The 219,155-nt window shown below is 44.1% G+C and overlaps 1 protein-coding gene across 1 annotated transcript; it reads right to left on the reverse strand.

The window, feature by feature from the left end:
* Positions 1-34,722: 34,722 nt before the first annotated feature.
* On the reverse strand, positions 34,723-194,802 carry PTPN18 (protein tyrosine phosphatase non-receptor type 18; the record flags this gene model as incomplete). Its single annotated transcript, XM_082264282.1, has 14 exons — positions 194,623-194,802; positions 129,925-130,033; positions 129,735-129,811; positions 127,839-127,934; positions 110,135-110,173; positions 109,665-109,733; positions 105,591-105,653; positions 94,859-95,001; positions 62,505-62,571; positions 60,090-60,167; positions 56,164-56,253; positions 47,614-47,702; positions 38,330-38,685; positions 34,723-34,802 (listed from the first exon to the last, which is right to left on the reverse strand). The coding sequence occupies exons 1-14, from the start codon at positions 194,716-194,718 to the stop codon at positions 34,723-34,725; spliced, it is 1,452 nt and encodes a 483-aa protein (XP_082120408.1). The 5' UTR covers positions 194,719-194,802.
* Positions 194,803-219,155: the final 24,353 nt, after the last annotated feature.

Genomic DNA, 219,155 nt, shown 5'->3' on the forward strand with positions numbered 1-219,155 from the left:
CTCCAATGTTGGCTCCTTTGCAGAATTAGAGCTGCTACTAGAATCTCTCTGCCTCCCCGAAATGTTGCATGCTGAACATTCTATGGGTGGTAGAACTTCCCTTTCTTGTTTTAGCTTGTTTTCTTCTTTGTTTATTGGTAAACTTTGTGTCTATTCGTGTTTTAAAAGCTTTGTAAAAATGTTCACTTCAAATGTGCATGTTCAAGCCTCTATTCTTCTCAGCCAGAGAGGGTGGACAGTTTGGGATGTGCATATTGACATATTTGTCTTGGGAGAAGTCCCAGACTGCATGGTGGCACAGATAGCTGCCTTTGGTCACCATTTGGGAGGCTCGTGAAGCCAAGCTGCATTTTGTACCTCATGCATCAATTAAAGACTGATAAATAGCCCCATTTTTGCCCCCGTCTATAAATGCTATCGGGGGCGCTTCATTTTTAGTGAGTGTGGCAGCCATTATTGTGTGAGCGAGGGTACTCTGCCTGCGCGTCCGCGTCATGGCGAGCAGCCCCTACCCCTTAAAGGGGCTATGTCCTATTATGACCTCTATGAAGGGCGACCCTCTTGCTTTTTACCGCATGTGCGCATAAAAAGGCTCTGGTGGATGCACTGATTGTATTGGTGCGGGAAATTTTAAACATGGGGGATGCAGCTGCTGCTGCATCAGAGCCGCTGGTCCCCTTGGTGCCCGCAGATCCTCCTAAAGCAGCAAAGATTTTCCCGCCTACTGTGACAAAATTGTCACAAGTCAGTGTAGTTGTCCTAAACTCTACATGGCGGTGCCTAAGCGTTTCGATAGACGGCACCCATTGAAGAGTCTCCTATTAATTGGGCAGTTCCACCTGTGGTGGACTCTCAGGTCTCCGGGCTGAATAAATACACCCTATTTCCGGTGGAGGAGTCTCCGGTTTTTAAAATATCCTTTTGACAGGAGACCTGAGACTTTGGTCCGCAACATGTTTACTGTGGCCGAATCCGTCCTTAGGGCAGTGTTCACTATAGCTTTGGTGTCCCAGACATTTTAACGGAGTGGGCAAAGCTTTTGCGCCAGGATCTGGAGGGGGATCAGCTTCTTCCTGCCTTTGCGAAGCTGGTGGACCATTGGTCCAGGGGTTGCAGTTCATCTGTGATGTCTCTCTGGATGCGGCTACCTTAGTCCGTGACAGCAGTGGTCCTTCGGCACATGATATGGCTGAAATGCTTGTCTGCGGACCAGACTTCCAAGAAGGCCTTACCTGATCTTCCCTTTGTGGGGGAATCACCTGTTCGGATCCTCCCTGGATGATATCATTAAGCAGGATTTCCAGACAAGGGATCTAAGTCTGTAAGGACCTCCTCCGCACCTGGTCTGGTAAGCTGAGAGCGGGTCCTTTTGGACCTGTGGACCTCCCTGATTCAAACTGAGTGGGTCCATGAGCTGCTTCAGTCCAGCTATAAGATGGAGTTTCAGTCTTAATCCTCCAGAGAGGTTCTTTTCTTCCTACCTGTGTTTATCCCCAGACCTCCTGCGAGGTCTCTTTGGGGCGATGCAAGACTTGCTACTACAAGCGGTGATCGTTCCGGTCTCAGAATCAGGTGTTTTTTTTTTTCATGGGTTTTATTCAAACGTGTTTACAGGTCCCAGGAAGGAAAGCGAGGTACGTCCAATATTGGACCCCAAAGCTCTGAACCGCTTGTGCGGGTACAGATGTTCCAAATGGAGTCCATTTGTATGGTAGTGGCATCCCTACATCAGGGGGATCTTCTGGCCTCGGCCAATATCAAGGGCGCTTGCCTTCACATTCCGATATGTCGGTCATCTGTGCCTCCTTCACTTGCCGTGGGTGAGGAGCATTATCAAGAGGTCTTGCCTGGGCTCCTCGGGTCTTCACAAAGTGTTGGCCCCGGTGTTGGCATTGTTGCGCCAGTGGTGGATTGTGGTACTGGAGTACCTGGATGATCTTCTTCTGTGAACAGAAGTCCCTTGAGTCCCTGAGTCCCTGACTGTTCTAAACAACTGGGAGATTACTGTGCGGACTCTGCAGGAGTTTGGTTGGAAATTAAATTTTACAGGTATTGGCTCTGGTTCCGTCCACCTAGTTGGAACATCTGGGTCTGCTCTGGTCTCTGCCTCAGCCAGGGTGTTCCTCCCATGGGACAAGCTCCAAAATTTGCAGGATGAATTTGGCTTCTGCTGTCCAGCGGTCGGTCGTCTTTCAGGACTGGCATGTGGGTGCTGAGTCTGGTGGTGTCTACCTTCAAGGCGGTTCAGTTTGCACAGTTCCTCATGAGACCTCTGCAATGAGAGATTCTTGCCCTATGGGGCAAGAATCCACAGTGTCTAGACAATCTGATCCTGTTGAGCCAGGGTACGAGAGGGTCTCTGATTCGGTGGCTTCGCTCTCCGGCGCTTCTACGGGGAAAAAATCTTCCTTCCCCCCTGTACTGGATGGTGGTCACCACAGATGCCAGCCTGTCCAAGTTGGGTGGCATTTTTGGCACCACTTGTGCTCAGGGGGTCTGGACTCTGGAAGAATCCAGACTACCGATCAATATACTGGACATTTCCTCCGGCGGTGTTTTATCAGTTTTGTCTCCGGTGGGGAACTCCCGAGGTGGTCCTTTTAGTCTCTCGTCTCAACAGAAAGGTGCTTAGGTTTGTGGCATGGTCTCCGGATCCTCTGGCTGACACCACAGATGCACTGGTGGCTCCTTTGGGGCCAGTATCATCTGCTATACGTCTTGTCTCTTCTAGCACTTCTGCCAAGATTCCTGCGTAGGTTAGAGGCAGAAGGGATTACGGCCATCCTAGTGGCTCCAGACTGGCCTTGTCGGTCATGGTACGCAGATCTGATACGGTTGGTCGCCAATGCTATTTGAAGACTTCCTCTTAGAGGTGATCTGTCGGCCCATGGGCCAATCTTCCATCTTGCTTTAGTCACTGACTTTAACAGCTTGGCTGTCAGAAGGCTGGTGCTGAAGGATTGAGGGTTGTGTGAATTGGTGATTCCCACACTGCTGCAAGCTAGTAAATCTCTACTTTTAGGAAGATTTACTATCCTCGAGGAGCGTAATTTGCGGATGTGAATCTCTTTGGGTTCACCCCCACTCCTTTTTGTGGCTCTTAGTTTGGCTTTACTCCGAGGTGTTGAGCAGCGTCTGGCCTCAGGTACCATTTAAGGGCCAGGTTTGGCCTTGGCGGTTTTCTTTCAATGTCCTTTGGCTACCCATTCTTTGGTTCGCACCTTGTTCAGGCGGTTCCCGCTTTGGCTCCCCCAGTGTGGTCTCCATTGCCCTCGTTGGATCTGTGCTTGGTGCTGTCAGTTCTTCAGTAACCGCCGTAGGTAAATATTCACGAGATTCCTCTGTTTACATTGTCCCAGAAGATAGCCTTCTTGCTGGCTTTTTCTTCTGTACATAGGGTATCAGAGCTGGCAGCTTTGTCTTGTCTTTCACCTTACTTGGTGGTTCACAAAGATAAAGTGGTGCTTTGTACCTGCCAGTCGTTCCTTCCTAAGCTCGTCTCTGCTTTCCATTTAAATGAAGACATTGGGTTTCCTTCCTTGTCCCTTAAGCCTAAGCATCCTAAAGAGATTTCCTTACATTCTTTGGATGTGATTCGGGCACTGAGGGTGTACTTGGTGGCAACTGAGTTCCAAAAATCATATTCCCTGTTTGTTCTTACGGATTCCCCCCCCCGTAAGGGGCTGGCCATGTCTGCTGCGACCATTTCCAGATGGATCAGGCAGACAGTGGTGCAGGCCTATTCCATTAGGGGGTCAGGATCCTCCTTCCCCTGTTGAGGTGCATTCTACGAGGGCGCTTAGTGCCTCTTGGGCCTTCCGTCGTCAGGCGTCAATGGTGCAGGTGCAGGGCGGCCACCTGGTTGTCCGTGCATGTTTCCACTAAATTTTATATGGTGGATGTGTTTGGTATCTGTGGATGCTGCCTTTGGCCGCAAGGATTTGCAGGCTGCTGTTGGAGAGGATTAGTCCTCTTTGAGGGTGGTTTTTTTTTTTTTTTTTTTTAGGTGAGCTCCAGTTGTTTCCTGGTTGAGCCCCTGTTTGGCTACGTTTTAGCCTTTGGGAAGTATGTTTATTGCTGTGTTCTTCCCACCCCTCATGTTGACACTGCTTTGGAACGTCCCACGGGTCAAGAAGACATGGAGCTGTGTCTTTCAATGAACAAAAGAGAAAACTGGATTTTTGTCTTACCGTAAAATCCTTTTCTCTGATGTTCATTGACGGACACAGCACCCACCCCTCTATTGAGTTGGGTTATATGTTCTTCTGACACTGCTTGTTACAAAATTGAAGACCTATAGCAAGAAGTGGGAGTATACTCCCTGGGACTGCCCTATAGGCATAGTAAAACTTTTTTCCGCCTAGTGTCCTACTCCTGTAGGGGGCAGCATAAGTCTAAGGGTCAAGAAGATATGGAGCTGTGTCTGTCCATGAACTTCAGAGAAAAAGATTTTACAATAAGACAAAATTCCATTTTTTTTCTTGCCCGTGATTGGATGATAGAAATCAGCAGAGCTTCCCCTCAGTTTTACAGGACGTCACTTCCAAGTGCACTTGCAGTGCAGAGTGGATTTGCCTTAAGTAAATCAACCCCATAGTTCTACCATAACAAGTAATCTACACTATTAAAAAGGAGTGCATTAGATTAACGAATATGTAAAACATTAAATTGATTCATAATAGTGAAAAATAAATAAGTTGTGCAAAATCAATCCAAATTTATATAATGAAAAAATAAGTCCATTAAACCATGCAGTGTTTAAACAAACATCTTCCAGAAGGTGAGAAATATGACGGCAGATCTTCAATGTGATAAAGAGCCTGTGCTTCTGAATCCTCACAATAAACACCAATGGTACAACTCACCAGATTTGATTGACTACTTGTTACAAAATTGTCAAACAGCGCAGGGTAACATTGCTCAAAAGCACAGGAATTCCTTGGTTCCCATGATCTTCATAACACTCATGAAACTAAGGTCTCATTTAAAAAAGGAGAAGGTGCTTATGGTATAAAACAACTTCTTTATTAAAAGGTCACTTTTTAAAAACAATCCAGAGGTACTCACAGATTGCTCAGCCCAGCACGAAGGACCTGACAGCTAACACATAAATCGAGCATTGCACTTCCTGCGACTTCAGTGTGCTGACGCCACAGTACTCAAGCTCCTCCAACATGTTTCATCTATGAACATCGTCAGGAGTGGTCAGTGGTGCAATGTCTGTGCAATGTATTTATTTGAGGATTCTTTCCAAAGTGAAATTTCAATTAGTTTTGCCTCATTCACTAAGCTACATGATAATATCACTTTGCAACTTAAACATGTTCTGTTGTAAATCAACCGCATTGCTTTCACTAAGCTGCAGAATTCTAAGCACACTAAGCTGTTCAAAAGGTTATGTGAGTTTATTTTAGATTTTAGAAATTGTGATGCAGTTCACATGAATGAGTGGTTTTATATGCAAATGTGACATCTGACCTTAGTTACATTATTGTCATAAAAACTTGCTATAGTTACCTCTCTCCGCCCCCAACACTGCTGAATAAGCCTGATGGCAACCTATGGTATGCTGAAATACTGGTATATATGGCCATGTGACCTCTGTCAAACCTGTTCTTTAGATAAAGACTACTTATGCAAACTGCTATTTAACACGGTACACGCACATCACCAACAGAGGCAGGTACAATTTTTACAAAGGTTTCAGTGATTTCTTTCTTTTTCAGAAATGCCATAACCCAATCTTTATATAGAGCCGTAACATCTTGTAGTAATAAAGTATATGAATGCACTCTATTCAAAGCACCTTATTATAAAGCAAACACTATGTTAGTCCTTATAAATGTATAAACCGTTTCCCAAACTGGTCTTTAATCTAATCTAGCAGCCATGTGACCTCAAAGCCCCATGCTGTACTCTGTTTTACTGTGTAGGCAGCTGTCAGTGGAAGGTCTTGGAAGGGGTACTGTGTATTTTTTTTTTCTTCCAACTTTATTGAAATGTTAAAACTACATTTAATTTTTTTCTCTGCACCGCAGCTTGGTGTAGAGAAAACACACCAGAGAGTTACATTACTTTCACTGCAGTATACGTTGCCCTCCAGGCTGTGAGTGACTTAACACAGAGGGGAATTACTTTTACTGTCTGTGTGTATCTTCTGCTGTCCCTACTGGCTTTACCTACATAAGGTTGGCTGTGATCGGCTAATGGTTCAAAGCCATTGTTGCAACCTTCTTTCAGAAGCTGTAAATCTGACTACAGAGATGCAGGCATGCCATCGCGAAGCATGGCATGTCTGTATCCCTACCAGGGAAAGAGTCTGCTTATGTGCTTAGTCTGGTAACTTTGGAAAAATAAATGAGAGAAACAGTTAGGATCACCAGGTATTTGTATGCAAAGGCACATATTGAAACACAAGAGGCTCCGGTTTGTTATAAAAATATACCTTTTCAGTACAGTCTTTCTCAACCTTTTTTCAGTCAAGGCACCTTTAAAATATGAATAGTCTTGAGGCACCCCATTCTAAAATCTAAAAAATTTTAAAATGTTTTACATAATGCACCAACATCCACATGTAGGACACCCAACAGTAGAGGTGATTTTTTTTTTTCTTCCAAAGAAAATACACTTTTGCTCACTGGTACTGACTATTATTCCAGTGTTTCTCTTCTCCCTCAATTTCTCGCCATCACTCAGCTAATACCACCCCAGTGCTGAAGGAGAGGGGCAGAGGAGGGTCAAACAAGGATGCTGTGATGGCGACAGACCTCCTCCTTATCAAATGATTACATCATTGGTTATTAGGATGCCAGTACCTAGAAAGTCGTAATGGTGCACAATTAAAACCCATGGCTTTGTGTAACTAAAGGCAGGCTTCATCCACCTGCTGGCTTGTATACAGTTTTTGATTAATTTTTAGGCATTTTGCCAAGATACCCTGAAGAAGCCTCAAGGCACCGTGGTTGAAAAACGCTGTTCTGGTACATAGTGGAGGTCAGTAATTTAAAAAAAGCAGATTTGGCTGAAGTTGCTGGGCTTTCTTTAATAGGAGCAATAAAATATCTGTGCTGTACACATTTGTATATTATTTATACCTTATTAAACACAAATGTGCTATATTAATTTTAGCAGTAACATACACTTTAAAATAGTCCAGTGGTCTCCCGAAGAAGAAAACATCCAACCAATTTGGTTGGGTTGTCTCCTTCCCAATTACCTGCTAGATCAATGATGGCGAGCCTTGGCACCCCAGATGTTTTGGAACTACATTTCCCATGATGCTACACTGCAGAGTGCATGAACATCATGGGAAATGAAGTTCCAAAACATCTGAGGTGCCCAGGGTCACCTTCACTGTCCTAGATGATCCAGGATAGTAGTGCTCAATAACTAGTGCCTTTGCCTTCCATAATCGTAATCTAAGTATCGCCACAGAATTTTTGAAGTATATAATAAATCACTAGTGCAAGATCTAAACCAAACTACCGCAGTACTTTGTACCTGTAACCCCTGTTTAGTTAAAAAAAACTTTGAACTAATATAGTCATGTGGGAACTGTTTAGAAACCTTTCTTATGGGCCATACACACTATAAGATTTTCTGAAGACTTTTTCCTTTAGACTTACCAAAACTATACAATATGAGTTCAAACCTAAACACTTTCAATTTGTTTGCAATCTGGCAGGCCCTTGCACTACATAGAAAAGGTAAATCTGAAGGAAATCTAAACACAAAAGTTGGATAGTGTGTATCCAGCTTTAGACTTTAGTTGTTTTCTTGTAAAGATTTCCGCTCAGTTTCTGACCCAGTGACACATCAATATAAGAAGTGATGGAGATCCCCCACCCCCCAGGGCGCAAGCACAGAGGTAGAACAACCCATAGGATGATAATATTTGCCCATGTTAACAAAAACTAAGCCGTAAGGGATTGGAATTAAATTTCAAGATCTACCAATCAAAAATGGGCAGACATTGATAAAAAAACTCTCAAGCTGTATACAGCCAATCTGGAGGAGATATTTTATTCTTAACCACTTAGCAACCGCCCACCGCAGTTTTACTGCGACAGGCAGCAGCTCCTGGGCAAAGAGACGTAGTACTACGTCGCTCGCTCAGGAGACTCTAGGGGGCGAGCGTGCACTGCCGGCAGCACGCTCTCGCCCCCACTCGTCAGCTGGGGAGCTAGTGCGTGTGACCGGCGGCTTCCGATGGCCGCCGGCCACTCGCGATCTCCCACCACTGACAGGGAACACAGTCGCCTGTCATTCTCCCTTAGATGATCACAGAGGCTATGTGATCCTGCTATACAGAATCGCATGATCTCACAAGCCACGCCCCTCTACAGTTAGAATCACGCCCCTATGGTCACATGTAACCCCTTGATCACCAGTACAGTTAACCCCATTCCCTGCCAGTGTAATTTTTTACAGTAACAGTTTATATTTTTAGCACTGATTACTGTAGTAATGTCACTGGTACCCCCAAAAGTGTAAAAAATGTCAGTTAGGGGTCCGATCTGTCCGCTGCAATGTCGCAGTCCGGCAAAAATTCGCAGATCGCCGCCATTACTAGTAAAAAAAACAAAAAAAAAAAACAGTAAAAATGACATAAATCTTTCCCGTAGTTAGTAAACGCAATAACTTTTGCGCAAACCAATCAAAATACACTTATTGCGATTTTTTTTTTTAACAAACATATGTAGCAGAAAAAAATGGCCTAAAATGTTAAAAAATTTAGATTTTTTCATTTTTTTTGAGAATTTCATAAAAAAGAATGTGAAAAATATTGTTATTTTTTCAAAATTGTCACTCATTTTTTGTTTATACCGCAAAAAATAAAAACCACACAGGTGATCAAATACCACCAAATGAAAGCTCTTTTTGTGGGAAAAAAAGGACGTCAATTTCGTTTGGGTACAGCGTCGCACGACCGCGCAATTGTCCTTTAAAATAACGCAGTGCCAGATCGCAAAATAGGGCCTGGTCATTGAGCAGCCAAATCCTTAAGTCTTAAAGTGGTTAAATGTTATTTGTGTCTAAAGCTGGATACATACTATCCAACTTTTGTGGTTAGATTTCCTTCAGATTTACCTTTTCTATGTAGTGCAAGGGCCTGCCAGATTGCATACAAATTGAAAGTGTTTAGGTTTGACCTCATATTATATGGTTTTGGTAAGTCTAAAGGAAAAAGTCTTCAGAAAATCTTATAGTGTGTATGGCCCATAAGTTAGAGAAACTTCCCCTTATTTCCTTTCCCAGTACCAGACAGCAATACAAATCCAAGTTTATATTTTATAAAAAGAAAAAAGTCTTGGCTGAAGTTGGGCTTGAAATTTTATTGACGCACAATTTGAAAATGTATTGTGTAACAGTAACAGTTTATCATATTTTTAAAAAAAAGTAAAGTTTTTCTTAAAAGTTTCATTTAAAGCAGGATGTGTTTATTGCTAAAAAATCCTTTAATGTAATAGTTAAAATTTGCCTCTACTTTCCTTGTGCTGCTATAGCAGCTAATATAAAAATTCAGTTTCCAACACCCTCAAAAAAAAAATGTTCCATCACTAATCATCTCCATTACATGTGTTTTCACTTGATTTAGACCTACACAGCTGTATGTTAATGTTAAGAAAGAATGACTGCTGAGCGGATGGGTTTTCACAGTCAGAAGCATGTGGCAAGTCAAGTCACAGTCATTTGGATAGTACTGTGTTTAGCACAGTTCTTCAAAGCAGAAAATAGTTACCATGTACTTGAGTAATCAGACCCTTTGGTTTTCCAGTGTCAGTTTAAGACTGGGACATGCAGACAAGATATGTAAACTCCCAAGGTTCCAGAAGCTATTTATTTTAAAGACTACCTGTTGACTTATCACCATAAATGTGTGTTGCTGGCTTGCACAATATTTTTAAGAACATCTTGGTAATTGCCTTTGGTTGTGAATCCAGGATGAGGACATGCTGGGAAGTTGACATATAAGCTCCCAAGGTTCCATTAGGTGTGTATTTTTAGAGTACCTGTTAACTCTACATTGCTGGCTCGATCAATATCTACAGGGATATTTTGATGATTTCACATTTTGTGGTGATCCCATCAGCTGAATATTCACTCATTCAACCTACAAACTATATACAGCAGATACATAAGGTTAATTGTAAAGAAAGTGTTTTGTATTTCTAAGGTATTAGTCTGTGATATCATAAAAATGCTTCTTTCTTCTATCGAATCCATTCGGGGGGTGGGTCTCGAGGCCCTTTAGGTTTTCCAATGCGATAATTAAACCCTGTAGAGGATAAAATAAAAACTGCACATAATTATTTACTTTAAAGGTGTCCATCCAAAATCTTGGTTATTTCCAATGAGCAGGTTTCGTTAAACTCCTTTTAAATAGGCCTAACATCGAAAAATGATTATAGGTTTGCCTGCCCCCATGCAGGTAATAAATAAATGGGGGGGGGGGTTAGGAGGCCTTAAAGCTTGCAGAGGGAACTATTCTAGGTCTCTATTTGGGATCGACCGATTATCGGCAAAGCCGTTGTATATCGGGTGCCGATATGCACTTTCCCTGATATATCGGAATCGGCCCCTGATGTTACAGATATTGCCGATATTTCGGGAAAGTGCTTGTACCAGAGTGATGCCTGCAGCTAGAGGCATCATCCCGGTACCGGCGTCCATAGCCGACGGTCAGCTGTCTTGTAATGACAACCGATGCGGCTGAGAAGCCGCTTGGCTGTCATTACAAGGAGCGGGAGGGGACGTCCCCCCCGCCGCCTTCCGCAGCTTGCCCGGGTCTCCCGCCCCACCAGGAGACCCAGGCATCCAGCCTGCACGGCCGCTGAAGAGAAGACCTGATCAAAGCCGCATTCAGCTCTGATCAGGTCTCCATGTAAAACCTGGAAGTGATGTCATGACATCAGTTCCGGGTATTCTGCGCCAAATTAAAAAAAAAACGACAGCCTTCAAAACAGCCAAACTTTGCGTTTTGAATACTTTTAAGTGCAGAGGAGGGGTTTGGGGTCTTTTAGACCCCCAGATCCCTCCACGAAAGTACCTGTCAAAAAAATATATTTTTTTTTTAATGTACGAAAATATTGACCGATACCGATATGCGATGACCAAAATATCGGTAATAAAAAAACGATATCGGTCGATCACTAGTCTGTATGGCTGCGTTTAGGCTCTTTTAGCATCTTCAAGTGTAAACTGATTATAGTGAAAAATTAGTAGAGAGTGGAAATGTTTTGGGAAAAAAAAAACACCTATAAGCGCAAATGCACAAAAGCGTGTGTGAAATACGGGCCATTATCAGCATTTTTTATGCTGCTTTTTTGTGCCAGAGATTCTGGTATTTTTTCAGATGCCTAGTATGTATGGACCCTTAAAGTAATTGTAAAGCAATCCTGCAGCTCTCCCCCAAACCCTCCCTTTTTCTTACCTGAGCCTGATCCTATCCAGTGATGTTCACGAGCGCAGTGGCTCCAGCCGCTGTCTCTCTCCTAATTGGACAGATTGATAGCAGCAGGAGCCATTGACAATCAAATCCTGTGACGCGGGGGGGGGGGGGGGGTGAGTCTCACTGTTTGTTTCAATGGATGCAGCAGTGGGACTTGGGAGCAAGCACGCGCGGGTGCCCCCAGGGAAAGCGGCTTTTCATGGGGTCACCTGATGAAGAGGAGGGGCCTGAAATGCTGGCGGGGGACCCCAGAAGAGGATCTGGCTGCTCTGTGCAAAACAATTGCACAGAGCAGGTAAGTATAGGCATGTTTGTTATTTTTATAAAAAGAAAAATAATTGAAGGCTTACAACCACTTGGACATTACTGGAATAAATTAACATAAAGTGAACCAATGCTAATACTAACAATCTTGCTGGAAAGTATAAGTATAAAAAAAACATTCCAGAAGGGCTTATATTTGAATGGCTGCAAGTTCCCTTTAGTACTTTCCACCTCTCTGAAGGGTTAGGTATTTGGTTATGTTGTTTCTTTTGGAAAAACAGAGAGAAGCAGAGTTTAGGTTGGCTGATCATCCTTGCCATTAGAGAATACTTTGATCACAGGTGTATACTGTGGCTAGCACTGATGGAAATTTTAAGCAGCGTTTTCTCCAGAAGCTGTATTTCATTGTGTTGATTACACTTCATAACTCTATCCTAAGGAGGCTGTTAATATACACTACATTCATAAAGTATTCAGACCCCCTTCACTTTGGTCATGTTGCAGTCTGATACTACAGTTGGTAAAATTCATGTTTTGTCATTGATCTACACTCAGTACCCTATAATGACAAAGTGAAAACAGATTTTTGGAAATGTCTGTGAATTTATTAAAAAGAAAAAACTGAAATATCAGATGTACTTGAGTAATTAGACCCTTTACTCAGTACTTTGTTGAAGCACCTTTGGCAGCATTTGCAGTCTAGAATCTTTGGGTATGACACGACAAGCTTTTTACACCTGAATTGGGGGATTTTCTGCCAGTCTTCTTTGCAAATCCTCTCAAGCTCAGTCAAGTTGGATTGATCCATCGGTGAACAGCCATTTATAGGTCTCTCCAGAGATGTTCAAGTCAGGGCTCTGGCTGGGCCACTCTAGGACATTCGCAGAGTTGTCCCTAAGCTACTTCTGTGTTGTCTTGGCTGTGTGCCTAGGATTGTTGTCATGTTGTAAGGTGAACCTTCGGTTCACTCTGAGGTCCTGGGTGCTGTGGAACAAGTGTTCATTGAGGATATCTCTGTACTTTCTCCATTCATCTTTGCCTCAACCCTGGCCAGTCTCCCAGTCCCTGCTGCTGAAAAACATCCCCACAGCATGATGCTGCCACCACCATGCTTCACTGTTGGAATAGTATTGGGCAGGCGATGAGCAGTGCCTGATTTCCTCTGGGCATAAAATTTAGAATTGAGGTCAAACCATTCAATCTTTGTTTCATCAGACCAGAGAATCTTGTTCCTCACAGTCTGAGAGTCCCTTTAGGTGCTTTTTTGCAAACTCCAAGCAGGCTTTCATGTGTTTTGCACTGAGGAGAGGCTTTCATTTAGCCACTCTGCCATAAAGCCCAGATCAGTGGAGGGCTGCAGTGATGGTTGCTTTCTGGAACTTTGTCCTATCTCCACACAGGAACTCTGGAGTTTAGTTAGAGTTACCATGGGGGTCCTGGTCAACTCTTACTAAGTCCCTTCTCCCCCGATTGCTGGCCAGATGACCAACTCTTGAAAGTGTCTTGGTTGTACCTAACATCTTCCATTTGAGAATTATGGAGGCCACTGTGCTCTTGGGAGCCTTCAGTGCAGCAGGTTTTTTTTTTTTTATGTAGCCTTCCCCAGATTTGTGCCCTGTTATAATCCTGTCTCTGCGCTCTGCAGGCAGTTCCTTTAACCTCATGGCTTTTGCTCTGATATATTATGCATTGTCAGCTGTGAGGCCTTTTTATTGAGAGGTACAGCGAGGTGTGTGCCTTTCCAAAACATGTCCATTCAATTTAAGCAATTTACCAGAGGTGGATTCCAATCAAGGTTTAAAAACATCTAGGCAACAATAAAGAAAAATAGAAGGCACCCAAGCTAAATTGTAGCAAAGGGTCTGAATACTTATGCCAATGTGATATTTCAGTTTTTCCTTTTTCATACATTTGCAAACATTTCTAAAGTTCTGTTTTCACTTTGTCATTATGGGGAACTGAGTGTAGATTAATCGGAAAAAAAATATTTAAACAACTGTAGTATCAGGCTGCAACAAAACAAAATCAAAAAAAGTGAAGGGGTCTGAATACTTTACAAATACACTGTAGTTTCATGTTAATGCTTGAATATAGGTCTGAAAAAGGCACCTAGGCCTGGGCTTAGATTTTGATTACTTAAGCCCTGTACACATGGGCAGATTTGCTGGTACAAAAAATACCGGCCGACATTCTGCCCATGTGCATGTTGGACAGAAGACGGATGCATGATGGAAATTCAGCAGCCGACCGACTCCCGATCAGCGCTCCCCACCAATGACGGAGAACGCTGACTGAAGTGTTCTGGAGGGGGTCATCCCCATGCCCTGTCAGAACACGACAGCTCAGTGGGGGAGATTGCTTGACCGGAGCTGTCAGTTTTTTTTTTTCGTGCAACCCGAAAAAAACTGTAGTGTATACAAGGCTTTAGTCTAATTTATCATTTTTTAGACTTAATTGTATAAGAATATTATTTGCCCCTAATATTAAGCTATAACTTTCTTGTCTGAGGAAGAAAAGAGTAATCATTGTACTCTAGCAGTAATCATTGTGCTCTTGTGGCAAGGACGACTCCCCATGTACCCCCAGCCAGGAGAAAACAATAGCTCTGTGGGAGGGATTCCCCCCTCAACACTGAATGTGTTGATGAGGGAATCAAGCAATTTTATTTTCTGCAACCTGCGGTTGCAGGAAAGATAATCGCATAATCCTATGCCGTGCCTTGAACGTGCCTAACAATACTGGAAAAAGAGCCCTATTGTTAAGAGGAGTGTAAACAACTATGGTCCAGGAGATGGCATGTGTTACAAGAATTAGGTCAGGAACCTGAGAGAGCAGCAAATGTCGTCCTATTTTCTTTATTTATATATTTAAAAATAAATAAACAAAAAGATATATATATATATATATATATATATATATATATATATATATATATATATATATATATATATATATATATATATATATATAACCCTATGTGTTGGACATGTGTAAAGCACACTTATTGAGCACTATGGATGGTGGGTCTACATAGGAATTTAACCTATTTTTATAGTAAAATACTATTAATGGCTCTTCCTAATAGGTAATTACATATGAGAACAAAACAAAAGTGAGTTTTATATTTTTTTCCCCCCAACCTTCTGCAAAGTTTCTCATAATGCATTATAAGCATTTTACCTAATCCTCCAGTTAGGGGTTGGCCTTTTGCTGGGTCGGTGATGTCTTCATACTCATCTAAAGAGAGAGCTACAAAAACAAATTGGTTTAAAAAGCTGTGATGATATTGATAAGGCTTGTAAACATACTAGTAGTTATGTAATAATTTATTATGTTTTTAAGGAACTGGAAATATTTATAAAGCAGGATGCTGGTTGCCTTATAAGTACCAGTTACAAGTATATATCCCCCTGTGCTACCATAGCAGCTAATATAAAGTCCAATATCCAACACCCTCATAAAATGGGACATCTGCAATCACCTCCTGAGCATTTTACGTTGTTTCAGACCACCAAAGCTAAAAATATGTGCAGATGGGTTTTGCCAGGTAAAAGCAATCTTGCTGAAAAGGATACATAAAGGGCTATAAAAAGGGCCTAAATTTTTTCTTCTTCAGGGGTTTTCAGTACTGTCCTCCTCTCTGTAGGGTTAGAGATTTGAACATGGTATTTTATTTTGAAAGAAAGGAGCAAAGTTCTGGTTTATCGGGTCTTCACTGCTAGCAGAGATAATGTGATCAGATGCCTAGGCCATTTCCACATGTTGCGCCCACTAAAGGGGATCTGAAGCAGCATTGTCTCCAAAAAATGTAAGTATTCTTTATTAAAGAGAACACAACAAGCTGGAATACAAGTTGGTTTAAAAAGCTGAGTGGTATTTCTGAGGTTTGTAGATGTACTGGTAATTGTTGTTTGCAAGAGTTATAATAGTCACTGCCTTCCTGTGAAATCTTACTCTTACTCATCTTACTTAGTATATGCAGCCAGGAAGTTTTCATTGTACTTGTGAAACTTCCTAACACTTGTCTGATATGTGAGGTCAGTCACTCTTGGTGCATCTAATTTATGTGTACTTATCCTTTAAATATTATAATAGTGTTAAGTTAGTAACTGTTACGCTGAGCGCTTCCGGGCCCCTTGCTGGCCTCGGAGCGATCACAGCGTATGCCCCCAGGCAGCACTCCAGCGTCTCGGCGTGTGCGTCCCCGCTCTCTAGGGCGCGTGCGCGCCGGGACTCTTAGATTCAAAGGGCCAGTGCACCAGTGATTGGTGCCTGGCCCAAAGTGGTTATTAAGGGTTAAGGTTTGTGAGAGGCAGTGCTGACTTAATTAGGCTTCACTTGTGCACTGCCCATGAATACCTTCTCCTCCCACAGCTTCTTGCCGGATCTTTGTGCCTTGTGCCTCTGAGAAAGCGTTCCCTACTGTGTTAGTCTGCCTTGCCTGTTGCCGAACCCGTTGCTACCGACTACTCACCTTTGAACCTTTGCCGCCTGCCCTGACCTCTGCTACATCCGACTACGCTCTTGCCTACTCCCTGTGTACCACGCCATATCAGCTGCCAGAGAGGTCGAGTTGTTACTAGGGGACACGACCTGGTAATTACCGCCGCAGCAAAATCCATCCCGCCTTGCGGCGGGCTCTGGTGAAGACCAGTAACTGCTTAGAACCGGTCCTCTAGTACAACCCGCGCCATCGCCTCTCTGGTCCAGAGGATCCACTACCAGTCCTGCCGGTTCGTGACAGTAACTTAGCTATGGCCTTTTCAGATCCCTCCTACTGACCTTGCCAAAGTCCCAAAAGCTTCTTAAATACTCTATGATAACCCTGGACTTGGACTGGGAGATAACAATGCCCCTCCTACAATTCCTTTACAACTTCATCTTCCACAAGCTCCACATTTCTGTGAGACCATGGCTTCAGTATGAGCTAATGGATCTCAGCACTGTGTGGCTGAGCCTTCTGCTGGCAAGTTGGTTGCATGCAAAGAATTCTTGGTGTTAGTACTGGGATTCCGCATTCAGTGTCAGCAATGCTGATGTTCAGACTGACCACAATGGCATCTGTGTGAATATTGTGGGACCCAAAAAAAAGGACCTTCCACATACAAACATAAGAACAAACAGGGTGCTGGATTCAGAATTTTTAAGAGTCACTAGGCACACTTGGCTCCGGTTCGGCATCGCTCCTTAAGACAGGGACCACCCTTGGGAAAAAGGTAAAGAACCCAGAGTTTGAGAACCCACACATGTGCAATCCAATGAGAGCACCAAAATAAACATGCAAAAGTCTTTAATGATAAAATAGATTGATAGCAGAATAGAGTCAACGTCTTTTGCGGGGAGGGGGGGGGGGGGGAGGTACAAGCACATTCCCCCTTCATCAGGGCTTAAGAATTCTGACTGTGCTTAAATGGACTAAAGTGAGCAGATACTAAATAATTCTGCGCTGTGATTTACTGCTTGGAACAGTTTCAGGAGGGCAGGGTACGCCAGTGTTGGTGAATACAGCAAAGGTGTAACCTGCCCTCCTGAAACTTGCCAAGCAGCACATCACAGAGCAGAATTATTTGATATCTGCTTACCCGAGTCTGTTTAAAGTGTTACTAAACCCACAACAGTAAAATTAGTCTGTATATGCAGTAAAGCATGCTTGTTATACTGTGGAACCTAAGGGGTTAATCCTCTGCTTTGTGTAAAAAAAGGCTGTTTGATCCTGTCTTCTATGATCCTCCCCTTCTTCTACTGATAGAACAGAGGCTAGAGGACAAGCTGCACATGCTCAGTTTGGTGTGTATTGCTAGAGAGTTGTTTTTGTTCTTGGGAGAGTGCATTAGGGATCAACCGATTATCGGTTTGGCCGATAATCGGCGGCCAATATTCACTTTTTTGCAAGTATCGGTATCGGGCACAAACTTGGCCGATATGACCGATATTTCTGCCTCCGGAGGGGAGGGGGGCGGAGGGATGGGGATTAGAGCGCCGCCTGATAACACAAAAAGCAGGGTCCTTCTTCTTACCCAGTGCAGGCGCTGTCATACGAAGCTTCTATCTATGATAGACAGCACACTGGTGATGTCTATCATAGGAGCCGTTCCAGGAGGCGGGACTTCGTATGACAGCGCCCGCACTGGGTAAGCAGAAGAACCCTGCTTTTTGTGTCATCAGGCGGCGCTCTAATACCCATGCACTAGTCACTCTGCATTGATGGGGGCACTGCTCTCTCTGCATTGGATGGGGGCACTGGTCATTCTGCATTGTTTGGGGCACTGGTCACTCTGCATTGTTTGGTGCACTAGTCACTCTGCATTGGATGGGGGCACTAGTCACTCTGCATTGGATGGGGACAGTAGTCACTCTGCATTGTTGGGGGCACTGGTCACTCTGCATTGTAGGGGGCACTGGTCACTCTGCATTGTAGGGGGCACTGGTCACTCTGCATTGTAGGGGGCACTGGTCACTCTGCATTGATGGGGGCACTGGTCACTCTGCATTGATGGGGTACTGCTCACCCTGCATTGATGGGGGCACTGGTTACTCTGCATTGATGGGGGCACTGGTCACTCTGCATTGGATGTGTGATTGAATGTGCAGAATATCGCCCCATATCGGCCGATACCGATACGGTGTGACCAAAATATCAGTATCTATCCCTAGAGTGCATGTGATCAGCACAGGAACAATCTGCACTGTCCAGACAGAGGGTCAGAGTTCCTGCACATTTATAGGACAGTCGGAGTACAATGAAAATTCCTCCTACAAGCTTTAACCAGACACTGATTGATAGAAGTCACAAGACTGCTATATACTGCTGATGAAGAAAGGTTTTTATTTACTAAAGTTTAGTTTATATTTACTAAAACTATTGCATTTCCATGTGCTGTGTACTGTGGGAGAACAGATATAGTGAATGCAGGCTCCTGGGTTTAGTAACACTTTAAGCAATCAGAATTCTTGGACCCCGATGAAGAGGGAGTGTATTTGGCACTAGAAATGCATCTCTATTCTATGATTCAATTTTATCATTAAATTATATTGGGTTCTGGATGTTTGTTTAGCGCTGTCATTGCTTTGTACAGTATGTGTGTATATACTTGTATGTAACTGTGCTGCAAAAGTTGTTAATGTGGTGGCCATTTACTATATTACCACTGTTTGCTAGTAGGTTTTGTTTTTTTCAGCATAAATGTGCATAGGCCAATTCATTATGTAATTTTTGGTAATAATTAGCTTTCTATTTTAATCTGTAACTGGCTATGACTTTATAAAACTGAGAAAACATTTACATTTCTCTTCCCTGCCCACATAGCAACACTAGTCTCTGCAATGGGCTACCTAGAAATCTCTTCTTACTGCTCATGTGAATATCTAATTGTTTTTGCAAAAGTCTGCACAGTCTGTTGCATCATCCTTGGATCTTGTAAAGATCCTGCATATCAAGCTTTTCTTATTGCAACACTGAGACCAGTCACATGGCTGTAGAAGAGTCATTCTCACTTTGCAGTCAGTGTTAGAAAGTGTTTTAGCACGATCTACATCAATACCTAGAGAATATAAGCAAATATAAGGATCTGCAGTAATGTTTTCTAAAATACTTGCATTGTATAATGCTGACCTTGAAGCGTTTGAATTTTTGATCAACAAAACTTCAAATGTCAAATTCCCCTTTAGACCTCCCAGATGCTTACCTTGGCGGTCTGGAATCATTGCATAGTTCTGAAAGAAAACAACAGAAAAAAGTAATCTCAACAAACATTACAGGGGACATCTAAAATGTAAAGAACAGGCTGAACTGAGCAATCTTTGTGCTGTGAAAAACCTAGAATTGGCTTCATGAGCTGAATCATAAAAAACTAAAAAAGTCAACTGCATGTTAGATTAACACATGCCTTCACGAGTTTTATATATGTCGCTGTACGTCATTTTAGATATTATATGTATGAGTTGACATCCCAACTGGTCATATAATATGCGCCACAATTGAAAACAGCCCTTGATGGCCCTATGACCAAAACCAAAGAAGGTAAACTAAAGCAAAGTAACCTAAATAAGGTTATCAAGTATCATCTTTAATTTTGTAGAAAAGTTAAAGCGGTATTCAACCCAAAACAAAACCATATGATATTGCAGATTACCAAATCTCAGATGTGGTTACTGCATTCGTTTTCTTTTTTAGATTGTTTCCCTTTATTCTCAACTGGTAATCCAGCCAGTAAATCTGTTATTTTTCAACTTCGGTAAACAGACCAAGCTGTCTAGCAAAAGTGTCAGTTAGAGGGTTGAGACAAACCATTTAACATAAAAAGGAGAGCTTACAGTATGTAACTTTTATTCATGTGAAAGCTGCGGAAAAAAAAATGTTGCTGTAACTGCTAAAAAAATGTTTTAGCTGGAGTTTGGCTTTCATTTGTTACTCAAGTCCATCTAAATCTGCTAGTGCATTTAATACTACTCTCTCTTCAGGTTGACAATGCTGCTGTCCAAGGGTGGCTATGTTGCACCTCCATCCACAGTGGAGGAAACGTAAAGCATAGTACACACGATCAGAAAATTGTACGAAAAATACCCCTTTCAAAACAATCATATGATAATCTGATCATTTGTACACAGCTTTCAAGCGACAATCACGACAGTTCATCTGAAATTAAGGGATAAACACAAAATGTTTTCTCGTATGATACCAGAACGTACAATTTTCTTTAAACTGCTCCTCGTCCGCGCCATTTTAAAATGAAGACCGGGCAGGAACCCTATTGTTCTGGGGGGACGTCCTATGACGCCCTCCTGAGCATAGGGCCGAGCACTGGCATGATCTGTCACCCAAAAAACAGTATCTCTCTTGAGCTCGAGTGGTGTGCGGAAAGGTAAATGATCTAGGTGTTTTTTTAGGCACAAATGGAGCGGTCTTGCTGCCCTCCTCAGGACCAAGGGTATCCAAAAAGCATTACAAGAAAGCGACAAGAGAAGAGTGTACCGACCTTGTGCATTACCACTAAAAAATTTTTTAAATCAAAGAAGGTAGCATACAATATACTCACAAACATAGGATATGTACAAGCATGTAGGAAATAGGGACTGCTCGCTTCCAGGACACTTCTCTACTGCTGGATAGCGTGATGGCGTCCTCACAACCTTGTATGTAACCTTAGCCATATAAGGTTGTGAGGACGCCATCACGCTATCCAGCAGTAGAGAAGTGTCCTGGAAGCGAGCAGTCCCAATTTCCTACATGCTTGTAAATATCCTATGTTTGTGAGTATATTGTACGCTACCTTCTTTGATTTTAATAAACTTTTTTAGTGGTAATGCACAAGGTGGACACAGTGGTTGACCGATGAGTGTAGCAGCCCACTGCCAGTACCATGTGATCGCTGTGACCAATCACGGCAGATGACATGACAGTTGCAAACAATGAATGGCTTCCTTTTTTTCTGCCATTCCATGTATACAATTGTGTTGCTAGCTGTGATTGGTCACAGTGATCACATGGTACAGACAGGACCAATCACAGCCAATTTGTAACGTGTGATTAGCTGTGGCTGAACACAGCTAATCACAGCAATACACAGTCTACACACTGTTATTCAGAAAATATTTGCTTATAGCAGTGAAATCACTGCTGCAAGCAATCATAGTAAAAAAAAAAAAACAAAAAAAACAAATCCTGATCATCTCCCCAGAGTGTTACAGTGTTTTTTAATATACATACGGTCACCAGTCAGTGTCCCTGGTCAATGCTTTACCAGTTATATGATGATAATGTATGTAATAAATTGAAGAAAAAAAATATTTTTTTTCTCATTGTTTTTAATTTCCAAAAACTCATGACAAAAAATTCAACTTTAAAAGATGTGCCATGCCTCTTACTAAATACCTCAGACTGTCTACTTTCCAAAAAGGTCATTTGTGGGGTATTTGTACTGTCCTGGCATTTTTAGGTCTCAAGAAATTAGATAGGCCATCAGTACAGCAGGATTGATCGATACACACACACACACACTTTGTGGTCTCTATACCTTTCCTACAGACTAAATAATATACACTGATTTGGGTTATTTTCACCAAAGAAATGTAGAAGAATACATTTTGGGCTAAATTTATGAAGAAAGATTATTTTTTTTCAAAATTTATAACAGAAAAGAAGAAAAAAAACTAGTGGCGATTTGTGTGAAAAAAATGATAAAAGTTTCATATGGGTACAGTGTTGCCTGACCGCGCAATTGTCATTTAAAGTGTGACAGCGCTGAAACCTGAAAATTGGCCTGGGCAGGAAGGGGGTGAAAGTGCCCGGTATTGAAGTGGAAATCAGTACTGTATTCGTCCAAAAAATCGTAAGAGCAAGACCACGCATGTTTGGAAAATTAAGATTTCATTACAATGCAATACAACACATTACATCCATTCCGAAGTTGTATTCTGTCGTATGAGAATTCTCCTCTTCAATAGACAGAAAGTGTGTTACTGACTGGATCATCAGGTGAAAATAAAGTCTAAAAACAGAAAATGCAGCCACCATATGTAAGGATTGGTAAGCTGCAATGTATTACTTTTTTTTTGGCTTTATTACCGCTTTAACCACTTGCCGACTGCCTAACGCCGATCTACGTCGGCAGTCAGCCCCTCACAGGCAAAGCGACGTAGGTCTACGTCGCTAGCCTGTGAGGGTCTAGGGAGCGAGCGCGCGCCACCGGAGGCGCGCTCCCGCTCCCGCGCGGTCACGCACCCCCCCGCGCATGTGACCGGCGGACCCGATGTCCGCAGGTCACTCTGTGATCGTAGGGGGAGAGGGAGAAAGTCTTATAGACCCCAGATCTCTCTGTAAAGAGGACCTGTCATGTCTTCTTCCTAACGCAAGGCGTGTTTACATTACTTGTAACAGTTAGTGATAAAAGAAAAATCTAAAGGGAAAGTGGCAAAGAAAGGCAAAGGCAAATGAACTTTGAAAGAAAACCACCAAGGCCAAAACCTTGCCCTTAATGGTACCCAAGGACAGACGCTGCTCAAATCCTCATTGGAGGAAAAGGGGGAAACCCAATAGACTCACACCACGCAATGTAGGTCTTCCAAATACGATGGTAGATCTCCCTAGAGGTAGATTTTCTTGCCTTTAACAGGGTAGGAATCACCAATTCAGACAAACCATTATCCTTCAGCACCTGACTTTCAAGAGCCAAGCCGTTAAAGCCAGCAACTGTAAAGCAGGATGGAAGATTGGCTCTTGGGACAGCAGACCTTCCCTGAGAGGAAGTCTCCAAGGAACATCAGCGACCAGCCATACCAGATCGGCGTACCAAGACTGGAGAGGCCAGTCTGGATCCACTAGAACGTGTCTGTGGCATCGGCCAGAGGATCTCGAGACCGTGCCACAAACTTCTGTACCTTCCTTGAAATGTGTACAGCAGAGAGGGCTGTAACGAATCGGTCTGCCCACCTTAGAATGCTGGCTATTTCCCGAGCCGCCAGGACACTTCTTTTGCCTCCTTGGTGAGTGACAGACCACGGCCTTGGCATTGTCCAATTGAATTCGTAACGGACACAACTGAAGATGAATTGTCCAAAGATCCGGACAATCTGTGCCAAAGATGCCTTCCCACGTGACAGTACAGGGGGAGAAAGGATTTTCCCTGTCGAGTGCTGGAGAACGAAGCCACCTCTAGAGACCGTGAATTCTTGTCCCATTTTACCAGAATCTCTTTTAGCAGAGATCTTGTGTGGAACTTTGCAAATGGAACGCCACCATCAGGTAGACACCAGCAGGCCCAGCACCTACATGTGCTGACAACCCAGGGGTAGTGGAGGGGAGGGCGGATGCCCAAATGGAGGGTAGTGGCTTTATCCACCCTCACTGGGGCTGCCCCATATAGCTCCCGACCTGTGGGCCGCAAAGTCGCGGCCTACATTTTTGGCCGCATCCGGCTGCTTGAGGCGCGGACCCGCAGATGCTAAACCATCCACTCCCCCAGCCCAACAACTGCAGCAGGGAGCCCAGAGGATGCCGTAGTCACCAACCCCCATGGTGGCGAGAAACCCTGCTCAACCCCAGGAAAAGCCCAGCCACCAGAAACTCCAACAAGCCCCCCTTAAGAGGCTGTGGCAAAAGCCAGCTCATAACCTCCCCCAGAGAGGGGGTGGGGGCGGAAGACTCACAGTGACCACCGAAATTTTAGAGGAGCAAGGAAGGGAACCCGAGGCTCCCACCGTCCCAGGGAGGGGCCCACATCCACCCCAAAATGCTTCAGAGGAAGAGGGGGACAGCTACTGACCATACCAGGAACAGGGTGGGTACCCCTCCTGACAGACCACCTCTCCATCAGAATGGGGGGGCTGTCGGTCAGGAGGAACGCTGCGACTCAGGCCAAGGCCAGGTCATATGCGCCCTCGCGAGACGTTTAACTCGCAGGCCAGCCCATGTCCAGTGGGGCTATGTCACGGCTGACCTAATGCACTCGCTGGCCACACTGGGGGGACCCTCTCAATCTAGATTATCCAGTCCATCATCCAGTCCAGCATTTGGTTGTAGATTCCCACAGGAACAAAATAAAAAAGATAGGAAAAAGTTTCATTTAAAAGGAAAAAATTCCCAGGATCAGATATCCCAGCAAGGAACTAGGTCCTTACTCCTGCCTAGGCAGAAAAAAAAAACTGAGTGCCTATAGCTGAGAGTGGGAGTATACCCACTGGGCCTTTCCCATAGGCGTAGTCAAGCTTTTTCCTGCCTAGTGTCCTACTCCTGTAGAGGCAACCCAATAGTCAAGAAGATAAGGAGCTGTGTCCGTCAATGAACGAAAGAGAAAACCTGTTAAAAAAATTGCTGCGTGAATACCATGTGATTTAAAAAGTTGCAACGACCGCCATTTTATTTCCTAGGGTCTCCACTTCTAAATAATTTTCTAGCAAAAAAATTATGATTTTTACATGTAGGAGAGGAATGCCAGAATAGGCTTGGGCTGAAAGTGGTTAAAGTGCTTTGTGACTTTGAGAGCTTCCCAATATTTAGGGCAAAATCACCAAACTAAAATTGTTCAGATCAAAAATCAAGTTCAGATTAATATGATAAAAACATTATGATCCTTTTATATCCTAGGGCAGTGATGGCGAACCTTGGCACCCCAGATGTTTTGGAACTACATTTACCATAATGCTCATGCACTCTGCAGCATAGTTGAGCAAATGTAGTTCCAAAACCTCTGGAGTGCCAAGGTTCGCCATCACTGTCCTAGGGCATTAAAAAAAAAACTTTTTTGGAAGCATTATAGATAGCATGCATAACCCATATTTTCCTTGGGCTGTTAGTAACCCTGGACCGGACACAGAGGTATGTTGGCTCCTTTGGAATAAATATTCAAGGCAAGTCTACACTACCTGTAATCTAAAGAACAATGTGTTCAGCAAGCATTTACCAAGATTCAGCAGCTTTCTTTAGCCCCAATCACCAAGTGTGTGAAATATTGTGGCTGCCATTGCTGACTTATTTTTGAAGCTGCAAGTTCCAGGGTGGTCATCCTTCTTTTTTACTATTGGTGAGTCCCAAACCTAGAAAATATATGTATGTATCAGGGGCAGGGACGGAGTTAAAAAAAAAAAAAAGATCAATTTGACAGACCTGGAGCTGGCACCTTGAGAAGTAAATCAGCATGGTCAGCTCCCATACAACCTTGACAAGTTCTCTTTAAAAGGAGTGCATGCTGTTGTTTAAAACAAACTGTTAATGGTCTTTAACAAGTTTATTTGAAGTTTGCTAAAAAACAGCTAACACCGTGTTTAAAGTAAGACACAACACACCCATTAGAGCATTAACAGAATCAATAAATGGTGTATTACATGCTGTTCATACTTGTACATGTTTTTATAAAGTGGTGCCTGTTCATACCTTATCGTAGATCTTTATAATGGCCAGTCACGTGACCTCTGGCCACTCTCCGCCTTCAATTGAAGGGCTACAGTGGGAGGGGCAGAGTTTCCCCTCTGATGTCAGCAGGGAGGTCACGTGACTGCTGTGCTGGCTGCTCAGCCCCTCCCACTGTAGCCCTTGGATGGGGGAGGAGAGCGGCTGGAGGTCACGTGACTGGCCAGAAGAGGTCTGTGATAAGGTCTTTACAGGCATCTTTTTATAAAAACATGTACACAGTGTAAGATAGATTGATAAAGCATAGGGGCTGGCAGTAATATTTCTTTGCATATACTGCTTGCTACTAATAGCGGCAGGAAGGGGGGGGTGGAGATGGCTCACACACACACACACAGGAGCTGACAGGCAGAGGGAGAGAGAAGAGCAGCAGGATGACAAAGGCATGTAAACTGACCATGATAATCATGAATCAGTAGCCATGGTAAGTGTGGTCAGTTTACAGAGGGGACGGCAGCACCAGACAGGATCAACCCACTGGGTCCAGCGATGTAGACCTACAGCGGGAGTGGGAGAGGTGGCGATCACCGCCTCTCGTCCCCAATCGTCGGGGAAAGTGTGAGAAGATCCGCCCGCTTGTGTAAACAAAGCAGGGGGATCTTCTCTGTGACAGACAGGGAGAGATCACAGGATTCAGCATAGCTGAACCTGTGATCTCTGTCTGTGTCACAGAACCCCCTCCCCCCACACACGTCAGTAAGCATGAGGCACACATTTAACCCCTTGATCACCAACAGTGTTAACCCCTTCCCTGCCAGTGTCATTATTACAGTAACAGTGCATATTTATAGCAATGATTACTGTAGTAATGTTACTGGTCCCCCCAAAAGTATCAAAAATGTCAGTTAGGGGTCCGATCTGTCCGCCACAATGTCGCAGTCCCGCAAAAAAAAAAAAACGCAGATCGCCGCCATTACTAGTAAAAAATAAAAAAACAATAAAAATGGCAAATCTTTCCTGTAGTTAGTAAATGCAATAACTTTTGCACAAACCAATCAAAATACGCTTATTGCGATTTTTTGTTTTACCAAAAATATGTAGCAGAAAACAAATTGGCCTAAAATGTTAAAATATTTTGATTTATACATTTTTTTTTTTTGGGAATGGTATCAAAATGTGAAAAATATTGTTTTTTTTTTTCAAAATTGTCGCTCTTTTTTTCAAAAATTAAAAATCGCACAGGTGATCAAATACCACCAAAAAAAAGCTCTATTTGTAGGGAAAAAAAAGGACATAAATTTAATTTGGGTACAGCTTCGCACGACCGCGCAATTGTCCATTAATGTAACTCAGTGCCGAATCTCAAAATATGGCCTGGTCAGGAAGGGGGTAAAATTTTCCGGTCTTAAAGTGGATAAAAATATTCTCATTGAGAATTTTTTTTGTCAAAGACATGTAGCTAAATACATTTTGGCCTAAATATATGACAAAAATGTAATATATTGGATATTTTTTTACAGTCAAAGTAGAAATTTTTTCGCAAAAATGTAGCTTTTTTTTAATTAATATTGCAAAAAATAAAAAGCGCAGAGGTGATCAAATACCACCAAAAGAAAGCTCTGTTTGTGGGAAAAAAAGGACGTAAATTTTGTTTGGGTACAGCATTGCATGACCGCGCAATTGTCAGTTAAATTCGCGCAGTGCCAAGTTGAAAAAAGTGGCCTGGTCATTCAGCAGCCAAATCTTCCAGGGATAAAGTGGTTAAAGGGCTTCAAGATAGCTGCCCGAGATCTGCTGGTAGCTTTGTAAATACTCTATAAATGCTTGGAGCACACGATGTTAATGCTAGCCTGAAAAGCAATTTGAAGCATGTGTGAACAGTTTCTTCTACTTTCTAGAAGAAGGCATGAATGGGTTTTAGAAGCACCACATCCCTGGCGGAACAATAAAAAAATGAAGGCACGGAAAACTGGGACTTTTAAGGTGCTTGTAAACTAAAGGAATGTACATAAAAATATTCATAATATATATATATATATATAAAATGTTTTATACAATCAAATTGTAACACCAGACACCTCCAGCATCATGTTCACTGTATGATTATATATATATTTATAAATATATATAGTAGTATATAATATATATATATATATATATATATATATATATATATATATATATATATATAATGAGCAAACTGATCATACAAACACGTACAAACATGGAAGGATTCTAATGTTATAGAAAAATGGGACATGAAATGATGCTGAATCTGAACACTTGTGCTTCTTCAGGGGGTCTTTTTTATGGTGAACACAATAATATCCCGTCAATCTGAACAGTAGCAAAGAGGTATCCTCGGTGTGGATGTGGCTCTGTCTGGGGGAAACTTCTTTGCTACTGTGATTGAAGGGATAATTTTCTGGATGCCTTTGGTGTGGAGTTCACCCTCTTTATGTGTACCCACCCCTGCTGGGTGTTGCAGACCTGGGATGATGATATATGGGCCCCCCTCTTTCCCATGATTGAGCAGCATCACATGTGTTTATAAAAACTAGTTCACCAAAAGAAAGAACTCCTGAAAAAGTGCAACTCGCAAAACACGTCTAGATTCAGTATCTTTTGTTGTCCCGTTTTCTATAACATTGGAATTCTTCTGTATTTGTATGTGTTTATATGATCAGTTTGTTCTATATATATAATCATACAGTGGACATGATGCTGGAAGTGTCTGATGTTACAACTGGATTATATAAAGCTTTGCTACATGGATTTTAATTCTAATATGTTTTTAACATTTATAATGAAATAAAAACGGAATTTTTGTAAAATCTTACCTGTAAAATTCCTTTCTCTGAGTCCTCCGACAGTCGCCGCCTCTTCATATTCGTCACATATGGGGTATTAGACTTTGCTCCGAAGGAGTAGCTAGGCAACAGAATATGTTAACATTAAAGCTTTTAACATATCCCACCCTCAAGGGGTGGTCCCCTCAGTCAATACCCTCCTACTTCCTGCAACCATATCTCAGTTTTAGTGGAATAGCAGTAGAGTATACAACCAAACCCCAAAAGAGGGGCGGGGGCGGCGACTGTCGGAGGACTCAGAGAAAGGAATTTTACAGGTAAGATTTTACAAAAATTCCGTTTTCTCTTACGTCCTCCGACAGTCGCCGCCTCTTCATATTCGTCACATATGGGGACGTCCCAAAGCAGTGCAAACATGAGGGGTGGGAAACGCATCCGCGCCGAAAGGCAACGCAGTCTCCGCATCAAAGAAAGGAACCTTACCAAAGGAAGGAAACCAGCTGGGCAATAGAAAAAAACAAGTGCTCAACAGGAGCAACAACCCAGGAAAAGACAAAAAAACCAGGGGATACAAAACTTATCCCAACAGCCAGAGGTCCCTAACAAGGGACCCTAGGGAACTGCCGCACTAAGAACCTTGCGGCCAAAGGAAGCATCCGCCGATGCCTGAACATCTACTTTGTAGAATCTTGTGAACGTGTGTACAGTCGACCAGGTCGCCGCCTTACACACCTGGGCTATAGAAGCCCCATGACGACAGGCCCAAGACGTACTCAAAGATCTAGTAGAGTGCGCCTTCACAGGCACAGGGGGAACCTTCCCCTGCAAAGCATAGGCCTGTTCAATGGTCTGCCTGATCCATTTTGCGATGGTAGAGGCCGAAGCCGCCAAGCCCTTCCGAGGACCCTCTGGAAGAACAAACAAGGAGTCCGTCTTTCGAAAAGACTCAGTCGATTTAAGGTAAACCCTTATCGCCCGAACAACATCCAGAGAATGCAATCTCACCTCCTTTGGATGTTTAAGCTTCGCGCACAGCGAAGGTAAGACAATATCCTCATTAAGATGGAATTCCGAAACTCGTTTCGGAAGAAAAGAAGGATTAGGTCGTAAGACCACCTTATCCAAATGAACAACCAGGTACGGAGACTTGCAGGACAAAGCTGCCATCTCCGACACTCTGCGAGCCGAAGTGATCGCCACCAAAAAGGCGACCTTTTTGGACAACATAGACAACGAGATCTCCCTGATCTGTTCAAAAGGAGCACGTTGCAACACAGACAGAACGAGATTCAAGTACCAAGGGGGCAAAGGATCCCTCCTAGGAGGAACCAGATGCCGCACACCCTGAACAAAAGTGCCAACCAAGGAGTTGGAAGCCACGGGACGTTGAAACAGAATGGCCAGTGCAGACACCTGACCCTTTATCGTAGCCAGCGCCAAACGCTGATCAACACCCGTTTGAAGAAAGGACAGCACACGGGAAACCGAGTACGTGCGGGGTGAAAACCCCCTGGACTCACACCAGGCAAAATAGGCCTTCCAAGTACGGTAATAAACCTTCCCCGAGGAAGACTTTCTCGCGTTGATCAAAGTATGAACGACCTCTGGAGAGAGACCCCTCTCCTTCAAGACCTCGGTCTCAACAGCCAGGCCGTCAAAGCCAGCGACTGTAAAGCAGGATGGTATATCGGTCCTTGAGACAGTAGATCGTCTCGAAGAGGCAGACGCCACGGAGCGTCGACCGCCAGATTCACGAGGTCTGCGTACCAGGACCGGCGAGGCCAGTCCGGTGCCACAAGAATCACCGTGCTGCGTTCCGAGTGTAACCTGCGAAGGAACCTGGACAGCAACTGAATCGGTGGAAACGCGTACATCAGCCTGTACTGATGCCACGGGGCCACTAACGCGTCCGACGCGTCTGCCCGAGGGTCGCGCGTCCTTGCCACGAACCTTTTCACCTTGTTGTTGAGACGAGACGCGAACAGGTCCACATCTGGAAGACCCCACTTCGCGCACAACATCTGGAAGACAGCCGGGTGGAGAGACCATTCCCCCTGATCCAGGGTCTGGCGACTCAGATAGTCCGCCTGCCAATTCTCCACTCCCGGAATGTGAACCGCCGTTATCGCCGGGACATGAGTCTCGGCCCAAGATAGAATGTCGGCCACTTCTCGAGCCGCTCGGGCACTCCTGGTGCCCCCTTGGTGGTTGATGTAGGCCACCGCCGTGGCATTGTCCGTCTGCACCCGAACCGGGCAGCCCTGCAGCCGGTCCGTCCAGCGATGAAGACAGAGCTTTATCGCACGCAATTCCAGAATGTTGATCGGAAGGGAAGACTCCCCCTCCGACCAAGTTCCCTGGGCGGATAGAACGCCCAGAACACCACCCCAGCCCGACAGGCTGGCATCCGTGGTGATCACCGTCCACGAGACAGGATGAAACGACTTGCCCCCGGACACCATCGGGGACTGGAGCCACTACAGAAGGTTTCTTCTGGTGCGATGACTCAACGAGATTTGAAGATCCAGAGATTGAGGTCGCCCGTCCCACCTGGACAGGATCTCCGCTTGGAGACCCCGCGTGTGAAACTGGGCGAAGGGAATCGCCTCGAAAGCCGAGACCATCAATCCCAGACATCTCATGCACGTCCGCAGAGACGAGTGCGGAACATCCCTGAGGGACCTGACTTCCTCCTGAAGAGTTCTGAGTTTGTCTTCCGGCAGGAAGACCTTCGCCTGCACCGAGTCCAGAATCATTCCCAGGTAGGGAAGACGAACCGACGGACTCAGTGTCGACTTTGGAAAATTTATCGTCCAACCAAACTCCTGCAGAGTTCGCATCATGACAGATAGGTCCTTTTCCAGACCCTGGCTGGTCGCAGACCGAACCAGAATGTCGTCCAGATACCCCAGGACAGAAATGCCCTGGGCCCTCAATAATGCCAGAACCGGTGCAAGCACCTTGGTGAAGACCCGCGGAGCCGAGGCGAGACCAAAAGGCAACGCCAGGAACTGGTAGTGATCCTCCGCAATGGCAAATCGAAGGAACCTCTGGTGACCCTCGAAAATGGGGATGTGAAGATACGCATCCTTCAAATCGATGGAGGCCATGAATTCCCCCGGAACCAGGGCAGCCACCACCGACCGCAGGGATTCCATGCGGAACTTGCGAACCCGCACAGAGCGGTTCAGAGCCTTCAAGTCCAGAATTGGACGAACCTTGCCCTCCTTTCTGGGCACGGTGAACAGATTGGAATAAAACCCCCGAGATCTGTCCCGATGAGGCACCGGAACCACCACTCCCTGAGCCCTCAGGTCCCGCACCGCCAGGTGCAGGTCCCGCAAACGCTCTGGAGACAGTTGAAGATTTGAGGGAAAAAATCTGCTCTCCGGCCGAGAGAGAAACTCAATCTTGTAACCAGATCGAACGATCTCCTGAACCCACCTGTCCCGCACACGGGCCAACCAGGGTTGAAGAAAACCGAGCAAGCGTCCCCCCACCCCAAAATTGGGTGAGGGCGCCCCTTCAGGCCGAACTGTTATGGGCTGCAGATCCGGATTGGCCGGACTTCTGTTTCCCAGACCAGGGCTTCTTCTGAGAGCCTTGACCTTTGAACGGCTTGCCCTTGTAGTGCGGCCGAAAGGCACGAAAGGACCCCTGAGGGGGCCGAAAATTAGCATGCTTCTTCCCAGAAGCCCCCTTAGCCTTGGGGAAATGGGGCAAGAGAGTGCTCTTACCCCCGGTGATCCCCTTAATCAACACATCCAAGGACTCCCCAAAAAGGCGAGACCCATCATAAGGTAGATTGGCTAAGGTCTTACGCGAAGATTGGTCCACCGACCAACATTTTAACCAAACCAGGCGGCGAGACAACACCGCCACGCTGTGCACACGTGCAGCCAATGGAACCAGGTCCAGGTCCGCATCACACGGATACATGACCCCCTGGTGGATTTGATCCACCATATCCAGGGTCGCCGGCGAGGCCGAGTCGGCCACTAGGACGCGCCTAAGCATCTGCGTCCAACTTGCGATCGCCTGGGCCGCCATGAGAGAAGCAAACAGAGCTTTAAGCATAGAACCCGTAACAGAATAAGTATGACGGGCAAGAGACTCCAATCTCCTATCCGTGGCATCACGGAACACAGGGGAATCCTCTGCAGGAATCGCAGTGGCCTTGTTCAAAACCGCAATTGCGTGATCCACTGGGGGAGGTACACACCACCTTTCATCAGTGGAAGGCGAGAAAGGATAACGCAGCTTGAACCTACTTGGTACAGCAAAAGGTTTGCGCAGATTGCGCCATTGTACCTTAACAGCGCGCTGAAAATCATCAATGCAGGGAAAAACCTGCGGTGTCCTGCGTTTTCTCTGCGTCCCATAAGCCGCCAAGGCAGCGGGGGGACACACTTCATCCTGCAAACGCAATGTTTGCTTTATGGAAGCAATCAATTCATCCATGATTGCAAGCTCTTCAGGCGAGCCAGGGGGAGAATTATCAACCCCCTCAACTTCAGCCTCCACTTCGGACCCCACTAGATCTAGGGAGGAGCGGGACCCCGACAAGGAGGCCCCCGCCATAACAACCCCATCACCCTCACCCTCAGAATCAGAGGAAAGAGCAATTCTGGGTCTTTTAGTAGATTGAGCAGCCACCAGCATCTGCACCTGAGCAGCAAGGCCAGCCACAATAGTGGCTAAATCCCCCCCTGGGGGGGAAACAGCGGTCCCCTGGCTTTCCACCAAGGCGGTAGGAAATTTGCCCTCCTGAGAATCCATTGCCCCTGTATACCAGACAATAAAGGGTTAACTGCCCCTTTAAGCAAGCGCGGCAAGCGCAGCCCACCGCACCACACTCAAGCACAATGAGACCCCCACAGGGAATATGCAAACTGAACACAGGCAATGGATAGCAAGAACAGAAGGATAAAACCTGAGGAGACCCTCGCCGCTGCTGCTGCCTCGATCGGTGTTCCTGGAAAGAGGAAGTGATGCTGCCAGGGCGCTCCATGAAAGCCTATGGAGGCTACAAGAAAATGGCCGCCATGCATGTAAAACATGCGGCCGGAGCGAGTGTAGGCAAAATGGCGCCGTTTGGCGCCGAAACCGCCGCTCCACAGTGTAGTAATGCACACATGTCATCCATGTATAAGAACACATGTCAGATCGCCGCAGCGATCGCTGTAAATGCCCAAACATGCCAAAAAAACATGCCCCACAGCACACAGCTTTTCACACTGACCAGACTGACACACACAGTGTCACACAGCTCCCCCCCCCCCCCCCCCTTGCAGCCCACAGCATGCAGCCGAGAGATAGGGAGACAGGCAGTGTGAATAGAGGCAGGTTACACAGTCCCAGACTGACACCCCCCCAGACAGACAGGTCCCCACATAGATACACTTACCTCTTAATGGCGTGGGGGACCCGCACAGGCGAACAAGCCGCTGCACATGAGGCAGGGAGAGTCGCAATTCAAGACGCACAAAATGGGGGTTAAGAAACCGCACGGCGTCCAGTGAGGTAGCCACCTCACCAATCATCCCTGCACCGAACAGGGATGGGTCGTTCACTGTGCCAGGAGCGTTACCTGGCTGAACGCTCGATGGCAGGCTGGGAAGCCACTGACCCACGACCTGCGACCAGGGGGATCAGCCCGAGACCCAGCCCGCATGATCCTCTTCATCAGAAGAACTAACTAACGCTGACAAAAATAACAGCTAAGTAAAGGTAGAGAGAAAACTCAAACAACATTTCAAAAAGAAGAAAGAGTCTGGGGCAGAAAGCCCCAGCACAGGAAAAGCCAGCCACTCCTGACAAGCTAGACATTAAAACTGAGATATGGTTGCAGGAAGTAGGAGGGTATTGACTGAGGGGACCACCCCTTGAGGGTGGGATATGTTAAAAGCTTTAATGTTAACATATTCTGTTGCCTAGCTACTCCTTCGGAGCAAAGTCTAATACCCCATATGTGACGAAAATGAAGAGGCGGCGACTGTCGGAGGACGTAAGAGAAATTGTATTTTAATATTTGAATCAGTCTATGTTCATTCCTGACTTTACAATCACCTTAAAAGTCTTGTATTTCTGTAAATTTTTTTTTTCATGGGCCTTCTACTTTGTGCTTTCTTTGAAGGCCATAGAGTAATGCTTAAAATGAAAAGCTCATAATTCAGTGACATTTCATTAATGAAAGATCATTTATATGGGTAATGTGGTCTCATTTATCAAACTCTGAAAATAGTACATCTCTTGTTCCGCAAACACAACAGACCCTACTGTGCTTGGAAAAATAAACGGATAATCTGATTGAATATATGTGATATATCAAGAGGAGAAACATGAGGTCTTGCTCAGATACTTACACTTGGTGTATTATGGCTCCATCTGTTGTCTCCCTTTGAATTATGGAACGACGGTGTCTTTTTAAGGACTGCGATGGGAAGAAAGCCATAGTGTATTAAACCTTCCTAGATGTCTTATACTTATATGTCTTATTAGTGTTGAACTTAAAATGCTGGTAAGAACAGCTACCATGGGAGGAGGTAAATTAATCAAAATAACACACACCTACAGTTATAGAACAACAGACATATCTACAGTTTTAGAAACCACAGGTACATTTAGAACCCCAGAACAGCAGACACACCTATAGTGATTGAACAGACAGACGTAACAATAGACACACATATAGCCACAGGAGAACAGGCACAGAGGCACAGAGATTACAGAGCAGAACACAGACCCACAGACACATTACAATAAATACATCTACAGACACACTTATAGCCACAGTACGACAGAACATCTAAAATTGCAGAACAAGCTACGTATTCCAACAGCCACAAAACGCACAGGCACCACTTACAGTACTGCTGCATCTGTGATCATTTTTGTTTTTAACTATAATAAATATTAGGTAAAATGTTTGTATAGCCAAAACTTTTTTAAAGGTTTGTTGTGTAGATTTCCAATTTCCAGTCTCAAAGATGTAACAGGTAAGGAAAGGAGATCACCAAAAGTGTGAGGAATTCCCCTCCTAGACACTTGCCCCCAAAACAAGTGTCCTCACTGGAAGATTCACTTTCACCTCTTGTTCTGGTGACAAATTTAAACATTTCGATTTCCCCTCACTTTCTGTCTCTGTTATAGGTGTATTTCAACTTTTGCAGCCAAATTGGGATAGCATCTAATTAATGTTTGCTACAAGTTTCCACTAATATAGCATATCCTACAAATATATATTTTCATTGCTGATTACCTTCTTAAGTGTTTTTTACATGCCTAAAAATCCAACCTAGCTTTCTCTTGCTTTTTAACAATAAGGACGGGTGGCGGAGTAATATTTACCATATGTGATCCTGTCTGTACTGTGCTGGAAGGTCTCATTATCAGTTATAAACTAGAACTGTTGGCACTATACAAATCCTGTATAATAATAATTTGAACACTATCTGTCCTAACAAAGGGTTAAAGATCTCAAAGCATCAGTGGTATAATGTATGGCTTTGCACTTTTAAATAACTGTTTCTTATCTTCAAATTACTATTTAATCGAAGGAATAGAAGCCTCCCAGAGAGTCATATGTATAAAGTCTGGTGCACACTACAGTTTTTTTTCCGTTCAACCCAGAGGGAACAAACAAAAACTGTTGGTTCCGGTCGGAGCCACAGTACTCATTATTAGAAGTAAGTACAGCGATCTCACCGTGTTTTTTTTTTTTGAACCGGCAAATGTCTCCTGACATTTGGCCCGTGTGTACCCGGAACTGGAAAGGTGATAAATGTTTTTTTTTTTTTATTATTATTATTTATAGGTATGCTGTGTGAATGGGAACACCTAACAAACATATTGTGTGAGTTTCTCAAATTTCACAGCAAAGATGCATATACATTTTAAAGTGAAATTTCACCCAAAAAGAGAAATTCTGCTTTTCTCTCCCCTGTAGCCTACTTTTTTGGGATTTTTTTGTCTTTCTGGGAGCAGGTACCTATTTCTGGCAGGTACCCCCCTCCCACTTCTGTTCAGCTTGCCTAGATGAGCTGAGTGGAGGTTCATCTCCAATCCTCCCTGACCGCAACCTCATGGGACACATAACACATCCAGGGAGGCTGCAAGTCCATTTAGAAAGTGCAGAGTGACCTGGGCATGCACAGTGGGGAGCTGGCTGTGAAGCCACAGGTAGTCAAAGCCAGCTTCCAACAAGCAAGATGGCTGCACCGGAGACCCAAACACAAGCGAAGAACCGGCCAAGGTGATGTCAATACTGGACCTCTTGACTGGTAAGTGTGTGTTTATTAAAAGTCAGCAGCCACAGTATTTGTAGCTGCTGTCTTTTACTTTTTAAACAAATGACCAGAGCTCCTTTTTAACTACACTAAGTTTAGGTTTATTGGCTAGGGTGAAGCAGGCAGGCTTTGAAAAATTCCTTTTGTCTCCTTCCAGGTGTGATAAATTTGTGGTTCAGGGATAAATGTAATTGGCGTCAAAACCTTTTCCAACCAAAAGTTCTATGCTAAAAACAATATATCAGACATACGTACACATCCATAGAACACCAGACACCCTTCAAGCCACAGCACAGCATACACACCTATAGCTACACTGCTACAGAACAAGAGACATTCACAGACACAGCAGATAACTCAGCCATGAGTACATGTAAACCAAAGAACTGAAAGGTCATATACAATTAGAATAATGAGCCCACCTAGAACCCAGATAGTAACACATAGAGACAAACAGTAGAAACATTGCTTTATTAACGAATAACAAACAGACAAAAAGTACAGAAGGAACAGACATTTTACCCACTGCCTCACAAACACAAACCTGACATTACAAATATCACATTCTGTTTTTATAAATATATATATATATATATATATATATACGACTGCACAAAAAAATTATTTTAAGCGCCCTGCGCTTCTATGACGGGTTCCTTGTATTTACAGTCTTGTAAATAAATTTAAAAGGTAAGGTGGTAGCATATAGTTACAGTAAATCTGTGATGTACCTAAAATACCAAATTTACCTAAAAAAAGAGAGCTTATATTTTGATCTATTATTGTAGTGTTTACCTTAAAATTAAATTTTTACATGCACAGTTTTGGTACTGTATTAAAGCTAAAGTTTAGGTTTGATTTTTTTTTTCTTTTTTTTGTTGGGCATAGTTACTATGGTCCAGCTTTGATCAATGTATGTATGCATACCTTGCACTTGATCGAGCCTTTGTAGGCTGCAAATCACTTTAGTAGTCATTGCTATTATAGTGAGATCAGCAGTCTTCCGGGTCAAGCTGCTGCAGTTCTGCAAAGTAACCAAAACCTGAAGGGTATGGAGAATGTGGATAGTGCTCCTACTTTTTATCAGAAAGGAGAAATTCTCTTTCATTTTAGTGGTGTCAATTTAATTGATCATCAATGCAACTTCTGATCATTGTTATGGGTTACTGAACCTTGTATTTTTGCTCTTTGACCTATGCAACAGGCTTGTTACACAGCAAAAACACAGGCTCACTTTTGCAAAAACAGAAGCAAGATAATAAAATAAATTGCTATTTTTAGATAAGAATTGAGATGTAATTTCAGTGGACAGAAGTGATTTTAGTTAAAGGTGACAACAAAAGTTGTTTACCCATAACAACCTTTCCCAGACTTGCTTACATTTTTTTTTGTTTTATTCAATTAAAAACATGTAACTAGTCATTATGGGTAATACCTCAAACAATAAATAAGGCCTGTAGTGCATTCACTGTCTTCTATTGACAATAACCACTTCTAAAGTGTAGACCGGAAAGGAAACACTCTTGAGGTCTCAGCCTTTGACCACCCTGTATTCAGCAATGGCACCAGAAAAATTCTCACTCTATTTCCCCAGGTATAAAGCAGCAAAAAGAGCGAATTCCTCCTGGAAGGAGTCCTAATAAAGTAAAGCTGCCCCTATCTACTTCTTTACCTGCACTGGATGCGTTGACCTGACTATAATTATTAGCTGTAGCCTCTGGAGGACCTGGCGCACCAGCTAAAGCATAGGAGGACGAGAGTGGCAAGATGGAGGGTGGACTGAAAGTTGGACTGTTGGATGCCCTGTTGGGTTTAGGGGTCACAGTGCTGTACAACTGGTCCGTAGGCTTAGCCAACATTGTGCGCGGTCTGACGTTATCATACTGGTGGTGAGATGAGGTTGGTGCCTGGTTCCCAGAGGTGGAAGGTAGACTTTTAGACCCAGATGAGACTGATGGAGCTGGTGGCTTCTTTTGCACCACTGCGTACGTATTATTCATGTCGGAGCAGTCCAGCGGGAGGGACATACTGTACCAGGAGAAAGATAAGGCAGTGAGTTTGTTGATTATAAAAACATCTCTTAGCAATTATAGAACAGCCTTTACTGCTTCTATTGTAGTCTTCACAAATCATTTAATTCATTTAATTTCAATTGAATGAATTTACAATAAACATTCCCTGTCATTGCTTGTTGAAACATTCACCTACTCTTAGGATTTGCCTGTCTTCATCCCCATCTAGTTTTTACAATTTTTTTTTTGCAAAATTATTTTTATTTGGTATTTCCAAAATTTTAATTGCAGCAATGCAGTAACAATTCAACTGACAACATAAAAAAAAAAAAACAGAAAAATTACAGTGTCAGCCTCAGCAAAATATACCAGCTTAAGGTCTCCGCCCGAACATAGGGAGGAGGCAAGTGACCAAGAACAATGCAATTCAACAATAATATAAAAGGTGAGCAGCATGAGCTAATTACCACCTCTCCCCACCCACAAACAGTAGTGACAGTTTATAATTCAGAGTATATGACAGCCATCAAAAATCATTTATACAATACTAGACACACAGGAAATATATATTGACCCCTGCACTTCATACCCAAACAAGCATTTGCTCCTTAGTGAGAAAGTGACGGCAAGCACCATCTGTACAAATTGTATTATAAACAGGGAAGTATTAAATGCACCTGTTTCAATCTGGGACTGTATATATTTTTGCCAATCTGGCAGGTGTGAGATAGACCCTATGGAGAAACTTATAATGTATTAAACGGTCTCTACTAGACACCAGTCTGGTAAAGGGGATATCCCAAATATCCTCCCGGTCTAAACTAGGAGCCAGCACAGCCCACACTAACACACAGGGCCTCAGCAGTTTAGGAGTTTGAGGGAATAAGTTCTTGTAAATTGTAGACAATGGTTTGGTCAGTGAGTCATCCCTGATTAGTACTTCCATATCACTGGTCTCTAAATTTAGAAGACAGTTTCCAAATTGGGACTGGAATGGGTGCCGCAGTTGTAAGCATGAGAAAAAATGAGAATTGGGTAGCCCAAAACATTCTTTCAAAACATCAAAAGTCACCAGTACACCATGGGACACTACGTGCTGCAGAGTCTTAGTTCTGTACTTAGTCCAAACCACTTGGTCCGGATACGTATATAAATGCACTAAATTTGGATTCTTCCACAATGGCACATGAGGAGACTGTTGACGAGAGCACCCTTACGTGTAACCCCTCGCCACACACCACACTTGGAGCACAGAGCGCATAGAGCAGGTAATTTTGTGGGGAGACTTCGTACCTTTATATAAAAAATGGTTAAAGTGGTTGTGAACTTAAAAAAAAAAAAAACTGCCAGCCCCTCTCTTTTATGAAGGCATTGTACACTGTGTAAGTTTTTGTGTCAAACAATGCCTCTGAATACTTTTTTTTAAGATCTGTTTTGGCCGGTCATGTGACCTCCAGCCGCTCTCCTACTCCGATCTAGGTGCCACAGCAGGAGGGGGCAAGATCCCCTCTGACGTAAGCATGTGGAGGTCATGTGACCGCTGTACTGTCCACTCAGCCCCTCCCACTGTAGCCCTTAGATGGGAAGGAGAGCGGCCAGGGGTCACATGACCACCCAGAACAGATTAAAAAAAAAGATATATCATATTTATAGGCATCATTTTCCACAAACACTTACACAGCGTAGGATGGCTGCATAAAAGAGAGGGGCTGGCAGTGATATTTAATTAAGTTTACTTTACCACTAATAGCGGGATGGGAGAAGGGGGCAGAGATGGCCCACACCCACAAAAGAGCTGACAGGCAGGGAGGGAGGGGGACCTGCGGAGGGCAGCAGGATGACAGAGACACGTAAACTGACCATAATAATCGGGGATCAGCAGCCATGCTTACCGTGGTAAGCACACCAAGGGGAACACAGGAAAAGGCATAATCAACCAGGTTTTTTTTATAGCTTAGAGAGGGACAGATTATACAGCACAAACACTGTGCTGTTTAACCTGCTATAAGGGAAGAGGATCTCTTTATTTTTTTTTTGTTACAGGGTTACAACCACTTTAAGGGTCTCATACGAACCGATACACGCGAAGCATCATCATAGGGAGTAGTGAGCCAACAGTTTGCAAAAACCAATTGCCCATTCAGGAAATATTTATAGAAACTGGGCATCGCCAACCCCCCTTCCTTCCATGGTTGTTGCAAAATCGCCATTTTAAGGTGAGGGGCCCCACCAGACCACAAATAGGATGAGTGGAGACTGATTTTGGACCTGAAAATTGCATTGGGTATAAAGACTGGGGAATTTCTGAAAATGTATAAAAATAAGGGCATCATTTTCATTTTTCTCCGATTTATTTTACCTATTAAGGAAAGCAGAAGATTCTTCCAGGCCTTCAATCTGTGTTTAAGATAAGTGAGGAGTGGGGAGACATTTAGGGTAATATAATCTGTCACAGAAATGGTCACAGTAAGGCCTAAATACTTTATTTAGAAACCCATTGAAGAGGGACATCTGGGTCTGTAGGCTCTTGAGTTGGGTGAAAACGCAGCAGGAGAATTTTAGACCAGTTTACCTTCAAGCTGGACACCACAGAAAACCAATCTAGGATAGTCAATGCTTCCCTTAGCGAAGACCCAATGTCTCCAAGAAGTAACACAAGGTCTTTGGGATACAGGGCCATTGTTTCTTTGAGGCTACCCACACGGATTCCCTGCAGAGATGGCGAGCAGCGCAGCGCGATCGCCAAAGGCTTCATCATGAGTGAGAACAACCCTGGGGATAAAGGACACCTCTGCCTAGTGCCCCTGAACAGTGGAAAGGCCTCCGACAAGCAGCCACAATTTTTACAATTCTTTAGTGGGAAACTCCGCAATAAACATTAGTTGTATGTATTTAGTGGTTAAAAAGACCATGCTGCCAGACCAATATTTGCAACAAAAATCTTCCCATAAGCGCTTTTAACATACTTTATGAAAACTATTATCTGTAAAAAAAACTACTTTATGTAGATATCCAAAAGCCCTTAGACCAGGGGTGCCCAACACGTAGCCCGCTGGCCCTCTTTGTGCGGCACTTAGTGTCCTGAACGTCCACTTCTTGGGCAACACTTTGAAGAACGGCAGCTAGCTGCCAGGTACTGAAACACTTTCTGTGTTCCAGCGCCTGCCACTGAAATACATTGTAATGTAAGCAAAGTTATCTCCCCAATAACAATAATAAAACTCAAAAAAGTGCAGCACTAAAATATTTTGCAATCATATAACAAAAAATATACACAAAAATAAAAAAAATGAATACCTTCTATCACATATCATGCATGTATTAGTAGCGTGATCATATATAATCTCATAAAAGAGATGATAATATGAGATTATATATATACGAAATTAATGCTTGTGTAATATGTGATTGGAGGTATTCATTTTTTCCTTTCTGTGTATTGTTTAGTATTACTGCATCAGTCTTAGAGATAACCTACAAACCCGATTCCAAAAAAGTTAGGACACTGTACAAATTGTGAATAAAAACAGAATGCAATGATGAGGAAGTTTCAAATTTCGATATTTTATTCAGAATACAACATAGATGACATATAAAATGTTTAAACTGAGAAAATGTATCATTTTAAGGGAGAAATAAATTGATTTTAAATTTTATGGCATCAACACATCTCAAAAAAGTTGGGACAAGGCCATGTTTACCACTGTGTGGCATCCCCTCTTCTTTTTATAACAGTCTGCAAACGTCTGGGGACTGAGGAGACAAGTTGCCCAAGTTTAGGAATAGGAATGTTGTCCCATTCTTGTCTAATACAGGTTTTTAGTTGCTCAACTGTCTTGGGTCTTCTTTGTTGCATCTTCCTCTTTATGATGCGCCAAATTTTTTTTATGGCTGAAAGATCAGGACTGCAGGCTGGCCATTTCAGTACCCAGATCCTTCTTCTACGCAGCCATGATGTTGTAATTGATGCAGTATGTGGTCTGGCATTGTCATGTTGGAAAATGCAAGGTCTTCCCTGAAAGAGACGACGTCTGGATGGGTGCATATGTTGTTCTAGAACTTGGATATACCTTTCAGCATTGATGATGCCTTTCCAGATGTGTAAGCTGCCCATACCACACGCACTCATGCAACCCCATACCATTAGAGATGCAGTCTTCTGAACTGAGCGCTGAGAACAACTTGGGTTGTCCTTGTCCTCTTTAGTCCGGATGACATGGCGTCCCAGTTTTCCAAAAAGAACTTCAAATTTTGATTCGTCTGACCACAGAACAGTTTTCCACTTTGCCACAGTCCATTTTAAATAAGCCTTGGCCCAGAGAAAACGCCTGCGCTTCTGGATCATGTTTAGATTTGGCTTCTTTTTTGGCCTATACAGTTTTAGCTGGCAACGGCGAAAGGCACGGTGGATTGTGTTCACCGACAATGTTTTCTGGAAGTATTCCTGAGCCCATGTTGTGATTTCCATTACAGTAGCATTCCTGTATGTGATGCAGTGCCGTCTAAGGGCCCGAAGATCACGGGCATCCAATATGGTTTTTCGGCCTTGACCCTTAAGCACAGAGATTGTTCCAGATTCCCTGAATCTTTGGATGATATTATAAGCTGTAGATGATGATAACTTCAAACTCTTTGAAATTTTTCTCTGAGAAACTCCTTTCTGATATTGCTCCACTATTTTTCGCCGCAGCATTGGGGGAATTGGTGATCCTCTGCCCATCTTGACTTCTGAGGGGCACTGCCACTCTGAGAGGCTCTTTTTATACCCAATCATGTTGCCAATTGACCGAATAAGTTGCAAATTGGTCCTCCAGCTGTTCCTTATATGTACAGTTAACTTTTCCGGCCTCCTATTGCTACCTGTGCCAACTTTTTTGGAATGTGTAGCTCTCATGAAATCCAAAATGAGCCAATATTTGGCATGACATTTCAAAATGTCTCAATTTCAACATTTGATATGTTATCTATATTATATTGTGAATAAAATATAAGTTTATGAGATTTGTAAATTAGTCCATTCCTTTTTTACTCACAATTTGTACAGTGTCTTAACTTTTTTGGAATTGGGTTTGTACATACCCCCATCCAATTGATGAAAATTTGCAAGAAATGTAATTATGTATTTTTTTCCCTTTTTTTCAAGTTTGTAAAGATGCTATAGGCACTTTTGTTGGTTCCTGACCAAGCAGCTTTTGATTAATGTCAATTTGCGAAACGCGTTGAACCAGTCTTTACGTACTATTGATATAGTTTGTATTATGACCTGTTGGTCATTTTTTGATGTAAAATGTTTTTAATAATTTTGTAGAATTTAATAAAGCTTTATTTTATCTATATATGCTCACCTTTGTGTTGATAACCTAATACCCGTGAAAGTCCTAGCCAATAGGGCCACAACACGACTAGGTCTGTGGACCATGTCATCAGGTGTGTGCACCCCTTTTCCTTTCCTTCTTTCTGTACATATTTTTTGTTATATGATTGCAAAATATTTTAGCGCTGCACTTTTTTGAGTTTTATTATTGTTTATTAGGTTTATTAGGTGGCCACCTTTTGTGCTAGCAGCTCCACCTCCAAAGCCATCACTGATTCTGTATTATAAAGTTATCCCCCGTTCTCCTTGTGTACACTGAAGACAGTATGCATTAGTGCTGGAGTATATACCACACTGCACTGCACTGACACCAGAGGACGAGGGGCTACATTTCACTGTAACTGCACTTGAGGTTTATTATTGCTGTCACTGACACCAATGATCACTCCAACTTTCCCTTGAGTGTTCATTGCTGTACATTGCAAAAAAATGTAGCAGGATCAACATTTTCAGGCGTTGAGGTGCATTAAAGTCCATTTATTTTGAATGGGCTGCCTAACTTTACATAATACACCCCATCGCAGCAGCCCCAGCAGACTCAGCTGTCAGTCAAATGTCAGAAATCTCCTTTGCTCCTCCCCACCAGCTGCATAAAAGTTTGTGTAGGTAGACAAGGGAAGAAGGAGCTGGGCCAGAAGAGACAGTAATTAGACACTCGTAGAAGAGGAGAGGGGTGCAAAGAGGAAGGGGGCAGTGCTAGGAAATTTACTCTTTCTGGAGTGTCAATTGGCTACCAAGTTTAGAGGTACATTGCAAGTCACAAAAAAATGTTATTAGAAAAGAATATGCAGCCTATGTTTAGTAAAAAAAAAAAAAAAACACAACAATCGCCACAAGGGGGACATGACTAACTAAAATCCCTTGTGTTGTGGATCCTGCATTCTTTAAAATCTTCCTGCATCAATCCCACCCCCTCCCCTAGAGCTGTAACCTTCTGGGGGGGGGGGGGGCTGGGGTAATAAAGCTCAGGGAGCTGTGATAGGCACTCATCAATATTGTCCAACTATGCCCGCTCTTTCCACTCCCCTCCTCCATTCATAGATTCCGATCTATGAATGGAGGACAGATGGAAGAATGAAACTTCAGAGTGCCTGTCTCAACTCCCTAGCTCTATTAAACCCTGTAGGAGCCAACAGCACAGGGGACACATCAAAGTAATAGTAAATCAAGTCCCTTGTGCTGATTTTTTTGTTTGCATTTTAACTACACTTAGACTTTATAATACTTGGTGATCAAAGAAGTTGAGTGCACTTGCTCAGCATCATATCCAGAGGTTGTCTTTGGGAAATAGACGTATGGGTGCTGCCAGTATTGCTGCAGAGGTTGAAGAAGTGGGGGTTAGCCTATCAGTGCTCAGAGCATAAGCCGCACACTGCAACAAATTGGTCTGCATGGCTGTCATCCCAGGAGGAAGCCGCTTCTAAAGATGATGCACAAGAAAGCCCACAAACAGTTTGCTGAAGACAAGCAAACTAAGGACATGTATTACTGGAACCATGTCCTGTGGTCTGATGAGACCAAAATAAACGTATTTGGTTCAGATGGTGTCAAACGTGTGTGGCGGCAACAAGGTGTGGAGTACAAGGGCAAGTGTGTCTTGCCTACAGTCAAGCATGGTGGTGAGAATGTCAAGGTCTGGGGCTGCATAAGTGCTGCCGGTACTGGGGAACTACAGTTCATTGCGGGAGGGGAACCATGAATGCCAATATGTACTGTGACATGCTGAATCAGAGCATGATCCCCTCCCTTTGGAGACTCGGCCGCAGGGCAGTATTCCAACATAACGACCCCAAACACACCTCCAAGACGACCACTCCCTTGCTAAAGAAGCTGAGGGTAAAGGTGATGGACTGGCCAAGCATGTCTCCAGACCTAAAACCTATTGAGCATCTGTGTTTGAAACAGATCAAAGTGAGGAAAAAAATAGCCATGCCCGCCCTAATACAGTACAGAAACACCAAGAAACCCTCTAGTGGGACTTTGAATGAACTAAGAAACAATGTTGAATAAATAATATGAAAATATGCAATTGATTGGAGTATCAAAATTGGGTTGAATACATAAAATTTATTCAACCCGATTTTGATACTCCAATAAATTGCATATTTTCATATTATTTATTCAACGTTGTTTCTTAGTTCATTGCCCTTCAAAGTCCCACTAGAGGGTTTCTTGGTGTTTCTATTGAGCATCTGTGGGGCATCCTCAAACGGAAGGTGGAGGAGTGCAAGGTCTCTAACATCCAGCAGCTCCGTGATTATGTCATGGAGGAGTGAAAGAAGCTCTGGTGAACTCCATGCCAAAGAGGGTTAAGGCAGTGCTGTAAAATAATGATGGCCACAAAAAATATTGACACTTTGGGCCCAAATTGAACATTTTCACTTAGGGATGTACTCACTTTTGTTGCCAGCGGTTTAGACATTAATGGCTGTGTGTTGAGTTATTTTGAGGGGACAGCAAATGTTATACACGCTGTACACTCACTACTTTACATTGCAGCAAAGTGTAATTTTATTTAGTCTTGTCACATAAAAAGATTTAATTAAATATTTACAAAAATGTGTGTATATATATATATATATATATATATATATATATTTATATATATACACACATACCCACAGGCATGGGTTTGAGTTTTGGGATGCACACCCTAATGCAATAGCCTGCGCACACCTATGGGAGTACTGTACATTCTGGCCATCATCACTTGGATTTTACAAAGCAGCAGAATGGATGGGGCATCATAAAGACTACCTTTGCTTCTGCCCCGGTCTACATGACAGTGGGAGGGTTCACAGCAACCTAAAAACCCACATATATTATAAATGGACCACTAAATCTCAGGAGGCAACTCATGGGTCTGAAATGCTGGATGCCTGCCCCTCTTTATAAACAAACCACTTTATCTGAGCAGCCCTATGCTAAAAGTTAAAAACAGGCTTGCTGAAGGATAGTAAGGAAATGTTTTAGTCAAAAGTGTATTTGCTAGCGTTTGTGGGACAAGTGGGACCTTTTTTTTTTTTATTCTGAGGTACGAATGAGCAATGCAGGTGGTTTTATATTAAGCAAAATCAATAAAAAATGATTTATAAAAAGGTCAGTGATAGAATTAATAACTATAAAGAGCGGAAGAATCAAGGAACCCACTGTAGTCAATGAAAAAGGAATTTGTTAAAGATGCAGCTGGATAGACAGAAAGTGAGCTCTGATTTGGCTGTTTTGGGGAAACTGCATATTCCATTGAAATGCCAATCTCTTCTTTGCTAGTCACTCAGCTAGAAAGGCATTACAGTGGGGAAACATACTGATTTAAACACACTTCTTCTTAGAAGCATGGTTAAAACACAAATAAAAACCTTACGGAGGTTAAAACAATTTATAGCAAAACCTGACCTGTTCGCAATCTGTCCTAAAGGCACACACAACTGTTTTGGCAGGAGTTCCATGTTAATGCCATCTACTCTTTTTAAGACATGTTGACAAGCATGTATAAAACACAAAAACATTTTGAAGACATAGGAAACATCTTGTTCGATATGGTTTCCCTTTTCAGCATTGACTACTCACCATGGACTGAGATCCTTCTTCCGAAGCAAGGCCTGGGCACGGGAAACGTTCAGCTGAGGTGCCACATCGTCATAATAGGGTGTTTTATTCTGTATGAAGAGGGAGAGATACATACAGAATAAGCAGATGAGTTGGGGCCATAACCATATCTGTGAATAAATCAGGAAGTCCCTCTTCCTGTTTTCAATGCAAAGAACAAAAGAGTTAACCCTATTCTGTCTGCAATGGGTTCATTATTTATCAGAGATAAAAAAAAAAAAAAATTGAAAGAATCCTAATGGGCTGCAAAAGAAAAGAGACCGCAGTTTAAAATTGTTTCCTTTATCTCCTGACAGCTCAGCATTTTACAAGATAATTTTTTTTTCACTCTTATTTGAAATTTAATAAAAACTATTGAAACAGAAATTTTAAATTGTTTTTAGGCTAGTGAAAGACATGTGATTGGGGTACAGTGAAGAAAAACTGAATTTTTGTAAAATCTTACCTGTAAAATTCCTTTCTCTGAGTCCTGCGACAATCGCCGCCACCTCTAAGTCATCACTGTTGGATATTGACTTCCTATCCGCAGGAATAGCTAGGCATATAGACTTAGTCCAAAGACAAAAGGCATTAGCATAATTGGCATATACACACCCATGGGGGCTGTCCTATCTGGTCAATACCCCCCTGCATCACCACTTCCAACTCAGTTTGGTAGCATAGCAGTAGGTAATAAGAACCCCAAAAGAGGGGCGGGGGCGGCGACTGTCGGAGGACTCAGAGAAAGGAATTTTACAGGTAAGATTTTACAAAAATTCAGTTTTCTCTTACGTCCTCCGACAGTCGCCGCCACCTCTAAGTCATCACTGTTGGGATGTCCCAAAGCAGTATAGACATGAGGGGTGGGAGACGCAACCGTAGAAAATGCAACGCAGTACCCAAATCAGAGAAAGGAATCTTACATGCACTGTAAGAGAACCAACTGGGCAACAGAAAAAACACTGCTCAACAGGAGCAACAGCCCAGGAAAGCAAATGCCAACAGCCAGGGACCCAGAAAAAAATTCAAGGGACCATCATAGCACTGCCGCACTGAGAACTGTGCGGCCAAAAGAAGCATCAGCTGATGCTAGAACATCTACTTTGTAGAATTTTGAAAAAAGTGTGCACCGACGACCAAGTCGCAGCCTTGCACACCTGGGCCATCGAGGCCCAATGCCAATAGGCCCAGGACGCACTCAAAACCTGGTAGAGTGCGCTGTAACAGGGAAGGGCGGAACCCATTCCTCCAAGGCATACGCCTGCTCAATGGTCTGTCTGATCCATTCGGCAATAGTTGCTGCAGACGCAGCCATGCCCTTCCGAGATCCCTCAGGAAGGACAAATAGGGAATCCGTCTTCCGAAAGGATTCCGTAGACGACAGGTAAACCCTGATCGCCCTTACAACATCCAAATAATGCAATGTAATCACCTTAGGATGCATAGGCTTCGTACAAAGCGAAAGCAGGACAATGTCCTCATTAAGGTGGAACTCAGAGATCACCTTGGGAAGGAAGGATGGGGGTGGTCGCAAAACCACCTTATCCTTGTGAATTATCAAGTAAGGGGAGCGGCAAGACAACGCTGCCAGCTCCGACACTCTGCGAGCCGAAGTGATCGCCACCAGAAAAGCAACCTTTTTCGACAGCAGAGGCAACGATTTTTCCCTGATGATTTCAAAGGGAGCATGCTGTAACACGGACAGAACCAGGTTCGAGTCCCATAAGACAGAATGTCGGTCACCTCCCGGGCCGCTCGAGCACTCCTGGTGCCCCCCTGGTGGTTGTTGTAGGCCACCGCGGTAGCATTGTCCGTCTGTACGCGGACAGGCAGGCCCCGGAGACCGTCCAACCACTGGAAGAGACAGAGTTTGATTTGTAACTCCAGCACATTTATCGGGAGGGAGGACTCCCCCTCCGACCAAGTGCCCTGGGCAGACAGGTTGCCCAGGACTCCACCCCAGCCCGATAGGCTGGTGTCCGTGGTAACCACCGTCCACACCAACGGACGGAAGGACTTGCCTTCCGCCACCAATGGGGACTGGAGCCACCACAGAAGAGCCAATCTGATCTGATGACTCAAGGAGACATCCTGACCCAAGGACAGAGGCAGTCTGTCCCACCCGGCCAGGAACACCGTCTCGGGAGCCCGCGTGTGGAACTGAGCAAAGGGTATCGCCTCGAAGGCCGAAAACATCAACCCCAGGCCCCGCATACAGGTCCTGAGTGACGAGGACGGGTAGTCCCTGAGGGACCTGAGCTTGTCCCGCAAAGTCCGGAGGAAAAGAACACCTTTTCCTGAGCAGAGTCCAGAACCATTCCCAGGTAGGGAAGGCGAAGTGATGGAAACAACGCCGATTTTTGAACGTTGATGGTCCATCCGAACTCCTGGAGCGTCTGTACCGTGATGGACAGATCGCGCACAAGGCCCTGGCTGGCAAGTGATCTCAGAAGTAGATCGTCCAGGTAACCCAGGACCGCAATGCCCTGGGCCCTCAGCAGGCCCAGATCCGGCGCCAACACTCTGGTAAACACCCTTGGTGCCGAAGCGAGACCTAAAGATAACGCCACAAACTGGTAGTGGTCCTCTGCGATAGCAAACCGAAGGTACCGCCGATGACCCTCGAAAAGCGGGGATGTGCAGGTACGCATCCTTCAGATCTATCGAAGCCAGGAATACTCCTGGACTCAAGGAGGTAACCACCGAACGGAGAGACTCCATTCGAAACTTCCGAACACGCACGAAGCGGTTCAGCGCTTTCAGATCCAGAATAGGACGCAATTTGCCCTCCTTCCTGGGCACAGCGAACAAATTCGAATAAAACCCCCGAAACCTGTCCCGATGAGGCACCGGGACAATCACTCCCTGAGCAAGCTTGATGCAAGTCCTGCAGACGCCCCGGAAGCAGAGGAAGATTGGAGGGAAAGAATCTGTCCGCCGGCCGGGAAAGGATTTCGATCTTGTAACTTGATCGAACGATTTCCTGAACCCACCTGTCCGATATCCGGAGCAGCCAAGGTTGGAGGAAACCGCGCCAACGTCCCCCCATTCCTGAAATGGGTGAGGGCGCCCCTTCAGGCAGAGGGGGATTGACTCGCCGAGCCGGCATTGCCGGACTCCTGCTTACCCGCCCAGGGGTTCTTCTGGTTGCCCTGGGCCTTGAAGGGCTTGCCCTTGGATTGGTTCCGAAAGGCACGAAAAGACCCCTGATTGGATCTAGGCGCAGAACCCAGCTTGCCTCGAAAAGACTTGCTCTTCGGGTTCTGGGGCAGCATAGTGCTCTTGCCCCCAGTGACGCCTTTCACCAGGGTGTCCAACGCCTCGCCAAAAAGGCGAGAGCCAGCATAGGGAAAATCAGCAACAGTTTTCCTTGAGGACTGGTCAGCCGACCAGCTCTTCAGCCATATCAGTCGCCGGTTAAGCACCGCGACACCAGAGAGGCGAGCCACCAAGGGGGCCTCATTCAAGGCTGCATCACACAAGTACATGACTCCTTGGTGGATCTGATCCACCATATCCAGCCAGGCAGGTGGAACACCATCAGACACGAGATCGCTCCTAAGCATCTTTGTCCAAGCAGCCACCGCCTGAGCCACCAAAACGGACGCGAAAACGGGTTTGAGCAACGAACCCGCCACCGTATAGGAATGGCGAGCTAAAGACTCCAACCGCCGGTCCATGGGATCCCGGAAAACCGGGGTATCCTCAGTAGGAGCCAAGGTAGCCTTGTGCAACACGGCCACAGTGTGATCTACCTGTGGAGGCACACACCATCGTGATTCCGTAGCAGGCGCAAAAAGATAAAGCAATTTGAACCGACTAGGTACCAGGAATGGACGTTTCAACGTGCGCCACATTTCATTAACAGTGTAATGGAATTCCGCTGGGCAGGGGAAAACCTGCGCAGACTTGCGGGTCCTGTGCGTCCCAAATGAGAACACAACGCCCGGAGGACAGGGCTCATCCTCTAAATGTAAGGTGTCCTTTACAGACACAATCAGCTCATCCATGGTCGCCCGTTCTTCAGGCGACCCCGGGGAGGAGGTATCAACCCCCTCCATCTCAGCCTCCCCCTCAGACCCCGGGGGGTCCAAGGATGAGCGGGACCCTGAAAAGGGCACGCTCGCAGCAGCAGCCATATCCCCATCTGAGCAGAAGAGAGAGACAACCTGGGCCTCTTTCTCGCAGCGCGTTCAGACATCAGCATTTCCATATTTGCCACTAAAGTCGCCACCACAGCAGCCAGATCGGGTCGCAGCGGGGCCACAGGAGAACTGGGGCCCCCCACTAAGCTGGAGGAAACTTGCTTTTCTGAGAATCCATTGCTCAAGTTATCAGAACAAACTACAGTGCAATACAAAGTACTGTCCCCTTTAAGAAAACGCTGCGGTGTGCGCAGCCCATCGCTACTGCAACAGTGATAAAAGACCCCCAAAAGGGGAAAAGAAACTGAGCTAGAAGCGATAGCACAGAGGGAAACTGAGAGTGATAACCTGCAGAGCTCGCAGAGCGTTGCTACCGATGTCCTGCTGCTGATGGAAGGAAGCGCTGCTGGAGTAGGCTGGACCATATGCCAGACCCTGGGAAAATGGCTGCCCCATAGGGATGCATTGGAGGCTACGCCAAAATGGCCGCTGACATGCGGCCGGACCGATTCTTCCACCGCCCACAAAATGGCGGCGAATGACGCCAAAAACAACATGCAGGATCGCCCCAGAGGAGCTACACATGTAAGCCCATAGTAAAGATGGCGGACCGCGCGAAAATTCGCCTCTGCGGTCGCTGCACCATCAGAAACGTCTGCACCACCAAAAATGCACCTAAGTGACACAGGGACAGGGACCCCCGGACACACACAGTATCTGCACAAGCGATCCCCACAGGGATCGCACAGGGAGTCACACAGGCACAGACATGGGGGACACACAGCAACACAGACTGCCACCACAGACAGAGGCCCCACACAGAAGTACTTACCTGTACCAGATGGCGTGGGGAGCCTCTATGCACGGAAAGCCTCTGTCCTCATCTGACAGGGAGTGCCGTGAGCCAGGGACATGACGCTGCAGCACCGCAGACAAGTCCTGTGAGGTAGCCACCTCACGGATGCATCCCTGTAGCGAACAGGGATGGGTCGTTCGTACCATAGCTGAACACTCGATGGCGGGCTGGGGGTTCATCTGACCCTTTTGCTCTGGAGAACCAGGGCGGCCAGTCCGAATCCCAGCACCGCATGATCCATCTTCATCCGAAGAGAAGACTAACACTAGAAGCTGACAAAATAAACAGCTAGTAAAAAGTAAAATAAAAAACTGACATTTTCAAAGAAAATCAAATAAAAGATTAGGAAGGCTGAGACTGAAGCCCCAGCACAAGGTAAGCCTGACTATTCCTGACGCTAGGCAGATTAAAACTGAGTTGGGAGTGGTGATGCACGGGGGGTATTGACCAGATGGGACAGCCCCCATGGGTGTGTATATGCTAATTATGCTAATGCCTTTTGTCTTTGGACTAAGTCTATATGCCTAGCTATTCCTGCGGATAGGAAGTCAATACCCAACAGTGATGACTTAGAGGTGGCTGCGACTGTCGGAGGACGTAAGAGAAAGGTGGCCATACACTAATCGTTTTTTCCTTCATCCTGCAGGTTTCCTTCATTAACACTACACAGTGCAGATGGAGGAAACTTCTACTGTGCCTATTGTATTTTGACATCTGACCCCGCAGGCTTCCAAAACCTGAATTGTTAGATTTTGAGAGATGTCGGATGGAAGGCGGCTGACAGGGCCACCAAACTGAGAAAATTTTGGCCAGATTTTCAGCAACCAACTGAAAATCATACAGTGTCAGAAGACTTGTTTGAAAGATAAGGTAATTTCGTAAACACTTCAAATAATTTCTCCAAGGACAAGTAAGGAATCTGTATTACTTGCATGGAAATTTTACAAAGACCTAAAAAAAAAATCCTGTTACAATACAAAGTCCATGGCCAACTAGAACCCCCCTACTTCCATTCGAGGAGTTAGCTTGATTATGAAAAATGATAGTCAATGCCTAGAACATCAGTTGCCATTATTCAGTGTCCATGGTCAACCTTAACCTCCCTGGTGGTATGATTGTTTCCGATTTTAGGTGCTAAAAGTGGTACCATTATCTTGCTAGTAATTCTTAAAGAGGAAGTAAACCCTCCTCTACAACTTGTACCTATAGGCAAGCCTATGATAAGGCTTACCTATAGGTACTGTAAATATCTCCTAAACATGTACCGTTTAGGAGATATTTACCTTACATGTCGCCAGTGACGTCACTGGCGCATGCGCTCTGAAGGAACGGCCGATCGTGTCGTTCCTTCAGAGCCCCGTGCCGTGACTGTCGGCTCCCGCGCGCGTGCGCGGGAGTGACGTCACCGCGGCTCCGGCCAATCAGATGGCCGGATGCCGCGATCCCGGAAGACGGGCGACTAGACATGTCGCCCGTCATAGAGGTGAGTGAGCGGCACGGCGGGGGCTCGTTCTGAGGTAAGTATTGCATAATGAGCTAATATGCGATGCATACTAGCTCATTATGTCTTTCTTTTGCAGGGTGTAAAAAAAAAAAAAAAAATGTATACGAGTTTACAACCTCTTTAAGGACGAGCAGCCCAAACCAACTATTTACATGTGATTTTTTTTTTACTGTGCGTTCTTCTTTATAACATCTCGGGTATGATAAAGTTTGAAACACAAAATCATAAATTATAATATAATAAATAACTATAAATAAGTATATATATATATATACACATATATACATATATATATGTGTGTATATGTATTATATATATATAAATAAAAAGTTTAGTAAAACTGCAGGAAAGGGCACCAGGGGGGCAAACTAATGTCAATTTATTTTATTTAGTAATGTAATCCAATAGGATTACAATATATCAGTGTGTTTGTGTGTTTTACTTTTCAAATTTGCCGCCGGTTCCACCCCCCCTGCGAGCGTCACGTCGCAGGAGACGGAAGCCGGGACTCACAGCATCGGTCGGAAGATCCGGCCGCCGTATGCTGAAGGGACACATCGCAGGATCCCGGGGACAAGGTAAGTAACCTCTACCAGGATCCAGCGATGCTCCCTGGCAGTACCCCGAGTGTGGCTCGGGGTTACCGCTAATGGCACTAAAATTCCACCCCGAGCCACACTCAGGAATACCGCTAAGGAGGTTAAAGCGTTTGTTACCCCAACACTTCATATTCCTGATATGTGTCTGCTGTACCATTTACTTGTATGGGAAAGTATCCTCTTCTCTTTGTATTGCTTCCTTTGTGTGAAATCCCTTGTGTTCCTGCCAGTCACTCTGCTTCTCTATTAAAAACTGACCACACTAAAAACACCATGGTCAGTTTTCTAGCTATGCTGGGAACTCAGTATGCTCTCCTCCAATAATCAGACTTGTCCTGGCATGCCCCCTCTGCACAGTCATTTACTGGGAAGCTCAGTGTGCTGCTGCTGCTTCTCCTCCCCCAGCTCTTATGCAGCTGAGAATAGAGGGAATGTGATCACTTTAAAAAAAAGGAAAAAAAAAAAAAGGATCTATCATTTTATTTATATCTATACAGAAATGTTTTGCGTTTCATTTCTAGTTTAAACTGAATGGGTTGTTTTACAAGTTGATCATTTACAATCACTTCAATTGCCTAGTATCTATATGCAAAGGTAGAAAAACTGTGCTAAAATCAGTAATAGCAGTAGATGGAAATCACTGGGAAAACCACTAAAATTTGTGGGCTAACCTGTGCATGCCTCTGAATCTTCTAAATACCAAATGACACTTTAATTATATTCTAATTAATAATTCTATTTTTATTTATAATTCTAATTATAAGTGTCTCTTCAACATGCCCCTTCCTTATTATCCTGAATGCATTAATTAACATTTTTTGCGAAATTGAACAGTGATCAACTTTGACAGAAATAGTTAAAAGTGGAAAATGGCTTGAAAGAAAGAAGTGAAAAAAAAAAAAAAAAATCCAACGAAAGAAAATAATCATCAGGGTTGAGTAACTATAATTATTTCAGTTTCAGTTGATTTTAAATGATTTCTCGTCTTTGCAAAAAATAATCCTTAAAGCAGAAGTAAAGTCTGCTGTATTTTTTATTTTTTTCAAGGCCCCCTAGGTGGGTTATGCCATAATGTACTAGTATGCACAGCATATTAGTACATTATGGCAGACTTACCTGTCATATGGTGTCCTCCCAGTACAGCGCTGGGACAAATTCCTTATATATATATACTAGGTTCAGCCACTGTTGGGCATTACTGCATTTCAGAAAAAATAATTTCTGTCTGAAAGTTTGCATACATAGCTCAACCTACTTATGACGAGCAGCAATGTGCAAAAAACAAAAAAGTAAATCTATTAAAAATAGCACTACCTCCTTAACAAAGTCAGTCTATATACTATATTATAAAAACTGTTATTGTGACAGAATCCTAGAAACAAAAAGTAAAAGCAATAAGAACTTATCTTACCATTTTTGTCCCCTTACCTGCTGCAGATTTTCATAATTGTGATTTAAATCATTTAGTTGCTTTTCAAACATCTCAGTAACTGCGTGATACAGGAAATCGTACTGTTCCTGCGGGAAGAACATGGATTAGTTACCGCAACAATCTGACTTTACAGACAAGGCTGTGACAGTGAACAAACAGCAACACAGAAAGAGCTTCAAGTAAAATTGACTACCATGTTTCCCCCGAAAATAAGATTGGGTCCTATATTCATTTTGTGTACAAAAAACACACTAGGGCTTATTTTCAAAGGTTGTCTTATTTATTTACGGTATGTACAATGATGATCCTAAAGTGGTTGTAACCCTAAAAAAATAAAAATATCCTGATCCTTTAAAGCACGATAGACCACACAGTGCTTGTGCTGTGTCATATTCCCTTCTCCATGTTCTAAAAAACCTGTAATAACATTTTTTTTTAAAAAGTTTCTGTGTCCCCTGTCTTCTCTCCACCTCTCCCCCTGTCAGCTGAGGAGTCAGCATTATGACATCCTGTAATCCCAAAAATAAACCTTGGTTAAAGTCATTGTAAAATGATGTAATCGATTTTGTAAAAAGATTGTATAATGTGCAGTGTGTCTCCTCTTGTAACTTTATTGTAGAAAATACCTTATTTACAGCGTCGCTGGGCGCTCACATGACCCACCTGGAGCTCATCTTTCCCACTCCGAATACTGCAGAGGGAGAGGCTGTCAGCTCTGCCCTGAGCACTGCAGAGGGAGGGACCAATGACTTCAGCCAGGAGGAGAGGAGAAGCTCTCCAGCAGGACACGTGAGCACCCAGTGGTGCTATAAATAAGGTATTTTCCACAATAAATTTACAAAAGGAGACACACTGCACATTATATAATCTTTTTACAAAATGGATTACATGTTTTTACAAGGACTTTAACTAGGGCTTATTTTCGGGGTAGGGCTTATATTGCAGCCATCCCTGAAAATCACGCTAGGTCTTATTTTTGGGGTAGGGCTTATTTTTGGGGAAACATGGTAGTGAACTCAGTAATCACTGCAAGGGCGCTGAAGTCATAAAATGTGCTTTGTTTATTTCGACTTTACCATAATCCCATTCAGCAAATTCAGCAACCTTCTTACAGAGCTTTACACATGATTCCTTCTTTAAAAAATATAGGGAAGCCCTGGAAACTAGGAAGCACTGTGGCTTTGATTTTGTTCAATTCCGAAAAATTAGTAACAACTAACCACTATTATCTGTACACATTATATGATTTTGATTGTTTTTTCCTATTGTTTTTATTACTGTGTTTCTGTGGCTCATAGTCGACCTCCCTGTTCATTGCGATGCCCCATGTTCCGCACCCGGCACATATAGCCCCCTTTTTTAAGAGGGGGCACCCTTTGCTTAGCCCTGATTTTCTGGGCTTGGCACCTGTGGGTCAGTGGATGCTTCCATTTGACCTGCAGGGATACCTGTGTTGGCGCCGATCCTCTCTTCTGCCACTTTCCATCATGGCGGAATTGCTACTTCCGGTTTCAGCAGTGTGTCTGCTTATTTCCAGACCACGCATGCACATGTCATCGGCTTTGTGGACATAACTGTGGTCGGGACCTGTATAGGTGGGTGGGGTCATTGGAGACGTCAGTCTCCTTCAGCTTGATAGGAGATAAACTGGCCAGGTGTGCTCCATTTTGTTTATTATGGCTTTTACCTGTCAGATGACCAATTGTATTTATACAAGCTTTCAGGCCATCAGCCTCATTCTTTCCCCTTCTGGGGGAAGAGTCACTTTAGGTTGACACACTATATTTGGCAACAGGGCAGGTAAATGATCTTGCTACAATTTTTTTTTTTTCTCTTTCTTCATTTGTTGTTTTTATTTCATATAGGTTTTGAATTTTGGGGATATTTTGGCCCCCATTTTGTATTCTCATTGGAGATTTCCTTTTCAAAGTCTTTTTTTTTGAATCTTCAAAAGGTATTTATCAGTGTTTATACTTTACAATTATTTATATATATTTATATATATTTTTTTTTTTTATTTTTTTTTTTAATATTTATACATTACTTTTAGATTTTGGATTTAATATCCTGTTTATCATTTGATCCCTTGTGCGTTACCTGGGGACCCTGGCCTTTGCCTGTGAGGTGTCGTCTCTGAGCCTTTGACATACAGCTGGTTTTTCCTTGTGCTATGCTTACATATTTTTGCATGTCTGACTGGTTAAATGTAAGTATTATATGCCGGGGTGGTATTTGATGTGCCTTCAGCATGTTATATTATCCCAAATGTTTGTATACTGATTATCTCTTTTATATTTGCTTTAGAGATGATTATTTAGTGGACATCTTTACCCCCAGAAACGCGTTGGGGTTTTCTGTCCACATACCTCCACTGTATTTTGTAAACTGGGCTTTACCGCACGTATTTACAGTCTTTCATGTGTTTGCATTGTTTTTAGTATGCACGTATCTATGGATTGTCTATTTTGGGGCCTTTTTGGCTTTTTTGTAGGAATAAGGTTTATACAATTTTTATTTTATTGTTATTCCTTCATTTTCTTTCTCGTTTTGTTCCTTCACACATTGGGTATCGTATAGTCCCGTTTATTTTCCCATGTGATCCCATTGTGGATTTCCCATTAAGGGTAATAACAGTAGTCACAGGGATTTTGCAAATAGTTCTTCCAGGTATGTAGATGATATAATTTTTTAAATCTTTTATTTATGCTCCATACCTTACAGCAATGGCATAAAAGCAAAAGGTAAATATGATATAGGAAAAATACAACTGAAGGTATGAATGAGGATGCAATGCATTAACCAGTAGTATGTAGTACCATGTTGCCTCGTATGGGAAAGAACGTTAAAGAAATACAGTACTAAAATAAGGAGCAAGCTGCAGTAGCTGATTCTTCTTCTGTAAATGCTAGCTGCCTGCCTGCTATGTTGATCCCACTGTCTTCAGTAAACTGTATACACTGTATACTGTACAAGTATGGGTAGCAAGACATTCACACCTCCTGATCTTTTTCTAAGTCACTTAAATAAAGTATTGAAAACAGAGGATCAGTATGACTGTTTGGTAGTCAGCATTCTTCAGAAAGAGGTACAGTAAGCAAAGGCAGTCTATGCATTTGTCTCCTGATAGGTTTCCTGTACATGCAAACATTTTTGTGGTCAAAGATGGCATTTTATGTGCTGGCCTCTTCAACCAACAATCAGGCCTGTATCAGCACAGCTATATTTAAAAGCTCATAGTCAAAATTTACACATTCAGCACCCTGGGGGCTCCCACGTAGTCCGTGCTTTTTTGGTAACAACTTAAAAGCAGTACAGATTCCCGTTAAAGCGAATGTTATTATGGGTTTGCGCGTTTTTAGGTAATTTCGATCTGACTAAAATTTATTTTTTTTAAGTCATTATTTTAATCTCTCAACAACAGGCTAACCTCTGTTTTCCAGGCTAACCTTACCCACTTTGCTGAAGAATGCCTGTTGTTTTTTAAACTCAATAGATCAAGCTCTGATTTACACAAGTTGCGGATTGAACTACTAAAGTCTGTTCAAACAGCTCCCAGTGGAGTTTAAACCAAAAAGAAACAGAGAGGAAGAGCATGAAGGTAAACAGCTTCTGCTTTGCTCTTTCTTTGGAAAACCCATAGTGCTCTAAAAATCCTGTGCCAAGGCTGCCATCTGTAAAGAATCTTTATTTGTAAAGCAAAGACGTTATAATAATAGTGAAAATATAAGATACAATTAAAACTTGAAAGGGGGGGAGGGGGTGTAGTCAAATATAAAGTGCAAGCATCTAGAAGTGAACATAACTTTAACAGTCCCAAATCCTCAATGCTTTTTATTTTTCAAAGCATTTATAAGGAACAGGTAAAACTATTAAAAGAGTAAAATAAGCACAGCTATTTAATGAGAATCATGAATAAACGCACCTTTGTCTGTATGGCGGAGGGTCTTTGGCGCCTCATCATCATCACAACTTCAAATATACTAAAGTCTTCTGGCACCTTCTATAATAAAGAGACATAGGGGATCCAGATATACATACTTGTTAAATCTGTACGTCAAAATTTCTTCTGTGTAATTTTCATAATACTAACTTTTTCTGGTATACTTTGACCTAACGCAAATCAAACATATTTACATTATAGCTATCAGACTCATTGAATTTTCATGGTTGTGCACCTGTCTTTTAAAACACCAGCATACAATCCCTTCTGTTTGAGCTTATCACTGTCCATGTACTTCCTTTCCAAACTATGCTTCATTCAGGATTTCAGAATTCCTCTCTGGAGGACCAATCTTAATTAACCACAATGAACTTATATTCTACTTAAAGCTAAGTTGCAGGCAGATAAAATTCATAAAAATTATAAATTCATTAAAAAAATTATTACAGGTACTAAGTGTGCCTTTTAGAAAATAAATGCACATACATTTGCAGAAAAAAGTGGATCACAGATGTAGACTAGGTAGGTGCTAGTGAGAGAGTATAGTTTTTGGCTCTGTCTGCCTATCAGAGGAGCAGCAGGCAAATCTATATTGCTTTCTGTGTAGCAGAGAGCAGGATCTGTTAGTGAGGTCTGCTCAGTGTGCTCAGTATGTGATTCATGGAGTCTAGAGAGTGTTTCACACTGGTCCAATAGGGAGGCATGTTGGACAGTGGGAGGAAACCTGACCAATGGGTACATAGGCTTTGATACAGTCCTGGTGATTGGCAGAGACAGGCTGTCTTGGTGCATTCTGGGATACTGTATAAAAGCCAGGAGCACATGTGCTGCGGGGTCTTTGGCTGGTGAGCAGAGTCCCGGAGGGAGGGTGGTGGCTACCTCCTCCTCTGTAGCAGTGGCACGTGTGGCATCAGGGGGTTGTCCTAAGGGCCAGAGGAATGGAGCTGAACCCAGAGATCCAGGAAAGCTGACTGAGGGGGAGACACTGGAGACCCCAGAAAAACAGTATCGTGAGTACAGGGGATCGTGTCAAGGGGCCTGACCTAAAGGGGGCCACCCTGGAGTAGGATAGCCAGTGGACGGGTGTCAGTGGTCAAGAAAGAGGATACTAGGAGAGTGTCCTGAAGATAACTTTAGTTCATCAAGTCATCTGGAAAGACACTTAATCTTAAATCCATCTAGTGGCAAGGTGGATCAACAGCCTGGCTGTATCAACAGACAGATGTCCTCCAAACTTTGTGCATAGTTCATCTGGAGTATCCCACTAATCCCTTCTCCCATCCCTAATTCATAAAATAAAAACAAAACAAAAACATACCCCTGGATTAATTATTGACTGAGCCAAGAAGTAAAGTGAAAGACTGTGAATGTCGGAGTTGTTAATGGTAATCCAGGGGGACCCGAATTGTGGAAATCCAATAGTCCCCAAGGGGGCAGTGCTACACAGATAAAACTCAGGCTCCTGCAGACTTTTCTTACAGCTCTATGTTTATACTGAAGAATGGGCTTTCAAATAAAGAGCTGGAGGAAGTGTAAATAGCGTCAAATCATGAGCACAGTGATTATCATGTCCATGTTGAATCATGTTTCATTGAGAACTACAAGTCCCTATGCTATGGTGGTAAACGGGACTCGCAGTTCATTCATTCACACATCTCTGTGAATGAATGATGCAGCTATGCAGGCGGAGCCCCACACAGCCTCACCAATTTCAAAAGTGATAGCTGTTGCCGGAGAGATTTCAAAAGTGACAGCTACTGCTGTCACTACTGATCTGATTATACTTTACATATGCCTCTCTGGGTTGATTGGATCCCAGGTCACTGCACAATGATAAATGAGTAAGGGTGCACACCTTCTAGAGATCTTTCTACTATCTCTAACACTACATACTGCACCTGACATGTTACAATGCCACATAAAAATTTGAATCCTAGTGAATCCCTTGTTTCCCCCTACCTACTAGATGGCCTCTGTCAAACTGCCTATGCTCTGGTCTTGTGTTTTTTTTTTTCTATGAGCCTATAAAAAGGACAAAACTTTACAATACAAATGTATCTGAATAAAAAGATTCTAACACAGTGTTAGTGTAGTTAATGCAGCTCATAATGGAACTTCTGCTATGAGTCAAAGTACTATAGAGGTAAGCTCACAACTACTGCTGTGTGTCACAATGAGATTTTACAACCGTTCCACAAAAATTTGCATACTGTTCTGTATGACATGCACCTGCAATACGCCATGTGATGTCTGAGTCATCACAGGCCATTCAAGCTAGCTTTCCAAATGGCCATAGCCCCACCCATCAATGTAGCCTACTACACAGTATCTATTTTTAGAAAACCCTTTGCTGCCCTCTAGCTGAAGAATGGGATTAGTGCAGTGTGCACAGGTCACCTGTTTGTGTAGTAAACATTGGATGTACTCCACTGTACAGATCACTCCGGTCCGTCCACATCCTGCACTGCATGGGAGACACAAACACACATTATACTCAATAACCATCTAATGTGCAGAAAACATCAAACCAAGACCTTGCAATTTCTATCTGTAGCATTGTGTGGTGGTGTTTGGGGATTCAATTGGGGACTGAAAGGATAGGAAAAAAGAGAAGGGAAGGGGGGGGGGGGGGTTCTCAGAGGTTGCCATTTTAGCTATGAGAAGCCTATAGTTAGAAAAGACTAAGGGTTTGTTTAATGTGGGCAGCCAAGTTCAAGAGGCTAAAGATGGTGAAGGCACAAGCCTGCTTTGAGAGAAGAGTGTAATTAAAGAGGTTGTAACCCTAAAGAGGTTGTAACCCTAAAACCCTTTAAGGCATGATCTATAGCAGTGATAGAGAACAGTGGCACCCCGGATGTTTTGGAATGACATTTCCCATGATGCTAAACTACACTGCAGAGTATATGAGCATCATGGGAAATATAGTTCCAAAACATCTGGGGTGCCAAGGTTCGCCATCACTGAATTCTTTAGCATCGTGCTTTTGCCTTGTCATTTGTCCCTTTCTATCTTCTACAGTACCTGGTTGATCCTGCCTGGTCCTGTCCTCCCCTCTGAGAGCTGACCAAGCTTATCATGGATGCTGAGCCATGAAAGCATGGTAAGATTACATGCCTCCGTTTTTCCAGCTACTCTCCTGTGCATATCTGCATCTCCCCCTCCCTCTCCTCCTGTCACTTCCGTAGTGTGTATGGGGGAACACAATCTTCTCCCCACCCCTCCAGCCTTCATTGAGCAATACTGTTTTCCTGAAGCTGCTCCTCCCCCTCCTCTTTCTGCAGCTAGCAGTGTACAGATGCCGAGTGGTAGCAAATGAAAATACCTGTCAAACTCCGCCCCCCCCAAACATTTTATTACTAATCAAAATACAGTTTACAAAACATGTACAGTATCTCACGAAAGTGAGTACACCCCTCACATTTTTGTAAATATTTTATTATATCTTTTCATTTGACAACACTGAAGAAATGACACTTTGCTACAATGTAAAGTAGTGAGTGTACAGCTTGTATAACAGTGTAAATTTGCTGTCCCCTCAAAATAACTCAACACACAGCCATTAATGTCTAAACCGCTGGCAAGTAACAATGTCCAAATTGGCCCAAGTTAGACATTGTCCCTCCCCGGTGTCATGTAACTTGTTAGTGTTACAAGGTCTCAGGTATGAATGTTGAGCAGGTGTGTCAAATTTGGTGTTATCGCTCTCACTCTCTCCTACTGGTCACTGGAAGTTCAACTTGACAACTCATGGCAAAGAACTCTCTGAGGATCTGAAAAAAAGAATATTGCTCTACATAAAGATGGCCTAGGCTATAAGAAGATTGCCAAGACTCTTAAACTAAGCTGCAGCATGGTGGCCAAGACCATACAACAGTTTAACAGGACAGGTTACACTCAGACAGGCCTGGCTATGGTCGACCAAAGAAGCTGAGTGCACGTGCTCAGCGTCGTATCCAGAGGTTGTCTTTAGGAAATAGACGCAGGCAGATCAGTGCTGCCGGCATTGTTGCAGAGGTTGTAGGGGTGGGGGGTCAGCCTGTCAGTGCTCAGACCATACGCCGCACACTGCATAAAATTGGTCTGCATGGCTGTCGTCCCCGAAGGAAGCCTCTTCTAAAGATGAACAAGAAAGCCTGCAAACAGTTTGCTGAAGACAAGCAGGCTAAGGACATGGATTACCGGAGACATGTCCTGTAGTCTGATGAGACCATGATAAACTTATATGGTTCAGATGTTGTCAAGCGTGTGTGGCAGCAACCAGGTGAGGAGTACAAAGACAAGTGGGTCTTGCCTACAGTCAAGCATGGTAGCGGGAGTGTCATGGTCTGGGGCTGCATCCCCTCCACTGGGGAGCTACAGTTCATTGAGGGAACCATGAATGCCAACACGTACTGTGACATACTGAAGCAGAGCATGATCCCCTCACTTCAGAGACTGAGCCAAAGGGCAGTATTTTAACAGGATAATGACCCGAAACATACCTCCAAGACGACCACTGCCTCGCTAAAGAAGCTAAGGGTAAAGGTGATGGACTGGCCAAGCATGTCTTCAGACCTAAACCCTATTGAGCAGTGGTGGCCCGTCCATTGGGGGCGCAGGGGTGCTGCCCCCCCATCCATGCATCCGGCCCCCTAATCTACATGCAGGGCGCCGGATGCATGGATTCCAATGGGTTTTTTTCTTGAAGCACGTGACTGGAGCTAGAGGCACTGTGCCCTGAGCTCACCCAGTTGTATGACAATAGCAAATTAATATTCGCTATTATCACACTGATTCTCCTCCCAGCCAATCAGGAAGCAGGTCGTGAGACCCCTTTCCCGATTGGCTGAAAAGAGAAGCGATTTTACTGGCCATTGGCCAGGAAGAGGGAGGAGACACATGGTGGGAGGAAAATCACAGCCACAAAGAGGGGGTAAGAATCCCGGCTGTCCGTCTGGTCGTCTCTCTCGCGGGGGGGCATGGGGGTGGTGGATTTGCCTGCCGGCTGACTGGCTGGCCATCCCAAAGGGGGGTGGTGGAGGTGCATTGGCCTGTCGGCAGGCCGTCCCTCGGGGGGTGTGGGTTTTGCCCCCCCTCCCCCCGAAATTATCATGCACCACCTGCCACTGCTATTGAGCATCTATGGGGCATCCTCAAACGGAAGGTGGAGAAGCGCAAGGTCTCCAACATCCACCAGCTCCGTGATGTCATCATGGAGGAGTGGAAGAGGACATCAGTGGCAACCTGTGAAGCTCTGGTGAACTCCATGCCCAAGAGGGTTAAGGCAGTGCTGGAAAAAAACAGTGGCAACACAAAATATTGACACTTTGGGCCCAATTTGGACATTGTCACTTAAGGGTGTACTCACTTTTGTTGCCAGTGGTTTAGACATTAATGGCTGTGTGTTGAGTTACAGTATTTTGAGGGGACAGAAAATTTACACGGTAATACAACCGGTACTACTTTACATTGTAGCAAAGTGTCATTTCTTCAGTGTTGGCACATGAAAACATATGAAATATTTACAAAAATATGAGGGGTGTACTCACTTTTGTGAGATACTGTATGTGTAGTGTAACATTGAAAACATATATAAGCCATTTCTGCTTTATCTTAATTTAATTTTTCTTTTTTTTTTTTGTTTAAAAATGTGACTGGCACAGCGTCAATCAACACTGTGCAGACAGAAGGTCAGAGAGCGCAGATTGCTCTGATTATCTTACATACATCAGAAGGGAATCTCTGCCCCTCCCACTTGGCTCCCTTAGATGGGGATGAAGAGTGGAGGTTGAACACACTAATCAGCACAAGGAAAAAAATGTTTTTTTGTCTTACTGTAAAATCTTTTTCTCTGAGGTTCACTGATGGACACAGCCCCATGTCTTCTAGACCCTTGGGCTTATGCTGCTCTCTCTTCAGGAGTAGGACTAGGCAGAAACAATTTTGGCTACGCCCCTGAGGCAGTCCCAGGGGGGTATACCATCACTTCCTGCTATAGGGCTTCAGTTTGTAACAAGCAGTGTCAGAAGAATACATAACTCAACCCAACAGAGGGGCGGGTGCTGTGTCCGTCAGTGAACCCCAGAGAAAAGGATTTTTAGGGTAAGACAAAAATCCAGTTTTCTCGTTTGTTCACTGCCTGACACAGCTCCATGTCTTCTAGACCCTTGGGATATCCCAAAGCAGTATCAACGTAAGGGGTGGAAAAAACACAGCAATGCATATAATTCCCAAACAAGACTAAACATAGCCAACCAGGTAAAACAAAAGCTCAACCAAGAACAACTGGAGCTCACGACCAGGAATAAAATACAGCCTCAAGAGGCGTGAGCCTCTGCAACAAAAGCCTGCAAAACTTTGCGGCCAAAAGCAGCATCCAAAGATGCAAGTATATCCAACTTATAAAACTTTGTGAATGTGTGTGCAGACGACCACGTAGCCACCTTCACACCTGAACCACTGACGCCTGATGAACAAAGGCCCAGGAGGCACTGAGCGCCCTCGTAGAATGCGCCTTGACAGAGAAAGGAGGGACCTGACCCTTAATAGAATAGGCCTGCACCACCGTCCGCCTGATCCATCTGGAAATGGTCGCAGCAGATGCGGCCTGCCCCTTACTAGGTCCATCTGTAAGAACAAACAAAGAATCGGATTTCCGAATCGACTCAGTCACCGCCATGTACACCCGAATTGCCCTGACCACATTCAAGGAATGTAAAGCAATTACTTTAGGATGTTTCAGCTTAGGACATAAGGACGGTAACACAATATCTTTATTCGAATGAAACCCAGAGACCACCTTAGGAAGGAACGCCTGACAGGGTCGCAACACCACTTTATCCCTGTGAACCACCAGGTAAGGTGACCGACAGGACAATGCAGCCAACTCCAACACCCTACGTGCAGAAGTAATAGCGGCTAAAAAGGCCACCTTCTACGGGAAGAGTGAGCAGAGGGAATTCACAAATGTTTTCAAAAGGAGGCTTTTGAAGCACCGACAGTACCAAATTGAGATCCCACGGGGGTACCAGGGAGCGCACCAGAAGAGCCAGGTGGCGAACTCCCTGCACAAAAGCTTCGCAGCCAACGGCCTTTGGAAAAAGATGGTCAGACGGAAATCTGGCTCTTGATGGTGCCCAGAGCCAAAAGTTGATCTACACCAAGTTGTAGAAACTCCAACAGGCGAGACACATAAAAGAAACGGGGAGAAACCCCCCGAGACTCACACCAAATAAAGCGCGCCTTCCAAACTCCATGATAAACTTTTCTGGAAGTAGCTTTCAACAAAGTAGGAATCACCAACGCCGAAAGCCCTCTGTTCTTCGGCACTTGGCTTTCAATACACATGCTGTTAAAGTCAGCCACTGTAAAGCAGGATGGAAGATTGGTCCCGGAGACAGAAGATCTTGTCTGAGAGGAAGTTTCCAAGGGACATCTGCTACCAGCCTTACCAGGCCTGCGTACCAAGACCGGTGAGGCCAGTCTGGTGCCACCAGAATGACTGGAATCTCTCCTACCTCGATTCTGCATAGCAGTCGCAACGGAAGTTTAATTGGAGGAAAAGCGTAAATCAGATGATACTGACCCCAAGGGGCCAACAGGGTGTCTGCCAGAGGATCCCGACCTTGTTATGAATCTCTGCACCTTCCTGTTGAGACGGGAGGCCAACAGGTCCACATTGGGGGTCCCCCACTGAAGGCACAGCTGATGAAACATCTCCGGGTGAAGAGACCATTCTCCCGGATCCAACGTCTGCCGGCTGAAATAGTCCGCTTGCCAATTCTCTACCCCCGGAATGTGCACAGCAGAGAGGGCCGGAACATAGAGTTCTGCCCACCTCAAGATGCCGGCTACTTGCCAGGCCGCCAGAGCACTTCTTGTGCCCTCTTGATGATTGACCTATGCCACAACCGTAGCATTGTCCGATTGTATCCTCACAGGGCGTCCCTGCAGACGATCCGTCTACTAAGACAGACAAAGCCTGATCGCCTGAATCTCCAGGATGTTGATCGGCAGTACACTCCCAAGACACCTCCCCACCCGGACAGACTGGCATCCGTGGTAGTCACTGTTCAATACAGGGGAAGAAAGGATTTTCCAAGGCGAAGCGCAGGGAGCAGAGCAACCATAACAGAGACCCCCTCGTACCCTGACCCAACAGGAATAGATCGTCCAACGACAGCGGATCCTTGTTCCATTCGACAAGAAGCTGTCTTTGCAGAGGTCCGCTATGAAACTGAGCCAACGGAACTGCCTCAAAGGTGGAGCCTTAAGTCCTGAGCGACGACCGACGGTTGGACAACCAGAGCCGAATCACATCCTGCAGTTTCAGTAGTTTCGCCTGTGGAAACATTCATGTCTATGCTGAATCCAGGGTCAGACCCAAGTAGTCCAGCTTGGTGGACGGAGTCAAAGCTGATTTCTGAAAATTTAGTGTTCATCTGAACTCCTGAACAGTTTGCACAGTAATGTCTAAATCAGCTTCTAGAGCCAAAGAAGACTGCATGCAGAAGCAGATCGTCCAGGTAACCCAGTACCACGATCCCCTTCTGCCATAGCAAGGCCAGCACTGGGGCCAAAACCTTTGTGATCTCCTAAGGAGCTGAGGCGAGACCAAAGGGTAACGCCACTAACTGATGGTGTTCCTCACCCACGGCAAATGAAAAAAACGCTGATGCCTGACATATATTGGAATATGAAGGTATATAAATATGAAGGTAAGCGTCCTTGAGATCTATAGAAGCCAGAAGATCCCCTTGATGAAGGAAAGCTACTACCGTGCAGATGGACTCTATCTGAAATTTCTGAACTCGCACAAAACCGTTCAAAGCCCTGAGGTCTAAGTTTGGAGGAACCTTGCCTTCCTTCCTGGGAACTTAAAACAGATTTGAATAAAAACCTTGAAATTGTTCCAAATCTGGAACCGGTACAATGACCCCTTGTGCTAACAGGTCCTGCACTGCCCCATAGAGGCCCTGCAGCCGATCATGAGACAGGCACAAGTTAGAAGGAAAGAACCTTGCCTGAGGCAAGGACCGAAACGAATCAACTCGTGAACTTATTCGTCCTGAATGAACAAGGTCCACGGTTTCCGGAAAAAGGCGAAGACATCCCCCCACCCCAGATGCGGGTGAGGGAGCCACTTCGGGCTGGGGAAGGCTTTTCTGTGTAACCGGTAGCACCCGCTTTTGACTTACCATTCCAGGGTCTCTTGGAGCCTCCCACAAATTTACGGGTTGATCTCAAACCCTTTTCCTGCGATCCAGACGGACGAAAGGGCCGCTTGTGGGCCGAGAAAGAAGGACAGTGTTTACGATGAGGTTCCTTACCCCTAGAAAACAGTGGAAGTAATGTACTCTTACCTCCCGTAAGGCCCTAATAATCTCTTCCAAAGAGGCACCGAACAAACGGCCACCTACAAAAGGTAGATCAGTCAGCACCTTTTTAGAAGCCTGGTCGGCCGACCAGTGCTTCAACCAAATCATGCGGCGAAGAATCACTGCCGTCACAGATACCCTGCCGGCCAAGGGGGCCACATGCAAAGATGCATCACAAATGTACTGTAACTCCTGGATCAACTGATTCGCCAGCTTAGGAGGGTGTTGACCCCCTTCCAGATCCTGGGGTAAATTTTAGCCCATTCCGTTAAGGTCTGGGATACCAAGATGAAAGCAAACAGGGGCCTCAACATTGAACCTGTCACGGTGAAAAGATAATGGACCAGAGACTCAGCTCTCTTGTCCACAGCATCCTTAAAGGATGAAGAATCCTCCACCAGCAAAAGCGTGACCTTATTTAACCTGGAAACCAGAGAGTCCACTAAAGGTGAAACCGTTCGTTTCTTTAGGAGAGACTCCTCAAAGGGATATCTCCTAGCGAAACACTTAAGTATTCCAACCATGCGTTTTCACGGAACCCCACTAACTAGTGGCAATCTCATTAAAATAGGCAGGAAAGGGGAACATCTTAGTCACCTTGGAAGATTTGCGAGTGCCAAACTGCACCAGACTCATGGACTCAGCATCCGCTGAGTCCTCTATCTTTAAGATTTCCCGCACTGACACAATCAAGGCCTCCACCAGCGCCTTTTCATGTGCGGCTGTGGAGGAGGAGAATTTGTCCTCACTGTTAGAACACTCAGGGTGCGTGAACGCAGATCCAGTGGGCTGACTCTCATCCGGGGTGGCCAAATCCACCTCAGACTCTGATGAGGCAGAGGATATAGGTGAAGGCGGGGGGCGCTTCTTGCTAGGCCACCTTTGCAGGGCAATATCTTAGCTATAGGTGACGCTGCCATGGCTGCCAGGGCAAACTGAGACCCAGAGGGTCCTGCAGCTTCAAGGAGTGGGTTAATTGGTGTTACACGCTCCAGAAGATCCATGGTTATTTGGAGCCGTGTCATGCACAAAAAGAAAAGTTGTTTTTTTTTCCAAAAAGAACCCCCCTGCACACCACTGGAGCAACACAAAAATCAGCGCACCCACGGCGCTGGTTATAGCAGGAGAAGGATCGTATACCCACTAGAACTCACCACCCCAGAGCTGGAGAGAGCCAAACAGCCTGCCACATTGCGATCAAAGTGGAAGAGGAAGCACCGACACTGAAACTAGAGGCCCCCGCAGCACATCACCGCACTCGGACTACAAGAAAATGCCCGCCGCAATTTACAATGGGAAACCTAAAACATGGCTGCTGGACTACACAAACATGTCCGCCGAAGGCAGTGAATATCATACACGGCAAAATGGCGGCACCATGCGGGACCCAGGACCCCACTGGACCCCAGGGAAAAAAGAATCCACCAGGAGGAAAAGCCGCAGGGAACCCCCCCTGCAGGACCAAAGGTACAGGCACCCCCAAAGGGGGCCATCAGCGACACACATCCACCGCTCTCTGGCCCAGCACCAGTGAAGCCCCCCCAGCCAAAAAACACACAGGTGCCCCCCAAAAGGGGACTAAGGGGGGGGGGGCAGGTGAGGGTGACAGACGTAGGGGAACCCCTCTAGGGAGAGGGGGGGAAATGTGAGGGGAGGAAGGACACAGAGGGGGCCTAGCATCCCCAGGGAGGGCCCGCAACCACCCCAGCAATTTCCAAAGAAAGGAGGGAGGGACCCTACTTACCACACCATGGCATTAGGAAGGCACCACTCCCAGCAGTCCACTGCACCATCTTGGAATGGGGGTGCTGCGGCCCAAGGTACACTGCGACTCGGATTGTGACTGCTGTCGTGATCAGGGCTATGTGACCTCTCAAGGTGTTTCAATCGCCGTCCAGCCCCCGTCCAGTGGGGCTATGTCGCGGCCAACCTAGCGCAGAGCTAATAGTTGGGTCGCGCTCGCAGGCCAGACTGGCAAGACCGTAAGGATCTAGGATATCTAGTGCGTCGCCCAGTCCAGCTGTGTAGTTCACACAGGAACAGGTTGATTGTAGTTCACACAGGAACAAAAATAAGAAAAAGGAAAAAAATTCCATTTAAAAAGGAAAAAAATGCCAGGACCGCAGATCCCAGAAGAGAGCCAGGTCCTAACTCCTGACCAGCCAGAAAAAAAACTGAAGTCCTATAGCAGAAAGTGATGGTATACCCCCTGGGACTGCCTCAGGGGCGTAGCCAAAATTGTTTCCGCCTAGTCCTACTCCTGAAGAGAGAGCAGCATAAGCCCAAGGGTCTAGAAGACATGGCGCTGTGTCTGTCATTGAAGGAAAGAGATAAAAGGTATTTAGGATTATAATAATCCAAATAATAGGATAGTATTTAGGATTTTAATAATCAAAAAAAAAAACACACTGCACTACTTAAGGAGCAAAACCATGGAGGATAAAATAATTTTTGGGATGTGACTTTACAACCACTTTAAGTCATGGCTGCCAGAATTATAGAAATTTGTAATGGGAATCTTCTGGTATAGCAGTTAATTTTTGATTAATAACTGTGTCTTGTATATGACTCTTGACAGGAAATTGAGGGATGGAGATTTCACTTTGTGGGAAATGGTTTTTAGGGTACCTGTGAATAGGTGTGATAAAAGGGATAGTATCAATAGGTTTATAGAGAAGAGCCTTCCAAGGGTTAATTTTGCCTTTCCTTTGGGGGGACATTATGTCTTTAAGAGACCCTGTGACAGCATACTGTACTATACTGAGAACTAAATACAAGCAGATACTCTGTATTAAATGTACTTTCAGAAGCCCTACCTGCTGCAGAAATTTCAGACTTAGGCCCCTTTCACACTATAAGTCCCACGATTTTGAGTCAACTTGAAGCAATGCCTGTATAATCTTGAGGGCTATGGACCTCAAAATGCATCAAATTAGGACCAAAGTAGTGCAGGGACTACTTTAAAGTTGCACAGATATGAACGGTACTCATTGGAAATCATGCAGTATGACTTGTCATGCAACTTTGCAGTCCCAGGTCAGAGGACAAGTCGCACGAGTGTGAAAGGGGCCTAACAAGCAGAAATATCAGCCCTGCAATCCAGCACAAAAATCAACACTTTTGGAAGGGGGGCACTTTGCAGCAACTTTCAGTGATGATCTTATAAAACTGTTGTACTTTTGTCCAACGACAGCCTGGAAGTCTATTGTTCTGACACTTTTGTAAGGGGGGATGGGTGCGCTGATAGTGTGTTGAAGCTGCTCCCGGTATTCAGTGCTTTTGAATATAGATAAATGTATATGTGGTGTGGGGTGCGCTAAACAACAAATAAATAATGAATATATAACATATATCTATGTGTGAACCAAATGAACAAAAGTAAATATATATAACATATATCAATCTGTGAAGCCAATTAATAATGCAAATCAATTGGTGCATAAACATAAAAGTTCATAAGTGTCCATAAATATTTTGCAGGTGAGTAGAATTGTATTCTATCCGAATAATACGTGTATCCACCACCGAGTGAAATTCATCCTTACCAAACGGAAATAAATAAGGTGCAACTATATTTTCTTGTGCTGAAAAAATATCCAATCTCCTTGTGAACAAACACCACGTGTAAATCACCAAGAATTAGCCTCTTACCAGATGGTAATAGGTATGCACTTGTTCAGTGAAACCACCGCCTTGCTTCCTCTTTAAAATCCTGAAGTGGGATGTAGAACCGCTCTACCTTTCTTTCTCCACTAGATGGCAACGAGTACCAGCAAGAAACACAGCCTCATCCTTCTTTACAAGCTCACAAAACCACCGTGTATTAAAGGAAAAAAAGGGCTAATAGTGTATTACCCTTGAGATTTATTCAAAAAACAGTTGATAATGCACTTACAATTAGATGTCTTGTATTCAGCATAAACATAGGCATACGAATTCCTGCAAAGGCTTGCGGCCGGCTGCAGCACGGACCGCAAGTTGTGTGTGACGTGTGCGCCTCCTAATCTGACCGGTTTCTTCCCATAGGACTTCTACTGAGACAGGAGTACTGGCGCATCGTCACTTCCGCTTTATTTATACAGGTGGAAGCAGATTGTCTAACTTCCGGTGTCTGCAGAGCAGGTAGTATAAAACATTGATCCATAGCACATCCTGGTGACACAGGAAGTAAACACTTCACCTCCTGTCTGCACAGGAAGCAAACACTTTACTTCCTGTCTGCAGAGCAAGTGTCTGCAGAGCAGGTATGCTTTGGAACTTCTGGCTGATAGCAATTTAAGGCAAATTACTTAAATATGGGTAACTTTCCTTGTGTTAAAATGAATGTATAAAAACATACTTTATTATTTGTTAAAAACAAATGTATAAAAACATCGATCTATGGCACATCCTGGTGACACCGGAAGTAAACACTTTCCTTCCTGTCCTACAACACACTGCTTTAGGAGCGTAGTGGGAAAGGGGTGACACCGGAAATATGTGTATAATAAAATGTATTGAACTATATTAAACCATATGCTCCAATACAAATTTAAAATAAATGTTAAAAGATAACTAAAATATAAAACCTGCCAAAATATATGTGGGGATCAACAGTTATTAATGTGTGCGTTTATGTCCCACTCTATGTTGAGTCCCCGGGGTCTGGAGCAGCCGAGCTCATATATCCAGAAGGTTTCCCTCCTGGATATAGACCTCCTAAGATTGCTCCCCCTCCAGTGTGGTGTATATTTCTCAATAACGATGATTTTTAACCTCTTGGGATTTTTTCTGTGACATTGGGCGAAGTGTTGGGATACACTATGCCCAGGAAAAGCTTTGTGTATGTTGGTCAGATGTTCTCCAATACGTATGGCGGCAGTACGTATGGTTCTTCCAACATACTGGTAATTGCACTCACACTGTAAAAGGTATACAACCCCTTTCGTATGGCAGGAAATAAAATTTCTAATGGGGTACTCTTTACCTGTCACAGTTGAATGAAATTTATTAGTCCTGATAGTTTGAGCTTCTTTACACACTCTGCAACTCCTGCAGGGAAAGAAGCCCTTCATATCAGGAAAAAATTTTGGGATGGTAGGAGGATCAATGGGATTGGGGGCTACCAGATCTCGTAAGTTCTGTGCCTTCCTGTAAATGATAGGTGGAACTTCTGGTAGCATGGGTCCTAAAATTTTATCTTTCTGTAGGACTCCCCAGTGTTTCCGGAATACATGATTTAGCCACTTGTAGTTTTGTGAGAATCTCGTAATGAAAGCAAATTCAAACTTGGAACTGGTTTTTCCTGGGTTCTGAACTTTCTTAGGTTGTATCAAACTTCTTTGCTCAACTAACTCCAGGGTCTGAATTTCTTTCTCTAGCACTTCTGGTTTATAGCCTTTTTCCAGAAATTTTTCTTTCAGGACCATAGCTTGTTTCCGGAATACTTGGCTGTCGGTACAATTCCTTCTGACTCTTCTGAATTGTGATTTGGGTACAGATCTGAGCCAGGCTGGATGGTGACAGCTGTCCAGGGCTATAAAGCCGTTCCTATCAGTCGGCTTATAATAGGTATGGGTGGAAAAACTGGAACCTACCCTGGATATGACTAGGTCCAAGAAGTTCACTGAGGTCTTGCTAAATTCATAAGAAAACCTGATCCCCCAATTATTACAATTCAGATCTCTCATGAACCTTCTCAGTGAATCTTCTTCTCCCTGCCATATTAACAGCGTGTCATCTATGTACCTTCTCCACATAACCAGTTGCCTGGGTCTGTTGGAATAAATGTTTCTATCTTCCCACAGTGCCATAAATAAATTGGCTAAGCTGGGGGCAAACTTGGCCCCCATAGCTACGCCCATTTTCTGTAGGTAGAACTTTTCGCCATAATAGAAATAGTTGTGCTCCATGCCGAAAATTAGTAGATCCAGGATGAACTTCTTCTGGTCCATCGGTATTTCATAATCAGTGTCCAAGAAAGTGCATACCGCTTCATATCCTATCTGGTGGGGTATCACGGTATATAAAGACGTCACGTCTGCCGTGACCAGCAGTACGTCTCCCTCCACCTCTAATTGTGTCACTTCCTGGATACATTGAGCCGTATCTTTAAGATATGAAGGGGTTTCTTGGACCAGGGGTTGCAGAAAGTGGTCCACATACCTTCCAATCCTGGAGGTAACGGAATCGATTCCGCTCACTATGGGCCTCCCAGGTGGTCTAGTGAGGCTTTTATGTACTTTGGGAAGATAATATATGGTCGGAATCCTGGGAGCCAAAGGTACCAAGAATTCCTTCTCTTTTTTGTTTATAATACCTTCCTCGTAACCTTTAGTCACTATTTTCTCCAACTGTTTCTTATATTTGAAGGTGGGGTCTTTTTTCAAAACTTCATAGGTGCCATTATCAGATAACAACCTCTCCATTTCTTCAGTGTATTGTTCCTTATTGAGAAGAACGATACCCCCACCTTTATCCGCCGGTCTTATCACAAGGTTTTTATTCTCGCAAAGGGATTTCACACCTTTTTTCAGATCTCTCTGCGGTTGTGATTTAAATTCCTTCTCTTCCAATTCCTTTAAAACTAGGTCCTTAAAAATGGTCACATGGTGACTCTGTACTCCTTGGGGGTTAAATAAGGAAGCATTCCTAAGACCTGTTGGAATGGAAGTGGTGGATGTATAAGAAACATGGTTTCTTTCATAAGCATTGGACAAAAAGTGCCGCTTGACATTCAATTTTCTCACATACTTGTGGATGTCAATAAAGGTTTCGAATTTATTCAATTGTTTTTTTGGAGCGTACTTGAGCCCTTTATTGAGGGTATGCTTTTCGGAGTTCGTCAATGTGATCCCACTGAGATTAAAAATTCCATTGGTTTCTACATTGAGCTTCCGATTGGATCCCCCTCTACAGCCCCTTTTCACTTTTTTCGGTTCCCTTTTTTGGGACCCTGGCCTAAAAAATTTTTCTTTTTGGCACTGATTGGAGTCTTCTGTGGAGGTGTTTCTCTCCGATCGTTTCTCTCCTCGTATCTCTCATGTCTAAGAGGCTCATACCTGTTATGAGAACCAGTAGGATAAGGTCTAGGTGTATGTGGAGTGTCCAAGTAGTTTCCCATGTAATCTACTTGCACTCTTCTTGGAGATCTCGATCTGGAACGTCTCCAAGTCCTTTCAAATAAAGGATGACGATTTCTTTGATCCCTTGATCTTGAACGTCTCCGCGTCCTATCAGATGAGGGATGACGATATTCGTATTCCCTCCTATAATCTTGTACTTTAGGACGTCCTTTTTCATTATCACCTTTCCCTTTATTTTTACTTTTTTTCTGGTTATTAGATACATTTTCTTTCAAAGGCTTGAGCTTTATATTCTCTTTCGGCTTTTCTTGAGAATTCTCACTTCTTTTAACTGGCCTACTAGGTTCTCCAGAAGTAGAGGCTATAGCTTCTGCTTCACTGGCTCCTTCCTCCATAGGGGCCAGTTCACCATTAAGGATCTCTCCTCCTTCTAGAGCATTTTGCCATTTAAATACTCTAGAGGTTTTATAGTCCTCAAGATCTCTAAAGAACTTTTTCCTCTTCTTGATCTTTTGTTCTTCTTCCTCCATCGCCATAATTTCTCTCAACTCGTGATTGTAAATTTTATACGCCTCCTCCTGCATGGAGGGCAATAATTTTTCTTTTATTTCCAAAATCTCCTTATTTAATTTCAGTACTTTTTTTCTCTTCTTGTCTATTAAAAAATTTAGGAGGCTCATGCCGGCCCCGTTGAAAAATTGTGACCACTCTAATAGGTCCGGGTCTCCTTGGTCTGGATAGACATTCCATCTCAGACTCCTTGGGACCATTTTTTCTTCCACGTATTTTTCTAAAAAGGCAATATCCCATGAGGCATGTAATTCCGCCACCATCACATTTTTTAACCTCATAAATACACCTCTTAGATCGGAAACTTCCGATGGTTTTTTATCAAAAACCTCTTCTATTGCAAGTTTGCGCTTGCTATGATACTCAAAGATATCCATCTTATACTATCTGCTGCAACTCAATAAGATATTAAAGAATTTTGTAAGGGGGGATGGGTGCGCTGATAGTGTGTTGAAGCTGCTCCCGGTATTCAGTGCTTTTGAATATAGATAAATGTATATGTGGTGTGGGGTGCGCTAAACAACAAATAAATAATGAATATATAACATATATCTATGTGTGAACCAAATCAACAAAAGTAAATATATATAACATATATCAATCTGTGAAGCCAATTAATAATGCAAATCAATTGGTGCATAAACATAAAAGTTCATAAGTGTCCATAAATATTTTGCAGGTGAGTAGAATTGTATTCTATCCGAATAATACGTGTATCCACCACCGAGTGAAATTCATCCTTACCAAACGGAAATAAATAAGGTGCAACTATATTTTCTTGTGCTGAAAAAATATCCAATCTCCTTGTGAACAAACACCACGTGTAAATCACCAAGAATTAGCCTCTTACCAGATGGTAATAGGTATGCACTTGTTCAGTGAAACCACCGCCTTGCTTCCTCTTTAAAATCCTGAAGTGGGATGTAGAACCGCTCTACCTTTCTTTCTCCACTAGATGGCAAGGAGTACCAGCAAGAAACACAGCCTCATCCTTCTTTACAAGCTCACAAAACCACCGTGTATTAAAGGAAAAAAAGGGCTAATAGTGTATTACCCTTGAGATTTATTCAAAAAACAGTTGATAATGCACTTACAATTAGATGTCTTGTATTCAGCATAAACATAGGCATACGAATTCCTGCAAAGGCTTGCGGCCGGCTGCAGCACGGACCGCAAGTTGTGTGTGACGTGTGCGCCTCCTAATCTGACCGGTTTCTTCCCATAGGACTTCTACTGAGACAGGAGTACTGGCGCATCGTCACTTCCGCTTTATTTATACAGGTGGAAGCAGATTGTCTAACTTCCGGTGTCTGCAGAGCAGGTAGTATAAAACATTGATCCATAGCACATCCTGGTGACACAGGAAGTAAACACTTCACCTCCTGTCTGCACAGGAAGCAAACACTTTACTTCCTGTCTGCAGAGCAAGTGTCTGCAGAGCAGGTATGCTTTGGAACTTCTGGCTGATAGCAATTTAAGGCAAATTACTTAAATATGGGTAACTTTCCTTGTGTTAAAATGAATGTATAAAAACATACTTTATTATTTGTTAAAAACAAATGTATAAAAACATCGATCTATGGCACATCCTGGTGACACCGGAAGTAAACACTTTCCTTCCTGTCCTACAACACACTGCTTTAGGAGCGTAGTGGGAAAGGGGTGACACCGGAAATATGTGTATAATAAAATGTATTGAACTATATTAAACCATATGCTCCAATACAAATTTAAAATAAATGTTAAAAGATAACTAAAATATAAAACCTGCCAAAATATATGTGGGGATCAACAGTTATTAATGTGTGCGTTTATGTCCCACTCTATGTTGAGTCCCCGGGGTCTGGAGCAGCCGAGCTCATATATCCAGAAGGTTTCCCTCCTGGATATAGACCTCCTAAGATTGCTCCCCCTCCAGTGTGGTGTATATTTCTCAATAACGATGATTTTTAACCTCTTGGGATTTTTTCTGTGACATTGGGCGAAGTGTTGGGATACACTATGCCCAGGAAAAGCTTTGTGTATGTTGGTCAGATGTTCTCCAATACGTATGGCGGCAGTACGTATGGTTCTTCCAACATACTGGTAATTGCACTCACACTGTAAAAGGTATACAACCCCTTTCGTATGGCAGGAAATAAAATTTCTAATGGGGTACTCTTTACCTGTCACAGTTGAATGAAATTTATTAGTCCTGATAGTTTGAGCTTCTTTACACACTCTGCAACTCCTGCAGGGAAAGAAGCCCTTCATATCAGGAAAAAATTTTGGGATGGTAGGAGGATCAATGGGATTGGGGGCTACCAGATCTCGTAAGTTCTGTGCCTTCCTGTAAATGATAGGTGGAACTTCTGGTAGCATGGGTCCTAAAATTTTATCTTTCTGTAGGACTCCCCAGTGTTTCCGGAATACATGATTTAGCCACTTGTAGTTTTGTGAGAATCTCGTAATGAAAGCAAATTCAAACTTGGAACTGGTTTTTCCTGGGTTCTGAACTTTCTTAGGTTGTATCAAACTTCTTTGCTCAACTAACTCCAGGGTCTGAATTTCTTTCTCTAGCACTTCTGGTTTATAGCCTTTTTCCAGAAATTTTTCTTTCAGGACCATAGCTTGTTTCCGGAATACTTGGCTGTCGGTACAATTCCTTCTGACTCTTCTGAATTGTGATTTGGGTACAGATCTGAGCCAGGCTGGATGGTGACAGCTGTCCAGGGCTATAAAGCCGTTCCTATCAGTCGGCTTATAATAGGTATGGGTGGAAAAACTGGAACCTACCCTGGATATGACTAGGTCCAAGAAGTTCACTGAGGTCTTGCTAAATTCATAAGAAAACCTGATCCCCCAATTATTACAATTCAGATCTCTCATGAACCTTCTCAGTGAATCTTCTTCTCCCTGCCATATTAACAGCGTGTCATCTATGTACCTTCTCCACATAACCAGTTGCCTGGGTCTGTTGGAATAAATGTTTCTATCTTCCCACAGTGCCATAAATAAATTGGCTAAGCTGGGGGCAAACTTGGCCCCCATAGCTACGCCCATTTTCTGTAGGTAGAACTTTTCGCCATAATAGAAATAGTTGTGCTCCATGCCGAAAATTAGTAGATCCAGGATGAACTTCTTCTGGTCCATCGGTATTTCATAATCAGTGTCCAAGAAAGTGCATACCGCTTCATATCCTATCTGGTGGGGTATCACGGTTCCACCTATCATTTACAGGAAGGCACAGAACTTACGAGATCTGGTAGCCCCCAATCCCATTGATCCTCCTACCATCCCAAAATTTTTTCCTGATATGAAGGGCTTCTTTCCCTGCAGGAGTTGCAGAGTGTGTAAAGAAGCTCAAACTATCAGGACTAATAAATTTCATTCAACTGTGACAGGTAAAGAGTACCCCATTAGAAATTTTATTTCCTGCCATACGAAAGGGGTTGTATACCTTTTACAGTGTGAGTGCAATTACCAGTATGTTGGAAGAACCATACGTACTGCCGCCATACGTATTGGAGAACATCTGACCAACATACACAAAGCTTTTCCTGGGCATAGTGTATCCCAACACTTCGCCCAATGTCACAGAAAAAATCCCAAGAGGTTAAAAATCATCGTTATTGAGAAATATACACCACACTGGAGGGGGAGCAATCTTAGGAGGTCTATATCCAGGAGGGAAACCTTCTGGATATATGAGCTCGGCTGCTCCAGACCCCGGGGACTCAACATAGAGTGGGACATAAACGCACACATTAATAACTGTTGATCCCCACATATATTTTGGCAGGTTTTATATTTTAGTTATCTTTTAACATTTATTTTAAATTTGTATTGGAGCATATGGTTTAATATAGTTCAATACATTTTATTATACACATATTTCCGGTGTCACCCCTTTCCCACTACGCTCCTAAAGCAGTGTGTTGTAGGACAGGAAGGAAAGTGTTTACTTCCGGTGTCACCAGGATGTGCCATAGATCGATGTTTTTATACATTTGTTTTTAACAAATAATAAAGTATGTTTTTATACATTCATTTTAACACAAGGAAAGTTACCCATATTTAAGTAATTTGCCTTAAATTGCTATCAGCCAGAAGTTCCAAAGCATACCTGCTCTGCAGACACTTGCTCTGCAGACAGGAAGTAAAGTGTTTGCTTCCTGTGCAGACAGGAGGTGAAGTGTTTACTTCCTGTGTCACCAGGATGTGCTATGGATCAATGTTTTATACTACCTGCTCTGCAGACACCGGAAGTTAGACAATCTGCTTCCACCTGTATAAATAAAGCGGAAGTGACGATGCGCCAGTACTCCTGTCTCAGTAGAAGTCCTATGGGAAGAAACCGGTCAGATTAGGAGGCGCACACGTCACACACAACTTGCGGTCCGTGCTGCAGCCGGCCGCAAGCCTTTGCAGGAATTCGTATGCCTATGTTTATGCTGAATACAAGACATCTAATTGTAAGTGCATTATCAACTGTTTTTTGAATAAATCTCAAGGGTAATACACTATTAGCCCTTTTTTTCCTTTAATACACGGTGGTTTTGTGAGCTTGTAAAGAAGGATGAGGCTGTGTTTCTTGCTGGTACTCGTTGCCATCTAGTGGAGAAAGAAAGGTAGAGCGGTTCTACATCCCACTTCAGGATTTTAAAGAGGAAGCAAGGCGGTGGTTTCACTGAACAAGTGCATACCTATTACCATCTGGTAAGAGGCTAATTCTTGGTGATTTACACGTGGTGTTTGTTCACAAGGAGATTGGATATTTTTTCAGCACAAGAAAATATAGTTGCACCTTATTTATTTCCGTTTGGTAAGGATGAATTTCACTCGGTGGTGGATACACGTATTATTCGGATAGAATACAATTCTACTCACCTGCAAAATATTTATGGACACTTATGAACTTTTATGTTTATGCACCAATTGATTTGCATTATTAATTGGCTTCACAGATTGATATATGTTATATATATTTACTTTTGTTGATTTGGTTCACACATAGATATATGTTATATATTCATTATTTATTTGTTGTTTAGCGCACCCCACACCACATATACATTTATCTATATTCAAAAGCACTGAATACCGGGAGCAGCTTCAACACACTATCAGCGCACCCATCCCCCCTTACAAAATTCTTTAATATCTTATTGAGTTGCAGCAGATAGTATAAGATGGATATCTTTGAGTATCATAGCAAGCGCAAACTTGCAATAGAAGAGGTTTTTGATAAAAAACCATCGGAAGTTTCCGATCTAAGAGGTGTATTTATGAGGTTAAAAAATGTGATGGTGGCGGAATTACATGCCTCATGGGATATTGCCTTTTTAGAAAAATACGTGGAAGAAAAAATGGTCCCAAGGAGTCTGAGATGGAATGTCTATCCAGACCAAGGAGACCCGGACCTATTAGAGTGGTCACAATTTTTCAACGGGGCCGGCATGAGCCTCCTAAATTTTTTAATAGACAAGAAGAGAAAAAAAGTACTGAAATTAAATAAGGAGATTTTGGAAATAAAAGAAAAATTATTGCCCTCCATGCAGGAGGAGGCGTATAAAATTTACAATCACGAGTTGAGAGAAATTATGGCGATGGAGGAAGAAGAACAAAAGATCAAGAAGAGGAAAAAGTTCTTTAGAGATCTTGAGGACTATAAAACCTCTAGAGTATTTAAATGGCAAAATGCTCTAGAAGGAGGAGAGATCCTTAATGGTGAACTGGCCCCTATGGAGGAAGGAGCCAGTGAAGCAGAAGCTATAGCCTCTACTTCTGGAGAACCTAGTAGGCCAGTTAAAAGAAGTGAGAATTCTCAAGAAAAGCCGAAAGAGAATATAAAGCTCAAGCCTTTGAAAGAAAATGTATCTAATAACCAGAAAAAAAGTAAAAATAAAGGGAAAGGTGATAATGAAAAAGGACGTCCTAAAGTACAAGATTATAGGAGGGAATACGAATATCGTCATCCCTCATCTGATAGGACGCGGAGACGTTCAAGATCAAGGGATCAAAGAAATCGTCATCCTTCATTTGAAAGGACTTGGAGACGTTCCAGATCGAGATCTCCAAGAAGAGTGCAAGTAGATTACATGGGAAACTACTTGGACACTCCACATACACCTAGACCTTATCCTACTGGTTCTCATAACAGGTATGAGCCTCTTAGACATGAGAGATACGAGGAGAGAAACGATCGGAGAGAAACACCTCCACAGAAGACTCCAATCAGTGCCAAAAAGAAAAATTTTTTAGGCCAGGGTCCCAAAAAAGGGAACCGAAAAAAGTGAAAAGGGGCTGTAGAGGGGGATCCAATCGGAAGCTCAATGTAGAAACCAATGGAATTTTTAATCTCAGTGGGATCACATTGACGAACTCCGAAAAGCATACCCTCAATAAAGGGCTCAAGTACGCTCCAAAAAAACAATTGAATAAATTCGAAACCTTTATTGACATCCACAAGTATGTGAGAAAATTGAATGTCAAGCGGCACTTTTTGTCCAATGCTTATGAAAGAAACCATGTTTCTTATACATCCACCACTTCCATTCCAACAGGTCTTAGGAATGCTTCCTTATTTAACCCCCAAGGAGTACAGAGTCACCATGTGACCATTTTTAAGGACCTAGTTTTAAAGGAATTGGAAGAGAAGGAATTTAAATCACAACCGCAGAGAGATCTGAAAAAAGGTGTGAAATCCCTTTGCGAGAATAAAAACCTTGTGATAAGACCGGCGGATAAAGGTGGGGGTATCGTTCTTCTCAATAAGGAACAATACACTGAAGAAATGGAGAGGTTGTTATCTGATAATGGCACCTATGAAGTTTTGAAAAAAGACCCCACCTTCAAATATAAGAAACAGTTGGAGAAAATAGTGACTAAAGGTTACGAGGAAGGTATTATAAACAAAAAAGAGAAGGAATTCTTGGTACCTTTGGCTCCCAGGATTCCGACCATATATTATCTTCCCAAAGTACATAAAAGCCTCACTAGACCACCTGGGAGGCCCATAGTGAGCGGAATCGATTCCGTTACCTCCAGGATTGGAAGGTATGTGGACCACTTTCTGCAACCCCTGGTCCAAGAAACCCCTTCATATCTTAAAGATACGGCTCAATGTATCCAGGAAGTGACACAATTAGAGGTGGAGGGAGACGTACTGCTGGTCACGGCAGACGTGACGTCTTTATATACCGTGATACCCCACCAGATAGGATATGAAGCGGTATGCACTTTCTTGGACACTGATTATGAAATACCGATGGACCAGAAGAAGTTCATCCTGGATCTACTAATTTTCGGCATGGAGCACAACTATTTCTATTATGGCGAAAAGTTCTACCTACAGAAAATGGGCGTAGCTATGGGGGCCTAGTTTGCCCCCAGCTTAGCCAATTTATTTATGGCACTGTGGGAAGATAGAAACATTTATTCCAACAGACCCAGGCAACTGGTTATGTGGAGAAGGTACATAGATGACACGCTGTTAATATGGCAGGGAGAAGAAGATTCACTGAGAAGGTTCATGAGAGATCTGAATTGTAATAATTGGGGGATCAGGTTTTCTTATGAATTTAGCAAGACCTCAGTGAACTTCTTGGACCTAGTCATATCCAGGGTAGGTTCCAGTTTTTCCACCCATACCTATTATAAGCCGACTGATAGGAACGGCTTTATAGCCCTGGACAGCTGTCACCATCCAGCCTGGCTCAGATCTGTACCCAAATCACAATTCAGAAGAGTCAGAAGGAATTGTACCGACAGCCAAGTATTCCGGAAACAAGCTATGGTCCTGAAAGAAAAATTTCTGGAAAAAGGCTATAAACCAGAAGTGCTAGAGAAAGAAATTCAGACCCTGGAGTTAGTTGAGCAAAGAAGTTTGATACAACCTAAGAAAGTTCAGAACCCAGGAAAAACCAGTTCCAAGTTTGAATTTGCTTTCATTACGAGATTCTCACAAAACTACAAGTGGCTAAATCATGTATTCCGGAAACACTGGGGAGTCCTACAGAAAGATAAAATTTTAGGACCCATGCTACCAGAAGTTCCACCTATCATTTACAGGAAGGCACAGAACTTACGAGATCTGGTAGCCCCCAATCCCATTGATCCTCCTACCATCCCAAAATTTTTTCCTGATATGAAGGGCTTCTTTCCCTGCAGGAGTTGCAGAGTGTGTAAAGAAGCTCAAACTATCAGGACTAATAAATTTCATTCAACTGTGACAGGTAAAGAGTACCCCATTAGAAATTTTATTTCCTGCCATACGAAAGGGGTTGTATACCTTTTACAGTGTGAGTGCAATTACCAGTATGTTGGAAGAACCATACGTACTGCCGCCATACGTATTGGAGAACATCTGACCAACATACACAAAGCTTTTCCTGGGCATAGTGTATCCCAACACTTCGCCCAATGTCACAGAAAAAATCCCAAGAGGTTAAAAATCATCGTTATTGAGAAATATACACCACACTGGAGGGGGAGCAATCTTAGGAGGTCTATATCCAGGAGGGAAACCTTCTGGATATATGAGCTCGGCTGCTCCAGACCCCGGGGACTCAACATAGAGTGGGACATAAACGCACACATTAATAACTGTTGATCCCCACATATATTTTGGCAGGTTTTATATTTTAGTTATCTTTTAACATTTATTTTAAATTTGTATTGGAGCATATGGTTTAATATAGTTCAATACATTTTATTATACACATATTTCCGGTGTCACCCCTTTCCCACTACGCTCCTAAAGCAGTGTGTTGTAGGACAGGAAGGAAAGTGTTTACTTCCGGTGTCACCAGGATGTGCCATAGATCGATGTTTTTATACATTTGTTTTTAACAAATAATAAAGTATGTTTTTATACATTCATTTTAACACAAGGAAAGTTACCCATATTTAAGTAATTTGCCTTAAATTGCTATCAGCCAGAAGTTCCAAAGCATACCTGCTCTGCAGACACTTGCTCTGCAGACAGGAAGTAAAGTGTTTGCTTCCTGTGCAGACAGGAGGTGAAGTGTTTACTTCCTGTGTCACCAGGATGTGCTATGGATCAATGTTTTATACTACCTGCTCTGCAGACACCGGAAGTTAGACAATCTGCTTCCACCTGTATAAATAAAGCGGAAGTGACGATGCGCCAGTACTCCTGTCTCAGTAGAAGTCCTATGGGAAGAAACCGGTCAGATTAGGAGGCGCACACGTCACACACAACTTGCGGTCCGTGCTGCAGCCGGCCGCAAGCCTTTGCAGGAATTCGTATGCCTATGTTTATGCTGAATACAAGACATCTAATTGTAAGTGCATTATCAACTGTTTTTTGAATAAATCTCAAGGGTAATACACTATTAGCCCTTTTTTTCCTTTAATACACGGTGGTTTTGTGAGCTTGTAAAGAAGGATGAGGCTGTGTTTCTTGCTGGTACTCGTTGCCATCTAGTGGAGAAAGAAAGGTAGAGCGGTTCTACATCCCACTTCAGGATTTTAAAGAGGAAGCAAGGCGGTGGTTTCACTGAACAAGTGCATACCTATTACCATCTGGTAAGAGGCTAATTCTTGGTGATTTACACGTGGTGTTTGTTCACAAGGAGATTGGATATTTTTTCAGCACAAGAAAATATAGTTGCACCTTATTTATTTCCGTTTGGTAAGGATGAATTTCACTCGGTGGTGGATACACGTATTATTCGGATAGAATACAATTCTACTCACCTGCAAAATATTTATGGACACTTATGAACTTTTATGTTTATGCACCAATTGATTTGCATTATTAATTGGCTTCACAGATTGATATATGTTATATATATTTACTTTTGTTGATTTGGTTCACACATAGATATATGTTATATATTCATTATTTATTTGTTGTTTAGCGCACCCCACACCACATATTGTTCTGACACTTCCACAAGTGTCAATTTTACTGTCGAATTGTAGGGCTGATGTCTTGCCAGTTTCAAAACTGATGGAGCAGGCAAAGCTTCAGTAAGCATACCTAATACAGTATCCTTGGCTGTGTTCAGTTCTAAATGTGATATGTAGTGACAAGGTATATCAAATGTATGATTGAGCCTTAATAAAAGAAAAACAAGCATGATTGGGTCTATGCAAAGCTATGAATCTTCATTCTTAAATGTAGCCTACCTAATAGGCTTACATTTAGCCCTCGTTCACACTAAGGGCGGGTTTGAAATCGTGCAAGTTCAGCTGAACTCGCATGATTTTAAACCTGCATGTCAATGTGAGTTCGGGGGAGATTGTGCGGGTTCCTGCACAGATGTCTATTGAAATCACCTCCGAAGTCGCCAAAAGTAGTGCAGAAACTGCACTACTTTTGGGAATCGATGCCACGCCGCAAAGTCAGCATCGCACTGATTTGGATGGTGCCATTGCGGGCAATAGGCTCCGATTTGACATACACTTTGACCTGTCAAAGCGCATGTCAAATCGGCCCGATGTGAACGGGGGGTTAATCATCTTTTGTTCGCACTCTGATTCGTTCAGCTGCGAAGCCCCTTGGATTGTAAAGTCAATTAAATTAAAGCTTACACAGGGCTAGGGATTCACCATGTGACAACAATTGCCCAGCTCTGTCAGATAAACTAAGTTGCATGCTCCTTCGTACCTAAAGTACCAGGTACTTAAGCCCCGTACACACGCACAGATCGTCGTCATACAAACGTCGGCGGACGAAAGATCTGCCGATTGTACGCGTGTTAGTATGGTGCCTCCGACAGCTGTCTGCACACAATCCGCAGACAAGAGTCTTTCTTGCAAACATGAAAATTTTTGTCTGCAGACACCAGAACGGACGATTGTTCGCCTGTCAGTACAGAAATCAGCCGACAGACCGCAGATTTGCAAGACTGGGCATGCTCAGAAAATAAAAAACACAGGGAAAGTTAACCATTACATGACATCACTTCTGCAGTCAGCTGAAGTCTGCGGACAAAATTCTTGTGCTGTCCTTGTGCTGTCTTTGCACTTTTCAACAGACACCGACATCCCGGGGAGAAAAGACGAACATTTGTATGACGACGATCTGTGTGTGTGTACGGGGCTTTAGTTTCAGCATTTAGCACTGAACGGAGCGGTAGAGGAGCAAAGTAAAGATAAGTATGTTCTACTTCTCAGCTATGAGAAAAGATTAGAGGAACTGAATTTATTCTCTCTTGAGAAGAGGAGATTAACCTCCCTGGCGGTATGATTATGTCCAGATTTCTGTGCTAAAAGTGGTACATTGTTTTGCACTGAAATCTGTCGTTTTACATTTTAAAACTCACCTTCCTCTGCAATCCCCTGCCGTCCTCCTCTGCTGTCCTCCCCCTGCCGTCCTCCTCCGCTGTCCTCCCCCGCCGTCCTCCTGCTGTCCTCCTGCTGTGTGTTCGGCCGATGCCGGCACCTGTCTTCCGGTTCCCTTCCCTGCGAGCATTGCGATGCAGGGGGGGGTGGAACCGGCGGCAATTTCAAAAATGTAAATACACTAAATGACATCATACAAAGTTGTGATCCTAACGGATTACACTGTATCATGCCATTTCACCACAGGATTTCACCTGGTGACTTTTCCAGTGCCCTGCCTGTGCTTTTCCAGTTCTTTGTACCTGGAAAATTAAGAACAACCATGGCGTCCAAAAAGCGTTCTTTTTGCGCAAAAGCGCTTTTGGACGAACTGGAAAACAGCGACAGCGAAACGGAGAACTGAGCGATAGCGATTAGTGGGAAAATTCGTCATCAGGTACGGAAAGTGACGAGAGCGACGATTCCGATGTCTCTTTCTGGCACATCGCTCCGTTGGAAATTCTGAAGAATCATTTGATATACTTCCCAAATTCCACAAGCTATGTGCCAGAAAGAGACATCAGAATCGTCGCTGTCATCACTTTCTGTACCTTAAAATAAAAGAACTATATACCTGCGCTGCTTGTGCCTGAACACCTCAAAATATGTGTCAAAATAAATAAAGTGCTAGTGCAAAATTATGCTGAGTGCAACCTTAATTATTATGCATGCATATCACATAAATATACACAATATATATCGGTTATAAATATCTAAATGTAAATTCCATGTTAAAAAACTTGTGCAAATATATCATGTGCATCAAAAAAACTCTGTAAATGCATATATAAATTATATTGTATAAAAGTCCATATTATTAAAGTGAAAAAGTCTCTGTGCTCATTCAAGTGCTTGTGCTCCGTTAATAAACGAATATTAAAGTGCCCGTGCTCAATCCAGGTGAGGTGGTGCTCCCCTCTCAGTTCCCCACTCACCAGAAATTGGATGCAAAAACGCCTTATCAGTAGTTTTTATGAAGTTGACCCCTCGGTGGATCGTCAGCAGGAGCAGGGTATCGAACCACAAGCCTCTCACTCTATCTCCAGGTTATACTCTCACGGTTCATAAAAAGAAGGGGCCATCATCGTGCAGTATGTTAAACTATTTATTAGCACGCAAAATGAAATACACTTACACTGTGCAGGGAAATATACAGCCCTATGCAAACCCGCGGGCCGCCAAGCAAATGGCCGTGCGTTCCACCCGCGTAACCGGAAGCCGGAAGTGGTTGCAGCCGGAAGTGACGTATTACGTATTCGGACGACTTGACGCGTTTCGCTCCGCCAATCAGAGCGTTATCAAAAGCCTTTTGATAACGCTCTGATTGGCGGAGCGAAACGCGTCAAGTCGTCTGAATACGTAATACGTCACTTCCGGCTGCAACCACTTCCGGCTTCCGGTTACGCGGGTGGAACGCACGGCCATTTGCTTGGCGGCCCGCGGGTTTGCATAAGGCTGTATATTTCCCTGCACAGTGTAAGTGTATTTCATTTTGCGTGCTAATAAATAGTTTAACATACTGCACGATGATGGCCCCTTTCTTTTTATGAACCGTGAGAGTATAACCTGGAGATAGAGTGAGAGGCTTGTGGTTCGATACCCTGCTCCTGCTGACGATCCACCGAGGGGTCAACTTCATAAAAACTACTGATAAGGCGTTTTTACATCCAATTTCTGGTGAGTGGGGAACTGAGAGGGGAGCACCACCTCACCTGGATTGAGCACGGGCACTTTAATATTAATTTATTAACGGAGCACAAGCACTTGAATGAGCACAGAGACTTTTTCACTTTAATAATATGGACTTTTATACAATATAATTTATATATGCATTTACAGAGTTTTTTTGATGCACATGATATATTTGCACAAGTTTTTTAACAAGGAATTTACATTTAGATATTTATAACCGATATATATTGTGTATATTTATGTGATATGCATGCATAATAATTAAGGTTGCACTCAGCATAATTTTGCACTAGCACTTTATTTATTTTGACACATATTTTGAGGTGTTCAGGCACAAGCAGCGCAGGTATATAGTTCTTTTATTGTTTGAAAGGTATCACCTTTTTTACCTGCAGCGGCTTATTTTGGTTTATACATATATTTTTATTTATATTTATATATATTGGAGTAATAACACCTATTAATCCTAAGCGCAAACCCCTTATATTTGTACTTTCTGTACCTGATGACGAATTTTCCCACAAATCGCTATCGCTCAGTTCTTCAAGTAACTTTGTTTTGCTGTTTTCCAGTTCGTCTAAAAGCGCTTTTGCGCAAAAAAAAAAACGCATTTTGGACGCCATGGTCGTTCAACATTTTCCAGGTACAAAGCACTGGAAAAGCACAGGCAGGGCACTGGAAAAGTATCCAGGTGCAATCCTGTGGTGAATTGGCATAATACAGTGTGATCCATTAGGATCACAACTTTGTATCATGTCATTTAGTGTATTTACACTTTTGAATTTGCTGCCGGTTCTACCCCCCTGCATCGCAACACTCGCAGGGAAGGAACCGGAAGGCAAGTGCCGGCAATCGGCCGTGCACAGAGCGGGGAGAGACAGTGAGGACGCCGGGGAGAACAGCGGGGAGGACGGCGGGGGAGCACAGGGAAGGTGAGTAACATCGCGGGGTAATCCCGAGTGTGGCTCGGGGTTACCGCTTTTGGTACTGAAAATTAACCCTGAGCCACACTTGGGAATACCGCCAAGGAGGTTAAGGGGGGATATGATCAACATGTATAAATACATGACTAAATAAAAATCACTGCACTACTGTAATAAAAAACAACTGCAAGCATCACAGCAAAACAATGTTGTAAAAGGATTTAAAAAAAAAAAAAAGGTAAAAAAATGCTGCGCTACAAAGCAACAAGCGCCTAATAAAAGAAAAAAAAGAAATTTTCAAATAAAGTCCAAATATGTGCAATATAAATATACAGTGTGACAATAGTAGAAATGAATAAATTCCATCAAACATAAACTGAAACCGCAGAAAAGGATGAATAAAGTCCTCAACCTTCTAAAAATAGAGTGCTCCTAGATATAAAGTCAATATCCGATCAAAGGAAGAACCTTACGTTTTCTGAAAAAGGGAATTATCACCAATTCATTTCATCCAATGAATTGACTGCAGCAGACTAGGTGCAAGCAAGCTCTCCTGGGACACGAAGAAAGCTCTCTGGCCTGCACTGATGCTTGTTCCTTTATGCCTATCTAAAAACTTGAGGAGACAGGGACAACTATTGTGAGACCATTGCACTACAAGTGACACCACTTCCTGCTTGAATGACTCTTTACCTATGGTTTTAGAGTCCACATATTTTGGTAAGCACTCCTGACACTTCATTCTGGTGATGGTCGCACTTAGGGTGATAATTCACTGTTTGTTAACATGTGAAGTTCTTCCTTTGATCGGATATTGACTTTATATCTCGGAGCACTCTTTTTTTTTTTTTTTTTTAGATTGAGGACTTTATTAATCCTTTTCTGCGTTTTCAATTTATGTTTGATGGGATGGAATGTATTCATTTCCACTATTGTCACAATGTATATCTATTTATATTGCACATATTTGGACTTTATTTGAAGCTTCCTTTGCACATTTGCTATTTTGCATTTTTTGCACAATTCTACGCACTTTATGGATATTGATATCTTTGATATACACAATTGTATATGATTATATGCAACACTTTATTTTATTAGGGGCTTGTATAGTGAACTTGATGTTGAGTTATTCACTTTAAGGTCATCACAGAGGACAAGGGGGCACTCTTTATGCCTAGAGGAAAAGAGATTTTGTCTCCAAATACGGAAAGGTTCCTTCACAGTAAGAGCTGTGAAAATGTGGAATAGACTCCCTCCAGAGGTGGTTCTGGCCAGCTCACTAGATTGCTTTAAAAAGGCCTGGATTCTTTCCTAGGTGTACATAAGCAACAAGTAATATAACACCTAGGTGTACATAATATAACTGGGTACTAACATTTATAGGTAAAGTTGATCGAGGGAATATCCGATTGCCTCTCGGGGGATCAGGAAGAAATTTTTTCCCCTGCTGTAGCAAATTGGATCATGCTTTGCTGGGGTTTTTCGCCTTCCTCTGGATCAACTACGGGTATAGGATTGTGTATATGGGATTGTATGGTTGTGTTTTCTTTACTGTTTTTTATTAGTTGAGCCGGATGGATTTGTGTCTTTTTTCAACCTGACTAACTATGTAACTATACTGTGGGTGTAGGGATTAAAGTAAACCTGTTGCTTTGCCCTGCATTAGATATAGCCCCTAATTTAACTTGCAGTATTTATTCCCGAAGAAAGCTCAAGGGCTAAAGGCCTGTACACACGATAAGAAAATCTGAAGGGAAAATTCGTCCAACGACCGATCTGACGATTTTCGGATTGCTAATGGTGCTTTCGACAGCCGACTCCGAATTTTCGGCCGAAAAAATCCTGATGTGCAGGCTATAAAATTTTTGTCAAGTGAATATATCAACCAATGTGTCAAAAAAGGTATTGAATCAAATATCAAATCAATCTTATTAAATCAACTCTATTATAAGTGATATCAAGTGATCTTAATAGTCCCAATTAATAGTGAATCATAAAGTGAAATCAAAAATGAACAAATCAATCTTCCTCTGTGATCACAAATAAACGTGCTGCATGCTTCACTCCAAGTGCTCCCAGTGGATGGTGCAAGATAAGCAGCTCACTTTAGGATTAGACTCCTGAGAGTCAAACACGCTTTGGGATAAATGTATAGCAGTCTGATGCCCCTTCCTTTCACCGCCTCCAGCTATCCCTCCGAATAGACCAGGAATCCGGTGTAAAAAGAAAAGAAGATCTAACGCTCTCTGTTTAAATAAGGCTATTTATTTCCTCTCACACAGATGAAATTCCACTTACATTGAAAAGCACTTAAAGCAGCGCGGGCTTACAGCGTCATAAACAGCTCTCTGTACACCTCCAGGAATCGACGTACTCCGAGCAGGCTCATCCCCCGGGGAAGATTGGACGATTGATTTGTTCATTTTGATTTCACTATATCATTCACTATTAATTGGGACTATTAAGATCACTTGATATCACTTATAATAGAGTTGATTTAATAAGATTGATTTGATATTTGATTCAATACCTTTTTTGACACATTGATTGATATATTCACTTGGCGCAACAATATTATTTATTGGTGTTTTGTGTTCAGTACTGATTGTTCGCAGCCTTGTGTGCACTATTGTATTTTTTAAATTTATGGTTTGCGCTGATTATAATTATATTATAAAATTTTTGTTGTCCGTAATACAACGTCCGATTTTCGTCTCATTAGTACAGATTTCGACGGAAAAAAATCTTAAGAGCAAGACTAGGCATGCTCAGAGACGAAAGAACACATACAAATCAATCCAACACATGACATCACTTCTGAAGTAGAATTCTGTCGTACGGGAAAATTCGTATGAAAATAACCTCTTCACTTTCGACATCAGACTAGCATGCCACAAAAAACGGACGACAGATCGTTCGATAATCTTATCGTGTGTACGGGGCTTTAGATTCAGAGCTGGGTGGCCTCCCTGGGAACTGTATAATCTGTTAATAACACAAAATAATCCTGAGTGTACATAATATTATTAAAGAAAAGAAAGTGTAGTTAGGACTAAGGTGCTGATATCACTACTAGCAGTTCAACTATGCTTCTAAAATTGTCTAAAATTACCTAGTAAGAGCAGCAATCATTCCCTCACTGGTGAAACAATCTATTTATGAGGTGCGCTACACAGTAGTATGTAGCAGCATATTGTAGCAACTAATTGTGCATGATCACAAAATGCTCCAGCTGAGCATGATTTATCCCTATTACAACTAAAATTGAAAGCACATCATTAGAAGACTATGTTATTTGATGCTGTTATATGAACTTGAAAACTGGGAGAAGTAATGTGAGATTAACATACATCCAAACAGTTGACGTTGAGGGTAGTTGGAACATAAAAATGAATAAAGATAATAAGGAGTTTTTTTTTATTTAGAAGTCAAACATCCAAAATGTAAATTTCTAGTATAACATTTCATGTTTCAAATGAAATTTTACAAATACAGCTAATTAGGTAATTTTAGTAGATTAGCTGTGCTCCTAAAAGTGCCTGCAATGAACTAGTAAGAGCAGCAATTGATTACTCACCGAAGGAAAAAGCTAGACAAGAGTAGCATGTATTAGGGATATAGATGTAGCAGCATATACTAGCAATTAGTTTTAATTTATAGTTTCATAAAAGCTTGTAGAAGGAGTCATAGTTAAAGTAACTAAATACTGAAATCCTTGCATAATCCCAAACCTGATAATTTTTCAAAGGAATTTTTGCCCTAGGCCCCACATGTTACACTGATTTTAGCTCTTTCAGAATTGCTCTCACCTGCAGTGCACACAAATCGGGGTGCTGTTCTGTCCTTGATGTTGACGCACTAGTTTGATCATCTCAAGGAAGCAGGTGTAAGAGTCTGGAATCCCGCGATCAGGCCATGCGATATACTGGAAGTGACCAACTTCCCGGACTTCCTACAAAGTAGAGAAAGCAGCAGTCTAAGACTATGACTTTTCACCAGTGCAAAGCAAATCAGAGCCTAATTTAAAACTGAAGATAGATGCATCCCATTTCCAACGCTCATCCCCAAATAACTGGTTTATTTCTCATCTTTAGGATAGCTGGAATGGGCATTACTTTATGCCTCTGGACCAACTTTCCATCCAGAACTGCTATTTTACAGTTCAAATGCAGCCTAAAGCCTAGTAATCAACATTAGTTGTTTTTTTTTTCGCTCAACCCAGCGGGTTGAGCAAAAGAAAAACTGACAGCTCTGGTCTGGAGCCGCTGTACTAACAATCCAATTTTAGTACAGCTATCTCTCCCTCTGAGCTATTGTGTTCTAACAAGGGGGACCGCCGCCAGAATGCTCCAGTCAGCTCTCCCAGCCATGCCATTGGCTGAGAGCACCAATCGGGAGTAGGTTGGCCACTGGTTTTCCAGCATGCATGTCCAACAGAAGCTGGCCGAGTGGACCAGTTGCCATACACACGGGTATTTATTGAACCGGCCAATGTCACCTGACATTTGGTCCATGTGTACTAGGCTTGAAGTAGAAGTCCACCCTAAATCTAAAATCTCTAAATCTACAGGCATCCACAATCTTATCTAAAGGCCCGTACACACGTGCAGATTGTCGGCCGAATACCGATCGGCTGATTTTCGGCTTGTTAGTATGATGCTTCCGACAGCCGACAGCGCACTTTCGGCCATACAGAATCTGTCGTGCAAGCATTAAAATTTTTGTATGCCGACACCAGAACGGCCTATTGTTCGCCAGTCAGTACATATTTCGGCCGACAGACAGCAGATTTGCAAGACTGGGCATGCTCAGAAAAGAAAAAACACAGGGAAAGTTAACCATCACATGACATCACTTCTGCAGTCGACTGTTGTTGGCCGACAAAATTCGTGTGCAGTCTTTTGCACTTCTCAGCGGACACGACAGCCCGGGGACAAAAGACGGCCGATCGTTCGGCCGACGATCGGTACGTGTGTACGGGGCTTTAGACTAACATATCTAGCCTTGTGAAGAAGAAATCGCTATACATACCTTTTTTAGTTCAATCTTATTTTATTGAAAGAGAAGGGTTTTACAGAGTTAGGGGAGAAGCACGGGGTATGAAACATACAGTGAAATAAATTGTTCAGGTATGACATATGGTAAACTGTGAGTAAGTGCACACAACAATCAATATCAATAAGTGCAAATAAGGAACTTAAACCGCCAGGTCCATCAGATCCTGGCAGCAGCACAAGGTCAAAAAAAAAAAAAAAAACAGCAACTTGGAGTGGCAGGTGGTAACATAAATATGAGAAAATTCAAGGAAAGGCCAACACCAGTATAAACACTTTCATGGCTGGTGTCACTTGAGGAGATTGTGGGAAGTGTGGTAGGCATTGATAAATATCCCGGCTTTCCATTGAGAAGCGCCTAAAAACAACAAATAAGCAAGAGAGGATTGCCTTATGGTGTCAATGGTACAGCCAGAGAGGGGAATAAAGGTAAGAGGATGGGAGAAAGCAGGGGAATGTAAAGAGGTATGCCAAGGGGGCAAAGAAGGCGGAGGAAATCAGGAGGGGCCGCCCACGTCCCACTACTGCCCCCCAGCACCAGGCAGCACAGACGTCTCGAGCCAGGACTGAAAGGCGTCCGAACACCGAAACATGTCCCAGGACCTCCAAGCAGCAGAGAATCGGTCCTCCCTGCCCCCCTCCCGCGCCAACAGGTTTTCCATGTCTCTAAGCCGGTCCAGTTCCAGAGCCCACTCAAGTTTAGAGGGTACGTGCTTGGTCCTCCAGTGTCTGGGTATCACCGTCCGAACAGCCGCCAAGAAAAACCTCAAAACGTCTCTCTTGATCGACCGGAAGTAGCCGGGTAACAAAGGCAACAAGGCCAGTTCCGGTGTCGCAGGAACATTGGTTGCCTGGAGCCTGCAATACAGAGCTACAATTCCAGTCCACAATTCATGGATCTGGGGACATTCCCACCAGATGTGGATAAGTGTTCCCCTAGAGGACGTGCACCACCAACATTGGTCCGACTGGAGTGGGTCAATGTAGGCGATCGAGGAAGGGCACCTGTACCATCTGCTCAGGAGTTTGAACCCCTTCTCCTGAACTTGGGTAGCAGGAGACAGTGAGTGGGTCATCGCAAAACATTTGTGCCAGTCGGTAGATGAAAGGGTTCGGCCCAGGTCCCTGTCCCAGACAGCTGTATATGTCGGCAGGTCAGGGCGGAGGGCACGCAATAACAAGGAATATAAGAGAGACACCGTGTGCGTAGGGGGAACATCCTGGAGCAGGATAGAGTCCAACTCCGAAGGGTCTCCCCTAACCTCAGTCAACGAGGGCAGGGTGTGTATATAGGAGAGGGCCTGGCGGCGCTGCAGCCAGTTCACAAGATCACCACCGGGGGCGGCGGATGTAGGAGACATCAACAGGGACGGGTCAGCTCGCAGAATTTGGGATACCCGTTGATGGTCCGTCGCGTTCCAGGAGCCAAATCTGGAACACGAGGCCGCCGGAGGGAACGCTGGGGATCCAAAGAAGGGTGTCATGGGGCCCTGAGGACTTGACAGACGTCCCGATTTATTCAGGCAATCCCAGACCCGTAAGGTCTGACGCGTCAAAGCGCCGAAAAAAAGAAGAAGTGTGGCCACGGAGATGTACCGGGGTCCAGGGGAGTGCCCTAAGATCGAAGGGGGCTAGAAGATGTTCAAGTTGCACCCACAGTTTAGTTGGGGCATTGTGAAACCAATCCACTAAGCGCGTCAAGGTCGCCGCCCGGTGGTAGAGAGCGAAATCTGGGATACCAGTGCCCCCTCTAGACTTTGGAAGGGTGAGAGTCGCATATTTTAAGCTGGGTCGGCTATGAAGCCATACAAATCTCGAGAGTGCTTTGAGTAGCTTCTCAAAGAAGGAGGCAGGTATGTGGATAGGAAGCGCTTGAAAGCTTGAAAAAGGTATAAAAAACGAGGTAGAACTTCCATCTTCAGAACATTGATCCTCCCAAACCAGGACAAGCATTTCGTGGAGTAGGTGGATAGGTCAGATATGGTTTTAGTGAAGAGAGGGGCAAAATTGTCAGCGAAGAGTCGTGTCGGGTCAGAAGGTAGCTGAACGCCCAAGTAGCGAACGGAGGATGATCCCGTCTTAAAGGGATAAGCATCCGAGATACGCTGGAGAGTTGAGTTAGGCAGGGAGATATTTAGTATCTCCGATTTAGAGTGATTAACTTTAAAGTTGCTCATAAGGCCAAATTTGCGGAACTCGTTCAGGATCGCAGGGAGGGACTTTTGAGGAGAAGTGATGTAGAGCAGTAGATCATCGGCAAATAGTGCCAGCTTAGAATGTATGGGGCCAATGGTCAGTCCGCAAACATTGGGGTTGTTGCGAAGTGCAACGGCCAAATGTTCCATAACCAGGACATAGAGGAGCGGAGACAGGGGGCAACCCTGGCGCGTGCCGTTGTGTATGCTGAAAGCAGGGGACAGGGAACCGTTAATTCGGAGCCTAGCGGAAGGCGACTTATAGAGGGCCATAATTCTAGCTAGCATCAACGGGCCTACACCGATTTGCTCCAGGGTAAGACGTAAAAAATGCCAGTCCACGCGATCAAAGGCCTTCTCCGCGTCCACCGTCAGCAGGCATAGGGGTATAGCTTGGGAGCGGGTATAATCAGTAAGCAAGAGGGTCTTCAGGGTGTTGTCCCTAGCCTCTCGGCCCTGGACAAAGCCCACTTGGTCCTTATGGATAAGGTCCGGCAATAAATGCTTCAGTCGGGTCGCTAGGATCTTAGCATAGAGTTTAAGGTCAATTCCAATCAAAGAGATAGGCCTGTAATTGGCGCACGAAGCGGGGTCTTTCCCCGATTTTGGAATTAGAGATATGTGGGCCTCTAACGTCTGAGGGGGAAATGCAGAGCCGTCCGGAATCGAGTTAAATACCCGGGCTAGAAAAGGGGCCAGAAGGGGGCCAAACACCTTATAAAACTTGGCAGTAAAGCCATCGGGGCCAGGACTTTTACCAGCAGGGGAGGATGCAATCGCCGCTATAACCTCGTCAGCTGAGATCAGTACTTCTAGGTCCGATACTGCTTCATCAGGCATGGATGGGAGGGCGGTAATCGACACATATGCGGCCTTGTCGTCGAGGGAGGCCCGTGGGGCACCCTGGGGCAGGGACGCAGAAATATGGTAAAGCGACTGATAGTAAGTCGCAAAGGATTGACCAATTTGTGTCGGGGTCATCGCCAGGGACCCTGCAGGGTCACGAATCTGGGTGATAAACATAGAGGCAGTGCGTGGGTGGAGAGCGCCAGCCAATGGGCGTCCACATTTATCCTGGGATTTGTATCTGTGCAGGGCCATTTTCTGGTCAAACGTGTGGGCGGAGGCCACATACAGGTCTCTAAGTTGGGAGCGGGCCGTAGAGAGGTCTGCCAGAATGGCATCGGAAGGGGTCCGGCTGTGCTTCGTTTCCAGTTCGCGCAGTTTTAGCGTCGCGGCTGCAATGGAAGCCTATCTTTCTTTTTTAAGCCGGGTACCCATCTGAATAAAGGTACCCCGTAGCACTGCCTTGAGCGCTTCCCACTGATAAGGGAGGGTGTAGGGTCGTCAGCGTGGTCCGAAAAGAAATGGTTAACGACAGTGGAGATCGTGTCCACACAGCCCGGAGTCGCCAGTATAGAGTCATTAAGCCTCCAGGTCCATTCTCTCAGCGGAGTATCCGGGGGGGAGAGTGTGAGAAAAATCGGGGAATGGTCGGACCAGACCGATGTCCCAATGCCATCCTCGGGGGACCAATCAAGACAAGCATGATCCACGAAAAAATAGTCTATCCTGCTATATGACTGATGAGCTGATGAAAAGTGAGTGTAGGTCCGAGAGGTCGGGTGGAGGATTCTCCACACATCAACAAGGCGCATGCCGTGAAGGGTACGCTTCAGTGCGCGTAACTTCGTATAGGAGAGGGATGACCGAGAGGTGGAGGTATCTAGCAGCGGGTCCAAAGGGAGATTGAAGTCGCCACCCAGGATGACCCTCCCCTCCGTGAACCTTGCAAGCCGTTCAAGGTACCGCAAGGCCCAGGCAACCTGATTAGTGTTAGGCAAGTAGAAGTTGGCGACCGTGTACGTCGTCCCCCAGAGTGCAAACTTAACTAGCACGTACCTCCCCTGTGGGTCTGCAACCTGGTCAATCACGCTGACAGGCAGGGATTTATGAAAAGCCACAGACACCCCTTTGGACTTCTGAAGCGGATTAGAACTGTGTATCCATCAGTTGTAGTATCTGTTGGAGCAAGCAGAGATAGAGTCGGAGCAAAAATGAGTCTCCTGGAGTAGCAAGATATTGACATGGTGCTTATGCATATGATATAGAACTTGCCCCCGCTTAGAAGCTACATTGAGGCCCTGTACATTATAGGAGCCTAGGGTCAGTCGGGGGCGAGTGCTTACCGTGTGGGCCATAGTGGGACGTGAGCGGGCAGGTAGAGGATAGTGGGTCACCAGGGGTATGCAAGCCGAGCCCGGAAAAAGGGGTCGGGGCACAGAAAAAGGAAGTGGTAGATGGAAACCTGGAAAATAGGAAAAGAAAAGAAAAAGAAAAATAGAGAAGAAAAGAAGGGGAAAAACAAGTGGTACACTGAGGAGTAGACAGGGGGGACTCCAGGAAAGGAGCCAAGGAAACTATGGTGCCTGAATACAGGACACCGCACGTTACATACGATACGGGAACAGAACCGTGCTCAACCTATGGGGGGGGTGGAAATGTGAAGAGGGAGTTAGAAGCACATGAGTGGGTCCGGCAACACAGCAGACCTAAAAGAATCAGTTATGAGTATACCAAAGAAAAATGACAATAACAGAGCTCAATACAGGGGGAATGGGAAAGATGCCGAATCGCGGCTATCGGGGGTGAAAGTTACAACCTCATGGCAGATCAACAACTCAATAGCAATTGAAATACTAACTGATAAGACAAGATCCAACAGAATCATGCGGCGTCAGGCGTCCCCCCCCCCCCCCCAAACCCCAGCTGTTCAGGACAACAGCAAAGGGCAGGAGAAAGGGCAGGTTAAAACAGGAAGTGCAGGATGCCATGGGGCGATGAGCAGTAAATATGGAGAAAAATACATATACAAATTGTCACCAACTAGAAGAAGCATCATCATTGTATATCAAGCAACACCAATAACATGGAACAGAGAAGCAACTATGAACTTGTGGACCAGAAATCTTCAGCGGTAATGGTCACTCCGCGACCCCCTCAAACCCCAGCCAGATATAGCAATAGCGAAGGGCAGAAGTAAGGTCAGTCTCCGACGGATAATGCTGGTAGCTGTGGAGAGAAGCATGGTAGAGCGGGAGGGGGAAAACAGGGGGTCAACAGATAGGGTCCGGTCACATCAGGACAGTCAGTGTAGTGTGCGGTATAAGCGGTAATCAAGCTTCCGGTGACTGAGGGCGACTAGCCCCACTCCTGGGTATGGCAGAGCGTGAGCGGGAGCGCCATCGTCTCTGAGGAAGAGGGCCAGATGTCTGAGGTCGCACCCATTCAGCAGGAGGATCCAGCCAGTTCGGAATGTCCACCGGAGTGTGACCCAGGAAGGAGAAGAAGTCGGTTAGTTGATCAGGATCCGCCAGCACAAACTTCCGGGAGTTGAAAGTTACTTTGATGCTGAAGGGGTGCCCCCATGTATAAGTGGCCCCAATTTAGCGTAGCAAGTCCAGTAAGGGATGGACCACTCTCCGCATGTGTAGGGTGTTGCGGGATAAGTCGGGGTAGAGGTGGATGGAGGAGCCATCAAAGTCTAGAGGACCTTGTTGCCAAGCCTTCCTCATAATTTCTTCCTTCAGGGTATAGTAGTGAACCCTACATAACACATCACGGGGACGATCATCACCCCTACCTCCTGGGCCCCCCACTCTGTGCACCCTGTCTAGTTCGATGGATGTGGTAGGGGCTCTACCGAGAACCAGATTGAGAATGGCATTTACAGTAGGTTTAAGGTCCGTGCCAGAGGTGGCCTCAGGGAGACCCTGAATCCTAATGTTGTTCCTACGACTCCTGTTTTCGCCGTCATCAATGCGAAGTTGTTGCTGACGCAGGCGGCGGAGGTGGTCACGGGAGGCAGCCTCCAGTGCGGAAATGCGGGACTCATGGGCTTCTTGAGTAGCGGTGACAGAGGCAACAGTGGAGTCAGTAGTGGAAATCTGCTGACGGATCGCATTTAATTCAGCATGCAGGGAGAGTTCCATTTTAGAGGCCCAGGAGTCGAAGTCCAACCTGAAGGCTGAGAGAAGGGAGGCTGCCTCCGACTGGAGGGCTCCCCCACAATCCCGGACGTCCGGACCCCCATTTAGTGCGGAGGAGCTGGGCAGGGGAGATGAGGAAGAGGACGTTGCTGGAGAAGGAGGTCGATCCGTGCAACCCGCGTCCACACCAAGGGAAGCCGGCTGAGACAGTGGAGGGGGGGTTTAGCTTTACCCACTGCGCGACCGGTCGCCATCTTGTCAGGTCTAGAGGAGCGGGGTTCCGTTGGCGCAGTGCGCAGCAGGTAACGTTGCATAGAGCTCTGTTGAAGGTCTGAAGGGTCGGCGGAGTGGGAATTGCCCGCCGACATATATATGGTAGTGGTAGCTAGACTAATACGCAACTGCTGGAGCCGGATGATCTCGTGGCTCAGCACCACATGACCAGTGTCTTCAAATCAGTTGCAATGAAATCCACACGGGAGCGAGGACACGGGCAGGTAGTGTAAGTCTGTCAATGTAGGATAAATTTGAGCTTAGCAATCCACAGCAAAAGAGGAGCAGAGAGACAGATGATCTGGCACAGGTATTCGTGTGGCAAGGAGTTGAGGCCTGGTGCAATACTCTGCAGAGCTATGGGGATGTAGCTGTGAAGCCTCAGAAGCAGCAGACAGGCCCTTGTCAGACTGAGGGAAACTCAGCAGGGGCTATGAGCAATACTCTGCAGGGGTTGTGAGCAATACTCTGCAGGGGTTGTGAGCAATACTCTGCAGGGGGTGTGAGCAATAATCTTCGGGAGCTGTGAGCAATACTCTGCAGGGGCTGTGAGCAATACTCTGCAGGGGCTGTGAGCAATACTCTGCAGGGGCTGTGAGCAGTATTCTGCAGGGGCTGTGAGCAATACTCTGCAGGGTCTGTGAGCAATGTTTTGCAGGGGTTGAGAGGTAGTAGGCAGGTAAAGATGGCAATTGAAAGGGGGCCAGTATACAGGCTTCAGGACCCCCTCCCCCCACAGGATAACAGCAGCAAAGAGTCCTTGTCCAGGCCACAGCCTCCCTCAGCATTGGGAATCTGGAGGAGCAGAGTGTGCCCCTGAGCAGCAGCAACAAAGCAGGGGGGAGAGGATGGGACCCCCAGTGAATTCCCTGTGGCTAGGTGGGTCTTCCAGGACTCCTCAGGGCCGAAGGTAGGTGTAGGGTGGGCGGCAAGATGGTGTGCAGCGGCGGCCTGAAACATCCTCCCGCAGAGAGCGGGATCCTCAGCTGCACAACCGGCCTGGCGGCTGATAGAATACCATAGGGGGAAGACTGCCACGGAGGTCTCTTACCGTCCCCGGGTCCAGCTAGGCCGCGATGGCGCAGGTAGGCCGCGATGGAGTGGGTAGGCCGCAGGCGCCGGGCCGGCGCGATCCCTGACAGGATGGGGAAAATAGGAGGATGGCTGGCTCCTTAGACCTTGTCAGCTCCGGGGGGAGAAGCCCATGTCTACATACCTTTTTTGAAGCCGATCTGGTCCGGTCCCATGCTGAGCTGTCAGCGGCGTCTTCACTGTGGAGGCGGGTGCAAAGGAGGCAGCTAACAATTGAAGCCTCATAGTAACTCTATGGGTAACGTCACTTCCCATTCATTTCCCAGCCATTGTCGGCTGTCTTATCTGTAGATTTTAGTGTTAGTGTGGACTTCTACTTTAAGGTTGGTCATACATTATACAATTTTCCTGTACAAATTTCCTTTACATTTACCAAAACCATGAGGACAAACCTAAACACTTTAAATTTGTATGCAACCAGGCAGGCATTTGCACTACATAGTTAAAGGGAAATCTAAAGGAAATTGAACAAGAAAATTGTATAATGTATAGCCAGCTTAATATTTTACTGTCATTTATTCCAAACTGCACACAGCTGTTTTAGGTGTGTTGGCAATGATAGCAATTAGACAAACAATATGACAACGAACCTTTTCACAAGCAAACCACAAAACACTATTTCATCCTGTCATTTACCTAACTTGGTGTGACTGGTATCCTCATTTTTTAATGACCTTCAGTCTAAAGCTGGCCATAGACCCATAGAGGGCTGAAAGACATAAATCTAACAATATCCTCTATCAATGCTAATCAGGGTGGATGGCCAAATTTCTTGTCAGATTGGAAACAGGCGCTGTTTGGCTGACAATTTTTTGTCCGAATAAAAAAATTGAAGGTGGTCGGACAGAGTGGTGTGGACAAGCTCACCCACTGGTCAAAATTCACATAGTATATGGCCAACTCAAGTCTCCAAAAATTTAGTGTTTCCTGGACCCACCACCTGCCTTTGTAGTTTTCTGAGGAGAAGGCAGCACAGCACACAATCAAGAGACAGACACTTATAGTCCCATTCTAAAGGACTGTCAATCGTCTGTCAAAAGTTTGCAATAGATTACAAGAAGCCAAGTTTGCTGCGGGTAACAATAGTGGTTCGGGTGCGTCCCTGTTCACCGATTCAGGTGCGAATCAGATTCTGAATCTGATTCGGAGCCAAAGACGCATAGGACCCCCTCCAAATGCGGACTGCGGCCGGCCGAGGTGTGTGAACCGGCTCCATTTAGAGCCGGTCATAGTCTCCTGTCATGCAAATTGGATGCAGGGAAATCCGCATCCAATTTGCATCAGTGTGAACCCAGCCTTGGGGCCCATTTCCACTGCTGTATTTTTAAGAAATATTTTAAAGGATAGGATCACTTTTGGAGCATAGCGGCTTGTAGTTCTTAATGGACTGTGAGGGTGGCGATAGGCACTCTTTTAGTCCATGGACACTTCCTCCAGCTTTTAAATAGAAAGTCCGTACAAAGGTATGGGCAAGGAAGCTAGTGTACACAACTTTCGACAGCCGATTCTGACCTTCCGAACTAAAATTTCAGAAGGAACAAACTCCAAAATTTTTACGGGAACAGAAAAAAACGATTTTTATTAAATTGATACCGTTTTCGTACAAGAAATATCAGATACAAAAGACTGCGCATGATCAGAAACAACTATAAAAAAGCCTTTGTCATACGAGAATTTTCGTACATTATTTCTATCCTCGGTTCTAACTTACTGTGAAACAGCGAGGAAAATTGGCTTAACAGTAGCCCAATTTTCTCATAGTGTGTACGGGGCTTAAAGCCTGGTACACACTTTAATCTTTTTTTTTCGTTCAACCCAGCGGGCTTTCACAACTGGCCACAACCAGCATCACCGCTGATTTACTCATCCATCCAGTTTGAGAGAGGTCTATGCCAGGACATTCTTGCTCTCTATGAGGCTGCTTAGCAGAACACTCACCTCTTGATACATCACCTTTAGGTTCCTAAAGACCACCTCTGGATTCACAATGACCTTCGCCACCTAAGAAAACACAACACTTTAATATTAGCAGAAACTAGGATGATTTGGGATCAATTCTGGGTCAAGTCTATTTGTTGCTATCTCCTAATTCTAAAATGGAAAATAATTTTAAAGTATATGTAAGGGCGGAAACACAAAACCTAATACATTACAGCTTACCAGTCCTTGGTAACTGGTAAGATTTAATTACTGCATTAGGTTCCATTCACGATTCCAATTAGGGGCAGACTACAAACATCTTGCGGGAGATTTATACAAAGGAATGAGAGGCTGACAGCACCTGCAGCTATCTGCACCTGTTCGCATGTAATTGTACATGCTACAAATACCTGAGGATGAACAGCCCTGGATGCAACACTTTTCTTCCAGGGCCAATCATCCGCAAGTAATCGCTGCATGTTTGATTACATGCAAACAGCCGCGCCTGGATGCAGAGGCTGTCAGCCTCTAATTGCTTTGTTTAGGACTTTCCACCCACAGCTGTTCACATAAAGTCTCCTGAGTCGCCAGCAACAATTCGCAATTTGCCTCTAATCACAAGTGTTAACAGGGCCTTCTCATTTCACTTTTCCGGCTTAGAACATTTTCAGCAAGTATAGAAAATACCCGTTGATCCTAACAGAAATGCAATGCTCTTATAATTTTCTGTGGGCTTAAAAGAAAAAGACACAAAGAACCTCATCTCTCCCAAGTAAACTGCTAGTCCCATCAATCCACCATGTAATCAAGATGAACAAAGAGACATGTTTCAATATCAGCCTTTATGACTGTCATGGTTGCTGCCATGAAGAAATACTGTAAGTGTAGACACGAAGGGACAGAAGGTGTGTTATTTGAAGAGTTACTTGGTAAAAATAAAGAGAAAAAAAGCCTGAAAAAAACAAAAAACAAAACAATGCAGCTGCTACATATAAGGACTGGTAAGCGGTTTTATATAACAAAATTTGAGGGATACGTTTATATACACTTTAATGTTCTTTCACTATGAGATACCAGAAAAAAAGACCAAGGGATCCATCAAGTCTGCCCATCAACTACTCTTTCAGTAAAATAAGACTTTGAGAAATTAGTTTTGTACTTTCCTACAGTTAGTTTGAGGTCATATCCCCGTGTTTTTGATCTTTGTTTCATATTGAAAATACTGCCCTCTTGACCCACCTCACCCCCTTGATGTACAGTGCCTTTGCGAAAGTATTCGGCCCCCTTGAACTTTTCGACCTTTTGCCACATTTCAGGCTTCAAACATAAAGATATAAAACTGTAATTTTTTGTGAAGAATCAACAACAAGTGGGACACAATCATGAAGTGGAACAAAATTTATTTGATATTTCAAACTTTTTTAACAAATAAAAAACTGAAACATTGGGCGTGCAAAATGATTCAGCCCCCTTAAGTTAATACTTTGTAGCGCCACCTTTTTCTGCGATTATAGCTGTAAGTCGCTTGGGGTATGTCTCTATCAGTTTTGCACATCGAGAGACGGAAATTTTTGCTCATTCCTTCTTGCAAAACAGCTCGAGCTCAGTGAGGTTGGATGGAGAGCGTTTGTGCACAGCAGTTTTCAGTTCTTTCCACAGATTCTCGATTGGATTCAGGTCTGGACTTTGACTTGGCCATTCTAACACCTGGATATGTTTATTTGTGAACCATTCCATTGTAGATTTTGCTTTATGTTTTGGATCATTGTCTTGTTGTCTTGTTGGAAGACAAATCTCCATCCCAATCTCAGGTCTTTTGCAGACTCCATCGGGTTTTCTTCTAGAATGGTCCTGTATCAATTTTAACCATCTTCCCTGTCCCTGCTGAAGAAAAGCAGGTCCAAACAATGATGGTTCCACCACCATGTTTGACAGTGGGGATGGTGTGTTCAGGGTGATGAGCTGTGTTGTTTTTACGCCAAACATAACATTTTGCATTGTTGCCAAAAAGTTTGATTTTGGTTTTATCTGACCAGAGCACCTTCTTCCACATGTTTGGTGTGTCTCCCAGGTGGCTTGTGGCAAACTTTAAACGACACTTTTTATGGATATCTTTAAGAAATGTCTTTCTTCTTGCAACTCTTCCATAAAGGCCAGATTTGTGCAGTATACTACTGATTGTTGTCTTATGGACAGAGTCTCCCACCTCAGCTGTAGATCTCTGCAGTTCATCCAGAGTGATCATGGGCCTCTTGGCTGCATCTCTGATCAGTCTTCTCCTTGTATGAGCTGAAAGTTTAGAGGGACAGCCATGTCTTCGTAGATTTGCAGTGGTCTGATACTCCTTCCATTTCAATATTATCGCTTGCACAGTGCTCCTTGGGATGTTTAAAGCTTGGGAAATCTTTTTGTATCCAAATCCAGCTTTAAACGTCTCCACAACAGTATCTCGGACCTGCCTGGTGTGTTCCTTGTTCTTCATGATGCTCTCTGCGCTTTAAACGGACCTCTGAGACTATCACAGTGCAGGTGCATTTATACGGAGACTTGATTACACACAGGTGGATTCTATTTATCATCATTAGTGATTTAGGTCAACATTGGATCATTCAGTGATCCTCACTGAACTTCTGGAGAGAGTTTGCTGCACTGAAAGTAGGGGGGCTGAATAATTTTGCACTCCCAATTTTTCAGTTTTTTATTTGTTAACAAATTTTGAAATATCCAATAAATTTCGTTCCACTTCATAATTGTGTCCCACTTGTTGTTGATTCTTCACAAAAAATTACAGTTTTATATCTTTATGTTTGAAGCCTGAAATGTGGCAAAAGGTCGCAAAATTCAAGTCATGCCTACCCTTTCCCTTCTTTCCTCCCGACTGTACATATTAAGTTCCTGAGGTAAGTTAAAAGGATTTTAAAGGCAGAAGGTTTTTTTCCTAATGCATTCTATGCATTAAGATAAGAAAACCTTATGTGTGCAGCAGCCCCCTTCAGCCCCCCTAACACTTACCGGAGCCCGTTTTTATCCAGCAATGTTTGCAGTGTCTAAGCTGCCTGGGACTCCCCTCCTTATTGGCTGAGACAGCATCATGGCGCCATTAGCGCCTGCTGCTGTCAATCAAAGTCATTCAGCAAATCAGGAAAGAGAAGGGGCGGGCCGGGTCGCAGCTCCATGTCTGAATGGACATGGGGAACTGTGACTCGGCTCGGGTGCCCCCATAGCAAGCTGCTTGCTGTGAGGGCACTCAACAGGAGGGAGGGGCCAGGAGCACAGAAGAGGTACCCAAGAAGAAGAGGATCAGAGCTGCTCTATGCAAAACCAACTGCACAGAGAAGGTAAGTAGAACATGTTTGGTATTAAAAAAAAAAAGAGAGAGACTTTACAATTACTTTAATCTGCAGATTGTGAACGGGAAGGGGTTAGTGCCGAAAGCACCCAGAATGCTTGGGTCACACAGCATTATAAATAAAACTTGTATATGAAAAAACTTTTTTAAATTATGTCTATTCTTTTCAACTTCCAAATGTTTATGACTATTTAGGGGACATGGCATAGTGTATTATACATTGCTGTCCACAGTGCTACCCTGTGGGGACACGCATTTTTTTCAGCATTATGGATTTTCAGGAGAAAGAACACAGCAGAAACTGTTTGCTTTCAGACGGTTTCTGGGTAAGTACAAGTATCTATGTATGCAGTTTTCTGATCAGGAAGGGAGTAGGGGCTATGAAACTCATTAACTTGAGTGTATAAATTCTAGTTTGAGCTATTGAGTTCTATTACCAACCAATTTTTTTTTTTCAGAAAAGAATCTAAGAAAAGGCAAGTAGATGTGAAGGGGACCCTAGAGCTTCAACTGCTGGCTGGATATTAAATAACAGAGTATACAATGTTTCACAGTCACCTGACTAAAAAATACATGTTTTAGCACACAAAAAGATCTTGAACCTTCTCCTGTGTGCAGATCACCTTCCTTAAAGCTGTTGTGCACCTCACTGTGAGCAACTGCAGGACCCAGAATACTCTGTAGGCCTCAGGTGGGACCTGTAGCAACATGCATTTTTTATAATCACAATTTAGTATACTGACCGTGCTAACAGCGAATGGTCCATACTGGATAGGTTCCTCATCCAACGGCCAATAGCGTTCACATTTTTTCTACAAAAGAGATCCTGGTCATTTTATAACAAAAGAGACCTAACAAAGTATGTCAGGGCACATTTATTAGGCCAATACAAAAGACAGTGTTAATGTACAAAGAACCATCTCTCTCATATCAGGCAGAGAGTTTTCCTTGCAATGCTAGTGTCTTTTTTCTATCCTCACCAGGGAATAAGTCCTTGCAAAGTTTAAAGAGACTCTTGAATTTGCTGCAGCCAGTTGTTTGCTCTCACAGCCAAATTACAATACACATTCTAGTAGATTCTTGCTGTGCGTTTACCTGAATTGGCAGCAGTTGTATCTGTATGTGACTGTGATGGGAACAATAGTGTGCAGACTCTTTCATGGGGTCGGAACTGATGTGAATTGCTGTGTAATTAGGGACAGCAATTACCTACCTTTCCATGCTCCACTTCTCGACACGCCATCACTATAACCTATAAGAAATGAGACACTGATGAGAATGACAGGTCTATACCATATTGTTTCAAACATTATGAAAGCTAATACTGTAATGACATGTTGTCTGAGCTCAAGGCAGATATTATATATATACACACACATATACAGTATCTCACAAAAGTGAGTACACCCCCCCTATTTTATTATATCTTTTCCTGTGACAACACTGAAGAAATGACACTTTGCTACAATGTAAAGTAGTGAGTGTACAGTTTGTATAACAGTGTAAATTTGCTGTCACCTCAAAATAACTCAACACACAGCCATTAATGTCTAAAACGCTGGCAACAAAAGTGAGTACACCCCTAAGTGAAAATGTCCAAACTGGGCTCAAAGTGTCAATATTTTGTTTGGCCACCATTATTTTCCAGCACTGCCTTAACCCTCTTGGGCATGGAGTTCACCAGAGCTTCACAGGTTGCCATTGAAGTCCTCTTCCACTCCTCCATGATGATATCATGGAGCTGGTGGATGTTAGACACCTTGCGCTCCTTCACCTCCTGTTTGATGATGCCCCACAGATGCTCAATAGGGTTTAGGTCTAGAGACATACTTGGCCAATTCATAAGCTTTACCCTCAGCTTCTTTAGCAAGGCAGTGGTCGTCTCGTCTTATAGGTGTGTTTGGGGTCATTGTCATGTTGGAATACTGCCCTGCAGCCCAGTCTCCGAAGGGAGGGGATCATGCTCTGCTTCAGTATGTCACAGTGCATGTTGGCATTCATGATTCCCTCAATGAACAACAATGCAGCCCCAGACCATGACACTCCCACCACCATACTTAACTGTAGGCAAGACACACACGCTTGACACCATCTTAACCTAATACGTTTATCTTGGTCTCATCAGGCAACAGGACATGGTTCCAGTAATCCATGCCCTTGGTAAGCTTGTCTTCAGCAAACTGTTTGCGGGCTTTCTCGTGCATCACCTTTAAAAGAAGCTTCCTTCTGGGACGACAGCTATGCAGACCAATTTGATGCAATGTGGGGCGTATGGTCTGAGCACTGACAGGCTGACCCCCCTACCCATTCAACCTCTGCAGCAATGCTGGCAGCACTCATACGTCTATTTCCCAAAGACAACCTCTGGATATGACACTAAGCACGTGCACACAACGTCTTTGGTCGACCATGGCGAGGCCTGTTCTGAGTGGAACCTGTCCTGGTAAACCGCTGTATGGTCTTGGCCACCGTGCTGCAGCTCAGTTTCAGGGTCTTGGCAATCTTCTTATAGCCTAGGCCATCTTTTTGTAGAGCAACAATTCTTTTTTTCAGATCCTCAGAGAGTTCTTTGCCATGAGGTGCCATGTTGAACTTCCAGTGACCAGCATGAGAGAGTGAGAGCAATAACACCTAATTTAACATACCTGGTCCCCATTCACACCTGGGACCTTGTAAAACTAACAAGTCCCATGACACCGGATAGGGAAAATGGCTAATTGGGCCCAATCTGGACATTTTCACTTAGGGGTGTACTTACTTTTGTTGCCAGACATTAATGGCTGTGTGTTGAGTTATTTTGAGGGGGCAGCAAATATATACTTTTATACAAGCTGTACACTCACTACTTTGTAGCACAAAGTGTAATTTCTTCAGTGTTGTCACATGAAAAGATATAATAAAATATTTACAAAAATGTGAGGGGTGTACTCACTTTTGTGAGAAACTGTGTGTACTTAGGGTGGGTACACACTACCCGAAGTGAAGACAGTTGTTTTTCTCTGAGGATAGAAATCGCAGCTGGTAAATGATGCATTGCGTTTTTACAATGCAAAGCACTGTTTCCCCCCTTTTTTTTCTAAGCTTTTATGGAATGTCTCTTTTGGAGAGCTGCATTTTTCTGTTTAAGAACGCAGAGTGTAATTTCAGCTCCCCGCCCCCTTTTTTTCCCTCACAGCTCACATACGCTTTTTATATTCTGAGCTTTGAATGGAGGTAGAATGCAGTTAATCAGGTACAACTTATTTGGGGCCAGTCACTTCACTGGGTATATGAAAGGGTTTACAACCACTTTAAATAATATCTCAACTCATATGTGCTAAATACATAATACTCCAGTACACAAATATTGACCACACAGAGATAATTGTGCCCACAAAAAATGCAAAAAGTCAACCTAAATGGCAGATATTATCATGTAAAGTCCAGTAACAATCAGAGTCAATTGTGTAATAAGAGGCAGAGGAGTAAAGGAGCTGACTGTCCTTCCTGTGGTGTGACCGCTGGGCTGTGTCCCATGTCTAAGTGCTGTTGACCTCTCTAAAGTTGAGGTCCAAATTTCTTGTAAGCGAATAGAGCGCTTTGTTGGTGAAGGAGCATAGGAATACCAACAAGGATTGCTGGCATCTGTAGTTCACAGAACTGTATATGATAATATTTGCCCTGCTAGCAACCCTGCTGTTCCCAACCTCAGTACTTTACGGTAAGTTGCTAACTGGTGAGAACTGCCACAATAGATATAGGAACCGTCTCCCCCTCCGTTCCTCAGCTGACTTGTCAACCTGCCACAAAGTGTTGCTGTGGTCGTGGCCGGCGTGCATTCCAGAGGAGCCGGATGTGACGTCGCTGGATAGACCCGGAAGTGTCAGAAAGCCTACAGACCACAATGCATTTCGCAGATTCACGTCTTGTTGCCAGCGGTTTAGACATTAATGGCTGTGTGTTGTGGCAGTGCTCACCAGTGCCGGAATAGGCACTCATTGATGCAAGCACAATTATTTATTGATTCATGAGAGAATAAAAAACGGAATTACACTATTATACAATTTCTGTGTTCCTCATATATATGCAATCAAACTGCGGGAAGATAAGAGGGTGCAAGAGTGGATGGAGCATCCATCCATTGTATAAGCGATATAGGTCTGGTGGCCTGAATCTTTTTGGTTAGCATATAGATTATCCATTTACCCACGGAGTGAAAAGGTTTCCATTTCCCATTCACAAAGGTGCAGGTGTTCTGACAGCCACTCATCTTCACCACACTATTGGACTTTTAGACATTTTGTTGTCATGTTTTCTGAATTAGACTGATCTTGTATGCACATAGCACTTTTTTGTATCTATTGGGAATAGTTTTAGTATGCACATGAATTGTATTCACTTTAATTGGACTTTATTAACTAGATGATTTTATTTATAATTTATTGCTGGATATATATATTTATATATTTACTATTCACGCTTCACAGATTGCTAATGACACTCAGCTTTGACTGAGTACACAGCAAACCATCTCATATAGGTACGTGTAGGTTGCCTGAAATATTTCATTTGTGCATGTGTTCATTCCCATTTAAAAGGGGCAGCAGTATATGTTTTTTTTCTCAAATTTAGAGGTTTGGCGCCTTCATTATATTTTATAAAAAAAATAAAAATAAAAGTTATAGTATAAAAAAAAAAATAAATAAAATTAAAAAACAAATTTAAATGCCTCTACCACCACCCCCCCCCCCCCCCATTGCTCACACACAAAGGCGATTCCACGTGTCAATATGTAAACAGCGATCGCACCATATATGTGAGGTCAGATATCACCACAAACCTCAGATCGAGAGCAATAATTCTAGCACCAGTCCTGCTGTGTAAATCTTAAGTGGTAATCTGTAAAGGCTTTTAAGGTGTCACCTATGAATAGAAATGGGAAGGCCTGGAAAGAAAACTGAAAAATTGGAAAAAAAAAAACTTTTTCCAAAATTTTTCAAAGATGTTTTTTTTTGTTTTTTTCCAAAAAAATTTGAAAAAAAAGAAGTGTGGAATTTGTTCTTTTACAATGATAAATAATATATCTATGACAGGGCTTGAAAAATACCAGGCGCCAGGTTGCCATTGTGACCAGAAGTTTTGACCTGGCACTTGGGCTGCCGCCCGAATGCTGCACACCCCCTCCTGCCATGATTTCCAGGCTCTGCTTGCCCATCTGCGAGCCCCTGACCAGCGAAGAGAATGGATTTGTCCCAGTTCATTTGGAAGCCGGAGTAATTACCAAATGTATTAATTTCAGGTAGAATATTGTTTAGAGAATCATAAGGGTCTGCGTAAAGAGAAATATTTTCCTCTATGGTGCCAATGGGGAGACCTTTAGTTAAAGGGGAGCTACGAACCCGTATGACAAGTAGTTCCATAGCTAGGGCAAAAAGGAAAGGCGACAAAGGACACCCCTGCCTAGTGCCTCTGGTTATTGGAAAGGTGTTAGTGACGTGGAAGTTGACCCGTATAGGGACTTCGGTAAAGTGTAGAGGAGTTGTATCCTTGCTATCATACGAGAGCTAAAGCCATAAAGCTGCAGCACATGAAATACATAGGGCCACACTGTCAAATGCTTTACATGTACTGTATCTAGAGAAGCTTTGGCACGGGTGGGGGACAGTCATGTGGATATTGTAAGTTGCAAAACAATCTGCGAATATTCATTCTGGTAGAACGGCCGGGAATAAAACCTCCCTGGTCACTCCTCACCAAATTCGCAATCACCGTGTTCAGACGATTGGCCAAGATATTAGCTAGTATCTTTACATCCACATTGATAAGAGAAATCTTAGTTTTAGTAACAGAATAATGCCTCACGCATAGAAGGGGGGAGAGTTCTGGTTTAAAGAGCTTTGTTATAGGTGTCAAAAAAAAGGACAGATCCTGCACATGCTGATATACAACAAGTACAAAGAGGAGTACTTCACCAGCCCATGGCGCTGTCCATGTGTTCACCTCCTTTGTTTGTATGTTTTTTAGCTGAAATGTCCCGGTTGCTGCTGCTCCTCTCTCACTCCACTGGGGGGGGGGGGGGAGGATCAAAACAATTCAAATCTGTAAAGAAAAGCGCACGCAACCTCGGGCAATAAAGCTTTAATAAAGGACAATAACACAGTACATTGGAATTGCACTCACACTTTTTCTTTAAGGCAGTCGCTTTACAGCATTCCAACAGGAGCTGCTCGCTCCTCCCGTCCCTCCAGATGGTGACTCTGTGGTCTCCTCATCATAGGCTGCCGCCGCTGTATCCCCGCTCTCCTTCACTTCCTGTGTTGCCTGGTCACCGGATGCCGGTTCTAGTGCGCCTGCGCACTATACCGACGTGATCTACGGCGCTTCAGGAGAGCCTCAGCCAAAGCCGGAGCCACAAGTAGTACGGAGCTACGAGGTGGGGGATTCAAGACACGGGTGCACTGCCTCTGCTGTTGCTACGGACAATGCGTTTCGGAGGCGGAGCCTCCTTCCTCAGGTCCCACTTTGCTTCCTGCTAATGCCCCTCCCTATATACTCGGGATACCATCGGCCCTAATTAGTTGATTGTATATTCTTAAAGGGGCCAGTAACCAATAATCTTTATCCACCTCGGCTGGGACGGGAGAAGCAAGGGGCTATCCACTTTTAAAAAAACATATATTAAAAATACAATTAAAGATACAATTTGAAATACAATTTAAAACAGTACAGTACAAGCGCAGATATTAACCAAAGCTGTTATGGATACATATTAGGATATCACATTCCCTACATAGCAATGGTTTTCTCCTGCTAAAAAAAAAAAAAATTAAACGTATCTTAGGAGTATATATGTATATAAAACTCTAAACTACATCAGCATTTCCTTATACCAATAATCAACAAATCATTTTAATTCCACATTATCTCTCATCCATCTACCAGAACAATTTCATAAACCAGGATAATTTCATAAGACATATAATAAATATATAATTAAATAATTAAAAATACTAGACTCATTAAAATTCAATAAAATTCAATAGGATAAGATTCAATTCCATATGGCACATATGCAATTATCAAATAGTATGTAAGGATACTACTCTATATAGGCCAACCAAATATACTACACAGCAGTTGTTTATACTTCTCATATATAAGTATATATATATACCCACATGAGAAATACATATATATACATTCCTACACATACCTATCAGTGGTGACACCCTGAGTTTCCCCAAATATATATATGCATATATATACACATACTCCCATGCCCAGCTGCTCAGATATTGTTATGTGCGCACGAATGTGCATATGCCTCCATGCACACTTCGCAAACACATGGCCGGGCAGGGACTGTGTTCCCTACCCTAAGTTACCATGTGTATGTGTATGTGCTTGAATCCACTCAACCATGCCCACACCCCCATGCTAATATGTCAAATAATCGTATTGACTTCCAGCTCCTCACTGAGCCCACCCGGCGACATGGACCCAAGCGTAAAGATCCAGAATGTTTCTTGCCTGCACAGGATCGAAAACCTTTCACCCTCTGGGAGAGTCATAGATATGGCTTCAATCCCAAATAGTTCCAGGCCTGCAGTATCCCCACCATGCGCTTTACAGAAGTGTCTTGGCACGCTGTGCTTGTCTTTTTTCTGCTCAATAAACCGGCGATGTTCGCCAAACCTGGTGCGCATTGCTCTAACTGTCCTGCCTACTTAAATTAAGCCACATGGGCACCTTAAGCCATAGACCACAAACTGTGTACCACAGCTAATAAATTGTTTGATATTATAGGAGCGCCCTGCAACTGATGTAAAGCTACTTTTGCCATGCTGCATAAATGCACAAGCCTTGCATCTGCTCTGCTTGCACTTATACGAGCCTACCATATTAAAGAGAACTGGGATATTGGATGCTCTGTTATGGCATTTCATACTTTTTATTTTGCTTGGAGCAACCAAACTCTTAACATTGCTAGCCCGCCTAAACACCACTTTGGGTTTTTTAGGGAGCACTCTACCTAGGGCTGCATCCTGCTGCAGAATAGGCCAATGTTTCTGCAGAACTCTCTTAATGGCTCAATGTTGGTCATTGAATTTTGTAATAAACATAACTTCTCGGGAAGCACCGTTCTCCACAGCTGCCTTGCTACTACAGCCTTCTATATAGCGATCTCTGGCTTTATGTATATGCTGCACAGCATACCCTTTCTCCATAAATTTTTTCTCTAAGACTTTAGCTTGCAACAGATATTGCTCAGTATCTGTGCAATTTCTACGCAGCCTACAAAATTGACTGTAGGGTATGTTTTCTTTCCATTTGGGCAAATGGCAGCTCTTCCAGTGTAAATAAGAGTTACCTGCTGTTTCCTTAAAGTGCGTTTTGGAGGTGATAGCCCCTTCTTCATTCCAGGTCAATTCTAGATCCAAAAATACAAGGGACTTCGCATCTAGTACATGCGTAAACCTAATGCCATATGGGTTGGTGTTACAGTAGTTCACAAATTCTACTGCCCTGTCAGCTGAACCATCCCATATTACTATTACATCATCGATGTAACGCCCATAGTACACCAAATGCTGTGCAAACGGGTTCTGCATCCAGATATGGAATTTCTCCCAAAACCCCATGAATAGGTTTGCATAGCATGGTGCAAAATGCGCGCCCATCGCAGTGCCTGAAATCTGTCTATAGTGTGGGGGGGACCCCAGAGGGTCAGGACCCCAAGTAGGAAAGATCTTGCCATGGGGAGGCCAGGTGCAGGAGGCCACCAGAGTATCACAGGACCCGGAGATCGGGAGGAGTAAGGAGGGAAGGGTGATAGGCCCCAGCAGGGGCCTGGAGAGGGTCCATACTCTATAGATAGGGGAGCCCAGGGTGGGTCAGTTGTACCCTACCAAGGAATCCCATTATTCAATGAGGCATTAGAGGAACCCACTACAGGACATAGGGACCTGTCACAGTTTGGAGGTACCGCTATAGTAGGAGAGGAGCTAGATGCCCAGGTAGGACATATGCCCCAGATCAGTGATGGGACTTTTTTTAGACCGACCCCCTCCCACAGAAAAAAGGAAAATAGGAGATATAGAGGAAGCAGAGGAGGAAAGGGGAAGCGAAATAAAAAGAGGAAAACTACATCACCTATCTCCACAGTAAAAATATTCAATTTTTCAACACATGTACTTGGAGAAGGAGAAATTAGCTTACTACAGAAGGGGCTAAATTTTGCCCCAAGTAGTAATGCTAACCTCTTTGATCTGTTCAAAGATCTGCATAAGTACATGAGGGACCTTACAGTACAGAGATTCTTCAGCCTCCAAAATGCAAAGGTTAAAGAGGTGTCCATAGGCCCCTCAGACTCCACGGAGATGGCTGAGGAGGAGGACGGTGGGGAGTTAGGAGAATCAGAATTAGATAGAGAAGTGTTAGACATATTGGAAGAATTATGGCTTGAAGGGGGTATAACACCAGATAATGCTATCTCTAAACCCTATTACAATGAGATAAAGTATAGCCATTTTAGACCCAAGTCCAGTTTCTACCCGCATCATGTTAAGAATGAATGTACCAAAACGTTCTATTCCATGGTGTATGCGGATTTTAATAAAATCTGTGCCCGCCCTAAGGGGAAGCTAAGTACTAACAACTTGTTATCCTCAGAAGAAATAGTGGCACTTAATCGTATGAAAAAGAATAGCGATATTATTATAAGGGTAGCGGACAAAGGAGGAGGGATAGTAGTACAAAATAGGGAGGATTATATTGGGGAAGCGGTAAGACTATTGTCGGACCATAACACCTATGAGGTTCTGAGCCAGGATCCCCTCCCTCAGTATAAGATAGAACTACAGGAGCTTATTAATAAGGCCTTTAACAGTAAAATCATCAATAAATCTGAGAAACTGTTTTTTCTAAATAATTATTTTAAAACCCCGTACTTCTATCATACCCCAAAGATACATAAAAATCCAGTTTGTCCTCCTGGTAGGCCAATTGTAGCGGCCATGGAGAGTATTACCAGCAGACTCTCCCAATATGTGGATCTCCATCTACAGCCGATAGTTACATTACTCCTGGCATACATTAGGGATTTCACACAGGTGCTGGGGATACTACAGAATTATAGGTGGGAACCCAACTATCTGTGGTTATCCCTGGATGTGTGCTCACTGTATACTTTGATACCCCATGAGGGTGGACTAAAGGCCGTAGAACACTTCCTGTCGGGTGCGGAGTACCTCAATCCGGACCAGTCAGGATTTATCAGTGCTTGCACGCAATTTGCACTGGAAAGGAACTATTTCGAGTTCCAGGGAAAACACTATAGACAGATTTCAGGCACTGCGATGGGCGCGCATTTTGCACCATGCTATGCAAACCTATTCATGGGGTTTTGGGAGAAATTCCATATCTGGATGCAGAACCCGTTTGCACAGCATTTGGTGTACTATGGGCGTTACATCGATGATGTAATAGTAATATGGGATGGTTCAGCTGACAGGGCAGTAGAATTTGTGAACTACTGTAACACCAACCCATATGGCATTAGGTTTACGCATGTACTAGATGCGAAGTCCCTTGTATTTTTGGATCTAGAATTGACCTGGAATGAAGAAGGGGCTATCACCTCCAAAACGCACTTTAAGGAAACAGCAGGTAACTCTTATTTACACTGGAAGAGCTGTCATTTGCCCAAATGGAAAGAAAACATACAGTCAATTTTGTAGGCTGCGTAGAAATTGCACAGATACTGAGCAATATCTGTTGCAAGCTAAAGTCTTAGCAGGGGCGTAACTACAGGGGTTGCAGGGGTTGTGATTGCAACCGGGCCCCATGCTCCAAGGGGGCCTGTGTGGCTCCCCTGTACACCTGGATAGGAGGGGCGGCGCCGGCGGGGGGCAGCATGTAGAGAAATAACTGTCCACCTTTTTCCTCCTGTAGCTGCGGGAGGAAAATGGAGGAGATTGGTTCCTCTGTATGCTTTACCAGCTCCTTCCTTTTCTGAACGGACAGAGTCATAGCCAGTGACGTTGTAAAAAAAATAAAATAAAATGATAAAAAATAATACAATTAAAATACCAAAAAATAAAAACTACTAACACCAGTGGGTGAACTTCCAGGATCGCAAAGGTCACACTTGCGACCGGGCCCTGGCATTCCACCACCATAGGGAGGCCCCAAGATGGCAGGACGGGGGCCCACTGCCGAACTTGTGAAAGGGACCCGCTGCGGGACTGTAATAAAGGGCCACGCAATGAGAGTAAAGGGCCCCAGGATCAGTGGGAAGAGCCCCAGGCTTGAAGGAAAGGGGCCCCGCCAGGGGTCCGGGGGGCCCTTCATGGTTTCTTCCACCGGGGCCCTGAAGGTCCTAGTTACGCCTCTGAGTCTTAGAGAAAAAATTTATGGAGAAAGGGTATGCTGTGCAGCATATACATAAAGCCAGAGATCGCTATATAGAAGGCTGTAGTAGCAAGGCAGCTGTGGAGAACGGTGTTTCCTGAGAAGTTATGTTTATTACAAAATTCAATGACCAACATTGGGCCATTAAGAGAGTTCTGCAGAAACATTGGCCTATTCTGCAGCAGGATGCAGCCCTAGGTAGAGTGCTCCCTAAAAAACCTAAAGTGGTGTTTAGGCGGGCTAGCAATGTTAAGAGTTTGGTTGCTCCAAGCAAAATAAAAAGTATGAAATGCCATAACAGAGCATCCAATATCCCAGTTCTCTTTAATATGGTAGGCTCGTATAAGTGCAAGCAGAGCAGATGCAAGGCTTGTGCATTTATGCAGCATGGCAAAAGTAGCTTTACATCAGTTGCAGGGCGCTCCTATAATATCAAACAATTTATTAGCTGTGGTACACAGTTTGTGGTCTATGGCTTGAGGTGCCCATGTGGCTTAATTTATGTTGGCAGGACAGTTAGAGCAATGCGCACCAGGTTTGGCGAACATCGCCGGTTTATTGAGCAGAAAAAAGACAAGCACAGCGTGCCAAGACACTTCTGTAAAGCGCATGGTGGGGATACTGCAGGCCTGGAACTATTTGGGATTGAAGCCATATCTATGACTCTCCCAGAGGGTGAAAGTTTTTCGATCCTGTGCAGGCAAGAAACATTCTGGATCTTTACGCTTGAGTCCATGTCGCCGGGTGGGCTCAATGAGGAGCTGGAAGTCAATACGATTATTTGACATATTAGCATGGGGGTGTGGGCATGGTTGAGTGGATTCAAGCACATACACATACACACGGTAACTTAGGGTAGGGAACACAGTCCCTGCCCGGCCATGTGTCTGCGAAGTGTGCATGGAGGCATATGCACATTCGTGCGCACATAACAATATCTGAGCAGCCGGGCATGGGAGTATGTGTATATATATGCATATATATATTTGGGGAAACTCAGGGTGTCACCACCGATAGGTATGTGTAGGAATGTATATATATGTATTTCTCATGTGGGTATATATATATATACTTATATATGAGAAGTATAAACAACTGCTGTGTAGTATATTTGGTTGGCCTATATAGAGTAGTATCCTTACATACTATTTGATAATTGCATATGTGCCATATGGAATTGAATCTTATCCTATTGAATTTTATTGAATTTTAATGAGTCTAGTATTTTTAATTATTTAATTATATATTTATTATATGTCTTATGAAATTATCCTGGTTTATGAAATTGTTCTGGTAGATGGATGAGAGATAATGTGGAATTAAAATGATTTGTTGATAATTGGTATAAGGAAATGCTGATGTAGTTTAGAGTTTTATATACATATATACTCCTAAGATACGTTTAATTTTTTTTTTTTTTTTTTTTAGCAGGAGAAAACCATTGCTATGTAGGGAATGTGATATCCTAATATGTATCCTGTGTAACCCGTGTCTTGAATCCCCCACCTCGCAGCTCCGTACTACTTGTGGCTCCGGCTTTGGCTGAGGCTCTCCTGAAGCGCCGTAGATCACGTCGGTATAGTGCGCAGGCGCACTAGAACCGGCATCCGGTGACCAGGCAACACAGGAAGTGAAGGAGAGCGGGGATACAGCGGCGGCAGCCGCGGATGAGGAGACCGCAGAGTCACCATCTGGAGGGACGGGAGGAGCGAGCAGCTCCTGTTGGAATGCTGTATAGCGATTGCCTTAAAGAAAAAGTGTGAGTGCAATTCCAATGTACTGTGTTATTGTCCTTTATTAAAACTTTATTGCCCGAGGTGGCGTGCGCTTTTCTTTACAGATTTGTTATAGGTGTGTAGAAGAAATGGACACAATAAGTGTGTCCGTTGGACATACCATTCAGCCAGGAGTCCATCTAGACCAGGCGTCTTCCAAACTGGTTGTTGCGAAATGGCCAGGATGAGTTTCTCAACAGACAGAGATGCTTCTAGTTCCTCACATGTACTGTCTGACAGGATGGGGAGAGGTACCTGTGTCTCCTCAGTATATCGAACTCTAGTAGCAAAGAGATCTTTATAAAAGGTTAGAAAGGCCTCTACAATATCCTGAGGGACGTCACTAATCTGACCTTAGGGAGTAAAAATTTGAGAGATAGACATAGTGGCGTGGTCAGGTCTAGTCTTATAGGCCAGTAAATGACCAGCTTTGCAACCATGTTCAAATTATTTTGCGTGACATGAAGCATTCGGTTTTGAATGAGGTCCAACAGGCAGAGCTCATATTCTCTACGCTTATGCAGCCAGGAAGCTCATATGTCAGGACCCGGATTGTTAACATAAGCAGATTCTGCCTCCAACATGTCACCCTTCAGCTCTTCAGTGCGGTGCTGGGCATTTTCACACAAATCCATTTGGCAGCTCTACATGACAGCAGGAGACAGCAACATCAATACAAGAGGCCTTGGAATTTTTCAAAACCTGGAATTCCGAGTTGAAAACAAGATAATAATGCCATCTCCAAAAACTTTCAAAAGGTATGGGAAAATCTGCGGAGGACGATATTAGAAGAGTATAGGAGCCATATGAGATCACCAGTGAGAAATCCATGCCCATACTGCTGCTGTTGGAATGAAGGTCCTTTCAAAGGGACAGATACATGCTTCATTATAACATCCATCCGGTAAGGGGCTGGTTTGTTTGCCTTTTCCACGAGGTTTAAAAGAGTGAGGGATCATTTCCACAGCACAGGGAGTCACCACTCTTGGGTGGAGTTCACTGCCTAATATCCTAACCTGTTGGTAAGGAGCTAATCCTGGAGGTGGTGGGATTCACTACACATTATTTGCCTTTTTTACGTTTGGATATTCCTAATTGGACTCACATTTACCACTTGGATTCATAGCATTTATTTTCCCGTTAAGGGTTTCAGTTCAAACATGGAAAATGTATTGGACATCACATTTGGACACTAATATATTTTGTTAGGGTTCACGCCCTGTTTGGGGTTTATAACTTTGTCATTGTTTTGGATCACTTGTGGGATTCACGATTGTTATACAGATTGTTATATTTGTGGTTTTTCAATATAGATACAGTGGGGATCGAAAGTTTGGGCACCCAAGGTAAAAATTTGCATTAATGTGCATAAAGAAGCCAAGGAAAGATGGAAAAGTCTCCAAAAGGCATCAAATTACAGATTAGACATTCTTATAATATGTCAACAAAAGTTAGATTTTATTTCCATCATTTACACTTTCAAAATAACAAAAAACAAAAAAATGGCGTCTGCAAAAGTTTGGGCACCCTGCAGAGTTAATATCTTGTACTGCCCCCTTTGGCAAGTATCACTGCTTGTAAATGCTTTTTGTAGCCAGCCAAGAGTCTTTCAATTCTTGTTTGAGGTATCTTTGCCCATTCTTCCTTACAAAAGTCTTCCAGTTCTTTGAAATTTCTGGGCTGTCTGTCACGCACTGCTCTTTTAAGGTCTATCCATAGATTTTCAATTATGTTGAGGTCAGGAGATTGTGAAGGCCATGGCAAAACCTTCATTTTACGCCTCTTGATGTAATCCCACGTGGATTTCGAAATGTGTTTAGGATCATTATCCATTTGTAGAAGCCATCCTCTCTTTAACTTCAGCTTTTTCACAGAAGGCATCAAGTTACCATCCAAAATTTACTGAAATTTTAATGAATCCATTTTTCCTTCTACTCGTGATATGTTACCTGTGCCACTGGCTGCAATACAACCCCGAAGCATGATTGATCCACCCCCATGCTTAACAGTTGGACAGAGGTTCTTTTCATTAAATTCTGCGCCCCTTCTTCTCCAAACGTACCTTTGCTCATTCCGGCCAAAAAGTTCAATTTTAACCTCATCGGTCCACAGAACTTGTTTCCAAAATGCATCAGGCTTGTCAATATGTTCATTTGCAAAGTTCAAAAGCTGATTTTTGTGGTGAGGACGTAGAAGAGGTTTTCTTCTGATGACTCTTCCATGAAGACCATATTTGTACAAGTATCTCTTTATAGTGGAATAGTGTATCACAACTCCAGTGTCTGCTAGATCTTTCTGGAGGGATCGTGCAGTCAAACGTGGGTTTTGAATTTTTTTTCTCACAATCCTGCAAGCTGTTCTGTCTGATATTTTTCTTGGTCTTCCAGATCTTGCTTTAACTTCCACTGTTCCTGATGATGATTTCTTAATTACATTCCGAATAGAGGATATTGACATCTGAAAACGCTTTGCTATTTTCTTATAGCCTTCTCCAGCTTTGTGAGCGTCAACTATTTTCAGTTTCAGTTTTCTAGACAACTGCTTAGAAGATCCCATGGTGCTCATTCTTGGGGCAAGGTCAGAGGAGTCTGGGCATTTAAAACCTTTGAGATTGACATCACCTGGTCTTCCCAGACAATGATTGAGAACAATCCATGACACTGGCAGGTCTCAGCCTTGCAAAGGGGGCAGTACATGCTATAAATTCTGCAGGGTGCCCAAATTTTTGCAGACGCCATTTTTTTGTTTTCTCTCATTTTGAAAGTGTCAATGAATGATGGAAATAAAATCTAACTTTTGTTGACATATTATAAGAATGTCTAATCTGTAATTTGATGCCTTTTGGAGATTTTTCCATCTTTCTTCGGCTTCTTTATGCAAATTAATACAAATTTTTACCTGGGGTGCCAAAACTTTCGATCCCCACTGTATAAGGCATAAGTAATTTATATCTTGTTTAGCGCACCAGACCACTATTTTTTTAATTTTCACGCAACGCACCAGTAATTGCCATAAAAGTGCCCTGCAGCGTGGTCTTAAATGCCTCCCACTCAGTAGAAGGGTTGGCAGTGCCCAAATTCGTGTTCCAATAGGTCACGATACCCTGTCTGCATTTCCCCTGCACCACCTCGTCCTCCAGCCACTGGGAATTTAGACGCCAGATAACCAGACTGGAGTTTGGAAGGAGGAGAAGGTCCGCACATGAGATCGCATGTAACTTAGGAGCAGTGCTCTCCGAATTACATGCGATCTCCGCGATCGCACTAATGTGAACCGGGGCTTAAACATATCCAATAAAATGTAGGCCAATATGTATGCTGCTACATGTTTTTGGTAAAAAATATCCCAACTGATTGGTTTACGTGAACTTTATAGCATCTACAAACTATGGTTATAGTAGTATATAGTTTTATACTAGCGGGACTGCCATATTGCGGCGAACAATCAGACACTAACTGATACTTTTAAAACTATGAGTGGAAGAGATTGATTTTATTCCCTACTACACAAATTCCAAACCACCTGTCAGAACGAAGATCTGCCTTGTTTACATAGGCAGAGATCCGTTCTGAGTCTCTGCCCGATGGTCGGCGGGTGCCTGCGGATATCGAGTGCCCAGCAACTGCAGATCAGCTTCTACTGTGAATAACAACAGCAGAAGTGGCCCAAAGGCCCCCTGCAGGCATAAGTGCAGGATAACGTATTCATATGTGATCCAATGCACAGCTTCAGCCCTGTAGCGGTAAAACTGCTATAGGGCAGTCAGCAAGTGGTTATTCAACCTTACCAGCTATGTAACTATGTAGGCACATAGACAAAACACATTTTATTAGATTGGGGGAAAGATTAGAACTGATGACAATGTTTTAATTGCTGTCTGTGTTTTTCTGCCCGGGTGGCAACTACTCCCCTCCCATTTATTTTGCTGTGTCACAGGGACAGGAAGCAAAAGAAAATCTTTCCAGTAGGGTAAACTTCCCTTCTTTATCCAAAACTAAAAAAAATAAAGAAAAATGCCCAGAGTTACGCTTAAAAAAAAAGGTTCAGTGGGGCACTAGGCAGTGAATATGGGCATGAAGCCTGTGTAGAAAAACAACAGGTGATTGTAATGAGCTATTTCAGAGACTTTCCTTTGTGCTAGTTTTTTTTTTTTTTTGTGAACGAAACCATATTCTTTTGTAAAGAAACCACAATGCAAATATACATATTAATAGTCAGGACACAGCTTATAAAGGAGGAAGTTTGAGAAGAGAGTACAAAGTCCAGGTCTGGCTAGCCTGTTTTTGTGCTTAAAGAGAACCTGTACTGAAAGAGATATGGGGAGGGGGAGTGCCATTGCTGATTCTATTTTAAAAATGTTAGTTTCAGAAGTCTTTGAGATGCAACATACAATATATTCCCAAAAGTATTAGCGCTCCTGCCTTTACACACACATGGAAATTTAATGGCAACCCAGTCTTAGTCCATAGGGTTTAATATTAATTTGTCCCACCCTTTGCAGCTATAACAGCTTCAACTCTTCTGGGAAGGCTGTCCACAAGGTTTAGGAGTGTGTCTATGGGAATGTTTGACCATTCTTTCAGAAGCACATGAGGAAGGCAGCGCATGAACCACACCAGGATGCAATGGATAAGAAAGTCAGGTGAACATCCAGTATAGAAAGGGTTAACAGTTTATTGGTATTGATAACCGAAAAACAAAGTACATAAAATGCTTACATCCCCCTGGGCTGGAGTGGACAAGGGCAGGGACAAGGGGATGTAAGCATTTTATGTACTTTGTTTTTCGGTTATCAATACCAATAAACTGTTAACCCTTTCTATACTGGATGTTCACCTGACTTTCTTATCCAATGCATCCCGGTGTGGTTCATGCGCTGCCTTCCTCATGTACTTTTATCCATATTAGCACCCTTCCTATGCTCATTGGCTAGCAGCAGAAAAAACGCTGGGGAGCCTCACAGGCTTATTTCTATCCCTCCACCCTAAAGGCACCCCAGGAGCGCCAGATTTGTGATTATTACTTCTGGACTGGAATTTTTCCTATGGCTGCCATGAGTGCGAATCTTTTTACTGAGCCATTAGTTGGCTAACCGCAGAACAACCGCTGGGGAGCCTCACAGGCTTACTTCTATCCCTCCACCCTACAAGCATCCCAGGAGTGCCTGGTTTGTAAATATTGGTTTGAATTCTTTCAGAAGTGCATGTGTGAGGTCAGGCACTGATGTGGACGAGAAGACCTGGCTCACAGTCTCTGCTCTAATTCATCCAAAGGTGTTCTGTTGGGTTGAGGTCAGGACTCTGTGCAGGCCAGTCAAGTTCCTTTACCCTCTAAACTTGCTCCTCCATGTCCTTACGGACCTTGCTTTGTGCACTGGTGTGCAGTCATGTTGGAACAGGAAGGGGCCATCCCCAAACTGTTCCCACAAAGTTGGGAGCATGAAATTGTCCAAAATGTCTTGGTAAGCTGATGGTCTCAACGGTGACCGCTGGAAGGGTTTTGTTCAAAGATAAGTAATTTATAATGTGCTAGTATGCAATGCATACTAGAACATTATGCCATTGTCCTGAAGGTTTTTTTTTTTAAGTGGTTTACTACCACTTTAAGAAGCAAATGATGCTTAGCCTAGACATGTAACAAGAGTTTTAGGTGTTTATTTCACTGTGCCTTGTAAAGGTTTGGTACAATCATTAGGTGCACATGAATCAACTTTACAAACGTGAATCTATAAGTTTACAATTAAAGCCATACCTTAACCTGGTACTGCCAAATCATTCTCCAAAAGTCCCCTACTGTGTGGCTTAGCGGCCCCTGAGTGGCGATATATCGGGGCTGATTGTCTACACCCTGTAAAAGAAAAAAAAACCTGTATATTAAGTGGACCTTTTTATAACTTCAGTCTACATTAATAAATTCCTGACCTATAACAATATGTAACAATGATAATTAAAAAAAACAGTGTTTTAAATCATTAAATGCAGTCTTCAAACTCCAGGGAAGTCACTGTAACTAAGCTTAGAGGTACACTCTGGGAGAACGTCAAAACTAACAATGTTGATCACATGGCTTTCTTTCCTGAATTATCTCTAGGTCTACTTTGAAAGAAATAGATTTCGCATATGCTGCTGTGAACTAAAAATAACAATAATGTGAAAGTATGTGCCGTAGCACCTAATTATAAGTGCATTTGCACTTACAGTTTTCTCTTAGTCTTCCCTGCAAAGTCCCACAAATTCCTGTTGATCCTGCCAGTGTAAGTCCACCTAATTTGGCTTCCTGTGATGGTGCAACAGTGGTGCTGCACTGCTCCTGAATTCAGAGCAGAGTTGTCACTGTCATGTAGACTGTGTCTGCTTGCACTACAGTGAGATGAAAAAATGCAAGGGGTGTGCCTATTTGCATTGTCACTGCTAATTCACAATCATGTAGCTTGTCAATCAGCACTTGGCTACACCTAGTCCTTTGTACTGCTTTCTAGACTGACAGCGCCACCACTGTTGCTAGGACCATCCCACTGTGAGCTGCAGTGTCTGGGTGTGGGAGCTGGTATAACACAAATGAAGGAGGCTTTGGCTCAGTCTGGAAGGGTAAAGGAATTTTTTGTATACTCTATGAGGTTTGGATGCTTTAAGGATGCTCTATGGTGCGCCAGACCAACGGTAAAGGATGTGCATTGAGGCCTGTCTCAGACTGATCCACAGTCTGTTTAGAGACTATAACCAGACATCTGAAGATTTCCTCTTCCCCCCACTCTCCCTTGTGTGTCTTTGTCCTTTCAAAAAAAGCTTCAGGCTTGTGAGCTCCTCCCCCCCCCCTCCATCCCACCTCCCTAGCCCCCATCGCACACCCGTTGCTTATTGAACCGTTTTAAATATGTTTGAAACGTTGCATGCTTTGTTTTCAGTTGCGGTGCCATGTAGGACATGCGGGACAGGGGTCCAACTCAGGCACTGCATATCAGACTTTGTGCCGCTAGTTCGGTAATATGTCTTGACCATGCTTTCGAGGCAAGCGGCTTCATGCATGCCGTGGTGTTTTGGGGAACTTTGCTCCACACAACACGTTAGGCATCATACCACAGGATGAATGAAATTTTTGTATGATTGGAACTGTATTGTCTTGTAGTGTATGTATGCACTACTTTGCAGTACAGGATGGAATATACCCAGATTAAGTATTTTGTTTTTTTATATATTTTATATTAAAAAAAAATGAGGCTTGTGCCTCATATAGTAACTGGATTTGGAAGTTGTTTAGACTGTCATTCAAAAGCCTTTAGTTTAGTACTTTAACATCACTTTAGTAAAACCTCTTTAGCCATGATCTTTTTGCCATCCCCTAACTTAAATGCATTTCAAAGCAACTTCAAGCCAATATGGTCACTTTTTTACCAAATTACCCAATTTTCTCCAAAATTTTAGCGAGACACAAACTCTGTATTTCATTAATCTACTAAATCTGAAAAAAATATTTGATTCTAGGCCCATTTTAATGTGAACCAGGTCCTGTGGAAAGAGGTAGGACTGATAATAGAACGTTATTTGAATATTAGATTAGGGCTAGGAGTAGCACTTGCATAAAGCTGATGACTGAACAAATTATTTAAAAATTGACAGCTTCTTTTTACCAACAGTAGCTAGTCATCACCTGTATAAAGCTTGCATTAATGTAATCGGAGCCAACTTCTTCCGCAAGAAATGAGATAGGAACCCGTGTTTGATCATCTGAAACAAAACAAAATAGATAGGTATTGGAGCAGTTTGAGGGTTAGGCACAGTGTGCCTGTGTCCATGGTCATCTGTTTTTTCCCCTGCACAATAACCCGCCTTATACTCACACGGTAGAATGTCTTTGTATCGATTCTTCTTCAGGTTCTCCTGGCTACCCCCTGCCTCCGTGGAGTAGTTGTTGTCCTGCTTTAAACACATGGATCGATTTCTAATTTCCTGCAAAACAAGGAATATAATAAATAAGCACCTCATCTGCTGCAAGTCCTGGCATTTCTATTGGGCAATTGGCTGCTTTCCTATCTCAATGCTCCTGCATTTCTGTCTCAATACCGCTGTCAAGCATGAACCATTCAAGTGAATAGAGCTACTCTACAACCATCTTGCAACCATGTGTAATGCATGTGGAGCTGTGGGCTTTTCAGAGTTAAAACGGGCAAAAAAGAAGGTGACATTTTGCCTTCAGTCTACCTGTCAACCACTGATCACTTTTCAGAGGGGTGACAAGGGCAGCTACAAGTGTGAACGAGCCCTAGCTGTGATGTTTAGACATCTTTCTATGATCAGGCAGTTAATTTCCACTGCCCTGGAATTCGTCTTGGCTCTACTACTCTACTATGCTCTTCGTAAGGGTACCTGACAGCCTGACGGTACAATCTTTGTAGAGTCTTCATTAGCCACTTAACGACTGCCCACAGTACATTTAAATCATTACTTTGACATTGACTACCATTGTTATGGCAGCAGCTATCTGCCAATATACCCAGTATCCTTTTGTACTGCGGGCGATTCTCTACAAGATAAAAATGATCCCGGCAGCGGATTTGCCCCAAGATCACTTTTAGAGGCAGCGGGAGAGGCCAAAATGCAAAAAGAAGGAGCAGTGCTACTACCCATAGAGCTCACCAATAAACTAGCGCATGGTGCCCGATCCACAGCCATTTAACTGAGTACATATGTAGAAAGATGATCCGCACACCGGTAGTTGCTCTTAAAGTCTTCATGTTTATTCAGGAACGACAGAACACAACTGCTGATAAGATCAGTTGAGGCCCCCCTCCCGCAACTTCCTGGTGTCTTTCGGGTTTACCAAAGCCGTTGATAAACCCAAAGCCGATCAGGTCGATCAGTAGCTGGGCAGTAAGCCAAGTGAAGGCAAGATAGCCCCTACTCGGCTCTATGCTCTTGAAGGATCGGAGCGACGACTGACATCACTTTCACCTCGCGGTTTTAAAGGGATGATTTTTTTTTCTTCTCTTAGAGGCAGGTGTAAATGTGAGATCTGGGGTCTTTTTTGACTTCAGATCTCTCTATAAAGAGGACCTATAATGCTTATTTCTATTACAAGGGATTTTTACAAGTGATAAAAAAAAAACTAAATTAAAGGGACAGTTTAAAAATAAAAAGTAAAATAAATAAGAAAACAAAAATGGATTTTTGTTATACCGTAAAATCCTTTTTTCTGATGTTCATTTACAGACACATAAATACAAAAAATGTGCTGCGCCAGACGTGCACCAATAAACATAAATGATGTTAATATAATCAATATCTGAAGTCCATACAAGCTGTGATTGTGCTCAAAATCCAATAAATGTGCATAAGTGTCCAGGTGTCCAAATCAGAAATGCAATCTGGTGAAAAGTGCACACCAATCTGTGAAATCCCTCCACCTGATAGATTGGCCTCTCACCTCCAAACAGGACCCAGACGGGCCAGCAAAAGCATATACTGAGGATATCAGACTCCTGGAAAGACACTCCAGCCTCTCAGCTCCGGAGGTCTCAAGACACGGGACATGCGATGCAAAATATAAAAGGGAAAATATAGTGCTCTCCGTTTCAACAATCAGGTTTTATTGAGGTAAATAGAAGTTTACTCACATGTACAGGGCACTTCACCGTGCCTGCTGTTATGGCAATAATAGCGTGTGTCACTCGAGAGATGTTCGGCGTCGGTCACGCAAGCTCCGCCCCCCTGTACGCGTTACGACGAGCGTATGGCTCCAACGTCTTCTTCGGTAGGGGTCATTTACAGACACAGCTCCATATCTTTTTTGATCCCTGGGTTATGCTGCTCTCCATAGGATTAGGACACTATGCGGAAAAAAAATTCACTACGCCCATAGGGCAGTCCTAGGGGGGTATACTTCCACTTCCTGCTATAGGACTTCAATTTTGTAACATGCGGTGTCAGAAGAATACATAACCCAACTCAACAGAGGTGTGGGTGCTGTGTCCGTCAATGAACATCAGAGAAAATGTTTTTACGGTAAGACAAAAATCCAATTTTCTCTTTCGTTCATTGACGGACACAGCTCCATATCTTCTTTGACCCTTGGGACGTCCCAAAGCAGTGTCAACTCGAGGGGTGGAAAAAAACACAGCAATAAACATATTTACCAAAAGGGCTAAACGTAGCCAACCAGAAAAACCAGGAGCTCAACCAGGAACAACTGGATCTCACCTACCAAAGAAAAATAAACCCTAAAGAGGCAGAAGCCTCTGCAACAGCAGCCTGCAAAACTTTGCGGCAAAAGCAGCATCCGCAGATGCGAGTACATCCACCTTGTAAAACTTTGTGAATGTGTGCACAGGCGACCAGGTGGCCACCTTGCAAACCTGGACCACTAACGCCTAATGACGGAAGGCCCAGAAGGCACTAAGCGCCCTAGTAGAATAAGCCTTAACAGGGAAAGGAGGAACCTGACCCTTGATGGAATAGGCCTGCACCACCGTCTGCCTGATCCATCTGGAAATGGTTGCAGCAGATGCGGCCTGCCTCTTACGAGACCCATACATAAGGACAAATAAGGAATTCGATTTCCGAATCGACTCAGTCGCCACCAGGTACACCCTGATCGTCCGAACCAAATCCAGGTAATGTAAGGCAATCTCTTTAGGATGCTTAGGCTTAGGATACAAGGAAAGCAACACAATGTCTTAATTTAAGTGGAAACTCGAGACGACCTTAGGAAGGAAAGACTGGGAGGGACGTAGCACCACTTTGTCCCTGTGAACCACCAGGTAAGGTGACTGACAGGACAACGCAGCCAACTCGGACACCCTGCGTGCAGAAGTAATAGCCATCAAAAAGCCACCTTCTCTGACAAAGTAATCAGAGGGAGATCACTAATATTTTCAAAAGGCGTTTTTTTGCTAGGCCTATGTTGAAGGGCCATATCCACTTTTAAAACCAGTGACTGCAGGACCGCCGTCATGGCCGCCAGGATAGACAGAGATCCAGAGGGCCCCGCAGCTTCTGAGAGTGGGTCAGGTGAGGTCGGGTCGCGTTTGCTGGCCGGACTGGAAAGACCACCCAGTCTGGCAGTTGATTGTAGTTCTTACTGGAACAGACTTGATTGTAGTTCAGAAAATAATAAAATAAGAAAAATTCAGTTTAAAAAGGAAAAAATTCCAGGACCAGAAATCACAGCAAGGAACTAGGTTCTTACTCCTGACTAGGCAGAAAAAAAACTGAGGTCCCATAGCAGGAACTGGGAGTATACCCCCTAGGACTGCCCTATGGGCGTAGTCAAATTTTTTCCGCCTATTGTCCTACTCCTAAGGAGAGCAGCATAACCCAAGGGTCAAAGAGGATGTGGAGCTGTGTCCGTCAATGAACGAAAAAGGAAAAAAAAATGTAAAGTGCCCGTCCCTTCGTGTTCACACGCGAAAGTGAACGCATACTTAAGTCACGTCCGCATATGTACACGGTGTTCAAACCGCACATGTGAGGTATTGCCTCGATCATTAGAGCAATAATTCCAGCACTCTAGGTAACCTGAAAAAATGTTTAAAGTGTCGAATATGGAGATTTTTAAGTACTGAAGTTAGTCGCTATTCCACAAGCGTTCGCAACTTTAAAGCATGACATGTTAGATATCTATTTACTTGGCGTAACATCATCTTTCACATTATACAAAACAATTGGGCTAACTTTACTGTTTTTTTTGTTTTGTTTTTTTTTTAAATTAAAGTGTAATTTTTCCTCAAACACTGCATTTGAAAGAGCTCTGTGCAAATAAGGTGCGACATAAAATATTGCAACAATTGCCATTTTATTACATAGTTACATAGTAGGTGAGGTTGAATAAAGACAATAGTCCATCCAGTTCAACCTGTGTAGGTGTGTGTGGCCGTAATCATCTCTCATACCCCTGCATGTTCTGATTCTTGAGATGTACGTCTAAGAGTCTTTTGAGAGCCACCATAATTCCCGCAGAAACCACCTCTTTCCAGAAAAGGCCTGGTCTTAAAGTGGTTAAAACTACACAATTTCTGTGATAGGACCACCTACCTAATCTGTCCAATCAATTTGTATTTAATCAGGCAGGTCCTTGCCCTAGCAGAAATTGTACAATCAGATTGTAGTGTATGGTGAGCTTAAAGTGGTTGTGAAGCCTAAAACTTTTTTACCTTCATGCATACAATGAAGAAAAAAAAACTTCAATATGCAGCTCCCCCAACCGTCCCCCCTAATACTTACCTGAGCCGGATTTACTGATGTGCGCGAGAGCAGCTGCTGTCCTGGCTCTCTGCCTCCCCATTGGCTGAAGGACACCAAATGGACACACACAGTGGGGCTTGGGAGCGAGTATGCATGACTACCCCCATAGCAAGCAGTTTGCTATGGAGGCACTCAGCAAGGGGAGGAGGCCAGAGCGTCGGTGGGGGGACCAGAGAAGAGAAGGATCAGGGCTGCTCTGTGAAAAACCACTGCACACAGCAGGTAAATATAACACGTTTTTATATTAAAAAAATAAATATAAAAAAAATAAGGCTTTAATATCACCTTAAAGGACTGGCTGATTGAGTGATCTGACCTTCGTGGAGGAAGTAACCACCCAGCTCTTAATCTTCTATTTCTGTATCTACCCATTGACTTCTCTATACTCTGCTTTCAATAGGAACCCTCACATACCAGGAAGTGTATTGATATTTTCCAGAAAGAATTCAAGACAAAGTTAAATCTTTTAGGGTACTGTTTAGGCGCAATCAACATTTCAAGATGTTCCCTCTAACATAGCAAATCCTCACTGATAATGCTGAAGTCCACTTTACAACTTCTGTGTCTACAAAAAAAGTGATCAACACCTGGATATTTTTTTTTATTGAAAATAAACTTTTCACAATGAACAAACAAGGTTACAATGTACAATGCAGTACAAAGAGCATGAAATAAGCAGACACTCCAAATAGTGGAGGAAGATGCATAATAATGAAGACCATCATTTGACAAAATGTGTAGCATACCATAACCAAAACTGGGGTGCAAATAAAAAAAAGGGGGGGGGGTAGGGCAGGGGAAGGAGGAAAAGGGGGGAAGTGAAAAGGGGGGGGAGTGGGGGGTCGGTACCGTAGTTAATAAAGATCAAAACATACATCACACTACATATTACATATCAGGGTTTTTTCGATATCCACATATGCCATAGGTTCCAATGGCTATCATATGCCTGTCCCTGTCCAGTCTTGTGAGTTAGCAATTTTTCATATACTGAGTTCACCTTGACCATGCCAATGACCTCTGAGGCCGTCAGGTTTGACTTCCAATTTCTGGTGATGAGAATCCTAGCAGCTAGCCGAATATGCGTCACTATCATAGAAGCTTCGGGGGGTATCTATCTATGCCCGAGTTAAGTATAGCCAAGGCTGGAGACGGCAGAGATAGCACGTCGGTGACTGCAGAGATCAAGCAAAATACTGAGTTCCAGAAGCTTTTCAGATTTTTACAAGCCCACATAACATGCAAAATATGGCCGACCCTTCCACACCCCTCCAGCACAAGGGAGAATGCGTCTTGCTAAATTTAGAGATCCTATAAGGAGTTAGGTACCACCGTAGTGCTATTTTCTGAAACAGTTCCCAGTAATTCACACATTTGGATGCTGTGTAGACAGAATGCATAGCTTTGCACCATTGAGCTTCACTGAAAACCATGCCCAGGTCCGATTCCCATTTATGATAAGGGTAGGTTTTGACAAATGTACACTTATCTTGTAGAATATTGTAAAAGAAAGAAACTCCTTTTGCTTTAGGATGAGAGGACGTACAAAAAGGACCAGCATTGGGAAGATAGGGAGATACTGGGTGAAGCTAGGGACCTCATAAAGTGGGATACTTGCATATAGGAGTATAGTTCTGAGTGTGGGAGCTGAAACTGGAGCTGCGAGAATGTTTTAATGGAGTCTTTGACTAATGTCCCGCCAAGTGAGGCTATTCCCAAGGCAAACCATTTGCTTAACGAGAGGTTTGGGATTAGTAGTTCCAAGGTGCCCAGCGGAATGGGCAAAGATGTGTTGGGGGAGGAAAGAGCAACCGTCAAGTGATGTGTACGCCATGCTGTTAGGGAAGCCTGTGCGGTTAAGGGAAGGACTTTAAATGAATATGGGTTCCAAATGTCCGCGAGAAGTAGCTCGTAGAGAGATGGGGTCTGACAGAGAGCACTCTCCATCTCAGGCCACAACACATCAGTTTGGGGAGAGATCCATTGAGGTAACTGTGTCAACTGGGTGGCCAAAAGATAATCACCAAGGTCAACCATGCCTCCAGCCGTTCTATGTTTACAAAGCAGAATATGGGAGCTACGGGGTTTCAGTTTTTGCCATACAAAGGATTTTAGTATAGCGGTAAGTGCTTTAAGAAAACGGGGATGTAAAGGGACTGGTAGGGTCCTAAATAAATATAAAATTTGAGGGAGCAGTTTCATTTTGAAGGCGGCAAGGCGCCCTGACCAGGACATGATAACTTTGGACATGTGTTGGCATTCTGAAGTTAATTTGGCGATCAAAGGGGGGTAATTGGCTTCAGTTAGATGGGATGGCTTAGGAGTGAGACAGGTACCAAGATAGGGAACGTAATCCTTGCTCTAAGTATACGGGAACATATGTTGGATCTTAGCTCTGGGGGTGGGACCAGCAGAGAAGGCACCCGACTGGTAGCAGCGCGCTCCAGGATCTGCACTACCCGCCTCATAACATCTGAAGCTTGGCGGCCAGCTACAAAGCCAGACTGGTCCGGCTTAATTAAGGCAGGCAGCACAGACGCTAATCTGTTTGCCACTAATTTAGGGTAAATTTTAACATCAGTATGCAACAGAGATATCGGGCGAAAATTGGCTGGGGTTGTGGGTTCCTTACCCGGTTTCGGCAATGTTACAATGTAGGCTTTCAGCATTTCTGAGGGAAAGGAGGCAGAGGCCACTGCAGCCTCAAATACACGGCTCAACGGGGAAAGAAGAATTGATTGAAAATGTTTGTAACAGTCATTAGAAAGGCCGTCCGGGCCAGGTGACTTCCCTACAGGTAAGGAGCGAATAACATTCGCCAGTTCTAGAGGGGTGAAGGGCGCGTTCATGACTGCTAATTGAGCTTCCGTCAGGGACGGAAGATTGACAGAGGATAAAAAAGCATCTATTTGGTAACCTAGGGGTTGAGGAGTAGTAGCATCCTGGTTCAGGTTGTACAATGAACTATAGTAGGCAGCGAAAGAGTCCGCTATGGCTTTAGGGTGTATCATTTTTTGGTTGATGTGTGATGCAAAGAGATGGGAAATTCTGGTTTGCGTCCTCTTGGCCTTCAGACGGGCTGCCAAAAATTTCCCTGCACGGTTACCCGATGAGTATGCTGTGAGTTGTAGAGCTTTAAAATGTTTATCATATTGTTCCAGTAAAAGTGTCCTAAGGGAGAGGCGCAAATCAGAAAGAGATTGGGAGGTGGCTGGAGTGGGGTTTGTTTTATTCTGGATCTCTAATGTATGAATGTTCTTAAGTATATTGTCAAGCTGCAATGACCTCTGCCTCTTAATACGGGAACACATTTGAATAAGAATGCCCCTAATAAAGGCCTTATGGGCACACCACACAGTAGTAGGATTATTCACAGAACCAGAATTCAACTCAAAAAATTCCTTAAGATGTTTAGCTAAGGTAGCATAATGTTGGGGTGAGTTCAATACCCCGGTGTTGAGTCTCCAAATGTAATCTGGAGTGGAAGCTTGGGATTCAGACAGGGTGATTGAAATTGGTGCGTGGTCTGACCATGTTATGTCATGGATATGCGATGAGGACACTGACTGAAGTAAGGCTCTGTCCGCTAGGATCATGTCTATCCTAGAATAGGAATGGTGGCGAGAGGAGTAAAAAGTATAGTCACGCTCAGTGGCATGTTGGCAGCACCACACATCGTACACTGACTTATCGTAAAAAAGTGACTGCAGCGATGGAGGGGTGCGTTTGTGGGGTGAGGACAGATCCATGAGGGTCCGCTGTAAGGTTGAAATCTCCACATATCAGCACCTGTCCTTTGCGTACTTTCGCTATTTTGTGGAAAAGCCTCCTCCAGAACCTTAGTTGGTGCACATTTGGTGTGTAGGCATTGACCAGGGTATATAGCTTGTGATTGATTTCACAAAGCAAAATCAAATACCTGCCCTCGGCGTTCGAGAATTCTTCTAGCAAGGAAAATGCTACAGTGTTCTTTATGGCAATGAGCAAGCCTTTGAGTTTAGTGGATGCAGATGCCATGAAGATGTGCGGGAATCTTTTGTGAGAGATATTTGGGGTAGCAGAGCAAATGAGTTTCCTGAATACAAAACACGTCACTACCCAGTTTAAGGGATGAAGTGCAGGCGGTCAGCTGCGGAGGATCTCTGCGGATGCGTTCAGATCCCTGTGACTCTGTCGGAGGTCACCGATCAGACGTCCATTCGGCGCTGTAAGGAAGCCACGCCCCTACCTGAATATTTTTACCTCCTGAGTTTAAAGTGTTTTTCTTTTGCTTTGGATTTGCTGGTATCCACATCATTGCTTTGATGTGTACCTACAGTATACTGTTATCAGAGAAGTTTGATGACAGGCAGTTCTTGGCACAGGCATTTAAAGGTGAAAATTGTAAAGTTTAAAATAGAGAGACCTCTACAAACCTGACCTCCAACCCTAATCTGAACTTTACACTACCCTCACTCTTAAAGAGAAACTGCAGTCTGCTCACATAATTTGTAATAAAAACATATTTGTCATTCTGAAGCTTCCCTCCAACCGCTTTGCATATTATTGTATATATACTGTGATTCTGTACTTGCCAAATATGCTTCAGAAATCTCCCTCCACTAAGTCTGGCTGCAGCCATTTTAACTGTGGGCAGCTGAAGCTGCTGCCTGTTCACTTCCTGGATTCACATGGAGGCTCTCTCTCTCTCCCCTCTCCCTTCTCTTGATAAATACTCATGGACCTCTACAGTCTCCTGTTATCTCTGCCCTCATCCAGCCCCTCCAGCTCTGCAGTTCTCCTTGGCTCTCCTATGACTCACCCCTCCTCCCTTGCTGGCAAATTCTCACGAGAGTGAGAGCTGTGCATGATGTCATTAGCCTAGGCTAATTACCAGACACGAAAGAGGAAGTGGGCTGTATAAGCTGGCAGAAAAAAAATATTTTACTATGCAAAGTTAAAACAACAAGGGCAGAAGATTTAATAGATGGAAAGATGAAAAAAATAACTAAAGGTCTGCTTTAATCTTCTGCTTACCCGCACCCTAACATGACACCTTAGCCCTCAATTATGATTTATAGTGATATTAATGTGTTACTTAACCAACAACAGTAACATCAGTCTGTATATGCAGTAAAACATGCTTGTTATAATCACTGTAGAACCTAAGGGGTTAATGCTCTGCATTGTGTAAAAAGGCTTTTTGATCCTGTCTTCCCTGATCACCCCCATCTTCCAGAGTCTGCAATCCATCTGCTGTTAGAACAACCTTGGAGGCAAGCTGCACATGCTCGGTTTGATGTGTATTGCTGGGTAGTTGTTTTTTTTTTCTTGGGAGAGTGCACTTGATCAGCACAGGGCCAATTAGCACTATCCAAACAGAGGGTCAAGGGTCCTGCAGCCTCCTAGGACAGTCAGGGGAGAATTAAAACTCTTCCTACAAGCTTTGACCAGACACTGATATAAGCGACAAGACTGCTATATACTGCTGATGAGAAAAGGTATTTAGCAGTTTATATTTACTAAAACTATTCCATTTCCATGTTCTGTGTAGTGTAGGAGACCAGATATAGTGAATGCAGGTTCCTGGGTTTAGTAACACTTTAAACCCTCCTACAAAAACACATTATAAAACGCTGATGAACACTTTATGTCACTATTGCGTTCTGCTTCCATTTTTGGGCAGTCTTTGCAGCATTACAAGCCTATTAAAGTTTCCTCTTTTGAGTTTCCACCTGAAAACACAACAGCACAGTGGGAGTGATTTCACTGTCCACCCCGAATGCATAGCTCCAAACTGTCCCTGATTTGGAACAAAGGCCCTCTGTCCCTCTTTTCTCCTCATTTGTCCCTCATTTTAGTCTGATCAATATAGTTGTATATAAAATGCACTATGTATCTTTTAAAAACTATTTCAAGGGTGCTAAAGCATTCACCCAGTTTCTACATTTTGCATTAGTACATTTAAAAACCAGTATAAAGAAATAGTAGTGTTTAACTAATATTAACTAATTATTTTGCTTGTATAATTCTCCTTTAAGTGGTGTGGCAGGGATGTGTGTCCTATGCCTACATTTTTTTTGATAATATGTGCCCCTTATTTCTACTGCAAAAAGTTGGGAGGTATGCGAATGTGTGGATGGGGGAATTGGCACATTCTTTTTTGTTCAGCCCACTGGTTGAAGGAAAAAAAAATTATAAAAAAGTATGGTTTACTTAACTTTATTTGGTTTTTAAAAACATAAAAAACAGCAAGTCCAATACTGTAGCTACTGATTATTAAGAAATAGAGACTTTGCTGCCTGTAGAGACTTCCTGGAATCGATTATCTGCCAGGCTTCAGCTCTCTGGCGCTGCGCTGCCATCCATGATATGGGAGACAGCCATAACTTATAGAAAACCTACAGCTGGCTCCCCAATGCACACGTAAGAGGCACTGTAGCGCTGTTGGACCGGTCCGGCAGCCTCCTGGGAATTGTGCCGTGTCCCAGAAGGTTGTAGGCAGGGTGGCTAAGCCAAGCTGACACAATTCTCCCTCCCCATCCCCCCCAAAAGATGCGTATATATTTTGATATTTTAAAAAAATGGATTAGTGCTACATTTAATTGAAGTCAGGCATGTCCAACCTGTGGCCCGCGGGCCGCATGCGGCCTGGAACTGCAGGCAATGCGGCCCACGGCCCCCGACAATTTTTTATTTATTTTTTGCTGGGGAGGAAGGAAGTCGAGTTGGGGGCACGGCAGGTTCAAACTAACTTTAGGCAGAGGCTGCCTCGGAGGGGAGGGGCGAGCGCCGCCTGATTACAAACAGAGTGGGGATCTCCTGCTTACCCAGCGGCCACTGTCATAAGAAGCCCCGCCTCCTGGACTGGCTCCTATGATAGACAGCACATTGGCAGCACATTGGTGATCTCTATCATAGGAGGCAGGACTTCGTATGACAGCGGTCGCTGGGTAAGTGAGAGATCCCTGCTCTGTGTAATCCAGCGTCTCTCCTCTCTCTTCATTGCAGACTGCATTGGATGAGCACGTACTGTTGAGGCTGCATTGGATGTCCATGCACTGGTGAGGCTACATTGTATGGACACTGATCAGGCTGCACTGGAATGGCATGCACTGATGAGGCTTTATTGGATGGACACTGATAAGGCTGCATTGGATGGGCATGCACTATTGAGGCTGCATTGGATGGGCACTGATCAGGCTGCATTGGATGGGCATGCACTAGTGAGGCTGCATTGGATAGGCACGCACTGGTGAGGCTGCATTGGATGGGCACTGGTAAGGCTGCATTGGATGGGCACTGATCAGGCTGCATTAGATGGGCATTCACTGGTGAGGCTGCATTGGATGGACACTGATCAGGCTGCATTGGATGGGCATTCACTGGTGAGGCTGCATTGGATGGGCACTGATCAGGCTGCATTGGATGGGCACTGTTTAGGCAGCATTGGATGAGCACTGTTTAGGCTGCATTGGATGGGCACGCACTAGGCTGCAAGTGCTGTGCGATCTCCCGGCTGCTGCGGGAGACTTAGGATGTCTGCAGTCAGTGTCAGAGCCGCTGCTTCCTGTATAGTTCTGGCTCTATCACAGGCGGAGTGATATGAAATGCCTGTGACAGGAGCCATATAGGAAGCAGCGGCTCTGCTCTCTACTGCAGCCGCTGCTTCCTCCAGCAGTACCCAACGTCATGACCAGCATTACCAGCCAGCAGTACCTGACAGCAGTTTGCACAATAAGTAGAAAAGGTATGTGCATTAGCGTGTGTAAATTGTTGCAATATGTTTTTTAATAACTAGTTGTGTTTTGTCATTAAATGTCATGTCCTTGTTCATACATGTATGAATAAGGACATGACATTTTATGGCTTCCTGAGTCATATGTGCTAGGGGTGCAACTAGCCCCCAGCACATAACTGTAAGTATCTCAGCATGTGCAGTCTTTCTGACTCCTACCATCAAATCACTGAAGTAGTCATGGTGGTTAGAGTGTTCCTTTACTATCTCTCAGAAGAAGTAAACCTCTGTATACTGATTCGATTTCATTTCATCATCCTCTAGTTGTGTTAAATTAGTGCAGGGGGCGCGCCAGCGTTTTATTACTTATATACCATAAATATAGTATATATTTTATATGCGGCCTGAGAAAATTTCTCTATACTCAATGTGGCCTAGAGAAGCCAAAAACTTGGACACCCATGATTGAGGTGAAGCATCACTTTAAGCCTAAAGACTTAACTTCGCCCTTACCTAAACTCAATCCTGGAAATAAAATCTAAGGCTCCATTCACATATGTAAATGGTGGTGACTGCAGTTATCAGTGGTAGACTTATGAATAACTGTGGTGCAGGCCCCACTCAATGCAATGGGAGGCTGACAGCTTCCACAGATTTTCATGCCCGTTCACATGTAATTGGTCATGCAGTGATTACCTGTAGACGATCACTCCTAAACACAGACAGAGCAACTACCATTTTAGGATGTTGGAGGCAAAAAAACATCTCCCAACTCGTACGATTGTCCTTTATTCAGTAAAGTTGTCATTCGAAAATACAATACAAATACACAACAACACATGACATCACTTTCGATTTTTTATTCTGTCGTATGAGAATTTTCGTAACTTTAGTAAACTCTTCATGTTCAATATGTGACTAGCATACAAAAAAACAGGACGATCTGTTGTACAATTTTTTATCATGTATATGGGGCTTTAATCAAAAATTCAGCATTTAAAGCGGAGTTCCGGGCACAGATGTCATTTTTTAATGAACATACCCCCGGGACAGTCAGGGCTAGCACATTCCACAATGGCTAGCCTCTGATCTGTCCCGGTTCGCACTTACCTTTTAGAAGAAATACTTACTTATAAAATTTCTTCCACAGCGTTTCCATCTCTCTTGTGGGCAGCTGAAGCCGGCGCGGTCCTCTTCTGCGTCTTCTTCCACGTCTTCTTCTCCCAGAATGCGCCGCACCGGCCCCTCTCGTCACTTCCGGTGCGGCGCCGCATTCCTAAACAGCTTCTGGGCATGCCCAGAAGCTGTTTAGCAGGGGAATGCGGCGTCGCCCGGAAGTGACGAGCGGGGCCGGTGCCGGCGCATTGATTCCTGGGAGCGATGACGTTTAGCTCCCAGGAATCATCGCAGCGCAGGAAGTGACGGGGTGAGCCGCGGCTCCGAGGGAGGAAGTACCCTGAGGTGAGTATTTACGATCGTCAATTACAAGGTGAGTTTAAAAAAAAAAAAAAAATCTAACTATCCAATTCCTTTTCAGGTTAGGCTGAACTAGCGGATGGGCACAAAAAAAAAATATTGTTTTTGTGCCCGGAACTCCGCTTTAAGCTACAGTCAATTTCCTTAAATCCTTGCTATAATTTTTTACATGAATGTTTTGAGTGTTTGCCTAGTTCTGACCTAAGTATGTAAAAAAAAAAAAAAAAAAAATTCAGCATTTAGCAATCAAGCAATGCTTAAGGGCTCAGTACACATGTAATACCCCTCTAGAGCAATCTGAGTTCAGATCACTAATCAGAGAAAATTTGATACACGATGAGAAGGCATTTTATCATCTCCTCACTGTTATTAAATGCGGTTTTAAACTAGACTAGAGTATCTCATCCACGTGCACTGAACGCAGTTGGGGGGCAGACCCAAATTCAGTATATACCGTGTTTCCCCAAAAATAAGACCTACCATGAAAATAAGACCTCTTGTGATTTTCCAGGATGGCTGAAATATAAGCCCTACCTCGAAAATAAACCCTAGTTTAAAGTGGTTGTAAAATCCTATAATCCACTCTATTAAAGCATTATATACAATGTACAATAATGTACAATGTGTGTGTTTCTGTAATATTTTTGTGCAAAATACCTTTGTTACAGCGCAGCTCAGCGTTCAGCTGACCTCCCGCTGCTCTCCTCCTATTCTCCCATCTGTCAGTGGGAGATCTCGGCCCCTCCCTCTACAGTGCTCAGAGTGGGAAAGAGAGCTCCAGCGGGTCATGTAAGCACCCAGTGGAGCTGTAACGAAGGTATTTGGCACAATTATAATACAGAAACACACACATTGTACATTTTATAATACTGTAATAGAGTGGATTATAGGATTTTACAACCACTTTAACTCATAATGCTAAATGCTAATGACTCCTGAGATGGCAGGCAGGGGAGGGGGAGAGAAGACAGGGGGCCCAGGAACTGGCAAATACACATTACATGATAAGACCTACCATGAAAATAAGCCCCACTGTGTCTTTTGTTGCCAAAATTGATATAAGACCCAGTCTTATTTACGAGGGAAACCTGCTATATATGAATAGGTCCCATTAAATGGGTGGTACTGCACTTCAAATGCAACAGGAGGGATCAATGTTGCCACACAGTGATGGGCAACAGCTTTAAAGCTGTGACATATGTAGCCCCCCTCCACTGCCTTTGCAGCTTAAGGAGAAATGGTGATGGGGTGGCATAAAAACACTGAATGATTTAAACTTTTGTGTGTGGAGTAGGAAATGAGTGGATAATTAATCCTGCAGTCATCCACCCAAAATTAAACTAGCCCTTTATATAAATTCCCTGGGGCCTATGTAAGAAAACTGAAAAGCAAGAAAATCGGCAGTGCCGTTTGTAGAGACCAGACTGGTTGCAAATGCAATTTTCCATTGCACGTTAGCAGATGAAACTAGACTTTGGATTTATTGCTACGGTATTGATGCCAACGCTAAATCCAGCCGTATAAATGGGTGAATGGACATGCAAGCCATCTAGTGGAAAGATCTATAGGCTGCTATGTAATGGCCAACTTAATATTCCAAAATTACTGGAGACACCACTGTTAGCATTGTTTCTTTACCTTTTTGTAGGAACTCCAGTATCAGTGCATTTCTTTATTATATGCCTAGTTGGAAAGGTTTTCCCAGGTTTATGATAGGTTGACCTTAGGAGAATTTGCACTGTGCTATAGCTTCTAGAAGTCCATCTTTGTGTCTTTGTGTCACTTTAGAAATAATCTACACCTTACCGTGACCCTTGGAGGAGCACAATGAGCGTTGGCTTCATTGGGATAAATTTCACTTCTCAGATGACTATATTATCTATTCATGAATTACTGAAAACCCAACAAAGAGAATTTGATATTTGAGTTTCACAACCGTGTTGCGCCATCCCTATTTATCCACCTCCCCCCCTATTTATTTTTTTTCCTGTCTCCCCCTCTCTCCCCCCTTCCCATCACTCCCAACTTTCCTTTAGGTTTCATCCTTTCACCCTCTCTTAGCTTCTTTTCTTTCTTTTTTTTTTATTTCTTTATTTACAAACCCAATTCCAAAAAAGTTGGGACACTGTACAAATTGTGAGTAAAAAAGGAATGGACTCATTTACAAATCTCATAAACTTATATTTGTTCACAATATAATATAGATAACATATCAAATGTTGAAAGTGAGACATTTTGAAATGTCATGCCAAATATTGGCTCATTTTGGATTTCATGAGAGCTACACATTCAAAAAAAGTTGGGACAGGTAGCAATAGGAGGCCGGAAAAGTTAAATTTACATAAAAGGAACAGCTGGAGGACCAATTTGCAACTTATTAGGTCAATTGGCAACATGATTGGGTATAAAAAGAGCCTCTCAGAGTGGCAGTGTCTCTCAGAAGTCAAGATGGGCAGAGGATCACCAACTCCCACAATGCTGCGGCGAAAAATAGTGGAGCAATATCAGAAAGGAGTTTCTCAGAGCAAAATTGCAAAGAGTTTGAAGTTATCATCATCTACAGTGCATAAAATCATCCAAAGATTCAGAGAATCTGGAACAATCTCTGTGTGTAAGGGTCAAGGCCGGAAAACCATACTGGATGCCCGTGATCTTCGGGCCCTTAGACGGCACTGCATCACATACAGGAATGCTACTGTAATGGAAATCACAACATGGGCTTAGGAATACTTCCAGAAAACATTGACGGTGAACGCAATCCACCATGCCGGCTAAAACTCTATTGGCCAAAAAAGAAGCCATATCTAAACATGATCCAGAGGCGCGGGCGTTTTCTCTGGGCCAAGGCTCATTTAAAATGGACTGTGGCAAAGTGGAAAACTGTTCTGTGGTCAGACGAATCAAAATTTGAAGTTCTTTTTGGAAAACTGGGACGCCATGTCATTCAGACTAAAGAGGACAAGGACAACCCAAGTTATCAGCGCTCAGTTCAGAAGCCTGCATCTCTGATGGTATGGGGTTGCATGAGTGCGTGTGGCATGGGCAGCTTACACATCTGGAAAGGCACCATCAATGCTGAAAGGTATATCCAAGTTCTAGAACAACATATGCTCCCATCCAGACGTCGTCTCTATCAGGGAAGACCTTGCATTTTCCAACATGACAATGCCAGACCACATACTGCATCAATTACAACATCATGGCTGCGTAGAAGGAGGATCTGGGTACTGAAATGGCCAGCCTGCAGTCCAGATCTTTCACCCATAGAAAAATTTGGCGTATCATAAAGAGGAAGATGTGACAAAGAAGACCTAAGACATTTGAGCAACTAAAAATCTGTATTAGACAAGAATGGGACAACACTCCTATTCCTAAACTTGAGCCACTTGTCTCCTCAGTCCCCAGACGTTTGCAGACTGTTATAAAAAGAAGAGGGGATGCCACACAGTGGTAAACATGGCCTTGTCCCAACTTTTTTGAGATGTGTTGATGCCATCAAATTTAAAATCAACTTATTTTTCCCTTAAAATGATACATTTTCTCAGTTTAAACATTTGATATGTCATCTATGTTGTATTCTGAATAAAATATTGAAATTTGAAACTTCCACATCATTTCATTCTGTTTTTATTCACAATTTGTACAGTGTCCTAACTTTTTTGGAATCAGGGTTTGTAGTAAAGGGTTGTAATACAAACAGAATTAAGGGCACATCAGGTAAAAATGAAACAGTACAAACCAACAATAGCGTCAAAATCAGCGCTCCGCCAGATGTTACAGCAGCAGTAAAATGAGTGTAGCCGACCGAAAACAGGGAGGTGGTATCAGCTCCCTCATGGCAGTGTGTAATAACAGATATACCAAATGTTACAAGGATAAATAGTCTGAATAATGAGCAAACAACCTCAGTTATATAATACGTATGGGTATCAGGTACCAGGGTAGTACCGAAGGACAGGCTCCTATGCAGAGTAAGAACAAGAAGCGTAACTCCAAACCATGGAGTCAGTCAGGAAATGAACGAGTAGTAGAGAGAGAAGAAAAAGAAGGCCCCAGAAGCGGGGAAAAAGGCGCAGGTATGCACAGGCGGGAGAACAAAAACAAGGGAAGGAGAAACACAGAGAGAAGAAGAAAAAAGAAAAGGGGGAAGGGAGAAGGGAGAATGGAGGGAGAGGGCAGGAAAGGAGCAGAAAGAGCGGGCGAGACCCGGGTCCCGTGGCCCGTGCCCCAGCGCCCTAGTCCGGGCCGGGGATCTCCCGCAGGTAAGCATCCGTACATGTAAAGTAGTCCCACGGTCCCCACTTGTCCTGAAGAGCTTGTTCCCGATTGTACCAAGTGGCCGACAAGTCTTCCATGTCCCGAAGCTCCTTAACCTTGGAAAACCACAGAGACCTCGTGGGTGCAGCAGTCGATCTCCAACAGAGGGGTATGCAGGCTTTGGCAGCATTCAAAAGCTGAATAGTCAGAGAGGATTTGTATTTTTTAATGGGCCGTCGGGTGAGATGCTGTAGGCATGCCGCAGGGTCGTCTACCACGTCAGCATTAGTGAGCTGTTTGATGACGTCAGCCACCGCTCACCAAAAAGGTTTAACCAACAGGCATTCCCAAAGAATATGGAACATCTTCCCCGTGGTGGCATTACAACGCCAACATTTATCTGATACCAGGGGGAGAACCTTGTGTCCCATTTTCTGGATCTTAGTGGCGATAGAGCACCAGTCTTCAGAAAGGATGTGCTAGAACTGGAGAGAGTCCAGAGAAGGTCAACAAAGATAATAAGGGGAATGGAGGACATCAGCTATGAGGAAAGACTACAAGCATTGAACTTATTCTCTCTGGAGAAGAGACACTTGAGAGGGGATATGATATCTATGTACGAATACTATACTGGTGGCCATAAGGAACAAATTTTTCAGAGTAAGGGAATTCAATAAGACACGGGCCACTCACTAAAACTTGAAGAAAAACGGTTTAACCTTAAAATACGTAAGGGGTTCTTTACTGTCAGAGCGGAAAGGATGTGGAATTCTCTTTCACAAGCAGTGGTTTTAGCAGGGAGCATCGATAGTTTCAAAAAACTATTAGATGGGCGAGCACCTTAAAGACCACAACATAAAGGGGTATACTTTATTATTATTATTAAATTATTTTATTTGTATCTGAGATTATACTGTCTATCTGCCAACCGTCCTTATACACCTCATATAAAGTCCCGGTTTCCCCCCCCCCCCTTACCATTTTATTTGTTAGTAACAATTGGCGAATCGGCTATATACTAAAGTTTAGTTTACGGATATTATGTTTATTATATATTATCCACTATCTCTTTTTAATCCAATATGCTGATCGCCTTTCATCTGGTACTAACCATGATTATCCCCCCCCCCCCTCTCGATATTTATAAAGGGGTATACAATGTATGGTTAGCAGCAAACACACATTATGATTTGAACTGGATGGACTGGTGTCTTTTTCAACCTCACTAACTATGTAACTATGAGCTGAAAAGCAACTGATGATGTTTACTATAATTGATGTATTGCTTTGACTGAACCCTGTCCTCGTCTGTTCAATCCAGCAGAGGTTGAGCTCTCTGTACAATTGGAGGAATGAAGACAGGTGAGGGTAAGCTGTGTGAACAAGCAGTGCTCGGGGGGAAGATTTCAATAGCAGAAGGTGTTACATTCAAAATTTGTCAGTTTTAACATTTAAAAAATAGCCACGCCCAGTAGATTTTGCTTAATCCAAAGTGATTATAATGAGAAATCCCACAAGATGTTTCACGTGTGAATACTTTTTAGACATGTGGTTAGAGGGGGGTGAAAATGTGCATAAATAGAAGAACTCATCAGCATTTCACAAGAAAAAAATCTTAAAATCACTTCAACCTGGTACAATTGGATACACTTTAATATGAAAAATAACCTTGTGTTTGAACACACCTGTTGTATGGGGAAAGGTGATACTGTAATTAGCTTCCCCTACCCTTCCACCCTAGAATCCCCCCCTCTATTCATAGATATATACACTGTATTGTCAAAAGTATTGGGACACCTGCCTTAACACATGAACTTTAAAGAGGTTGTAAACTCGTATAATGTTTTTTTTTTTTTTTACACCCTGCAAAAGAAAGACATAATGAGCTAGTATGCATCGCATATTAGCTCATTATGCAATACTTACCTCAGAACGAGCCCCCGCCGTGCCGCTCACTCACCTCTATGACGGGCGACATGTCTAGTCGCCCGTCTTCCGGGATCGCGGCATCCGGCCATCTGATTGGCCGGAGCCGCGGTGACGTCACTCCCGCGCACGCGCGCGGGAGCCGACAGTCACGGCACGGGGCTCTGAAGGAACGGCACGATCGGCCGTTCCTTCAGAGCGCATGCGCCAGTGACGTCACTGGCGACATGTAAGGTAAATATCTCCTAAACGGTACATGTTTAGGAGATATTTACAGTACCTATAGGTAAGCCTTATCATAGGCTTGCCTATAGGTACAAGTTGTAGAGGAGGGTTTACTTCCTCTTTAATGGCATCCCAGTTTTAGCCCGTAGGGATTAATATTGGGTTGGCCCACCTTTGCAGCTATAACAGCTTCAACTCCTCTGAGGCTGTCCACAAGGTTTAGGAGTGTGTCTATGGGAATGTTTGACCATTCTTCCAGAAGCGCATTTGTGAGATCATGCACTGATTTTGGATGAGAAGGCCCCATTCACAGGTCAAATTGCATGCCAGCAATGGTGGAGTTCCACTCGGTGCGACTGTACGACTACCTTTGGCGACAACTTCAAAAGACATCTTTGTATGAACATGTACAGATGTCTTTCAAGTCACCCCCGAATGCCGCTTTGAAATTGTACAGGTTCAGGTGAATTTGCACAAATTGAGAGCTGTGTTCAGAGTAAACAGAGGCAAAGGCCTGACTTGCAATCTCAGCTTCATTCATCCCAAAAGTGATCTATCTGGTTGAGGCCAGGACTCTGTGCAAGCCAGTCAAGTTCCTCCAAGCCAAACACGCACATCCATGTCTTTATGGACCTTGCTTTGTGCACTGGTGCACAGTCATGTTGGAACATGAAGGGGCCATCCCCAAACTGTTCCAACAAAGTTTGGAGCATGAAATTGTCCAAAATGTCTTGGTATGCTGACGCCTTAGAAGTTCCCTTCACTGGAACTAAGGGGCCCAACGCCTGAAATACAACCCCACACCATAATCCCCCCTCCACCAAATGATTTAGACCAGTGCACAAAGCAAGGTCTATAAAGACATGGATGAGCGAGTTTCGGGTGGAGAAACATGACTGGCCTGCACAGAGTACTGACCTCACAAAACACCTTTGGGATGAATTAGAGCGGAGACTGTGAGCTAGGCCTTCTCGTCCAACATCAATGCCTGACCTCACAAATGCGCTTCGGGAAGAATGGTCAAACATTTTCATAGACACACTCCTAAACCTTGTGGACAGCCTTCCCAGAAGAGTTGAAGCTGTTATAGGCCAAAAGGGAGCGCCAATTTAATATTGAACCCTGTGGACTACAACTGGGATGCCATTAACCACTTAAGCCCCGGAAGATTTTACCCCCTTCCTGACCAGGGCCTATTTTGCGATTCGGCACTGCGTGACTTTAACAGACAATTGCGTGGTCGTGCGACGCTGTACCCAAATAAAATTGACGTCCTTTTTTTCCCACAAACAGAGCTTTCTTTTGGTGGTATTTGATCACCTGTGCGATTTTTTGATCATGCGCTATAAACAAAAAAAAGGCAACAATTTTGCAAAAATAACAATATTTTTCACATTTTTTTATATGAAATTCCCCCCCAAAAAAATTTAAAAATCTAAATTTTTTAACATTTTAGGCCAATTTGTTTTCTGCTACATATGTTTGGTAAAAAAGATCGCAAAAAGCGTATTTTGATTGGTTTGCGCAAAACTTATTGCGTTTACTAACTTAGGGAAAGATTTTTGTCATTTTTATGGTTTTTTTTTTTAACGAGTAATGGCGGCGATCTGCGATTTTTTTTTTGCTGTACTGCGACATTGCAGCGGACAGATCGGACCCTTGACTGACATTTTTTACACTTTTGGGGGTACCAGTGACATTACTACAGTAATCAGTGCTATACATATGCACTGTTACTGTACAAATGACACTGGGAGGGTAGGGGTTAACTTTATTGGAGAGGGAGGGGTTAAGTGTGTCCCTAGGGGCGTGTTTCTTACTGTGATTGGATGTGGCTTTGTGTGTAACAGCACAGATCAACGGTCCTACATAGCAGGACCGAGTGATCAGTGCTTTTACACAGGGGAGAATGACAGGCGGCTTTGTTTACATTAGCCGCCTGCCTTTCTCCCTCTCCACCCGACGATCGTGAGTGACCCGCGGACATCGGGTCCGCCGGTCACACGCGCCGGCTTATTCGGGTACGAGCGGGGGCGGGAGCGCGCCTCCAGCGGCGCGCGCTCACCCCCTATTCGCTCCCAGGTTAGTGACGTACTGGTACATCACTTTGCCTGGGAGGGGCTGACCCCTGCCGTATATAGTCGGGCGGCGGTCGGCAAGTGGTTAAAGTTCATGTGCGTGTAAAGGCAGGCGTCCCAATACTTTTGGCAATATAGATATAGTGTATGTATACAATATACTGTATATGTATTGTAAGGGATTAGCTCGGTGGCGGGTGTGGATGACCCCTTTGGGGGTGCGTTTTCACAGAGAGATAGCCGAGCAGAGGTTGAAAACAAGACTGATTTATTCATGCAATTTACTTCACACAATTGCAAGCGTCAAAACAGCCAAAATAAAATAAAAGACAAAATAAATCCTTGCCTCTGTGGGCGGCTACCTTCTCACGCTGGAACCTACCTAAGAAGTCTTTCCAACCTACTGTTGGGCCGACACTGCTGATCCTACAGCAGACACTCAAATGTCCATTTGTTTGCTTTTCACACAGCACAAACATTGTCCATTGAACATGTCCCTTTGTTTCTTTCACATCAACACATGTTCATTTATAACAGGATCCTTTACTCTTCAGATTCTTCACATTGAACACAGTTCGTTTAACAGGTCCCTTTACTCTTCACACTCTTCACATGGAACACTTTGTCTTCTCACCTTTGAGACGTCTTCACTCGTGGTTACCCTCCTTAGCTTCACATCGCTGTAGGGGGTCTTCTCCCATGCTCACCAGCTTGTCGGGAGGTACACATCCGACTGTCCCCCTCTCCCAGCCTACACGGCGACAGGCGGCAGCAGTCCTTCTCCCATGCCCACCAGCTTCGGGAGGTACACGTATGTCTGTCCTCCTCTCCCAGCCTACACGGCGACAGGAGGCAGCACTCAATAGATTTTCTCTGGACAAATTATAGAGGCCTTGATCTCCTCATTCTGAACAGCTGAAGGCCTTTCAACTTCCTGCTGGCTAGCTCTGTAGCCAACACCCTAAATTAATTAATGGACTTTCTAAGTCAGCTGGAAATGTATCTCCTTCCTGTGACTACATTCCCAGATTTAGCTGACTTCCTGTTACATACCCCCCCCTCTTGTTTCAACCCTAGGGTTGGGACACAGATTTCCAGGCACGCATGTGTCAAGCACTGCTGACTCACTGATAAGCCTCCTATTATCCTCAAGCTTCCGGATGAAACTGTTTTGTCATCTTCATTGACGGATTTCTCATAAATGCCACACAGTTTGTCTCTCATCTCATATACACATTCTTCAACTGCATTTTTGGCATCATTTTGCTCCTTCTCGTTTCTGTCATCTTCATTGACAGCTTTCTCATAAATGTCAGACAGCTTGTCCCTCATAACCGTCTGTCCAATCCACCCTGGAGGACCGTGATCCATAGGCAACTCAATTGGGCTAGTCTTAATGTCTTCAACATTCTTAAGACGCCTCTCTCTGCAATCCATAAATGTTTTCCACAAAACTTTGAGAACCTTTGCTTCACTAAGCTTTGTTCCAAGTAGGGACTCTTGACATCCCTCTGTGACTTGAGTTGCCTCTCCATACATCTGTACACAATCATTGACTTTTTGTTGTAAAAGGGAATGATCTTCCTTCTTGAGCTTTGCTTGCTCTAAGATGCTGTGCAGAGGATTTTCCAATTGAGACAACAGGCTGTCACACATTTCTTCAAAGTGACCCCTGTTCCTTTTCCCAGAGATATCAATATCATTCAAACATTTCATATTCATAGGCAGATCTGAAGCATTTGCACTCATCAACTTCTTAAACTTTTCGCCCTCCTGAGCGAGTCGCAGTAAAGGCCTACTATTTGATTTGATATTCAGTTTATATTTCTTGCCAAACTCTTCACAGAAGAAGCCAACCAGAACATCATCAACTTTCCTTCCACCAACATAGGGGTCAAAGGCAACAACACAGTTGAACCCAGCGATCTGGGTGGTATCCATTATAGACCTCCTCTCTGCATCAGTGAAGAAGCATGGAACTGCAACACATTCTTTTACAGGTTTCTTCAATGCACTTTCTGCTGAACTATTTGACCACTCAAGGTCACCTAGTTCTTTTTCTCTATCTGAATTCCACATGGAATGCATCTCAAGATCACGATCAAACTTCTGCCACCCGTCTTTTACCAGTTTCATTTTAGAAATATTCTCTGAAAGGCACTTGAAATTCATTTGCTTCACGTTTTCACCAACAGCCTTAGTTTTCTCCACTAGGTGGCGTTTGCTTTTTCCTCCCAGATTTATATCACTTGCTTTAGTTTTCTCCGCTTTAGTTTTCTCCACTAGGTTTTCAGCCTGAACTGAGAAATCATCACATTTCTTACACAACTCCTTTATTTGCTGAAGTTCTACTGATACATTTTCCAATGCTTGAAGTTTTTGAAGGAACGGTTTATTCCAAAGGGGTGATTCAAGCCATGTGTCATCACATTTCTGAGGCTCACTCAGGACAGACCCCAAAACACTGATCCTTTTAAAAACTGCATCAGGCACACTATCCCCTCTTTGGGACAGATCCTCTGTTGCCTGGAATTCCTCTTCCAGTTCCTGCAACGGAATCTTCATCTCTTCTACTTGCTGTTCTAAGGCTCGTTTAGACTTTTCTAGCTCCTGAACGCTTTTCACAACATCATCCTTGGAGCTGACCAATTCTTCCATTTCTGTACGCAGCTGTTTGTTAACACTTTCTAGTTCAGCCTTACACTCTAGAACTTCCTCCAAAGAGCGAGCCAAGAACAGGGCTTTGCTCTCGTTATCACGCGCCTCCGTTTTTGCACGGTCGCGTTCTTCTGCATATTTTGCAGACACAGTCTTCTCTTCACCAAGCATCTGATCAAACTTCTTTTTCACATCTTCAACACACTGTAATGAACCAACGCTTTCTTCCATGCGTTTTTTCATATCCGCTATCTGAGCTTGCAATGTTGCGACTTGCTCTGATAGGTTTTTCTTTGCTTCCGCCTCCTCTTTTAATTGTTCCAGGAAGCCATTTTTCTCATCTTCCATTTGTTTGAGCTTTGTGCTAAAACTCAGCCTTTGACACCTCTCTTCCTGTAAGAGTTCCTGCGTGTCTTGCAGCTGCGATTCCAAGATAGAAAAATCTTCCGCAATTTCTCTAGATTTGCTGTCTGCTTGAGAAAGCTGATTTGTAACATTGTCCAACTCAACCTGCAGTCGGTTTGCCTTCTCTGACAGCTTAGCACACAATCGGTCACCTTCTGACACCTTCACTTGCGATTCCAGAAGCTGTGCCTCTACTTTTTCCCTCTTATGTTCACAATCTCCTTTTCCCTGCATAAGAGCTTTCACCTCATTGGCTAGCTTCTGGGAATGAGACCGTAATTCTGCCACACAGGCTTCTTTCTCCTTTAACTGCTGCTGGAAACGTTGGGCTTCACCTTTCCAACTTTCACAGTCTGCCCGTAATTCATCTACCACATTGCTCAAAGTGGTGAGCTCATACACAGTACTCAGTAATTTAGCCTCTCTTTCACTTTTCTCGTTGTCGCTGAGAGACAATGTCGTTTTCAGAGCGACATTCTGTTCCTGCGCCCCCTGCAGGTCTATTTTTGTAGCTTCCAAAGACTGAAGACTTTTTTCCAGCTGATTTCGTAACTCCAACATATCATGCATACTTTGCTCCTGCAAAGTCTGAATTTCAACCTCCTTTTCCTTGAGGATGGTATCTTTCTCCATTATAGTCTCTCTGCGTTTTTGCAACTCGACCAAAAGAAGAGCAGTGGATTCTTCCCACTGTGACACATGAGACTTGAGTAGTTCATTCATTTCCTGCAAGTTTCTATGCTCCATTTTAAGCAATTCCAAGGCTTGTTCCTTTTCTTCCATTTTCCGTTGCAAGGCATCCAACTCAGCCCTGCACACATACTCGGTTTCCTCCAAACCGATGGCCTCCATTGGCTGCTGGCGTCTCTGTTTCCAGCCTGCCATGCTCTCTTGGTGATCCTTTTGTTGAGCTGCAAAGCTCCGTTGTTTCAGCATCTCCCCCATTTTGGGTTTACTTTTCATCTGAGAACCCTGCGTCTCCAAAGCAGTTTCATTTGCCCCAGTGTTGCTAGGAACAACAACTTTTCTCTTTAGCCGATTCCGTTCAGGCATGGATGGGGCTGGTTCAGACGGCAACATCCCCTCCATCCATAGAATCCGGTCTCTCATTTCATCTATCTTTGCATTTTTCAGGCGTTTGGATCGCCCCATCTTCAATAACTCCACAAATTTTTCACAGTCCAGCAAAAAATTTTCAGACCACTGTCTCTTTAACACATGTAGTTTTTCTCTCTCTTGCAAGATCTCTTTTCCTGCACACACAGTTTGTGCAGTCACTTGCACCAGACACAACAAAGTTCATCAAATAATTTTGAGACCGCTGTCTCTTTAAAACACTTTTTTTTTTTTTTTCTGTCAGGATCTTCTCTCCTGCACACATAGATTGTGCAATCTCATGCACCAGACAAAGTTCATCAAACATTTGCACTTCCTTGCAGGGATCTTCGCTTCTGCCCACTGCATACCTCCACCATATGTAAGGGATTAGCTCGGTGGCGGGTGTGGATGACCCCTTTGGGGGTGCGTTTTCACAGAGAGATAGCCGAGCAGAGGTTGAAAACAAGACTGATTTATTCATGCAATTTACTTCACACAATTGCAAGCGTCAAAACAGCCAAAATAAAATAAAAGACAAAATAAATCCTTGCCTCTGTGGGCGGCTACCTTCTCACGCTGGAACCTACCTAAGAAGTCTTTCCAACCTACTGTTGGGCCGACACTGCTGATCCTACAGCAGACACTCAAATGTCCATTTGTTTGCTTTTCACACAGCACAAACATTGTCCATTGAACATGTCCCTTTGTTTCTTTCACATCAACACATGTTCATTTATAACAGGATCCTTTACTCTTCAGATTCTTCACATTGAACACAGTTCGTTTAACAGGTCCCTTTACTCTTCACACTCTTCACATGGAACACTTTGTCTTCTCACCTTTGAGACGTCTTCACTCGTGGTTACCCTCCTTAGCTTCACATCGCTGTAGGGGGTCTTCTCCCATGCTCACCAGCTTGTCGGGAGGTACACATCCGACTGTCCCCCTCTCCCAGCCTACACGGCGACAGGCGGCAGCAGTCCTTCTCCCATGCCCACCAGCTTCGGGAGGTACACGTATGTCTGTCCTCCTCTCCCAGCCTACACGGCGACAGGAGGCAGCACTCAATAGATTTTCTCTGGACAAATTATAGAGGCCTTGATCTCCTCATTCTGAACAGCTGAAGGCCTTTCAACTTCCTGCTGGCTAGCTCTGTAGCCAACACCCTAAATTAATTAATGGACTTTCTAAGTCAGCTGGAAATGTATCTCCTTCCTGTGACTACATTCCCAGATTTAGCTGACTTCCTGTTACAGTATGTATATATATATATATATATATATATACAGTGGGTACGGAAAGTATTCAGACCCCCTTAAATTTTTCACTCTTTGTTATATTGCAGCCATTTGCTAAAATCATTTAGGTTTATTCTTCTTCCTCATGAATGTACACATAGCACCCCATACTGACAGAAAAACACAGAATTGTTGACATTGTTGCAGATTTATTAAAAAAGAAAAACTGAAATATCACATGGTCCTAAGTATTCAGACCCTTTGCTCAGTATTTAGTAGAAGCCCCCTTTTGATCTAATACAGCCAGGAGTCTTTTTGGGAAAGATGCAACAAGTCTTTCATACCTGGATTTGGGGATCCTCTGCCATTCCTCCTTGCAGATCCTCTCCAGTTCTGTCAGGTTAGATGGTAAACGTTGGTGGACAGCCATTTTTAGGTCTCTCCAGAGATGCTCAATTGGGTTTAAGTCAGGGCTCTGGCTGGGCCATTCAAGTACAGTCACGGAGTTGTTGTGAAGCCACTCCTTCATTATTTTAGCTGTGTGCTTAGGGTCATTGTCTTGTTGGAAGGTAAACCTTCGGCCCAGTCTGAGGTCCAGAGCACTCTGGAGAAGGTTTTTGTCCAGGATATCCCTGTACTTGGCCGCATTCATCTTTCCCTCGATTGCAACCAGTCGTCCTGTCCCTGCAGCTGAAAAACACCCCCACAGCATGATGCTGCCACCACCATGCTTCACTGTTGGGACTGTATTGGACAGATGATAGCTCCGATGAAACCGACATAGTCGGTGAAACGCGTCAGCTTTGCCAGTGTGACTGCATCACTAAGACCAACCTCCTGGACGTGTGTCGGTGACCCCTCCAACTTTGTGTCGGCTACGGCTTCCCCGGATCAGCTGCTCGCCGCTACCGGATGTGACGCGAGACCGGCCGTCACGGACCTGTCCGTCACTGTCCAGAGACTCGGATGGAGCAAGCGCCGAATGGGACTACGCCGCTGTGAGATTGCAAAAGCCGCTGGGTCACCGCCGATTCACACACGGAGGTAAAAACCTTGTATATCTATTGCACGACCTCAAGGTTCACTATCTCTCCTATCTGCCAGCACTTAAAGACTCTCCCACCTGTCCCCCTCATACATGCGAGACAGGCAACCTCATCACTGAAACGGTCGTTTGGGAATTGTCTTGTGTATGTTCATTCTTAATTGGAGAAGATTGCTACAACCTTTATTTGGGTCTGTTCATATCCTGACGGACATCATCATTATTTGGAGTCCTCATCGCTCAGCCAGCACCTTTTTCCTACCTTAGCAGCAATTGGAATATCATTTTCATCCCAATTTTTGGATCCACATTCATTTCAGGAGATTTTCTTTTTCTCTCTGCAGCCTTCATTTGCTGTTCATATCCAATTGTAGGGGGTTTGCTGCTCATTGTGCCTAATCAAGTCACAGCTATACCCATATATATGGTATTCCTATTTAGGAACATTGTAGGCACTGGTTTTTCTACCACATGGATGTGGCTCTATATTTTTGATTGATTTTTTCCGACAGCATTCATATTCAATTGTCATTATGGTCTGTTTGTGATGCTATCCATTGTATGTACTTGGTTTTATTGTTTTATCATGTATTGTGTCCATATGTGTTTCTTGTTCATCCACCAGGCATAAGTGCTTCAATAAAATATATATTTTATAATTTCCACCTTACTCAGCAATTTCAGTGCCATTATTGGGATCTATATTTGATCAACTTCTGGGTCTGTGAATAGGTTTTGGAAGCCCTCTGCCTCCATTACACTTACAGATACCCCTCTCTTTTTTCTTTAGATGATGAGCAGTGCCTGGTTTTCTCCACACATACCGCTTAGAATTAAGGCCAAAAAGTTCTATTTTGGTCTCATCAGACCAGAGAATCTTATTTCTCACCATCTTGGAGTCCTTCAGGTGTTTTTTAGCAAACTCCATGCGGGCTTTCATGTGTCTTACACTGAGGAGAGGCTTCCGTCGGGCCACTCTGCCATAAAGCCCCGACTGGTGGAGGGCTGCAGTGATGGTTGACTTTCTACAACTTTCTCCCATCTCCTGACTGCATCTCTGGAGCTCAGCCACAGTGATCTTTGGGTTCTTCTTTACCTCTCTCACCAAGGCTCTTCTCCCCCGATAGCTCAGTTTGGCCGGATGGCCAGCTCTAGGAAGGGTTCTGGTCATCCCAAACGTCTTCCATTTGAGGATTATGGAGGCCACTGTGCTCTTAGGAACCTTAAGTGCAGCAGAAATCTTTTTGTAACCTTGGCCAGATCTGTGCCTTGCCACAATTCTGTCTCTGAGCTCTTCAGGCAGTTCCTTTGACCTCATGATTCTCATTTGCTCTGACATGCATTGTGATCTGGAAGGTCTTATATAGACAGGTGTGTGGCTTTCCTAATCAAGTCCAATCAGTATAATCAAACACAGCTGGACTCAAATGAAGGTGTAGAACCATCTCAAGGATGAGCAGAAGAAATGGAAAGCACCTGAGTTAAATATATGAGTGTCACAGCAAAGGGTCTGAATACTTAGGACCATGTGATATTTCAGTTTTTCTTTTTTAATAAATCTGCAACAATGTCAACATTTCTGTGTTTTTCTGTCAGTATGGGGTGCTATGTGTACATTCATGAGGAAGAAGAATGAACCTAAATGATTTTAGCAAATGGCTGCAATATAACAAAGAGTGAAAAATTTAAGGGGGTCTGAATACTTTCCGTACCCACTGTATATATATATATATTTTTTTTTCCTCTCTCCTCTTCTCTCAAAATTAGCCACATTTGTAAAGAGGAGTTCAATATGTAAAACTATGTAATGTACAATTTGAATTTTGACTACAAAAAATATCTAATTTCTAAATGTAAAATTTCTTGAGTTTTTGAATTCCCACATTTAAAACAATACAACTCTTTACTGTATGATGTTTATCATTCAATAAAATTTATTTAAAAAAAATGTGCAGTTGTGGCCTGTTAGTTGTCAAAAATGGGGTTAAAACTGGCGGTGAGGAGGTGTCACATCGCTTCCTCACTGCCTGGCAGTTGCCTCTGAAGTGTAATTTAAACGCAGATGATGATTCAGAACAAAGGTACCCTTGCGGTAAAATCTATTTTTATTATTACAATGTTTTGCTGGTTTCAGCTGTGAAAGGGATATATATATATATATATATATATATATATTTACTAAAGTTTTAGAACAAGGGTGTCAAACTCAATTTAATCGCAGGTCGCATTAGCATTATGGTTGCCTTCAAAAGGGCTGGTTGTTATCTGTAAGGCAAGCCATAGATGATACAATTTTCTTTCCTTCCACCACGAGTGGAAGGAAAGAAAATCTCTCAATCCCCCCATCAACACAGTCAGTGTTAATGGGGGAATCCCTCCGCAGCGCTATTCAATTCTCCCGGGGGACACCCTTCCCTGTTGGCAGAACACAACGATCATTGTTGGCTACTATAGCCAATGGCAGTGATCGCATGTCAATCGCTGCCAAGATTCAATGGTCTGCCATAAACAAAATGTATCTACTCTTCATCATATTAAAGAATTGCCTCTGCATTTGATTATTACTGCTTTTAGTAATAACTTAAAGTGGATGTAAAGGCAGAAGGTTTTTTACCTTCATGTACTGTATTCTATGATTGAAGGTAAAAAACACCTTCAGTGTGCAGCTCCCCCCTCAGATCCCCCCCCCCCCTCCCCTTACCTAAGCCAGATCTCGATCCAGCAATGTGCACAAGACCTGAGGCCCTTCCAGGTCTCTCCCTAGTGATTGACTGAGATGCCATTGGCTCCCGCTGCTGTCAATAACAGCCAACAAGGCGGGGCTGAGCTGCATTCACTGTGTCTTATGGGCACGAGCATGCACGAGTGCCCCCCACAGCAAGCGAATTGCTATGTGGACACTCGGCGAGAGGGAGGGGCACCGGCAGGGGACCAATAGAGGAGGATTGGGGCACCTCTGTGCAAAACCACTGCACAGAGCATTTAAGTATGACATGTTTTTTTTTTTTTTATATATAAAATGTTTTCTTTTATAATCACTTTAGGCTGGAAAGGACAGGTGCAGACCAGCACAGGGCCCACACTGCTTTTTGCAGATGATGCAAGTATGGAAAGGGGGGGTTGCACATTGCTGGTATCATTCACAACAAAACTATATTAACCACTTTACCCCCGCTCACTTTGCTGCTACTGCAGCAAAGTGGCTCGTTCCCGTCCAGCGACGTAGACCTATGTCGCTGGACTCCGCCCCTTATGGGCGGCGCTCGCGCGCCGCCGGAGGCTCGCTCCCGCTGTTTTCAGTCACAGCGGGAGTCGGGCCAGGGGAGGAGCAGCGGCGATCGCCGCTGCTCTTACCCGATCGTCTGGGATCGAGTGTGGAGATCCGCCCGCTGTGTGTAAACACAGCGGGCGGATCTCTGAAGTGACAGGCAGGGTCAGATTGCAGGGTTCAGCATAGCTGAACCCTGGATCTGTCCTTGTGTCACTCTGTCACCTCCCCCCACACACGTCAGTAAGCACCAGGCATACATTAACCCCTCCCTCTCCAATAAAATTAACCCCTTCCCTGCCAGTGTCATTTTTACAGTAACAGTGCATATATATAGCACTGATTACTGCAGTAATGTCACTGGTAACCCCAAAAGTGTCAAAAATGTCAGTCAAGGGTCTGATCTGTCCGCCGCAATGTCGCAGTCCCGCAAAAAAAAAATCGCAGATCGCCGCCATTACGCGTTAAAAAAAAAAATCACCAAAAATGACAGAAATCTTTCCCTTTGTTAGTAAACGCAATAACTTTTGCGCAAACCAATAAAAATACGCTTATTGTGATTTTTTTTACCAAAAATATGTAGCAAAAAACAAATTGGCCAAAAATTAAAAAAAATTTTGATTTTTACATTTTTTTTGGGGGGAATTTCATATAAAAAAATGTGAAAAATATTGTTATTTTTTCAAAATAAACGCTCTTTTTCTGTTTATAACACAAAAAGTAAAAATTGCACAGGTGATCAAATACCACCAAAAGAAAGCTCTGTTTGTGGGAAAAAAAGGACGTAAATTTCGTTTGGGTACAGCGTCGCACGACCGCGCAATTGTCAGTTAAAGTTGCACAGCGCCGAATCGCAAAAAGTGGCCTGGACGGAAGACAGCAAAATCCTCTGGTGGTAAAGTGGTTAAAGACTGCTTACACGGAACGGGGTTCTGCCATGGTGTATTGTCGGAGCAGTCTCCAATAAAGTTTCCTGTGGATGACCCCAGCGTTGTGTGACCCTCCTTTTTAACCGGCATAGCATTGTATTATGTTCATGATAATTATAAGCAGATGTCCAAAGCGACCCACCCCACCACCATCAGAAGTCAAGAGTCCCCCACCCACTTTTACATCACAGTGCACCCCCCCCCCCCCCCACACACACCTTGTGCTGCTGCTGGGAATAAAGCCGGGGCAGAGCTGGGAAGCAGAAACTGCAAGGTCAGGAGGAGGACCAAAGGAGGGCTAGAATCAGGTTCCGGAGTCTTATGAATGCTGAGACCAGGGGGGGTGGAGATGAGGGGGTGCTGCGGCTGCACAGAGAGGTGCAGGATCTGGCAGAGGAGTTCTGTTCTCTTCTCTGCTACCGACTGCTGAGAAAATGTGGGGTGGAGATGAGGGGGGTGCCACAGCTATAGGAGAGGTGCAAGGGCCACATGGAATAGTCTGGTGGGCAGAATTCAGTCTGTGGTTTTAGACTGTTAATGTTTAACCAGTTCCTACCCAGGGCAATTCTGACATTTCTCCCCTACATGTAAAAAATCAGCATGGTTTTGCTAGAACATTACATACATTTTTTTTTTAGAATAGACCATAGAGAATAAAATAGTGGTTGTTGCAACTTGTTATGTCACATGGTATTTGCGCAGCAATTTTTCAAACACAATTCTTTTGGAAGAAATACACTTTAATTCATTTTAATGCAAAACAACACAATATATACCCCAATTTTTTTGTAAGATATAAAAGATTAAGTGCAGAGTAAATAGAAACCTAACATGTCACACTTTAAAATTGTGCACGCTCGTTGAATGGCACCAAACTACAGTACTTAAAAATCTCTATGGGTGACGCTTTAAAAATATTTACAGGTTTACAGGCAGCCTGGAACGCAAGCCGCTCTCCACGCTACAGACACTTTACTGGCGGGCTTTGCACAGCGTTTTTTATCCATTGTTTGCCTTTTAATTTTAATAAAATAACCTTAATGGTACTGCACCATCTGGAGCAGTGGCGGCTGGCGCAAAAAGAAAAATGTAATAGGTATTGCTTCGTGGCAAAAAACGCGGTAAAAAAATTGCATGACTTTGAGGTCATGGTACAGGCATGGCACAGGTGATGGCATAGGCATGGCACATGTGATGGTATAGGCATGGCACAGGTGATGGCACAGGTGATGGCATAGGCATGGCACAGGTGATGGCGCAGGTGATGGCATAGGTGATGGCACAGGTGATGGCATAGGCATGGCACAGGTGATGGCATAGGCATGGCACAGGTGATGGCACAGGTGATGGCATAGGCATGGCACAGGTGATGGCATAGGCATGGCACAGGTGATGGCACAGGTGATGGCATAGGCATGGCACAGGTGATGGCACAGGTGATGGCAAAGGCATGGCACAGGTGATGGCACAGGTGATGGCATAGGCATGGCACAGGTGATGGCATAGGCATGGCACAGCGAATGGCATAGGCATGGCACAGGAGATGGCACAGGTGGTGGCATAGGCATGGCACAGGTGATGGCATAGGCATGGCACAGGTGATGGCAAAGGTGATGGCATAGGCATGGCACAGGTGATGGCATAGGCATGGCACAGGTGATGGCACAGGTGATGGCATAGGCATGGCACAGGTGATGGCATAGGCATGGCACAGGTGATGGCACAGGTGATGGCATAGGCATGGCACAGGTGATGGCATAGGCATGGCACATGTGATGGCACAGGTGATGGCATAGGCATGGCACAGGTGATGGCATAGGCATGGCACAGGTGATGGCAAAGGCATGGCACAGGTGATGGCATAGGCATGGCACAGGTGATGGCACAGGTGATGGCATAGGCATGGCACAGGTGATGGCACAGGTGATGGCACAGGCATGGCACAGGTGATGGCATAGGCATGGCACAGGCGATGGCACAGGTGATGGCATAGGCATGGCACAGATGATGGCATAGGCATGGCACAGGTGATGGCATAGGCATGGGTGATGGCATAGGCGATGGCACAGGTGATGGCACAGGCATGGCACAGGTGATGGCATAGACATGGCACAGGTGATGGCATAGACATGGCACAGGTGATGGCATAGACATGGCACAGGTGATGGCACGGGTGATGGCATAGACATGGCAAAGGTGATGGCATAGGCATGGCACAGGTGATGGCATAGGCATGGCACAGGTGATGGTACAGGCATGGCACAGGTGAGGGCACAGGTCGGCTTCAATCACTTACCTTCTGACGGCGGCGGGATGGCGGGATTCCGGGAACCGAGACGAGCAGCGCCGTGGACGTCCTCCTCTTCAGTCTTCTGTCTTCCGGTCCGGGCGGCGGGAAGGAGATCGGGCGGTGACGGTGCGTGACTGACGCACGCACCGCCCCCATTGCGAGTCAGCGATGTCCTGGATGATGATTGGTCCAGGCTGGAGACTGGACCAATCACAGCCAGGATATCACGAAGGTGGGGGTGGCTCAGCGCTTTTTCATGCGCCCAGGTTACGCCCCCAGAAGGCAGCCAATCGGCGCCTCTTCTGGGTCGTAACCCCACCCCCCCCCCCCCCCCATATCCACCAGGCCGAGCGCATAGGCCTGCGAACACTTTTTTTTTTTTTCAAAACTTTATTATTTTTTTGTCTTTTTTTTTTTTCTATTTTTTTTTTTTAGGGGGGGCAGGGCTCCGGCGCCCCCTATGCACGGGCCACCACTGATCTGGAGTCTGTCCTTTTTGTTCCCCGAATCTAACTTGGAGGACCGTGAGGACCCTATTCGCCATACGTGGGGGATTCCGGCCGGGAGGGATCAGAGCCCAGCAGTTACCATCTTTTTGACCTGGAGGGTGATAAAAGCATTATTGGTCTCTTTGCCGTAAGGCAGTTGAGACCCATCATATCTGGTGAGTTTACATCTTACCTTCTTTGAAGTCACCTGCATGATCGGATGTCCTGGATCATTGGAGGATCTAGCACCAAGCACTTGGACCTTTTTTTTTGGCACTCTTTTGGATTATTTATCACTGAGTCACCTATGAACTATTTTTGAATTTCACCTGGCACATTATTTATACTGTGATTTATTTATGCATTTTTTTACTGTGCAATTTTTATGAACTATTTTGGACTTCACTTGGCACATTATTATTATTAATTCTTCACTGTATTTATTATTAATTTTTTAAGGGTACAGTATTTATATATAGAGGATATTAGCTTTTTTATTGCAATTTTACTTCCACCTCTCTCTGCTCATACCAGCAAGTGCTATATTATCCCATCTAGTTTGGGATTTCCTATACAACCAATTTAGAGGAGGTCGAGCACTAGAATTATTGCTCTCACTATAATGTTCAGGGCGATACCTCGCACGTGTGGTGCGCACACTGTTTACATATGCAGGCATGACCTATGTATGCATTCGCTTCTGCGTGCAAGCACGAAGGAATGGGGGGCTTTAAAAAAAAAAAATAATAATTAAATTATTTATTTATTACTGTCCCTTTCATTTTTTTGGATCACTTTTATTCCTATCTCAAGAAAGGTAAACATCCCTTGTGATAGAAATAAGGCATGATAGGTCCTCTTTATGGAGACATCTGGGGTCTAGATATCACCTCTACCCTGGAAAGCATGATATCAAATAAAGGGGGAAAAATGTTAGTGTTTACATCTGCCAGAGCCGGTAGTGACTCCATGAGGTTGCTTCCAGCCTCTCAGGATCATAGAGATGGCCGGGGACCATCAGGTCCTCAGCCAGTTCTGTCATAACCCACCATCGGATCTCTGGCTTTCAGATCACATGGGACAGACTGAAGAGGCAGCGGAAAGGGGGGGGGGGGAAACGTCCCCTCCCGCCACCTGTAAAACCAATACAGTGGCTAATTAGCCACTAGGATGGATGGCTTTTACAGTGTAGGGAATCGGCAGCTGGCAAAATCTAGTTAATGCCTGTAGCTGCAAACATCATCCAGATATAGCCACTTCAAGTCCACGATGACATATGAATGTCATGCAAGCGGGAAGTGGTTAAATCGTATTTGATCACGACATTGTCTTTTAAGCCCGGCCTCTTCATAGATTTGACCCAATGGCTTCTTAAACCATATCCTGATCTAAATGTAACCACAGCTCATCACAAGTCCACATTCTTTTTTCTTTCTAGTCTAAGCTGACCAGGATTTTAATATTAAATTTCAGAGACACCCTATTGACCATACCAATTTATAACCACACCCACGAAATAAATCACAACTCTTTTGTAGCCACATCCACAAAATGAAATTTGCTAACACCTCCTCAAACAATTGGTCACACACTTTTGGAACAAGAGGCAGACATATAAGGTATAAAGCCAAAATAACAGATTTTAAATAAGTGGCACCAAGATATGCACACATAGTTTGGAGGGATACTATGAAGGCATGAGTTAAAAAATGTGGCGTCCCACCTATCAAAATGTATTTAATGGTTGCTGAATGTGCTAAAATAATTCAAATGGTTGAGGTAAACTTCCGTTAATTGAAGAGTTTAATAGTGGTACAAAATAGGAGGCCAACGGTGGTACAAAGAAATGCCCTGATATCAGTAAGGAAACAATGTCCCTGTGCCGGAGGTGTCACTGAAAGGAAAAAAAGCTGTTAAATCGGTGTCAGTGGTAGGAAAAGATGCTGCTGCATCATTGCTAGTGGTAGGAAAAAATGCTGCTAGTGCTGCATTGGTGTCAGCGATATTAAAAGCTACTGCTGCATTGGTGTCAGTGGTAGGAAAAGATACTGCTGCTGCATGGGTGTCAGTGGTAGGAAAAGATACTGCTGCTACATGGGTGTCAGTGGTAGGAAAAGATACTGCTGCTGCATGGGTGTCAGTGGTAGGAAAAGATACTGCTGCTGCATGGGTGTCAGTGGTAGGAAAAGATACTGCTGCTGCATAGGGGTAGGTGGTAGGAAAAAATGTTGCTGCATTAGTGTCAGTGGTAGCAAAAGATGCTGCTGCATAGGTGTCAGTGGTAGGAAAAGATGTTTCTGCATCGGTTTTGTCACTCCAAGGAGGTCTTCCTTGGCATTCATGTCATTGGGAAGGGGGGGGGGGGCTCTTTGGGGTGCACTGAACTAATGGGCCTTGTTTGGCTCTGATGGAGGGAGGGAGGGGGGGGGGCTAAAGGACACTGACATCTGTACTGTTGTCCACTGAGGCACTGTGAAAAACAGAGATATGAATAACAAGATACTGTTTCAGGGTATTGCCTACATCAAGTGGATGGACGATTGAATTTTTGTCTGATCTGAAAGTGGGCAGGACAATTGCCTTATTCTCATGGAAAACAGAGGTAACCTTAGGCTTCGACCCTAGCATAGGGATTAGGACCACTCTGTCCTAGAAGAAAGTTACGAAAGGCTCTTTTGAGCCCAGAGCTCAAATCTCAGAAATCCTCTTAGCTGATGTGATGGCCACCAGAAGGGCCGTTTTGAGAGTAAGTTCCTTAATCGTGAGCGGCTTGTCCAATCCAAGCTGTGAGAGAAAATTGAGAACCAGCAGGAGGTCCCACTTGGGGAACCTCAGTTTCCTCTGGGGCCTGAGTCTCACTGCCCCCTTAAAGAACTGATGGCAAGCATATGCCTGGGCCATGATACTCCTGTAAATGTTGATATAGCCGAAACCTGTACCCGGAGCGAGCTGCCAGTCAGGGACAGGTCCAGGCCCAACTGTCCAAAGCTCAGGATGCCTTGAAGTACAGGAGCGATACGTAAACTGGCTCTAATGGACATATGGTCTGTCAACCTAGACCATATCCTCTTGTAGACCCTATTAGTGCTCTTCCTTCTAGCGTTTAAGAGTGTGGGGATGGCCTCCTCAGGGCAGCCTAGAGCCTCCAGCCTTCCCCTCTCAAAAACCAAAACTTCAGATGCAGATGAGCCGGACATGGATGTAGGGTAGTGCCCTGTGACAACAGGTCCAGCCATAGATGTAAAGAAATTGGATCCCGGAAACTGAGTAGCATCAGTAGAGGGAACCAGGGCCTGTTGGGCCAGTACAGGATTATCGCCACTACCTCTGCCACTTCTATGCTGAGTCTCCGCTGGAACTGGAAAACCACCAGAATCTGTAAGAAGGTGTAGGCTCTGCGAAACCTCCATTGGTCTGTGAGGGTGTCCACCCTGAAGGCTTGGGGATCTCGGAACCTCAAGTAATATTTTGTCAGTTTGCTGTTGCATGGGATGCAGGGTCAGGACCCACTCGAAGACTTCCTTGTGGAGGACCCACTCGATGTCTAGCTGGACTTGAGAGGGGAAGTCTCCGGAAACATAGCCGATAGGTTGGACAGGTTCTTCTGCGTCCAGGTCATAATTCTTTTGATAAAGGCATTTCTGCTGAAACGCGTTAAGAGGACTACAGTCAGCCCTGCTATATATCCTTGACATGCATTTTACCTGTGGATGTTTGTAAGTGTATCGGCTTTATCTTTTTAATAAATCGATTTTAGCAGTATTACACTATGCTTGTCCCCCTTTGGTTTTTATCCATATCCGTGTTGGAGCTGGGATCTGGTGTATCCATAGTTGTTGCTGATCCATATGGATTCCTTTGAGGTCGGTTTATCCAGCTGGGACATCCATCAAACATTCCAACAAGCTTTTATGACCCATGTGCTATATGGTATCTGGGTCCTATATATCTGGTGAGCGCAATCTACAAATCTTTATCGGTGTTGGGATTTGCTGCACATTGTGATCACATTTTCCTATGTTGGATTCATTTCATCACAATACTCACTTGGGACTTTCATTTTCCTTATGGACTTCTTTTTATTAATTTCCATTTGGTTTATATGATTGGACATTACTCATCTATATGTGTTATTTATTTAATCACATTCATTAATACTAGCGCTGCCCATTTTTCTGCTTTTTACGTTTTTGGTCACTTTTTTGTCTAGTGATTGGTGCTAGCAGCTTTTTGATTATTATTGCCTTTTGTTTCCAGGTCATAATTGTCTCTACTTCTCCTAACAGAGAGGCTGTGAGTTTCCCCCTGTTTCCTTATGTAGGCCACTGCCATTGTGTTGTCCAACCTAAGCATCACCGAAGGCCCCAACGTTAGATGACGGAAGACCTGTAATGCCTAAAATGCTGCCCAGAGTTCCAGGATGTTCGAGACTATCCCACAAGGAGGAAAGTCCCATCTGCCCTGCTACGACTGCCAACAAGACTTTCAAAAACATGCAAGGAGATGTAGAAAGCCCGAAGGGGAGACATGTAAATTGTAGGTGAGTCCGACCGATGGCAAACCGGAGATAGTGTTGGAAGTTCCATGCTACAGGAACATGGAAATAGGCGTCCTTTAGGTCTATTGATTCCAGGCAATCTTCCGACTGGACCGACTGCTGGATTGTTAGCAGTGTTTCCATCTTGAACCTCTCTCGATCAACTGAATTAGATGGGTAAAGTGCTACCCATCTAATTCAGCCAAAATGCTACTAAAAGTACAACACAGGTAGGAAACACATGAGCAGTTTGAACATGGCTGTCTGTTGAGGCAGGAATTGAATAGGAATCAGTAGCCAAGAGGCAAAGACTGCCATGGGGCCCTTTTTACACCTTAGTCATGTGCATGCGATGGCTGTTTGGGGCAGCCACAATTCTAATTGGCTTGAAGCTTATATTTAACAAGCTTCCCAACAAATTACAGGCCTCAGTTTGAAAGCTGATTTTACCAGCCTGGCCAGGAAATACCAGTGGTGTAGTAACCCTAACTGCAGGAATGAGTTTCTAAACAATTAGCAGTAAAAGGGAATTAGATGCCAAGTTTATCGAACATCCTTGCAATATCAATTGCACAAATCATTTGTTGAAACAAGCAGGTTAGCATGACAACCAGGCAAATAGTATTTTACAGTGTCTTATCGCATCTTATACACCTCGGATGCAGTGTGGGAACCATCCTGTTAGCATTCAGCAGATCAAAACAAGCGCAACCTCCGGTACACAATAAGGTTCTCTGGAGTTTCCCTTATTCATATGACAATCACATGACTTACAGAATGCCTGGGAGGATATCTTTATGTGCCAGGAGCCTTGCTGGCCTTCAGATCTGACAGAGGTTAGTGAAAGAGAGGGTAACATCTAAGCTAAGTGTTCTGGGCTAGTGAGAGAAGCACAAACCCTGGCTCAGTTATAGTTCACTACAGCATAGGTCAGACATAGATCCCTGGCAGCTGTACATGACTGTACAGCTGGTTTCGTTCCTCGGCGATCTACCATCATTGGTTTCTAGGATACAAGCGGCAGGACTGCACACATCCTGCATTTCCATGGTGCAGTTGGCCGCCTGCATTCTAGCAACCAATAGTGCTGCATCACGATTGGTGTATCCAACTGTCACTTTGTTACAGCCATACAGCGGCCAGGCTGGGGACTTTATTTTTCAAAACTGACATATCTTCAGATGCTTTTTTTTTTCTGGGGAAAGCCTCCTCAAATGAGGGCCTGTCCCCGGAAACTGGGGACAAATGGTTAGTCTTTTCTAGTCACCTCTTCACACTTCTACCTTTAGAGCCCTTTTACAAACCCATCCTCTTATCTAGAATCCCTGTTTATAAGCCACTTTAAAATATTTTGAAAGAAATTAACATAAAAATGTGCAGCAAAAATATAATCTGACCTAAAATATTCTCTGATCAGCCACCAACAAGGCACGCACTGTTACCTTATCTACAACTTACTGATTAGCCACTGCATACTCTTCTACTATCTGACAAGGCACAGACTCTAACCTTATTTTACATAGTTACATAGTTTGTGAGGTTGAAAAAAGACATCAGTCCATCCAGTTCAACCTATGATGTGTGTGTGTGTGTTTGCTGTTAACCGTACATTGTATAACCCTGTATGTTGTTGTCTTTAAGGTGCCCATCTAATAGTTTTTTGAAACTATCGATGCTCCCTGCTGATATGACTGTTTGCAGAAGAGAATTCCACATCCTTACTGCTCTGACAGTGAAGAACCCCTACGCATTTTAAGGTTAAACCGCCTTTCTTCTAGTTTTAGTGAGTGGCCATGTGTCTTATTGTATTCCCTTTCTCTGAATAGTTTGTTCCGTATGCTAGGGTCGCCAGTACAGTATTTGTACATGGATATCATATCCCCCTCAATCGTCTCTTCTCCAGAGAGAATAAGTTCAATGCTTGTAGTCTTTCCTCATAGCTGATGTCCTCCATTCCCCTAATTATTATTGTTGCCCTTCTCTGGACTCTCTCCAGTTCCAGCACATCCTTCCTGAGGACCGGTGCCCAGAACTGGACAGCATATTCCAGATGTGGCCAGACCAGTGTCTTGTAGAGTGGGAGAATAATCTCTTTTTTTCTGGAGTGAATCCCCTTTTTTATACATCCCAGTATTCTGTTGGCTTTGCTTGCAGCGGCTTGGCATTGCATGCCACTGCCAAGTCTGTTGTCTACCAGTACCCCCAGGTCCTTTTCCATCCTAGACTCACCCAGAGGTTCCCCCCCCCCCCCCAGTGAGTAGCTTGCTTTTGTGTTTCTGGCACCCAAGTGCATTACTTTACATTTTTCAACATTAAACCTCATCTAAAATAGTGAGGGTGTTCTGCGCTATGGATAAATAGTGCTAAAACCCAAATGCTGCTGCTCAAAAAATTGTAAAACAATTTCCTAAAACGTATAAAAGTGCTAATACACAGCGCAAAAAGGTATGTGATAAAGCAAATGGTGTATAACAATAAAAACAGAATTAATTATATCACCAAATAATTAGGAATAATATGTGCAATGTGCAAAAATTGTGCAAAAATTGCTATGAGAATAAGTCTCAATCATATGCAATGCCTCAATGAGGTATCACACTGACAATAAGTGAAAAAAATTACACGTGACAGTCCAAATAAATATATATATATATATATATATATATATATATATATATATATATATATATATATATATATAAGTGCACTCAGCAAGAGTCCAAAAGTGCTTAGGTGCCAATGGGAAAGTGCAAACTCATGCCAGCAATCCAGTGTAGTGGTAGGTGCCAATCTTCCCCCCTTTGGATGATCAACTTACCGGACTAAAATGACCCCGGGCAGTATAGCATAAGGGTCAAAAGAGCTTGTGTCCCAGTAAAGAACCGGATGAGAAATCCTTGGAGGTCTGGTGCATAATTATCCCAATAGGTATATTAGCCCTGTATGCATTCATATGGAAAAGGGAAAAAGCTCACGATAGTGTAATTCCGTTATATCATATTTATTGATTATAAACATAAAGTTACACTCACATTTGGTTGGATAAAATCAGGCCTTTAAAATAAATGGATACGGATACTGTGTGGCTTCCTAGCCGCGGTGTGTGCTAGGGAGAGATCCTTGGGTTCCGGCGTGCGTTCCACCGCCACGTCACTTCCGGTTGCGGTGGAACGCATGCCGGGACCAAGGATCTCTCCCAATCTAATTGACTAATAAACTCAATCAGGTGTAGCTAATCACCTTCTCAATGGCACACAAAGCCATTTGACTTTCAACTGTAATCAGCTGTGGTCATTATAATTAGCTCAGCATGAAAAGAGCTTTCCTGGAGCATTTCAGTCCCTGGTAGTGCAATTGAAGCAAACAATCAACTATGGGTGGCAAGGCACTGTCAGAAGATCTCTGCGATAAAGTTTCAGACAGGCACAAGCCAGGAGATGGATACAAAAGTTTTTCAAAGGCTTTATCAAAGCCTAGAAGCACAGTGAAGTCTATTATTAAGAAGTGGAAGGTATTTGGTACAACACAGACCCTCCCTTCATCAGGATGTCGCTCCAAACTGGATGAAAGAGCCAGGAGGAAACTGGTCAGACAGGCTACCAAGAGGGCTACAGCAACTCTGAAGTAGTTGCAGGAATGTATGACAAAGAGTGGTCATTGTGTGCATGCATGTGAAAACAACAGCACAAATTCTCCACAAATGTGGCTTGTATGGGAGGGTTGAAAGAAAAAAGCCACTCCTCAAGAAAGGTCACATGAATCACGACTGAGCTTTGCCAAAACACACCTTGAAGAGTCAGAGGCCACATGGAAAAAGGTGTCATGGTCAGATGAAATTAAAATTAAATTATTTGGCCCCAACACCAAACGTTGTCTGGTGGAAATCCAATACAGCTCACCATCCAAAAAACACCATTCCCACCTATAGCATGGAGGTGGTAATATCCTGTTATGGGGGTGTTCCAGGGACTGGAGCACTTGTCAGGATAGAAGGAAAAATGGATGGGGAAAAATACCATCAAATTCTTGAAGAAAATCTGCTGCCCTCTGCCAGAAAGTTGTCAATGGGAAGAAGATTTACCTTCCATCATATCATGACAATGACTCAAAGCACACAGCAAAAATGATCACACACTGGTTGAAGGAAAAAAAAGGTGAATGTCCTTGCATGGCCTAGTCAGAGCCCAGACTTAAACCCCATTGAAAATCTGTGGAATGACTTGACTGCAGCCCACAAACAGTCACCATCAAATTTAACTGAGTGGGCAAATATTGCAAAGTCTAGATGTGCAGAGTTAGTAGAGACATATCCCAATAGACTAAAGGCTGTATTAAGGTGGTGGTTCAACAAAATAATGACACAAGGGGGTGATCCTTTTTCTAACTCAGTGATTATGATTTTGAGTTCTTTTTCTGACATGGTGTTAAATTTTTCCCTTGTACAGTATATATGGTGTTATGTATAAACAGTCTGTCTGCACTTCAGGTTGCAAAGCAACAAAATGTAATTATTTTAAAGGAGGGTGATTTTTTTTTTTTTAATTTACCCACTGTATATAACTTACAGATTTGGCACTGCTTTCTCTCCTATATCTGTCTAAGCACACTTTTATCTTATGTATGCAAATATTATATACAGCTTACTGATCCTTCACTATCTGACAAGGCACCCACTGTTCCCTTATATACAACTTATTGAGCCATGACTACTTCCTCCTTCACTATTTGACATAGAACATGCTGTCACCATATATATAGCATACTGATACTGTACCACTTCCTCCTCCACCGTATTTGTATACCATTTACTGATCCAGCACTGCTTTCTCTTCCACTATCTGACAAAACACACACTATAACCTTAGGGCTCCGTTCACATTATAGCGTATGGATCATGGGCGGTTCCGCCCGCGATCGGGAGATTATTGCAAATCGCGGGACGCCTGTGCGTTGCCCGTTGATTTGCAATAGACCCCCAAACACTGAGCGATGTTGCCGCGATTTCCGCCTGCCGAATCGCGGTAACATCGCGCAAAAAAAATCGCGGGACGCAATACGACCAAAAAAGTACAAGAGCTTCTTTGGATCGTATTGCGTCCCGTGATTTTTTTTGCGCGATGTTACCGCGATTCGGCAGGCGGAAATCGCGGCAACATCGCTCGGCGTTTGGGGGGCTATTGCAAATCAACGGGCAACGCTAGGCGTCCCGCGATTTGCAATAATCTCCGGATCGCGGGCGGAACCGCGGCGGTTCTGCCCGCGATCCAAACGCTGACATGTGAATGCAGCCTAAGGCTCCGTTCACATGTAGGCGTTGGCGTTTTTCAGGCGTTTGTTTATCGTTTTTCAGGTGTTTTACAGGCGTTTTTATAGGCGTTTTTGCAAGCGTTTTACAGGCGTTTTCTGGGGCGTTTTTAACAGGTGTTTTTGGTGACCAATGGAAAAGCAGAGTGTTTTTTTTTACAACATTTGCAAAGGAACCTCCCAGGGACCTCCTCCTCTGCATTGGACCTCCCAGGGACCTCCTCTTCTGCATGATCTTTTTTTTTATGGTTCTGGACATGCTACAGAGCTGAAACTTCACAGGTACACTTTTTAGACCCCACAGACACTAAATTAAAACTAAATCCAAAGAAATCTTTTTTTTTTATTTATTTATTTTTTTTCAATAATTGGCTCTCTATCAAAAACGACAATTTTTAAGAACTTTTTTTTTGCCTGATTCATAGTCCCTGGGGCATGATCCAGAACCCTAGGCACTTTTTAGGGGCATTTATTGGGTTTTAGGGCTTCAAAATGGTGTTTTTTGATTCCATATATATATCTACATTACGGTCACCTTGGCATAGCAGAGTCAATTTACCCTAAACTACATTACGGTCACCTTGGCATGGAAGAGTTTGGTCACCCTGGCATAGTAGAGTCAGTTCACCTAAACTTCGTTACGGTCACCTTGGCATGGAAGAGTTTGGTCAGCCTGGCATAGTAGAGTCAGTTCACCTAAACTTCGTTATGGTCACCTTGGCATGGAAGAGTTTGGTCAGCCTGGCATAGCAGAGTCAGTTCACCTAAACTTCGTTACGGTCACCTTGGCATGGAAGAGTTTGGTCAGCCTGGCATAGCAGAGTCAGTTCACCTAAACTTCGTTACGGTCACCTTGGCATGGAAGAGTTTGGTCAGCCTGTCATAGCAGAGTCAGTTCACCTAAACTACATTACGGTCACCCTGGTATGGCAGCAGGCTACGGTCACCTTGGTATGGCAGGGTCTGGTCACCTAAACTGCCTAACTGCTGTTCTCCATGTTTCAGGAAAATGTGCTCACAGCAGAGGCATGCCAAGGGGGTGGAGACCTGGGTGGAGAGCTGGGTGGAGAGTTGTGCTGTTTGAGCTGATCAGGAGCAACTAAACGCTTGTAAAACGCCTGTGAAACGCCAAATATCACTTTACATTGAGGTCTATGGGACAAAACGCCTGTGATCTGCCCAAAAAGAAGCTCAAGTACTTTTTTGAGCGTTGGGCGTTTTCCTTAGGGCGTCAAAACGCTCAGATGTGAACAGGGGTCATTGCAATGAATGGGATTTGTCTTGTTGGGCGTTTTGAGAGCTGATTAGTGAGCAGAAAAACGCTCCAAAAACGCCCAAAAACGCCCACATGTGAACGGAGCCTAAAATGGAATTCCAGTCATACCATAAATAAGGGCTTGTTCACACTTGACTAAATTTCTAACGTTTACCAAAGGCTCCTATAGTGTTAGTATGGGCATTAGACTTGCGTTAATGAGCATTAGTATGGGCGTTGGTCTGGCGTTAATGAGCATCAGTATGGGCGTTAGACTGGCGTCAGTGAGCTTTAGTATGGGCGTTAGACTGGTGTCAATGACCATTAGTATGGGCGTTAGACTGGCGTCAATGAGCATTAGTATGGACATTAGACTTGCGTTAATAAGCATTAGTATGGGCGTTAGACTGGCGTCAATGAGCATTAGTATGGGCAATACACTTGCGTTAATGAGCATTTGTACGGGCGTTAGACTGGTGTCAGTGAGCATTATGCCCCATACACACGTGCAGATTATCTGCAGACTTTTGTCTGCAGACTTACCTTTTCTATGTAGTGCAAGGGCCTGCCGGATTGCATACAAATTGAAAGTGTTTAGATTTGACCTCATATTATATGGTTTTGTTAAGTCTGCAGACAAAAGTCTGCAGATAATCTGCACGTGTGTATGGGGCATTAGAATGGACGTTAGACTAGCATCAGTGAGCTTTAGTATGGGAATTAGAGTGGCATTTTAAAAGCATTACCGAAGAGTTAAAAATGCTCCTGAGTGCCCTATGCACAGTTTTTAACCGCTTGATGAGCGTTAATGTGCAGTAAAACCGCTCCACAAATGCCTAATTTTAAATGGGACATTAGAGGAAATTAACTAATTTTAACTCCCTGCAACTGGACAGCAAACACCTGCCAGAGCGTTTGAAAAAGTGTTGCCATAGACTTGAGTGGGAGGCGCTGAAAGGCTTCAAACGCATCCTGAGTTGACACGAGGCTTCAATTTTGAAACGACGCCACGCTAACGCTTCATACTTTGATAATGTGAACAGCACTATGTGCATAGGCATTTGAGGGGTGGTTTTTACGCTCCTCAAACGCCTGCTTTTAATGCCAGAGTGAACTTGGCCTAAGCCTAAATCTACTCCCAACCCCATTTTAACACTATTCTATCTACCCTGTAAAAGGAAAGAAGCTTATACTTACCTTCTCTAAAGCCACTGCGGTCTGTTCACATGACCAGCTTCCAGCACTGACTTCAGTGTAGAGGAGAGGTAGTAACAATGGCTGCAGAGCCTGGATGATGAGATCAACCATAGGCTTATTACGGGGCAGCTGTTGTCAGCTATCCCTGCTCTACACTATAGCCGATGCAGGAAGCCGGTCATGTGACCAGACTGGAGCGGCTTTAGAACAGGTAAGTATAGGCATCTTTCCTTTTAGGCTGGGTTCACACTATTGCAATGTCAGACATCGCATGTGTATTTGCACCGCATTGCTGTGCAGATCACATGCGATGTCTATGTGATGCAAATTCAGCCATACAGATTGTATGGCTGAATTTGCATCGCATTTGAACCAAAATGGTGCAGGACCCTTATTTTGTCCGCACTGGAATCAGATCGCATGGGTGTTTACACCCATGCTATCCAATTCCTGCACAATTCCTACACCATTTGGCAGTTTGCACTGCTATCTGCGAATTGATCAGGAGATGTCATTAACTTTGTATTGACACCCACAGCAGTTGGCATAGGGCAGTGTGAACTGCCTGCCAGAGACATGCGACGTGGAATGCAGAAAACATTCTGACTTGACAACCACTTTAACCACTTAAGGACCAAGCTTATTTCTGACACATGTTGTTTACAAGTTAAAATCAGTATTTTTTTGCTAGAAAATTACTTCGAACCCCCCAAACACTATATATATATATATATATATATTGTAACAGGAAGTCAGCTAAATCTGGGAATGTAGTCACAGGAAGGAGATACATTTCCACCTGACTTAGAAAGTCCATTAATTAATTTAGGGTGTTGGCTACAGAGCTAGCCAGCAGGAAGTTGAAAGGCCTTCACCTGTTCAGAATGAGGGAGTTAAGGCTCTATAATTTGTTCAGAGAAATTCCTATTGTTTGCTGCCTCCTGTCGCTGTGTGAGCTGGGAAGAGGAGGACAGACATACGTGTACCTCCCGACGCCGTGTGGGCATGGGAGAAGGACTGCTGCCGCCTGTCGCCGTGTGGGCTGGGAGAGGGGGACAGTCGGATGTGTGCCTCCCGACAAGCTGGTGAGCATGGGAGAAGACCCCCTACAGCGATGTGAAGCTAAGGAGGGTAACCACGAGTGAAGACGTCTCAAAGGTGAGAAGACAAAGTGTTCCATGTGAAGAGTGTGAAGAGAAGTGTTCCATGTGAAGAGTGTGAAGAGTAAAGGGACCTGTTAAATGAACTGTGTTCAATGTGAAGAATCTGAAGAGTAAAGGATCCTGTTATAAATGAACATGTGCTGTGTGAAAGAAAACAAAGGGACATGTTCAATGGACAATGTTTGTGCTGTGTGAAAAGCAAACAAATGGACATTTGAGTGTCTGCTGTAGGATCAGCAGTGTCGGCCCAACAGTAGGTTGGAAAGACTTCTTAGGTAGGTTCCAGCGTGAGAAGGTAGCCGCCCACAGAGGCAAGGATTTATTTTGTCTTTTATTTTATTTTGGCTGTTTTGATGCTTGCAATTGTGTTAAGTAAATTGCATGAATAAATCAGTCTTGTTTTCAACCTCTAATCGGCTATCTCTCTGTGAAAACGCACCCCCAAAGGGGTCATCCACGCCTACCACCGAGCTAATCCCTCACATATGGTGGAGGTATGCAGTGGGCAGAAGCGAAGATCCCTGCAAGGAAGTGCAAATGTTTGATGAACTTTGTCTGGTGCATGAGATTGCACAATCTATGTGTGCAGGAGAGAAGATCCTGACAGAAAAAAAAAAAAAAAAAGTGTTTTAAAGAGACAGGGGTCTCAAAATTTTTTGATGAACTTTGTTGTGTCTGGTGCAAGTGACTGCACAAACTGTGTGCGCAGGAAAAGAGATCCTGCAAGAGAGGGAAAAACTACATGTGTTAAAGAGACAGTGGTCTGAAAAATTTTTGCTGGACTGTGAAAAATTTGTTTGTGGAGTTATTGAAGATGGGGCGTTCAAAACGCCTGAAGAATGCAAAGATAGATGAAATGAGAGACCGGATTCTATGGATGGAGGGGATGTTGCCGTCTGAACCAGCCCCATCCATGCCTAAAGAGAGTCTACTAAAGAGGAAGGTTGTTGTCCCTAGCAACACTGATGAAACTGCTATGGAGACGCAGTGTGCTCAGATGAAAAGTAAACTCAAAATGGAGGAGATGTTGAAACATCTGATTATATCAAATGCAGCTCAACAGCAAGCAAATGCAGCTCAACAGCAGGCAAATGCGGATTTTCAGCAGAGCTTTGCAGCTCAACAAAAGGCTCATCAAGAGAGCATGGCAGGCTGGAAACAGAGACGCCAGCAGCCAATGGAGGCCATCGGTTTGGAGGAAACCGAGTATGTGTGCAGGGCTGAGTTGGATGCCTTGCAACGGAAAATGGAAGAAAAGGAACAAGCCTTGGAATTGCTTAAAATGGAGCATAGAAACTTGCAGGAAACAAATGAACTACTCAAGTCTCATGTGTCACAGTGGGAAGAATCCACTGCTCTTCTTTTGGTCGAGTTGCAAAAACGCAGAGAGACTATAATGGAGAAAGATACCATCCTCATGGAAAAGGAAAGTGAAATTCAGACTTTGCAGAAGCAAAGTATGGCTGATATGTTGGAGTTGCGTAATCAGCTGGAAAAAAGTCTTCAGTCTTTGGGAGCTACAAAAATAGACCTGCAGGAGTCGCAGGAACAGAATGTTGCTCTGGAAGCGACATTGTCTCTCAGCGACAAAGAGAAAAGTGAAAGAGAGGCTAAATTACTGAGTACTGTGTATGAGCTCACTACTTTAAGCAATGTGGTAGATGAATGGCGTGCGGACTGTGAAAGTTGGAAAGGGGAAGCCCAACGTGTCCAGCAGCAGTTAAAGGAGAAAGAAGCCTGTGTGGCAGAATTACATTCTTATTCCCAGATGCTAGCCAATGAGGTGAAGGCTCTTATGCAGGGAAAAGAAGATTGTGAACATAAGAGGGAAAAAGTAGAGGCACAGCTTCTGGAATCGCGAGTCAAGGTGTCAGAAGGTGACCGATTGTGTGCTAAGCTGTCAGAGAAGGCAAACCGACTGCAGGTTGAGTTGGACAATGTTACAAATCAGCTTTCTCAAGCAGACAGCAAATCTAGAGAAATTGCGGAAGATTTTTCTATCTTGGAATCGCAGCTGCAAGACACGCAGGAACTCTTACAGGAAGAGAGGTGTCAAAGGCTGAGTTTTAGCACAAAGCTCAAACAAATGGAAGATGAGAAAAATGGCTTCCTGGAACAATTAAAAGAGGAGGCGGAAGCAAAGAAAAACCTATCAGAGCAAGTCGCAACATTGCAAGCTCAGATAGCGGTTATGAAAAAACGCATGGAAGAAAGCGTTGGTTCATTACAGTGTGTTGAAGATGTGAAAAAGAAGTTTGATCAGATGCTTGGTGAAGAGAAGAATGTGTCTGCAAAATATGCAGAAGAACGCGCACGTGCAGAAACGGAGGTGCGTGATAACGAGAGCAAAGCCCTGTTCTTGGCTCGCTCTTTGGAGGAAGCTCTAGAGTGTAAGGCTGAACTAGAAAGTGTTAAACAGCTGCGTACAGAAATGGAAGAATTGGTCAGCTCCAAGGATGATGTTGTGAAAAGCGTTCAGGAGCTAGAAAAGTCTAAGCGAGCCTTAGAACAGCAACTAGAAGAGATGAAGATTCCGTTGCAGGAACTGGAAGAGGAATTCCAGGCAACAGAGGATCTGTCCCAAAGAGGGGATAGTGTGCCTGATGCAGTTTTTAAAAGGATCAGTGTTTTGGGGTCTGTCCTGAGTGAGCCTCAGAAATGTGACGACATGTGGCTTGAATCACCCCTTTGGAATAAACCGTTCCTTCAAAAACTTCAAGCATTGGAAAATGTATCATTAGAGCTTCAGCAAACAAAGGAGCTGAGTAAGAAATGTGGTGATTTCTCAGTTCAGGCTGAAAACCTAGTGGAGAAAACTAAGGCTGTTGGTGAAAACGTGAAGCAAATGAATAAGTGCCTTTCAGGGAGTGTTTCCAAAATGGAACTGGTGAAAGACGGGTGGCAGAAGTTTGATCGTGATCTTGAGATGCATTCCATGTGGAATTCAGATAGAGAAAAAGAACTAGGTGACCTTGAGCGGTCAAATAGTTCAGCAGAAAGTGCATTGAAGAAACCTGTAAAAGAATGTGTTGCAGTTCCATGCTTCTTCACTGATGCAGAGAGGAGGTCTATAATGGATACCACCCAGATCGCTGGGTTCAACTGTGTTGTTGCCTTTGACCCCTATGTTGGTGGAAGGAAAGTTGATGATGTTCTGGTTGGCTACTTCTGTGAAGAGTTTGGCAAGAAATATAAACTGAATATCAAATCAAATAGTAGGCCTTTACTGCGACTCGCTCAGGAGGGCGAAAAGTTTAAGAAGTTGATGAGTGCAAATGCTTCAGATCTGCCTATGAATATGAAATGTTTGAATGATATTGATATCTCTGGGAAAAGGAACAGGGGTCACTTTGAAGAAATGTGTGACAGCCTGTTGTCTCAATTGGAAAATCCTCTGCACAGCATCTTAGAGCAAGCAAAGCTCAAGAAGGAAGATCATTCCCTTTTACAACAAAAAGTCAATGATTGTGTACAGCTGTATGGAGAGGCAACTCAAGTCACAGAGGGATGTCAAGAGTCCCTACTTGGAACAAAGCTTAGTGAAGCAAAGGTTCTCAAAGTTTTGTGGAAAACATTTATGGATTGCAGAGAGAGGCGTCTTAAGAATGTTGAAGACATTAAGACTAGCCCAATTGAGTTGCCTATGGATCACGGTCCTCCGTGGTGGATTGGACAGACGGTTATGAGGGACAAGCTGTCTGACATTTATGAGAAAGCTGTCAATGAAGATGACAGAAACGAGAAGGAGCGAAATGATGCCAAAAATGCAGTTGAAGAATGTGTATATGAGATGAGAGACAAACTGTGTGGCATTTATGAGAAATCCGTCAATGAAGATGACAAAACAGTTTCATCCGGAAGCTTGAGGATAATAGGAGGCTTATCAGTGAGTCAGCAGTGCTTGACACATGCGTGCCTGGAAATCTGTGTCCCAACCCTAGGGTTGAAACAAGAGGGGGGGGTATGTAACAGGAAGTCAGCTAAATCTGGGAATGTAGTCACAGGAAGGAGATACATTTCCACCTGACTTAGAAAGTCCATTAATTAATTTAGGGTGTTGGCTACAGAGCTAGCCAGCAGGAAGTTGAAAGGCCTTCACCTGTTCAGAATGAGGGAGTTAAGGCTCTATAATTTGTTCAGAGAAATTCCTATTGTTTGCTGCCTCCTGTCGCTGTGTGAGCTGGGAAGAGGAGGACAGACATACGTGTACCTCCCGACGCCGTGTGGGCATGGGAGAAGGACTGCTGCCGCCTGTCGCCGTGTGGGCTGGGAGAGGGGGACAGTCGGATGTGTGCCTCCCGACAAGCTGGTGAGCATGGGAGAAGACCCCCTACAGCGATGTGAAGCTAAGGAGGGTAACCACGAGTGAAGACGTCTCAAAGGTGAGAAGACAAAGTGTTCCATGTGAAGAGTGTGAAGAGAAGTGTTCCATGTGAAGAGTGTGAAGAGTAAAGGGACCTGTTAAATGAACTGTGTTCAATGTGAAGAATCTGAAGAGTAAAGGATCCTGTTATAAATGAACATGTGCTGTGTGAAAGAAAACAAAGGGACATGTTCAATGGACAATGTTTGTGCTGTGTGAAAAGCAAACAAATGGACATTTGAGTGTCTGCTGTAGGATCAGCAGTGTCGGCCCAACAGTAGGTTGGAAAGACTTCTTAGGTAGGTTCCAGCGTGAGAAGGTAGCCGCCCACAGAGGCAAGGATTTATTTTGTCTTTTATTTTATTTTGGCTGTTTTGATGCTTGCAATTGTGTTAAGTAAATTGCATGAATAAATCAGTCTTGTTTTCAACCTCTAATCGGCTATCTCTCTGTGAAAACGCACCCCCAAAGGGGTCATCCACGCCTACCACCGAGCTAATCCCTCACAATATATATATATATATATATATATATATATATATATAATTTTTTTTTTTTTTTAGAAAAGGCTCTGGAGAATAAAATGGTGGTGGTTATTCGCGCAGCGGTCCTCAAACGCAATTTTTGAAAGAAAATAAATTTCACTGAAATTAAAAAAAACTAAACAGTAAAGTTAGCCCAATTGTTTTGTATATTGTGAAAGATGATGTCAGTAAATAGATACCTAGCATGTTATAGTTAAAAATTGCGCACATTCGTGGAATGGCGACAAACTACGGTACTTAAAAATCTCCATAGGTGATGCTTTAAAAAATTTTAACGGTTACCAGTTTAGAGTTACAGAGGAGGTCTTTTTCTAGAATTATAACTCTCACTCTGGCAATCCACCGATACCTCACATGTGTGATTTGAACACCGTTTGCATTTGCGGGCACAACTTACGTATGCGTTTTCTTTGGTGCGCAAGCTCATGGCGACGATTTTACCCTCAGCGCTTGCTCTGGTGGCAAATCTAAATTTCATCTTAATGGGTCACAATGGTTACCAGAAGGGTGAATCTCCCCACAGTGAATCTCCTCACAGTTTTGAATGGAGTAGGCGATGGCTTGAACGCTGCCAATTATTTGCAATTTTTTTGTTGTGCTGGATGGTGAAATCGCTTAGTTTGGGCTGCATTTAGTCCGCAGGAGGCAGTATGAACAAAGGAGGGTAGAGTGGCAAAGTACATTAGCAGCACATATCGATAATAATTTTTCAGTTGTGCTTAATCATACTATCTTTTATATAAATTATTGGATAAATTAGAGATATTTTGTATATAGGATTGATGATTGATTTCCTCCAAGCGTTCCCTGAGCTGTGGTAAATTCACCTTCCATCTGATAGTGCCCTCCGAGTTCCAAGGCCAACATCATTTGACAAGGCCAGTTGTATAACACCAATTGTGGCTTTCTTCCTAATGACCTCCACTGTCATGAGGTCAGTGGAAAGAATTTCATAATGTAAGAATGCCCTTCTTCCGCTGCCCCCAAGAAAACGGTGCATTCTTTTTACTGACTACCAATGTAAGCGGCATTCTTCCGCTCACAGAACACAGATATTGGGGCCTCCTCTCACAGTGATCACATTATGAGGGTGCTTTTCTTCCGCTGACCACCTATGTAAGAGGATCCTTCACTGAACAGCAGTTTAAGGGGGCACCTATCCCAAAGACCACAAGTGTAAGAGGACACAACTCCCACTGGCCAGCAGTGTAAGCAGGACACTTTAAACACTGACCACCAATGTAAGGGGACACCTCCTCCACTGACCACCAATGTAAGGGGATACGGACATCTCCACTGACCACCAATGTAAGGGGACACCTCCTCCACTGACCACCAATGTAAGGGGACACCTCCTCCACTGACCACCAATGTAAGGGGATACGGACATCTCCACTGACCACCAATGTAAGGGGACATCTCTTCCACTAGTACCAGAGTAAGAGGGCATCTTGCACTGACAACCAGTGTAAGTGACACCTCTCCCACTGGAAACCATTGTAAGTAGACATCTCTCCCATTGACTACCAGTGTAAGGGGGCATCTTTACCACTGACCACCAATGTAAAGAGACATATTTCACTGAAGGCATTTTTGATCACCATTGTAAGGGATCTGTCTGTGTATTTTTCTGGATATCATTGTTATTTTACTTTTAAATTTGCAATTGTTACTGAAAATGATTATATTATATAGAGCAGAATGTATTTAAAACGATCCAGCTTTGAATTGAAAGAACTCTAGCTATGTCTCTTTCTTTATTCTGTTATTATATCTATAACTTGATAACTTACTAATCTTGCTAATGTACTGTGAGCTGTATGTGTAATTTGTAGAAGAGGTTGCTTGACAGCTGAAATTTTTTTAAAGGGTTCCCCTAGGGTAAAAAGTTTAGGTTAAGAAAGGCAAAATACGTTATTTTTGACTGTATACAGTTTTGCATTCAATGTTGCATCTTTTACTGATATTATATACTGATAATTTCCCCCTAGTACCTCCCAATTGATGGTCTCAGACCTCAAAAGAGTCCTGTGCAACGATTGTTCAGAAAAACCCAACTCTCTATGCTCATCTCCTGGGAGGACCCTCTCCTGAGCTATTGGTGCTTTGCCAGCGCTTGTTCTTGGATGCTCCGGAGCTGTATTCCGAGGACTGGGAGGATATCTGGGATTTCTTATTCAAGATTTTAATTTCCCTACGAGATCGCCTCATCCAGTTTAAGGTTTTACACAGGGCTTATCGGTTGCATAAAATGAGACCCTCTCATTCTTTGGAATGTTGGCGCTGTGATCATTCTCCAGGTGATTTCATCCACATATTCTGGACTTGTCCTGTAATCAGTGTATTCTGGGCGCATATGCTCTCTGTAATTAACTTGGTGGCTGGCACCTCTATTACACTATCCCATAGAATGTGCCTGCTGGGCTTAGTAGAAGATCTAGATCCTAGAGTGGAAGATCGACCTATGATTGGTCTGCTATTTTATGCCAGGAAAGTTATTACATTGTGCTGAAAGAAGCAAGCCCCCCTCTCACTATGGAAACAACAAGTTAATAATAATTTGCCCTATTATAAAGACACATAGGAACATAGGGGTTGCCCCAAGAAATATGATAAAATTGGGCTGAATGTCTAGCAGAACCTTTTACGGCAAGGGATACTTAATGTCTCTATAGTGTTGTCCTGATGCCACTCCCTGCAGCTTGCGGGTTACTTCAGGGTCCCTTGGGGCTTTTTGGATACAATGTGATATGGCGGGTCAGTTAGTCATGAGTCCTATTAGTTGTTGGTTTTGTGAGTTGTTTTTCTCAATAAGGCCAATGTTCAATACCATCTGTTTGTCATATATTGTGTACGCCTCTGCATTTGCTAACGGGCAGTTATGGTGTGACTGTATTTCTATGTTTTGTACCTATTAAAAATAATAAAAAGATTAAAATAAAAAAAGTATTAAACCGTGGGGTTCAATGCTGAGTTGGCCCACCCTTTGCAGCTATAACAGCTTCAACTCTTCTGGGAAGGCTGTCCACAAGGTTTAGGAGTGTGTCTATGGAAATGTTTGACCATTCTTCCAGAAGCACATTTGTGAGGTCAGGCACTGATGTTGGACGAGAAAGCCTGGCAAGCAGTTTCCACTCTAATTCATCCTAAAGGTGTTCTATTGGGTTGTGAGTCATGTTGGAACAGGAAGGGTCCATCCCCAAACTGTTCCCACAAAGTTGGAAGGATGAAATTGTCCAAAATGTTTGTTATGCTGACGCCTTAGGAGTTCCATTCACTGGAACTAAGGGGCCAAGCCCAACCCCTGAAAAATAACTAGGGATCGACCGATTATCTGCAATACTGATATATCAGGGGCCGATATGCACTTATATAGGCACGATATCGGTCGATCACTAAAAATAACCCCACAACACAATCTCCCCTCCACCAAATGATTTAAACCAGTGTACAATGCAAGGTCCATAAAGACATGGATGAGCGAGTTTGGGGTGGAGGAAATTGACTGGCTTGCACCTCAACCCAATAGAACACCTTTTGAATGAATTAGAGTGGAAACTGCGAGCCAGGCCTTCCTGTCCACATTAGTGCCTGACCTCATAAAAGCGCTTCGGGAAGAATGGTCAAACATTCCCATAGACACACTCCTAAACCTTGTGGACAGCCTTCCCAGAAGAGTTGAAGCTGTTATAGCTGCTAAAGGTGGGCCAATTCAATATTGAATCCTACTGACTAAGACTGGTGTAGCACTGCCCCCTGGGGAGCTGCTGAGTGTGGATTCCCCTCGGCTACCCATACCAACAGTCCGCAAAACTTATCACTTTAACTTCCTCCCATCCGCGCTACAGCCTATATATGGCTGCAGCGCGGACTCGAATTTTCGGGAGGCCGTTTTTAAACGGCCTCCCAGAAGCAGGCTCCCCGCGCGCTCCCACGAGCGCGCATCGGGGAGAATCTGTGTCGGCCGTGTCCCTTGGACACAGCCGATCACAGATCGTGGTGAATGGCCAATCACAGCGGCCATTCACCACGTGATCGGACCATCCAATGAGAGATGATCTCATATGTAAACATATGAGATCATCTCTCATCGCCGGCGCTCCTTCCTCACACGGAGCCTGCAGTGTGAGGAAGGAGGGGGAGCCGTCAGCCGCAGGGGACACAGAGACATGTAATCAGGGCACTGATCACCAGTGCCCTGATTACTAAAAGGTAAAAAAACATACACAAATTGCCCCCAACAGTGCCCACAGTGCCCGCCATCAGTGTCCCCCATCAATGCCCACAATCAGTGCCCATAGTGCTGCCAGTTAGTGCCCATCAGTGCCTGCTCATCTAGGCACTAATGAGCACTGACTGGCAGCACTATGGGCACTGAGTGTGGGCACTGATGGTGCTGCCCAATCAGTGCTCATCAGTGTCGCCCATCAGTGCTCATCAGTGCCACCCGTCAGTGTCCATCAGTGCCATCCGCCAGTGCCCATCAGTGCCGCCTCTCAGTGCCGCCCGTCAGTGCCACCTCTCAGTGCCCAGCAGTGCCGCCTATCAGTGCTCATCAGTGCCGCCTATCAGTGCCGCCTATCAGTGCCGCCTATCAGTGCTCATCAGTGTGGCATATTAGTACCTCCTCATCAGTGCCCATAAGTGCCACCTCAACAGTGCCCATAAGTGCCACCTTATCAGTGCCCATCAGTGCAGCCTATCAGTGCCCATCAGTGCCGCCTCATCAGCGCACATCAGTGAAGGAGAAATTTTTATTTTCAAAATTTACTCGCAGAAAATAAGAAAAAATTTTCTTTATTCTTTTTTTTTGTAAAAAATAAAAACCCAGAGATGATTAAATACCACCAAAAGAAAGCTCTATTTGTGTGAAAAAAAATGATAAAAATTTTATATGGGTACAGTGTAGCATGACCGCGCAATTGTCAGTCAAAGTGTGACAGCGCTGAAAGCTGAAAATTGGCCTGGATGGGAAGGGTGTTTAAGTGCACAGTAGGCAAGTGGTTAAGACTTGGCTCATACAATGAACAGTCCAGGGGATTTGGGTTTTGTGTTTTATTTTAGAACTTGAATGGGAGAAGGGATGAGTGGGATACTCCAACTTGAACTATGCACAATTGCTGAGGATATTATCTTTAAAGAGTGCGGCAAGGCCACTGCTTCACCTTGCCACTGAAGTGAAGTAGAAAATAGGTTCCTGACTGAATTTCTCTTCAGGGTCCTGACTTGGCACCCCCTTCCTCACTTTCCGTGCATGCTAGCCCCTTGTCCACTGACTCTCCACCGGAGTGGTCCCCTTCCTGGGCAGACCCTTGGCAACATTCCCGGTACTCACTGACACTTTTTTTCCCTGGGTTGCTCTGCCTTCAGCTATGCTTGTCAGTATCCTGGACCTCCTGGCTCAACATCACACACTTGGTGCACTAGGCGGACTGCCGGTTACCACCTTCCTTGCTAACAGGAGGAGAGACCAACCGATACTCTCCAAATGACCTATTTTTGGAAAGTAGACAGTCCAAGGTATTTATTAAGAGGCATGGCAAGTTTTTTGAAGTTGCAATTTTTTGTCACAATTTTTAAAAAAATGAAAAATAAATAAAAATGTAGGCTTTTTTTTTTTACATAGTGTCACCAGTGTAGTACAGCATCATCATATGACTGGTGTGGTGGTGATTAGGAATACTGAATGGCGGCAGTGGATTTTATTTACCAAAACTGGAGCGTGCAAAATTTGGTGCAGCTCTACATAAAAAAAACAGCTTCCAGGTTTTATTGTCAAAGCTCAACTGAACAAGCTGAAGTTAGAAGCTGAATGACTACAATGTACAGCTTCCACCAGATTTTGTACTCTCTACTTTTAGTTAAAAAATAAATAAATACATTTTTTTGAATTTCTAAACATTTTTTTTATGATTTTTTTTATTTTTTTTTGTTTACATACTCTCATCAGGGTAGTTCAGTGTTACCATAGCGACACTGTACTACTCTGGAGAGGTGATCAGGGAATTTCTTTTTTTACACTTTTATTGCTTATAAGGGCCCTTTCACACAGGGCGCCTCTGTTTGATGGAATCCGATTGCTCAGCAGGGATCGATCTGCTGATCCCCGTTGAGCAAGCAGATGACAGGTCTGTCTCCACTCACTGTGCTGAGATGACCTGTCAGAGTCCTGCTCTCCTCTATGGGGAGATTGGATCAAAATGGACCGCCTGTCTGTTTTCATCTGATCCGATCCACTGGACAAATGGAAAATAGGGTCACCATCCGCCTGGATTTGGCGGACAGGATAGAATTGGACAGCGGCGGGGGCCGGTGGACATGTAACCGCTGACATCCGCCGCTCCAAAGGGGTGAATAGATTGTCTGATCAGGTCCATCTGAAAAATTGACAGGCGGACCTGATCGGAAAGCCCGTGTGAAAGGGCCCTTGCAATCGATGATCACTGGTATAAGCAATAATTCATAAATGGATTTCATTTGCGACAGCTTGCTTACTATTGTAATTGGCCTCAGCTAATCACGTGGTAGAGGGTGCTGTGATTGGCCCAGGCAGAGCTCCTGATTAGGCAGTACAGTCAGCCCTCCTGTACTGGGCCTGGGCCCCATCAGTTCATAAGGGTGGCCCAGGGACCTGCTGAGCAGGAGGTCCGTCTGTACTGTCTTATTGCAGACACAGATCCTCTGTCAGCTTCTCCTCTTCTTTCCCCCTCTGGCTGTACTGCAAGCTGATTGGTTCTAGCACATGGGCCTCTTCCATCTGCTGTCCTGGCCCCCAAGTGTGCCCCTTTCCCCTGCAGTGCTGCCAGCTGCCCTTCTCTCTCACCGGCAGCTGCTGTGGGTACACAGGGATGTTTTAAGGTGAAGAGCAGGGGAAGGGGCTAGTAAGTAAGTAATTTACTGGTCACTTCCTTTCCTGAATAAACACAGTGAGTGATCAGTACCAATCACTCCTGTGTCCGTTCATCAATGAAGCATAGTAAACTCTTTTTAAGGCTACAAAGAAAGGGAACAGCCTTAAGGCTAAGGCTACAGAGAAAGGGAGTGAAAAATCTATGTCCTCAGAAACTTTCAGAAGGGGGTCCTGTCAGGTAGGATGTATGGGGCCCTGTAATTTCTAACAGCAGCGCTGGGCCCATGTACCATGTGATAGCTGTGGGCCAATCACAGCATCACAATAGTAAGCTGGTAATTATGAATGGAAGCCACCGCCGGGTACTGAGCACTGTGACCTACTGTGTCCACCTGACGCAGCAGTCATGGGATCGTGCAAGTGCGCATGTGCTAAACGGCGTACAGTTATGTGGGTGGTAAGTGGTTAAGCAGGAATGTTAAAGGCTAATTCTACATACTGTACATAAGGCTGACAAAAGTCACAGCTCCATCCAGTTCGACCTGTGTGCGTGTGTGCGTGTGAATTTTATTCTTTAACAATTGCAATAGCCCTATATATTCTGCTTTTTTTTGAAGCTGTTGACACTCTCAGCTAGTACCACTTCCTTGGAGATGGAGTTCCACATTTTTACTGTTCTAACAGTAAAAAACCCTTTCCTCAATCTGAGGCTAAACTTCCTTTTCTTTTAACCTTAAAATTGTGGCGGGTGTCCTCTCACCTGTAATATATTTGCACATTGCAATCATTGTAACGGTATCCACTCAGAAGAGCCTCTTCTCCAGCATGGATAATTTTTCTGAATTTTTTCTAATTCAAAAACATCTTTCCTGAGGACTGGTGACCAAAACTGAACTGAACCATGGATTTATCTCTGAAATGTATGCCCTTTTTAATGCCTGACAGTATTTTTACAGCTTTGTTAGTGCATTGCTTAGGCTCCTGCAGACTATTTCTCCAACCCAGGTCCATATCAAGGTACGGACCTTCAGTTATAAGGCTAGAGAAAGTATCAATGAAAAACAAGTGAAGTTGCCACATTCCATTGGGTTCTATGAGTCCGTCTGCTATGGCAGTATTTTGATCCGCAGATCCTGAAAATGAATGAAATGGCTGTGGAGGCAGAGCCATGGTAAATTCAAAAATACACAGGTTACCCCAGGAAGAAAACCCCCCGAATTTGGTGAGGAAGGGTGGTGACGGGGCAGCAGACTGTGACCATGTTTCCTATTACATCCGGATACAAGTGACCATGGGTGAAGTGGCCATTTCCAAACCAGTAGATAAAATTAAAGAATAAAAATACAAAAAAAAAATAATTAAACAACTAAAAGATATTGAAACAGCTAGCAAATAAAAATATGAACAACTTGTCAGAATTTTCTTTGAGGTAAATATTACAATAACTCAAAATGTATGCTGACTAAAATAAATTCTATAGTTTCCCTTTAACAAATAAAACAGTAGAAGATATAGTATGAATTACGTCAAATTAAAACAATTCTACCCTTCTCTGTCTCTCTGCATAAAGTATCTAAAAGTCCAAAAAATGATGGATCGGCTATTCTGATTTAGGCTGGGTACACACATATGCGATGTGGGAACCAGCGCGATTTCTGTGCGGGTTTACGCATCGCATCTAACTCGCAGGCAGTGCACACTGCACTCTGCGAACTGCCGCGGGTGTCAATAGAAAGTTAATGACACCCTCAGATCGGTTCGCAGATTGCAGTGTAAACTGTGAAATGGTACAGGAATCGGATCACATGCGATCCGATTCCAGTGTGGACCAAAAAAAGGATCCTGTACCATTTTGGTCCGAATGCGATGTGAATTCAGCCATACTAACTGTATGGCTAAATTTGCATCGCACAGACTTTATTTGCATAAGAATATACAAAAAACAATACTTGGTTGGGGTACATTCTACCTTGTACTGCAAGGCAGCGCATAAATACACTACATAAAAATACATTTGCAATCATACAAATAAATACATTCACTCTGCGGTATGATTCCTAATGTGTTGTGCGGAGTAAGCATACCCCGAACCATCACATCATGCACGACGCCGCTTTATTCCCATCGCACAAACATCGCATGTGATCTGCACAGCAATGCGTTGTGAATCACATGCGATGTCTGTGTTCGCACCAGTGTGAACCCAGCCTTAATGCTGGCAAATGAGAGATAACATCATGCTCAGTTAAGATTTTTTGCTGCTTAAAGTTCAGGAAAGATAGCAGAGAATAAACTGCCTGCCCATCACAATGCAGGAGATTATGTAAGCACTGAAGTAAAATTTAGTTACATTCGTGTTACCGTAAAAACGTGAATCCTACAGAACGTGGTCCCTTTAACGTTTAATAGATTTACGGGCAATGTAAAACATAGCAAGGTAACAATTATTGGTTTGAAGCTTATAAGGCCCCTTTTACACAGGCTTTCTGCCCGGCGAACTCTGCATTGCTCAGTGGAGGATCGACCTGCTTATCCCTGCTGAGCAGGCGGATGACAGGTCCGTCTCCGCTCACTGTGCAGAGACGGACCTGTCAGAGTCCTGCTCTCCTCTATGGGGAGATCAGATGAAAATCGACTGCCTGTCCGTTTTCATCCGATCCCATCCTCCAGAGGGATGGAAGATAGGGTTACCATCCATCTGGATTTCACAGTCAAGATCAGATCGGATAGCAGCAGGTGTCAGCGGACATGTCACGGCTGACATCCGCTGCCCCATAGGGGTGAATCAAGCGTCCGATCAGGTCTGCTTGAAAAACTGACAGGCGGACCTGATCAGAAAGCCCGTGTGAAAGGGGCCTAAGGCTAGATTCACAATCTCACGCGTTCCCAAAATTCAAGAGAAACACACTGCTCTTTTGCAGATACGTGGGGGTGCCTATAATTCTTAATGGCACCCCCATGCATCGGCAACATGCCAGCGTTTTCACACATGTAAAACTGCATGGTGCCACAACACTAAGCCATTCCTGTGGGCTGATTCTCGAAAAGGGTCCGGGACTTCTCTCCCCATGTTTCTGCTGGTAGGGCAGCCCGTGACGGCGCTTCTCTACCCAAAGAATTCGGGTCACACAAATCTGAATAGAGGCTAACATATTGTTTTCCATACACCCGTTAAAAAGTTGCAAGGCTAGAAATCTTTAGCAAACCATAGCTATAGAGAAATACAAGCAGAAGTACACAATGGAACCCATGTGTATTATTATCTGTAGCATTGAATTTATCCGCAGATGCTCCATCCATATCTGCCCACCATTCCCTCTGGTTTTTCAATAGCACAAGCTGCTCTAATCATGCATGCTTTAAAAGGCAGTGTCGCTAAAAGGTTACCGGTCTGTGAAAGTTTACAGACCATCAACCAGCAGTTTTATTTGTTTTGGGCAAGCTAGCACCTGTAAAAGCTTTAAGCACATAAGAGTAGGTAGGCCTCTAGGGAGCCAATAACCTAAACATCTGTTAGGATGCAGCCACTGTTCGGCTGATACATTTTCATCTGGCTCCTTCGATTTTTCCATCGAGGGATGTCGTGTGGGAGGGTGGCAACAGGGCCACCCACTAATCAAATGTGGGCAGATTTAAGAAATTGGAAAATCAGGCTCAAGCTGCTTGCCTACTAGAGGGTGAAGAAACACCAACAAACAGAAAAGGCTTTAATAGCAGCGAATGATCAAGCACAGAAATCTGCCAGAAATTCAGTCTTTATTTTTTAACTATTGAGTGATTGAAAAAGAAAGCGAAATGTAAAAGTAGAACCCTTTAGGTGACCGTAAATTAGACTACAAATCAGAGTATAACTATCATAGCAATCACCATTCAGAGGCGGAAGAGCAGCATTGGCTGGAGGGATTTGGTATGACTGAACAGCAGTTTCAGGTCATGTTTTGTGGTTTTGATAAAATAAAAAGCAGAAAAGTGTAAGTGGGCACTCACCTGAAATTCTTTTGCCAGGGGGTCTTCTCCCACCTTGTACTTGGCAAACTCCACTCTGGCCAGGAAGCCCCGGAGGTTGTCTGCCTCCTGACTCATGGTGACTTCCTACCCACAGCCCACCTGGGTCACTACTCTGTAGAGGGAAACAGGGAGAAGAATGAGGAAGTATCCTAAGAGGGAATCTGTCAGCCCAGCCACTCCTCCCATCCCACACCCCTCCCTTGTCAGGCCGGCATAACCAGAGCAACACCTAGACTACAGGTACCTGGAGAGAAGACAGCGAGAGAGAGAGAGAGAGAGGCAAAGGAAATAAGAGACAACTTGTAAAAGACAGAGAGAAAATAGATGACAGCTTGTGTGAGAGAGAGAGGGTGAGAGCAAAAGAGAGAGGGAGGGAGAGAGCAAATAGATGACAGGTGGTGATGGAGAGGAAATAGGAGACAGCTTGTGAGATAGAGAGAGAGAGAGAGAGAGAGAGAGGGGGTGAGAGCAAGAGAGAGAGGGAGGGAGAGGAAAAATAAATGACAGGTTGTAGGAGAAAGAGAGAAAATAGATTACAGGTTGTAGGAGAAAGAGAGAGAAAATAGATTACAGGTTGTGAGAGAGACGGAGAGGAAATAGGAGACAGCTTGAGAGAGAGAGAGAAAGAGAGAGCAAAAGAGAGAGAGAGAGGGAGAGAGAAAATAGTTGACAGGTGGTGAGGGAGAGAGGGGGGGGCAAAAGAGAGGGAGGGAGAGAGAAAATAGATTACAGGTTGTGAGAGAGACGGAGAGGAAATAGGAGACAGCTTGAGAGAGAGAGAAAGAGAGAGTGAGGGAGAGAGAGGGGGGGCAAAAGAGAGGGAGGGAGAGAGAAAATAGATGACAGGTGGTGAGGGAGAGAGAGGGGGGGCAAAAGAGAGGGAGGGAGAGAGAAAATAGATGACAGGTTGTGAGGGAGAGAGAGGGGGGGCAAAAGAGAGGGAGGGAGAGAGAAAATAGATGACAGGTTGTGAGAGAGAGAGGGAGAGAGCAAAAGAGAGAGGGAGGGAGAAAGCAAATATATGACAGGTTGTGAGAGAAAGGAAGAGAGCAAAAGAAAGAGAGGGGAAGAGAGAGGTAAAATAGATGACAGGTTGTGAGGGAGAGGACAAAAGAAAGACAGAGCAAGGGAAAATAAATGGCAGGTTGTGAGGGAGAGCAAAAGAGAGAGTGAGGGTGGGAGACAGAAAATAGATGGCAGTTTGTGAGAGAGAGGGAGAGAGCAAAAGAGAGAGAGAGGGACAGGCAGAGAAAATCGATGAAAGGTTGTGAGAGAGACGGAGAGAGTAAACGAGAGAGAGAAAATAGATGACAGGTTGTGAGAGAAAGGGAGAGAGACAAATAGAGGGAGGGGGAGAAAACAAGAAACAGATTGTGGAAAAAAATAAGAGAGAGGAGAGAAAAAGCGAGAGGGGGGAGAGAGAGAGAATAGATGAAATGTGAGAGAGAAGGAGAGAGCAAAAGAGAGTGAGAGATGGAAAATAGATGACAGGTTGTGAGGGAGAGGGCATAAAAACAGATAGAGAGGGAAAATAAATGGCAGGTTGTGTGAGAGAGAGAGCGAGAGAGAGAGAAAGAAAGAGAGGGTGAGAGCAAGAGAGAGAGGGAGGGTGAGAGAAAATAGATGAGAGGTTGTGAGAGGGAGAGGGAAAATAGATGATAGGTTGTGAGAGAGAGGGAGAGAGCAAAATAGAAAAAGGGGGGGAAAACAAGAAACAGATCCTGCGAAAAAGAGAGGAAAGGAGCAAAAGAAAGAGAGAGAGGAAGAGACAAATAGATGACAAGTTGTGAGGGAGAGGGAGGGAGAGAAGAAAAACAGATAACAGGTTGTGAGAGAGAAGGAGAGAGCAAAAAAGAGAGAGAGAGAAGAAGAAAGGTTGTGAGAGAGAAGGAGAGAGCAAAAAAGAGAGAGAGAGAGAAGATGAAAGGTTGTGGGAGAGAAGGAGAGAGCAAAAAAGAGAGAGAGAAAAGAGATGACAGATTGTGTGAAAAAGGAAGAGTGAAAAAGAGAGAGAAAATAAACATTGTGGGAGAGAGAAAAAGGATCAGGAAGGAAAGAGAAAGAAAGAAACAAAGCCAGAAAAAAAGACTGAAAAATAGAAGATCGATGGGTGATGTGCCCCTCACACTGCTATTTCAGTGATAAAGAGAGAGGAAGAGAGGGATAGCGCAAAAGAGAGAGAGAAAGAGGGAGAGAGAAAATAGATGATAGGTTGTGAGAGGGAAGTAAAGAGAAAATAGATGATAGGTTGTGAGAGAGAAGTAAAGAGAAAATAGATGATAGGTTGTGAGCGAGAGGGAGAGAGCAAAAGAGAGAGAGCAGGAGAAAACAAGAAACAGATTGTGCAAAAAAGAGAGAGGAAAGGAGCAAAAGAGAGAGAAAACAAGAAACATTGTGGGAGAGAGAGAGAAAAAGGATTAGGAAGGAAAGAGAGAGAAAGAAAGAAGAGGGAAGGAAAGAGTTAAAAAATGGAGACAGAGACAATGAGAGGGAGAAAGAAGAGACAAAGCAGGCAGAAGAGAGTTGGAAAGCTAGAAAAAAAATACTGAAAAATAGAACATGGATGGCTGATGTGCCCCTCACACTGCTATTTCAGATCCTTTGCTACATGAAGCACACTACTAATGAGGGTTCTATGCTGGGTAAGATCCAACAATGGCTACTTGCCATAAATGTTATTGTCACCAAAGAATGATGACAACAGCCAGTGTCGGGACAAGGTCATCTAGCACCCAGGGCTAAGATGGCAAACTGCACCCCCCCCCTCCCCTAAATGTATGAGCATTATGTGTCTGCAAAAAAACCAACCTCCCCTCCAAAAAATGTGAGCACTAATCTGCACGCTTACCCCCAAGCATAATTTCATTTTGCAGTCAAAAGTTTCTCCAAACAAAAATTCCCCCTCTTCCAGTACCCCTACTAGCTTGTAGGTAGGAACTCTCCATGCAGCACCCCACCCCCCTCACCTCACATGATACCACAGTGCCCAGGGCAGCTGTCCCTCCTGCCCACCCCTTTTCCCGGTCCTGACATCAGCAATCACACTGGTGAAAATACCAGCTGTATACTGATTCCGTTTCATTTGATCATCCTCTAGTTGTGTTAACCACTTGCCGACCGCCGCCCGACTATATACGGCGGCGGTCAGCCCCTCCCAGGCAAAGTGACGTACCGGTACGTCACTAGCCTAGGAGCGAATAGGGGGCGAGCGCGCGCCGCCGGAGGTGCGCTCCCGCCCCCGCTCGTACCCAAAGAAGCCGGCGCGTGGGACCGGCGGACCCGATGTCCGCCGGTCACTCGCGATCGTCGGGTAGAGAGGGAGAAAGGCGGGTGGCTAATGTAAACAAAGCCGCCTGTCATTCTCCCCTGTGTAAAAGCACAGATCACTCGGTCCTGTTTGTAGGACCGTTGATCTGTGCTGTTACACACTTAGCCACATCCAATGACAGTAAGAAACACGCCCCTAGGGACACACTTAACCCCTCCCTCTCCAATAAAGTTAACCCCTTCCCTGCCAGTGTCATTTTTACAGTAACAGTGCATATGTATAGCACTGATTACTGTAGTAATGTCATTGGTACCCCCTAAAAGTGTCAAAAATGTCAGTCAAGGGTCCGATCTGTCCACCGCAATGTCGCAGTACCGCAAAAAAAATCGCAGATCGCTGCCATTACTCGTTAAAAAAAAACAATAAAAATGACAAAAATCTTTCCCTTGGTTAGTAAACGCAATAACTTTTGCGCAAACCAATCAAAATACGCTTTTTGCAATTTTTTTTACTAAACATATGTAGCAGAAAACAAATTGGCCTAAAATGTTAAAAAATTTTGATTTTTACATTTTTTTTGGGGAATTTCATATAAAAAAAATGTGAAAAATATTGTTATTTTTGCAAAATTGTCGCTCTTTTTTTGTTTATAGCGCATGATCAAAAAATCGCACAGGTGATCAAATACCACCAAAAGAAAAAAAGGACGTCAAATTCGTTTAGGTACAGCGTCGCACGACCGCGCAATTGTCCGTTAAAGTCACGCAGTGCCGAATTGCAAAATACCCTAATTCCCTGAAATTAGTTTTTGCAGGTTGAGATGCCTGACAATGTGTTGCTATGGCTGTGATAAATTCAAAAATAATTGCTTTCAGTTCGTAGGTAACGAAACTAGAGGCAATTAATACCTGCTACATGTTGGCTTAAGTGTTACTAAAACCAAGACTCTGCATTCACTATATCTGGTCTCCCACAGTACACAGAACATGGAAATGCAATTATTTTAGTAAATATAAACAGATAACTACCTTTTCTCATCAGCAGTATATAGCAGTCTTGTGACTTCTAGCAGTGTCTGCTTATAACTTGTAGGAGGAGTTTTCATTTTACATTGCAGGACCCCTGACTCTCTGTCTGGACAGTGCTGTTTGGTCCTGTGCTAATCATATGCACCCTCCCAAGAAAAAAAAAAAAACTCTCTACTCTTTTCTTCCCGCTCTAATAGAAAATGTATTGAAAAACCAATACAGAGAGTGGAAGACCCTCATAATGGCCTCAGCAGGTGGGCTAGTTCTTCATTAGCCTTCGAGTTCCCGGCGCCAGCATCCTAACTGTGGGCTGCTGACTATGCAGCTTTTGGCTTGGCAGCTGGCTGCCCACTGCGCATGCGTTAGCCGCGCTGTGCTTTATAAATGGTCCCGCAGTCTTCTGGGACCTGTGACATGTCCCAGAAGACTGTGAGGAGAGAGGGGGAGAGGAGGACTTCCGCGTGGATTGCCTCAAAACTAGGTACCAGCCCCCCCCCAAAAAAAAAAAATGGACTTTCCCGTAAGGTGGAACTTGCCCTTTTGGGTGTAATTACGTTTTAAGCTGGCCATAGTTGGTTTTGTTTTGTTATTTTCTTTTTTTTTTATTAGCCAGCTGATCGAAAAGAAAAAACCTGCAGACTCCCCTATTGACACAATTAAGGTACTGCACTATTGTATTCTGACAGTGTGGACTCCTTTGCTGTCACAATATACTGAGCAGCGCTGCAGCATTGATCAAACAAGAATTTTCAAACATTCCCTTTTGAGAGAAGCCGATTGTTAGATCGACTTCTCTCTAGTGGAAACATGCATAGATTAATCGAAATTCAGCCAGTCCTTGCTGAACCGGCCAATTTCAATCCATTTTTGGCCAGCTTTAGATCTACCAACAACTATGATGTAATGCAAGGGCCTGCCTAACTGAAAACAAATTGAAAGGATTGCTTTGTCTTTAAACTACATTGTTTTGGTTACACTTAGAGCCCATTAACACCAGAAACAGCACACAACTTCGCGTTTCTGAACTGCATGATTACATGCATTTGAATCGCGTTTGAAGCACGCTGGACGCAAGTTTGAATGCGTTTGGCATGCGTTTTTCGCTGTGTTTAGCACTGTGTTTTCAGTGAATTTTTCTATACGTTATTGGGCTTAACTTTCTTAGCTTAGAGGGTCGCAGTATGGGTGGGGTGCGTTTGAAGAGCGTTTGTAGCACGTTCCCTGCATTTGCGGTACGGAAAAAATACAGCATGCTCTACTTTTTTTTAACTGCACGGAACTGCACTACGATGATGTGAACTATTCCCATAGGATTACCTTGATTTTGGGCTGTCAATGCAGCTGGAGTGCAGTTCTAAATGCATCCAACTGCAGCCAACTACATCTAACTGCGTTTGGTGTGAAAGGGTCCCAAGACTCGATTCACATCTATGCATGTTGCTTTTGAGAGTTTTTGCTGGGCCTTCCGCGGTTTTTTTTTTTACCGTGATTTTACAGCGATTTGCATTTTGCATTTTTTATGCCTTTTTTGGGGGGGGGAGGGATTTGTTGTTGGGCAAATTTAAAAACGCAAAACGCAAATCCGGCAAGTCCCTGACCCTTTCCAAAAAACGCAGAGACACAAAAATGCATTGATGTGAAAATGTTCCATAGGAACCCATGTTAAAAAATGTCCTGCATTTCTGCAAAAAAGCATGAAAAAATGCATTGGTGTGAACGGAGCCTAAGTCTGGGTTCACACTATTGCGATGCGGGAACCATCGTAATTCTAGTGGGGGTTCCCACATCGCATCTCTCTTGCAGCCAGTTCACACCGCCCTCTGCCAACTGCTGCGGGTTACAATACAAAGTTAATGACACCCCTAGATCAGTTTGCAGATCGCAGTGCGAACAGTCAATTCGGGCAGAAATGGAAACGCATTGGGTGTTCACACCCATAAGATCCATTTCTAGTGCGGGAATAAAGGTTCCTGTAGCATTTTAGTGCGAATGCAATGCGAGCTCAGCCATACAAACTGTATGGGTGAATTTGCATCGAACAGAGATCACATGTGATCTGCATAGCAATGCGGTATGAATCACATGCAATGTCTGGGTAGTGTGAACCCAGGCTTAAGGAGACTGTACCACAAAAAGTAAAATTTTTGGCTTATTTACTAAATGAGTTGCGCATCATTTCTTTGCAATATAAATTCTTGCTTTTCAAGAGAATTCTCACTCATCTTAGTGAATGCAGTGAAAATTAACTTTGCAAAGGATACTCTATCACGTGCAAGGAAAAAAAAAGGAAAAAAGAAACAGGAATTTACTTACATGTGATTGGGTAATACAAGTCAGCACAGCGATACCTCACTTACTATACCAAGTGGAAATTCCCCTTGCTTTGCTCCTTTAGTAATTCAGCTGCACTGTTTTACTTTCTGTCATCTATCAAAAACGGAAAAGTGCATTTATCGGCTGTGTCAGAAGAGAAATATGGGAACTTGCTTAGATGACATATTTTTATAAGGCTGTCATCCAGCTGGCTGCACTAGTCTGTCACTGATCCAGGACAAGTACCTGCGTATCAGGTGTCCTGACTCTTGCATGCTTGTCTTGAATCAGCGATTTGCTGAGTAATGAAGCAAGAATATTGATGATTACCCCAGCACCACAATGCCAACAATGTCAGCTCCCATAATTATGTCCAGAAAGGTTCCCTTTAACTATATAGATATCCAGAAAGCATGAGCATTTGGAAGAGCTATAATAAGAGATAGGGTGCCTGGCATTGCAAACCTAGTTCTGAAAATGCTATCTGCCTGTCTGACTCTGCGGCTGACTTTGGACACAGGTCAGAACTCTTGAAAGTACTAAAGCCTTTGGAACAGCCAGAAAAATAAAATTTTCTGTAAAAGATGTGAACAGCCTCTGCAGTATAGGTCCCATTTAACCACCACCACCACCAAAGAATAGCTTAGCTGAGAATGACATTTACTAAAGACAGAGACATCTGTTCACTAGCAAGCAGAGGAATTGGGCACTAATGTTATTTTCTTCCTGGCAGACAGCGATCATATAACAAGACACACACACACACACACACCAACCTGTAAGATTCCTTTCCTGGGCCGTATACATGGCATTACTTGAAACTTTAGCTGAGCAAGCCTTTAATTGCTACACAGGATGCAACAAAGAAAAGGTAGTTGATATGCAATCAATGGGGAAGTGGACAGGGAGATACAACAGTCTCTATCAAAGTGAGACCACAGGGGGAAACAACTCTTTCACTATTGTTTTTGTTAGTAGAAAAGTCATAAGTATGAAACAGTGACAAAGATATGTTTTGTTGTCTGAGTTGATCTAAAATAAGAACAGTTGTGATCCCACAGGAGATGCTAAATTATTTATGTAGCACCCTCCTAGGATGGGGCTAGAGAGAAAGTATAGTTTTGAGCCCTGTCTGCTTACCAGAGGGGCTGCAGGTAAATCTATATTGTTCTCTGCCTACCAGAGAGCAGGATCTGTTAGTGAGGCTTGCTCATTGTGCTCCGTATGCGATTCATTCCATCTAGAGTGTGTTTCATGCTGGTCCGATAGGGAGGCATATTGGACAGTGGGAGAAAACCTGACAAATGGGTGCATGGGCTTTTGATACAGTCCTTATGATTGGCAGAGGGCAGGACTCCTCGGTACATGTTGAGATACTGTATAAAAGCCAGGAGCACATGTGCTCGGGGTCTTTCGTAGGGGAGCGGAGTCCCGGAGGGAGGGGGCGGCTGCCTTCTCCTCTGTAGATGAGCCATGCGATCTCAGGAGGTCCTTCTGAGGGCCGGAGGAGTGGTCGATAGGAGCTGAACCCAGAGGTCCAGGGAAGCTGACTTAGAGGGGAGACACAGGAGGTCCTGTTTCTGCAGTATCTTGAGTACAGGAACTTGTGTCAAGTGGCCTAACCTGAGGGGGGCCACCCCTGCTCATAGAATAGTCAGTGGATGGGTGTGAGCAGGAAGAGGATGCTAGTGAGAGTGTCCTGAACATAGGTTATCGTCCATCAAGATTCCTTGTTAGAGAGAGTAAAGAAAACAAGAGACTGAATCCCATTCATCTAAGTGACAGGGTGAATTAACAGCCTGGCTGTTCCATATCTATCATCAGAGATTGGAAGATAGAAGTCCTCAAATGTTGTGAATAGTTCAATTGGAGTATCCCACTATTCCCTTCTCCTATCCCAATTACCAATAAACAACAAAAAAACATACCCCTAGACTGTTTATTTCTGTCAAGAGCCAACAGGAGCAAGAAGGGATCCAGGAGCTTATTCTAATCATAACCATGTGTTGGTAACCAGGGGACAAGACACAAAAAGATTCCAAGCTCTCCTTACTGACCAGTCTGCAACCAACCAAATTGACCTGTCTAACAGTATGCTTTAAAAACAGGGGTTTCGTTTTTTACATCTGCAAATACATCTGTAAGCCACAGAGTCCGAACAAGGCACCCCATTTTCTGTGGTCCTAACTCTAAATTCTGTGAGTCTCCAACAATGGAAGTACATGCATTTAAATGGACAGGTGTAGGGCAGATATACCTGAAGGGAGCCCACCCCTTCTTAAAGGCACAGGGACACACTGAACACCCAGCCTATAGCACCATGGCAGCAAAGGTGTCAGTGCATTGCCTGGCCAATATAATCCATAGCAAAAAAAAAATTGGATTATATTGGCCAGGCAACGCACTGACACCTTTGGTGCTATAGGCTGGGTGTTCATTGTGCCCTTGTGCCTTTAAGAAGGGGTGGGCTCCCTTCAGGTATATCTGCCCTATCCATTTAAATGCATGTGCTTCCATTGTTGGAGACTCACAGAATTTAGAGTAAAGCCCCGTACACACGTACCGATCGTCGGCCGACCAATCAGCCGTCTTTTGTCCAGGGCTGTCCTGTCCGCTGAAAAGTGCAAAAGACTGCACAAGAATTTTGTCCGCCGACTGCAGAAGTGATGTCATGTGATGGTTAACTTTCCCTGTGTTTTTTCTTCTCTGAGCATGCCCAGTCTTGCAAATCTGCTGATTGTCGGCCGAATTCTGTACTGACTGGCGAACACTCGGCCGTTCTGGTGTTGGCCAACAAAAATTTTAATGCTTGCATGACAGATTCTTTTCGGCCGAAAGTGTGCTGTCGGCTGTCGGAAGCATCATACTAACAAGCCTACAATCGGCTGATCGGTCGTCAGCCGAATATTTACGGCCGACAATCGGTACGAGTGTACGGGGCTTTAGGACCAAAGAAAGAAGGGTGCCTTGTCGGGGCTCTGTGGCTTATGTAGTTGCAGATGGGTGCAACGAAACCCCTGTATTTAACGCATACTGTTAGACAGGTCAATTTGGTTGGTCCCAGACTGGTCGGTAAGGAGAGCTTGGAATCTTTTTGTGTCTTGTTACATGCGTTGCCTTTCCAAAGCTCCTTACTGCAGAGACCAGTTACAGGTGTGGGCAGTAACCATTTGTGTAGGCTATGGTAACCAGAGGAGCCTGCAGAGTCAGTATCCAGCAGTCCTTACTGGGGCAGTGCTACATTTAGGATTTTATACAAAAGGCTTGTGAAGAATAGCCCATATGGCTGCAAACATTAGTAGCTCAATGGAGTTTGTTAAATTACTACGACTGTTAGGCCAAATGATCTCTAAAAAAAATGGCTCCCTATGGAGTTCACTGCAAAAGTAGCATGCAGTGTCATCTTGGAGAGATCATTTGCACATGATTTGAGTATTGTGTGATCATGCAAGATTTATTGTGGCTACATGTCATTGCATGATACCTGGGTAGTTTTCTGAATAGGGAACCATTTTTTTTTTTTCATTTGTTACCCCTAGCGATTTTCATAGTAATAACTAATTTTGTAATAATTCTGCTGCACTATTTCTGGGCAATGCAGTGCACCACAACATTTACAGCTGTGACTGCAGTACACGGTAGTGTTTACGCATTTGCCGTTACTGTACATTGGGGTGCCATTCAGAATTAAAGAAGAATAGCAGGCATGGATATTTTATACATAGTTACATTGGGCCATCTTAGACCTGGCAGATGTCCCTGGAAGCTGGAAATCACTGAAGTAGACACCAGTATTCCAGTGAGCTCCACTTACTTCTACTGTGTTTTCCCTGAAAATAAGACCTACCCCGAAAATAAGACCTGTCTTGATTTTCTACGATGACTGGAATATAAGCCCTACCCCGAAAATAAGCCCTAGTTAAAGTCCTTGTAAAATCATGTAATCCATGCCGTAAAAAGATTATATAATGTCCAGTGTGTGTCTTTATGTAACAATATTGTATAAAATACCTTATTTATTTTACAGCGCCACTGGGTGCTCATGTGACCCGCTGGAGCTCTCCTTCCATCAGCGGCCCCTCCCCCTGCAGTGCTCAGAGCAGGGCTGACGTCAGCGGGGATCTCAGCCTCTCCCTCAGCAGTGCTTGGAGCGGGGAAGAAGAGCTCCGGCAGGTCATGTAAGCGCCCAGCGATGCTGTAAATATGGTATTTTCTACAATGTTACATAAAGACACACATTGGGCATTGTATAATCCATTTACAGAGAGGATTACATGACTTTACAAGGACTTTACCTAGAGTTTATTTTGGGGATTACAGAGATGCTGACTCCCGAGCTGACAGGGAGGGAGGTGGAGAGAAAACAGGGGACACAGGAACTTTTAAAAACAATTTATCGTTTTATTCCTGTAAAAAAGAAAAAATTTCTAAATGAATGCAAATTTTCACTGATTGCATTCAGAGAATGCAAAACATTCTCTGAATGGCACCGTGCCGAGTGGCCGACCTCCTGTGTTCAGTAAGCAGTGGTATAGCCACTTGGTGTGGGACCCAGGAATAAGTGGAGATTACTGGAGTAGCTGTGCCTGTTTCAGTGATTTCCAGTTTCTAGAGGCATCAGCCAGGTTGGTATATACAGCGGGTAAAATAAGTATTGAACACATCACCATTTTCCTAGGTAAATATATTTCTAAAGGTGCTATTGACATGAAATTTTCACCATATGTCAGTAACAACCCATGCAATCTATACCTACAAAGAAACCAAACAAATAAGTTCAGAAATTAATTTATGTGTAATGAAGCAGAATATCACAGGGAAAAAGTATTGAACATATGAAGAAATGGAGGTGCAAAAATGCATGGAAAGCCAAGACAGCAGCTAAAATCTATCAGTAATTAGAACGCAATCCTGCCCCTTGTCAGTGCAATTTAATATCAGCTAGTTCAGTCTCAACTGATGGCCTATAAAAAGGTGTCTCATTACCAAGGTGTAACACAAGAAACATCCCATGATGGGTAAAAGCAAAGAGCTCTCTCAAGATCTATGCAACCTTAATGTTGCAAAACATACTGATGGCATTGGTTACAGAAGGATATCTAAAATTCTGAATGTTGCAGCGAGCACTGTTGGGGTCATAATCCAGAAGTGGAAAGAACCTCATTTCACCATAAACTGGATCATGACCAGGAGCTCCTCCTAAGATTTCTGACAGAGGTGTGAAAAGAATTATCAGAGGCGTTGTTCAAGAGCCTAGGACCACTTGTGGAGAGTTTCAGAAAGACAAGGAATTAGCAGGTAGAATTGTTTCAAAGAAAACAATAAGTAATGCACTGGCCTGCATGCACGTCATGATTTGTCATGTCACCTGCCACGTCGCCTGCCACCGGATGCAGCTTGTCACTTGCCACGTCACCTGGCGCAAGACGCAACTTGTCACTTTCTATGTCGCCTGCCACCAGACGCAGCTTGTTACTTGCCTTGTCACCTGCCACCAGACGCAGCTTGTCACTTGCCATGTCGCCTGCCACCAGATGCAGCGTGTCACTTGCCGCGTCACCTACCACCAGATGCAGCTTGTCACTTGCCACGTGGCCGGCCACTAGATGCGGATTGTCACTTGCTACGTACGCAGCTTGCCACTTTTTAAATATAAAGGCAAATTTTCTGGGTCCCAGATTGAGGACGGGCAGTAAGAAATTATGTAATCTTTCTGTTGCCAGCGGCTGCACAGTGAGGGCGCAACTGCGGTGATGCAGGGTAGGCGGTGAGATGATGTCATCTCTCTGCTCGCTCGCCCACCCACCTGCTCACTTGCCTGCCACAATCGTGGCCCAGCTGTAAATAGGCCACAGCCTGGTGGTTGGGGATACCCGCTATGGAAAACTAGATGTCATCCAGCTAGGGCTTACACGTACGTTAATTGCTTGGCTGTCTCATAATTTTGACCCACTGATGACCCTTCTATGAAGGTCCTTGTTCATGCACTTCCTGTAATGGGATGGCAAATGTCTCCCAATTGTGTTCCTGTGTTGTCACTCTGTCACATGCTCCTGGGGGGGAGTAGAAATGGCCATGGTGACAAACACTGCACAGGCATAGCCTACTGTTCTTAAAATCGAAAACCTGGTCTGGAGCAATAATATGCAGACAACAGAGAAGCAAGTGCATCTAGACAGAAAGTGGATAAAAGAGGCTGAAGGAAATCAGCAGCTTGGAAATGTAAATATGGATGACAAAAAGGTAAATAGGGTATATATGGAAAAAAAGGCATTTGTTCATTATAAGCAGTGCTTTAGCAAATGGAACATCCAGTTGGGTCTTAAATGTACGTTTAAGTAGAACTTTAGGCAAATCTTTTTTACAATTTCTGAGATTTCCCTTCACTTTCTGTCCCATAGCCAAACAGGAAGTGGGAGGAAATCTCTGCAAATTAATGGAATTCCTTGGGAACCCCCAGGTCACCAGAACTAGTGTCCCCATTGGAAGATTTCTCTTCTATTACTTTTCTGGGGACAACCCAAACTTTGGGATTTTTATTTACTTTCACTTTCAATGATAATGGTAAACAGGACAAATAGAGAGGGTGAACCTCCTTCCCAGGGACACAGACAGCAATAAAAACTGACAGGGATTCTAAACCACATTGACTCTATCCAAAACCAAAACAAGTTAACCCTTTAGTTATACTTTAAGGTCTAAATGTTAAGGATAGATATTTGTGTTCACTTTCAGACCCCCTTCACAATGCAAATGGTGCTTTGCGTTATTTTATGCACATTAACACGGGTTGCATTAAAGCAGCCCATTTAATTTGAAAAGAATGCCAATGGACCACATTGTACAATAAAAATTGACATTCGGGTATTTTGATCCCCATCTCTACACTGTGGAGGGGTGCAAGGTGCACTGGGGTGCCATTAAAAATGGAATTTGGCAATTGTGTGTTACAATGACACACATCTGAATATGTTTTTACGCAACCTACAGGTGTGAAGCCAGTCTTATAGTTCAGGTGTGGGAGAAACAACCCCTGCTATCAGGTATAAACCACAGCCCTATGCATGAATGGATTCTCGGACAGTCAATATGGAAAGCCTGGATTGTCGGAATGGGCTAGCATTTGGGCAAACTGGCAGGTTAGCGGATACCTCTAGATACTTTCAAAGCAAGAATGCAGGAAGGACCCTGACTTCTCTCTGACTTTTCTGATATGTTGAATGCAGGGCCAGGGCAAGGGGTGGATGCTTACCTTGGACGCAATAGTTTATTGCAGAGATGGGGGCCCCCTGACACTAACCCTAAGGGAGCCGGGTGGCGGGGTGGGGGCTCAGTTTGGCATCTTTGCCTTTGCCCTTGGCACTGGATGACCGCACTGATGAATGCATTTGTTCCTGGTTGGTGACTTAAATTATCGAAGTCAGTTGGTTAAAGCATCAGCCAGGCAACTAGCATTTTCTAAGGAAGGACAGCATGGACAGACCATATGCTACTAAGGATAAGTGTCAGAGGCAATCAATTTTTATTTTTTCTAGCATTTAAAGTCCTGCACTGTACATGACCTTGGTTGGGTTCTAGTACTGAAACCTATCTTTCTTACTTCTGTTTCTTCTTTCTTTTCTTCCCTTTTCTTAACTAAAGTCTGTTAGAGACCTGTAAGAGTGGTTCATCACACAATCCCACTGCAAGTAGAAATGCCTATGAGTGGAGGTCCCCCATACATGTACACTTGGCTCTGCATTTCCCAGCCACTTCAGTTTATGTGGAATGAGCGGTGCAAGTTAGTTGCAGTCAAGTGGACTGTTCTATGCACACTGCAAATCCTATAGTCCATGTTCTGTCTCAGGAGCGAGAAAGAGAGGGTGGCTATGTTTCTACATACAGTGGGACAATGGAGAATAAACGTAACCACCCTCCAAAAGCAATTTGAGAGCAATAGAAGATACCTGTCTGAGTTAAGAACACATACTTGAAAATAATTTCTTTTTTAAACCAAAGTTTAGCATAACTTTAAAGTGTCTGCCCAACCAAAACTGATATTTCTGATTATTCTTTGTGCTGAGTTCCCAGTTCTACACACCTGCTCTAGCCATTATGAGAGGTTCCCACCATTCCTGTTGAACTTTCTAGGTGTTTTATAAAATAGACAATATACAGTAACTGGAGATAAATAAGTAATAGCCTCTGAGTGCGGTCGAGGCTACCTACAGCACTTGCTAAATGGCATATGAATGATCATAGAAAATAGAGCAATACAAATTGTGCAAATATGCGTAAATAAACTCAGTGAAAAAGGAGTGAAAAATGTAGTTATATAAGTGCTATGTGCTATACGCATCCAATATCAATAAAATATGCATCAAATTAAATCAAATATAATTTTTTCTTTCCTTCTCTTTCTATCTAGCGTCCTCTCCTTTTGTCTCTCCACCTACCCCCCCACCCCCTCGTCCCCCCCCCCTCCCAGGTGCTCCCCTGTTTCCCCCCAAACCGCAGTCCCGACCACGCTTATGGGCCAGAACGCTTAACTCCACCGACCCCTCCAGTGGATTTCTTCAGAACTCCCTGCCCCAGGACGACCTACACACCATTAATGGTTGCCCCCTGTGCCCGGACACAGCGTGTTCCCCTCTGGGGGTGTCCGGACATGTGAAGGGGGCCACCACTGCCCTTGAAGATGCCTCGGTCGTGGCACACCCAACAGAGGTGGAGGTTGCAATTGATTCATGTTTGTGTTCTCACCATGGTCCTGCACCAAGGGAAGGGGGAACAAGATTGTCCTCACCTCCTTGAACGGTTTACAATGTCTATCGTACGTTGATCTTGTACTTTCCTATACTTCCCGGTATGATTGAGTCATGGTTTGTTCACCCACCCTATTTTCAGTACATGATACTGCGGTTCATCCTGTTGTTTTTTTTGTTTTTTTTTTCTCTTTTCAATGATCTTTGTATTGCTTTGTATTGCTTGAAAGTGATGTTCACTTCTTATGTCATTTCATTTTGTCACAATAAAAATGTTTTGGGAAAAAAATAAATCAAATATAAATGAAGGGACAAATTAATAAGCTTAGGAAGTGCTTCAAAGTGCTTAGTGCTGTGTGCATCACATTAATTGTTATGGATCAAAGTAAAGTCAGTATGTTCCAAGCAAATACTAAAGGTTAATAAACACAACAATACGCTTTAAATTATGCCATAGATGACAAATGATAAGTGCATGAATAAGTGCCAAATATATAGCTCAATATGGTGCCTAAAATATATAAGTGCAGCTGATTTTAAAAGTGTTGCTTCAAGTCCATACAAATGTAAACAATGGTGACTGTAGTGATCAAAGTTCAAAGGAAATTCCTTGTGCAAAAATTGCTCATCCAATACAGTTCAAAGTGCAAGTGCTCGATGTGGATTTATCCAATCCGCCTTGTGTTGTATGGATGGCTCAGGTTCCTCTCCACCGTGGTATGGGAAAAGTTGGGTGACTTACCAGATGGTGTGGGCCTCATATGCCGTATAGCATTAAGACCACTCACGCTTGATTGCCCCCCCCCAGGCCAGGGTAGGTCCCCTCCATGAAACTCCAATACCAGGGTAGTGGTGGGTCCCTCTTATTCCTCTCCCCGCATCAAGTAGGGCAAAGATAAAAGGAAAAAAAACTCCAGATGGTGTAGTATATAGTGGTAAAGGTATTTATTTCCCACCCATGGGTAAATAGCAAGTAAAAACGATACAATTGCAACCTCCGTGACCGTGCACAGCCTGAATGCAGAGTGGAGAGCGGTGATACCGGCTTGCGTTCCACCTGAGTCTGTGACGTCACGACGTGTGTTACACCTTACGAAAGACGTCACTTTCGCCAGTCAAGAGGAGAAAGGTCGCATCCCAGCTCTCTGCCCCAGGCATCAGTGTACTGGGGTAGATCAGGGAGAAGGACTCCGAGGAACAGGGAGTATAAGAGAGACACAGTGTGAGTGGGGGGGTTCGTCTTGAAGTAAGAGAGCGTCAAAAGCCGAGGGGTCCCCACAGCTATCCGAAAGGGAGGGAAGAGTGTGCAGATAAGATAGAACCTGCTTCCGCTGCAGCCAACCCACTGGGTTACTCGAGGGGCTGCCAGGATCTCCAGCGTGTACCAGTGATGGGTCTGCTCGTAGCAGTTGAGCTACACGTCTGTGATCGGTCTCATTCCACGGTCCAAACCTCAAGCACACAGCCGTCGGGGGGGGGGGGGGAAGAGGGAGTACAAAAGAAGGGTGTCATAGGGCCCCGGGGATCAGAGATGTGCATCAAAATATTCAGGCGATCCCACACATGCAGTGTCTGGTGAGTAAGACCACCCGGGGTAGAGGTAGGCCTACAGAGGTCTGCCGAGGTCCAGGGTAAGGCACGTAAATCGCACTGGGTAAGGTGGTGTTCTATTTGAACAGTTTAGTGGAACGGTTATGAAACCAGTCCACTATAAGCATCAGCGTCGTCGCCTTATAATACAGGGCGAAATCAGGAATTCCAGTACCCACTCTAGACTTAGGAAGGGTAAGTGTCGCATATTTCAGGCGGGGACGGCAGGTGAGCCATACAAAGCGCGAGAGGGCTCTGCGAAGCTTGTCAAAGAAAGAGGTCGGTATGTGTACAGGAAGCGCCTGAAATAGGTATAGAGAACGAGGGAGAACGTCCATTTTTAAGACATTAATTCTCCCAAACCAGGACAATCGTTTTATGAAGTAGGTGGAAAGGTCAGCTAAGGTCCTAGCTGGGAGGGGTGCAAAGTTTTCAGTGAAAAGCCTAGAGGCATCAGAGGGCAGGTTGACGCCTAAATAGCGGATAGAGGAAGACCCAGTCTTAAAGGCATACGAGCTTGAGATCTGCCCAAGGGTTGCTTGGGACAAGGAGATGTTCAATATTTCCGATTTAGAGTGGTTAACTTTACAATTGCTCATCCGGCCGAAGACCCGAAACTCCTGCATGATCGCATGATAGAGGAATTATTGCGAATGGCAATGGCTAGGTGTTCCACCGTGAGAACATACAACAGTGGGGAGAATGGGCAGCCCTGACAAGTACCGTTATGTATGCTAAATGCAGGGGACAGGGACCAGTTAACCCCGATTCTAGCGGATGGAGTTGCGTAAAGGGCCATGATCTGAGACAACATATGTGGAGCAAGTTATATTTGTTGTAGAGTCAGATGGAGGAATTGCCAATCAACGCGGCCGAAAGCCTTTTCGGCATCTACCATCAAAAGGCACAGGGGAATGTCGTGGGCACGGGCAAATTCAGTGAGGAGGAGAGTCTTCAGGGTATTATCCCTATCTTCTGGCCCTAGTACAAACCCCACCTGGTCTGGGCCAATGAGCACTCTCCACACAAAGGGTGACAATTCCTCACACTGCAAGCTCTGGTGGTAGCTACCACCAGAGCTGATCACATGCACCTGTCCAAGAAAAAGAAAACCTCTCTATCAATACACACCAAACTGAGCATGTGCAGCTTGTCCCCAAGGCTCTGTTCTATCAGGAGATGGTTTTGAGACTGTAGGAAGAAGGGGAGAACCAGAGAAGACAGGATCAAAAAGCATTTTTACACAATGCAGAAGATTAACCCCTTACGTTCCACTCAGTGAAGGAAGAATCTACCAGTCTCCTTAGGTGATTAAGACTACCATAAGAAGTTGTGGCGGACGTCCATCCTATCTGAGACCTCCTACAGTATACCACTTACCAAGACTAGACCCCAAGGGGTCATCTGGTAAGTGTGTTGTTTATCTGGTGGTGGATTTCTTTCCCTCTTGCTACCTCACCATAAGAAGACACCTTTATTCACAGCACCGAGCACTTTATAATTCACAAAGACTAATTTGAGTTATTAACACAACATTTGCATTTTGCACATAAGGACTGGTTTTCTATACAACACAATTTGCGAATAAGGAGAAATGGCCCCTCTTTGATATAAAAGCACCTTCAGTCAGCACTTTTTGTTCTTGTTGCAAATATTGCATCTGCGTTTGTTGCACATAAGTGTTGTCACCATATATATCTAAGGTTCATGCATTGTCACTTTATTGCGATATTTGCACTGTGCACTGTCACTTTTGGTTTGAATATTTAAAAACTTGAATTCATTTTATATTTATTTATTTGTGAGCGCTGTCCTCCCCCCCCCCCCCCCTTGTTTTCATTATTATCAAACACATGGTGTTTTTAGGACTAGCAGCCCACCGTTTATAAATTATCACTAGTATAATTTATTATTTATTAGCACTAACTTCCTAGGCACGGTCACGTGATTTATAAAATCACCCCTTGGTTTATTTCAGATCGAGTTAAACACCTGGGACAGAAAAGGGGCCAAAAGAGAGCTGAAAGTTTTATAGAATTTAGGAGTGAAGCCGTCTGGACCGGGACTCTTTCCAGAAGGGGTTGAGGCAATAGCTGCCACCACCTCATCTTCCGAAAATGGCGATTCTAAATCCGAGATCGTGTCAAGCGTCAGGCTGAGCAGGGCGGTCCTCGCGATATACGAAGTTCTGTCAGCTATTGGAACAGCGGTAGGGTTGGGGGACGAGGAGGCAGAGATGTGGTAAAGCGACTGGTAGAAGTCGGTAAAAGATTGACAAATCTGCGACGGGGCCGAGACAAGGTCTCCTGCGGTAATGCGGATTTGGTTAATGAAAGTGGAGGAGACTTAAGGGTGGAGAGTATAGGCCAGCGGCCTGCTACATTTGTTCTGAAATTTATACTGGTGTAAGCCAGTTTCTGCTCGTACGTACGAGCAGAGGCCACATAGAGATCCCGGAGCTGAGATTGGGCTACAGACAAGTCAACAAGGGCGGCATCAGCAGGAGTTTTCATGTGCTCTGACTCCAGGGTGCGAAGTTTATGAACCGCCTCTAAGATAGCGGCAGAGCGTACCTTCTTGAGGCGGGCACCAAGCTGAACGAAGGCACCGCGTAGAACCGCTTTAAGGGACTCTTATTTCATGGGGAGCGGGGTAGGGTCATCAACATGGTCAGAAGTTAGTGATGGCCTCTGAGATCGTAGTAATGCAGTCGGGGTGTGCCAGCAGTGAATCGTTGAGACGCTAAGTCCATTCTCTGACTGGTATGGTCGGGGGGAGAAGCGTGAGAAAGATCAGGGAATGGTCAGACCAAACTGACTAACCAATTTCGATGTCAGGGGACCAGTCTAGGCAGCTATGGTCCATGAAAAAGTAGTCTATCCTGCGATAGGATCGGTGGACCGAGGAGAAGTGGGTATAGTCCCTGGATGTCTGGTGCAACACCCTCCACATGTCAACTAGGTGCATGTTGAATAGGAACGTTTAAGGGCCCTCAACTTGGGGTAGGAGATAGAGGAATGGGAGGAGGAGGTGTCCAATAGGGGTTCCATAGGAAAATTAAAATCCCCTCCTAGGATAACCCTCCCCACCGCGAACCCTGTAAGGAGCTCCAAGTACTGCAATGCTGAGGCAACCTGATTGGCATTCGGGAGGTAAAAATTGGCAACCATGTATCTTGATCCCCAGAGAGAAAACTTCACAAACACGTACCTGCCGTGTGGGTCCTCGACATGGTCTATCATGACGATAGGGAGATTTTTATGGAAGGCAATGGATGCACCCTTGGACTTCTGCATCAGGTTAGTGCTGTGTATCACCCTGTTAAAGTATCTGTTGGAGCAGGAAGGAACAGAATTGGAACAGAGGTGAGCCTCCTGCAGGAGCAATACATTCACTTGACATTTGTGCATTTGATAGAGAACCTGACCTCTCTTAGAGGCGCTATTGAGACCCTGTACATTGTAAGACCCGATTTCAACTTGGGACGAATACTTACCATGTGGGCCATAGTGAGGCACGCACAACCCCGGGGTTAAGGGGGTAGAAAAGGAAAAAAGGCAGACAATGGGGTAAAGTGAAGAAGAGAGGGTCAAAGGCCTAGGTGGAAAAGAAAGGGAAGAAAGAGCAAGAGGAGAGGGGGACAAAGAAAGAGAAACAGAGACGTAGTAAGGAAGGCTGTTGATAAAAAGGGGGACTCCAAGAGAGGGAGCCCAATAAACTATGGTGCCTGGGAACAGGGCACCGTGAGATATTCACCAAACAAGCAGACTGTGCTTAACCTATTGGGGGTGGAGATGAGTAGGTAGGTGAGAACTAAGGGATGAGTCCGGCAACACAGCAGACAATGGTAACATACATGAGTATACCTTGAAAAATAATAGGCACATAGCCTAGACGCTGTCCACACAGCAATGACGGAACCCCTATTCATGAAAACAAAAGGGGGAGAGAACATAGGTAGTATAAATAACACATAACATAAAACATCATAGTATATAAGGGGCAACGGGAAACTGGAACTCCAAGTTCCAGGCACATATGCCAGCCAGGGTGGCTAACAGGGCAACCCACAGCACGTCACCACAGGGGTTGACGGTCTAGAGCCCCCCCGGACACCCAGGCGCATAGGAACCCCGCACCCCGGCCACAAACAAAGGATATGAGGCGGAGCGGTGCCCACATCGTGTACAAGGGCATACATAGTCATTGACATCAGGGGAAAGTAAGCAGCAGCTGCAAAAAGAAGACAGAAGCCCTGAGCTTGGCGTAGCGGGACCATGACCCCTCAAACCCCAGCTGTCAGATAAAAGAAGCAAAGGGCAGGAGCAGGTTAGGTCTGAAGGAGGCACATCTAATAGCTATGAGAAGAGGTATGCCAAGGTAGAGAAGAATCAGTATAGTGTAACGGGCCGCACAGGCAAAGTCAGTAAAGATAGTGGCATAGACAGCAATCAGTCCTCCGGGGACAAAGGATGCCGAGCCCCATGCCTCATAGAGGCAGATCTGGAGTGTGGGCGCCGCCGCCCCTACGGAAGGAGGCCAGGGATCTGTGGCTGCATACGATCATCCGGGGGGTCCAGCCAGTTCGGAATATCCACTGGAGTATGTCCCAGAGAGAATGTCAGGCAGTTGATCAGGATCAGAGTCCACCCTGTGGACCCTGTCTAGTTCTATGCAGTATGAGTGGATGGTTCCCTGCCCAGTACCTGGTTCAGGATGGCAATCACTGTAGGCCTCAGGTCTGCTCCAGAGGTGGCCTCCGGGGAGGCCCTGGAGCCGAATATTGTTCCTGCGACTCCTATTTTCCCCATCCTCTATGCAGAACTGGTGCTGTCTAAGGCGGTGGAGGTGGTCCCGGGATGCGGATTCCAAGGTAGCAATGCGAGACTCGTGGTCCCCTTTGGTGGTGGCAATGGTGGACACAACTGCTTCATTGTTAGAGACCTGCTGCCTCAGGGCATCCAATTCAGTATGGAGGGACAATTCCATTTTTGATGCCCATGTTTCAAAGTCCGACCGAAAGGCCGCCGGTTCAGATTTGAGGGTCCCCCCAGTGGGTTGGTGATCATTGCCCCCGGTAGAAGTGGAGGCACGGGGTGGCTGGAGAGTTGAGGACACTGTTTTAGGAGAGGGAGCCCGCCCACCATTTCCCGAGTCCTCGCCTGGGTTAGAAAGCAGCGTGGTCGGGGGAGGAGGCTTGCCTTTACCTGCAGCGTGGCTGGGCGCCATCTTGTCCGGCCTAGGAGAGCGAGGTTCCGGGGGGGCTGTGTGGAGCAGGTAGCGCTAGATCGAGCTCTGCAGGAGTTCTGCAGGGTCAGCAGGGTGTAAGATCCCCGCCGACATGCGGATCGTAGGTGTAGCTGGCTGGGAAAGCTGTCTGCTGGAGCCGGACAGTCACAGAGCTCAGCACCGCATGTCCTCCACGGTACGTCGCTAACCACGCCCCCCCCCCCCCCAAATTGTGCTACTTTTAAAGTAGGGTGACTAGACGTCCCCAATTTTGTCCACAGATTCAGGCCCGGATTATTATAGACAGGGCATGCTGGCTGAGAAACAGCCTGGTGGCTCAGATGCCAACACCCCCTGCTGGACAATCTCACAGCCGCTCCTGCTGCTGTTCAGTGAAGGAGAGGCAGAGCAAAAAATTGACTGTGTGGGGGGCTGAGACCAGGAGGGGGGGTCTGTTTGTACACAGGTGAGGGAAGTGGGGGAGCAGGGGTCAGAGCTGATGCAGCTGCATGGAGAGATGGAGAGTTTAGCTGTTGTGGGGGAAGGGCTAAGAGGTGGCTGCAGAAATAATCTGTGAGAGAACGGTGCAGAGGTGAGCTATGGATGTGGGGACAGAAGTATCCTCTGTGCATAGCAAACCTCTGAACCCTGTACTATACGCCTAACACCCTCCTGTATATTATGTAGTCCTGTGCCCAGCGCTCTGTGTATTATGCAGTCCTGTGCCCAGCTCTCTCTGTATTCTGTAGTCCTGTGCCCAGCACTCTGTGTATTATGTAGTCCTGTGCCCAGCGCTCTGTGTATTATGCAGTCCTGTGCCCTGTGTATTATGCAGTCCTGTGCCCAGCGTTCTGTGTATTATGCAGTCCTGTGCCCAGCGCTCTGTGTATTATGTAGTCCTGTGCCCAGAGCTCTGTGTATTATGCAGTCCTGTGCCCAGCGCTCTGTGTATTATGTAGTCCTGTGCCCAGCGCTCTGTGTATTATGTAGTCCTGTGCCCAGCACTCTGTGTATTATTCAGTCCTGTGCCCAGCGCTCTGTATATTATGCAGTCCTGTGCCCAGCTCTTTGTGTATTATGCAGTCCTGTGCCCAGCGCTCTGTGTATTATGTAGTCCTGTGCCCAGCGCTCTTTGCATTATGTAGTCCTGTGCACAGTGCTCTGTATTTTATGCAGTCTCATGCCCAGCGCTCTGTGTTTTATGCAGTCCTGTGCCATTTGCCAATCTGGTCACCTTATTTTAAAGGGACTTTGAGTTTCTACCTGTAAGGGGCTGCTACTAAACTGAAAAGAGGTCTGTCAGTTTCCTCAGGAGTTAACCAGCAGGAGCTGTGCAAAAGAGGAAAGCAACAGAGTGTGTGCAGGTGGAAGGCTAAAGAAGTTGGAGCTGTATATAGGAAGCTGTATATAACAGTCTGTAAATAAGTTTGTCCTCGAAGAATTTGTTCAAGTCAAGTGGGCATCCCATAATCTCCTATCCATATCCAAGTTCTTAACCCCCTAATAAAACAACAAAAACAAGGCCATGGACTGTTTTCTGACTCTTGTGTGCCTGTGAAGATTTGGTGTGCCTGGCTGTGCAGAAGTGGGAAATCCCTCGCTCCTACATGAGGGGTGTGCTATGCACATGTAGAATGGTGGAAACACTCAAAGGACAAGAACAGAGTTGGAAATTATATCAGCGAGGTCCTGAAGTTGGAGCATCTAAGACATATAAGAAGCTAGTATCCACCTTTAATGTAAGCAACTAGGATGGATTGATCATTTTAGTCTATGACCAGTTGAAGACTAACCATGGGATTGAGAAGACAGTTGATTAGATCCAGCTGCTCTGTACGGGCAAAGCTTAGGTGCCCTTTAACCACTTGCCGACTCCTCACAGTAATATTACTGCAGCAGTGTTGCTCCCCTGGGTCCAACCACGGAGACCTACCTCACTGGACTGCTAGTGATTCCGGTGGCCGGCGCGCCGCGCTCCTGCTGTGTTTAGACACAGCGGGAGGTCGGCCGCAGGAGGAGCGGCTCTGATTGCCGCTGCCCTCTCCCGATCGTCAGGGAAAAGGAGAGAAGAGCCGCCTGCTTATGTAAACAAAGCAGACTGATCTTCTCAGTGACAGACAGGAAGAGAACAGCAGATTCAGCATAGCTGAAACTGCGATCTCTGTGTTTGTCACAGAACCCCCCCCACACGTCAGTAAGCATGAGGCATACATTTAACCCCTTGATCACCCACAGTATTAACCCCATTCCCTGCCAGTGTCATTATTACAGTAACAGTGCATATGTTTAGCACTGATTACTGTAGTAATGTCACTGCCCCCCCCCCCCCCCCCAAAAGTG

Source organism: Pelophylax lessonae, assembly GCF_965119305.1.
Source record: "Pelophylax lessonae genome assembly, chromosome: 7".
NCBI classification, from domain to species: Eukaryota; Metazoa; Chordata; class Amphibia; order Anura; family Ranidae; genus Pelophylax; species Pelophylax lessonae.